At 45.7% G+C, this 276,802-nt stretch overlaps 5 protein-coding genes across 10 annotated transcripts; all 5 read right to left on the bottom strand.

Annotated features, from left to right (window-relative positions):
• Nucleotides 1–21,814: 21,814 nt before the first annotated feature.
• On the bottom strand, nt 21,815–30,137 carry LOC117656944 (uncharacterized). Of its 2 annotated transcripts, XM_034405108.3 has the most exons (5): nt 29,978–30,064; nt 28,376–28,667; nt 25,811–25,981; nt 23,543–23,592; nt 21,815–22,124 (listed from the first exon to the last, which is right to left on the bottom strand). In XM_034405108.3, exons 2-5 carry the CDS (start codon nt 28,617–28,619, stop codon nt 22,077–22,079), a joined length of 513 nt encoding a protein of 170 aa, XP_034260999.1. In that variant the 5' UTR covers nt 28,620–28,667; nt 29,978–30,064; the 3' UTR covers nt 21,815–22,076. The 2 variants fall into 2 exon arrangements, with proteins under 2 accessions (XP_034260999.1, XP_034260998.1); XM_034405107.3 differs by lacking the exon at nt 21,815–22,124 and having other exon boundaries at nt 23,231–23,592; nt 29,978–30,137.
• A 980-nt stretch (nt 30,138–31,117) lies between these two features.
• On the bottom strand, nt 31,118–50,522 carry DDRGK1 (DDRGK domain containing 1). Its single transcript, XM_060687200.2, has 9 exons — nt 50,314–50,522; nt 46,313–46,468; nt 42,920–43,026; nt 41,503–41,604; nt 39,832–39,954; nt 37,571–37,609; nt 35,185–35,241; nt 33,820–33,868; nt 31,118–31,930 (listed from the first exon to the last, which is right to left on the bottom strand). Exons 1-9 carry the CDS (start codon nt 50,399–50,401, stop codon nt 31,758–31,760), a joined length of 894 nt encoding a protein of 297 aa, XP_060543183.2. The 5' UTR covers nt 50,402–50,522; the 3' UTR covers nt 31,118–31,757.
• An 8,118-nt stretch (nt 50,523–58,640) lies between these two features.
• LOC117656962 (vomeronasal type-1 receptor 93-like) lies at nt 58,641–59,624 on the bottom strand. The gene has a single exon (XM_034405132.2). The coding sequence runs from the start codon at nt 59,622–59,624 to the stop codon at nt 58,641–58,643; it is 984 nt and encodes a 327-aa protein (XP_034261023.1).
• Nucleotides 59,625–74,623: 14,999 nt separating this feature from the next.
• Nucleotides 74,624–78,213, bottom strand: LOC117656959 (5-hydroxytryptamine receptor 7-like). The gene is made up of 2 exons (XM_087874811.1): nt 77,735–78,213; nt 74,624–75,475 (listed from the first exon to the last, which is right to left on the bottom strand). The coding sequence occupies exons 1-2, from the start codon at nt 78,136–78,138 to the stop codon at nt 74,704–74,706; spliced, it is 1,176 nt and encodes a 391-aa protein (XP_087730937.1). The 5' UTR covers nt 78,139–78,213; the 3' UTR covers nt 74,624–74,703.
• A 14,835-nt stretch (nt 78,214–93,048) lies between these two features.
• Nucleotides 93,049–216,024, bottom strand: SLC4A11 (solute carrier family 4 member 11). Of its 5 annotated transcripts, none has more exons than XM_060687196.2 (20): nt 215,857–216,024; nt 179,697–179,747; nt 166,787–166,939; nt 149,532–149,578; nt 144,702–144,933; nt 143,095–143,176; nt 128,354–128,477; nt 127,434–127,640; nt 125,067–125,151; nt 123,041–123,166; nt 120,865–120,978; nt 119,358–119,490; nt 117,102–117,175; nt 110,325–110,541; nt 107,927–108,033; nt 104,581–104,749; nt 102,018–102,191; nt 96,091–96,286; nt 95,260–95,429; nt 93,049–94,584 (listed from the first exon to the last, which is right to left on the bottom strand). In XM_060687196.2, the coding sequence occupies exons 1-20, from the start codon at nt 215,894–215,896 to the stop codon at nt 94,521–94,523; spliced, it is 2,565 nt and encodes an 854-aa protein (XP_060543179.1). In that variant the 5' UTR covers nt 215,897–216,024; the 3' UTR covers nt 93,049–94,520. The 5 variants fall into 5 exon arrangements, with proteins under 5 accessions (XP_060543179.1, XP_060543180.1, XP_060543181.1 ...); XM_060687197.2 differs by having other exon boundaries at nt 149,532–149,575; XM_060687198.2 differs by lacking the exon at nt 215,857–216,024 and adding an exon at nt 193,437–193,717.
• Nucleotides 216,025–276,802: the final 60,778 nt, after the last annotated feature.

Genomic DNA, 276,802 nt, shown 5'->3' with positions numbered 1-276,802 from the left:
ATACATACATACATACATACATACATACATACATACATACATATGTAGGTCTTTGGTTATTCGGGTTTTCTCCCGCGTAAAATTGGAAGTGTCTTGGCGACGTTTCGACGAAGTCTCATTCGTCATCTTCAGGCTGGTGTCTTCGACTTCGTGCTTCTAGGACAGTGGGTCTCAACCTTCCTAACGCTGCGACCCTTTAATACAGTTCCTCATGTTGTGGTGACCCCCAACCACAAAATTATTCCTAAAACCATTGAAAATATGTGTTTTCCGATGGTCTCAGGTGACCCCTGTGAAAGGGTTGTTCGACCCCCCAAAGGGGTCCCGACCCACAGGTTGAGAACCACTGTTCTAGGAGCTTCTTCGTGCTCCTAGAAGCACGAAGCCGAAGACACCAGCCTGAAGATGATGAATAGGACTTGGTCGAAACGTCACCAAGACACTTCCAATTTTACGCGGGAGAAAACCCGAATAACCAAAGACCTACTTACAAACACCCATGAAAACCTCAGAAAACATACATACATACATACATACATATATATATATAGTATAGATGTGTGTGTGCATATCTATACTGTAGAGTAGACAGACAGACAGATAGATTATAGAGACAGACACAGGTGATAGAATTGGATGGATGGATGGATTGGATGGATGGACACAGGCACAGATAAGAGGATAGATAGAGTTGGCAGTAGACAGATAACTCAAGGGTGAAATCCAGCAGGTTCAGCACCTAGAATTCAGCTACTGAGGTGGGACAGGTTTTGGCCTAATTGAGGGTCAGTTGCAGGGGTGAAATCCAGCAGGTTCTGACAGGTTCTGGAGAACCGGTAGCAGAAATTTTGAGTAGTTTGGAGAACCGGCAAATGCCACCTCTGGCTGGCCCCAGAGTTGGGTGGGAATGAAGATTTTGCAATATTCTTCCCCCAGGAGTGGGGTGGAAATGGAGATTTTGCAGTATCCTTCCCCTGCCATGCCCACCAAGCCACGCCACGCCCACAGAACTGGTAGTAAAAAATTTTTTGATTTCGCCGCTGAGATGAATACATAGTTGGTAGACCAGAGAGAAAGACAGACAGACAGATTATAGAGACATGATAGAACTGGACGGATGGATGGATCATGGATAGATGGATGATAAGGAAATTATGGGTGGATAGGTGAGAGAGAGAGAATGGTTAAATGGATGGATGGATCATGGATGGATGGATAGATAGATAGATAGACAGACAGATAGATATGGATCATGGATGGATGGATGGATAGACAAACAGATAGATATGGATCATTCATGGATGGATGGATGGATGTATAGATAGAGATAGATAGATAGATAGACAGATAGATATGGATCATGGATGGATGGATAGATATAGATAGATAGATAGATAGATAGATAGATAGATAGATAGATAGATAGATAGATAGATAGATCAGACAGACAGACAGACAGATAGATAGATATGAATCATGGATGGATGGATGGATGGATGGATGGATAGACAGACAAACAGATAGATATGGATCATGGATGGATAGACAGACAGACAGATGGATCATGGATGGATAGATAGATAGATAGATAGATAGATAGATAGATAGATAGATAGATATAGATAGATAGATAGATAGATAGATAGATAGATAGATAGATAGATAGATAGATAAATAGACAGACAGACAAACAGATAGATATGGATCATGGATGGATAGACAGACAGACAGATAGATATGGATCATGGATGGATGGATAGATAGATAGATAGATATAGATAGATAGATAGATAGATAGATAGATAGATAAATAGACAGACAAACAGATAGATATGGATCATGGATGGATAGACAGACAGACAGATAGATATGGATCATGGATGGATGGATAGATAGATAGATAGATAGATAGATAGATAGATATAGATAGATAGATAGATAGATAGATAGATAGATAGATAGATAGATAGATAGATAAATAGACAGACAGACAAACAGATAGATATGGATCATGGATGGATAGACAGACAGACAGATAGATATGGATCATGGATGGATGGATAGATAGATAGATAGATAGAGATAGATAGATAGATAGATAGATAGATAGATAGATAGATAGATAGATAAATAGACAGACAGACAAACAGATAGATATGGATCATGGATGGATAGACAGACAGACAGATGGATCATGGATGGATGGATAGATAGATAGATAGATAGATAGATATAGATAGATAGATAGATAGATAGATAGATAGATAGACAGACAGACAAACAGATAGATATGGATCATGGATGGATAGACAGACAGACAGATAGATATGGATCATGGATGGATGGATAGATATAGATAGATAGATAGATAGATAGATAGATAGATAGATAGACAGACAGACAAACAGATAGATATGGATCATGGATGGATGGATGGATAGACAGACAGACAGACAGATACTGTGGAAAGACAGAAAGATTGATGGTCTCTGTGTATAAGTCTAGTTGAGTGTATGCACACACACATACACACACACACACCTAAACTTATAAACGGAAACCATTAAGTAGAAACGTAGCTGAAGGATAAGATTTCCAGGATAAGATTTGATTCCAACCTCGCAGGGTTGTCGTTCAGTTGCCACCCCCAGCCCCACCCCCAGCACTTTCTTAAATTGTCCCAGTTGCAGCTCCTGCAGCAAAGGTCAGACAGGGTCGTACCGATCAGGGAACATTTCTGCATGTCTTCAAGGTCAGCCCCACGGAGAGTGAATTGCAGTAGTCTAATCAAGGGACCCCACGGGTGCGACCAAATCGCCCCCCAGTGGCCCCTGTTCAAGGCAAAAGTGGTGCAAAGCTGGTCAAAACTCCTCCTCCTCCTCCTCCTCGCTTCTCTGCCAGGCGGCAACTAACCAACTTCAGCTAACATCAGAGACCAAACACGGATTAATAATCTTGGCATCGGTTGGGTTGAGGAATCCACAGACTGCTCCATCTTGTTCGGATTGAGTCTGAGCATCTCCTGGATTTCTATCCCATCTCTGGTGGAAGAACTCGTGGGGTTGGGGGCTTGGGGGGGGGACAGGGTAGGTCATCTTCCAGCTAACGAGGGTTCTGAATTTTACAAGGGTCCCACACAGACCCCCCCACACACACACCCTTCATTCACACCCTTGTACCCACCTTTGTTGCAGGAATTGGGTGTGTCTAGTTTATCGAAAAGACGAAGTAGGGATGATGTGATAGCTGACTTCCAACTTTTTGAAGGGGCTATCGCGGAGAGGAGGGGGTCCACCTGTTCTCCAAAGCCCGTGAAGGCAGGACAAGAAGCAACGGATGGAAACCAATCAAGGAGAGAAGCAACTTAGAAGAGAAAGGAGAAATGTCCTGAGATTAGAACAATTAACCAGTGGAACAGCTTGCCACCAGAAGTTGTAAATGCATCATCACTGGAGGTTTTCAAGAAGTGACTGGACAGCTGTTTATCCAGAATGGTAGAGGATCTCCTGCTTGAGCAGTAGGTTGGACTACATCTCCAAGATCCCTTCCAATTCTGTTATTCTGTCATTGCGTAAAAGAAGAGAAGGACTAAGGGTGACAGCAATCCATTCCTGCGATGGACCCTCCAATACTTGGGGGTCCATCACAAAGAAGAAGGAGTCAACCTGTTCTCCAAAGCACCTGAAGGCCAGACAAGAAGCAACAGATGGAAACTAATCAAGGAGAGAAGCAACCTAGAACGAAGGAGAAGTTTCCTGATAATGAGAACAATTTAACCAGTGGAACAGCCTGCCACCAGAAGTTGTGGGTGCTCCATCACTGGAGGTTTTCAAGAAGAGACTGGACAGCCACTTGTCTGGAATGATAGAGAGTCTCCTGCTTGAGCTGGGGGTTGGACTAGAAGACCTCCAAGGTCCCTTCCTATTCTGTTCTTCTGCCGTTCCTGCACCGGCTTTTTCCATCTCCCACGGATATTATGCTGCTATAGAGACAGAGCTTAAATAAACTCCAACTTGCTAAGCACCCTAGTGAAAATCATTATACAACGGCAGGCTATCGGTGCATCACAAGTCTTCTTTTCACGGGGTGGGAATACTCGGCACGATTTTCGTTTAGCAAGGTAAGAGGCGCGCAGAAGTCAGGATCCTGAAGATAGAGAAAAGTTTGAAAGAATAATAAGGATAGTAATAATAATAATAATAATAATTACGAGAAGAAAGATCTGGGCATCTTACCGTTTTCTTGTAGATGTTGTATTACCGAACTCTGTAACATCATCAATGCTAGAAGAGAGTGGAGTATGGAAGAAGAGGAGGAGGAGGAGAGGATGAAGACTGTGGGGTCCTTGGTATCCTCTGAGCTTGATTGTTTGCTTGCAGATGTTTTATAACCCTACTAGGTTACATAATCTGCTAGAAAGGAGTGGGGTATGCTGTCTGTTTATATACAGTAGTGTGCCCTCTTAATTGGAGGCTGGTAGTTTTCTCCTTGGTAGTTCCTTAATTAGGGTATGGTTTCCTGCTTGATTGTTTGTCTGGGGTTAATCCCCGCTTATCTATATACTAGAGAGGAGTTTTCTGCATGGTGTATGAACACCTAGCGAGGTGACCCCACTCCATCCATGAAACTGGAGCAAAGAAGCTCCAGATTTCAGATACCATCCCCAGGGGAGGCCATGTGTTCTGTCCCCAACCACACGCACACACACCAACAGACGTTCAGGAGTTAAAGACCAAACCAGCCTGCAAAATCCTTTTCTTTATGATAACGGAACTTGGCAACAACCTAGTGGCTGCCTGCCAAGAGTTTATTATTTACGAAGAAGAGAGATAACTTCTCCCCGCTTCTGATACATCAAAAGAAACAGCTCAATAATTATGGAGTTAATCAAGTCCAGAGATAATCCAGCAAAGTCTATAGCCAAAAGTCCGGCAATGCAGAATGGTGTGGAAGCTTTCAGCTTTGTTCGTCACAAGGTTTGACTGGCCACCACGCTCCCTTTTATATCCTGTGGGGTGTGGTCCAGTGACTCAGCCTAATCTCGGGCACGCCTTTTCTTCTGTTGTGCGCTCTTATCTCTGCGATGCTGGCGTGGATCCAGCCAAGACTCATTACCCTCATCACTGTCCATCTGTGACTGTGTGGACGTGCTTGGCCCCGGCCCTATCTCTTGCCCTTCAGCGGACACCGAAGGCATTGCCAGAGAGGAGGGTCCTGGAGAGGGAGGCCTTGCCAACTCCTCTCCTTCACTCTCGGAGTCCTCTCCTGCCGATGACACAGGCTCAGGTAATGGAGCCACAACACCATGTTTGCAAACCTCCCCCTTCGGAACGCTCCCCTGGCAGAATATCTGCATGTTGGTGCAATTTTGCCAACTGCAGCTTTGGCATTTGATCTGTTTTCATCCAGCAGAAGAACATTTGTAGGCGTTAACAGAGGCTCCAATGCGCAGCTTTTGAAGGCTGAGCCTTTGCTCAGGCGAAAAGCAGAAAGTAGTTGAAGAGAAGGCTATCCCAGGTCCTGCAGACAGAATCGCTGGTTCGCGTTCGCACAACACACGGAGCCGCAATAGAAGGTCGATTGATCTGTGCAGGATACGTAGCAGTGTCTTATTCACCATTCCTATTCTACCCCAAACCCTCCAGGCCAATCGAGTAGGGTGCATTAAAAACATGATCGAAGGAATATCTTATTGGCCTCTTCCTTGGGATCTTCTGGTGGTCTCCCATCCAGGTATTAACTATGGGAGGCTTAAAAGTGTTTTCCCTCCTTCACTTCATTTCTGCAAAATGTCTTGGCAGCTGTTTTGCATATCTCTTTTCGTTTGTCCTTCCTCTCCCTTTTTCTTTCTTTTTTTCTTTCTTTTTCTTTCTTTCTTCTTCCTTCCATTCATCCTTCCCTTCCTCCCTCTCTCCTTCCTTGCTTACTTCTTGCTTTCTTTCTTTTTCTTTCTTTCTTCCTTTCATTCATCCTTCCCTTCCTCCCTCTCTCCTTCCTTCCTTTCTTTCTTCTTCCTTCCATTCATTCTTCCCTCCCTCCCTCTCTCCTTCCTTGCTTCCTTCTTCTTTCTTTCTTTCTTTCTTTCTTTCTTTCTTTCTTTCTTTTTCTTTCTTCTTCCTTCCATTCATCCTGCCCTTCCTCCCTCTCTCCTTCCTTGCTTCCTTCTTTCTTTCTTTCTTTTTCTTTCTTTCTTCTTCCTTCCATTCATCCTTCCCTTCCTCCCTCTCTTCCTTCCTTCCTTCCTTTCTTCTTCCTTCCATTCATCCTTCCCTTCCTCCCTCTCTTCCTTCCTTCCTTCCTTTCTTTCTTTCTTCCTTTCTTTCTTCTTCCTTCTATTCATTCTCCCTCTCTCCTTCCTTCCTTTCTTCCTTCCTTCCTTCCTTTCTTTCTCTTTCTCTCTCTCTCTCTCTCTTTCTTTCTTTTTCTTCCTTCCTTCCCTCCCTCCCCCACAAATACCCTAACATGGGTCACCCCAGATGTTCTAGACTTCGATGCCCAAACACTGATGGGAAAAAATGGCACATCTGATACACTAGGACACATCTGGGCCAGGCTGCCTGCCTGCCTTCCTTTCTTCCGCCTCCTTCCATTTTAAATTAGAAAATGCCATTTTCTCCCTCACCTTCTTTTCTATTTAGCTGAGGAGCGATTACTTTTGCCAAGATCTCCCCGTGATTTCTCTGGCATATTTGTGGGTGGAGGAATCGGATAGATTTTTTTTTTCCTTTCTGAATTTCTATTGCCGTAGAAGAAAATCTCTCTTAATTAAATCTCTTAAATCTCTTAATTTCGCAGGGGCTCTGCTTTAGAAGTGATAGAAAGCTGTATTAGTCAATAAGACTCTCCACCCCTACCCCCTCAACCAAAAATTCCCTCATGACATCTTATCCCAAAGGTGCTTTTTCCAAGAGGGAACTGAATTTTTTTTTCCTTGAAAACATTGCACTTCTCATTTAAGAAGCTTCTTCAGTTCTAAGTGAATGGTAGGGAAAGGAAAGATTTACAGGTAGTCCTTGAATTGCAACCACAATGGAGCCCAAAATTTATTTTTTCTATGCGAGACAAAGGTCTCACTTAACAACAGAAATTTTGAGCTCTATTTTGGTCGTAAATCGAGGACTATCTGTATATTTTTTGCAGTCGCCTGGTCATCGGCACTCTGAGGGCCGACTCCTCAGAGGACCGCAAATCCATTGTGCCATCTTCTTTTTCTCCTTCCTTCCACCTTTTACAACATCGGAGCCATCTCCAGAGAGCTAGCAATGTTTTCAATCAATCAATCAATCAGAATAGAAATGGAAGGGACCTCGGAGGTCATCTAGTCCACCCCCTGCTCAAGCAGGAGACCCTATCTACCATTTCAGACAAATGGCTGTCCACAAGTGACGACACAATGGATTTATATTCTTTGCAGTCATCTGAGGGGAGGACCCTTGGAGTGCCCGACAACCAGATGACCGCAAAGAATATACAGGAGTCCTCGAGTTTCGGCCACAGTGGAGCCCAACATTTCTGTGGACTTTTGTTAAGTGAGTTTTCCTCTTCTTAAAAAAACCTCCAGTCATGAAGTCATGAAAAGCCACAACACAGCTGGGTCTTCACATCTGTTAAGATATTTAAAATTTAATAGCTGGAGCAGTGAAGGATTAGACAATGAGTAAGAATGCACAGGTGTAGCTAATTGATTAAAGAGCCGGGTGCAGCATGAGGGAATCTGAGCTGTGATTGGTTGCTGAGTCTAAAGGGGGAGTTTCCTATTTTCCCGCCTTTTTCCCCCTCATCTGCTCTCCGTGATTTACCTCATGATGTTCCCGCTGTGTTGATTTACCTCACGAGGCTTCTGTTTGCCTCTTGTTGTGACCCAGGCCCAAGTAGGTAGTATTAGATGCAAACAGTTCCGAAACAAACAGACTTTATTAGAACAGCTGAGAATTAACTCATTCTCAGCGTAGTCCAAACTAAATTAAAACAAATTCTTCATAACACAAATTCTTCAGTCTAATCACCGACCTTGGCATAATTAGGCAAACTGCCAAAGGCTTCTCTTGGCAAAAGTTCAGAAGCAGAAGACGCTGACCAGAGATAAGTGCAGCAAGACAAAAGCAAGTCTATCAACGTTGCTTTCCGACAAAGAGGCCAAGAGCCGTTGCTGGTCTTTTAAGCCTTATGGGAGGGGCCAATCATCTCTTGGCCCTACTCCCGAGTCGTCCTCTCTGCTTTATCTGTTCCTGCCTAGGAACAGGCTCCTCCTGTTCCTCTGCCTCTCTACTGTCAGCCTCTGGAGGCTCCGGAGTCCGCACGTCACTCCCCGATGGCCCAGGCCCCAGCTCTGCCTCCGACGCAGAGCCCTCATCCAGGTCTTCCCAGCCTCCAGGACTGGCCCCTGTTCTTCCTCAGCCTCATCGCTGTCCGACTCCACTGCCAGCTCTGCAGGCTGCTGGCGGACCACAACACCTCTTATTTACTGCAAATATATTTATTTATGAATAAATATTTATTTATTTATGAAGGAGGAAGAGGCCTTCATTCTGCAGTGGATAGACAATGGCTAAAATGAGGATATTTATTTATATTTATATAAAACCACCAATTCTTGTTGGCGTCTCTGACTCCATTTGGACACCAGCTGCACAATTCCCTGACAACTTGATATGCCCAAAAACAAGGATAGTTTGATAAATTTGGTCATTTGGCCTTGAGTGAGACCTCCAAGTTTTGTGTCTCATGGCTCTCTACGGTCTTCTCGGGCGTCTTCTCCAACACCAAAATTCAAAGTTGCCTTTCTCTCCCTCCAAGTCCAACATTCGCTTCCACAGAGGGTCACGGCGGAAAACCTTAGCTTGCACAATTCACTTCAGGGACTAACTTTCGCTGCTGCTTCTTTTCTTTTCTTTTTTTTTTTAATAATAGATTACATAAGTTTTAAATTTAATTGAGCGATGAGTCACTCGCTTTTGCATCTGAAGGAAAGTGGAGATGGCTGTCTCTTTTTGGAACTGTAGTAGTAAACAGATGCACATAGGCATACACGCATAAATACACACATATGTTCCCACTACGGGTTTGTAATTCGAACTCTGTTACGAGAATGTATAGGTAAGTGATGGCAAACCTTTTCGGCACCGAGTGGCCAAACTGGAATGCATATGCATGTGCTTGCAAGTGCGTTTGCCAGAGCACCGGAAACCGGGGTGGGTTCTAAAAACTTTTTGCTACCGGTTCTGTGGGCATGGCTTATTTTGTGGGCGTGGCTTGATGGTCATGTGACAATTATTTAGGATTTAGCAGAGGTGCTGGTCTACCAGGCTTTTAACTGTTTGCAGAGCTGTACCGATCTACCCATTTATTTTTTGCAAGCACTGGTCTACCCATTTATTTTTGCAGGCACTGGTCTACCCATTTATTTTTGCAGGCACTGATCTACTCATGTATTTTTGCAGGCACTGATCTACTCATTCGTTTGCTTTTAACACTGATCAGCTGTAAGGCGGCCCTTTGAAGCCCCGCGGCAAGAGTTTAAACAGTTTTTTTCCCTCCAGCCATCAGCTGGGACTCAGGAGGCAGCAATAGATTGGGGGTGGGGACAAATAAAAAGTAAGAATAACGCGGGGGTGGGTGGGGGGGCGGGGGGGCCAGAACCGGTTCAGTGACATCATATTGTCACCGCTACCGGCTCGGGAGAACCGGGCCGAACCAGGAGGAACCCATCACTGCCGGAAACCCAAAAAACCAACTGGCCAGTGCACACATGCCTGTTTTTTGGCTGTTTTTCAGGCCATTTTTTGAGCCGTTTTCAGGCCATTTTTCGGCCGTTTTTGGCCAGGTAAAACAGCCCCAAAACGGCCTATTTTTAGGCTGTTTTGGGGCTGTTTTCCGGGCCGTTTTGGGGGCATTTTTCAGCCGTTTTTGTGCCATTTGGAGCTGTGACACTCATAAGTGTGAGAAACAGTAGTAAGTCATTTTTTTTTCAACACTCTCCTAACTTTGAACAGTTGCGAAACGAATGGATGACATATGAACCTTCCTACAAATTATATTCATTTTTTTCTACTCCATTCGTATTTATATCCTTTTACTTTTATAAATTATTGTACATCCAGAAACAACGGTTGAAAACTAATCAAAAAGAGAGAAGCAACCTAGAATTAAGGAGAAACTTCCTAATAAGGGGGACAATTAACCAATGGAACTGCTTGCCTCTAGAAATTGTGGGTGTTCCATCAAGAAACTGGACAGCCATTTGTCTGAAATGTTATAGGTTCTCCTGCTTCAACGGGGCTGGACTAGAAGACCTCCAAGGTTCCTTCCAGCTCTATTCCTATTCCTGTTCCTGTTCCTGTTCCTGTTCCTGTTCCTGTTCCTGTTCCTGTTCCTGTTCCTAATCCTAATCCTAATCCTAATCCTAATCCTAATCCTAATCCCAATCCCAATCCCAATCCCAATCCCAATCCCAATCCCAATCCCAATCCTAATCCTAATCCTAATCCTAATCCTAATCCTAATCCTAATCCTTATTCTATTCTATTCTATTCTATTCTATTTTATTCTATTCTATTCTATTCTATTCTATAGAATGGAACAGAACAGAGTAACAGAGTTGGAAGGGACCTTGGAGGTCTTCTAGTCCAACCCCCTGCTCAGGCAGGAATTCTTCTACCATTTCAGACAAATGGTTATCCAATCTCTTCTTAAAAACTTCCAGTGTTGGAGCATTCACAACTTCTGGAGGCAAGTAGTTCCACTGATTAATTTTTTCTGACTGTCAGGAAATTCCTCCTTAGTTCTAAGTTGCTTCTCTCCTTGATCAGTTTCCATCCGTTGCTTCTTGTCCGAGTTGGAAGAAACATTTCCTAGGCCCTTTTCAAATTGCAAAGCCTAAATATATATATTTTTAAAAAAACCTGAAAAACATATTTCAGCCAACAGCATCAATGCTTATTTCCAGCTACAAAGTCAGCAACCCACCCACCCACCCAAAAAAAAAACCCACCTTCAGAGAAAGATGAAAGCGAATCTCTCCAGGATCTTGAAAGAACACCGAAAAAGAGAAGTTTCTCTTTTTTTAGGGTAAGAAAACATGTCAGAAATCGCAAAGCATATTTTAGCACGGCAAGAACATTTGATGTCAGCTCTTTGCAAGTGGCAGCCTCAGCTTCAGAGGTAGATGCTGCTGTTAGCACTCTTCCTTCGTATCATTTTTTTTTTAGGGCAGGGAATTGCTTATTTTGAAACAGAGACGCCGAGGATTGCCCAGTTGCTTCCTGCTCTCGCCTCACGATCAGGAGGCTGTGAGTTTGATCCTAGGTAGCTGTTTTGACCTAGGCCCAAGTAGGTATTATCAGACGCAATCAGTTTTAAACAGATTTTATAACAGCTAATAATTAACTCCTTCTCAGCGTAGTCCAAATTAATTCAAAACAAATTCTTCATCTATATATGGTGGCAAATATGTATGTATAAAGGAATGATTTTATACTTATGGACAATGTAATCATATTATACCATGGTGGCAGGATTGTATATTTTATTTGTGAATTAGTGTATAGAATATATTAATAAAAATTATTTAAAAAAAAAAACAAATTCTTCATAACACAATTCTTCAGCCTTATCACCAACCTTGGTTTACTTTGGCAACCTGCCAAAGGCTTTTCTTGGCAAAAGTCCAGAAGCAGAAGACGCCGACAAGAAAGAAATGCAGCAAGACAAGAAACAAATCTATCAACGTTGTTTTCCGACAAAGAGGCCAAGAGCTGTTGCTGGTCTTTTAAGCCTTATGGGAGGGGCCAATCATCTCTTGGCCTTACTCCTGAGTCGCCCTCTTTGCTTTAGCTGCTCCTGCCTTTATTTATTTATTTATTTATTATTTATTTATTTATTTATTTATTTAAATTTCTATACCACCCTACTCCCGAAGGACTCAGGGCGGTGAACAGCCACAGGATAAAACACATAAATACAAAAATTTAAAATAGAATAAAAACGAATTAAATAATTTGGCTGAACAAATTTAAAATACCCCATAATTTAAAAACAAATTAAAATTTACATTTAAAAAGGGGAGAAGATTTAGGCCAGGCCAGCTTGATGAAATAAAAAAGTCTTAAGCGCGCGACGGAAGGTGTGCAGATCCGGGATCCTCCGTATTTCCGGGGGGAGCTCGTTCCAGATCGTAGGTGCCCCCACAGAGAAGGCTCTCCCCCTGGGGGCCGCCAGTCGATGTTGTTTGGCCGACGGCACCCGGAGGAGCCCCTCTTTATGGGAGCGTACTGGCCGGTGGGAGGCTATTGGTGGTAGCAGGCAGTCCCGTAGATAACTAGGTCCTAAGCCATGGAGCGCTTTAAAGGTGATAACCAGAACCTTGAAGCGCACTCAGAAGACCACCGGGAGCCAGTGCAGCTCGCGCAGGAGAGGTGTTACATGGGAACTCCACGTCGCTCCCATAACCACCCGTACGGCCGCACTCTGCACCAGTTGGAGCCTCCGAGCGCATCTTCTGGCAACTCTTCTATGCATGCACTAGGAACAGGCCCTCTGCCTCTCTGCTGTCAGCCTCTGGAGGCTCCGAAATCCGCACATCACTCCCAGATGGCCCTGGCCTCATCTCTGCCTCCGATGCAGAGCCCTCATCTGAGTCTTCCCCAGCCTCCAAGACTGGCCCATGTTCTTCCTCAGCCTCATCGCTGTCTGACTCCGCTGCCAGCTCCGCAGGCTGCTGGCAGACCACAACAGTGAGTTCAATCCTAGGTAGCGGCAGATATTTCTCTCTCTGAGCACAATGAGAAAATATCTGCTGCGAACTCCGCATTGGTGACAGGAAGGGCATCCGGCCAGTAAACACTCAGCTCCATTCGGTTGTCCCAACTCCACTCTGATGCAAGGGATTACGGCGTCATTAAAAGACAATAATAATAATAATAATAATAATATGTAGGCATTGCAGAACATACAGGTAGTCCTCGATTTATGACCACAATTGAGCCCACAATTTCTATTGCTAAGTGAGACCCTTGTTAAGTAAGTTTGGCTCCACTTTACCACCTTTCTTGCCACAGTCATTAAAGTGAATCCCCGTAGTTCTTAAGTTAGTAACACCGTTGTTAAGTGAATCTAGCTTCCCTGTTACACTTTGCAGGTCAGAAGGTCGCAAAATGAGGACATTGCAACCATCATAATTTGAATCAGTCGCCAGCACCTGAATTTGGATCACGTAACCACGGGAATGCTGCAGTTGGTGGTAAGTGTGAAAGACGGTCATAAGTCACTTTTTTCAGGGCTGTTGTAACTTTAAATGGTCACTAAATGAACTGTTGTAAGTCAAGGATTCCCTCTATGTTCTCGCTGCCATCAGCATACTTAGCAGAAGAGTTCCAAATTTTCTTTCAAGGGTTTTTTATCCATCAGTCCTAAAAGGAAAATTTTAGGTTTCAATTTTATAATCGTTTTAAAAAGACAAAAATCCTGACCTCAATATTTCTTTGCTGGATCGCAAGTCCAACAGAGGTGATTAAAATTTACCTTCTTTAGAGTTTCCTAGAGACCTTTCTACATCTTTGATAATTTCTTAGACTAGGTACCAATGATACCTTCACACACTGTTGTTGTGATTGTGCTATTCTTTTGTCCTTTAAAATCAAAGCATCTCCACAATACAGGGGATTCCTCGACTTACGACCGCAACTGAGCGCAAAGTTCATGTTGCTAAGAGAGAAATTCGTTAAGTGAGTTTTGCCCCATTTTACGACTTTCCTTGCCACGTTTTGTTAAGTGAATGACTGCAGTTGTTAAGTCAGGAACACGGTTGTTAAGTGAGTCGGGCTTCCCCCATTGATTTTGCTTGTCAGAAGGTCGCACAAGAAGGGATCGCATGACCCCGGGACACTGCAACTGTCATAAACGTGAACTAGTGGTCATGGGTCTAAATTCTGATCATGTGACCATGGCAAAGGACAGAAGTGTGAAAAATGGTTGTAAGTCACCTTTTTCAGTGCCATTGTAACTTAAAATGGTCACTAAACGAACTGTTGTAAGTCGAGGACCAGTGGTGGCATTCAGCCGGATCTATCTGGTTCGCGCGAACCGGTAGCGGCAACTGTGGGAGGCTCCGCCCACCAGCCCAGACGTCATGGTCTGTGCATCCGCCCACGCGCTCATTTTTGCAAACCGGTAGGAAAAGGTAAGTGAATGCCACACCTGTCAAGGACTACCTGTAATCTGGAAAGATCTGTAGGCTTTGCTCCCATCACCAAACTTTTTCCTGATTTGGAAATTATTTGGTTCCTCTCTCCTATTTTTACCTACAGACACATACAATGAAATGTGCTTTGTGGAATATGGCGCAGATGTTGAAACAACAGAACAAAATTCTTTACAGTGTTTGAAGACAGCATTAAATTAGGTTCGCACCTTTTTCAGCTGTATAATAAAAAGTGTGAACAAGTTCCCTGAAGATAGCAAAAATTAACGTCTTGGATCCTAGAATGTACCGCTAGCGCACACGGCAAGAAGAGGATGCCCGTAGTAACTTAGGTACCGTAGTATAAGATTGTCCAGTGCATTCAGCGAATTCTGGGAGCTGAAATTCACACGTCTTAAAATGGCCAAGACTGAGGAATATAGTTCTAACAGATGGGAGTTCACACTCCAAGTTTCTCTGAAAAGAAAGTGATTGGACCAAACTCACCCAGCTGGCTTTCACGCCTAAGGCAGGACTAGAACTCACCATCTCCTGGTGATTGGACCAAAGTCACCCAGCTAGCTTTCATGCCTAAGGTGGGACTAGAACTCACCATCTCCTGGTGATTGGACCAAAGTCACTCAGCCGGCTTTCATGCCTAAGGCGGGACTAGAACTCACCATCTCCTGGTGATTGGTTCAAAGTCATCCAGCTGACTTTCATACCTTAGGCAGGACTAGAACTCACTTTCTCCTGGTGATTGGCCCAAACTCACCCAGTTGGCTTTCATACCTTAGGCGGGACTAAAACGCACCATCTCCTGGTGGTTGGACTAAACTCACCCAGTTGGCTTTTATGCCTAAAGTGGTACTAGAACTCACTGTCTCCTAGTGATTGGCCCAAAGTCACTCAGCCAGCTTTCATGCCTAAACCGGGACTAGAACTCACCATCTCCTGGTGATTGGCCCAAACTCACCCAGCTGGTTTTCATGCCTAAGGCGGGACTAGAACTCACCGTCTCCTGGTGATTGGCCCAAACTCACCCAGCTGGTTTTCATGCCTAAGGCGGGACTAGAACTCACCGTCTCCTGGTGATTGGCCCAAACTCACCCAGCCGGCTTTCGTGCCTAAGGCGGGACTAGAACTCACCATCTCCTTGTGATTGGCCCAAACTCACCCAGCCGGCTTTCGTGCCTAAGGCGGGACTAGAACTCACCATCTCCTTGTGATTGGCCCAAACTCACCCAGCCGGCTTTCATGCCTATGGTGGAACTAGAACTCACCATCTCCTGGTGATTGACCATTGCAGAGTTGCCTGACATTCTGTGCCTCGACCACCTCTTCCTTTAACTCTGGAATAGAAGTGAAATATCCCAGGATGCTGAAAAAGCCGCTAGCGTCCGTCCAACCAACCTCTGTATGCGCAGGGAACATCTGGAGGGCTCAGACACCCACCCACCCACCCACCCCAGGAGGAATTTTTTGGAGACAAAAGTCAGTGGCAATTGTTGCAGATCTCAAAAAAAAAGTCATTCGTCTGTAACAGCTACAAAACGGCTTTGTTGAAGCTCATTGAGCAAGCCGGTTTTAATGAGGCATCAGCAACTGATGTAATCCCTGGTTTGTTGATCCATTCAGAGCCGAGCATTTGATGGATATACGGCCTGACACGTTTCCAGGAGTGGAAGAAGGGCTGGCTGCAGATTTGATCGTCTGCCGGTTCCCAGGATCAGGACTAGGAAAAAACAACCGAGATGGACGCCGAACAATTGGCAAGAGGAGAGGGGGGGGGGAAAAAAGAGAGGAGCAAAATCCCATTTTAGTAACAATTTAAGGCAGAGGTCTTCAAAGTTGGCCGCTTTAAGACTGGTGGACTTCAACTCCCAGAATTCCCCAGCTGGCTGGCTGGAGAATTCTGGGAGTTGAAGTCCACCAGTCTTAAAGCGGCTAAATTTGGGGACCCCGGATTTAAGGGGCCAAGGGGATTGTTGTTTTTTTCCCCCAGAAGGTTTTCCCCACATTTCCGGTCTCATCTGTTTCCCAGAAGCATTTATTTATTTATTTATTTATTTATTTATTTATTTATTTATTTATTTATTTATTTATTTATTTATTTATTTATTTATTTATTTGATTTATATGCCACCCTTCTCTGGAGACTCAGGGCGGCTTACAGTGCGTTAAGCAAGAGCCTTCATACTTTTGTATATTTTATACAAAGTCAGCTTATTGCCCCCACAAACTGGGTCCTCATTTAACCTACCTTAGAAAGGATGGAAGGCTGAGTCAACCTTGAGCCTTGGAGAGATTCGAACCAGCAGTAATTGCAGGCAGCTGTGTTAATAACAGGGTGCCTTAGACCACTGTACTACCAAGGCTCTTTATTTATTTATTTATTTATTTATTTATTTATTTATTTATTTATTTATTTATTTATTTATTTATTTATTGGTTCGATTTATATGCCGCCCTTCTCCGGAGACTCAGGGCGGCTTACAATGCGTTAAGCAATAGCCGTCATACTTTTGTATATATCTGCTTAGTAGGGCTTTCGGGCCCCCCCAAGCGGTGTTCTTTTTATACAAAGTCAGCTTATTGCCCCCACAAACCGGGTCCTCATTTTACCCACCTCGGAAGGGTGGAAGGCTGAGTCAACCTTGACCTGGAGAGATTTGAACTCGCAGTAATTGCAGGCAGCTGGTGCTATTTAACCGCACTTTAGTCTGCTGCGCCACCAAGGCTCTTAATTTGGTGCCGGTCAGGAGAATTATGGCCAAAAAATCCAGAAAACACTCAGTTTTGACTGGTCCGAAGTGATCTAGCTGTGTTTCATGGCAAAGGCGGGACTAGAACTAACTGCCTCCTGCTGATTGGCCCAAAGTCACCCAGCTGGCTTTCGTGCCTAAAGCAGAACTAGAATTCACCATCTCCTAGTGGCGCCCAAAGTCACCCAGCTGGCTCTCATGCCTAATGCGGGACTAGAACTCACTGTCTCCTGGTGATTGACCCAAAGTCACCCAGCTGGATTTCATTCCAAAGGTAGGACTAGAACTCGCCATCTCCTAGTGACTGGCCCAAAGTCACCTAGCCGGCTTTTATGGCTGAGGCGGGACTAGAACTCACCATCTCCTGGTGACTGACCCAAAGTCACCTAGCTGGCTCTCATGTCTAAGGCGGGACTAGAACTCACCATCTCCTGGTGATTGGTTCAAAGTCACCCAGCTGGCTCTCATGCCTAAGGTGGGACTAGAACTCACCGTCTCCTAGTGACTGGCCCAAAGTCACCCAGTAGGCTTTCATGCCTAAAGCTGAACTAGAATTTACCATCTCCTAGTGGCACCCAAAGTCACCGAGCTGGCTCTCATGCCTAAAGTGGGACTAGAACTCACCGTCTCCTGCTGATTGGCCCAAAGTCACTCAGCCGGCTTTCATGTCTAAGGCGGGACTAGAATTCACCATCTCCTGGTGATTGGTTCAAAGTCACCCAGCTGCCTCTCATGCCTAAGGCGAGACTAGAACTCGCCGTCTCCTAGTGACTGGCCCAAAATGGATGTGGATGGATGTGGCAAGCCAGAATTAAAACTTGTCCCTCCTTGCCTCCTTGGATGTAATGGGAACCGTTTCCTCCATCCCTCCCTAGACCGATTGGGGGAAATGTTTTTTTTTTTCCCCCAAACTCACATCAACACTTCAATTTCGCACAGCAGCGGAGGCCGCAAAGGGTAAACGAAGCTGAAAAGAGCCCCTCGTGGGTGCCCACGTCTGAATGGCACAGCCGCTACAGGCAATTGTGATAGAATTACACACATCGTCATTTGCAGCATAATTTGATTAACCTTTGCTAGGCTTTTAACTCAGTGTGCCAAGGCCTCCCCTGGAGTCATTGTAAGTCGAATGAGGGCCTAACTAGCTAGCTACCTAACTTAACCAGGAGCGGTGGGGGCATGGTACAGTGGTTAGAATGCAGCATTGCAGGCTAATTCTGCCGACTGCCAGTGGTTCGATCCTGACGAGACTCGACGTCCACTCAGTCCTTCCGTCCTTCCCGAGGTCAGTAAAAAAATGAGGACTCAGATTGTTGGGGGCAAGATGGTGACTCTGTAAACCTCTTAGAGAGGGCTGTACAAACATTATGAAGCGGTATATAAGTCTAAGGGCAGTGGTGGGATTCAGCCGGTTCGCATCACTTCGGGAGAACCGGTTCTTAACTTTCTGAGCAGTTTGGCAAACTGGTTGTTGGAAGAAATCATTAGGGCAGAGAACCGGTTGTTAAATTACTTGAATCCAGTGGTGGGATTCAGCCGGTTCGTATCACTTCGGGAGAACCGGTTCTTAACTTTCTGAGCAGTTTGGCAAACTGCTCGTTGGAAGAAATCATTAGGGCAAAGAATCGGTTGTTAAATTACTTGAATCCCACTACTGTCTAAGGGCTATTGCTAGGATAGCAGTCTTCCAATATTTGAGGGGCTGCCACAGAGAAGAGGGGGTCAACTTACTTTCCAAAGCACCAGAAGGCAGGACAAGAAGCAATGGATGGAAACGAATCAGGGAGAGTAGCAACCTAGAAATAAGGAGAAATTTTCTGACAGCCAGGACAATTAACCAGTGGAATAGCTTGCCACCAGACCAGGGGTGGGTTCTACTTACTTTTATTACTGGTTCTCTTCGCGCACGCGCTTTGCGCGCAATCGCCGTGTGCATGCTCGGTTCGCTTGCAGGAGACCAAACTTGCACTTCGCGCAAGCGCGTTGCAAATCTGCCCCGCTGAGGTGCGGCAATCCGCTCTGCCGCACCTCTCAGCTGGGCAAAAAGACCGACATATAAGGTCAGCATAATGCCGGGGCGGGTGGGAAGGCCCAGCTCCCGAAGTCAGAGAACCGGTTCGGTGACGTCATATCGTTCTCCGCTACCAACTCTCGCGAACCGGGCCGAACCGGGAGGAACCCACCACTGCACCAGACGTTGTGGGTGCTTCATCACTGGAGGCTTTTAAGAAGAGATTGGATAACCATTTGTCTGAAATGGGTCTGTCACAGAGAATTGGGGGTCAACCTATTCTCCAAAGCACCGGAGGACAAGAAATAATGGATGGAAGCTCAGAGATGGGAGTGATAGGAATGATCTTTCTTTGCTCCTCAGCCTACCCAGGACAGAACAAAAGAACGGAACAACAGAATAATCGCAGAGTAACAGAACAACAGAATAACTGAATAATAACCGAATAGCAGAACGACAGAATAACAGAAGAGCTGATAGGGACCTTGGAGGTCATCTAGTCCAACCCGCTGCTCAGGCAGGAAATCCTACGCCATTTCAAACAAATCCTCGTCCAATTTCTTCTTAAGAAACCGAGAGCTGTTGCTTTCCCCATTCCTTGTCATCTCAGCAGCCATAAGTAGGGCAATTGTTGTCCCTGGGATCTGGGCCGCCTCTGGACATTCCGTCGTAAAATGAGGCCAAGAGATTGGACGAGATCCGTCCTGGCTTCGTGACACTGCAGGGTGCGCCTTCCTTGCAAATCATGTTTATTCTGGAAAAGAGGAGAGGGAAGAAGGATTGCCATAGTAACCTTTGCCAGCTGTGATTTGAGTGCCAGGCTTGTATTGGAGAAGGCAGGGAGCCGGTCAGAGGTGGTGGGACTGGGGGCAGCTTTTGACCCATAGGCCTCTTCTCCTTCCTGGCTGAATTGGTGGCAACCGGGGTTATCCTGATCCCCTTTGCCCACGGTGGACCCCAAAGTTTTGGAATTTCCATGGTGCTCTCTACCTCAAATCCCTAAAAATGGTTTCTGGGAAAATGAAAAAGTGATAATGGGAAGAAGGAGGAGGAGGAGGAAGAGGAGGAGGAGGTGGTGGAGGAAGAAAGAGAGGGAGGGAAGCAGGGAGGGAGGGAGGGAAAAGGGAAAAAAAGAAAGGGAGGGAGGGAGAGAGGAAGGAAGGAAAGGAAGGAAGGAAGGAAGGAAGGAAGGAAGGAAGGAAGGAAGGAAGGAAGGAAGGAAGGAAGGAAAAAGGAAAGAAGGGAGGGAGGGAGGGAAGAAGGAAGGGAGGGAAGAAGGAAGGAAGGGAGAGAGGGAGGGAAAAGGAAAAAAGAAAGGGAGGGAGGAAGGAAGGAAGGAAGGGAAAAGGAAAGAAGAAAGGGAGGGAGGGAAGAAGGAAGGAAGGGAAAAGGAAAGAAGAAGGAGGGAGAGAAGAAGGAAGGGAGGGAGGGAGGAAGGAAGGGAGGGAGGGAAAAGGAAAAAAGAAAGGGAGGGAGGGAAGAAGGAAGGAAGGAAGGGAAAAGGAAAGAGGGAGGGAAGAAGGAAGGGAGGGAGGGAGGGAGGAAGGGAAAAGGAAAAAAGAAAGGGAGGGAGGAAGGGAGGAAGTTTCAAATCAGTACTTCTTCAGTACAGGTGGTCCTCAAGTTACGACCCCAACTGAGCCCAGAATTTATGTTGCTAAGTGAAACATTTGTTAAGTGAGTTTTGCCCCGTTTTACCACCTTTCTTGCCACAGTTGTTAAACGAATCCCTGCGGTTGTTAAGTTAGGAACGTGGTTATTAAGTGAATCCACCTTTGCCATTGACTTATGCTTGTCAGGAGGTCGCAAAAGGGAATCATGTGGTCCGGGAAGACTGCAAATGTCATAAATATGAGTCGGTTGCCAAGCACCTGAATTTTGACCATGTGACCATGAAAGATGCTGCAATGTTCGTGTGAAAAATGGTCATAAATCACATTTTTCAGTGCCGTTGTAACTTTGAACGGTCACTAAATGAACTGCTGTAAGTCGAGGACTACATGTACCGAAGGCTAATTCGGGGAAGCCAGATAAGTTTCTCCTTATTTATCCAGCATCTCCATGTCTCTAATCATGGAAGTTCCCTTTAGTTTAACCCTTTAATTCAGCTCCTAGAGCGGTTCTGATTTTAAAAGTATGCAAATCTCCAAACAGCCACCAGAGGGCAGTGTAAACCCCTCTTTACTGCCCCCTTATGGTGGTTCAGATTTGTTGCAAGGCTGGATCAGGCATAGGGCCCTGACAATGCAAGCTTAGAATCAAAGTGCCCCCATGGCAGTGGTGGGTTGCTCCCGGTTCAGCCCGGTTCGGCTGAACTGGTAGCGGTGATGCTATTATGTCACCGAACCGGTTCTCTTTCTTCGGGAGCTGGGCCCTCCCGCGTTATTCCGACCTTATATTTCTTCTTTTTTCGCCCAGCTGAGAGGTGCGGCAGAGCGGATTGCCGCATCTCAGCTGGGCAGATTCGCAACGCGCTTGCGCAAAGCGCAAGTTTGGTGCGCAGGGGAGCAAAGTGAGCACGCGCGCGGCAATCGCGCGCAAAGCGCACGGCCGAAGAGGCAATCGCGGGCGAAGCGCGCGCACAAAGCGAACCAGTAGTAAAGCCGGTTAGAACCCACCCCTGCCCCATGGCCAGCTCCTCTCTCGCCCCCAAGCTCTTAAAAACAGATTCCCAGGTGGATCGGGCAGTCCTGACGTTTTAAATCAGGAAAATGTATTTTTATTATTCCCCTTGGCATCCCCAAGAGAACAGTTGTCCATCTGGTTATTTGCTTGGAATGGAATCAGGCAGCGAACCAACCAATTCACCCCATATCAAAAAAATAAATAAATAATGGAAATAAAATAGGTCTAGGACTAGGATAAATAGTAAAATAATCTTTATTTTGAAGGTTTTGTTTTTTTAAAAAAAATTTTTGGAGGCAAGCAGAGGAAAGTCTGTCTGGATCACTCTGAGTTGATCCCAAGATAATAACTCTGCAAATGCTGGATTCTAAAGATGTGCCCCCGACTCGCAGCCCCCAAGCAATTTTGTCCTGTCTTCCTTTGGCCTGGCTTCTTTTCCTGCCACGGAGATCCCATGTAGCCAGAATGTCGCATGACGTCTCCGACGGAGATCTCTTCCTTAGGCTGGTTTGTCAATCCCAAACCTGGCTTGCTGAGCACAGCTTCCCTAGTATCACCTTTTTGGGGTGGAAGATGGGATTCTGCGGTAAAGAGAGGGTTTTTTTTACCATATCACAAAAAGGGAAGGAAGGAAGGAAGGAAGGAAGGAAGGAAGGAAGGAAGGAAGGAAGGAATGGAGGGAAGGACGGTAGGGAGGGAAGGATGGAGGGAGGAGGAAATGGAGAGGGAGGATGGGGAGGAAGGAAGGAGGGGAGGGAGGGAGGGCGGAAGTGAAGAAGGAAATGAAGAAAAGGGAGGCAGGAAGGAAATGGAGAGGGGAGGAGGAAGTGATGGAGGAGGAAGAACGGAAGGAAGGAAGTGAGGAAGGAAATGGAGAGGGAAGGAGGAAGTGATGGGGGAGGGAGGAAGGAAGGAAGGAAGGAAGGAAGGAAAAGAAGGAATGGAGGGAAGGACGGTAGGGAGGGAAGGATGGAGGGAGGAGGAAATGGAGAGGGAGGATGGGGAGGAAGGAAGGAGGGGAGGGAGGGAGGGCGGAAGTGAAGAAGGAAATGAAGAAAAGGGAGGCAGGAAGGAAATGGAGAGGGGAGGAGGAAGTGATGGAGGAGGAAGAACGGAAGGAAGGAAGTGAGGAAGGAAATGGAGAGGGAAGGAGGAAGTGATGGGGGAGGGAGGAAGGAAGGAAGGAAGGAAGGAAGGAAGGAAAAGAAGGAATGGAGGGAAGGACGGTAGGGAGGGAAGGATGGAGGGAGGAGGAAATGGAGAGGGAGGATGGGGAGGAAGGAAGGAGGGGAGGGAGGGAGGGCGGAAGTGAAGAAGGAAATGAAGAAAAGGGAGGCAGGAAGGAAATGGAGAGGGGAGGAGGAAGTGATGGAGGAGAAAGAACGGAAGGAAGGAAGTGAGGAAGGAAATGGAGAGGGAAGGAGGAAGTGATGGGGGAGGGAGGAAGGAAGTGAGGAAGGAAATGGAGAGGGAAGGAGAAAGTGATGGAGGGAGGGAGGAAGTGGGGGAGAGAGGAAGTGATGGAGGGGGAGGGAGGGAGGAGGAGGGAAGGGAGGGAGGGAGGGAAGTATGGATAGGGAGGGAGAGGAAGAGGAAGGAAAGAAATAGAGAGGGAGGGTGGAAATGGAGAGCGAGGGAGGAAGAAAGGGATGTAGGGGGGAAGGAGGGAAGGAATCACAATATAGAAGGCAAGATTTGGATCCTATGTTTTCCTTAATGGCTCCCAAGGGCAGAAGCCAAGAGCTGAAGTGGCCCGTTGGGGGCGGGGCGGTATGTCCTCTACTGTTTTGCGTCTGGAGCTTTGCCGGACGTCTTCAGCTTCGAGGTCAGCCTGATGGCGCACAGGGTGAAGGTCACAGCCCAGATGGCACAGCCGAAGGCCAACAAGCCAATGTAGAAGCTCTCTCCAAAATGAACCAACATGGAGTATTTCTTCCGTTCGGGTTCCACGAACCATCGACTCACCTTCTTAAAGCACCAAACGCAGATCGCTATGAGTACCGTGGTGGATATCCCTGCAAAAAAGAGGAAGGAAAAAAGAGCTGCGAAAGACCCCTTTGTTCTGCCCCAGCTACGGCCCCCAAAGAACGCAGCACACACAAAGTCCGTACAAACCTTAGTTTACTAATTAAGGACTACTCATGAGCTTTCTTAGCAGTTGTTCGAACACAAGTACAGTTTAAATCAGTCTTTTCTGAACAAGGGCTGTTAATTTAACTTCATGAACAGCCGACGTGAATCCAAAGAATAATAACTCCATTCTGAGGCACAGTATTTCAGATAACCGTAAACTTACTGTGGTTGGCAGAATGCCCAGAAGCAATTTGCAGGAAAACTGACAAGAGATAATCAAGAGCTGAATCGAACATTTCTGGAATCAAGACCCGGAGGAATATGAACGAAGTTGCTTCCTGCAAATTGCATCTGTCGTCATCCTTCCTTAAATAGGCTAAGGGAATGGCCAATTAGCCCCAAGCCTTACTCTCGAGGAGACCTCCTCCTGAAGAGCCACTCCTGCCTTTTCGCAGCTCTGTGCGCTTGTGCATCGAGAAGAGGCTCCTCCTCTACTTCCTCTTCACTTAAGGGAGCTTCTGGAGGTTCTGAAGGCCCTGGCTGAATCCCCGCCTCTGGCACCACATCTTCTTCAGCCTCCTCACTGTCTGACTCGAGCGCCAGCTGCACAGGCTGCTGGCGCAGCACCACACCAGCCTCCTCGCTGTCGGAATCAGCTACTAACTGCACAGGCCGCTGACGGGCCACAACACCGTTTGGGGTGGAATAGGTGGAATCCCTATTACGGTCAGAAGAGACAGAAGCCAACATGCCAAAATCCTGGTTGTCCAGAGGCTGGATGTTCAGAGATGGACAACGGTTCGAGACCCAGAACCCCACTGCAGCACCTGAACACCAAGAAATTTCACTCCAGCAACTACTGTGTTTCCCCGAAAATAAGACCCTGTCTTATATTTTTTTTGAACCTCGAAATAAGCACTTGGACTTTTAGGGTGGGGGGGGGAAGTGTGTCTTATACTCCGAAAAATACGGTAATTGCAAATGCAGGGCAAGACCAAACTTAGCAGACTCAAACAGAACTTTCCCGGAGCTTTTACCGACCAGATGAACTAATTGCTTCCTGCAAAAGCTCAACTCCCGGTCGCGGGAGGGCAAATCATCTCCAAGCCTTACACCCAAGTCGACCCTGTTTTCTTAATTGTTCCTGTCTTCTGGCAGCTCTGTGCATGCACATGCTGGGAACAGGCTCCCGCTGTTCTTCTGCCTCACTGATGTCAGACTCCGGAGTTTCCGGAGGTAGCAAATAACTACCAGATGGCCCTGGCCTCCTCTCTGCCTCCAACTCAGAGCCCTGGTCAGAGCCTTCCCCAGACTCCAGGACTGGCCCATGTTCCTCCCCAACCTCCTCACTATCCGAATCTGCTGCCGCTGGCGGGCCACAACAAACAACAACAAAAAGAGAATTAGAAGAAGAAGATGGTCACGATGCCAACCCTGCCCAGATATGAGCCAACACAGACTCCTTCCCAGCCTCTCCCCAAATAAATCACTAAAACAGAGCAAGCTAATCCCCAGTGTTGTGGCTCCGTTGCCTGAGCCTGGGCTATCGACAGATGCAGACTCTGAGGGAGAGAAGTTGGCAAGGCCTCCCTCTCCAGGACCCTCCTCTCTGGCAATGCCTCCGGAGGACACCGAAGGCCAAACGATAGGCTCAGAGCCAAGCACGTCCCCGCAGCCACAGGTGAACAGCGATGAAGAAGATAAGTGCTGGCTGGATCCGCGACAGAGGCGCAGGGAGAAGCGTGCGCAGCAGAGGGGAAGGCGTGCCAGAGATTAGCTGAGTCACTGGGTATAGTGACTCTGGGTATAGTGAGTCACAGGGTATAAATGTGGGTGTGGTGGCCAGTTCAGTTTGTGACGAGCAAAAACTGGAAATAATCCATGATCTCTGCGTTACTGGACTTTGCCTGCTTTATTGGACTGCATTTGGATGAATCCTTGTATTGCTGACACTCTGCCTGTTTTATCGGAATGCTGGCAGTCTAATCTTTGTTTTGTGTGAGTAAAGTCTGAATTGGCAGCTAGCCACTGGGTTGCTGCCAGCTTTATCTTCAAAGAGTTTTGTCGTGTGGCTTATTAACTCCAGGCCATCTGTGGGGGTGCGTGTAGGGTAGGGGGACAGAACACCCAGCTGCAAACAGGAGGCAGCCTGACCATTACCTGAGGAAATATGGAAGGAAGAGACCAGCGTAATCCGATACTTCTCCAGCATCTGGAATTCCAGGTAATCCAGGAGAAAGGCCGTGACGCCAAAACAGAGATTCAGAAAGCAAACCGTGATCACAATTAGACTCAGCGCATGTCGGTCCTTCTGGAAAAAATATAAATATTCTGCAAAAAAGAAAGAAAACCAAGACATCGTAGGTCATCAAATGCACATTGGCAAAAGGCAGGAGCAGCATCTTATTGGCTTTACAGGGAGTCCTCGAGTTAGGACCACAACTGAGCCCCAAATTTATGTTGCTCAGGGAGAAACGTGTTAAGTGAGTTCGCCCCGTTTTACAACTTTTCTTGCCACCGTCGTTAAGCGCATCGCTGCCATTGTTACAAGTTAGTCACATGGTTGTTAAGTGAATCTGGCTTCCCCACGGACGTTGCTTGTTGGAAGGTCGCAAAAGAGGATCACAAGACCCCTGCGACCGTCATAAATATGAGTCCGTTGCCAAGTATCCGAATTTGGATCATGTGACCATGGAGATGCAGCAACGGTCGTAAGTGTGAAAAACGGTCACAAGTCACTTTTGTTCAGTGCCGTTGTAACTTTGAATGGTCACTAAATGAATTGTTGTAAGTCGAGAACTACCTGTATTGTATTTCTTGGATTGTTGTGAACTGCAGAGAGTCATTGAGTCGGAGAGTATACAAATATGCTATACAGGTAGTCCTCGACCTACGACCACAAGGGAGCCCAAAATTTCTGTCCTTAAGTGAGGCATTTGTTAAGTGAGCTTTTTCCCCAATTTTACGACCTTTCTTGCCAGAGTTGTTAAGTGAATCACTGCAATTGATTAGTTAGTAACACCGTTGTTAAGTGAATCTAACTTCCCCTTTGACTTTGCTTGTCAGGTTGCAAAAGGGGATCACATGACCCAGGGAGACTGCACCTGTCATAAATATGAGTCAGTTGCCAAGCGTCTGAATTTTGTTCATGTGACCACGGGGGATGCTGCAACGGTCATAAGTGTGAAAAACAGTCATAAGTCACTTTTTTCACTTTGAACTGTTGTAAATCAACAGTTCTGTACTTTATATACTAACTGTACTATGGGTAATCCTTGATTTACAATAGTTATAATATGTAATGTATATGGAGCCGAGGTGGCGCAGTGGTTAGAGTGCAGCACTGCAGGCTACTTCAGCTGACTGCTAGCTGCAGTTCGGCAGTTCAAATCTCACCGGCTGAAGGTTGACTCAGCCTTCCATCCTTCCGAGGTGGGAAAAATGAGGACCCAGATTGTTGGGGGGCAAGAGGCTGACTCTGTAAACCGCTTAGAGAGGGCTGTAGAGCATTATGAAGCAGTATATAAGTCTTAAGTGCTACTGCTATATTGGAGGTGGAGAGCAGGGGTGAAATCCAGCAAGTTCTGACAGGTTCTGGCGAACCGGCAGCGGAAATTTTGAGTAGTTCAGAGAACCGGCAAATACCACCTCTGGCTGGCCGCAGAGTGGGATGGGAATGGAGATTTTGCAATATCTTTCCCCCAGGAGTGGGGAGGGAATGGGGATTCTGCAGTATCCTTCCCCTGCCCCGCCCACCAAGCCACGCCCACAGAACCGGTAGTAAAACAAGTTGGATTTCACCACTGGTGGAGACCCTTTGAGAGCTGCATGCAACGAAATTTCAATTTAATGTATGCCGATTAGTGTATATTCAGAGCGACAATAAAGTTATTCTAAGTCTAGTTCATTTACTGACTGTTCAGAGTGGAAAAAAGTCACCTAAGACCGTTTTTCACAGTTACGACCTTTGCAGCATCTCCGCGATCACGTGGTCAAAACTCAAGACGCTTGGCAATTGGTCCGTACTTATGACGGTCACAGTGTCCCGGGATCACGTGATCCCCTTTTGCGACCTTCTGATGAGCGAAGTCCACAGGGAAGCCGGATTCACTTAACAACCAGGTGACTAACTTAACCTCTGCACTGATTCGCTTCACAACGGTGGCCAGAAAAGTCGTAAAATGGGGGGGGGGCAAAGCACGCTTAACAAATGTCTCACTTAAGGACCGAAAGGTTGGGCCCAACTGTGGTCATAAGTCAAGGGCTACTTGACTTATCATGCCTAATAAAAAAATTTCGGGTTCTAATTCAATTTCGTAATCTGTTATTTCTACTATCCATGTTTTTATCTTGTTCCAATATTAATATTAATATTAATATTAATTTCTTAAGAAATTAAGAATCTTAATGTCGTTATCTCTAGCCATCGTTATCATCTTTTAACGACCCCATAATCCCTTGCGGGATGGAGTCTGAGCAACTGAATGGAGGTAGCAGAGTGTTTACTGGCTGGATGCCTTTCTTGTCACCAGTGCGGAGTTCTATTCAGCAGATAAATTCTCATCGTGCCAAGAAAGAGAGAAATATCTGCCGCTACCTAGGATTGAACTCACAGCCTCCTGATTGTGAGGCGAGAGCTCCACCTCTAGGCCACCGCACCACTCCCGAAGACCCCCCTCTCTAGCCATCCTTGGTGCAAATAGGGGTGTAAGGCCGTGCTCTCACCTGAGCTGTTCCTCGAGGTGTTCACCTTGTAGGGTATCCCGAAGCTGTAAAAGGCCACCGGCTGGGGTCCGAGGTGGGTCTCATCGGGCTCCAGCCAAACCCAATTCCGCATGTAGATGGCCACGCAGAGGACGACCATCCCGATGAACTGCATCAGGGCAGCCAGCAGGTTGTAGGCCTCGGGCAGCGAAAGGTCCTCTGGGGGCACCGGGGTCTTTGACGGGCGGCTGGAGGAGCGCAGCATCGCTGGCTGGAGGAGGGTCCCGCTTGGTCAAACGGTCAGGCTCAGCATCTGCCCCAAAGGAGAAGCAGCCCAGCCTCAGGGAGATGGAGGGGCCGATTGGGACCGTGGTCCTCCTTTCTTCCTTCCTCTCTCCACTTCCATTCCTTCCTCTTCTTCCTCTCCTTCCTTCCTTCCTCCCTCCCCTTCCATTCCTCCTTCTTCTTCCTCCCTCTCTCCCCTTCCTCCTTCTTCCTTTCTTCCCTTTTCTCCTTCCTTCCTTCCCTTTCTCTTCCTCCCTCCCTTTTTCCTCCCTTCCTTTCCCGTTTCTCCTCCCTCCTTGCACTATTCCCTTCCTTCCTTCATCCCTCCCTCCCCTTTTCTCCTTCCACTCTCCCTTCCCTTTGCTTCCTTCCCCTTTGCTTCCTTCTTCCCTTATTTTTTCCTCCATCCTTCCTCTCTCCCTTCCCCTTTTCTTTCCTTTCCTCCCTCCCTCCCTTCCCTTTTCTCCTCCCTTCCCTTTTCTCCTTCCTTCCTTCCCTTTCCCTTCCTCACTTTTCCCTTCCTTCCTTTCGTTTCTCCTCCCTCCCTACCCTATTCCCTTCCTTCCTCCCTCCCTTCCCTTTTCTCCTTCCACTCTCCCTTCCCTTTGCTTCCTTCCTTCCTTCCCCTTTCCTTCCTTCTTCCCTTTTCTCCTCCATCCTTCCTCTCTCCCTTCCCTTTTTCTTTCCTTTCCTCCCTCCCTTCTTCCTTCCTTCCCTTTTCTCCTTCCTTCCCTTTCCCTTCCTCCCTCCCTTCCTTTCCTGTTTCTCCTCCCTCCCTGCCCTATTCCCTTCCTCCCTCCCTCCCTTCCCTTTTCTCTTTCCACTCTCCCTTCCCTTTGCTTCCTTCCTCCCTCCCTTATTTTCTCCTCCATCCTTCCTCTCTCCCTTCCCTTTTTCTTTCCTTTCCTCCCTCCCTCCCTCCCTTCCTTCCCGGCCCAACTATCCTGATAACTAAACCGATAACTGATGTAGGCAGTCAAAAAAGTCAAGATGGCAGCTACGACCCTTCAAAACCCCGCCTCTTTTTATGGGCATCCAATCACGTGACCCCCCCGCTACCCTCTGGCCTTCCCCCGCCAAACCCCCCCCCCACTTCAGCCAGAGTCACTTCAACCCACTGCCCGCCTGCTGGTCCCGGCAAGGGATTTTGGGAGCTGTAGTCCCAATCATCTGCCAGTTCCATTAGCTCAGCCCGGACTTTGGGGAGGGGGGGGGGCTTCTCCCTTCTTTGAGCCCCCTCACCATACAGAGGTCTGCCCCCTGCCCTGCCAATTCAGCCCATGGTGGCTGGGGTGCCAGGCTTATCCTATGCCAGCCAGCCCCAATCCTGGCTCTCACTTGTGCCTGGCGGTTGCTGGCTTCCAACCTGCTTTCTCCAGTGTGCAGTGTTTGTGTGTCTGTGTCTAGCGAAGCACAACTTCTACGGGACCGATAGTTGTGAACAGACAACTCTGATGACAAACAGCACTGATGGCCAATTGCTGGTCGCCCGGCAACCACACTCAACAATGGCGAAGACGGTTTGGCTTCGTCTGTGTTCAGAATTCCTAGTCCGCCCTTCGCCCCCGAGATTTCCTGGTGGTGCCCTGTTCTTGGTTAGGGAAAACTAACTCCAAAACTCGGTGTTAACACCTTGGTGAGTCAATCCTGGCTTTTCGCGTTCTTACAAAATTCAGTCATCCTCCCATCTGCTGGCTTTCAAAGTTGAAAATTCATCGCTGCAGACGGAAAGGCCTCCTCCCTGCATGATTTAGCTTCGGTATTCCGTGGGATGGTTTATTCGTGGTTAGCGGAATTATTTATTTTATTTTATTTTATTTCTATACCGCCCTTCTCCCGAAGGACTCAGGGCGGTGAACCAGCCAGAAGATAAAACACAGAAATACAAAAATTTAAAATAGATTAAAAACGAATTAAATAATTTGGCTGAATTTAAAATACCCCATAATTTAAACAGATTAAAATTTGTATTTAAAATTTATATTTAAAAGGGGAGAAGATTTAGCCCAGGCCAGAATAATCTACCCAATTTTTTTAGATCTGTCCATTAATACGCTGAAACTCAAAAACGAAACAAAGAGCGAAGACGGAGATAAAATTTGGTTCTCCGTGCAATAATGCACGTCTGCCTTCTCCTTTTCAAATACGGAAGTCTTCTCCAAATTTAAAATGACAAGAATTAGTTTGGATGTGGCATGGGGAATAGACTTTTCAGACCGAGTCTCAAAACCACCCATTCTCTAAACAATTTTAAAAGCACTAATTGGAGATCTGGCAAAGTATTTATAATCCGGAATTGCCTTTACTAAATGGGATTGTATTTATCTTGGATGATTTTTTAAAAAATGACAATAGGTTTTAAGTATATTTTGATCGTCTAGTTTAAGAAAGAAAAAAAAAAAGCCACAATTTCTGCCTTTGCTGTAAATTTTGAACGTCATAAATCCAGCAAAAAAAAGATCATTTCCAAAGACTTGGTATTTTTCTCCATATATTCAATATTTATTCACAGTTCAGGAGAAAGTCAAATCTTGAAATATCCAGTATCTTTGCCCCCCATCTTTGCATCAGTATCCATAACTGAGACCCACACATAAACTAAGGCATAATCCTAACCCCATTATCCTCGTATAGGGGAAAAAAAGTACCCCTATTAATTTGGAAAAATAACAAATAGTAAGAAAGCTGCAAGTTAAGTTCAAAAGCGATTGCAATTGTTTGATTTTGAATCTCTGGGACTGTGATACATAAAGGAAGTTTAAACAGAAAACGTTATTTCTTGGAATCAGAACTGTTGGCTTTACAGCTTGTCTACCTCCCTGGGTGGACCGGGAGTATGGGATTTGTAGTACAGAAAGGTTGTTAGAAATACAGGCGAAGGCCTGCAAATTTCCAGGTCTAAACTTTCAATATATATTCCATGAACAGCAAATAATTCCCCAGGAAAAGCCTCGTAAAAGGATTCTTCCTGCTGTATTCTTAATGCATATCAAGTGCATTTCTTTATATAAATATATTCTGAACATGAATAGGATTTAGTGATCCAAAAGCCCACCTGATCCCCCCCCCAAAAAAGAAAGACTTTATTTTATTTGTCCCCCAAGAATAGAGGGGCTTCTCAGGCCACCCCTTTGGTAAGAAAATCGGCCTCCGCTTGCAGATTGATGAGGGAGTTGCTTTCTCGAGCCAGCTCTGAAATGGAGACGCGTCCCCGACGCTGGATGAACTCCGCCACGGCCGTCAACTCTTCGGGTGTGATGTAGATGAATTTGCCTCGGTCGTCGATCACCCCTGCAGGACAGGACAGACCAGGAATTAAAATCCACACACCCCCCCACACCCCCAATTGGGGTTGAATTAAAAGGGAGGAAAAGTTGGGACTCAATTAATTCTTCCAGGATTTCAAAATCGTGCCATTCACGAGGGTGATTGAAAGGGTCTCGCGGTTTCAATGGGAAAATTTGTTTATATTCCTTTCATAGATTTACCTGCGTTCCGGGGTAGAGTGGGGTGCTTCCTCTTCCTCGCCCCTTTTTTCTCTCTCTTCCCGCCTTCCTTCTTCTCTCCACTCTTCCTTGTCTGTCCTGCCTCCCTCCTTCCTTTCTTCCTCCTTTCCTTCTGTAACCTCCATCCCTCCCTTTTCTTCTCTCCTCCCTTCCTCCTTTCTCTCTTCCTTGTCTCTCCTCCCTCCCTCCTTCCTTTCTTCCTCCTTTCCTTCTCTCCTTTCCTTCTTTCTCTTCCCTCCCTTCTCTCTTCCTTGTCTCTCCTCCCTTTCTTCTCTCCCTTTGTCTCCTCCTTCCCTCCCATCTTCCTTCCTCCCTTCCCCTCTCCCTCTTTTCTTCTCCTCCCTTCCTCCTTTCTCTCTTGTCTCTCCTGTTTGTCCCCCTTCCTTCCTTTCTTCCTCCTTTCCTTCTGTATCATCCATCCCTTTTCTTCCTCCCTCCCTTTTCTTCTCTCCTCCCTTCCTCCTTTCTCTCTTGTCTCTCCTCCTTCCCTCCTTCCTCCTTTCTTTCTCTTCCCTCCCTTCCTTTTTCCCTCCCTTCTCTTCTGTTCCTCGTCTCTCCTCCCTTTCTTCCTCCTTTCTTTCTCTTCCCTCCCTTCCTTTTTCCCTCCCTTCTCTTCTGTTCCTCGTCTCTCCTCCCTTTCTTCCTCCTTTCCTTCTCTCCGTTTGTTTCCTCCCTCCCTCCCCTCTCCCATCTTCCTCCCTCCCTTCCCCTCTCCCTCTTTTCTTCTCCTCCCTTCCTCCTTTCTCTCTTCCTTCTGTCCTCCCTCCCTCCTTTCCTTCTTTCTTCTCCCTCCCTTCTTCCTTTCTCCCTCCCTTCCTCTTCTCTCCTCCCTTCTCTCTTCCTTGTCTTGCCTTTCTTCCTCCTTTCCTTCTCCCCTTCTTTCTCCCCTCCCATCTTCCTTCCTTCCTCCCTCCCTTCTCTTCCTTCCCTTCTCTTCCCTTCTTCTCTTTCCTCCCTTTGTCTCTTCTCCTCCTTTCCTTCTCTCCCTTCCCTCTCCTCCCTCCCTTCTCTCTTCCTTCTTTCTCTTCCCTCTCTCTCCCACCCTCCCTCCCTCCCTTCCCCTTTTCTTTCCTCCCTTCCTCCTCTCCCTTTTTTCCCTCCCTTCATTCTCTCCACCTGCTTGAATTTGAAAGGAACTACTTCGCCCCAGATCCCCCAGGAAACTGGCTGCCTGATGGCCTTCTTAGCCATACACGCCCTTCCTCCGCTGCGGGCCTCCAAACAACCTTGGGATCTGAATTTACAGAATTATACTGAAAAACCTCTGCGGTGTGGCAGCTTGTGGGGCGGGTAAGCAGCTCTAACCACTACACCACAGCAGGTGCAAGACCGCCCACGGGAGACGCAAAGCTAAGGAAGGAAGCATGCACAAGAATGACATCCTCCCGAAACAAAAGTCTCAACTCGGCCCAGGAAATCAGCATATTTTTTTTTGCCAACCAGCTCTGAGCCAATGAAATAGCCCAAGAGTGACTTTTGGACATTTCGTATGATTTCGAGCCCGAAGAGCTGATATTCTTACGAGCCACCGTAACCTTGCAAACAGGCATTTGCAACCGAACGGAAGCGGTCGTCAACCGCCATCGACAGAAGGTGGCCAGGAGGTATCACGGCGAAGACATCTGCTTCGGTTTAAACAAGGCCAGGAAATCCCGTACGGTGTTTTGCTCTCACCTGTGAGCGTGCCGTCTGCCATCAGGTCTTGCACTCTGTTGATGGCCTCCTGGGGAAGAGAAAACCAAGCAGGTAAGCCTTCCTTTTTGGGGAAGGGGTTGGGCAGCGGCTCAGAATGCGGCTGCCCCATCATCGTAAGCCCCCTTGTTTTGCAACCCACACCATACGTGTAAGTGAACAAACTTGTAAGTGGATCATAAGCTTCCTAACAGACAGGAAGCAACAGGTAAAGCTAAGCAGAATCACATCAGATACCTGTACAATTAACACAGCCCCCCCCCCCAAGGCTGTGTGTTCTCCCCACTTCTCTTCTCTTTGTATACCAATGACTGCATCTCTAACGATCCATCTGTTAAACTACTGAAGTTCGCAGATGACACAACAGTGATTGGTCTCATTCGAGACAATGATGAATCCGCATACAGACAGGAGGTTGAACAACTAGCCTCGTGGTGTGACCGGAACAATCTGGAACTGAACACATTCAAAACCGTAGAAAAAAGCCGAGGTGGGGCAGTGGTTAGAGTGCTGTACTGCAGCTACTTCAGCTGACTGCTAGTTCAGCAGATCAGCGGATCAAATCTCACCAGCTCAAGGTTGACTCAGCCTTCCATCCTTCCGAGGTGGGTAAAATGAGGACCCAGATTGTTAGGGGGCAATGTGCCATTTAGTATACTGTCGATTGTTGTAAGCCGCCCAGAGTCCTCAGAGAGTGGGTGGCATAGAAATATGATTAATAAAATAAATAAAATAATAAATGGTGGTGGACTTTAGGAGAAACCCTCCCGTACTTCCACCTCTCACAATACTAGACAACACAGTGTCGACAGTAGAGGCCTTCAAATTTCTAGGTTCTACCATATCTCACAACCTAAAATGGGCACCCAACATCAAAAACGTCATCAAAAAAGCACAACAAAGAATGTTCTTTCTGCACCAACTCAGGAAGCTCAAACTGTCCCAGGAGCTGCTGGTCCAGTTCTACAGAGGAATGATTGAGTCTGTCATCTGCACCTCTATAATTGTCTGTATAATTGCTCTGCAACCCAACAAGACAGACACAGACTGCAGAGGATCATTAGAACTGCGGAAAAAAACCATGGCTACCAACCTGCCTTCCATGGAGGACCTGTATCCTGCACGAGTCAAAAAGAGGGCTGGGAAAATATCTACAGACCCCTCACATCCTGGACATAAACTGTTTCAACTCCTACCCTCAAAATGACGCTATAGAGCACTGCACACCAGAACAACTAGACACAAGGACCTTCACTGGTGGGGAACCCTTGACCGTCACATGCAGCACGTGGACAGAGGGGCAAAGACTTGTGGACAATTCGCAAGGTCCAGCTCGCAAACACCTACCTGTGTCCTGAGGCCCAGGTGAGAAGCCAGATCTTCCAAAAGGACCACTTTTGCATTCTGTGTGGAAGGGACGAATTTGGAAATGATTATTTCATTCATTCGTTCGTTCATTCGTTCGTTTTAAATAATTGAATAGGAAGGAATTTCTTGACAGTGAGAACGATTAATCAGTGGAACAGCTTGCCACTTGGAGTTGTGGGTACTCCATCACTGGAGGTTTTAATAAAAGTTTGGACAATCGATTGTACAGGATGGTATAAGGCCATGATGGCAAACCTATGGCACGTGTGGGCATGCCAGCTCAGCTCTGGCGCGCATCTGCGCACTGGCCAGCTGATTTTCGGGCCTTCTCGGCCCAGCAGAAGTAGGGAAACAGGCTGTTTCCTGCCTCCGGAGGGCCTGGGGGGGGTGGGGAAGGTCCTTTTTCCCCCCTCACCTGGCTCCAGATCCTCTCTGTGCATCTGGGGAGGGTGAAAACAGCCTTCCCCACTCCCTCGGAAGGCTGAAATGGCCCATTTCCCAACTCCAGGTGGGACAGGAAGTGACGTTTTTTGCTGTCCCCAGCCTCCAGAGACTCCTAGAGAGGCCTCCAGAGGGAGTGGGGAAGGCTGTTTTTGCCCTCCCCAGGTGCACAGAGAGGATCTGGAGCTAGGTGAGGAAAAAAAAAAACGGGCCTACCAGGCCATCACGTGCCAGGAGCGGGGGTGCCCGTGCACGCACAGGGTGGGGCACATAGAATTATGGGTGTGGGTGTGGGCATGTGCATGAACCTCCCCCTCCTCCCCCTCCTGGCACGCGATGGCAAAAAGGTTAGCCATCACTGGTATAAGGACTCCTGCCTTGGGCGGGGGGCGTGGGCTATAGCCACCCATCACAATCAATGAGGAGGAAGAGGAAAAGGAAGAGGAGGAGGAGGCAGCAGCGTAAGACTTGGAGGTCCTTGGTCTCTATGAGCTTGGTTGCAGACATTTCATGACCCAACTAGGTAACCGCATCAGTGCTATGTAGGACAAACAGGCAGAAGATTAGCAGAGCTGCTAATTTCACAACTCTTGGAGAGACCTAACCATTGTTGCAACTGGGAAACTGAATATCCTGGACCAAGCTACGTCCAAAAACACCAGAGAAGCCTGACACTCAAAACAAATCAATCAATCTATTCGGATTAACAGAGTTGGAAGGGACCTTGTAGGTCATCTAGTCCAACCCCCCCTTCACCCAAGCAGGAGACCCTACACCATTTCTGACTGATGGCAGCCCAGTCTTTTCTTGATAGCTTCCAGGGATGAAGCTCCCACAACCTCCGAAGGCAACTTCTGTTCCATGGGTTGATTGCTCCTATCAATCAGAATAGAGCTGGAAGGTCTTCTAGTCTAACCCCCTGCTCAACCAGGAGATCCTACCTACACCATTTCAGACAAGTGACTGCCCAGCCTTTTCTTAAAAACCTGATGAAGCACCCACAACCTCTGGTGGCAAGTTGTTCCACTGGTTAATTGTCCTCACTCTTAGGAAATTTCTCCTTAATTCCAGCTTGCTCCCTTCTTTGATTAATTTCCATCCATCGTTTCTTGCCTTGCCTTGGAAAGACAAGAAAATCAACAGGCATAGAGAGATAAATAACAACTACACACCATTCAAAAGAGACAATCAACTAGGCAAAGGTCATCAGTGCTAATGATTATAGCTCTGATGATGTTGCCTAGTAGGGTAATGAAACGTCTGCAAGAAACCAACCAAGCTCAGAGGGCACTAAAGATCCCACAGAGACACCCAGGGTGGATAAAAATCAATGATTTTTTTAAAAAAATCAAAAAAAATCAGATTTTTTTGATTTAAATCGGATTTTTTTTTATTTAAATCAGATTTTTTGATTTTTATTGAATTTATTTTAATAAAAAACTTTTGGGGTAAAAATCTATCATAAGATAGTTTTCTATTTAAGATACATAAATAATTTAGTTTATTCAGCATGAAATGGAGCTTAGTTATGTAGCATGAGGCTGTAATTTCTGCAACACTGGGACTATCGGCGAGTCAACAGCAGGTCAAAGGAGTAGCAGAGATGACAGTTGCTCTTTAAAAATTAGGATTTAAATCGAGTTGATTTAAATCAAGCCTTTTTACTAGTGATTTAAATCATGATAAAACACAGGAAATACAAAATCTAAAATAAATTAAAACAAATTAAATAATTTAGGCTGAATTTTAAAATACCCCATAATTAAACAGATTAAAAATTTATGTTTAAAATTTAAATTTAAAAGAGGAGATGATTTAGGCCAGGCCGGCTTGATGAAATAAAAACGTTTTAAGCGCGCGACGGAAGGTGCAAATTAAAAATATATTAAGCAACAAAAGACTCAAGTAAGAAAGAGGAACTTACCTTAATGTAATTGAGAAGCTCTGTGACGAAACTACGTGACTGGACAAAACAAGAGGAAGAACAATAATTAATACACTGGAGAAGGAAATACGGGTAGTCCTTGACTTACGACACTTCATTTTTAGTGACCGTTCAAAGTTACAATGGCACTGGAAAAAAAAAGTGAATTTTCACACTTACGACCCTCGGGACAGCCCCAATGATCCTGTGATCAAAATTCAGAGGCTTGGCAACCGGTTCATACTTATGACGGGATCCCCCTCTGGTGACCGTCGGACGAGCAAAATCCACGGGGGGAGCCAGATTCACTTAACAACCGTTAAGTTACTCACTTATCCGCTGCGACGATTCACTTAACCACCGTGGCAAGGAAGGCTGTAAAAGTGGGACCACGCTCACTTAACAACAGAGATTTGGGGCTCCATTACGGTCGTAAGTCAAGGACTACCCGTAGATGCATTTTAAAGAATGAATTAGTACAGCAGCTTCTTGTCCGGTGCTGTTCGGGGGGTGAGAAGGCTGTTGGCTCCTGCGTAAATAATACATTTCCACGCCTGCGCCGGACTCTATATACATATTCAGCATACTAATAAATAATAGCTAATTACTAGAAATCATCCGAGTACATTGCATACTCCAGACACGCAGGGAAATTAAATTTGCTGCAGAGTCCTGTTACGCCGGATTATTATTATTTTTTTGATATGACACAATTATGTCTTCTGGTCTTTTGGGGATTGGAAGCCTGCCCTTCCCGGCTGCAAACTAATCTCTGTTTTATGACTAATTTTGCAAATAAATTATACATAACCCCACGAGAAAAGGCTCGCCAATGGATCTAGGAATTTGCAGGGGGGGGGGGGGGGGAGACGCAGCAAATCAGTAAATGTGCAATTCCTAGTCAGGGCCTTAGAAGGTTTTCCTAGGAGCCCTGTCTGTCATTTTGCCCTTTTGCCTCCTTTAGTTCATCTGAGGCTCAGGCTTAAGGGCAGATTTTAAGTCTAAAATGATAAAAGACAGCATTTTATTCAAGGATTCTTCTCCATCAATCCATTCCTCTCTTCTCTCTTCCCTGTCCCTCTCTCTCCTTCCTTCCTGACGTTTCCTTCTCTTCTCTCCTTCCTTCCATCCTCTCCCTTTCTTTCCTTCCTTCTCTCCTTCTCTTGCCCATACTGTACTTCCTTCCCTTCCTCCTTTCCTTTGTCTTCTTTCTTCCTCTGACTTTCTCTTTTCTTCTATCCTTCTTTCCCTTTCTTCCATCCTCTCTCTTTCTCTTTCCTTCCTCCCTCCTCCACCCATCACTCCCTCCCTTTCCTCTTCTCCTTCCTCCCTGCCTCCCTCCATTTCCTTCCTTCTTTCCTGTCCTTTCTTTCTTTCTTTGACCTTCCCTCCTTCCTTCCATCCTCTCTCATTCTCTTCCCTCCTCCCCCTTCTCCATCACTCCCTCCCTTTCCTCTTCTCCTTCCTTCCGTTTCCTTCTCCTGTCTTCTTTCTTCCTCTGACCTTCCTTTCCTTCCCTTCCTCCCTTCTTCCATCCTCTCCCTTTTTCTCCTTCCTTTCCTCCTTTACCCATACTTCCTTCCTTCCTTCCCTCCCTCCCTTTACTTCCTTAACTTTTTTCTTCCTCTGACCTTCTCTTTCCTTCCCTTTCCTTTCTTCCATCCTCTCCCTTTTTCTCCTTCCTTTCCTCCTTTACCCATACTTCCTTCCTTCCTTCCCTCCCTCCCTTTACTTCCTTAACTTTTTTCTTCCTCTGACCTTCTCTTTCCTTCCCTTCCTTTCCTTTCTTCCATCCTCTCATTCTCTCTTCTTCCTTCCTCCTTCCTTCTCCACCCATCATTCCCTCCCTTTCCTCTTCTCCTTCCTCCCTCCCTCCGTTACTCCCTCCTTCTCTTACCCATCATTCCCTCCCTTTCCTCTTCCTTCCTTCCTCCGTCCCTCCATTCCTCCCTCCTTCTCCATCATTCCCTCCCTTTCTTCTCCTCCCTCCCTCTTCTTTCATCTTTCCTCTGACCTTCTCTTTCCTTCCCTTCTTCCTTTCCATTCTTCCATCCTCTCTCATTCCCTCTTCCTTCCTCCTTTCTTCTCCACCTATCATTCCCTCCCTTTCCTCTTCTCCTTCCTCCCTCCCTCCGTTCCCCCCTGCCTATCATACAGCTGAGCTCTTCCTTCTCTTAAAAGCAACTAATCCCATCACCCCATTTTTATCCTCCACTCTTCCTGCTCCTGCCTGCCCTCTGCAGCCAGCCGACCAGACGTACCTGCTCCTCCGTCATGGCTTCATCCATCCCTTCTTCTTCCACCACAAAACTCTCCTTCAGCTTCAGATATTCCTCATATTCCCGCCGCTCCTCCTCCTCCTTGGCCTTCTTCAGCTCTTCTTCCTGTGAGGAGGGAGTTTCGGGTGATTTTATGCGTCTCATATATACAAAGGCTGCTGGACGAGCCTTTCCCAACCCAAGGTTGGACTCCAACTCCCAGGATGCTCAGCTGCTTCAAGGCCACCAGACTTTAATGCCAACTACCGCAGGATTCTTTCCATTCTGTCCACTGTTTATAAAGGATGGTTGTATTGCTTCGTTTAGTGACATTATTCCTAACCAGCTTCCAGCTCGTTAAGAGTTTCTCAAAGCAGCTGAGTAGAAAAGGCGAGAAAGTCCCTATCCTCTTTCAGTGTAAGAGAGAGACAAGCCAAGAAAGAAGGAAGGGAGAGAGGCTAAATGCCCAGAAAAAGAGTTAAACACATTAAGCTTTGCATCAATAAATGACCGCCCCTTCCTTCTAACCAAATGACTCCTATTTTCTCCATAAGAACAACTCTGTGAGTTGGACTGGGCTGAGAAAAAGTGACTGGCCCAAAGTCACCCAGCCAGCTTTCATGGCTAAAGCAGGACTAGAACTCACCATCTCCTGGTGATTGGCCCAAAGTCACCCAACTGGCTTTCACAGCTAAGGCAGAACTAGAACTCACTGTCTCCTGGTATTGGCCCAAAGTCACCCAATTGGCTTTCATGGCTAAAGCAGGACTAGAACTCACCATCTCCTGGTGATTGGCCCAAAATCACCCAACTGGCTTTCACAGCTAAGGCAGAACTAGAACTCACCATCTCCTGGTATTGGGCCAAAGTCACCCAGCTGGCTTTCAGGCCTTAGTCTGGACTAGAACTCACCGTCTCCTGGTGATTGGCCCAAAGTCACCCAACCGACTTTCATGCCTTAGTCTGGACTAGAACTCACCGTCTCCTAGTGATTGGCCCAAAGTCACCCAACCGACTTTCATGCCTAAGGCAGGACTAGAACTCACCGTCTCCTAGTGATTGGCCCAAAGTCACCCAACTCACTTTCATGCCTAAAGTGAGACTAGAACTCATTGTCTCCTGGTGATTGGCCCAGAGTCACCCAGCCATTCCGCAGTGAGGAGAACTCCTCATCTTCTGCTTCCAGCCTGGTGTCTTAACCCCTACATAAGCCTGACTTTCACACCTTCCTTGCATCCATTTTTTAGCCACCCAGCTGGCTTTCATGTCTAAAGCAGGACTAGAACTCACTGTCTCCTGGTGATTGGCCCAAAGTCACCCAGCTGGCTTTCATGCTAAGGTTGGACTAGAACTCACAGTCTTCCATTTTCTAGCCTGGTACCTTGACCATTAGACCAAATTAATGAAGGGACTACCAAAACCACCCTTCCACCAAGATTGCCAGGACAAGCAAGTTATATAAATGGGAAGGAACCCCCACACTCGCGCTAGCCCTGATGATGTTACCCAGTTGGGTGATGAAACGTCTGCAAGAAAATTACCAAGCTCAGCGAATACCAAAGACTCCAGCCCTGAGCTACAGATAATCTCTTGTATTGGAATATAGAAACTAATCCTGATTTCGCCCATTTTGGCCACCCCAACTGTGTTCCGACGTCATCTCTGACAGCTCACCTTCCTTTCCTCTTCCTGCCGCAGCCGTTCCTCTTCCAAGCGGCGTTCTTCATCCCGTTTTTGTTCAACCTTCTTTCTTTCTTCCCGTTCAGCCTCTTCAGCCTTTGGACACGGAGGAGGAGGAGGAGGAGATAATTAAGGGTGCGGTTTTTTTGTGTAGATAAAATCCCTCCTTCCTGAAACACGTCCCTCAGACGATCTTAAAAACAGTTTTCCCCTCATCTTGACGCAGAAACAAAAAAACACTTGTGAAAAGGGAAATATATCCACTGGAAAGTTGCAGGCAATAAGGTTTAGGAGTGGGCTTCCAGGGCCTCACTGAACCGAAGTTTTAAACTAACATCATTGCAAAATGTACTGGACATATTTCTAATGTGCTGATTTGTGTGCTGCATTTTCTGCGAAGTGTGTACTTGTACGCAGGGGTAAACAGTTTGGGTTGGTTCGCCTGAACCGGTAATAAAAAATGCTACAGGTTCGCCGAATCGGTAGTTAAAAAAATGTAAAAAAAATAAGTTCCGACAATCAGCTGAGCGACACGCGATCGTCGGAACTTTTTTTTTTTTAAAAAAATCTTTTTAAACATTTTTTTACTATCGGTTTTCTGGAACCAGTGGTTAAACATGCTTTAAAAAGTAAAAAAAAAAAAAAGTTCCGACGATCGTGTGTCGCTCAGCTGATTGTCAGAACTTTTTTTGTTTTGTTTTGTTTACTTTTTAGGCATTATTTTACTACCGGTTCACTTAACGATTGTCTCACTTAGCCACAGAAATGTTGGGTTCAATTGTAGTTGTAAGTCAAGGACTATAAACATCACTTCTTCTTTATCCCACTATAACTACTCTCCACCGTGCGCAAACTCTACCACGTTTTTTGTAGGTACCTAGTCTAGTGAAAAGAAGGATTAGGGATGACATGATACCAGAATTTCAATATTTCAGGGGCAAATAGGTAGCACAAAAATGCTTTAAAAAAGTAAAAACAAAGGCTCGGACAATCGCGCAGCTGTGATCGTCCAAGCCTTTTAAAAAACTTTTTAAAAGCATTTTTTAACTACCTATTTGCCCGAACCGGTAGTAAAAAATGCTTTCAAAAAGTTTTTTAAAAAGTTCCAATGATCCCACGGCACAGCTGATTCCCCACCCCAGCTGTTCTACTTCCCAATGATCGTTAAAAGTTCTTGTGTTAACCAACAACCACATTTTAATTTGTGACTTAAATATATATATATATATATATATATATAAATCATGATTCTATTTGCCTAAACCTGGGAATTTTGTTACCTTCTCTTTACACCTTAATGCGGTCTCTAACTTAGTCCCTTCTGACTTTAACTAGGACTACAACTCCCAGGATCCCTAGAGACATAATCCGATCCAAGAAAACGGATTTATAAAATGCAGGGGACACTCACCTCTCTCTGAACTTTCCTTGCCTGCTTCTCCTCTAACTTCCGCTGTTTCTTTGCGCCAATCTTTCCGGAAACCTGGGATTCAGCCGGTTCGGCTCCATCGTTTTCTTCTAGGTATGGTTTAACAATCGTTTTTGAAGAGGGAAAAGGAAACGGAGAAAGATCATCAGTGCTAGAAGGAAGTGAGGTTTGCAAAGCAGGAGGAGGAGGAGGAGGAGGAGGAGGAGGAGGAGGAGGAGGAAGATGACAACTATGATGGAGTCCTTGGTGCTCTCTGAAGTTGGTTGTTTCTGTTAGGGAATGGCTATTGCCTAACTGGTTGGGTTGGCAATATATATAAACCATCAATGCATGTTTCAAAATGTAATGTATAGCTTGAAGACTGTAATGCTGTATTGCATCATATTGTATTGATTGGCTAGCTCTGTAGCCAATGTACTTAAGAGGAAGGTTGAATCATGGCTTATTTTTCTTATTACATTATTATTGCTACCTCTGCTCCTCTCTGCCTCTTCTCTCTGCATGATCACTGCTTGATCATTGCTACTTGTTGTTTTCTACTGTTTTACTGATTGTTTTACTGCTGTACTTGTTCCTGTTTGCAACTCAAAAACGAACTGTTTTATTGCATATGACTACAACAACTGGTAAGAAGACTTTGTTCTTGGATTGACAATTTAACTATCTTTATCTGTGTATGAGCTGGATTGTTTATTGGATTTTGCATTGTTTTTTCCTAAAAGTAAAAGAATATCACAACTCAGTGTGTCTGCGTATTGACAGTGCTTATTCACAATCACTCTCATTCATTTCTCATGTGCACAACCTTGCTACTCAAGGGTTACTCTGCGCATATTCCTTAACAGTCTCCTTTTGCAGATGTTTCATGACCTGACTAGGGAACTTCATCAGTGCTAGAAGGGAGTGGGGTTTGCTATCTGGCTTGCCCTGTCTGTGTTGGTGTCCACCAGAAACCAGGGTAGATAAAAATCGATGATTTTTTTTTTAAAATTTAAATTGGATTTTTTAATTTATTTAAATCAGATTTTTTAAAAATCAAATTTATTTTAATAAAATGCTTTTGAAGTAAAAAAAACTCTATCTAAAGATAGTTTTCTATTTAAGATCCATTAATAATTTAGTTTGTTCAGCATGAAATGGAGCTTAGTTATGTAGCATATGAGGCTGCATATTCTGCAATATTGGGACAGTGGGTGAATCCAGAGCGGGTCAGAGGAGCCGCTGCGGGACAGAGATGACAGTTGCTCTTTAAAAATCATGATTTAAATCAAGTTGATTTAAATCAAGCCTTTTTTAACTAGTGACTTAAATCAGGTACCCGAAAACTGCAAAACAGTAATGTACTGAAGCAGTGGTGGATTTCAAAATTTTTTACTACTGGTTCTGTGGGTGTAGCTTGGTGGGCGTGGCATGGCTTGGTGGGCGTGGCAGGGGAAGGATACTGTAATCTCCATTCCCACCCCACTCCAGGGGAAGGTTCCTGCAAAGTCCCCATTTCCTCCCGATTAGCTGGGACTCAGGAGGCAGAGAATAGATGGGGGTGGGGCCAGTCAGTGGTGGTATTTACCGGTTCTCCGAACTACTCAAAATTTCCACTACCGGTTCGCCAGAACTGGTCAGAACCTGCTGAAACCCACCTCTCTACTGAAGTATCAAAGGAAGTGCCATTCGTTGAGCATTAAAGATGCTCAAAACCTGCATAAAAAAAACGCCCTAAACTTGGATGATATCTCACCGCCAGAGGTGATATTCAGCCGGTTTATCCCGGTTCGCCAGAACTGGTAGCAGAAATTGCAGGTGGCCACCCACCCAGGCTCCATGCCATCCTATTTAGGCACGCGCATGCATGAAAGGCGTGTGTGTGTCCAAAGCGCACACGTGAAAGGCGTGCGCATGCGCAAAGCACATGCACAAAAGGCCAGGTGCATGAGCAGAAGGCAGGCGTACGCGCTAACTGTGAGCGTTGCGGCGAACCGGTAGCAGCATAAAGTGAAACCCACCGCTGCTCACCGCTAACTCAAAACAAGTGATATCGACTTCTCAAATAACGTTGGGCAACTGATTTGGGTCTCTTAATTTAAATTACTCCGGGCTCCTTGATCCATCTTTTTTCTGAGCTGAAAGATTCAGTGCCGACAGCGCAGAGCCTTTGAGATAACTTCAAGGAAGACGGCTACCATTTGACAGAAACGAGAAGCAGAAGCCTGCCCGGAAAACATCAAAAGCGGGTTCCCCCCCCCCACCTCCTGATTTATATTCTTTTTGAAACGCCTTTTGCACTTCAAAGACATCCGCCCGGGTTGAAAAGTTCAGGCTTGTCAACCGAGTGTCTTCGCGCAAACGTGGCGGCATCAATTCCGCCCGGCGCCCCGTTGGGATGCAGAAACAGAAAGGGATGCCGGGGCTGTTCAAAGCAGGGGAAAAGCATCAAAAAAGGAAAGCGGGAGGTGGAAGGGGGAGGGGGAATGCGCATCAAGACCGGCATACAAATTGTGAGCTGCTGCCGGTCCCGGGGTGAAAAAAATAGGGGGAATTTTCAGGCTGATAACATTTCCCCCCAATAAGAAATGGATGCAAGGAAGGTGTGAAAGTCAGGTTGATCTAGGGGTTAAGGCACCAGGCTGGAAGCAGGAGATGATGAGTTCTTCTCACTGGGGAATGGCTGGGTGACTCTGGGCCAATCACCAGGAGACGGTGAGTTCTAGTCTCACCTTAGGCATGAAAGGCAGCTGGGCCAATCACCAGGCGACGGTGAGTTCTAGTCCAGACTAAGGCATGAAAGTTGGCTGGGTGACTTTAGGCCAATCACCAGGAGACGGTGAGTTCTAGTCTCACTTTAGGCATGAAAGGCAGCTGGGCCAATCACCAGGCGACGGTGAGTTCTAGTCCAGACTAAGGCATGAAAGTTGGCTGGGTGACTTTGGGCCAATCACCAGGAGACGGTGAGTTCTAGTCTCACCTTAAGCATGAAAGGCAGCTGGGTGAATTTGGACCAATCACCAGGAGACAGTGAGTTCTAGTCCAGACTAAGGCATGAAAGCTGGCTGGGTGACTTTGGGCCAATCACCAGGCGACGGTGAGTTCTAGTCCAAACTAAGGCATGGAAGCCAGCTAGGTGATTTTGGACCAGTCACCAGGAGACGGTGAGTTTTAGTCCTATTTTAGGCAGGAAAGCCAGTTGAGTGACTCTGAGACAGCCCGCCCCCCTCTCTCTCAGCCCAGCCCACCTCACAGGGCTGTTGTTATGAAGAAGAAATATTAGGTGTGTTCGCTGCCTTGAACTGTTTGTCAAAATAATAAAAGCGGGATGTAAATAAATAACGAGCAGACAAACGTCACTGTTAAAACTTGGACAATAAGGTGCTGTTACGGTACCTTCCGCTGCTTCCTCGGCCTGCTGCGAGCGTCTCAGGGCGACCATCCTGTTTCGTCGGTGCCTGGGCATCCCTTCGCCCCGCTCGCCTGTGAAGGGCTGGGGTCGGGCCGCCACAGCTCCCGCAGCCACCACATTCTGACGATGTTCCTCATCATCTAAGGAAAGGAAAGGAAAGGAGTTTTACGGTCCGCTGCGGGTAACTGAGGGGCAGTTTGGTGCAGTGGTTAAAGGCACAAGGCTAGGAAACAAGAGCGCCATTCTCGCTTCAACCCAAAGATGTTTTTTTTTTTTCCAAGAGGCAACTGGACTTTCTTGTTTTTTCTTTGAAGACGTTTCGCTTCTCATCCCAGAAGCTTCTTCAGCTCTGACTGGATAGTGGGAAATGGAAGGATTGATATTCCTTGCAGAGAGCTGGTCATTTGCATCCTTTTAGAACAGTGTTTCTCAACCTTGGAAGCTTGAAGATGGGTGGACTTCAACTCCCAGAATCCCCCAGCCAGCAGCGCTGGCTGGGGGATTCTGGGAGTTGAAGTCCACCCATCTTCAAGCTACCAAGGTTGAGAAACACTGTTTTAGAGGGTTTTTGAGGCCCACTAGGAGGTTTATCTGTGTCCTCAGGGTCACCTGAGTGGTGCTGTAGTCTGCAATTTTTTCCCCTCTGGAAATCCATTCCTACTCCCACACCATTCCAAGGGTCTTCATCCCAAATTGTATGGCTAAAAATCTGTTAGAGATTCTCTGTCATCCAGGTCACGGCATTCCCAACCATCCTTTCAGAGCTGAAGAAGCTTCTGGGATCAGCAGCGAAACATCTTCAAAGAAAAAAAACGAGGAAGTCCAGTGGCCTCCTGAAAAAAAAAGCACTGGGTGACGGAGAATCTCTACAGATTTCCTGACAGTTAGAACAATTAATCAGTGGAACAGCTTGCCACCAGAAGTTGTGGGGGCTCCATCACTGGAGGTTTTTTAAGAAGGGACTGGACAACCATTTGTATTGAATGCTATAGGGCCATGATGGCGAACCTGTGGCACGCGTAGCCGTATCAGTGGGCACACAAGCTCAGTTCCGGCATGCACCAGCTGATTTTCGGGCCTTCTGGGCCTACCAGAAGTTTGGGAAACACAGTTTTCTGCCTCCGAGGGGTGGTGGGGAAGGCCTCCCCAGACTCCTAGAAAGGCTCTGGAGGCTGGGGACAGCAAAAAACAGGCCTTCCGGTCCCACCAGAAGTTGGAAAACGGGCTGTTTCTGGCCTCCAGAGGGCCTCTGGGGGGATGGGGAAGGCTGTTTTTGCCCTCCCCAGACTCCTAGAAAGGCTCTGGAGCCTGGAGAGAGAGAAAAACAGGCCTACCAGGCCATCACGTGGCAGGGGGGAGGCGGGGCGCATGCATGCGTGGGGCGCATAGAATTATGGGTGTGGGCATGCGCATGTGCGGCACCCCTCCTGGCACGCGATGGCAAAATGGTTAGCCATCACTGGTATAAGGCAGTGGTGGGTTGCTCCCGGTTCGCATGAACCGGTAGTAAAAATTTGTAGTAGTTCAGAGAACCGGTAATAACATTGGCTGGCCATGCCCCCGAACTGGTCCCCGGCCTGGTCACCACTCGCTTACCCCGCCCACCTCATCAGAGGCTTTTTTTTTTTTTTTTTACTTTTAAAAACATTTTTTCTACAACCTCTTCGGCCGAAAAAAATGCTTTTAAAAGTAAAAAAAAAAAAAAAAAAGCCTCTGATGATCGCACGGCTCAGCTGGGATCGTCAGAGGCTTTTAAAAGCACTATTTCCTGCAACCTCTTAAGGTTGTAGAAAAAATGCTTTTAAAAGTAAAAAAAAAAAAGTTGGCCACGCCCACCCAGTCACATTATCCCACCAAGCCACGCCCACAAAATAAGACATGCCTCTAAACAAGACATTCTATTAATGGATGTCTCATTATGCAAAGTTTGAATCTAACATACAGACAAGCTGGAAAAAAATTTTTTTTTTATTGTTGACAAGGCAATAAAGATTAGTGTGATCATGGTCACTCTTCGTATATAATAGCCATCTTAATTTCGGCATTATATTTTACTTAAGAAAGAAGCTAACAGACTGCTAATACCACATCCTGGGACTTCTACACTGCCTGAAACAGGCCAACTAAAGTTGTGAAAGATCACAACTGATGTGTGATAGGCAGCTGGATACAGATTGAACGGTTGCACATATGCCTAGTCTAGAGAAAAGAAGGACTAGGGATGACATGATAGCAGTATTCCAGTATTTGAGGGGCTGCCCCAAAGAAGTGGGGGTCAACCTATTCTCCAAGGCACCAGAAGGCAGGACAAGAAGCAACAGGTGGAAACTAATCAAGGAGCCTTGGTAGTACAGTGGTCTAAAGCACCCTGTTATTAAGACCAGCTGCCTGCAATTACTGCAGGTTCGAATCTCCCCAGGCTCAAGGTTGACTCAGCCTTCCATCCTTTCTAAGGTAGGTAAATTGAGGACCCAGTTTGTGGGGGCAATAAGCGGACTTTGTATAAATATACAAAAGTATGAAGGCTATTGCTGAGCACGTTGTAAACCGCCCTGAGCCTCCGGAGAAGGGCGGCATATAAATCAAATTTAAAAAAAAAAAAAAAGGAGAGAAGCAACCTGGAATTAAGGAGAAAGGTCCTAACAGTGAGGACAATTAACCAGTGGAACGGCTTGCCACCAGAAGTTGTGGGTGCTCCATCACTGGAGGCTTTTAAGAAGAGACTGGACAACCATTTGTATTGAGTGGTAGGGTCTCCTGTTTGAGCAGGGAGTTGGACTAGCTAAAGTTTGTCATTATGCCCAAGCTGGGACCTGCTACCAGGCATAATAATAATAATATTTTATTATTTTGAGTAGTTCGGAGAACCGGCAAATGCCACCTCTGGCTGGCCCCAGAATGGGGTGGGAATGGAGATTTTGTAGTATCCTTCCCCTCGAGTGGGAAGGGAATGGGGATTTTGCAATATCCTTCCCCTGGAGTGGGGAGGGAATGGAGATTTTGCAATATCCTTCCCCTGGAGTGGGATGGGAATGGAGATTTTGCAATATCCTTCCCTTGGAGTGGGATGGGAATGGGGATTTTGCAATATCCTTCCCCTGGAGTGGGATGGGAATGGGGATTTTACAATATCCTTCCCCTGGAGTGGGATGGGAATGGGGATTTTGCAATATCCTTCCCCTGGAGTGGGATGGGAATGGGGATTTTGCAATATCCTTCCCCTGGAGTGGGATGGGAATGGGGATTTTGCAATATCCTTCCCCTGGAGTGGGATGGGAATGGGGATTTTGCAATATCCTTCCCCTGGAGTGGGATGGGAATGGAGATTTTACAATATCCTTCCCCTGGAGTGGGATGGGAATGGAGATTTTGCAATATCCTTCCCCTGCCACGGCCACCAAGGGAAAAATTTTGGATTTCACCCCTGATGTCGCCCCTTAAATCCTTCCTTTCATTGAACTAGACATTCCCAATTCCTGCAACTGTTCTTCGTATGTTTCATCCTCCAGACCCCCCTAATCCTCTTTGTTGTGCTCAAATTCATTTAAAAGGAAAGCCTACCCAATTTCCCCTAATTTTCTCTTATCAGGCCCTTTGCACATGACCAGAGGCACCCTTGCAGCCAAAGCCAGGGCCCCTTAAAAAAAAAAAAAGAAAGAAGATAATTTAGGTCAGCCACCCCAAAAACCAACCAAGAACCCAAAGAAAAGCACTCTGTGTATCCTCAGAGGACCACCATTCCCCCCCCCCCCATCCTCTCTTGATAGCTTCAATGAGGGAAGAGGCGCTGGACTACAACTCCCAGACTCTCCAGCCAGCGCAGGTGCTTAGACGCTGGCCAGAGGGATTGTGGGAGTTGTAGTTCCCAGGCGAATGGAGGCCTCTGGCTAAATTTAGGCCTTCGCTCTCGGCCGGAAGGCCTCCCCCCCCACACCCACACAGCAGACCACCGACCCCCGTTAGGCGAGGGTCCTCCTCCTCCTACCCGCGCGAGCCTGTCCCCGGACGCGGCTGACGAAGACGAGGAGAGCCGCCAGCAGCACCGCCGCTACCACGTAAAGCACCGGGTCCATGTTCAGTCACGTGACGCCCCTTAGCCCCCGCCTCTTCCGGTCGGGCCTCTTCGGTGGAGCCGCGCGATGCAGAGCGAGGGTTAGAAAAGCGGAGGGGGCGGGAATGGGAGGCGATAGCCACGCCCACTCTTTGCCTGATTGGCTGGCTGACTGGCGCGGGCGGAAGAGGAAAAGGCGAGCGGGGTTCGCCCACCCGCGGCGTCGCCTAGCAACCGCCCGACGATTTAGAGCTGTCCGACGAGGTGCCTGATTAGAAAAAAAAATTGCCTTTATTTTGGCCTTGGAAATAAGCTAGGCAATTAATGAAGAGATTCGCAGATAGTCTGCGCTGTCCAGCTATTTTATAAACGAAAGTTTAGGGCAGGGGGAAGGTCTACAAACTTGGCCACTTTAAGACTGTGCACTTCAACTCCCAGAAGTCCTCAAGCCAACATGGCTGCCTGAGGAATTATGGGAGTCGTAGTCCACATGTCATAAAGTCTCCAAATTTGGAAACTTCTGGTTTAGAGTCTTTTTAAGGGCCTTCCCAGTAGCTTATATATATATATTATTTTTTTTATTTTTATATGCTGCCCTTCTCCGGAGACTCAGGGCGGCTTACAATGCGTTAAGCAATAGCCTTCATACTTTTGTATATTTATACAAAGTCAGCTTATTGCCCCCACAAACTGGGTCCTCAATTTTACCTTAGAAAGGATGGAAGGCTGAGTCAACCTTGAGCCTGGTGAGAATTGAACTCGTAGTAATTGCAGACAGCTGGATGTTAAATGCTGCCTTAGTAGGAGGCATTAGCCTCCTACGCCACTCAGGCACCACTCAGGATAAGCTACTTATCCATCCATCCATCTATAAGACCCAATAACCTCCCCTCCCCTATTCATCCCTCATCATATATCCCTTCCCTTATCTTCCCTTCCTCCATCCATCCTTCCTTCCTTCCTTCCTCCCTCCCTCCCTCCCTCCCTTCTTCCTCCCTCCCTCCCTTTTCCTTCCTTTCTTCCTCCCTCCCTCCTTCCTCCCTCCCTTCCTTCCTCCCTCCCTCCCTCCTTCCTTTCTTTCTTCCTCCCTCCCTCCCTCCCTTCTTCCTCCCTCCCTCCCTCCCTTTTCCTTCCTTTCTCCCTAACTCACTCCTTCCTTCCTTCCTCTTCCCTCCCTCCCTCCCTCCCTCCCTCCCCAGTAGAATGATTATGTTCACTCTAAGGGTCTCTCTGTGTGTTATTTATGCTGCATTAATTTCAGCAAGAACACAACAGGTTGCATACTGCCTCCCTGTGGTCAGTCATGAGTACAAACCATTTGTTTAGTAACCGAGGTTACAATGGCAGTGAAAAAAGTGATTTCTGACTGTTTTTTTTCACACTTATGACCATTGTAGCATCCCCATGGTCATGTGATCAAAGTTCACTCATATTTATGACAGTTGAAGTGTCCCAGGGTCATGTGATCATCTTTTCCGAATGTCTGACCCAGGGGCGAAATCTACGTACCTCTCCTACCAGTTCGGAAGGGCGCGTTTGCGCGTCACGTGTGGTTTTGGACCCTCTGCACATGTGCAAAGCCTGCACATGCACAGAGGGTCAAAAACAGGTTACTTTCTGTTTAAAACCAGGAAGTAATGACGTCCAGGCGAGTGGGTGGAGCCTCGTGCTCTCGCCACTACCTGTTCGCACAAACCGGTAGCATTTCACCCCTGGTCTAACCCACAAAGTCAATGGGGAAGCTGGATTCACTTAACAACTTGTGATTCACTTAACAGCTGTGGCATGACAAGTCTTAAAATGGGGCAAAACTCACTGGACAAAGGTCTCACTTAGCAACAGAAATCTTGGGCTCCCTTGCGGTCGTAAGTCGAGGACTACCTGTAATGAGATTTATCTGGCTGAACGTGTCAGAAAAGCCATTAGCAAATCTGCTGAGAGATATACTGTATAAACATTCACTCAGTCTTACACACACATACACAAACACGCATGTAAGCGCATGGACGCTGGCGTATTGATTCTGCCCTTAGCTCTTTGGTGTACTCAAATAAAAAAAGGAACCCCTTTGTTTGCCGATTGTAATTAGCCTTTCTTGAGAATATAAGACTATCTGACAGTTATTCTTTTCTCCTAAAAGTGATGATGTTACAATAGAGCAACCGACAAGGGAAACTAAAGTTTTCCGCTATTGAGGGCCTGCAGGAAGAAGAATGGCAAATGTTACCTGAAGATAAGGTTGGGTAAGTCCTCGCCTATTTGTTTGCTCTTCGTCCCAAAAAGGGCTTTTTCAAAAGGCAGCTGGACTTTGCTTCCCCCCCCCCCCATTTCGCTTTTCATCCAAAAAGCTTCTTCAGCTCTGGCCAAATGGTGGAAGATGGAAGGATTTATATTCCTTGCAGTCATCTGCTCGTTATTATTCTTTCTGATCACGTGAAGTATTAGTACCACTTTATAAAGCCTTAGTTAAGGCGACACCTGGAGTACCGCATCTAGTTTTGGTCACCACGTTGAGGTTGAGACTTTGGAAAAAGTGCAGAGAAGAGCAACTAAGATGATTTAAAGGCCTGGAGACTAAAACATACGAAGAACGGTGGCAGGATTTGGGTATTGGCCAGTCTAGAGAAAAGAAGGAGTAGTGGGGGACATGATAGCAGTCTTCCAGTATTTGAGGGGCTGCCAGAAAGAGGAGGGGATCTACTTATTTTCCCAAGGGCCAAAGGCAGGACAAGGAAGAATGTATCAAGGAGAGCAGCAACCTGGAATTAAGGAGAAACTTCTTAACAATTAACCAGTAGTACAGCTAGCCTCCAGAAGTTGTAGATGCTACATCACTGAAGGTTTTTAAGAGGAGACTGGACAGCTACTTGTCTGAAATGATATAGGTTCTCCTGCTTGAGCAGAGGGTTGGACTAGAAGATCTCCAAGGTCCCTTCCAGCTTATTCTATTCTATTCTATTCTATTCTGTTCCGTTCCGTTCCGTTCCGTTCCGTTCCGTTCCGTTCCGTTCCATTCCACTCCACTCCACTCCACTCCATTCCACTCTACTCTATTCCATCCCATCCCATCCCATCCCATCCCATCCCATCCCATCCCATCCCATCCCATCCCATTCCATATATTCTATTCTATTCTATTCTATTCTATTCTATTCTATTCTATTCCATTCCATTCCATTCCATTCCACTCCACTCTACTCTATTCCATTCCATCCCATTCCATCCCATCCCATCCCATTCCATATTTTCTATTCTATTCTATTCTATTCTATTCTATTCTATTCCATTCCATTCCATTCCATTCCATTCCACTCCACTCCACTCCACTCCACTCCACTCCATCCCATCCCATTCCATATTTTCTATTCTATTCTATTCTATTCTATTCTATTCTATTCTATTCTATTCTATTCTATTCTATTCCATTCCATTCCATTCCATTCCTTCCCTTCCATATTTTCTATTCTATTCTATTCTATTCTATTCTATTCTATTCTATTCTATTCTATTCTATTCCTTCCCTTCCATATTTTCTATTCTATTCTATTCTATTCTATTCTATTCTATTCTATTCTATTCTATTCTATTCTATTCTATTCTATTCCATTCCATTCCATTCCATTCCACTCCACTCCACTCCACTCCACTCCATCCCATCCCATCCCATTCCATATTTTCTATTCTATTCTATTCTATTCTATTCTATTCTATTCTATTCTATTCTATTCTATTCTATTCTATTCTATTCTATTCTATTCTATTCTATTCTATTCCATTCCATTCCATTCCATTCCACTCTACTCCACTCCATTCCACTCTACTCTATTCCATCCCATCCCATCCCATCCCATCCCATCCCATCCCATCCCATCCCATCCCATTCCATATATTCTATTCTATTCTATTCTATTCTATTCTATTCTATTCCATTCCATTCCATTCCATTCCATTCCATTCCACTCCACTCCACTCCACTCCACTCTACTCTATTCCATTCCATCCCATTCCATCCCATCCCATCCCATCCCATCCCATTCCATATTTTCTATTCTATTCTATTCTATTCTATTCTATTCTATTCTATTCTATTCTATTCTATTCTATTCTATTCCATTCCATTCCACTCCACTCCACTCCACTCCACTCCACTCCACTCCACTCCATCCCATCCCATTCCATATTTTCTATTCTATTCTATTCTATTCTATTCTATTCTATTCTATTCTATTCTATTCTATTCTATTCTATTCTATTCTATTCTATTCCATTCCATTCCATTCCTTCCCTTCCATATTTTCTATTCTATTCTATTCTATTCTATTCTATTCTATTCTATTCTATTCTATTCTATTCTATTCTATTCTATTCTATTCCATTCCACTCCACTCCACTCCACTCCACTCCACTCCACTCCATCCCATCCCATTCCATATTTTCTATTCTATTCTATTCTATTCTATTCTATTCTATTCTATTCCATTCCATTCCATTCCATTCCACTCCACTCCACTCCACTCCACTCCACTCCACTCCACTCCACTCCATCCCATCCCATTCCATATTTTCTATTCTATTCTATTCTATTCTATTCTATTCTATTCTATTCTATTCTATTCTATTCTATTCTATTCTATTCTATTCCATTCCATTCCATTCCACTCCACTCCACTCCACTCCACTCCACTCCACTCCACTCCATCCCATCCCATTCCATATTTTCTATTCTATTCTATTCTATTCTATTCTATTCTATTCTATTCTATCCCATCCCATCCCATCCCATCCCATCCCATCCCATCCCATCCCATCCCATCGCATCCCATCCCATATTTTCTATTCTGTTCTGTTCCGTTCCGTTCCGTTCCATCCCGTCCCGTCCCGTCCCGTCCCATCCCATCCACCAACCCCTACCCCTATCTCTATTGTTCCATCCCTCAGCTTTGGGGAATCGGTGTGCACATCCAGAAAATGGAATCCTAATGATGAGAAGAAAAGCATTTAAACTTGGCGACGCACGCCCCCAAGCAATGGATTTTCTGCAGCCGATTTCTTTGAGACGCTTTTTGCTTTTGCTCGTGTTTCCCCCCACCCCCACCCCCACCCCTTGATTGTACCAGGGGACTGAGGGTGAACATTGGAGCCCTCGAGGGCTGCGTCTGGTTTGATTCTAGTGCTCCCGGGAGGTAAACCTGGCAGCCGTTCATTTGTATTTGACAGATGGGAAGCAAATGTTTACCCACTTTCTGCTTTGGCAGAGGAAGTGGCATTTCCAAATGTCCATTGTACGGTCGGTCACTCAGTGAGAGAGAACAGCGGGGTTGCAGGATGTAGAAGGAATAGAGAGAGAAGAAGAAGAAGGAAGAAGAGAAGCAGGAGATCAGGAGGAGGAGGAAGAGGAGGAGGAAAAAGAGGAAGAAGACAGTTAAAAAGTTTGTACAGAGGAAGAGGAGGAGGAAGAAGAGGAGGTGAAGGAGAAGAGAAAGAGGAGGAAGAGGAAGAGGAGGAGGAGGAGGTGGAGGAAAAGAGAAGAGAAGGAGAAGGAGGAAGGAAGGAAGAAGAGGAAGAGGAAGAAGAAATGGAAGCAAAAGAGGAAGAAGAAGACAGCTTAAAAGTTCGTACAGAGGAAGAGGAGGAGGAAGAAGAGGAGGAGGTAAAGGAGAAGAGAAAGAGGAGGAAGAGAAGGAGGAGGTGGAGGTGGAGGTGGAGGAGAAAAGAAGGAAAAGGAGGAAAGAAGGAAAAGGAGGAAGAGAAATGGAAGCAAATGAGGAAGAAGAGGACAGTTTAAAAGTTTGTACAGAGGAAGAGGAGGAAGAAGAGGAGGAGGTAAAAGAGAAGAAAAAGGAAGAGAAGGAGGAGGTGGAGGTGGAGGAGAAGAGAAAGGGAAAAGGAGGAAGGAAGGAAAAGGAGGAAGAGAAATGGAAGCAAATGAGGAAGAAGAGGACAGTTTAAAAGTTTGTACAGAGGAAGAGGAAGAGGAGGAGGAAGAAGAGGAGGTAAAGGAGAAGAAAAAGAGGAGGAAGAGAAGGAGGAGGTGGAGGAGAAGAGAAAAGGAGGAAAAGGAGGAAGGAAGGAAAAGGAGGAAGAAGAAGACAGTTTAAAAGTTTGCACAGAGGAAGAGGAGGAGGTAAAGGAGAAGAGAAAGAGGAGGAGGAGGAGGTGGAGGAGAAGAGAAGAGAAGGAGAAGGAGGAAGGAAGGAAAAGGAAAAAGAGGAGGAAGAAATGGAAGCAAAAGAGGAAGAAGAAGACAGTTTAAAAGTTTACAAGTCCATTCAGAGGAGGAGGAGGAGGAGGAGGAGGAGGCAGTTTAAACATCCATACTTGAGATTGTAAAAATTTTCACTTTATTTTTTTTTAAAAAAAAAAAACATTATAACGCAAATATTGTACATCCTGCAAAATTTCACACTTGCGAAATCCCAACTCTTGCGTCAAGAATTACAGTCCGCGTTAACCTCTCTGCTGTTGCTTGCATTGTTCCGATGAAGCAAGTAATTTGTGTGTCCTCTCTTCTAAATCCTGGAAGATTTGAGACAAAGCAAAGACCTCTCGTCTCCCTCCCTCCCTTGCTAACTCGTACACCTTCCATCTTTTTATGAAGTACGTTTTTAATCCCGCTTTTGTTATTTTTACAAATAGTTCAAGCAAGGCAGCAAATATACTGCATAGAATTCTCTTTCCTCTTCCTCTTTCCCTCCACAAACAACAACCTTGTGAGGTTGTTGAGAGAGAGAGGGGACTGGCCCAGGGGTGAAATCTATTTACCTTCCCTACCAGTTCAGAAGTGCTGCCATCGCTACCAGTTCTCCAAGCCACCCACAGCCAGGAGAGAAATGCTCCCGGTTCGGACTGGATCGCCCGATCCGGTAGCGATGGCGGCGGGTGGTTCGGAGAACCGGTAGCAAAAATCCCTGCCCCCCCCCATGCTCAGCTGAGTCGCACAATCATCAGAGGCTTTTTTTTAAAATTATTTTTAAAAGCATTTTTTCTACAACCTCTCCCGACGAAAAAATGCTTTTAAAAGTAAAAAACAAAAAAGCCTCTGATGATCGCGTGGCTCAGCTGGGATCCTCAGAGGCTTTTCAAAGCATTTTTTTGGGCAACCTCTTGGCTGAAGAGGTGGTTTAAAAAAAATGCTTTGAAAAGTCTCTGACGATCCCAGCGGAGTTGCCTGATCGGCAGAGAGGCTTTTCAAAGCATTAGAAAAAATGCTTTGAAAAGTTAAAAAAAAAAAAAAAAGTTGGCAACGCCCACCCAGTCACATAAACCCCCCCCCCAAGCCATGCCCACAGAACCGGTAGTAACACATTTTACATTTCACCCCTGCCCACCGCCAACGCTATCGGTTCGGCTGAAATGGTCCAAACTGGTAGTATTTCGCCTCTGGACTGGCCCAAAGTTACCCAAGCTTTCCTGCCTAACGCAAGACTAGAACTCACAGTCTCCTGGTTTCTAAGCGACACCAATCTGTACCAGTAATCATTACACCAGGGGTCGGCAACCTTAAACCCTCAAAGAGCCACAAAGGCCGTAACCAGGAACCCCCTGTTCAATTTTGGAGCCAACCGGAAATCCAGTTCTCCCCACCATGGTATCTCCTCCTAGTGTGGCGTCCTTTTTCCTCTACCTATCCTAACTGAAAGCCCTATCAATTGTGGAGCTGACTGGTGACAGGGAGCCGCGGCAGAGGGATGAAAGAGCCACATGCGGCTCCAGAGCTGCAGGTTGCTGACCCCTGCACTACACCAAACTCCTCATCTTCCTCCCTCCCTCCCAGTTTCTCAAAGTCACCGTTGCTTCTTACTTCCTCCTTCTTTTCTCTGGAGTCCACGTGAGGAGAAGCCAACATCTTGACTTTTTAAAACCCCCTGTCTTCCTTCCTCATAATATCCATTGCAATATTAACTACCTGGTTGGAAGCCTGTTCCTTTCAAGCTGAGATGTTTCTTCAAACAGAAGTTGAGATACCATAATTTTTTTTGCAAGCGGTGAAGAAGAAAGAGCGGGAAGCAGAGCTCAAAAATTGGCAGTTACTCCTTCCCGTGTCTGGCTGCCATTCTCTTCCTGGGATTTGTCATCCCTGTGGACCCCAGATCCAACAACCAAGAATATGGTTCCAGAAGTTGAAATGTTGCGGTGCAGAGGCCGTACTAGCTCCAGAACTGGTCCCGTTCCTTCTAGGTTGTAGCTTTCTCCGCCGAGGACCCAAATTACGACGCCTCGAAGAACAGTGTTGAGGAGGGAGTTTGAGGAGAGCTTCTCCGTCATCTGGGGAGCGCATCCACCAAGGAGACAGCTTGAACCATCGCGGTCCTTCTACATCTCAAACACCAGCAGGTTTCTGCGAGATATTCACGGACCTTTTTGTACCCAAACACCATCACGTACGAGCTGGCGGAATAATATATGGAGGAGAGGACGCCATACATGGCATTCAGAAAGCTGCTCTCTGTATTGTTCCTGTTGTATCCCAAGACGATCGTGAGCCAGACCATGTCGTTTGCGATCCAGCAAACCACGTAAATGGAGAGCAAGGACAGTAGGATTTTGGTGGCCTGGGCCGTATGTTTATTCCACCCACTCCCCGTGGCGGAGGACGAAGCTTTGACCTTCCTGTGGTGCTTCCAGAGAAGATCTATGATGAAACCGTTGAGGATAATGACCAAGAGAATGAGAATCATGTCAAGGCTGATGGACGCGTAGGTGCTAAACTTCATGGCGAAGCTCTCGGTAGATCTCAAGCAAGTAGACGTAGCCAAGAAGGCGATTGTCTTATTTCTTTGACCGCCGGTCTTCTCATACTGCAAATAAGGGATTTGCAGGAGGACGCTTGCCACCCAACAACCAACGAGGGTCCCGTTGACGTAGCGTGACTGATGCCTGTGGATGAACGTCGTCCACCGGTAGTTGGGCCTTCGGATCTTGATGAGGTGGAGGATGCTCAGGTTCTCCACCGACCAGATGCTGATCAGCCTCAGGGTGTGGTAGGTGTAGAGGAGAACCCTACAGCCCTCCTCCCCAAAAACCCTGGTGCTGCTGAAAACTAGCATCCCGGGGATGGCTTTGTAGCAACAGAGAAAGAAGTTCACCAGGCCCATGTTGACGATGATGCGGTCCAGAGGTTGGAGGGCCTTGCGCCGGATGGCGTGGGTCAGGAAGGCGAAGAGGACGATGAGGTTGCCGATCATGCCAACGAAGGATGAGAGGTAGATGAGAATGGACACAAAGAACATGAAGTTGAAGGCCATGATGGTCCCATCTGGCTTGGCCTTCACGCACTTCCTAGCCGGCCGTTCTCCTCCTTTGGCTCCAGAGTTGGCGAGAGCTTAGATACATCGCTTTTTTTTCTTCTCGGTTCACCTGTCCAAGGAGAGGATTCCCCCCCCCCGTTCAGCTCCAGAGATCAACCTTTTTTAGAAGCTCTGCCTGTCCACCGCACCTTCGCCGAGTTACTCGCAGCCACAATTCCTCCGCTGTTTGTCTAAGCGGCTCTTATCTCCGTTTGGTTGAAAAGCCTGAGGAACGCAACCGATTGGCCAAAGACAGGTGGAAAGGGTGGGAAAGGAGGACTCTGGAGAAGGGGAGGGAGAAAAGACCAAAAAAGGATCGAAACGGCCTCTTCTCGGTCAATCACCGGTCAATCTTCTCCATTCTGACGTTTGAGTTGACCTCCGTCGTTTAGTTCTCAACTTACGACCACCATTTGAGCCCAAGCGGCCATACAAAAATGAGACAAATCTTAAAAGCAATTAAAATAATTAAAAAAAAAAAACCATTCAGTGGGCAGCAAAGAACCCGGCAAAGAACAAGGGCAAAAGAACTCTCCCTGTTGGATGGCGACCTGCCCGCACGCTTGCCTCCTCCATGGCCTTCCCAGCTTGCCAAGGTTTGTGGGTGCCCCGAAAAGTTAATTACAGGTAGTTCTCAACTTATGACCACTATCGAGCCCCAAACATTTGTTAAGTGAGCTTTGCCCCGTTTTACGACCTTTCTTGCCAGAGTCGTTAAGTGAATCCCTTGCAGTTAAATTAGTAACACCGCTGTTAAAAGAATCTGGCTTCTCCATTGACTTTGCTTTGTCGGAAGGTCGCAAACAGGGATCGCGTGATCCCGGGACACTGCAACCGTCATAAATAGGAGTTAGTTGCTCAGGATCTGATCACGTGACCACGGGGGATGCTGCAATGGTCGTAAGTATGAAAAACGGTCACTAAGTCACTTTTTTCAGTGCCGTTGTAACTTTGAATGGTCGCTAAACGAATGGGAGTAAGTTGAGGATCCACCTATACAGAAGCATCTGTATAGGCGGGCCCTCAGCATAATAGGAGACAAGGGCACCCCTCATTTCAGATAGACCAATCAGGTCAGCTTAAAACCAGCCCTCTAACCGAGTCTCTCTAAAATGAAAAACCCCAGTGAGACCCTACAGTTTTGACTCTGGTGCCACCTAGTGGCCCTTGCTAGGTATTAGCTACATCAGTGTTTCTCAGCCTTGGCAACTTGAAGATGAGTGGACTTCAACTCCCAGAATGCTATGCTGGCTAGGGAATTCTGGGAGTTGAAGTCCACTCATCTTCAAGTTGCCAAGGTTGAGAAACACTGAGCTACATGGACATACAGTAGTGGCCAAAATTGTGGAAACCTTTTGGGAAAAGTGTATTTTCTAAAACTAGCTAATAACACCACTTTTTTTTTTTTCTTGGAGTAGTACCATAAAATTATATATCAATGGAAAGATAATTTAATAAAAAAGTAATGCAATAGAAGGATTTGCTATTAGAATAGCAGTTACAGGATAAAGAAGAAAAGGGAAACAGGTAGAAAAAAACGAGATATACAAAAATGATCCCCATGTCAGTTAATCCTTAGTTGGGTAACCTTTAGCATGAATGACGGCCTTACAACGTCTTCCCATGGAGTGAACCAAGTCTTTTAGTTCCGCAGCAGTTCTAATGTGAAACCAAGATTGAAGGATTGCTTCGATTAACTGGGTTTTATTGCTGGATCGCTTCTGACTAACAAGTTTCTTTAGTCGGCTCCATAGATTTTCAATTGGGTTAAGGCGGTGGTGAAATACAATTTTTTTTTACTACCGGTTCTGTGGGCGTGGCTTGGTGGGTGTGGTGTGGCTTGATGGGCGTGGCAGGGGGAAAATACTGCAAAATCTCCATTCCCACCCCACTCCAGGGTGAAGGATACTGCAAAAGCCCCATTCCCTTCCCACTTTTTTTGCCAGTTCTCCGAACTACTCAAAATTTCGGCTACCGGTTCTCCAGAACCTGTCAGAACCTGCTGGATTTCACCCCTGGGTTAAGGTCTGGCCTATTCCCAGGCCATTCCAGCAGTGGAATATGATTATCTTGAAACTCTAAAAAAAAGTGATGGTATGAGTCATCATACTAGAGGAGGTATTCAGCAGGTTCTGACAGGTTCTGGAGAACCGGTAGAGGAAATTTTGAGTAGTTCGGAGAACTGGCAAATACCACCTCTGGCTGGCCCCAGAGTGGGGAGGGAATGGGGATTTGCAGTATCCTTCCCCCAGGAGTGGGGAGGGAATGGGGATTTTGCAATATCCTTCCCCCAGGAGTGGGGAGGGAATGGAGATTTTGCAATATCCTTCCCTCAGGAGTGAGGAGGGAATGGGAATTTGCAGTATCCTTCCCCCAGGAGTAGGGAGGGAATGGAGATTTTGCAATATCCTTCCCCCAGGAGTGGGGAGGGAATGGGGGTTTTGCAGTATCCTTCCACTTGCCACGCCACCAAGCCACGCCCACAGAACCGGTAGTAAAAAAAATTGAATTCCACCACTGCAATCAAACCTCAAAAATACACTTTTCCCAAAAGGTTTCCATAATTTTGGCCACTACTGTATTTGTCTGTGTAGTAAAGAGGTAAATTGAAGGTAAGGAGTCAGAGCTGAAGAAGCTTCTTGGATGAATAACAGAATATCAGAATAACAGAGTTGAAAGGGAACTTGGAGATCTTCTAGTCCAACCCCCTGCATAAACAGATTAATCAGCGGGCATCCCAGGTTGGGGTCCAAAAAGCGAAAGATGGCTGCCAGGACAGAGCAAGCAATGTCAATCACACCGCCGTGGCTGCCATCTTGACTTTTTCGCCCACTCTCTGGGCACCCCTGAGATTGGTTCAAAAGAAAACTCGACAAAATTTGTCTAAATGTTAAAACTGGGTCAGGATTTCCTCAGGTCGCCTTGTCCGCTTTGAATGTTGAGCTGGAAATTCTGGCTTGTGCTAACGCAAAAGTGGATCGTTTGGGAGAAAATGGATTTCAAGACATTTTTAAAATAAATAAATAAAAACACACTCAGTATATCTTATTTAATGATATTTTCAGGCGAACGCATGTACTTTAAAAAAAAAAAGCAGATTAACGCAAACACAGGATGTGATTTGATTCCTCTTGGGAGGGAACGCCTACAAAAGAGACCTCAGAAAGGTGATTAATTCTTTGGGGGTCAGTATTCAGAATTCGCTATTAGGAATTAAAGCATTAAACGCAATTAAAGAATGAAAGCAAGGTCTCTACCAGTTCTGTTATTCTGTTGTTTTTCCAGTAAAAGCAAAAAAACAATCTTCAGTTGAGTCAGATTGCATTACTGGTGATTTCATAGACCCGTCTAAATCGTTTTGCTCAATTGCAATATGGGAATTAATTATATACCCGAAAATAAGACCCTGTCTTATATTTTTTTTGAACCCTGAAATAAGCACTTGGCCTGATTTTCAGGGAGATCTTATTATTTTGGGGCGCGTGGAACAAGACGGGGTTCCTCTTGCCATCTTACCTGATTTCCAACTCTGTCTCCCTAACCTTAACCAGAGGAAATGGCGGGGACCAGCTGCGGATGAGTTTAAATATTTTTGGGGAGGGCTTATTTTTGGGGGAGGTCTTATTTTCGGGGTAACACGGTATTTTTCTGTTATGGATTTATTATAATGATTGATTTGTTTATTTGTTTGTTTATTCATTCATCTATTTACTGACTCACTCACTTAATTGACTTATTTATTATTTTGTCGATTAAAATTTTATTTTAACACACCCGATAGTCAAACTCTACGGCTAATTTAGTATAAATCACTTATTATAAATACTGCTGTTTGTTTTTCTTGATAGGCATTTCTTCTCCATTAATGTTATGTGTGGGACATAATATAAGGTCCTTTCATATTGTATGTCCTTCCATGTATTATATGGAAGTTAAATTGTATGGTAGAAACAGAGGTGGGTTTCAGCAGGTTCTGACCAGTTCTGGAGAACCAGTAACGGAAATTTTGAGTAGTTCGGAGAACCGGTAGTAAAAATTCTGACTGGCCCCACCCCCATCTATTCTCTGCCTCCCGAGTCCCAGCTGATCAGGAAGAAACAGGGATTTTGCAATATCCTTCCCCCGGAGTGGGGTGGGAATGGAGATTTTGCAGTATTCTTCCACCAGAGTGGGGTGGGAATGGAGATTTGACAGTATCCTTCTGCTGCCATGCCCACCAAGCCATGCCACACCCACCAAGCCACACCCACAGAACCGGTAGTAAAAATTCTGACTGGCCCCGCCCCATCTATTCTCTACCTCCCAAGTCCCAGCTGATCAGGAAGAAACAGGGATTTTGCAATATCCTTCCCCCGGAGTGGGGTGGGAATGGAGATTTTGCAGTATTCTTCCCCCGGAGTGGGGTGGGAATGGAGATTTTGCAGTATTCTTCCACCGGAGTGGGGTGGGAATGGAGATTTGACAGTATCCTTCTGCTGCCATGCCCACCAAGCCACACCCACAGAACCGGTAGTAAAAATTCTGACTGGCCCCGCCCCATCTATTCTCTGCCTCCCAAGTCCCAGCTGATCAAGAGGAAATGGGGATTTTGCAGTAACCTTCCCCTTCCACGCCCACCAAGCCATGCCATGCCACGCCCACCAAGCCACGCCCAGAGAACCGGTGGTAAAAAAAAAATGGAAACCCACCACTGGGTGGAAAGCTAAAACATAGGATGGATAATTGCGGGAACTCTGTACAGTATGTCTGGTTTAATGAAAAGAAGGACCAGGAATGACATGATAGCAGTCTTCCCATATTTGAGGGGTTGCCACAAAGAAAAAGGGGTCAACCTATTTTCCAAAGCACCAGAAAGCAAAACAAGAAACAAAAGATGGAAAGTAATCAAGCAGAGAAGCAACCTGCAATGAAGGAGAAACTTCCTAACAGTGAGAACAATTAACTAGTGGAACAACTTGCCACCAGAAATTCTGAGTGCTCCATCACTGGAGGTCTTTAAGAAAAGACTGGACAGTCACTTGTCTGAAATGTATAGGGCAGTGATGGCTAACCTTTTTGCTGTCGCGTGCCAAAAGTGGGGGGAGCGTGGGAGGAGTTGCGCGAGTGCGTGCCCACACCCACAATTCAATAGGCCCCGCCCCCACACATGTGTGCATGACTCCCCCCCGTGCTTTCCCCGCTTTTGGCACGCAATGGCACGGTGGGCCAGGTAGGCCTGTTTTTCACCCTCCTCAGAGGCTTTCCTAGCGCCTGGGGAGGGCAAAAACAGCCTTCCCTACCCCTGGAGGCTGGAAACGGCCTGTTTCCTGACTTCACACTCGTGTGCCCACAGATATGGCTCCGTGTGCCACCTGGGGTATAGGGTCTCCTGCCTGAACAGGGGGTTGGACTAGAAGGCCTCCAAAGTCCCTTCCAGCCCTAGGATTCTATGCTTCTAGCTGGGTTGGATCCCAAATTCACAAACTGACGAAGCTACCAAAAGCTGATTTTGCTAGGATTATTATAATGTCAAATCTGGAGGCTGTTGCGTGGACAAAACCTCCCCTCTATGGTCTGGAAGCAGACGACTTCCAATGAATAAATTTGATTTTTTTTTTCTTCCTAATAAAACTTCTGAAGGTTTTGGCAGATGGTGGGTGGGTGGGAGCAAGCAAGAGAAGGGCGCCTTTTCCCCAATTTCGATGCCAACACGATGGGAGCAAACTCAACCGCGGATGAATTTACAGAAGGCCCTTCGAAGGCATTTTCGTTTCAATTGCTTTGGTTTAAAATAATAAAGTGTTTGTTCTCGCTCGCTCCCCGTTTTTATTCCTTTTCTTTTCTTTTTTTTTTAAAATGTTTTTATTATGCCTTTTCCTTTATTCCACATCACATTTCCAGTTTTGCAACAACAGTGTACTCATTGTATCCAGTCCTTTTTAAATATGCATAGTATTATACACTCTGACCTTAATCATTATTCTCATAATTGTACAGCATAGCCTCTTTTAAATACATGATCTTGTCCGTCATATTTACGTCCCTTATTTTCCTAATTGTACAATAGCACTCTATATATTTCACATTCTATACATTTTAATCCATAGGCACATACCGTCCAATAGAAATATTGCTTACACTATATACCAGTGGTGAAATCCATATTTTTTTTTACTACCGGTTCTGTGGGCGTGGCTTGGTGGGCGTGGTGTGGCTTGGTGGGCGTGGCTTGGTGGGTGTGGCAGGAGAAGGATACTGCAAAATCTCCATTCCCACCCCACTCTGGGGCCAGCCAGAGGTGGTATTTGCCGGTTCTCCGAACCACTCAAAATTTCCGCTACCGGTTCTCTGAACTGCTCAAAATTTCCGCTACTGGTTCTCCAGAACCTGTCAGAACCTGCTGGATTTCACCCCTGGTATATACTCCTATATATATATATATATATATATATGTATGTATGTATATATATATTTGTTAATCTTCTTTCATTATTAAGTTTCTAATCTCTACTCCTGTTATCTAGCCATTTATACAATCAGTCCCATGTTGAGTAATACTGTTACCCCTTTATCTTTAAGTTCCATCGTTAATCTATCCAATTCAGTCCATTTTAATATTTTCTTTATTACCATTTCTTCTGTAGGTATACTTCTGTTTTTCCAATTTTGTGCATTTATAATCCTAGCTGCTGTTATTACATGTAACCAGTGGTGGGTTCCTACTGATTCGTCCCAGTTCGTGCGAACCGGTAGTGGCAGTGGCTGGAGGATCCGCCCACCTGCCTGGACATCATCACGGACCATCTGTGCATGGAGTCATGTTTACGAACCGGTAGTGAAGGTAAGTGGAACCCACCACTGCATGTAACATTAAGTATATGATGCTTTTATTGTATTTCCCTGGTAGTATACCTAATAAGAAAACCGTATTTTTCAGAGTATAAAAGGGGGTGAAAATTTAGGTGCGTCTTATACACTGAATGTAGCCCCGCCCACCCACTGGCCCCCACCCTTTGGCCTCTACCTCGCAGCAGTTACCTCCTTGCAAGCAAACAGCAAGAAAAAACAGCTCCTTTCAGCCTCAGCACAGCCTAATTAGCACAAGTTGATCAGATCGGCTTCCCAACTCTCAGCTGATTTGCTCTCAGCTGTTTTGCGCAGGGCTCTGCGGTTTGCTGCAAAGAGGTAAATTGCTGGAGCAGATTTTTTTCCCCCTTGTGTTATCAAGCTATGCTGAAAACGAAAATGAAAGTAAAGCAGGCTGTTTGCTGCAAGGAGGGAAAATTTTGCTCAGAGGCAGAGGGAGATTTCTTTTTCTTGTTTTCCTCACCAAAAATGGTAGGTGCGTCTTATACTCTGGTGCGTCTTATACTCCGAAAAATACGGTAGTTCTGGTTTTAAATCTATTTGTTGTGCTGTTGACTCTTCTAGCCACCCTTTTATCTTTACCCAATATCTTTTTGCCGATGGACAGGTCCACCACATATGATAGTAGGTTCCCTGTGCCCGTTTACATTTCCAGCACTCTGGTGACATATTTGGGAACATTTTTGCCATTCTTGCTGGCAACAAGTGCCATCTATAAAACATTTTGTACAAGTTTTCTTTATATGCTGTTTTGACATTGTTAACGTTTTTATTCCTTTTCTATTGTTTTCCTTATGGGCCATTTTCCTTCCCTTTCGGTTCCCTCTTGTCTTCACCAAAGAAAATCAAAATCCAAGGAGGGATGCAGTAGAAACAAACTCAATTTTGCTTCAGAAGATCCAGGAACAGGATACAAAGTAGTCCTCGACTTACAACAGTTTACAACACTGTGATTGTCATAAATGTGAGTCAGTTGTCGAGCGTCTGAATTTTGATCAAGTAACCACAGGGATACTGCAATGGTCATAAATGTGGAAAAACGGTGATAAGTCATTTTTTTTCAGTGCCGCTGTAACTTTGGTCACTAAAAGAATTGTTGTTAAGTCAAGGATTACCTGTACAGGTAGTCCTCGACTTACAGCAGTTTGTTTAATGACCGTTCAAAATTACAATGGGACTGAAAAAAGTGACTTGGGACCATTTATTCACACTGATCTAGATTCGGATGCTTCATAACTGACTCACATTTATGACGGGTGCAGCAAAGTGAATCGGAATCCCCGATTCACTTAACAACCGTGTTACTCCTTTAACAACTGCGGCGATTCACTTAACGAACGGGGCAAGAAAAGTCGTAAAATGGGGCCAAAACTCACTTAACACGTGTCTCGCTTACCAACATAAAATTTGAGCTCCAATGTGGTCGTAAATTGAGGACTACCTGGGTTGGTACTACCTTTATTTTCTTTTATAAAGTCATTCTGTTTCTATTTTGTATTTTGGGATTTTTTCCAGTTCTTTTCTCTTCCCTTCTGTTATCTCCAAGTACCGAAATATCCACAATGCAGACTTTTATTTTGTATTCCTTATCAAAAATTGTTAATTCTGCTCATTTCCGTTTGCCAACGTTGGGTCCCCTCTCTCTTTTTTCGCCCGTATTTCGCAATGCAGCCTTTAATAATTTCGGGAAAAGGTCACGTTAATTAAATAAATGCCCCCCCGAGGAATGGAAACGCAGGGTCTGCATTCCGACAAAGGGAACCATCCAGCTGAGATAATTATTATGGGTAAGAAGTGTGAAATTAGATCATCACATTCAGACTTAAAATGGGGTGTTTGCATTGGTGAGAAGGGGGGAGAGAGAGAGAGAGAGAGACGGAGGACTGAAGAAAGAGAGGCAACGTTCATTCGGTAACATAGAATAACGGAGGGGGAAGGGACCTTGGAGGTCATCTAGTCCAACCCCCTGCTCAAGCAGGAAACCCTTTACCCTTGATAGTGAACTTATGGCATGCATGCCAGGTGACACGTGGAGTCATATCTGTGGGCACGCGAGCATTGCCCTAACTCACCTCCAGTGTGCATGTGCACGTCGGCCAGCTGACTTTCGGGCCTTCCGGGTCTACCGGAAGTCGGGAAATGGGCTGTTTCCTGCAGGGGTGGGTTCTAAATTTTTTTACTACTGGTTCTGTGGGCGTGGCTTATTTTGTGGGTGTGGCTTGGAGGTCATGTGACTAGGTGGGCGTGGCTAGCTGGTCAGAGTCATTTCTGGAAGGTCCTCGCACTTACGACTAGTCCTCGCACTTACGACCTGACTCATTTGTTTGCTTTCAACACTGATCAGCTGTAGGACGGCCCTTTGAAGCCCCGGGGCAAGAGTTTAAACAGTTTTTTCCCCTCTAGTCGTCAGCTGGGACTCAGGAGGCAGCAAGAGATTGGGGGTGAGACCAAATAAAAGGTAAGAATAACGTTGGTGGGGGGGTGGGAGGGCGGGGGCGGGAGAACCGGTTCGGTGATGTCATATCATCACTGCTACCGGCTCAGCCGAACCGGACCGAACCGGGAGGAACCCACCATTGGTTTCCGGCCTCCAGAGGGCCTCTGGGGGGGGTGGAAAAGGTCGTTTTCGCCCTCTCCAGGCTCCTAGAAAACCTCTGGAGTCTGGGGATAGCGAAAAATGGGTCTTGCGGTCTCACCAGAAGTTGAGAAACAGGCCGTTTCCGACCTTTAGAGGGCCTCTGGAGGAGTGGGAAAGGCCGTTTTCGCCCTCCCCAGGCTCCTAGAAAGCCTCTGGAGCCTGGGGAGCCTGAAAAATGGGCCTTGCGGTCCCACTGGAAGTCGGGAAATGGGCTGTTTCCAGCCGCTGGTGGGCCTCTGGGGGGGTGGGAAAGGCCATTTTCGCCCTCCCCAGGCTCCAAGAAAGCCTCTGGAACCTAAGGAGAGTGAAAAATGGGCCTTGCGGTCACACTGGAAGTCGGGAAACGGGCCGTTTCCGGCCTCTGGAGGGCCTCTGGGGCGGTGGGAAAGGTCGTTTTCGCCCTCCCCAGGCTCCTAGAAAGCCTCTAGAGTCTGGAGAGAGCGAAAAATGGGCCTTGCCGTCCCACCGGAAGTTGAGAAACAGGCTGTTTCTGACCTCTGGAGGGCCTCTGGAGAGGTGGGAAAGGCCGTTTTCACCCCTATCTTAAAGGCTGTGCCAGGGAAGAAGAAAAACCAAATTATTTTTTCAAGATCCCCTGCAAACTCTATTTTTACCCTCTTCTCTGGACTCTGGAATACAGGCAGTCCTCGACTTAAAAACACTTCACTTAGGGACCTTTCAAAGTCACAACAGCACAGAAAAAAAAGTGACATATAACCATTTTTTCACACTTTACGACCGTGGCAACATCCCCGTGGTCACGGGATCCAAATTCAGACGCTTGTCAACTGGCTCCTATTTACGACGGTCGCAGCGGCCCCCTCAGGGGGGCACGTGATCCGCTTTTGCGACCTTCTAACAAGCAAAGTCAACGGGGAAATCCAGATCCACTTAGCAACCCTGTCCCTGACTTAACAACGCGTGAAAAGTCGTAAAATGGGGCGCAACTCACTTAACGCAGGTTTCAGTTAGCAACAGAAATTCTTTTGGCTCGATTGTGGTCATACCTCAAGGACTATTGATATCTTTCTACTTGGAAAAATCTGATTTTTTTCCCCCCTGCCTTTAAAATCAACCTTGCTTTTCAGGCTGCGCCAGGAAGATGCAAAATCGTGCTGATTTCTCTCCGTTTCCTGCAACACTACATTTTCTACTCCAGCATTTAAAAAATAAAAATATCCATCGGGCTCTGGAGAGTTGGTGGCAGGTTTACTGCTCAAAATACTGACAGAATTCATTTGAGCCTTAATTTCAGCATCCGCTCTATTTGGGCCAGGGTACATCCAAGCATCCCGTCGCATCCCTCTTTTCATGTATTCAGCATGCGATACAGGTAATCCTCGACTTACGACCCCAACGGAGGCCAAAATTCACGTTGCTAAGCGAGACATTTCTTAAGGGAGTTTTTGCCCCATGTTACGACTTTTCTCGCCGACATTCGTTACTCGAAATCACGGCAGTTGTGCCGATACCCGCCGGGGACTACCCAAGACAGTTTATTATGCCATTGTTGGAAGAAATATCCACGTTCAGTTCCGAGCCGGGAAAAAGGCATGGGAAATAAAATGGAGGCAGGCTGCATTTTGGAAAGGAGGTCTCTGTTTAATTAGTACAGGGGTCTGCAACTTTAAAACACTCAAAGAACCATTTGGACCCATTTCCCACAGCAAAGAAAACATCGGGAGCCACAAAACCTGGGTGGGCGCGGCCAACTCGTCACACACTTCCGCCAGTCACATGACACCCCACCCCCCCACGCCTGTCTAGCCAGTCATTCAGGCAGAGAACCAGTTGTTAAAAAACACTGGGAACCACAAAACCCTTTTGATATATATATCTCTCCCCTCCATCCTCTCTCCCCCCCTCCCTCTCTCTCTGTATCTCTCTATGTCTCTCTCTCTCTATCTTCTCTCTGTATCTCTCTATGTCTCTCTCTCTCTCTCCCCTCGGTCTCTGTATCTCTCTCTCTCTCTCTCTCCCTCTCTATGACTCTCTCTCCCCTCTCTCTCTGTATCTCTCTATGTCTCTCTCTCCCCCCCTCTCTGTATCTCTCTGTCTCTCTCTCCCCCCTCTCTCTGTATCTCTCTCTCTCTCCCCTCTCTCCATTTCTCTATGTCTCTCTCTTTCCTCCTTCTCTCTGTATCTCTTTATTCCTCTCTCTCTACCTTCTCTCTGTATCTCTCTATGTTTCTCTCTCTCTCCCCTCACTCTCTGTATCTCTCTCTCTCCCCTCTCTCTGTATCTCTCTATGACTCTCTCTCTACCTTCTCTCTGTATCTCTCTATGACTCTCTCTCTCCCCTCTCTCTCTGTATCTCTCTCTGTCTCTCTCTGTGTCTCTCTATGTCTCTCTCTCTCCCCTCTCTCTCTCTATCTCTCTATGTCTCTCTCTTTCCCCCCCTCTCTGTATCTCTTTATTCCTCTCTCTCTCCCCCTCTCTATGACTCTCTCTCCCCTCTCTCTCTGTATCTCTCTATGTCTCTCTCTCCCCCCCTCTCTGTATCTCTCTGACTCTCTCTCTCCCCCTCTCTCTGTATCTCTCTGTCTCTCTCTCCCCCCTCTCTCTGTATCTCTCTCTCTCTCTCTCCCCTCTCTCCATTTCTCTATGTCTCTCTCTTTCCTCCTTCTCTCTGTATCTCTTTATTCCTCTCTCTCTACCTTCTCTCTGTATCTCTCTATGTTTCTCTCTCTCTCCCCTCACTCTCTGTATCTCTCTCTCTCCCCTCTCTCTGTATCTCTCTATGACTCTCTCTCTACCTTCTCTCTGTATCTCTCTATGACTCTCTCTCTCCCCTCTCTCTCTGTATCTCTCTCTGTCTCTCTCTGTGTCTCTCTATGTCTCTCTCTCTCCCCCCTCTCTCTCTATCTCTCTATGTCTCTCTCTTTCCCCCCCTCTCTGTATCTCTTTATTCCTCTCTCTCTCCCCCTCTCTGTGTCTCTCTATGTCTCTCTCTCTCCCCTCTCTCTCTATGTCTCTCTCTCCTCCTCTCTCTGTATCTCTCTATGTCTCTCTCTCTCCCCTCTCTCTCCATTTCTCTATGTCTCTCTCTCCCCCGCTCTGTGTCTCTCTATGTCTCTCTCTCTCCCCTCTCTCTCTCTATCTCTCTATGTCTCTCTCTTTCCCCCCCTCTCTGTATCTCTTTATTCCTCTCTCTCTCCCCCTCTCTGTGTCTCTCTATGTCTCTCTCTCTCCCCCCTCTCTCTATGTCTCTCTCTCCTCCTCTCTCTGTATCTCTCTATGTCTCTCTCTCTCCCCTCTCTCTCCATTTCTCTATGTCTCTCTCTCCCCCGCTCTGTGTCTCTCTATGTCTCTCTCTCTCCCCTCTCTCTCTATGTCTCTCTCTCCTCCTCTCGCTGTATCTCTCTATGTCTATCTCTCCCCCCTCTCTCTCCATTTCTCTATGTCTCTCTCTCCTCCTCTCTCTGTATCTCTCTGTTTCTCTCTTTCTCCCCCTCTCTCTGTATCTCTTTATTCCTCTCTCTCTCCCCCCCTCTCTCCATCTCTCTATGTCTCTCTCTCCCCTCTCTCTCTATGTCTCTCTAGCTCTCTCCCCCCCCCCTCTCTGTCTCTGTCCTGGCCACTTCTCCATCCTTCGCCATAGCCCTTACCTTCTCAGGCCAGGCGAGGAGTGACTGGGAAGGGAGGGCGAGGGGCAGGGCCAGCCAGTGGTGGGATCACCTGACAGGGAGCCACAGCAGGGGGACGAAAGAGCCGCACGTGGCTCCGGAGCCGCAGGTTGCTGACCCCTGAATTAGTAGCTAGAAATTTCAGTGACAACAGCATGCTTCTGGGATGGTCATAAGTCATCTTTTTTCAGTGCCGTTGTAAATATACTTGTTGGAAGGAAAATCCATCTGGTTCAGGTCCAAGCCGGGAGAAAGACACGGGAAATAAAACGGAGGCTGGAGGCTGATTGAAAAGGAAGGGTCCATTTATTGATGATGACGCAAAACCACCAACCACATGTGATTTTGGGACAGTCACAGCTGACCAAACAGTTGAATGAGGGGATGGATCTTTAGAGGTTTCCGTGACTTTGAAGTTTAGACTGTTCTGGGGGGGTCTTGCAATGAAGGGGATTTTGTGTTCTAAAAGGGTGTCTGGCAGGGGTGAAATCCAGCAGGTTCTGGAGAACCGATAGCGGAAATTTTGAGTAGTTCGGAGAACCGGCAAATATCACCTCTGGCTGGCCCCAGAGGGGGGTGGGAAGGGAGATTTTGCAGTATCCTTCCCCCAGGAGTGAGGAGGAATGGGGATTTTGCAGTATCCTTCCCCTGGAGTGGGGTGGGAATGGGGATTTTGCAGTATCCTTCCCCTGGAGTCGGGAGGGAATGGAGATTTTGCAATATCCTTCCCCCAGGAGTGGGGAGGGAATGGAGATTTTGCAATATCCTTCCCCCAGGAGTGGGGTGAGAATGGGGATTTTGCAGTATCCTTCCCCTGGAGTGGGGAGGGAATGGAGATTTTGCAGTATCCTTCCCCTGGAGTGGGGAAAGAATGGAGATTTTGCAATATCTTGAATGGGCTTCTGCTGGTAGTATTTGCTTTGCTTATGAATGGAGACATCTAGATAGTGGGTTTCCTCTTTCAAGAAGCTCTTTATCTCCTTAAGTGCTGGCATCTGCTGCGGGCTATTAAGAAAGACTGGGGGCTGCTTTCTGCCTCTAAAAACATGTTTCTCCATTTCTCTTTTAGGGAAATACAATATTCTGCCTTTTTAAAAAAATATTTCCTAAAATATTTCATTCTTCTGGGGCGGGAGGGGAGGCTTCCCACACCATTCAACACTCAGCTTAGATTTTGACGTCTTGATCCTTTTCTCGTCTTCTCTAAACCTTTCCCTTCTCTTCTACTCTTGCCTAGGATTCTGTGGCCCTTCGCTTGGATTGGCAGCTGCACAACCCTCCAAATGTTTCTTCATTTGACGTCGCTTCATCCCAGGCTGACAGGCAGGTTCAGGGAGGCAGGAAGACAAATGCTATTCACCTGGAAATTGAGGTCCGTGTGGGAAACAGATGATATTGTATTTCGCTCGACAAACCAATTTAGGGAATTGTTTTTAAGCGACTGTGTGTGTGTGTGTGGCAGGCATAAAGGAACGTGCCTTCCTTGAATTGCCTTTAAGTATGCGAGCACTCCTCCTCCTCCTTCTCCCACAAGCCCCACTCCCTTCTAGCACTGATGATATTACCTAGTTTGGTGATGAAAATGTCCACCAAGGAAACCACCAAGCTCAGAGAGTACCAAGGACCCCACAGTCGTCCTCTTCCTCTTCCTCTTCTTCCTCCTCCTCCTCCTCCTTTCCATAAACCTCCCTCTCTTCCAGAGCTGATTATGTTACCTAGTTGGGTCATGAAACGTTTGCAATAAAACAACCAAGCTCAGATAGGACGAAGGACCTCCCAAGTTCAACCCTGAGCTACAAATATTATCTTCTATCGCGGTCTAATTGTGGATTCCCTACAAGACCAGGAATGCCTACCTCAGTGAGATTTTGTGAACTTGCTGTCCTGGCCTAATTGTAGGTGGGTAGGAGTTTTTGGTTTCCGGGTTTTAAAATACACCCTCATGCTTTTCGGTGGCTTTTAAGGCCTCGTGCATGCTTGCCGCCGAAAGCCTCCGGTTAATGTTCCGATAATTACAGCGCAGAAGATTCCAGAAAGTAGTCCTCAGGTCGCGGTTGAAGAAAGCGTAAATCAGGGGGTTGATGAGGGAGTTGGTGTAACCCAACCACAGCAGAGTTCTCTCCAGCCACAGCGGGATACAACTGCATCGGCTGCCACAGAGGAAAGGCCTGGCGGTGGACATCAAGAAGAAGGGCAGCCAGCAAACGGTGAAGGTGCCCACGATGATGCCGAGAGTCCTGGCGGCCTTCTGCTCCCTCTTGAAGATGGAGATGTTCTTGTGGTCCTCCTGAAGGAACTTGGACAACGTGGCACACTCCTTGGCGGCCTGGCTGCGTTTGGTGCTCCGTGGCGGCCGTACGCCAGAGTCTACGCAGACGATACAGTCCTGGTCGTGAGGTCTCGGGAAGTCCATGAAGCGGTGTTTCCGAGCGCTGGCTTTGGCCGCCTTGTAGATCCTGTGGTACATGACCAGCATAACAGTCGTGGGAATGTAGAAGGCCACGCCGGTGGAGTAGATGGTGTAGCCAACATCCTGGCTGATGAGACACACTCGCTCCACCGTGACATTCTTGGCCCAGCCGAACAAGGGAGGGAGAGTGATGGAAGCGGAAAGCAGCCAAACCACGAAGACCATCTTGGCCATGAGTTTCCCGTCTTGTCTCACCGGGTAGGTCAACGGTCGAGTGATTCCCAGGTATCTGGAAAACATGGGTGCAGATTGAGCGTGCAGAGAGGCCTCGACTTACGACCGGTCGCTTAGCGAACATGTGAAGTTATAACAGACCTCCTCAAGGGTCATTTATGACCTGGATTAGAAGCTCCAATGGCTGCCTTTTCCCACGGTCACATGATCACATTTTGGGCACTATGCAATCCACATTTACAGTTTGTTTGCAGCATCCTGCAGTCACATGACCATGATGTATAATCTTTTTTTTAATGGGGGAAACCGGTATTTAAGATTAAGATTAGATTAGATTACAGATTAGATTAGATAAAATAAGATTAAGATTAGAATTAGAATTAGATTAGATCACATTAAGATTAGATTAGATTAGAATAGATTTAGATTAGATTTAGATGATTAAATTAGATTAGATGTGTTGCGGTGGTTCTCCTCCTTTCTCTCCGACCGGTCGCAGTTTGTGTTGGCAGGGGGGCAGAGGTCGACCTCGAGGCCTCTCATTTGTGGAGTGCCGCAGGGATCGGTCCTCTCGTCCCTTCTGTTCAACATTTATGTGAAGCCGCTGGGCGAGATCATCCGTGGCTTTGGGATGAGATACCACCAGTACGCTGATGACACCCAGCTGTACATCTCCACCCCAGGCCACCCCAACGATGCCCTTGAAGTGATGTCCCAGTGTCTGGAGGCCGTGCGGGCCTGGATGGGGAGGAACAGGCTCAAGCTCAACCCTTCCAAGACTGAGTGGCTGTGGCTCCCGGCATCCCGATATAGTCAGTTGACTCCATCACTGACTATTGGGGGTGAGTCTTTGGCCCCCACAGAAAGGGCTCGCAATCTGGGAGTCCTCCTGGATAGGCAGCTGTCCTTGGAGGAACATCTGACGGCTGTTACCAGGGGGACCTTTTGTCAGGTTCGCCTGATCTGCCAGTTGCAGCCCTTTCTTGATCGGGATTCCCTGTGCACAGTCACTCACGCCCTCGTCACCTCTCGCCTTGACTACTGCAACGCTCTCTACATGGGGCTCCCCTTGAAAAGCACCCGGAGGCTCCAGCTGGTCCAGAATGCAGCAGCGCGGGTAGTGATGGGAGCAACATGGCGCTCCCATGTAACACCGCTCCTGCGCGAGCTGCACTGGCTCCCGGTGGTCTTCCGGGTGCGCTTCAAGGTGTTGGTTATCACCTTTAAAGCGCTCCATGGCATAGGGCCTAGCTATCTTCGAGACCGCCTGCTGCTACCGACGACCTCCCATCGACCCGTGCGCTCCCACAGAGAGGGCCTCCTCAGGGTGCCATCAGCCAAACAATGTAGGCTGGTGGCCCCCAGGGGGAGGGCCTTCTCTGTGGGGGCTCCCACCCTCTGGAATCAGCTGCCCCCGGAGATAAGGAGAATCCAAGACCTCAATGCCTTCCGTCGTTCCCTGAAAACCCATCTTTTTCAGCAAGCCGGGTTGGCTTAAGAAGAAAATTTTAAATTCTTTTAATTAGTCTGTGATTCTTAACTTCGGGCCAAAATTTATATATATTTTTAAATGTTTTAATATTTGTATTCTATGTTTTTTATCTTGGCTGTACACCGCCCTGAGTCCTCAGGGAGAAGGGCGGTATATAAATTGGAAATTAAATTAAATTAAATTAAATTAAATTAAATTAAATATATTAGATTTAGATTAGATTCAGATGATTAGATTAGATTAGAATAAAATAGATTATAATAGGTTACATTTAGATGATTAGATTAGATTAGATTAGAATAGATTAGATTTGATTTAGATGATTAAATTAGATTAGATTAGATTAGAGTAGAGTAGATTAGAATAGATTAGATTAGAATAGAATAGAATAGAATAGAATAGAATAGAATAGAATAGATTAGATTAGATTAGAATAGATTAGATTTAGATTAGAATTAGATTAGATTTAGATTAAATTTAGATGATTAGATTTAGATTAGAATAGATTAGAATAGACTACAATAGATTAGAATAGATTAGATTTAGATGATTTGATTAGATTAGATTAGATTAGAATAGATTAGATTTAGATGATTAGATTAGATTGGATTGGATTAGATAGATATGAACAACCTAGATTAGCTTATCTCTCCTTGGGATCTTCTGAATGCGCTGGACTTCAACAGAGTCTTTGAAGACCACCACCCCTGGAAGATCTCAGATGGAGGAGGTCTAGTTCCCCTGGTCATCTCCATCTATGATCGCCCAGGATCACTCCCATCTTCTATGATCAAACCTGAAGAACATCATCATACCCCTTACCTGTCCACGCTGATGACGCAGAGGGTCATGATGGACGCCGTACAACACATGACGTCCATGGCAATGAACACGTTGCAGAAGACTTCTCCGAACAGCCATTTGCCTCCCACCAAATCCGTGATGATCACAAAAGGCATGACCGCCAGGGCGACGGACAAGTCCGCAGCGGCCAAAGAAACCACCAGATAATTGGATGGTTGCCGGAGCTTTTTGACGGTGCACACGGAGATGACCACCAGACTGTTCCCCGCGATGGTCAGCAGGGTGATGATGGAGATGGCTATCCCAATGACCACTTTTTCCGTGTCCCCATACAGCACGATGTCCTCTCCGCAATCGGTGGAGTTGGTGGCATTGGAGAGTTCGGCCCTTGGTTCATTGAGTTGGGAAAGTCCTTCAGTCATGAATGTTGACTTCCAGGAAGAGACGCTCCTGCTTCGTGATCTCCACAAGGAGAGGTCGCAGCTCCCAAAGTTGACTGGATTGGATCTTTATCAACATCTTCAAGCTGATGGCTGCATGGAGAATAGGAATGGATCATGAGTTGGCTTTAGGTTTTCATAACAGTGGGTAGTTAGCTACAGCGGTTGACCTTGAAGTCAAAGTCATGGAGATACTTCATCCTTTCCTCCATAAATACCTGAGAAAGGTCCCTAGCTACACAACCAACATGGCGGTAGTCCTCAACTTACAACAGTTCATTTAGTGACCGTTTGAAGTTACAACCCCACTGAAAAAGGGACTTACGACATAGGACCATTGTTCACACTTATGACATCCCCACAGTCACGTCATCAAAATTTAGACACTTGGCAGCTGACTCATATTTGTGACGTGTCCTGGAGTCATTCTCTTTTGCGACCTTCTGACAAGCCATGGGGAAGCCAGATTCACTTAACAACCGTGTGACTAACTTAACAACTGCAATGACTCACTTAACAACTGTGGCAAGAAAGGTCGTAAAATGAGGCAAAATTCACTTAATGACTGTCCTGCTTAGCAACATAAATTTTGGGCTCAATTGTGGTCGTAAGTTGAGGAACAAATGAATTTCATTTAGTTCAAGCTTTTTCTGTAACCACACAATGATTCAATCTTGAAATCAAAGTCTTGTTTCTTTTTTTCTTTTTTATTCCGAGTTTAAAAATAAGAGAAGCCATTTCCCAATGGAATCAGGACTGAATAAAATCTCTTCTTCGTTTAAAACTTAATGCTGCCACCTCAAACCCCAAACCATTTTTCCCTCCAGCCATTTTTTCCCCTCCATAGTGAGAAATAATCCATCACTCTCTTTACGCTTATTCGATTTTTCTGCACCGTCTTCCTCTTATCACATCTGCGCCGAATCTTAACGAATCATAAAATAATAGAATGGAGTAAATTAAATAATAGAATAAAACTTGGCAAACGATGAAAAGAAAGTTAAATAAAAAGTAAAGACAAAATAAAACAGTAAAAATAAAATAATAAAGTCAAACAAGACAATCCGATACAAGAAAATAAAGAGTTACTGGAAACAGCCTTAGCTGAATTATTCTCAGACGGAATATTAAACAGGAGGCATTTGCAAATGAATCAAAATTGACTATATACTACCAAAAAAGGAGAATTCTGAGAAGATGACAGCCAAAAAGACTTGCACCAAGCAGAGAAAAGGGAATTTTGGGGGGGAGATTTTTATGATTGAAGACACTCAGCAAAGAAATGGCCACAATCAGTAAAAATCATTTTCACAGTCTGTAGCTCCTGTTCTTCATTTTTCCTCTGATCTATCATTTGCTTCTTCCTTTACCTAGCCAGGATCTAAACTCCTGTTCCAAGAATAACCCCACTTACATCTTGATCAAGTAGCTCACCAATCATGATTAACTTTTCAATTGCCATCCGTCTGTTAATTTGGTGCAATAAACTACCATGGATTGATTTCTTTCTTTCTTTCTTTCTTTCTTTCTTTCTTTCTTTCTTTCTTTCTTTCTTTCTTTCTTTCTTTCCTTCCTTCCTTCCTTCCTTCCTTCCTTCCTTCCTTTTTCTTTCTTTCTTTCTCTCTCTCTTTCTTTCTTTCTTCTCCTTCCTTCCTTCCTTCCTTCCTTCCTTTTTCTTTCTTTCTTTCTCTCTCTCTTTCTTTCTTTCTTCTCCTTCCTTCCTTCCTTTCTTCCTTCTTTTCCATTACCTTTGGAAAAATTGCTTTCAGAAAATTGCTTTTAATAGCCGCATATCACTTACGTTCCCTTTCAGGGGCAAAGATATCTTTTATTATCAAATACAAGATAAGCAACCTATTGGATTGTTGGCATTCTTAACAGCATATTATATTAAAAGGGAGATCTTTGCATAGCCAGAGTTAAAAGCGTCAGCCGGGAGGATGAACTTGGCCGAGATAGCTTGCGGTAAGACGAGCGGTCAATACATTTAATAAATAAGGGTGGAAAAATAAAATAGGTTCCAAAAGAGAAAATGGGATTTTTCACCGAATCTCGTTTCTGGCTTCGTCAAGCAACAGGCCAGATGAGGAAAAAAAAATATCTTTGGTCCCTTCGTGCAATTTAGGACTGAGGAACTGAGATCTTATTTCAAAAGGATGAAGGGTGGGGGGGGGAAATGTTACCTTGAAAGAGGCGAAAGAGAAGAGAAAGGTAGCCGATATCTCCTCTTGGCTTGTGGCATTTTCTTCTGCCCAGTCTTATTCTTCAGTCCCTAATTCCTGGGTTTGAGCTGCCCGGGAGACGGACGAGAACTAACACAGTTGTGTCCTCTGTTGTGGTCAGACGGAAGGATGCAATCCAGGGCTCCGGCTGCAAGAGAGAGAGATGCCTCTCTGGAGGCACCTCCAGCCTCCCCCAGATGTTGCTACTGGAGTGAGACCAGATGCCAGTCTGGAAACAGGGGTTACAACTTCACCTCCTCTTCCCGGCCAGCCTCAAAGGTTGGTATGCTCCTGAGTCTTTGCTCCCAGATCTCCTCTCCCTGATGGTTGGGGCAGAGTAGGAAGGGAGGAATTGAAGGGAGGGAGAAAGGGAGGAAGGAAGGAAGGAAGGAGAAGGGAATCTCAGAGGGTGAAAGAAGAGAGGGGTGGGTGGGAAGGAAAGAAGGGAGGAAGAAAGGAAAAGAGGGAAGAGAGGAAGGAGATGTCAGAAGGAGAAAGAAGAGAGGGATGGATGGGAAGGAAAGGGAGAGAGGAAGAAAAGAAAAGGGGAGGAAGGAAGGGAGGGAGGAAGGAAGGAAGACAAGGAAATGTCAGAAGGAAAAAGAAGGAGGATTGTTAGGAAAGAAGGAAGGAAGGGGAAAAGGAAGGAAGGAAGGAAGGAAGGAAGGAAGGAAGGAAGGAAGGAAGGAAGGAAGGAGAAAGATGCCAGGAAAAAGAAGCGAGAGATGCATGGAAGGGAAGAAAAAAAGGAGAATCTCAGAGGGAGAAAGAAGAGAGGGGTGGATGGAAAGGAAAGGGAGAGAGGAAGAGAGGAAAAGAAGGGAGGAAGGAAAGAAAAAGGAGGAAGGAAGGAAGACAAGGAAATGTCAGAGGAAGAAGACAGATTGATAGGAAGGAGGGAGGGAGGGAAGGAAGGAGAAGGAGATGTCAGAAGGAGAAAGAAGAGAGAGATGGAGGGGAGGGGAGGGAAGGGAAGGGAGGAAGGAAGAAAGGAAGGAGAATCTCAGAGGAAGAGGAGGGGGATGGCTGGAAAGGAAAGGGAGAGAGGAAGAAATGAAAAGAGGGCAGGATGGAAAGAAGGGAGGAAGGAAGAGAAGGAAGGAAGGAAGACAAGGAAATGTCAAAGGGAGAAAGGATTGATAGGAAGGAAGGAAGGAGAAGAATCTCGGAGAAGAAGAGAGGGATGAGGGAAGGAAAGATGGAGAGAGGGAGAAAGGAAAAGAGGGAAGAAAAGAAGGGAGGAGGAGGGGGAAGGAAGGAAGAGAAGGAAATATCAGAGGGAGAAAGAAGAAAGTTTGATAGGCGGGAGGGAAGGAAGGAAGGAAGGGGAAGGAGATATCAGAAGGAAAGAAGAGAAAGATGGATGGGAAGGAAGGAAGGAAGGAAGGAAGGAAGGCTTCACAGGTTCTTAAACAGAAATCAAAATCTTGCCTGCATTTCTGCTTTATAATCTTCTTTATCATCTCCAATTATAAGTAAAAGATTGCATCTCCTGGGAAACCTAAAACTGCTCTTTATCTTCAGTTCCTTTCAAAATATTCCTTGAGTTACCCATATAAATCATTAGAGAATATTTGCCATCTGCGTAGATCACGTGGCAAGGGAAATATCTTTGGCTCCTAGAATTACTTCTTAAGATTGGAGAAGCATAAATTAAGTGGCAGGATCCCCTCAGATGAGAAAAAAGCTGAACCAATAAATAATTTTAAAAAAACCATTAAGTACACAAAAGTTTTAAATGGCATTTATTTAAATGTCAGGTATTTTTCCAAGAATTCGTATGATTATTCAGTGGTTGAATCATATTTTTTATCTGCTTTTCTTTTTATGATGTGCTCTTTTGGGCATTATTATCTGCCTTCCCTCCCACCTCCCGTAAGTTTTTCAGCTTTCTCTACATAAGCATGGCTTGCTGGGGAATTCTGGGAGTTGAAGTCCACACATCTTAAAGTTGTCAAGGTTGAGAAAGACAGTTCTGCACCAGGGTGGGAAATGGTGGCACTTTTATGACCTGTGGACTTCAACTCCCAGAATTCCTGAGCCAGCATGAGGAATGATGGCCCTTTTATGACCTGTGGACTTCAACTCCCAGAATTCCTGAGCCAGCATGAGGGACCGATGGCCCTTTTATGGCTTGTGGACATCAACTCCCAAAATTCCTGAGCCAGCATGAGGGAACAATGGGTCTTTTATGGTCTGTGGACTTCAACTCCCAGAATTCCTCAGCCAGCATGAGGAATGATGGCCCTTTTATGACTTGTGGACTTCAACTCCCAGAATTCCTCAGCCAGCATGAGGGAACAATGGGTCTTTTATGGCTTGTGGACTTCAACTCCCAGAATTCCTCAGCCAGCATAAGGGACCGATGGCCCTTTTATGGCTTGTGGACATCAACTCCCAAAATTCCTGAGCCAGCATGAGGGAACAATGGGTCTTTTATGGTCTGTGGACTTCAACTCCCAGAATTCCTCAGCCAGCATGAGGAATGATGGCCCTTTTATGACTTGTGGACTTCAACTCCCAGAATTCCTCAGCCAGCATGAGGGAACAATGGGTCTTTTATGGCTTGTGGACTTCAACTCCCAGAATTCCTGAGCCAGCATGAGGGAACGATGGCTCTTTTATGGCCTGTGGACTTCAACTCCCAGAATTCCTGAGCCAGCATGAGGGAACGATGGCTCTTTTATGGCCTGTGGACTTCAACTCCCAGAATTCCTCAGCCAGCATGAGGGAACAATGGCTCTTTTATGGCCTGTGGGCTTCAACTTCCAGAATTCCTGAGTCAGCATGAGGGAACGATGGCTCTTTTATGGCCTGTGGGCTTCAACTCCCAGAATTCCTGAGCCAGCATGAGGGAACGATGGCTCTTTTATGGCCTCTGGACTTCAACTCCCAGAATTCCTGAGCCAGCATGAGGGAACGGTGGGTCTTTTATGGCCTGTGGACTTCAACTCCCAGAATTCCTGACCCAGCATGAGGGAACGATGGGTCTTTTATGGCTTGTGGACTTCAACTCCCAGAATTCCTGAGCTAGCATGAGGGAACGATGGCTCTTTTATGGCCTGTGGACTTCAACTCCCAGAATTCCTGAGCCAGCATGAGGGAACGATGGCTCTTTTATGGCCTGTGGACTTCAACTCCCAGAATTCCTGAGCCAGCATGAGGGAACGATGGGTCTTTTATGGCCTGTGGACTTCAACTCCCAGAATTCCTGAGCCAGCATGAGGGAACGATGGGTCTTTTATGGCCTCTGGACTTCAACTCCCAGAATTCCTGAGCCAGCATGAGGGAACGGTGGGTCTTTTATGGCCTGTGGACTTCAACTCCCAGAATTCCTGAGCCAGCATGAGGGAACGGTGGGTCTTTTATGGCCTGTGGACTTCAACTCCCAGAATTCCTGAGCCAGCATGAGGGAACGATGGGTCTTTTATGGCTTGTGGACTTCAACTCCCAGAATTCCTGAGCTAGCATGAGGGAACGATGGGTCTTTTATGGCCTGTGGACTTCAACTCCCAGAATTCCTGAGCCAGCCTGGGGAATGATGGCCCTTTTATGATGACCTGCCAGAAGTGTGTCCCACTGAAAGCAGCAGCAGAAGAAGACAGTGCCTAATCCAGCACAAGACTTCTCTTTTGCTCTTACATTGGGGAAACAAAACAGCCACTTCACAAACACATGGCACAACAAACAAGAGACAGCAGTCCATCTGCACTTAAAAGACACAAGCCACTCTTTTGAAGACTGCAACGTCCACATTTTGGACAGAGAGGGTCGCTGGTTTGAAAGAGCAGTCAAAGAGGCCATCTAGGTCAAAACTGAACATATTCTTTGGCAGAAGCAACCGTCATAAGCCACATTCTTCAGTGCCGTGGTAACTTTGAACGGTTGCTAAATGAATTGATGTAAGTCGAGGACTACCCGTTGCGGCCAAGAGCTCACCATATCTCGAAATTAAGAATCTGATGCAGAGTTTAAATCATGGACCCAAATGTCTCCTGGAGAACATCTTCCCACCGAGGAGGCTTCTCCTGTTCAAAGATGCCTCATGAAGTTTTCTGCTTTGAATTTCTGGCTCTTTGCCCAGAATTATAATTATATATTCCTCCTGGGGGAGGGGGGGAATCAGGAGAGCGGAAGTGGGAGGTACGACACGGGTCCCCAAAATACTTGACTTATTATCCCTGTGCATCTTGTGATTTCTTTAAAATATACTCCGTTAGTCATTTCCCCAGATGGCCAGCTGAAGAGCCCAACTGCGCCAAGAATTGGAGATTATTTATCATGTTTATTCATAGCTCATCATCCCATCAGGAGCTCCGGGTGTCCAGGCGTGAAGACTAAAACACATGACGAACAGTTGCAGGATTAGGGTTTTGGCCGGTCTAGAGAAAAGGAGGACTGGGGGAGGGACGGGGACATAATCACAGTCTTCCAGTATTTGAGAGGCTGCCACAAAGAAGAGGGGAGGTGGGGGGGTCAGCTTATTTTCCCTAGGGAGTTGGGCGGCATAGAAATATGATTAATTACATTAAATTAATTAAATTTCCAAAGCACCAGAAAGGCAAGATAAGAAACAACGGATGGAAACTAACCAAGGAGAGAAGCAACCTGGAATTAAGGCGAAACTTCCTAACAGTGAGGACAATTAACCAGTGGAACAGCTTGCCACCAGAAGCTGTGGGTGCTTCATTAGGTTTTTAAGAAAAGGACTAAGGCAGTCACTTGTCTGAAATGGTGTAGGTAGCATCTCCTGGTTGAGCAGGGGGTTAGACTAGAAGACCTCCAAGGTCCCTTCCAGCTTCTGAGCAATCAACCCATGGAACAGAAGTTGCCTTCAGAAGCTGTGGGAGCTTCATCCCTGGAAGCTATCAAGAAGAGACTGGGCTGCCATCTGTCAGAGATGGTGTAGGGTCTCCTGCTTGGGTGGGGGGTTGGACTAGATGACCTACAAGGTCCCTTCCCATTCTGTTCATCTGTATAGATTGATTGATTTGTTTGAGTGCCAGGCTTCTCTAGTGTTTTTGGACTTAGCTTGGTCTAGGACCGTGATGGCGAACCCATGGCCCGCGTGAGCCATATCTGTGGGCACGCAAGCGTTGCCCTAGCTCAGCTGCAGCGTGCATGTATGTGCCGGCCAGCTGTTTTTTGGGCCTTCCGTGCCCACTGGAGGGGCCTCCAGAGGTCTCCGGGGTGGGGGGGAAGGCTGTTTTCAGAGGCTTTCTTGGAGCCTAGGGAGGGTGAAAAACAGGCCTTGGTCCATTTCACAACCGTTCTCTCCACGGTTGTTAAGTGAATCACCGCCGTTGTTAAGTTCGTAACATGGTCGTTACATGAATCTGGCCTCTCCATTGACTTTGCTTGTCAGAAGGCCGCAAAAAGGTGATCGCATAACCCCCGGGATACTGCAACGGTCATAAGTATGAACCAATTGCCAAACATCTATATTTTGATCATGTGATTATGGGAATGCTGCAACGGTCGTTAAGTGTGAAAACAAGGTATCTTTTCAGTGCCGTTGTAATTTTGAACTTCCTGACAGTGAGAACAATTCATCAGTGGAACAGCTTGCCACCAGAAGTTGTGGGTGCTTCATCACAGGTGGTTTTTAAAAAGAGACTGGATAGCCATTTCTCCAGAATAGTATAGGGTCTCCTGTTTGAGCAGGGGGTTGGACTAGAAGACCTCCGAGGTCCCTTCCAACCCTATTATTGTCAACTCGCAAAGCATCCCTGGCCTGCTCTCGAGTTGCCATAGGCAAGGGGGATAGAAAACCGACGAAGCAGCCGGCAGCCAAAGACAGGAATGCATTCCAGATATATCTTTCTCAAGGCTGTCTCCCAGGGTTACCCACAGCGGCCGGAAAGGGAGTGGTTTCTACAATCCGCAAAATTGCTCCGTTGGCGAATGTGATTGATGACAAACCCTGTGTGGGGGAGAGGGGGAAACAGGATTATGATTAGGGCCGTAAAATTACGTGGGGTCAGAGTTGGCTTCATTTGGGAACGTGGGGACATGGAGTTCCTAATAAATAACTGAATTTCTTTTGAAACTTGGCTCGAGGCTCATGATTTAATTAGGGCATCCGTCGGTACCCTGACAGCAAGCCAACTCTGACCTGACGTAATATGTTCTATGTACTTCTTGCCATCGGTGCCACAGGACATTTGCTTCCTGCAAACGGTAGGTGGCAGCTTCATTCCACTTTTGGAGAGAAGCGGAGAGAAGGCATCTAAAATTCACCGAAAATATTGTGTTCAGCGGAGGGAAAGGAAAACCCTTTATTGCAAACCAGCAGGATCTTCAAAGGCATATTAGAAGAGAAGAGGGGAAAGCCAATACAATCCTTGGTTGTAGAAACAGGCATCAAATCAAAATCAGATCAGACCCTTTCTTGATCGGGATTCCCTGTGCACAGTCACTCACGCCCTCGTCACCTCTCGCCTGGACTACTGCAACGCTCTCTACATGGGGCTCCCCTTGAAGAGCACCCGGAGGCTCCAACTGGTCCAGAATACGGCCGCGCGGGTAGTTACGGGAGCTGCATGGCGCTCCCATACAACACCTCTCCTGCGCGAGCTACACTGGCTCCCAGTGATCTTCCGGGTGCGCTTCAAGGTGTTGGTTACCACCTTTAAAGCGCTCCATGGCACAGGACCTAGCTATCTTCGAGACCGCCTGCTGCTACCGACGGCCTCCCATCGACCCGTGCGCTCCCACAGAGAGGGCCTCCTCGGGGTGCCATCAGCCAAACAATGTAGGCTGGTGACCCCCAGGGGGAAGGCTTTCTCTGTGGGGGCACCTACCCTCTGGAACCAGCTGCCCCAGAGATAAGGAGAATCCAAGACCTCGGTGCCTTCCGCCGTGCCCTTAAAACTTTCCTTTTTCAGCAAGCCGGGCTGGCCTAACATATTTTTAAATATTTTTAATTGGTTTGTCATTTTAAATTGGGGCCAAATTAATATATATTCTTTTAATTGTTTTTAATGTTTGTATTGTATGTTTTTTATCTGGCTGCACGCCGCCCTGTGTCCCTCAGGAGAAGGCGCAGTATATAAACTTGAAATAAAATAAAAATAAAATCGCGTGAAGTGTTAGTACCAATTTATAAAGCCTTAGTTAAGGCCACACCTGGAGTACCACCGCATCCAATTTTGGTCACCATGTTACAACAAAGATGTGGAGACTTTGGAAAAAGTGCAGAGAAGAGCAACTGAGATGATTAAAAGGCCTGGGGACTAAAACATACGAAGAACGGTTGCAGGATTTGGGTTTGGCGAGTCTAGAGAAAAGAAGGACTGCGGGGGACATGATAGCAGCGTTCCAGTATTTGAGGGGCTGCCCGAAAGAGTAGAGGGGTCAATTTATTTTCCACAGCACCAGAAGGCAAGAGAAGAAACAATGGATGGAAACTAATCGAGGAGAGAAGCAACATGGAACTGACTGAGGAGGGATTTCCTGACAGTGAGGACAATTAACCCGTGGAACAGCTCGCCACCAGAATTTGTGGGCGCTCCAACACTGGAGGTTTTCAAGAAGAAATTGGGCAGCCACTCGTCTCAAAACGGTATACGGTCTCCTGCTTGAGCAGGGGGCTGGACTAGAAGACCTCCAAGGGCCCTTCCAGCTCTCTTCTGATAGATAGGAACAAATAATGGGAACTTCAGGGTGGTTGGAAATATTAATGGCATCGTTGGGCGCAATCTCCAGATTTACAGGAGTTACTAAATTGGAAAAGAATATCCCGCCAGATTCTATGCTACATGGAGTTCCCGATTGTGGAGAAAAAGAAAAACATTTTTTACAAGTTACAACGGCGCTGAAAAAGTGACTGATGACCATTTTTCACACTTATGACCATTGCAGTAACAGGCGATCAAAATCCAGCCACTTGGCCACTGACTCATATTTATGACGGTTGCAGTGTCCCGGGGTTACGTGATCCCCGTTTGCAACCTCCTGACAAGCAAGGGGGAAAAGCCGGATTCCTTTAATAACCGTGTGACCAACTTAATAACTGCAGTGATTCACTGCAGAAAGGTCGTACAACGGGGCAAAACTCACTCACACGTCTCGCTTAGCGACAGAAGGGTTGGGCTCAGTTGTGGCTGTACATCAGGTGCAGGGGTGAGTTCTACTTACCTTTACTACCAGTTTGCAACGGGATCGTGTGCATGGGCTAGCTTCGCTCGTGCGCGCGCCTAACTTCTGCGCGTGTGCAGATTGCTGATGACGGCATCCGGGGTGGTGGGCAGAGCCTCCCGCCGGTTTTACTACCGGTTCTTGCGAACCGGTCTGAACCGGGGGCAACCCACCACTTGTCAGGAGCCATCTGTACCAGTGGTGAAATTCAATCTTTTTTTACTACTGGTTCTGTGGGCGTGGCATGGCTTGGTGGGTGTGGCAGTGGAAGGTTACTGTAAAATCTCCATTCCCACCCCGCTCCAGCGGAAGGATATTGCAAAATTTCCATTCTCACCCCACTCCTAGGGGAAGGATACTGCAAAAATCCCCATTCCCACCTCATTCTGGGGCCCGCCAGAGGTGGTATTTGCCGGTTCTCCGAACTACTCAAAATTTCCGCTACCAGTTCTGCAGAACCTGCTGGATTTCGCCCGATCTGTACCATTCCAGACAAGTGGCTGTCCAGTCCCTTATTCGAAAACCTCCAGTGATGAAACATCCACAAATTCTGGTGGCAAGCTGTTCCGCTGGTGAATTGTTCTCACCGTTAGGAAATTCCTCCTTAATTCCAGATCGCTTCTCTCTCTTGATTAGTGTCCTGCCTTCTGGGGCTTTGGAGAATAGGTGGGAACCCCCCCTTCTTTGGGGCAGCCCCTCAAATACTGGAAGACTGCTGTCATGTCTCCCCCTAGTCCTTCTCTTCGTTACACTAGACTAGACCTACCCAATTCCTGCAACTATTCTTCATATGTTTTATTTATTATTTATTTATTTATTTATTGGTTCGATTTATATATGCCACCCTTTCTCCGGAGACTCAGGGCGGCTTACAATACGTTGAGCAATAGCTTTCATACTTTTGTATATACCTGCTTAGTAGGGCTTTCGCCCCCCCCCCAAGCGGTGTTCTTTTTTATACAAAGTCAGCTTATTGCCCCCACAATCCGGGTCCTCATTTTACCTATCTCGGAAGGATGGAAGGATGAGTCAACCTTGAGCCTGGTGAGATTTGAACTCGCAGTCATTGCAGGCAGCTGGTGCTAGTTAACAGCACTTTAGTCTGCTGTGCCACCAAGGCTCTATCTATCTATCTATCTATCTATCTATCTATCTATCTATCTATCTATCTATCTATCTATCTATCTATCTATCTATCTATCTCTATCTATCTACAGTATCTATATCTACAGTATTTATCTCTATCTACAGTATCTATCTATCTATCTATCATCTATCATCTATCTATCTATCTATATCTATCTACAGTATCTATCTATCAATCTATCTATCTATCTATCTATCTATCTATCTATCTATCTCTATCTATCTACAGTATCTATATCTACAGTATCTATCTATCTATCTATCTATCTATCTATCTATCTATCTATCTATCTATCTCTATCTATCTACAGTATCTATATCTACAGTATCTATCTATCTATCTATCTATCTATCTATCTATCTATCTATCTATCTATCTATCTATCTATCTATCTATCTATTGGTTCGATTTATATGCCACCCTTTCTCCGGAGACTCAGGGCGGCTTACAATGCGTTAAGCAATAGCCTTCATACTTTTGTATATACCTGCTTAGTAGGGCTTTCGGCCCCCCCCCCAAGCGGTGTTCTTTTTTATACAAAGTCAGCTTATTGCCTCCACAATCCGGGTCCTCATTTTACCTATCTCGGAAGGATGGAAGGCTGAGTCAACCTTGAGCCTGGTGAGATTTGAACTCGCAGTCATTGCAGGCGGCTGGTGCTACTTAACAGCGCTTTAGTCTGCTGCGCCACCAAGGCTCTGTAAATGTTTTAGCCTCCGGCCCTCTAACCATCTTTGTTGCTCGTCTCTGCACGCCCTCAAGATGCCGAGATTCTTTAACGATACACCCTGTGTGCACCCAGCTTAAAACGATAGGCGACGCGCAGCGGAATAAGCCGGGCAGGGCGCGTGCAATGGAAGAAATGCACTTGGGCTTCCATCTGCCTCTTCCTTATCGCTAGATAGAGCTCTTCCCCTGGTAACGCCTTGTGGAGATGAGTCACCTGTTCAAAAGCAGTCAACCTGGCTCGGGCCGCCTCTGCTTGAGCAACGGAATGATTCAATTTTCGTTACGAGCGACACACCAGACGCTCCTGCAGAGAATGGGAATCTTATCTTAAATTGCATTACTGCGTTGCAGGAAAAGGGGGCCTTTCGGGATTATAGGTACAATATTCTGTGGGGTCCCTGGTGCTTTCTGAGCCTATTTGTTTTCTTGCAGACGTTTCATGACCCAAGTAGGTAACATCATCAGTGCTAGAAGGGAGTGGGGTTTGGAATGAGGAAGAGGAGGGGGAGGAGGAGAGGACTGTAGGGTCCTTGGTGCCCTCTGAGCTTTGTGATTTTCTTAACAGGCATTTCATGACCCAACTTGGTAACATCGTCGGTGCTCAGAGTGGGGATATGATATCATCCACGGGTGAAATGCTCCCGGTTCGGACCGGATCGTGCGATCCGGTAGCGATGGCAGCGGGTGGTTCAGAGAACCGGTAGCACCCATATCCAGGTGAGCCGTACGATCATCAGAGGCTTTTTTAAAAAAAACTTTTAAAAGGATTTTTTCTACAACCTCTTCGGCTGAAGAGGCTGTAGAAAAAAATGCTTTTAAAAGCCTCTGACGATCCCAGCTGAGTTGCCTGTAAAAAAATAATAATAATAAAAAGTTGGCCACGCCCACCCAGTCACATTACCCCCCCATCAAGCCACGCCCACAGAAGCGGTAGTAAAAAATTTTTACATTTCACCACTGATATCATCTATCTCCAGCCTACAACACAGCTCCTTTCAGCAGTCCCAAGACGTCTCCACACCTGTTTGCACCACTCAGGTGACCCTGAGGACACAGATAAACCAGTAGTGAAATCCAATTTTTTTTTACTACCGGTTCTGTGGGCGTGGCTTGGTGGGCCTGGCTTGGTGGGTGTGGCAGGGGAAGGATACTGCAAAATCTCCATTCCCTCCCCTCTCCAGAGGAAGAATACTGCAAACTCTCCATTCCCTCCCCTCTCCAGAGGAAGAGTTCGAATCTCGCCAAGGCTCAAGGTTGACTCAGCCTTCCATCCTTTCTAAGGTAGGTAAAATGAGGACCCAGTTGTGGGGGCAATAAGCTGATTTTGTATAAAATATACAAAAGGATGAAGGCTATTGCTTAACGCATTGTAAGCCGCCCTGAGTCTCCGGAGAAGGGCGGCATATAAATCAAATTAAAAAAAAAAAAAAAAAAAAAGAATACTGCAAAATCCCCATTCCCACCCAACTCTAGGGGAAGGATACTGCAAAATCCCCATTCCCACCTCATTCTAGGGCCCGCCAGAGGTGGTATTTGCTGGTTCTCCGAACTATTCAAAATTTCTGCTACCGGTTCGCCAGAACCGGTCAGAACCTGCTGGATTTCACCCCTGAGATAAACCTCCAAGCGGCCTCGACAACTCTCTAAAAGGATGCAAATGACTAGAAGTCTGCAAGGAATAACCATCCTTCCATTCCCCGCCATCCAGTCAGAGCTGAAGAAGCTTCTGGGAGGAGAAGCGAAACGTCTTCAATGAAAAAAAACCAAAGTCCGATTGCTTCTTGAAAAAGCAGCTTTGGGGCAACCAGGACCTGGATGACGGAGAATCTCCACAGACATGATAAAACTAGAGATTGTCATTGAGGACAAAGATCTTAATCTTCCCTCCAGCCTCCCTTCTCATAATGTCCACATGCTACTCATTTTATTTCCTGACACAGTGAGAGCAATTAACCAGTGGAACTACTTGCCTCCAGAAGTTCAACACCGGAGTTTTTTTAAAGAAGAGATTGGACAGCCATTTGTCTGGAATTGTATAGGCCCATGATGGCGAACCTATGGCACGGGTGCCACAGGGAGCCATATCAGTGGGCACTCGAGCATTGCCATAGCTTACCTCCAGTGTGCATGCGTGCGCTAGCCAGCTGACTTTTGGGCCTTCTGGTCCCACCGGAAGTTGGGAAATGGGCTGTTTCCGGCCTCCGGAGGGCCTCCAGGGGTGGGGGAGGCCGTTTTCGCCCTCCCCAGATTCCTAGAAAGCCTCTGGAGCCTGGGGAGGGTGAAAAACGGGCCTACTGGGCCCATCGTGCCATCACATGTTAAAAGCAGGGGGGAGCATTGGCGGCACACACGCAGGGGCGGACCGCATTGAATTAAGGGTGTGGGCGCACACGTGGGCGACCTCCCCGCGCTCCCCCCACTTTTGGCACACGACGGCAAAAAGGTTAGCCATCACTGGTATAGGCTCTCCTGTTTGAGCAGGGGGTTGGACTAGAAGACCTCCCAAGGCCCCTTCCAATTCTCTTATTCTAACATTTTAGGAAGCTCTCCCGAGGGCTCCATGCCTCAAGCGCGGAGGATTTCTAATGTCCTACCAAAAAAAAAAAAAAAAAAAGGAAAGGAAGAGGAAGGAAAAGAAAAAACAAGACGCCGATCTCAAATATAACATGTGTTTTTTTCTTTCTTTTCTTTTTGTCTTTGCAGGCCTCAGGAGGAGGGTGGAAAGGGGACAAAACAGCCCAATGCATAAACAAGTGATAAATCCGGAGAAAATTACAAACTTTGAACATCATTCCAGAAATACAATTTCGTGGAGAAAAGGGGTGGAAGGGGAGAAGGAGGAGGAAAAAAAACAGGGAAGCCCACGATAGAAATTACAAAAAGAAAAAGAGCAACGAGATCAAACCTTTGGTAACCCTTCTAGGAATTAAAAGACTTCTCTGGACGGTCTCGGGACTAAAGCTCCCATTCTCCTGGGCTAACTGCGGACAATGGGAATCGAATCCGCCCACCCCCCCCGCCCCCACCAAGCCCACTGGAAAGGCACCATGCTGCAAAAAAGCTGGCGCAAACACAAATCCCACAATCTCCAACGCCAGCAGCGATCCTGAGAGATGGGAATTAAAGGCCAGAACCAACTAATCTCCCGCCCCCCCAAATTCATGTCAGCAATCCATGTAAACAAGGAGAGAAAATAACACAAAACAGCAGTGTGTAAGGATTTAAAAAAAACAGGAGTGGGGGGGGGAATAAAGAACGAGGGCGGTTACAGTACGAGTTAACACTGATTGCACAAAAATCCTCGCAGTCTCTGGAAAGGAGGGGCATCGGATACCCGGTACGATACAGTATTTATATGCAAAATATATACAGAAAATTTTAAATCCGCTATGTATATTATCTACAGGGAAGTTAGTCCTTGAGATCTGGGGTGGGGGGGTGGCTCAAGTCATAATGCACGTCGGAGGAGAGGCTGCTCAGGAAAAGCCACCGGGCCAAAGTCACCGTGGTGTACGGAACTCAGCTTTCAAAATAAGCCTTGGGTTTCCTTTGGCAAGGTTCCGGTGTCCGCCGAAACGCGCTTCCGCACCCTCGTCCCGTGCGAAGATGCCCGCGATGGAACGGGAAGCCGAAAATCCCACCGTGGGGGACAGGACATCTCGGTGTCTCCGGCAACATTCTCGTTCGGGGAGGACAACGGGGTGCGTCTCGTTCAGAAGACGACGGGCATCCATGAGCCGCAAGAGGTCGAACAATGAAGCTCCCGAAATTTGCATAGAAATTCACGTCCAACGAAAAAAGGGACCCGGAGCGTTATCTAGCTATCCGTCTATAAAAGAGGGGAGAGGTCTCCTCGCTTTGTGCCTCTTGTCCCCGCGCTCCCTCCTCACACCCTGAAATGGGGGTGGGGGAGGCGGCACTTGGTCGGGTCGATGGCGTCAGGACTTTGGGTAGGAGGAGTTGTAGTGCAGTACAAAATGAAGGTCGCAGGTTTCGGCACCGAGGTTGGAGAAAGAAACCCACGTCCAAACGAGCGACTCGGTCGCTCGCTCACGCAGTCTTCGCTTTCCGTTCCGGAAGACCAAAACGAGCGACAAACCGTCACCAAGATGGAGACAGTTGCGCGGTCAGTGTTCGGCGTCCATGGCGTCTAGATATTTCGCTTCGATGATGCTGGGGAGCAGGTTGTATCTGAGCGAGAAGAAGAGAGAAACAGCATGTCGTTATGAGTCCTTTTTTTTGAGACGACGGGGAATTTTTAATCCCTGTAGTTCTCGATTTATGACTGTAATTGAGCCCGGTCATTTTAAGCGGGCCGTCACGATTGATGTGATTTTAGGTCTTTTTTTTTTTTTTTTTTTCTGCAGCGGTTGTAAAGCAAACGCCACAGTCGTTAAGCGAAGCCACTGAAGTAAAACCTGCTTTCAGGTATAAAAGTTGGAAAATTGCAATAATGTGAGCGTGGGATGCCGCAAAGAGTTGTAAGTCACATGTTCACATTTCAGACCCTCAGCCGCCAGCCCCCACTTACAACTCTTTGCGGGTCCTGGAGAGGGAGGCCTTGCTAACTCCTCTCCTTCATTCTCGGAGTCCTCTCCTGCCGATGACACAGGCTCAGGCAACGGAGCCACAATACCGCAAAGAGTTGTAAGTGGGAGCTGGCGGCTGAGGGTCTGAAATGTGAACATGTGACCCAGAGGGAACCCAGAGGGAACCCAGAGCTCACGGGAACTTCAAACCCAGATCATAAGTAGCATAACTCTGAACGGACGCTAAGAGACCGGTCATTAAATGAAGACTACCTGTATTTCCACCTTATCCTGTCAAAAGCAATCTCCACAAAGGAGGCCACGGCCAAGTTCTCACCTGATCGGGATCATTCCAATCATAATGAGCGGGAAAATCATCTTCATGTACGGCAGAGGGGACATCCCAAAGCTGCAGAGAATGAGGAGCTGTACAACCTGCAGGCCAGTGAAATAGTGGATCTTCCTTTGGGGCACTCGGCGGATGTAATGCGTCGGAGGATAGGCCGTCTGGAAGGAAGGAAAGAGTCAGCAAATACCGGTAGTATTTGAGCTGTACAACAGAGACGTTTGCAACCTCCTCGTATAGCAAGCGTCAAAAACGGTCCCGAGCCACTTTTTTCTGTGCCGTTACAACTCCAAATGGTCACTAAGTGAACTGTCGTTAAACCGAAGACTACCTCTACTAGCAACACCCCACCCCCCCTCCCGGGGAGGGTGTTCAAGGCCAGAGTTTGAGCAAGGAAGCCAGATCATACATAGACGGCCATCTGAGGTGATAACAACAGACGTGTTTTGCAACCCGACGCAATCAATTTGGGATTATGAGCTTCAGGGGTAAAATGCTCTGAAGTCTGCTACCGGTTCGCTTCGCTACCGGTTTGCTTTGCGCGTGCATGTGTGGTGCGCGCCAAACGCATGCTTCGTGTGCATGCACACCACAGGCAAAGTAGAACAGTGGGGGGGGAAACAGCTGTGCTGTGCAATTTAGATCGCGTCGCACAGCTGATCGTCGGGAATACCGGTTCTCTCGAACCGGTAGCATTTTTAAACTGCCAGTTTGCCCGAACCGGTCTGAACCGATAGCATTTCACCCCTGATAAGCTTCCTCAAGAAACAGCATCAGCTGTTGCTCTGCAGGGCCTGGCCAGCCGGCACAGTTGCAAGTTACCTGCTCCTTGAGCAAAAGGGCCACCCTCTCGAACAGCTGGTTCCCATCGATGGAGGTCAAGGCGATGTAGAGGAAGAGTCCGTACAGGACGGGCTTCGGGATGAGCTGGAGGGGGAAAGGAAGGAGCAGGAGAGACAGGCCCACCAGGGAGTTGGCCACCAACGTGGTCAGACGCGTCTCCTTCACGCTCACAATCCTAAAACGGGGAGAAAAGTCAGAGTCAGGGTTGGACACGTGAAGTTTGAGGCGTCGTTGATTTATTATTTCAGTGTTTCTCTACCTCAGCCGCTGGAAGAGGGGTGGACTTCAACTCCCAGAATTCCCCAGCCAGCTGGGGAATTCTGGGAGTTGAAGTCCACCCCTCTTCCAGCGGCTGAGGTAGAGAAACACTGCATTATTTTATTTCTATCCAGCCTTAATTATTCTTGTAAACAATTCAAGGGGGTGAATGTACCTAACCGCTTGTTTCTCCTCCTGTTTTCCCCACAACAACAACCTTGTGAGGTGGGTTGGGGCTGAGAGTGAGTGACTGGTCCAAAGTCAGCCAGCTGGCTTTCATGCCTAAGCGGGACTAGAACTCACGGTCTCCTGGTGATTGGGCCAAAGTCACCAGCGAGCTTTTATGCCTACGGAGGGACTAGAACTCACCACCTCCTGGTGACTGGCCCAACGTCACCCAGCTGGCTTTTGAGCCTAAAACAGAACTAGAACTCACAGTCTCCTGGTGACTGGCCCAAAGTTACCCAGCTGCCTTTTGTGCGTAAGGCGGCACTAGAACTTACTGCCTCCTTCTGATTGGCCCTAAAGTCACCCAGCCAGTTGTCTAAGGCGGGACTAGAACTCTCTCTCTCGCCTGGTGATTGGCCCAAAGTCACCCAACTGTCTTTTGAGCCTAAAACAGAACTAGAACTCACCGTCTCCTGGTAATTAGTCCAAAGTCTCCCAGCTGGCTTTTGTACCTAAAACGGAACTAGAACTCACAGTCTCCTGGTGGTGATTGGCCCAAAGTCACCCAGCTGTCTTTTGAGCCTAAAACAGAACTAGAACTCACAGTTTCCTGGTGATCGGCCCAAAGTCACCCAACTAGCTTTTGTGCCTAAGGCGGCACTAGAACTTACTACCTCCTTCTGATTGGCCTAAAGTCACCCAGCCAGTTAGACAAGGTGGGACTAGAATCTCTCTCTCCTGGTGATTGGCTCAAAATCACCCTGTTGACTTCCGTGCCTTATGGCAGAACTAGAACTCACCTTAACCTTAACCTGCTGCCTTAACCACTAGACCGAACTGCCTCTCAAAATAACAAAGGCCAATAAAGAACTTCTACACCCATCTCTCAAATGATGACTTGCCATTGAAGGAAGTCTAGGGATAGAGCTAGTTCTTGACTTACAACTCTTTGTTTAGTGACCGTTCGAAGTTACAACAGCACTGAAAAAAAAAAACTTATGACAGTTTTTCACACTTACGACCACAGCAGTATCCCCATGGTCACGGGATAAAATATTTGTATGCTTGGCAACTGACTCATTTTTATGACGATCGCAGTGTCCCGGGGTCACGTAATCCCTTTTTCTGACTGGCAAAGTCAAGGGGGGAAGCCAGTTTCACTTAACAACGGTGTTCCTAACTGAACAACTGCCATGATTCACTTAACAACGGTGGCAAGGAAGGTCGTAAAATGGGGCAAAACTCACTTAAAACTGCCTCATTTAGCAACGGGAATGTTGGGCTCAACTGTGGTCATAATGGAGGACTAGCTGTATCCTTGGGGGAAGGTGTTTTCCGCTTTTGCTTTGATCTTACTTAAGCATGGTTCTAACCAGCGAAAAAGACAAAACAGATTTTGGGAAATGCTCTTGAAATGTCCGTTTCCGTTCCGGCTAATGAATTTTCTTTCAACCTTCCTACGCTCCCCTTTCATTTCTTCCAATCATCAGAGCTTAACAGAAAAATTTTAGACTCAGGTCTGCTAAGCTTTTATCTCGCTGTGCCAGCTCCCTTCTGCTTTTTTAATCCTTCCTGGTCCCGGTTCCCCAATTTTTGCAATCCAATCTTTCAACTTTCTTTTTTCCCGCAGAGCATTAAAAGAAACGGGAAAAAAAAGAAGAAGGAAATAAGACAAGTCACAAAAAAAAAAAAACCAGGAGCTCAGCTCAGCAATTTTTTTTTAAAAAAACCTCTCTCTTTGAGAGACCCAGATGTTTGGAGCCTGAGTGGCGTAGGAGGCTAATGCCTCCTAAGGCAGCATTTAACATCCAGCTGTCTGCAATTACTGTAAGTTCGAATCTCACCAGGCTCAAGGTTGACTCAGCCTTCCATCCTTTCTAAGGTGGGTTAAATGAGGACCCAGTTTGTGGGGGCAATAAGCTGACTTTGTATAAATATACAAAAGGATGAAGGCTATTGCTTTGTAAGCCGCCCTGAGTTTCCGGAGAAGGGCGGCATATAAATCAAATTAAAAAAAAAAAAAAAAGAATCTGGATCCAAGAAAAGACATTATTAATTCAGCATTATCGATAACACCAAAACTAAGTTTCATCCCTTTCGCGGATTATGGAAAACACGCTTCACGAATTCTGGGAATCAAAGGATCGTGTTGGTATATTTTAAACAGAAATGGGAAGTATCTACCAGTGGTGAAATCTGAACCAGTTTACTACCAGTATGTTCGCGGCGCGTGCACAGAGCACACAACGCACCAAATGCGAGGTCTCCGCGTGCGCAGTGCACGCCAAAAGGAGGCATGGGGTAAGTAGAACAGCGCGCGGGGGGGGTGTCATCAGCTGGGGCGCGCGATCTTTTTTAAACTTTTAAAAGCATTTTTTTTACAACCTATTCATCCCAAAGTGCGTAGCTAAATGTCTACTACTCAGACATGTTGTGGTCCGCCAGCAGCCTGCGGAGCTGGCAGCAGAGTCGGACAGTCAGGAGGCTGGGGAAGGCTTGGACGAGGGCTCTGCATCGGAGGCAGAGATGGGACCATCTGGGAGGTATGTGCTGCCTCCCGAACCTCCAGAGTCGGACCTCCGCGAGGCAGAGGAACAGGGGGAGCTTGTTCCCAATGCACGCATGCGCAGAGCTGCCAGAAGGCAAGAACAGCTAAAACAAAAGGGACAACTCAGGAGTAAGGCTGGGAGATGATGGGCCCCTCCCATAAGCCTTAAAAGAGGAGCAAAGAAATGGGCCTTTGCAAGAAGCAACGTTTGTTCATTCGGTTCAGCTTAAAGCCTGAAGCTCTGTTTGATTCTGGACTCTGTGGGACTTTGCCAATTAGGTCTTTGGCAGCGTGTCAAGGGAGATAAAGGTGGTGATTATCCTGAAGGACTTTTTGCAACTAATTGCAAAAATCAGCTGTGAATGAACGTAATTCACAACTGTTGCAATAAAAGAGGTTTTTGGGACTACTCGTGTGTTTTAATGACTCAGGAAGCCCATGTTCTGTCCCCAACCACACGCACACACACCAACAGACGTTCAGGAGTTAAAGACCAAACCAGCCGGCAAAATCCTTTTCCTTATGATAACGGAACTTGGCAACAACCTAGTGGCTGCCTGCCAAGAGTTTATTATTTACGAAGAGGAGAGATAACTTCTCCCCACTTCTGGTACATCAAAAGAAACAGCTCAATAATTACGGAGTCAATCAAGTCCAGAGATAATCCAGCAAAGTCTATAGCAAAAGTCTGGCAATGCAGAATGGTGTGGAAGCTTTCAGCTTTGTTCGTCACAAAGTTTGACTGGCCACCATGCTCCCTTTTATATCCTGTGGGGTGTGGTCCAGTGACTCAGCCTAATCTCGGGCACGACTTTTCTTCTGTTGCGCGTGCTTATCTCTGCGACGCTGGCGTGGATCCAGCCAAGACTCATTACCCTCATCACTGTCAATCTGTGGCTGCGTGGACGTGCTTGGCCCCGGCCCTATCTCTTGCCCTTCAGCGGACACCGAAGGCATTGCCAGAGAGGAGGGTCCTGGAGAGGGAGGCCTTGCCAACTCCTCTCCTTCACTCTCGGAGTCCTCTCCTGCCGATGACACAGGCTCAGGTAACGGAGCCACAACAGCCTAGGTCAAAACAAGACAAAGCTCCAAGCGACTCTTTAAAAAGGATGCAAATGACCCGCTGTCTGCAAGGAGTATCAATCCTTCCATTCCCCCACCATCCAATCAGAGCTGAAGAAGCTTCTGGGATGAGAAGCGAAACGTCTTCAAAGAAAAACCAGAAAGTCCAGTTGCCTCTTGAAAAAAAGCCCCTTTGGGAAGTCCTGCTAAAGAAAGTTTACCTGTGGGATTTCTAAAAATCAGCACCGGCTTTTTTTCCCAAATCAATCTGCATCAGCAAAATCTTGTATCTGAAGCCAACTGAGATACAGGTAACAGCAAACAAGTGCTGCCCTCTGGTGGCGGAGACCAGCATTTTTTTTCCTTCCTGCTAGCAAGAATAAACTTTCCAATTTACGACAGTTCGTTTAGTGACCGTTCAAAAATTACAAAAAGTGTAACTTGTGACCGTTTTTCACACTTATGACCATTGCCGTATTCCCCATGGTCACGGGATCAAATGGGCTTAGCTGAGCCGATGCTTGCTTTATTTATTTTATTTTATTTTATTTTATTTTATTTTATTTTATTTTATTTTATTATTTATTATTTTATTTTATTTTATTTTATTTTATTTTGTTTTATTTTATTATTTTTAAAAAATTTGATTTATATACCGCCCTTCTCCGGAGACTCAGGGCGGCTTACAATGTGTTAAGCAATTTACGAGATTTCAAAATTCGGTGTTTAAGATTATAGTTCCAAATCCAAATTCAGTTCCCTCGCTGAAGTATAATCTTTGTTTCTCAATTTGTACTACTGTATGTGATAATCTGAAATCAAAGTGAGGCGGTAGCAGAACGAGACCAAATCATATGAGGTTTTTTTTCTTTTTTTTTAAATTCAAATTTCTCATAGGGGCAGAACAAAAATCTGTCCTCAGCCTTTAACTTTAGGATATGTTTTGGCTTCAATTGACATTTTTTTTCCTGTTTTTTTCTTGTTTTATTAGGGTAGGAGAGGTAAATTGGTCCCACGGCTGCCAATTTGCTTCCTGAGGCCTTGATCGCTTGAGAAAAAAAAGGCATTTCTTATTTTTTTTTAATGAACAGAATAATTAAAAAAATTATTTAGGGACAAAGCAACGTAAATCCCCAAAGATGCTAATAGACATATAGACCAAGAATATTTACAACGTAAGTAATTTATATAATATTTACCTTATTTATTTAAACTGTGTTATAAATATGTACAAGTGGTCCTCGACTTACAACCAACTGAGCCCAAAATATCTGTCGCTACGCGAGGCAGCTGAGTTTTGCCCTGTTTTACAACCTTCCTTGCCGCAGTTGTTAAGTGAAGCACTGGATTTGTTATTAACCTGGTCGTTCAGTGAACCTGGTTTTCCCCTTGACTTTGCTTGTCAGAAGGTCGTAAAAAGGGGATCACGTAACCCCCGGAACATTACAACCGTCATAAATATGAGTCAGTTGCCAAAGCATCTGAATTTTGGTAAAGTGATTGTGGGGTTGCTGCAACGGTTGTTAAGTGTGAAATGCGGTCATAAGCAGTGGTGGGATGCAACCGGTTTAACTGCGGTGAGTGTGGGTGGACGGAGCCAGCTGATCGTTGGAACTACCAATTCGCCCGAACTGGCTGAATCCCACCCCTTTTTTTCAGTGCTGTTGTAACTTTGAACGGTCACTAAAGAAATTGTTGTAAGTCGAGGACTATCTGTAGCTAAAGGTTCGCTCCCTTCCCACTTTGAGAAATTCTCTCCTTTCAATTTTTAGTGGATTTTAAACGCTGGTGGCCCAGCTCGGAGTTTTTCACAGCCATCCCGATGGCTTTGGACTCAAGCCAAACAGAGCAAGCTCTTCACAGGACTTACGTCTCATAGATGTGACCATTCTCAACTCTTTCCTCCACATAGGCCAGGGCTCGGACGTGCATCGGCGAGTGAGGAAAGGCAGCGTGGATCCAGGGTAATCCAAAAACGGACAGCCCCGTGTTGATCAGTGCTACCAGGAGCAGGTCCCAGTGATAGGCTGTCCCCTTCACCAACCTGGAGTAAAATCTTTGTTAGAATCAAGATTCAGTGGCCAAGCCACAACCATCTGTAACCCACTCAGAACATTGTTCTCCAATTGAAGAGAACAGTTGTAGCTCAGGGTTGAACGATGGGGTCCTTGGTGCATTTCATGACCCAACTGTGTAACGTCATCAGTGCTAGAAGAGTGTGGGGTTTGCAGAAATGAGGAGGAGGAGAACAACACTAACCTTGGTGGTCTCTGAGCTTGGTGGTTTTCTTGCAGACATTTCATTACCAAACTACCATATTTTTCAGACTATACAACGCACCTAGCTTTTGGGGAGGAAAACAAGGGGGGAAAAAAAATCTGCCTCTGCCTCCCAGTAATTTGCCTCCTTGCAGCAAACAGCCTGGTCAGCTTCAGCTTTAGCACGAGCAGCTGATTGGCGGTTGGATCTGCTTCCCGAAATATCGCCTATCAACTGTTCCAGGCTGCGGGGATTGCCACAGCCCATCGCCACTGTCGTCGCTGCCGCCTATCGCTGCCTCCACGCGTCCCATTTTTGGCCCCTTCCAGGCGGCGGGGATCGGCGGTGACAGTGGCGATCCCCGCAGCCTGGAACAGCTGATCGGTGGTATTCCAGGAGTCCAATCCAACCACCAATCAGCTGCTTGTGCTAAATCAGGCTGTGCTAAAGCTGACCACGCTGTTTGCTGCAAGGAGGCAAACTGTTGGGAGGCAGAGGCCGAAGGGTGGGGCTGGCGAATGGGCGGGGCTTCAAACAACATTTGCTCTGTAAGACGTTTCCACCCACTTTGGGGGGGGGGAGGGAAAGTGCATCTTATACACCAAAAAATACGGTACGTAACAGCACTGATGATGTTACCTAGTTGGGTAATAAAAAGTCCGCAAGAAAACAACCAAGCTCTGCGAGCACCAAGGATCCCACACTTTAGCCTTACGTTTATTTAGCTGTGAAACATCTTCAGGTTTAATACTTAAATTTCTAGCTGCATTTCTAAAGAGCAAGGGAAGCCGAGAGCTTTATAATTCTATGGAGAAACTTGCAGACATGGGTGTTTTAAGAGCCATGGTGGCACAGTGGTTAGAAGGCAGTATTGCAGGCTAACTCTGCCGACTGCCAGCAATTCGATCCTGACCGGCTCAAGGTTGACTCAGCCTTCCGTCCTTCCGAGGTCGGTAAAACGAAACCCAGATTGCTGGCGGGGGGAAATATGATGACTCTGTAAACCGCTGAAGAGAATGCTGTAAAAGCACTGTGAAGCGGTATATAAGTCTGCTATTGCTATTTAGGAAGGAAGGAAGGAAGGAAGGAAGGAAGGAAGGAAGGAAGGAAGGAAGGAAGGAAGGAAGGAGGGAGGGAGTAAGGAAGGAAGGAGGCAGGGAGGGAGAGAGGAAGGAAGGAAGGAAGGAAAAAAGGAAGGAAGGAAGGAGAGCGATAGGGGAGGGAGGCAGGGAAGAAGGAAGGAAGGAAAGGAGGAAGGAAGGAAGGAAGGAAGGAGGGAGTAAGGAAGGAAGGAGGCAGGGAGGGAGAGAGGAAGGAAGGAAGGAAGGAAAAAAGGAAGGAAGGAAGGAAAAAAGGAAGGAAGGAAGGAGAGCGATAGGGGAGGGAGGCAGGGAAGAAGGAAGGAAGGGAAGGAGGAAGGAAGGAAGGAAGGAAGGAGCTGTGGTGGCGCAGTGGTTAGAAGCTAGTATTGCAGGCTAATTCTGCTGACTGTCAGCAGTTCGATCCTGACCAGTTCAAGGTTGACTCAGCCTTCTTCTGAGGTGGGTAAAATGAGGACCCAGATTGTTGGGGGCAAGAGGCTGACTCTATAAACTGCTCAGAGAGGGCTGTAAAAGCACTGTGAAGCGATATATAAATCGAAGTGCTACTGTTATTGCTATCTATTTATCTACATAGCTAGCTAGCTACTGTATACAGTATCCTATCCCATCCTATCTTACCCTATCCTTATTCTCTTATTCTATTCTTATTCTATATTGTATCTTATCTATATATCCATCTGAGCTGTGGTGGTGCAGTGGTTAGAATGCAGGATTGCAGGCTAATTCTGCCGACTGCCAGCAGTTCGATCCTGACTGGCTCAAGGTCGACTCAGCCTTCCATCCTTCCGAGGTGGGTAAAATGAGGACCCAGATTGTTGGGGGCAAGAGGCTGATTCTGTAAACCATTTAGAGCGTGGTCTGCAAAGCACTATGAAGCGGCATATAAATCTAAGGGCTATTGCTACTCAGAAATGCTGCCGAAACCCTTCATTTGAGTTAGTGCTGGCTGGCTACAGTGAGGACCAATGTGCATCCTCAGAGATTCCTCATTTTGTTACCAGACGGGGCCTCAGCCGGAGAATCCGAACCTGACACCCAAAAAGCCATCAGGCCGCGATGGGAAACCCTTACCTGTTCTCTGGGGCGTTGGTGAGCGAGGCCACGATGTTTTGCTCTATGAAGAAAAGCATGGATAGCAGGAAACCCAGCCCCATCGCGCTCATCACCGAGCCGAGGTAGAGGTCTTTCAAGGGAGCCAAGACGAACAAACTCTCCGACTGATTGTAGTTAAATTTGGACACTGAAAAATACAGGAAGGTGAACAGACTCACGATAAGGTGGTGGGCGCTCCATCATGGCAAGTCTTCAAGAAAAGACTGGACAGACATTTGCCCAGACCAGGGCTCTGCAACCTTAAACACTCAAAGAGCCACTTGGACTTGTTTCCCACAGAAAAGAAAACACCGGGAGCCACAAAACCCTTCCTGTGCCTGACTTATTTCTTGAGCGGCCACAAAACTAGCATATGTAGTTGAATTAAATCTTCTGTTTTCTTCTGAAACTTTACTTTTCTTGGATTTATCCATGGCTGGCCTACCGGGGGGTTGAAAAGCTCAATAAATCACGTGCCGGTGGGTGTCGCACATTGGCGGTTGCGACGCATATTTTGAGTGCCAGGGAGCCGCAGCAGAGGGGTGAAAGAGCCACATGCGGCTCCAGAGCTACAGGTTGCTGACTCTTGGCCCAGACTGATAAGGTTAAGGGTGTCCAGCCTTGGCAACTTGTGGACTTCAACTCCCAGAATTCCCCAGCCAGCCGTTCCCTCCTTCCCTTCGTAGCAGCTGAATTCTGGGAATTGAAGTCCACAAGTTTTAAAAGGGCCAGGAGATGATGACTTTGGGCCAATCACTAAGAGACGGGAGTTCTAGTTCTATCTTTGACATGAAAACCGGCTGGGTGATTTTGGCCCAATCACCAGGTGATGGTGAGTTGTAGTCTTACCTTAGGCATGAAAGGGTACCTTTGGGCCAATCACCAGGTGATGGGTGAGTTCTAGTCCAACTTTAGGAATGAAAATCAAGCTAGGTGATTTTCGCCCAATCACCAGGAGACGGTGAGTTCTAGTCCTGCCTTAGGCATGAAAGCCGGCTGGGTGACTTTGAGCCAATGACCAGGGGATGGTGAGTTCTAGTCCTGCCTTAGGCATGAAAGCCAGCTGGGTGACTTTGGGCCAATCACCAGGAGATGGTGAATTCCAGTCCTACTTTAGGCACGAAAACCAGCTGGGTGATTTTGGTCCAATCACCAGGTGATGGTGAGTTGTAGTCTTACCTTAGGCATGAAAGGGTACCTTTGGGCCAATCACCAGGTGATGGGTGAGTTCTAGTCCAACTTTAGGAATGAAAATCAAGCTAGGTGACTTTCACTCAATCACCAGGTGACGGTGAGTTCTAGTCCTCTCTTAGGCCCGAAAGCCAGCAGGGTAACTTTGGGCCAGTCCTTCTCTCTCAGCCCAACTCACCTCAGAAGGTGGTTGTTGTGGGAAAAATAGGAAGGCGAAGACGTATTAGATATGTTCACCCCCTTGAGTGATTTATAAACGGGTAATAAAGGCAGAATACAAATAAACAGGTAAAAATAAATAAAATAAGCAGAGATAGAGATAGAGGCTCTTCCCTCTTAGCAGCCGAGATGGATTTTGTGCATCCTTCTAGGGAAAGCAAAACAATGAAATTTAAAAGCATGGAGAGGTGGTCCATTTCCAACAAGGAAGGGAGCACGGAAAACGTTGTGTCAGGTCGACACCATCTGCAGAGGTTTTGCCCCTTTCTGGTTCCAAACGGGTGGGATGCGACCCACACAAAAGGGGGGAGGTGTGAGATTCCTTAATTCCCTTTTATCCCTGTCCCACACATCTCCAATCCACGTCATTCGGAGGACGGAGAATCGGTTTTTCCCTTCCTACTGCGGAAAAGATGATCCGTTTGACCAACGCAGGTCAATGGATAATAATATTTCAGATTTCCTTCAACATCTGATGCTCCTAGCAGATGTTCCGGATTGTTTGCGCCATTGAATTAGGAAAATACAAAATAACAGCATAAAAAAAAAAAATTGTGAGTCAAACTCATCACTTTTACATCTGTCTGTCCGTCAGCGGTTCTTCCTGCCTCTGATAAACAAGGCAGCCCTTTTGCTGGCTGCCAGAATAATTGTGTGTGGGGGGGAGAAAAATAAAAAGTTTTTTTCCCCTCAAAAACAAAACAAAAAAACAACCCCTCAGTAAGAGTGCATTTTTTTCCATGAGAGCGAAATTAAACTGTGGACTAGAATCATTCATAGAATTTAATAACTGCGATAATACACGCTTGGTGCCAGGGGTGAAATATACTTACCTTCCCTACCGGTAACGAAGACTGGGCGGAGCCTCGCGCTACCATCGCTACCGGTTCTCCGAACCACCCGCCGCCATCGCTACTGGCTCGGCCGAACCGGGCTGAACCGGTAGCATTTCAACCCCTGCTTGGTGCTGAGTGAGGAATTATATGGACGAGTTTAGCGGCGGGATTCAGCCGATTCTGTGTCCGGATTGCGCAAACCGGTAGCGGCGACTGTGGGAGGCTCCGCCCACCCGCCTGGATGTAAGGCACGATTACTGCGCGTGCACAGAAGGCCTTCTGCAGAGGTGGGGCGCCCACACTCAGATTTGCGAACCGGTAGGGAAGGTAAGGGAATCCCACCTCTAGACGAGTTCAAAGGAACCCACTCGGGCTGAGATTGGAAAATTTGTTTGTCGAGATATAGGTTGGGACCTGGGTTGTTTGGCCAGGAATAACTTTTGTGAGGTAATTTACGGTCGTTTTTTGTTTCTATTCTGCCATTATTAGTTTTACAAAAAAACTCAAGGGGGCGAATCAGAGGTAGTATTCAGCTGGTTCCAACCGGTTCGCCTGAACCGGTAGCAGAAATCGCGGTGTGTGTGTGCTCACATTTGCGAACCGATAGGGAAAGTAAGTAAATACCATCCCTGAGGCGAATATATCCAAGCCACCTTCCTTCTCCTATTTTTCCCCCACAACAACAACCCTGTGAGGTGGGTTGGGCTGAGAGAGAGACTGATTAGCTCAAAGTCACCCAGCTGGCTTTCACATCTAATGCAGGACTAGAACTCTCTGTCTCCTGGTGCTTACTCGCTTAGGAACAGAAATGTTGGGCTCCATTACAGTCGTAAGTTGAGGACTACCTGTACTTTCAGACTTGCGAGATTTCTCTTAACGTGGCCCTACCACAAAACAGAATTAGCTCATCGTGGTCGTGGTTCCTGCCTGGTTTACCTCGCAAGGCGGACGCCATCTTGCAACGATAGAGAGTCGTTTGCGACAAGGAGATTCGTGCCAAAATGAATTCAAAAGATAAATTAACCCTCGAATCTCTACTCCCTTCAATTTCAACCACCCCAGCCCTCAAGAGAACTTACTTTTTATTTCCTCGAAGAAGTGGGATCCGATCACAGAGAAGGTGAGGACAGAAATAGGCAACGCACAATCCGAAAGGATTTCCCGGACACGAGGGTGGAGGTACGGGCTGCAACGAAATTAGAAACACCGAATTAGGAGTAGCAACTCAACTACTATCCTGTTGAAGGTGGTTGAAAGATCGGGATGAAACTCCAACCTATTTCTGGCCCAAAGGAGAGAGGCTTGCTTCAGCTGCTCAAGGAGCATTGTTAGGAAATGGTTATTTGCCTAATTAGTTGGTCAGGCAATATATAAACCAACTATGTATGTTTGCAGTCAGAAAGGTATTAAGACTGTATTGCATCATCCTGTATCCTGATTGGCTAAGCTCTGTAGCCAATGTTCTTAAGGGAAGTCAGGATCATGGCTTGTGTGGATACTACACCATTTTGCCTGCTTATTTGCTGTAACTCTCTACCTGATCTCTCTGCATGATCACTGTTTGATCACAGCTACATGTTGCTTTCTATTATTTATTGGATGTTTTGATATTGAACTTGTTCCTGTTTTGAAACTCAAGAAGAACTTTTTTAATGTGTATGACTACAACTGGTAAGAAGACTTTGTACTTGAAATATTGATCTTTTAACTCTTTTATCTGTGTATGACTTGGATTGTTTTTGGACTTTGCTTTCCTTTTTCTAAAAGTAAAAGACTACAACAACTCAGTGTGTTTGTATGTTGACTGTGATTGTTCACAACCACTCCCAGCCGCTTTTCATGCGTTTACTCAAAGGGTACTCTGCTCAATAACCCACAACATCGGTTATGAGCTAAGAATATCCTTAACATGCATCATAAGAACATGGCCAAGTTTTGAACGTTGGACAAGATGCGAACATGCTGGTCCATCACTCAGTCTTTCTTTCTCTGTTGAATTCTGTTGAACAAGGTTGAGAGTGTAGGGGTTTTCTTTGGAGAATTGAGGGCATATGGGGTCCTTGCTGCTCTCTGAGCTTGGTTGTCTTCTTGCAGACGTTTAATGACCCAAGAAGGTAACATCATCAGTGCTAGAAGGGGATTGGCTTCGTAGAGAAGAGGAGGACGACGGTGATGACTATGGGGTCCTTGCTGCTCTGTGAGCTTGGTTGTCTTCTTGAAGGTATTTAATGACCCAACTAGGTAACAATAGCAGTGCTAGAAGGGAAGAGGGTTTGGGAGAAGGAGGAGGAGAACTAAGGGTTCCTTGCTGCTCTCTGACCTTGGTGGTTTTCTTGCAGACGTTTAATGACCCAACTAGGTAACATCATCAGCGCTAGAAGGGAGTGAAGTTTGGGGCGAGGAAGAAGAGGAGGAGGGGGAGGAGGGGGAGGACTGTAGGGTCCTTGGTGTCCTCTGACCTTGATGGTTTTTCTTGCAGATGTTTCATGATCCAGCTAGGTAACATCATCAGTGCTAGAAAGGAGTGGGGTTTTCTCTCTGTTTATATACAAGTGGATTGCCCTCTTGGTGTTAGAGGTTGTATCACTTTCTTCTTGGTAGTTTCTTGATCAGCCTATTGTTTATTGTTAGCTTGTTTGTCTAAAATGGCACTTTTTTTTTAAAAAAAAAAATTGATTTATATGCCGCCCTTCTCCGGAGACTCAGGGAGGCTTACAATGCGTTAAGCAATAGCCTTCATACTTTTGTATATTTATACAAAGTCAGCTTATTGCCCCCACAAACTGGGTCCTCATTTCACCTACCTTAGAAAGGATGGAAGGCTGAGTCAACCTTGAGCCTTGGAGAGATTCGAACCAGCAGTAAATTGCAGGCAGCTGTGTTAATAACAGGGTGCGTAGACCACTGTACTATCAAGGCTCCTACCAAGCTCCTTTAACCCTGTCAACAAACTCTTCTGAACCCTGTCTCCTCTCTCTTTGCTGTTTTTGAAATATCCCTGCCTCTCTCCAGTTCTGATCATTCTTCTTACACCGTTTTGGTCCTGGTCTTCCAAAAATGGATATTTTGAGCAGCATTTCTTCAACCATGGCAACTTCAAGAGGCATGGCTGGGGAATTCTGGGAGTTGAAGTCCACAAGTCTTAAAATATTGCCAGGTTTGGAGATGCCGGCTGGGGAATTCTGGGAGTTGAAGTCCACAAGTCTTAAAAAATTGCCAACTTTGGAGATGCCGGCTGGGGAATTCTGGGAGTTGAAGTCCACAAGTCTTAAAAAACTGCTAACTTTGGAGATGCCGGCTGGGGAATTCTGGGAGTTGAAGTCCACAAGTCTTAAAAAATGGCCAGGTTTGGAGACCCCTGATCTAGATGGCTGGCTGGGGGATTCTGGGAGTTGAAGTCCAGGCGTCTTCAAGCCGCCGAGATTGAGAAACAGTGACTGGGAGAAACACACACAATTTACACAGGAAGTAGCTTACCTTTTCTTGAACTGATAGAGAGTGTGACCAAGCCACAACGTCCCCAGCATCAGCATGAGACTCAGAACGGCGGTTTCTCGCCCCTCATGCGTGGTGGCTGAAGGACCGTCGCTCTCATTTCCCATCGATGAACGTTCAGTGGAGATGTTCAGCAATAAGTTGGTGTTGTTGATGGTCAGACTGTGAGGTCTCGGGCCGTGGTAGTAATTTGTAAAAACTAGGAGGGGGAAGAAAACAAACAATTTTAGGTAGCAGACACATGGACACATTTATTAGAATTAGCTGTTATGTGAATGCTTCACTGGGGAGAAAGGGATTACAAGAGAATAAGCAGTCTGTCAACCCTGACCGAAGCCATTTTGTCCGCTTCAGTGTCACTTCATTGGAGCTGAGGGTCAGGGAGGGGGCAGTGGTGGGATTCAACCGGTTCGCACCACTTCGGACGAACCGGTTGTTAAAATTGCTGGCTGGCCCCGCCACTCCCCGCCCTATCCCTTCCAGAAGTCCCCACATGCCCCGCTTTAGCTCCCAGGTAAGTGTGGGTGCCTACTAGGCCTAAAATGGGGTGTGGGGCAGTGGTGGGTTCCACCCGGTTCGGCCTGGTTCGGGCAAGCCAGTAGCGGTGACGATGTGATGTCACCGAACCAGTTCTCTTTGTCCGGGAGCTGGGCCCTCCCGCCTGCCCCCGCGTTATTCCTACCTTTATTTCTTCTTTTTTAGCCCAGCTGATAGGTACGGCAGAATGGATTGCCGCATCTCAGCTGGGCAGATACCTAATGTGCTTGCGCGGAGCGGCAATCGTGCGCGAAGCACGTGTATGAAGAGAACCGGTAGTAAAGCTGGTTGGAACCCGGCTTTACTACTGAGCCTTGGTGGCGCAGTGGACTAAGTGCTGTTAAAGTAGTACTTAGCTGCCAGCTGCCTGCAATTACTGCAAGTTCGAATCTCACCAGGCTCAAGGTTGACTCAGCCTTCCATCCTTCCGAGGTAGGTAAAATGAGGACCCGGATTGTGGGGGCAATAAGCTGACTTTGTATAAAAAAGAACACCGCTTGCGGGGGCGAAAGCTCTACTAAGCAGATATATACAAAAGGGTGAAGGCTATTGCTTAACGCATTGTAAACCGCCCTGAGTCTCCGGAGAAGGGCAGCATATAAATCGAACCAATAATAAATAAATAAAACCCACCACTGGCGTGGGGGGTGCAGTGCGCCCCCCCCCCCGAGGCCCGTTTTTGCAAACTAAATCTTGCAGAAGACGACGTCCTGAATCAAATACATTATGACTCATCCTTTGCAAATACGGGTAGAACTCGACTTACAACAGTTCATTCAGTGACTGAAAATTGACTTACGACCATTTTTCACACTTATGACCATTGCAGCATCCTCATGCTCAGGAAACCAAGTTTTGGATGCTTGTCAAGTGGTTCATATTTATGACGATTGCAGTGTCCCTGGGTCATGTGAACACTTTTTGCGACCTTCTGACAAGTCAAGAGGGAAACCAGACTCAATTAACAACCAGTTTATTAACTTAACAGCTGCAAAGATTCACTTAACAGCAGTGGCAAGTAAAGTCGTAAAATGGAGCAAAACCCAATAACAAATGTCTCACATAGCAACATAAATTTTGGGCTCAATTATGGCTGTAAATCAAGGGCTACCTGTATGTAGGACACCATATGAGAATTGAAGACTTTCTTACATAACAGAAGTTTAAAATAAATTTAAGGAGGAATGGCTTCCATTCATATTTCATATTACACAATTAGATAAAAACAAACATTTAAAGTATGTTTTTTTTAAGTCTACACCAACAGGATACCGTAAAATGTTGGAGCACAAGAAAGGAAGTCAGAAATTAAATAGTTACTCATATTAATTTTAGAGGTTTTTTTAATGTTTATAAATAATAATATAGTGGAGGTTTTGGGCATTAAATTTAAAACTTTATACTACTTTCAGCTTTATATAAATTTGTATCATTAAAAAAACTTAATATACTCTGCTCAATACCATTTACGAATGTCACATTTATCAATAACTATTGATAAACTTCAGGAATTCCAATACCGGAAACTAATCAAGGAGAGAAGCAACCTGGAATTAAGGAGAAACTTCCTGACAGTGAGGACAATTAACCAGTGGAACAGCTTGCCACCAGAAGTTGTGGGTCCTTCATCACTGGAGGTTTTTAAGAAGCGATTGGACAACCGTTTGTCGGCAATGGTATAGGGCCATGATGGCGAACCTATGGCACGCGTGCCACAGGCGGCACACAGAGCCATGTCGCCTGGCACGCCAGCTCAGTTCCAGTGTGCATGTGTCGGAGTCTCTGGAGGCTGGGGACAGCAAAAAAGTCACTTCCTGTCCAACCAGAAGTTGGGAAATGGGCCGTTTTGGCCTCAGAGGGGTGGGGAAGGCTGTTTTCGCCCTCCCCAGATGCATAGAGAGGATCTGGAGCCAGGTGAGAAAGAAAAACAGGCCTACCGGGCCATCGCGTGCTAGGAGCGGGGGAGAGGGGGGGTCGCATGCGTGGGGTAGGGTGCATAGAATTATGGGTGTGGGCACACGTGCACGTGAACCTCTGCTGCCCCCCCCTTTCCTGGCACGCGATGACAAAAAGGTTAGCCATCACTGGTACAGGGTCTCCTGCCTGAGCAGGGGGTTGGACTAGATGACCTCTAAGGACCCTTCCAACTCTGTCATCCCATATACAAAACTTAATCTTTCTCAATTGCCAGTGCCGATGGCCTCCGGCATTCCTTTCCCAAAGACTTAGGAGGTCACAATTTGCAGCTGACATTCATCCTGGCAGCTGAACGGATGGACTCCCTATGTGTCAGCGGCTGCAACAGCCTAACAAAACTACACATGTGTGTGTGTCAGTGTGGCAAGGGAGTTATTTGAGGTCCCTCTGATCCCATTAGCAATCACTTGTTTGCTTCGAACCGGCTGCTGCCGTTGTGTTTCCTGCCGGAGAGCAAAAGTCAAGATCAAAGAGGGCAATGGAGCGTGAGGTAGGGAGCATTGCATCACCGCCGCCGTTGAAAAACAAAACAGAATTGGAGGCAGCTGAAAAGGATGGGCAGCAGCTTTGCAGACCCCCTGTCCTTCCCCTTCTCCCCCCCCACTCTTGCAATGTGATTTTAACAGCAAAACACACACACACCCGCCCACCCCTTTCCTGACAGTGGGGGCATGAAAGCGTCCGGCATGAAAAGGAATATTCCGCTAATCTTCCTTTCAGAAGGAAACCGGACGGCTGGACGGCGCTTCCAAGCCACGGGGGTTCGGAGATCAGAGATGAAACGAGAACGAAGGATTTACCGTATTTTTCAGAGTATAGGACGCAACTTTCCCGCCCTCCCCTAAAAGTGGGTGAAAATTTAGGTGCGTCTTAGAGACCGAATATGGGCGTTTTTAGGCTCCCGAACCCTCCGCGCAGGGGTGAAATGCTCCTGGTTTGGACCAGATTGGCCGATCCGGTAGCGATAATGGCGGGTGGTTCGGAGAACCGGTAGCAAAAATTCCTTCCCTCCCCCCCCTCTCCATGCCCAGCTGAGCCACACAATCATCAGAGGCTTTTTTTTATACTTTTAAAAGCATTTTTTTCTACAACCTCTTCCGATGAAAAAATGCTTTTAAAAGTAAAAAAAAAAAAAGCCTCTGATGATTGCTCGGCTCAGCTGGGATCTTCAAAGGCTTTTGAAAGAAAAAAACCCTTTTTTTCTTTTAAATGCCTCTGACGATCCCAGCTGAGTTGCCTGATCGCCAGAGGCTTTTAAAAAAAAAAAGGCAACTCAGCTGGGATCGTCAGAGCCTTTTGAAAGCATTTTTTTACAACCTCTTCGCCGAAGAGGTTGTAGAAAAAATGCTTTTAAAAGTAAAAAAAAAAAAAAAAAAAAAATTGGCCACGCCCACCCAGTCACATTACCCTCCCCACCAAGCCACGCCCACAGAACCGGTAGTAACAAATTTTAGATTTCACCACTGCCTCCGCGTGTCGTGTTTTCACCCTCCCCGGCCCCCAGAAGCACTCTGCAGTGCTCCGTGCAGCCCGTTTTCGCCAAAAAACTGGCCCATCTTTGCGCTCCCAAGCCCTCCACGTATTGCGTTTTCGCCCTCTCCCAGGCCCCCAGAAGCACTCTGCAAAATGAAAATGGGCCATGCGGAGAGTGCTTTTGGGGGCCTGGGAAGGCGAAAACGCAATATGCGGAGGGCTCGGGAGCGCAAAGATGGGCCAATTTTTGGTGAAAAGGGGTCGTGCGGAGAACTCCAGAGTGCTTCTATGGGCCTGGGAGAGTGAAAATCTGACGCATGGAGGACAAAACCTGTTTTTTTTCTTGTTTTCCTCCTGTAAAGTTAGGTGCATCTTAGAGTCCGGTGCGCCTTATAGTCTGAAAAATATGGTAAATTATTTTCTGGGACTCCCGGTGTAGAGAGAAGGGAGGGTTGGAGGGGGGCAGTAAAAAAAAAAAAAAAAAAGGAAGGGAAATGATTATTTACTTCGCTCGCCTTTGATGGAGGAAATTATGACAATGTGCCCTGGTTCTCGGCTCAGCCGAAATCAAAAAGGGGTCTCTCTCTTTCATCCTGAAAAGCTGAGCTGAGCACAGACAGCTGGCAACTTCACATCTGCAACCCGCCCGCATGCCAAAAATGAGGGGCAGCCTGTCTGATTTTGCAAGAAAAAAAGCCTGTGGAGCAGGGGTGAAATGCTCCCGGTTCTGACCGGATCGCCCGATCCGGTAGCGATGGTGGCGGGTGGTTCGGAGAACCGGTAGCAAAAATCCCTATTCCCCCTCCCCCCATTGCCCAGCTGAGGCTTTTTTTTTTATTTTTTAAAGCATTTTTTCTACAACCTCTTCGGCCGAAAAAATGCTTTTAAAAGTGTAAAAAAAAAAAAGCCTCTGATGATCGCAGGGCTCAGCTGGGATCGTCAAAGGCTTTTAGAAGAAAAAAAAAGCCTCTGCCGATCAGGCAAGTCAGCTGGGATCGTCAGAGGCTTTTGAAAGCATTTTTTTACAACCTCTTCACTGAAGAGCCTTGGTAGCACAGTGGTATAAAGCACCCTGTTATTAACACATCTGCCTGCAATTACTGCAGGTTTGAATCTCACCAGGCTCAAGGTTGACTCAGCCTTCCATCCTTTCTAAGGTAGGTAAAATGAGGACCCGGATTGTGGGGGCAATAAGCTGACTTTGTATAAATATACAAAAGGATGAAGGCTATTGCTTAACGCACTGTAAGCCGCCCTGAGTCTCCGGAGAAGGGCGGCATATAAATCAATTTTTTTTTTTTTTTAAAAAAAGAGGTTGTAGAAAAAATGGTTTTAAAAGTAAAATAAAAAATAAAAACTGGCCATGCCCACCCAGTCACATTACCCCCCACCACCACCAAGCCATGCCCACAGAACCGGTAGTAACAAATTTTACATTTCACCACTGGGCAGCCTGTCTGATTTTGTAAGAAAGGAGGCCTGTGGAGAGATGGATTGCTGGGGTTGCACAGGAATGTCTCCAAAGAGGGGTGAAGCAGACCCCAAGACTGGGTGGAAATGAGGGACGAATATCTATGGGGTAACATAGGGGTGTGTGTGGGGGAGCCTTGGGAGGCTCCGAGCAGATGGGCCTGGGCCCGTGCTAGGCCCCCCAGGGCCTTCCCCACAAAAAGCACCCCGTTTTTTTTTCTTTTTATGACCCTGTGTTCTAAATTTTTTTACTACTGGTTCTGTGGGTGTGGCTTATTTTGTGGGTGTGGCTTGGAGGTCATGTGACTAGGTGGGCGTGGCTAGCTGGTCAGAGTCATTTCTGGAAGGCCCTCGCACTTACGACCAGTCCTCGCACTTACGACCCGACTCCTTTGTTTGCTTTGAACACTGATCAGCTGTAGGGCGGCCCTTTGAAGCCCCACGGCAAGAGTTTAAAGAGTTTTTTTCCCTCTAGTCATCAGCTGGGACTCAGGAGGCAGCAAGAGATTGGGGGTGGGCCAAATAAAAGGTAAGAATAACGTGGGGGGGTGGGAGAGCGGGGGGGCCAGAACCGGTTCAGTGATGTCATATCGTCACCGCTACCAGCTCGGCCGAACCGGACCGAACCGGGAGGAACCCACCACTGCCCTGTGTGAAGCACCTCATTTAACGTCATTTAACGTCTACGGAGATTCAGATCGTGGTTGTCTCAAAGGTGCTTTTTCAAACTTTTTTTTCCCCCCGAAGATGTTTCGCTTCTCATCCGAGAAGCTTCCTCGGTTCTGAGCGAATGGTGGAGAAGGGAAGAAGGGTTTATATTCCTTCCAGTCACCTTAGCGTTCTCTCTGAGAGTCGTGGAGGCCACTTGGGAGGTTTTATCTGACCTTTGGAGGCTCATTTAGGGCACAGATGAACCCCCAAGTGGCCTCAAAAGGGGAATCACGTGATCCTGGGACATTGCAACCGTCGTAAGTGTGAATCCGTTGCCGAGCATCTGAATGTAAATCACGGGATCATGGGAATGCTGCAATGGTTGTACGTAGGCGGAAAAAAATGGTCGTAAGTCACTTTTTCAGTGCTGTCGTAACTTCAAACGGTCACTAAATGAACCGCTGTAAGTTGAGGACTACCTGTAAATGCAATATTTGGAGGGGGGGGGGGTTAAGCAAAATTTGCTGCTCACTTTTGAAAGAGTCTCATATTTGAGCATGGGCCACCTTGTTTTCCTGCAGAAGGGCCTGCTCTGCGTTAAGGACAATGAAGGTAGGGAGCCAGGTGAGATTTTTTTCCATCCAGATTTACCTTTCGTGATTCCTTTCAGGGCATCGAGCACGAATGTGATGGAAATAAAAAGTGCAATGATTTCTTCTGTGGACCTACAAAAACACACACAGACACACACACACAACAGGAGAAGACCGTCAACCGAAAGGCCAGCAATGACACCAAGTCTCTCTAGGAGCATCTTTTGATATAGAATAAATAGAATAGAAAATAGAATAGAAAATATGGAATGGAATAGAAATAGGAGTGGAATGGAATGGAATAGAATAGAATAGAAAATAGAATGGAATGGAATGGAATAGAATAGAAAACATGGAATGGGATGGGATGGGATGGGATGGGATGGGATGGGATGGAATGGAATGGAATGGAATGGAATGGAATGGAATGGAATGGAATAGAATAGAATAGAATAGAATAGAATAGAATAGAATAGAATAAGACTGGAATGGAATGGAATGGAATGGAATGGAATGGAATAGAATAGAATAGAATAGAATAAGACTGGAATGGAATGGAATAGAATAGAATAGAAAATACGGAATGGAATGGAAAATAGAATAAACAGAACAGGACAAAACAGAACAAAACAAAACAGAATAGTCTTGGGAGGGACCTTGGAGGTCTTCTAGTCCAACCCCTTGTTCAGGCAGGAAAACAGACAAAATCTGAAAGAGCCTTGGTAGTACAGTGGTTTAAGGCACCCTGTTATTAAGCTGGTTATTAAGACCAGCTGCCTGCAATTACTGCAGGGTTCGAATCTCGCCAAGGCTCAAGGTTGACTCAGCCTTCCATCCTTTCTAAGGTAGGTGAAATGAGGACCCAGATTGTTGGGGGCAATAAGCTGACTTTGTATAAAATATACAAAAGGATGAAGGCTATTGCTTAACGCATTGTAAGCCGCCCTGAGTCTTCGGAGAAGGGCGGCATATAAATAAAAATAATAATAATAATAAAAAAAAGCCCTCAAAGCATTTTGAAGCATATTTTTTTCCCCCAGGGATATACAGGTAGTTCTCGACTTACAATCACGAGGCCAAAATTTCCATCGCTAAGTGAGACAGCTGTTAAGTGAGTTGTGCCCCATTTTACGACCTTTCTTGCTACAGTTGTTAAGTGAACCACTGCAGCTGTTCAGTTAGTGACACGGTTTTTTTAAGTGAAAGAAAGTTGCCAAAGGGATCACGTGACCCCGGGGCACTGCGACTGTCATAAATACGAGTCAGTTGCCAAGCGTCTGAATTTTGATCATGTGACACCACGGGGATGCTGCAACAGTCGTAAGTGTGAAAAAGGATCATAAGTCACTTTTTTTCAGTATAACTTCGAATGGTCACTAAATGAATTGTTGTAAGTCAAGGACTACCTGCATTCTTCTGTTTAGACTAATTCAGTTCCTTAACTGCTATATGTAGTGCTATGTTTTATATTGTATTTTTGCACTAATTTTCAAATTTCCAAGTTGCCCAGAGTCACTATTATGAGATGGGTGGCTATTACGAGAATAAGAAGAGGAAGAGGAAGAGGAGAAGGGGGAGGAGGAGGAAGAGGGGGGGAGGAGGAGGGAGGAGGAGGAGAAGAAGAAGAAAAGAAGAAGAAAAAGAGGAAAAGAAGGAGAAGGAGGAGAAGGAGAAGGAGGAGAAAAAGGAGAAGAGAAGAAGAAGAAGAAGAAGAAGAAGAAGAAGAAGAAGAAGAAGAAGGAGAAGGAGAAGACAAAGAAGAAAAGAAGGAGGAGGAGAAGGAGGAGGAGGAGGTGAAGAAGGAGGAGGAGAAAAAGGAGAAGAGAAGAAAAAGAAGAAGAAGGAGAAGACAAAGAAGAAAAGAAGGAGGAGGAGAAGGAGGAGGTGAAGAAGGAGGAGGAGAAAAAGGAGAAGAGAAGAAAAAGAAGAAGAAAAAGAAGAAAAAGAAGAAAAGAAGGAGGAGGAGGAGAAGGAGGAGGAGGAGGAGAAAAAGGAGAAGAAAAGAAGAAGAAAAAGGAGAAGACAAAGAAGAAAAGAAGGAGGAGGAGAAGGAGGAGGAGGAGGTGAAGAAGAAGGAGGAGGAGGAGGAGAAAAAGGAAAAGAGAAGAAGCAGAAGAAAAAGAAGAAGAAAAAGAAGAAAAGAAGGAGGAGGAGGAGGTGAAGAAGGAGGAGGAGGAGGAGAAAAAGGAGAAGAGAAGAAGAAGAAGAAAAAGAAGAAGAAAAAGAAGAAAAGAAGGAAGAGGCGGAGAAGGAGGAGGAGGAGGAGGAGGAGAAAAAGGAGAAGAAGAGAAGAAGAAGAAGAGGCATTTCTTACCTTTTAAAGAGCTTCATTACAAGACTGAAATTGAAGAGAGAGTACAGCACGAGGAAGAAACTATTCCAGAGTCCAACCCACGCATAAAATGCCCGGAAGTCCAAGTTGTAGTCGGAACAGATTCCTTTGATCACTGGAAGCAAGAAAGCAAGAGAGCCAGTTTGATCTACTGATGAAAGCGTTAAGCTGGGAACTAGGTAGACCGTGAATTCTAGTCTGGCTTTAGCCATGAATGTCCACTGAGTGGCTTTGGGCCAATCACCAGGAGATGGAGAATTCTAGTTCCACCTTAAGCATGAAAGCCAGCTGGGTGATTTTGGGCCAATCACCAGGAGATGGTGAGTTCTAGTCCTGCCTTAGACATGAAAGCTGGCTGGGTGATTTTGGGTCAATTACCAGGAGATGGTGAGTTCTAAGCTGCTGGTGGGTTGACTTTAGGCCAATCACCAGGAAATGGTGAATTCTAGTCCTGCCTTAGACATGAAAGCCAGCTGGGTGATTTTGGACTATATACCAGGAGACTGTGAGTTCTAGTCCGGCTTTAGCCATGAATGTCCACTGAGTGGCTTTGGGCCAATCACCAGGAGATGGAGAATTCTAGTTCCATCTTAAGCATGAAAGACAGCTGGATGATTTTGGGTCAATTACCAGGAGATGGTGAGTTCTAGTTCCAATTTACACCTGAAAGCTCTTGGTGGGGTGACTGTTAGGCCAATCAGGAGGAGACGGTGAGTTCTAGTCCTGCCTTAGACATGAAAGCTGGCTGGGTGACTTTGGGCCAATCACCAGGATACTGTGAGTTCTAGCTCTGCCTTAGGTAATCAAAACTAGCTGGATGGCTTTGGGCCAATAAATTGTAAATAAGCATATCAGCAGCTGGCAAAAGGTACACTTGAAAATGTTGGGACACAACTGATGATCAGCCAGAGATGGGACTGGACCTTCAAGGTATCCCAGGAGATTAATTGGGTGGGCAACCGAATCGAATTATGCAAGATTCCTGTTTTGCATATGCCAAAATTGTACACAACAGAGAAGAAGCTTGCCGGGAACTCTTCTTGTTTTGAGCAGGGGGTTGGACTAGAAGACCTCCAAGCTCCCTTCCAACTCTCTTACTCTGTTCCGTTCTCCTCCCAGGTGTGCTAATTTCCCACGTGTCGGGGGACGTCTGGTTTTTCCGCAGTCTGAAACGGAGACCAGTCTTCCAGGTCAGGAAGAGGGATTTCTATTTGCACCCGGAGTTTTTGCACCCAGATTGAAGGCGCAAAAAAAAGGAAGAAAGGAAAGGAAGGGCAGCATTTTGAGAGCATTGGCGATGCTCAAACGCAGAGGTCTTCAAACTTGGCAGCTTTAAGACTTGTGGACTTCAACTCCCAGAATTCTCCAGCCAGCATAGCTGGCTGGAGAATTCTGGGAGTTGAAGTCCACAAGTCTTAAAGCTGCCAAGTTTGGGGACCCCTGCTCAAAAGCCTTGTGAGAACCCCAAAAAGCAGCCCCGCGAACTCACCATTGATATACAGTGCCAAAGGAGCTGTGGTTAAAAGCACCACGAGAGGCTGTCCGGCAAAGAGCGCATAAAGCAGGCCGCCAATGCACTGGCCCACGATGGACTTTTGCACATCTGGAAATCAAAAGACAACATTAGAAGAAGAATTCAGAATCGGCTGGAGTCAACCGGCCTTAAACCACAGCATCGTCTGGCAGGAAAAACCAGGTCCATATATAAGGTCCAAATTAATCCGCTTTATTGCTAAAATGCTACGCACAGGAATCTTCTGAACTTTTGGTAGTCCTCGACTTATGACTACCATGTTTCCCCCCCCAAAATAAGACTTAATTTTTGCTCCAAAAGGGCTTATTTTTCCGGTTAGGTCTTATTTTGGGAGAAATATAATACTAAACGCCTCCGTCTGCTGACGATCTTAACTGGGGCTTAACTCTTAACTCAGCAAGATTGGCTGTTCTTATCTTTTCTAACCTTCGAAATCAGAAAAATGGAATTTCCTGGACTTTGGGCCCAAGTAGACAAGCAGATAAATAAAGCTAAGAGTTCCTGGTCTGGTTCCAACAAAGGTTTTTGTTTTTCTTTGGAAAGAAGGCTGTTTTTAAATTATTATTTTTTTAAAAAAAAAAATCCTTGCTACCGCCTGTTATTTATTTTTAGAGCTGCCTCTAGCTTTAATGACCATTTTTAAAAACCATCCTTCCTTTTTTTTGGGGGGGGGGGGGTTCATCGCTACATGCCGATATTTTATCAGGGTTTTTTTTTTTTGCAAAAAGTTTTTTTTTAATTTTTTAACCAAACATACCAATTAAATCTTTTCGGAACAGAGCTTTGATCCGGTCATCAATTTATACAATTTTTTATCATCTTTAACAAAATTTTGTATATTCTATTTTGTCATAACACTTATTTCTCAATATTAAGTCACTTATTCAACTAATACCATCTTAAAAAGAATTTACTCTTATTTACTTACTCAAAACAATTACCCTTCTATTAACCCATCCAAAATCTTAAATCAGTTAATAACTCATAGTACATTTATCAACTTTAAATCTTATCTCTAATCTTAGAAATATAGCAATTTATCATTTAACATTTAGACTTAGTTCTTAATTCAAATAATGCTATTTCAATTTTCTTTTCTTTTTTGCTTAAGTAAAAAAATGTTCAAATTATTACAATTGTTAGACATATTTAAACAATATCCCAATTATTATAGCTATCAATTTTCTCAAACAATACCTTCCAATATCTTAATAAAAATTTTATCAGGTTTTTAAAGACAGGTGGTCCTCGATTTACGACCCACAATGGAGCCCAAAATTTACGTTGCTAAGCGAGACATTTGTGAAGTGACTGTTTTGCCCCGTTTTACGACTTTTCTTGCCCCGTTGGTTAAGGCAGTCCCTGCAGTCAGCCACACGGTTGTTAAATGAATCCGGCTTCCCTGTCGACTTGGCTTTGTCAGGAGGCCGCAAAAGAGAGTCAGTCACATGACTCCGGGACTCTGCAACCGTCATAAAGGCGAGTCAGTTGTCAAGCATCTGAATTTTGGATCACGTGGCCACTGGGATGCCGCAACCAGTCGTTAAGTGTGAAAAAAACAGTCACCGGTCACTCTTTTCCGTGCCGTCGTAACTTCAAACGGTCACTAAACGAACTGTTATACATAAGTAAATTCTGCAAATAATTAAAACAAGCAGATTTTCCCAACGCTGCCTATTTGACTGAAGGGGCTACAGGTCGAAGGGCAAAACATAACCCATTTCTCGCTTAGCAACAGAAATTTGGAGCTTAATTGTGGTCGTAAGTCGAGGACTGCCTGTACTTTTCTGCTAGAGGGATTTTGTTTTTTTCCTGTGCAAAGACATTCACAAAGCTCCAGTTGGGATTTTTCCCAATGCCCAGAGTCCCCCCTCCGGTAATCCCGAGTTAACCAAGACAAGGCCAAATCACCAGAGTTGGCCGTCACATAATGTAACAACCGCTCAGGACCGAAAATGTGAGCATGGACGCGGCTTCAAAGACTCGGCAATTCGCCCGCCCGCCTGCCTGTCCGCCTTCTGTGCATGTGGGTGGCTTCAAAAACACAGCGATATAGGACGGGATAGCGCCGAGACGGGTGGCGGTCGCAACTACCGGTCCGAAGTGGCAACAGCCCACCTCTGCCACTCACCTATGACCCCCTCGGTGTTTTCGTCATTGAGGGAGCCGAAAGCGATGGTGGGCAGGAGGCAGGCGAAGTAGAGGAAGATCATGGTGGTGATGTATTTGCCTATCGCTTTGTTGTTGCCGATGATGCCTAAAAGAAAGCCCAAATAGGGGATTAAAAACGTGGAAATGCAACAGGTGGGGGCCTAGAGGATTCTGGGAACTGTAGGCAACTCACAATAGCGCGAAGGCCATTGTGACTATTAGATAGGGACTTGCCTTCCTTCCTTCCTTCCTCTTTTTATTGCGTCCTTCTTCTCCCTTCCTTCCCTTTCTTTTCTTTCCTCTCATTATTTCTTCTTCTCCCTCCCTCCCTTCCCTTTCTTCTTTTCCATCCTCCCTCTTTTCTTCCTTTCTTCCTCTTTATTCTTTCTTCCTTTCTTCGTCTTGCTTCCTTAGTTCCTCTTTTGTTCTTTTCCTCCCTCCCTCCTTCCCTCTTTATCCTTCCTTCCCTCCCTCTTCCACCTATACATCCATCTGCCCTCCTTTTCCTTCCTTCCCTCCACTTCTTCCTTCTTCTCCTTCCCTTCCCTTTCTTTCTCTTTTCCTTCCTCTTTACTTCCTTCCTTCTCTTTATTCTTTCTTCCACTTGCTTCCTTAGTTCCCCTTTTGTTCTTTTCCTTCCTCCCTCCTTCCCTCTTTATCCTTCCTTCCCTCCCTCTTCCATCTATACATCCATCTGCCCTCCTTCTTTTCCTTCCTTCCTTCCTTCCCTCCACTTCTTCCTTCTTCTCCCTCCCTTCCCTTTCTTTCTTTTCCTTCCTTCCTTCTCTTTATTCTTTCTTCCACTTGCTTCCTTAGTTCCCCTTTTGTTCTTTTCCTCCCTCCCTCCTTCCCTCTTTATCCTTCCTTCCCTCCCTCTTCCACCTATACATCCATCTGCCCTCCTTCACCAAGGAGGAGGAGGAAGAGGAACAGGAGGAAGAGAAGGAGATGGGAGGAGGAGGAAGAGGAGGAGGTGGGAGGGGGAAGAAGAGGGGAGGAAGAGGAGGAGATGGGAGAAGGAAGAGGAGGAAGAGGAGGTGGGAGGAAGAGGAGGAGGTGGGAGGAGGAGGAGGAAGAGAAGGAGGGGGAGGGGGAGGAGGAAGCGGAGGAGGTGGGAAGAGGAAGAAGAGGGGGAGGAAGAGGAGGAGATGGGAGGAGGAGGAAGAGGAGGAGATGGGAGGAGGAGGAGGAGGAAGAGGAGGAGCTGGGAGGAGGAAGAGGAGGAGGAAGAGGAGAAAGAGGAGGTGGGAGGAAGAGGAGATGGGAGGAGGAAAAAGAGGAGGAGGAAGAGGAGGAAGAGGAGGTGGGAGGAAGAGGAGGAGGAGGAGGGGGGAGGAGGAGGAATTCAAAGATTGCACAACACAAGGTTGTTTTTTTTTTTTACAGTAACAGAGTCGGAAGGGACCTTGGAGGTCATCCAGTCCAACCCCCTCCTCACGCAGGAGACCTGTACTCGAGATCCCAACTGCCGATCTTTCTGATCGACAAGCTCAGCGTCTTAGCCAGGAGGAAGAGGAAGAGGAGAACTGTGGGATCCTTAGTGCTCTCTGATCTTAGTGCTTTTCTTGCTGACATTCGATTACCAAACCAGGTAACAGCATCAGTGCTAGAAGGCAATGGGGGGGGTTTGGAGCAGGTATGATAAATGTTAACCTCGTTTCGTCATGAAACATCTGCAAAAAAACCCACAAAGCCAGCTCAGGGAACACAAGGACCCCTCAAACTATGTTTAAAATGGGACTCTTGTGCAGGAATATTGTGCATGGGAGAATAATAATATTGTGTTTTTGCCCCTGCATGTCAACTTCTTTGCACACCTGGATGTGGTCAGAGGGCATCCCTTTTGGCTGAGGACCCGGGGAAGCTTCTCACCACCAATTCAGGCCCTCAGTTTCCTTTCAACAACAAGGCCGAGTTGTCAGACACCGGTAAACAGGACACGGGGCCAATGTGGGCTCTCCCCCCTCCCTCTGCCCCCCCTCCCCCGTAAACACCCGCTCACCTACCGTCCGTGAAGTCCAGAGCGTAGACTGGAAACCTCCGTGCTATGTCATCAAAAATCCCTTTGCCAACATTGAAGAACTCGTGCAGCTGAAGGAAAGGAAGGAAATGTTATTTCGGTTCCAAAAAATAAATAAATAAAATAAAATGCTCCTCTATTGTTGAAGGAAAAGAGAAGCGCGCAGCCAGCCAGGCGGGAAAAAAAGGCAGCGGTCGCGACGGGATTCAAAGAAATGAAATGAGGGGACACTGTGCGCTGCCGTGAACTTAAAAGACGGGGTGGGGGTGGGGGGGTGGGGAACGGCACACGGGGTCCTTCCAAAATGGCACCAGATCTCAAGATGCCCCCGCGAAAGGAAAAGTTGGCCTGGTTGCACACAAAGCCGTCAAAACCGCCGTCCGCGGAGGCAGAGAACTGTGGGGTCCTTGGTGCTCTCTTGAGCTTGGTGGTTTTCTTGCGGACGTTTCCTGACCCAACTAGGTAACATCATCAGTGCTAGAAGGGAGTGGGGTTTGTGGATTGGAGGGGAAGGAGGAGGAGGAGGAAAACAGAAGGAGGAGAACGAGGAGAACGAGAAAGATGAGGTGGAGATGGCAGAGAACTGTGGGGTCCTTGGTGCTCTCTGAACTTGGTGGTTTTCTTGCGGACGTTTCCTGACCCAACTCGGTAACATCATCAGTACTAGAAGGGAGTGGGGTTTGTGGATTAGAGGGGAAGGAGGAGGAGGAGGAAAACTGAAGGAGGAGGAGAACGAGAAAGATGAGGTGGAGGAGGAGGAGAACTGTGGGGTCCTTGGTGCTCTCTGAGCTTGGTGGGTGTCCTTGAAGACGTTTCCTGACCCAACTAGGTAACGTCATCAGTGCTAGAAGGGAGGATTTGCGGACAGGAGGAGGAAGAGGAGGAGGAGAACTGTGAGGTCTTTGGTGTTCTCTGAGCTTGGTCATTTTCTTGCAGACTTTTCATTATCCAACTAGATAACATCATCTGTGCTAGAAGGGAGAAGGATTTGCGGACTAGTGGAATGTGGAAGGAGGAGGAGGAGGAGGAGGAGGAGGAGGAGGAAGAGGAGGAGGAGGAGGAGGAGAACTGTGAGGTGTTTGATACTTTCTGAGCTTGGTGATTTTCTTGTAGAAATTTCATTACCAAACTAGGTAACATCATCAGTGCTAGAAGGGAGTGGGAGGGAGGAGGAGGAGGAGGAGGAGGAGGAGGGAGGAGGAGGAAGAAGACTGTGTGATCTGATGATTGGTGATTTCCTTGAAGATATTTCATCACCCAATAAAGTAACATCTTCAGTGCTGCAGTAACAGTACACAAAAATCAATAATATCACGAGCACTGATAATGTTATCTAGTTTGGTAATTAAAACGTCCACAAGAAAACCACCAAGGACCCCACAAAGTTCATTTTTCTTTCCGTTGTTTATTTTATTATTATTTATTTTATTGGTCCAATTTATATGCCGCCCTTCTCCGTAGACTCAGAGCGGCTTACAATGCATTATAGCAATAGCCTGCATACTTTTTTATGTATATACCTGCTTATTAGGGCTTTCGCCCCCCCCCCTTAAGCGGTGTTGTTCTATACAAAGCTGGCTTATTGACTCCACAATCCGGGTCCTCAATTTATCTACCTCGAAAGGATGGAAGGCTGAGTCAACCTTGAGCCTGGTGAGATTCGAACTTGCAGTAATTGCAGGCAGCTGGCAGCTAAGTGCTAGCACTTAACAGCACATTAGCCCGCTGCACCACCGAGGCTGGCTGCTCACCTCTCTGTCTCTGAGGGTTTCTATCACTAAACTTTCAAACAACCTAGTCCTCCAGATGTGGTTACTAAACATGTACAGGTAGTCCTTGACTTACAACCATTTGTAGAAGCTACAACGGCACACACAAAAAAGTGACTTATGACCGTTTTTCACACTTATGACCGTTGCAGCATCCCCCATGGCCATTTGATCAAAGTTCAGACCCTTGGCAGCTGACTCAGATTTATGACCGTTGCAGTGTCCTGCAGTCACGTGATCCCCTTTTGCGACCTTCTGACGAGCAAAATCCATGGAGAAGCCAGATTCACTTAATAACCGTGTTACTAATTTGACAGCCGCAGTGCTCCATTTAACCACTGTGGCAAAGAAGGTCATCAAATGCGACTCACTTAACAACTATCTTGCTTAGGAATGGAAATTCTGGGCTCAATTGTGGTTGTAAGTCGAGAACTACCCATAACACGCCTCCTTGAACTGAAAAGGAGACCTTCAACTCAGAGGTGGATCGTCCGAACCGGCTGAATCCCACTTCTGCTTCTAAGAGACATGGTCGTATTTTGAGAACCTGAAAAAAGGCACCCGCTTTGTCCATCGTCCTATACCTTCAGAGGTTTGGAACCATGAGCTTTGTGGTCATCGGTCACTGTCGAGGGCCTCTGGTTGACCACCATCAACAAGTGACGCTGGTGGACCAAAGCTTCTTTGAATTCTTCTTCGGTTTTGGTTTCCAGAAGTTTCTGCCGGAAGGTGATGTCCGAAAACATTGTGGCAAAGGTCCGGCCCACTTCGGTTGCCGTTTTGGTACTTTTCTGAGGAAACAAGAGAGATGTTGATGATGGATGAGGTAAAATTCTACATTATGTTTTATGGTATCTCAATGTTTTTTTCCGTCTTCATCCTCGATTTAACGAAAGTGGCTGGCCCAGTGGACGGTGGACACTTCAAAGGACCTTGGTGCAGTGGTGGGATTCAAAACTTTTTACTACCGGTTCTGTGGGCGTGGCTTGGTGGGCGTGGCCAAGGGTTGTGACAAACAGCACTTGGCCTCCTGCACCCCCCGGGAGCAAAAACGGGGGCCCCCGTGCCCCATTTTGGGCCTAGTAGGCCTCCGTGCAGACTCCTGGGAGCAAAAACGGGCTGTGGAGGGTCCGTTTTCCACCTCCCTGGGCTTTGGAGGCTCTCTGGAGGCTGGAAATAGGCCCATTTTCGCCGTCCACAAGCCTCTGGGAGGCCCATTTTCCACTTCCCCGGGCCCCACACGCCCCCTGCACTTACCTGGGATCCAAAATGGACCACATGGGGACTCCTGGGAGAGGAGGGGCAGGGCCAGCCGTTCGTCGGTTTGCCAAACAGAACGTAAAATTAATATCCGGTTTACCCGAACCGGCTGAATCCCACCTCTGATGATATCCCACCTACAAGTTCTTTCCCCGTCGCTTGAATGAGGGCGAATTTTGCTTGGACACCCCGCCAAAGCCAGGAAAATCAATTCACATCAGCCCGGAAGGAAAAGTAAACGTACCATTTTCGGAGGCGCCAGCACCAAAATGACGAATCTCACTTCACAGGAATTCTCTCCCCAGTTCTGGGGTCTTTCAAGACGGCTGATACAGACGTGACGTCGTTGGAGGGATTTTATAGTGCAACTGTCAAAACAAGATATGGGTTATTTCAGCCGGATCGGAGACCTAGAAGATGGTTGGGGGTCATATTCTGGGCAGGAAGTTGGCTTGAAAGGAAGGAACAATGAGTCCTTGTTTTCCATGACGGACTAGTGAACAGGGGACTGACTAGGAGAGACCCTTATAATTTGTACAGAAAACGTACCACTCGTGCGTCAAACGCTTATTTCTTGGAAGGATCGTGATGAAGTGATCCATTAACCCCCTTGGGGAAAAAAATTAAGGAGAATGTCAACCGAGATGAACACTGATTTCTCTTGTCTCTGTGGATCTATCTACAAACGAGGTCCTTGTTGGTCTCTGAGCTCTCTTAAGTTTGGATGTTCTTTGGCAGACGTTTCATGACCCAACTAGGTAACATCATCAGTGCTAGAAGCGAGTGGGGCTTGCAGAGAGGAGGAGGAGGAGGAGGAGGAGGCGGAGGATGTCGACTGTGGGGTCCTTGGTGCTATCTGAGCTTGGGGACTTTCTTGCAGACATTTCATGACCCAACTAGGTAACATCATCAGTGCTAGAAGGGAGGAGATGTGCAGGGAGGAGGAGGAGGAGGGGTCCTTGGTGCTCTCTAAACTTGGTGATTTTATTGCAGACATTTCATCACCAAACTAGGTAACATCATCAGTACTAAAAGGGAGAGGGGTTTGCAGAGGGGGGGAGGAGGAGGAGGGAGAGAAGGAAGTGGACAAGGGAGAAGAGGAGGAGGAGATGGAGATGGAGGAGGAGGAGGAGAAGAAAGAAGAAGAAAGAAGGAGAACTAGGAGGAGGAGGAGGAGGAGGAGGAGGGAGAGAAGGAAGTGGACAAGGGAGAAGAGGAGGAGGAGGAGGAGGAGGAGGATGCCGACTGTGGGGTCCTTGGTGCTATCTGAGCTTGGTGACTTTCTTGCAGACATTTCATGACCCAACTAGGTAACATCATCAATGCTTAGAAGGAAGTGGGATTAATCTTTGTTTATAAACTATTAAGTTTATCCTAGCAATATTGGCGACAGTGTTCTTGTGTTTTCTTGATTAGGCTAAACACTGTTAATCTTTTTCTCATACTCTTCCCAAAATTATTAATGTTAGGATAACTGAAGGCCAAAAATCTCCTCCTCCTTTCTCCCCACACCCCCCGGTTTTTTATTTATTTATGTATTTTTACAAACATATCATTGAACAGTGTGGTACCGGAGTGTCTTACGTCTTAATACAAATAGAACAATATTCTTCATATTTAATACAGTTGACAATCTTAAAGAGTTTTAGTAATAAAATTTTTTATTTAGTAATAAAAATGAGGGGTGAAATCCAGCAGGTTCTGACAGGTTCTAGAGAACCGGTAGCAGAAATTTTGATTAGTTCGGCGAACTGGCAAATGCCACCTCTGGCTGGCCCCAGAGTAGGGTGGGAATGGAGATTTTGCAATATCCTTCCCCCAGAAGTGGGGTGGGAATGGGGATTTTGCAGTATCCTTCCCCTGCCACGCCCACCAAGCCACACCACGCCCACTAAGCCACGCCCACAGAACTGGTAGTAAAAAAATTTGGATTTCACCACTGGTACACACATATTTTGTTGAATTACAATCTTTCATTCTTTGATTATTCAATATTTCAGTATGCTATTTTTTATACCAATCTCCATATTCTAAGTGACACTCCTTTTACTGCGAATAAGATATTAATATTCTATCATGTCTCCCCTAGTCCTTCTTTTCTCTAGATTGGCCAAACCCAAATCCTGCAACCATTCTTCGTAAATTTTATTTGCCAGGCCTTTCCTGATCATCCATGACCTGGATGGCTGAGAATCTCCATAGACGCCCAGTGACAGTTCATCAATATTGAAAAAATAATAATCTGTAAGAAATCTGGCTAATGAGAATTATGTGCTAAGCCATTCATATTACATTGGTGTTGGTCAGCTCCACTTGAGGATGGCTGAAAATCATCAATCTGCAAAAAAAGTTTATTGCCGGGTCCATTTCTCACAATCGTCCATGTATTGCAATTATGGGCAAAAGATGCCAGAGAATTTCTGGGGCAATTCGGGTTATCTGTCAAATCCTCCGGCTTCTTAGATGCTCTGAGCTCTCATGTATATTCATCAGCCCAAATCGGTGCGCGAAGGGAACTGCTTAATCCACTATTTGCAATTCAGGGTTTTGTTCTTTGCATCCACTAAAATGGCACAGCTTCCATTTTTATTCAATAGCAGTAACATTTATCCCATCTCGCTTTTTAAAAAAATTATTATTATCTTTGGGAAACGCTGTGCTCCTCAAAGCATCAACTTCTAGCAAAAAATACTAGAGGCAGTCCTCGGTTTGGAGCCCCCAAATTTCCGTTGCTAAGTGAGACAGTTGTTAAGTGAATTTTGTCCCATTTTAAGATCTTTCTTAAAGATTGTAAGTGCTAAGTGAATCACTGCAGGCTTTAAGCTACCGTGTTCCCTGGAAAATAAGACCTCCCCGGATAATACGCCCAATCGGGCTTTTGAGGGCATGTGCTAAAAATAAGCCCTCCCCGAAAATAAGCCCCCCCCCAAAATAAGCCCTCCCCGAAAATATTTAAACACATGTGCAGCCAGTCCTCGCCATTTCCTCTGGTTAAGGTTAGGGAGACACAGCTGGAAATCAGATAAGACAGCAAGAGGAGGCCCCGTCCTGCTCCACGCGCCCCAAAATAATAAGACCTCCCCGAAAATAAGGCCAAGCGCTTATTTCGGGGTTCAAAAAATATAAGACAGGGTCTTAATTTTGGGGAAACACGGTAGAAACACAGTTGTTCAGTGCATCCCCACTGACTTGTCAAGCGGGTCACAAAAGGAGACCACGGGACACAACGACTGTCGTAAATACGAGCCAGTTGCCAAGCGTCTGGATTTTGATCACGTGACCGTGGAGATGTTCCAATTGTCGTAAGTGTGAAAAAAGGTCGTAAGTCACGTTTTTTGGGGTGCCGTTGTAACTTTGAACAGTCCCTATATGAATGGGGGTCTCTTTTTGATATCACTTCAGCCACTGAGATTTGCTGTGACACAATCACCCGCTATAAAATCTGAAACTGGTAGCAGCAATCGAGGGTGGGCCCGCCCCGGCTCCAGGGTGGGCCCGCCCAGGCTCCAAGTCGTGCTATTTAGGCGCATGTGCGAAAGGTGCACGAGCGAGTAAAGCACATGCACGGAAGGCTGGGCGCATGTGTGGTCAGCACACATACGGGGCGAACCGGTGGTAAAGGTAAGTGAAACCCACCCCCGCTCATATTCATATCTTATTGGAGGCCTTAATTAACCTGAAATCCAAGGAATTCATCCACTCAGCTCCTTGCAATCTACAAGCAGCTGAGATTTCATAGCTGGACTCAAAAAATAAAATCACTTTTTTAAGGATATAATCCAGGGTCCTGACAAGGCTTTGGGAGAAGCATCCTGAAGTGCGAAGTGAAGTTCTCACACTTGTCAGAAGTAAAAAAAAAAAAACAACTTGATGGCAGATCCGTCCATTTATAATACGAAAGCAGATGGAAACTGAGCTTTCAGCCCCAAAACGAAGGCTGTCCAACACTCTTGATATTGGGCAAGTGAAAGAGGTGGAAATATATATAAATGGCTGTGTATGTGTGTATGTTCCAGCATAACTCTGGAACGCCTCGAGCAATTTCAACTAAACTTGGTACACAGAAGAATTATTTTCTGGAAAGCAATACTGTGGGGATAAGACACCCCTAACATCCCTCGTGTGTGTGTATGTTCCAGCATAACTCAGGAACACCTGGGCCACTGAAATGAAAAGTACTGCTAAATCACAGTACTTTTGACAGTGATAGTGTGCATTTTGGATTCACGTTCTGTTAAGATACATCCTGTTGTGCCTTAAAGTGGCTTCTACTGTACACCCCTTCTCAAGCAGGAGACCCTAACGGCTTCACAGTACTCCACAAGGGGGCTCCCTCTGGTATACCCAGACAACACTAGGTTATCAGCTAGTTGACTATAAATAGCTCTCCAGCTCCACCAGAATTGTGGAAATTCTTTCATAATCATTTTTAGGGGATTTTTTTAAATCAAAAAGTCCTGATCAAAAGTTCTTGGAGGTTTTGTGGCTAAACTGCTTCCCAAATTGAAATCTACCTTGGATTTTAGAGGGATTGAAAAAGAGGAATTTCTAAAAAGGGCAAAAGATGATGGATAGATGTAGGATATTTTTAACAGGGTGGTTATTTTATTAAGTGTTAGAAAAAAACAAGTAGAAAGTACAAATTGGGAAACTAGTATTATGTATACTGAAATATAATGGAACGTATTATAACTACTAATGTATACACAAATGTGAGAAGTTGAAAAATTACGATTATGTATATTTAAATGGTAATATCATTATCAGATTTGTAGGCAAAGTGTATTGATCCCAGACAATGCACTGTTCACCAAGCGCTTTTGGATGAAAGTGCTTGGTGAAAGAAGTGAAAGAAAAAAAACCATAAATAAAATTATAAAAAGAAAAGAAATAGAGGAACTTCTGGAGAAATTCAGAATCTAGGGAAAAAGGTGGCCTAAGCCCCAATATTCAACACAGGACCATTTTTTAAAAAAAGATATAGGTAGTCCTCGATTTACAACAATTCGTTTTGGGACCGCTTGAAGTTACAACAGCACTGAAAAACGTGACTTACGAACGTTTTCACACTTACTTCTATAAAGAAGTAAATAAATGAAATGAATTAATAATCCCTAGGAAAACTAATTACAAATGAGGTGGGATTCCCAGTCTTATGCAGAGGTGGATGTCGCGTACCGTAACAACTAGTTGTTGTGGCCCGTCAGCCGCCTGTGCAGTTAGTAGCTGATTCCGACAGCGAGGAGGCTGGTGTGGTGATGCGCCAGCAGCCTGTGCAGCTGGCGCTCGAGTCAGACAATGAGGAGGCTGGAGAAGATGTGGTGCCAGAGGCGGAGATTCAGCCAGGGCCTTCAGAACCTCCCATAAGTAAAAAGGAAGAAGAGGAGGAGCCTCTTCTCGATGCACGAGCGCGCAGAGCTGTTAAAAGGCAGGAGTGGCTCCTCAGACAGAGGTCTCCTCGAGAGTAAGGCTTGGGGCTAATTGGCCACTCCCCTAGCCTATTTAAGGAAGGACGACGACTGATGCAATTTGCAGGAAACAACTTCGTTCATATTCCTTCGCGTCTTGATTCCAGAAACGTTTTGATTCGACTCTCGTTTTTCTCTTGTCAGTTTTCCTGCAAATTGCTTCTGAGCATTCTGCCAACGACAGTAAGTTTACGGTTATCTGAAATACTGTGCCTCAGAATGGAGTTATGATTCTTTGGATTCTTGTCGGCTGTTAATGAATTTAAATTAACAGCCCTTGTTCAGAAAAGACTGATTTAAACTGTACTTGTGTTCGAACAACTACTAAGAAAGCTCATGAGTAGTCCTTAATTAGTAAACTAAGGTTTGTACGGACTTTGTGTGTGCTGCGTTCTTTGGGGTCTGTAGCTGGGGCAGAACACTGGTTCACCCATCACCGGGAATGCGAGTGCACGTGGGCGCACCCGTAGGTCGCAACTACCGGCAGCAGCCCACACTGGTGTTATGGTACTACTGCGTAGTATTTCATACCGTAGTTGAGTTACGAATTGATTGCTTCAGAGCAGGTCTCCCAGCATGAGAGAAAAGCAAAAATAATAATAATGGAAAACAGCTATATCGCTTACATCACCCCAAGAGCTTAGCTTTGTATTAAATCATGACGTTTTTCAGCCCCTTGGAAATAAAAAACCTGCTCTTTTAAAACCATTGTTTGATAATGACCTGGATTACGCACGGTAATTCAGTCCCGTTAATGTGGAAGTTGCCTCCCGTCCAAGCGGGAGGCATAAAATTACTTTTAAATCACTTGCAGAAATAATTCAGTGCTTCTCGGCGCATTTATGGCTCTTGCGGAGATGGGAAAACGTGTCATCCCGAGACAAATGACCAAGTGGCCATTTGCCGATTTAATACAGACTTTGGAAGGCACCTGGAGGCCTTCTAGTCCAACCCCTTCTCAAGCAGGAGACCCTATAGCATTCCAGGTGGTGCAGAGGTTAGAAGGCAGCATTGCAGGATAATTCTGCTGACTGCCAGGGGTTCGATCTTCACCGGCTCAAGGTTGACTCAACCTTCCGTCCTTCTGTGGTCGGTAAAATGAGGACCCAGATTGTTGGGGGCAATATGCTGACTTTGTAAACTGCTTAAAAAGGGCTGTAAAGCACTGTGATGCGGTATATAAGTGCTTTTGCTATTCTGGAGAAACGGCTATCCAGTCTCTTCTTAAAAGCCTCCAGTGATGGAGCAGCCACAACTTCTGGTGGCAAGCTGTTCCGCTGGTTACTTGTCCTGACTGTTAGGAAATTTCTTCTTATTTCTAGGTTGCTTCTCTCTCCTTTATTAGTTTCCATCCGTTGGTTCTTGCCCTGCCTTCAGAGAATAGGTTGACCCCTTCTTCTTTGGGGCAGCCCCTCAAATATTGGAAGACTGATATCATGTCCTCCCTAGTTCTTCTCTTCACTAGACTAGCCATGCCCAGTTCCTGCAGCCGTTCTTCGTATGTTTTAGTTCCCAGCCCCATCATCATCTTGGTTGCTGTTCTGTCCCCGTCTCACACACGCACACAAACAGACAGCCGGGGGTTAAATAAACTGGCAGACAACCAATTCTTCCGATAAGAGGCTCAGCAGCAACCCAGTAGCTGCGTGCCAAGAACTTTACTCCTAAACAAAATACACACAGTTCAAGAATCGTCCAGTTCGTAAAATAAATCCAAGGCAGAGAATGTTGTTTCCAAAGATGCAGTGTGACTCGATAGTAGTTAGTTTTGTCCGTCACAGAGTCTGTATGGCCACCTCACCCCCTTTTATATCCTGTGGGGTGTGATCCAGTGACTCAGCTTAATCTCTGGCACGCCTCTTCTTCTGTTGCGCGCGTTTATCTCTGCGATGCTGCCGAGGATCCAGCCAAGACTCATCTCCCTCATTACTGTCACCTGTGGCTGCGTGGATGTGCTTGGCCCCGGCCCTATCTCTTGCCCTTCAGCGGGCACCAAAGGCATTGCCAGAGAGGAAGGTCCTGGAGAGGAAGGCCTTGCCAACTCCTCTCCTTCACTCTCAGAGTCCTCTCCTGCCGATGACACAGGCTCAGGTAACGGAGCCACAACAGTTGCTCTCTTCTCCTCATCCTTCCTAGAGTCTCAAGATCTTTTTTTTGTACCATGGTGACCAATTTCCGCCATAGCGGTTTGGAAAAGTGACTCAGAGGGCTCCGTCTCTGGTTCCCAAGGTAATGCATTCTCCCTCAGTCACTGCTCGAGCAGGGGGTTGGACTAGAAGACCTCCAAGGTCCCTTCCAACATTGTTATTCTCAGAGATGGGCTTGACATACTGTGGCAACCGGTTTGCCCAGCACCAGAAATGTGCACGCACGCTGTCCACGCATGTGTGTGGTGTCACAAAACACAGCAATTTGCTTATGCACGCTGTCCACAAGAGTGCAATGTCAAACGACACAGCAATTCACACATGTGCGCCATACGCACTTGCATATGGCGTCAAAAACACAGCGATATAGGATGGGATTCCGCCGTGTTGTGGTCCACCAGCAGCTTGCGGAGCTGGCAGCGGAGTCAGACAGTGAGGAGGCTGGGGAGGACCATGGGCCAGTCCTGGAGTCTGGGGAGGGCCCAGACGAGGGCGCTGCATCGGAGGCAGAGATGGGGCCAGGGCCATCTGGGAGTGATGCGCGGACTCCAGAGCCCCCAAAGTTGGACAGCAGAGAGGTAGAGGAACAGGAGGAGCCTGTTCCTAGTGCACGCATGCGCAGAGCTGCCAGAAGGCAAGAGCAGCTAAAGCAAAAGGGACGACTCGGGAGTAAGGCCAAGAGTTAATTGGCCCCTCCCATAAGGCTTAAAAGAGAAACTTGGGGTTTTTGCAGGAAAGCAACATTGCTAACTCTGTTTCCAGTCGGCATCTCTTGTTTGTTTCTGAACTTTGTGGGGCTTTGCCAAATAAGGCCTTTGGCAGGGTGTCAAAGAAGATAAAGGTTGGTGATTATCCCGAAGGACTTCTTCCGAAGGACTTGTTTTGCAACTAATTGGGACTCAGCTGGGAATGAACGTAATTCTCAGCTGTTACAATAAAATAGGTTTTTTTGGGACTAATTGTGTAGTGTAATGACTCAGTAAGCCTAGGTCACAACACCAGGAGCGTAGGCATGCTCACCCGCAGGTCCCCACTACCGGTTCGCCCGAACCAGTCCGAACCGGTTGGATACCACCTCCGGTTATTCTGCTTTTCTTCCTCCTGATGAAACATCTTTTATCTGCAGATTCACATAGAAGGGGAGCAAAAGGGGAGGGAATCTGCAGGAGGCAATTAGTTCATTCCTGCATTCTTGCCAAGTATCGCGGCGTCTGAAAGATCTCGGCCTGGCCGCTCTCCAAGCTTGGTAAAGGTCGGTAATTGTGAACTATCTTGAAAGACTTTGCTGGAGAGGAATTCACTGTCAATGAAATAAAAGGGGTTTCAAGTTGCCATGAGCAGGAGGGAGGGAGAACTGAAGTGAATTCCATACATTCTTCCTGACCGCAATCAGAAGGAGGGTGTTAGGTTTCACAGCCAGCCAAAGGGGTTAATTGGAGAATGTGATTTATGACATGGCCAGAGAGGAGGGGAGAGACAGGGTCATAGGGGAACGTAAATCTACGTAGGATCAGTCCTAACTGCAACCGAGTATTGCCGGAATGGTGCTCCTAATAAATGAATATATTTCCTTTGAAGTTTGGATCATGGCTCATGAATTAATTAGGGCATCTTTCGGAAACTTGACAAAGGGTTTATCAGGATGAGGACTCTGCTTCGTGCCACTGGGGAAGCCTTGGTAAGAATACCTACCAAGTATTGTTGCTTCCGGAGCCCTTCCCAAAAACTCCAAGGAAACATTACTCAGCTCCTGCCTTACTCAGTAAATGAATTACCCCAATCCTTATGGCAAACGAGTTGCCTGCATTTAATTAAAGAGAACATCTGCACAATGAAAAAAAAAGCATCTTTCCTATCATCGAAGTGGCAAGAAGTGGCTGAGGAATTCTGGGAGTCGAAGTCCACAAGTTGCCAAGATTGGAGACCCCTGCTTTAGAACATGATCTTGGAGGAATCATTTAAATTTGCATTGTTGGTTCTTTTCTTAAATTCTCAGAGATCGGCATTTTGCTAAGAGACAAAGCAAGAGTCAGATTAACTCCTTAAGAATTGTGGCGGGAATGTGAATTATACAGCTGGTCCTCGTCTTACGACCATAACGGAGCCCAACATTTCCGTTGGTAAGCTAGACAGCTGTTAAATGACTTCAGTCATTTTTTTAAAAAAATATCTTTTTTGTAAACAAAGTGTGGCAGAATATACAGGTAATCCATAACTGCAATGGAACCCCAAATCTGTACAGTGAGTTTGCTTCATTTTATGACCTTTCTCGCCATGGCTGTTAAGCAGATTACTGCAGTTGTTAAGTGGATCATGTGGCCATTAAGCCAATCTGGCTTCCCCCACTGACATAGCCGGCTGGGGAATTCTGGGAGCTGAAGTCCGCAAATTTTATAGTTGCTAAGGTTGGACATCTCGGCTCTAAGACATTTTGATTTAAGTTAAGTTTAATTTTTTTTTAAATTTTTGGCAGTGAGCGTTCCTGGCTGTAGGTAACTTGCAAATATGTCAGTTATAATGCCTCCAACTTTCCCTCAGAAATTTTTTCCCAACACTTCCTTCGGGACTTGTTAAAGAAAGGGCTTTTCGCGCGCCCAGCCCACAGCCGTAAACAGCTAAAATTGTCTTTTCCAGCTCAAAATTATCTCCACATAATTGAAACCTTCAAACTGGAACATGGCGGGGGGGGGGAACCCACCGTACCTGAGTGCTTCAAAATAAGGCATTTTGAATCCAAAACTGTTTGCAACTCAAAAGTGTGTGGCTCAGTGGCTAAGACGCTGAGCTTGTCGATCGAAAGGTCGGCAGTTCAGCGGTTCGAATCCCCAGTGCCGCGTAACGGGGTGAGCTCCCGTGACTTGTCCCAGCTTCTCCCAACCTAGCAGTTCGAAAGCAGGTAAAAACTGCAAGTAGAAAAATAGGGACCCCCTTTGGTGGGAAGATAAGAGCGTTCCGTGCGCCTTTGGTGTTGAGTCATGCCGGCCACATGACCACGGAGACGTCTTCGGACAGCGCTGGCGCTTCGGCTTTGAAACGGAGATGAGCACCGCCCCCTAGAGTCGGGAACGACTAGCACATGTGTGCGAGGGGAACCTTTACCTTTAATTTCGAACAAAAGGTCCTTTTTCCTACCAAGAAATTCTACTTCATAAGGATTTGTTAAAAGCTTCAGAAATTGTCTTCGTGAATGCAGTATGTGAGTAACAAGGTAGTCCTTGATTTAAAATCATTCGTCGAGTGACAGTTGGAAGTTACAACGACATGCAAAAAAAGAGATTTACGACCATTTTTCACATTTACGACCAACTGGAGCATTCCCCGTGGTCAAAATTCAGACGCTCGGCGACTGGCATGTACTTATGACGGTTGTGGGGTCACGTGATCCCCTTTTGTGACCTTCCGATAAGCAAATTCAATGGGGAAGCCAGGTTCACTTAACAACCGTGTGACTAGCTTGACAAGTTTTTTTTTAATTTTTTTTAATTTCCAATTTATATACCACCCTTCTCCCTGAGGACTCAGAGCGGGGTACAGCCAAGATAAAAAACATAGAATACAAATATTAAAAAACATTTAAAAATATATATAAATTTTGGCCCGAAAGTTAAGAAATCACAGACTGATTAAAAGAATTTAAAAATTTCTTCTTAAGCCAACCCGGCTTGCTGGAAAAGATGGGTTTTAAGGGAATGACGGAAGGCATTGAGGTCATGGATTCTTAAGTGCAGTGATTCACTTAACAACTGTGGCAAGAAAGGTTGTAAAATGGGGCAAAGCTCACTTAAATCTTTCCTTTAGCGACATAAATCTGGGGCTCAGTTGCGGTCGTAAGTTGAAGCCTACTGCACAGATAGACCTCGACTTAAAACCATTCACTTAGCAACCGCCTGAAGTTATGACAGCGTGACTTGCAACCGGTCCTCGCACTTATGACCATTGCAGCATTCCTGCAGTCATGTGATCAAATTTTGGATGCTTAGCTTGATGGAGTTATGACAATTGCAATTTTTGGGGTCATTTGTGACTTTCGCAGGCGGCGTCAACAGGGTAAGCCAGGATTCGCTTAAGGACGGCATGATTTATTAAACAAATGCAGTGATTTGCTTAACAACCCTGGCAAAAAAGGTCATAAAATCAGGCGCAAATATACTTAATGATCATCTTTCTTGGCAAACAAACTTCTGGCCCCAATTGTAGTTGTAAGTCAAGGATTACAGTGGTCATAAATTATATTCAAATCTCTGGTCTTTTGCATTTCGAAAGGAAGGAAATTTATTCCTTCATTATTTTCTCTCCCACGGTACCAAGAAAGGAGAGTAGAGTACATATGTGTAAAAGCTTTAAAAATTCACCAACTTCCAAAGGACTTAAAATTTGTCCATTGTTTTATTCTGTTTTAACAGGTGCCGCTGGCATTGTATTCCTTCATTTTGCATTAAAGAATAATTCGGCTTTAAAAGAACTCAACCGTTAAAGCTGAAAGGGAAGCTTCTCAGCGGAAAAATCGAACAAAGAAAACCAGATAAATTAAGAAATGTTACTTCAATCTGTACTTTTGTCTCCCTTTTCACTTCCCACACCAAATTAAGAGGAGGTGATGGACTAAAGACACAAAATGGGTTGGGGTTTTTTTTGGAATAGAGGTCGTCTTCCACTTACGACTGTAATTGAGCCCAACGTTTCTGTTGCTAAGCGAAACACTTGTTAAGTGAACTCGCCCTCTTTTACGACCTTTCTTGCCACAGCTGTTAAGTGAATCACTGCAGCTCGTAAGTTAATAGCGCTGTTGTTAAGTGAATCACTGCAGTTCGTAAATTAACAGCACCGTTGTTAAGTGAATCACTGCAGTTCGTAAGTTAATAAAAACGGTTGTTAAGTGATTCTGGCTCCCGCATTGACTTCGCTCATAAGACGGTCACAAAAGGGGATCACGTGACCCCAGGATATTATAACTGTCATAAATATGAGTCAGTCGCCAAATGTCTGAATTTTGACCACGTGACCCTGGGGATGCTGCAACGGTCGTAAGGATGAAAAACGGTCCTAAGTCCCTTTTTTCCAGAGCCGCCGTAACTTCGAACGGTCACTAAACGAACTGTATTAACACCAGCATCTGTGTGGATTCTTGGCCATCGAATTCAGCACAGTGAAGTAACAGAACGACAGAGTTGGAAGGGACCTTGGAGGTCTTCTAGTCCAACCTCCTACTCAGGCAAGAAGCCCTCTACCATTCCAGAGAAATGACTGTCCAATCTCTTCTTAAAAACTTCCAGTGTTGGAGCACTGGAGAGGTGGTATTTAGCAGGTCTAGACCGGTTCGGGCAAACTGGTAGCACCGACGATCAGTTGGCTCTGCTCTATCCTGTCCTTTATTTCCTGCTTTGTAGCTCATCTCAATCGCGTGGCACAGTTGATTTCCGTCCCCCTCGATGTTCTACTTACCGTTGCTGACTTGGAAGGTAAGTAGCTGAGCTTCTAAATGCAAGTGCTTTGGGCACGCATCGGGGTAAAATCTATCAGGTTCGCCTGATACGCCAGTTGCGCCCCTTTCTAGATCGGGTCTCCTTACGCACGGTCACTCAAGCACTCGTCACTTCTCGTCTGGACTATTGTAACACTCTCTACATGGGGCTCCCTTTGGGGTGCACCCGGAGGCTCCAACTGGTGCAGAATGTGGCCGTGCGAGGGATTATGGGGGCGACGAGGCGCTCCCATGTGACTCCTCTCCTGCGCGAGCTGCATTGGCTTCCGGTGGACTTCCGGGTGCGCTTCAAGATGTTGGTGATCACCTTTAAAGCGCTCCATGGCTTAGGGCCGGGGTACTTACGGGACCGCCTTCTGCCACCAGTTGCCTCCCACCGGCCAGTTCGCTCTCACAGAGAGGGCCTCCTCAGGGTGCCGTCGGCCAGACAATGTCGGCTGGGAGAGCCTTCTCTGTGGTGGCACCTGCCCTCTGGAACGACCTACCCCCAGAGATACGAGTGATCCCAGACCTCCGGACTTTTCGTCGGGCCCTTAAAACCTATTTCTTTCAGTTAGCCGGGCTGGCCTAATTTGATATTGGTTTTAAAATTGATATTGGTTTTAATTGAAATGTTTTAAATTGTGGGCCAAACTTTATTTAATTATTTTAAAACTATTTTAACTTTTGTGTACAAATGTTTTATTTTTGGCTGTTCACCGCCCTGAGTCCGAAAGGAGAAGGGCGGCATAGAAATTTAAATAATTAATAAATAAATAAATAAATAAATAAATAAATAAATAAATAAATAAATAAATAAATAAATAAATAAATCAATCAATCAATCAATCAATCAATCAATCAATCAATCCAGCAGGTTCTGGAGAACCGGTAGCGGAAATTTTGAGTAGTTCGGAGAACCGGCAAATACCACCTCCGGCTGGCCCCAGGAGTGGGGAGGGAATGGACATTTTGCAGTATCCTTCCCCTGCCACGCCCACCAAGCCACGCCCACAAAACTGGTAGTAAAAAAACCGGTTGTTAAACCAGCAACATTCCACCACTGTCCACAACTTTTGGGAGTCCGAAGCGGTAACCCAGAGTAGTTTTCCAAGTTTTTGAAAATACCGATTTTCCAAGGACTTGGAAGAACCGGTTCCTTAGAAGAACCAATCACTTTAACACCCCTTTCAAAAGAGACAATAAAAGCTAAGAAGAAAATTAAAAAAAAAAACCCACATCCTCTCCAGCAATCAACAACCAGATAAGCAGGGATGAACACCAGACAAATAATCAAGCAGAAAACAGTACAGGAAAGAAGAAACGACCAACTCAAACTAACAAGGAAAGAGTAAACAACAAGGAACCACCAACACTGACAAGGCGTATAAAAAGAGGCCAGACCCCACTTCCTCCTAACACTGATGTTGTTACCTAGTTGGGTAATGAAATGTCTGAAAGCAAATCAAGGAACCACCAAGGAAAAAAAAATGCAATCTTACAAACACTGGCAAGGCAAGCTACTGTATACAATCAGGGAGCAAACCTCACTCCGTTCTAGCACTGATGACGTGACCTAGTCTGGTAATGAAACGTCTGCAAGAAAACCACCAAGCTCAGAGAGCCCCAAGGACCCCACAATCCTCTTCCTCCTCCTCCTCTTCCTCTCTGCAAACCCCACTCCCTTCTGGCACTGATGATATTAGCTAGTTAGGTAATGAAACGTCTGCAAGAAAACAACGACCAAGCTCAGAGAGCCCCAAGGACACTACCATCCTCCTCCTCCTCCACGCCGTAAACCAGAGACAAGTTCTATTTCTGCCGTAGAAATAGATTTGTAATGGACCGCCTCAATTCTGCTTGCACCAAAATGTTCCGGTGATTCTTCCGGATAAATTTTTGGACTCACATGATACAGAGCCACGACTGCTGATACTGGATCCCGGTGACTGTGGCCGTCACACCCTGAATTGTGTCCGACAAAAGGTGAACTATCCAAAAGACAAAAAAAAAGAGAGAGAAAGAAATCACAATTTGATTTATTTTTACATATCTATTTGAGTTCGCCCCACGTTTGCCAGAAAGCTAACGTCCACAGCTAATCCTCGAGTTACAACGTTTCTGTTGCTAAGCGAAACACTTGTTAAGTGAACTCGCCCTGTTTTACGACCTTTCTTGCCACAGCTGTTAAGTGAATCACTGTAGCTCGTAAGTTAATAGTGACCGTTCGAAGTTACAACGGTACTGAAAATAGCCTGAAAAAGCTATTTCTGAATATTCACTGAAAAAGCGTGAAAACAAAATCACACTTATGACCGTTGTGGCATTCCCCACTCCCCCGGTCACGTGATTTTACATTCGGACACTTGACAACTGACTCACATTTATGACGAGCTGAATTTGGATTGCATGTTCATGGGGATGCTGCAAAGGTTGTAACTTTGAAAAACTTCCTCAAGGCCCTTTTTTCAGTGCCGTTGTAACTTTGAACCACAGTGGGAATTCAGCTGACCCGCCCGGGCGCAATCCCGTCCTATCTTACTGTGTTTTTGACACTGCGCCCATGTGCTGATGGCGTGCGAGCAAATTGCTGTGTTTTGTTCAAATTTCCGGTGCTGGGCGAACCGGTGGTAACAGGATGTGAAACCCGCCTCTGCTTTGAAAGGTCACTAAATGAACTGTTGTAAGTCAAGGACTATTGTATGTAAATTAAGGAGCAGAGGACTCCTGGGATCAAGCTGTAGGCATTTTCCAACATTACAGATGGAGAATGAGTCTACCATGGATTGGGAAGGGGCAGGGGTGAAATGCTCCCGGTTCGGACCGGATCGCCCGATCCGGTAGCGATGGCGGTGGGTGGTTCGGAGAACCGGTAGCAAAAAATCCCTGCTGCCCCCCCCCCATGCCCAGCTGAACTGCGCAATCATCAAAGGCTTTTTTTATTATTTTTAAAAGTATTTTTTCTGCAACCTCTTTGGCCAAAAAAATGCTTTTAAAAGTAAAAAAAAAAGCCTCTGATGATTGCACGGCTTAGCTGGGATCATTAAAAGCATTTTTTTCTGCCGAAGAGGTTGTAGAAAAAATGTTTTAAAAAGAAAAAAAAAGCCTCTGATAATCAGGCGACTCAGCTGGGATCGTCAAGAGGCTTTTAAAACTATTTTTCTACAACCTCCTCGACCGAAAAAAATGCTTTTAAAAGTAAAAAAAAAAGCCTCTGATGATCGTGCGGCTCAGCTGGGATCGTCAGAGGCTTTTAAAAGCATTTTTTTTACAACCTCTTCAGCCAAAGAGGTTGTAGAAAAAATGGTTTTAAAAGTAAAAAAAAAAAAAAAAAGTTGGCCACGCCCACCCAGTCACATTACCCCCATCGCCACCAAGCCACACCCACAGAACCGGTAATAACAAATTTTACATTTCACCACTGGGAAGGGGGCACCCAGAACGTCCTACCGGAAAAAAAAAAAAAAACCCTTCACCCAATTTTTCCCAGCCTAGACAGACGAGAAGCAACTGTACCATTTCCCTCTCTGGGCGTCCCCGAATCGGTGAATAAAGTGCTCATAATTTTGTCGAAGTTGCAGCTTGGCTCGGTGTTGTCCGAGTCTTCGGCAAAGTGTTTTAACATCTCCCGCAAAACATCATCTAGAGAAGTGGCCGTCTCGTCCAGAATGATGCTCGCTCTGGCCAGGAAGCCGTCCAGATCACGGTGGGCTCTGACCTCCTCTTCAAAATTCTTTAATTTTAGGTACTGCAAGGAAGAAAAAAAAAAAAAACAGAAAACAACATTTGTCTTTGGTATGAGCCATAACTCCGGAAAAACACATTTTCTTCGCCGGCTGGGGTGAGTGCAAACACAGTGACTCCTCTATTTATTTATGGCTTAGGACTTGGTTACCTACGGAACCGCCTACTACCACCAATAGCCTCCCACCGACCGGTACGCTCTCATGGAGAGGGGCTCCTCCGGGTGCCGTCGGCCAAACAGTGTCGACTGGCGGCCCCCAGGGGGAGAGCCTTCTCTGTGGGGGCACCTACTATTGGAATGAGCTCCCCCCGGAGATACGGAGGATCCCGGACCTGCGCACCTTCCGCCGCGCTCTCAAGAACTTTTTATTCCACCAGGCGGGCCTGGCCTAATCTTTTCCCTTTTTCTTTTTTAATATGAAAAATTTTAATCTGTTTTTTAAATGATTGGGGTGTTTTAAATCTGTCTGGGCCAAATTGTTTAATTCGGTTTTATTCGTTTTTTTAAATTTTGTATTTATGTATTTTATCGTTTGGCTGTTCACCGCCCTGAGTCCTTCGGGAGTAGGGCGGTATATAAATCAAATAAAGATAAAGATATTAAATTCATGTTCTGCTCATTTCATCATCGAGTGGCAATTTATTTATATATTATTTATTTTATAAAATATATTGGCCACCAGTCTTACTGTAAGGTAACTCTCTGGGCGGCTTACGGACATAAAATTGTATCTGGCATTAAAACATGAATAAATTAAAATCAAATATTAAAAACAAACACACATTTTTTTTTTTTGCTTTAATTTATATGCCGCCCTTCTCCGGAGACTCAGGGTGGCTTACAATGCGTTAAGCAATAGCCTTCATCCTTTTGTATATTTTATACAAAGTCAGCTTATTGCCCCCACAATCTGGGTCCTCATTTCACCTACCTTAGAAAGGATGGAAGGCTGAGTCAACCTTGAGCCTGGCGAGATTTGAACTTGCAGTAATTGCAAGCAGCAGATGTTAATAACAGTGCTTTAGTCCACTGTACTACAGGCTCTGCAAGTAGACATTGCAAGTAGTTCTCAATTTACAACCGCAATTTGGGACTGGAATCTTCTGGTTACAGTCGTTAAGAGGTCTCAAAGGCCATTGAGCGAGAGTTCTTAACTTACGACAAGAGTTTACGATCTATAGAGCATGATTACAGGTAGAACTCGAGTTTCAACACTTCACTTAGCAACTGCTTGAAGTTACAAGGGCATTAAAAAAAAAAAAAGAGACCGACCATTTTCCCCACTTAATGACCGTTGCAGCATCCCCACGGTCATGTGATTTACATTCAGATATAACTGACTCACATTTATGACTGTTGCAGTGTCCTGGGGTCACTTTTAACAACGGTGTGACTAATTTAACAACTGCGGTGATTCGCTTAAGAAATGTGAAGGGCAAGGAAAGTCGTAAAAATGGGGCAAGACTCACTTAACCACTGCTTCACTTAGCAACATAAATTTCGGGCTCCATTGTGGTCGTAACTCGAGGACTATCTGTACAGACCCTAAAAGTTGGTTTTCTCAACTTTGGCAGGATGGGTGGACCACAACTGCGAGTATTCCCCAGCCTGCCTTCACTCGTGCCCATAATTTTTATAACTGACCTTAATGTCTGCACAATGACATCAAGATCAATAAAAATATCCCAGCCAGGATTCACGGTGCTTCCTTCTCCACCCAACTTTGATGGAGCGCCCCAAAAGAGGTGAGTTACAAGATTTTGCACATCCTTTGCGTCCCGTCCTTGTTACCGGCTGTGGAAGGAAGGGCCCCGAGCGATGTCAGAAGTCAGCGAACCCATCAAAGGCTCGGCTGGAAGGGAACGGTGGAAGTGCCAACGAGGTTAACGTTTTTAGGGAAGGTCCTTTTCATCTGTCCGATTGGAAAACTGGCACCGGCGTCCGTCCAGCAGGAAATCGGCTTTCCTTTACAATCATTTTATAGTACTCCATGCGCTACTCAAATTCAGCAAGAATGACAGATGTTGACGGCAGCTATAGGAGAGCAACCCATAAATGAGAATTCTGCATGAACCGGCAGGATGTGACTTCAAAGCTTTGATTAAAGGATATGGATATTACCACACATTGATGGCGCAGTGGGGTGTCGGACTCTTTGTACCAGGTTGCTCCGACTTCCCAAATCTGGGACCTTCTGAACGGACTAGGGTTTCATGTCTGCATGTCGTACACAGGCAAACATTTTGAGTGAGGAAAATTTGGGAGCGTCAGATGAGTTATGTTTCCTACCCTGAGTTGTTTTCTACTTAAAAATCAACCCTTGAGCTATTTCCGCCTTGTGTGCGTGACATATGATTTTTCATAACAATTATGGTGTCTAGTTTGTCATAACAATTATGTCGTAACAATTTCTGACTCGGGTGGCCACCACAAGGATTTTGGTAGAAGGTCCCACTGTAAGCAGAAACATCTCATAGAACGTCTGCGATCCAGGAATTCTCCAGATGGATGGACAACATCCAACAACCAACTTAGAAACAATCAAAGATTTACTCTCATAATTATAAGTGCAAAGGCCTGTATACAGGTAGTCTTAGAATAGGATAGAGCTGGAAGGGACCTTGGAGGTCTTCTAGTCCAGCCCGCTGCTCAAGCAGGAGAGCCTATACTATTTCAGATAAGTGACTGTCTAGGTTCTTCTTAAAAATCTCCAGTGATGGAGCATCCACGATTTCTGAAGGCAAGCTATTCTACTGATTAATTGTCCTCACTGTTGGGAAGTTTCTCCTTAATTCCAGGTTGCTTCTCTCTTTGGTTAGTTTCCAACCAAGTCCAGGTAGTCTTCAATTTATGACCAGCACTGAACCCAAATTTTCTGTTTCTAAGCAAGACAGTTGTTGAGTGAGTTTTGCCCCGTTTTACAATCTTTCTTGCCACGGTTCAGGGGTGAAATGCTCCCGGTTCAGACTGGATCGCCTGATCTGGTAGCGATGGAGGCGGGTGGTTCGGAGAACCGGTAGCAAAAATCCCTGCCTCCCCCCCCCATTGCCCAGCTGAGCCACGCAATCATCAGAGGCTTTTTTTAATTATTTTTAAAAGCATTTTTTCTACAACCTCTTCGGCAGAAAAAATGCTTTTAAAAGTAAAAAAAAAAAAAAAAAGCCACTGATGATCGCGCGGCTCAGCTGGGATCGTCAGAGGCTTTTAAAAGCATTTTTTCTACAACCTCTTTGGCAGAAAAAATGCTTTTAAAAGTTAAAAAAAAAAGCCACTGATGATCGCACAGCTCAGCTGGGATCGTCAGAGGCTTTTAAAAGCATTTTTTCTACAACGAAAAAATGCTTTTAAAAGCCTCTGACGATCCCAGCTGAGTTGGCTGATCGGCAGAGGCTTTTTTTCTTTTAAAAAAAAGGCCAAAGAGGTTGTAAAAAAAAAATGCTTTTAAAAGCCTCTGACAATCCCAGCTGAGTTGCCTGATCATCAGAGGCTTTTAAAAGAAAAAAAAGCCTTTGCTGATCAGGCAACTCAGCTGGGATCGTCAGAGGCTTTTAAAAGCATTTTAAGAGGTTGTTAGAAAAAATGCTATTAAAAGTAAAAAATAAAATAAAATAAAAAATTGGCCATGCCCACCCAGTCACATTACCCCACCACCACCACGCCACGCCCACAGAACCGGTAGTAACAAATTTTAGATTTCACCACTGCTAAGTAATTCACTGCAGATGTTAAATTAGTGACATGGTTGTTAAGTGAATCTGGCTTCCCCATTGACGTTGCTTGTCAGAAGGTTGCAAAAGGGGATTCTATGACCCCGGGACATTGCATCCGTCATAAATATGAGTCAGTTGCCAAGCATCTAAATTTTAATCACATGACCATGGGGGGGGGATGCTACAGGGGTCACAAGTGTGAAAACTGGTTACAAGTGACTTTTTTCAGTGCCGTCGTAACTTCCAACGGTCACTAAATGAACCGTTGTAAGTCGAGGGCTGTTCGCAATCAAACCCCACCATTTTCAGAGACCTGTAATATTAATTTTCATGTTTGCAAGATCATAGGATGCCATACAGATGTGCAATCCATTCTCCCAGTTGAAATGGAAGAGGGTTCTCGTTTTCTAATGTCATCCAGGTTTTTCCAGACTAGGCCACAATATCGTAAAGTAAAATGATTAAAAATAATTATATTTTTTTTAAAAAATAATTTTCATATTGTCCTGGGGGAAATGCCCACCAGAGACGTTCAGATAAACCTGATCACAGCTAGCCTGTTATGAAGACAACTGAGGGAAAAAATGAAACTTATGCCCATGTTTTTGGAAATGCCATAATCCAGTGATTAATACTTACATGTATATGTATGTACGGGGCAGGTATATATTGATGTATGCATCTAGCATGCTTATATATGTGTTATGTATGTGTTTGGGTAGATATATACTTTCTTTTAAGAGCAGGCAACAGGATTTCATTTTTAATGTCGGCCAGTGTGCTCACAGTAAAAAAAAAAAAGACCTTAAAAGTTACCTCATCTATCTTATCTCATTTTATAAAGTGGAACGACAGACATAGAAAAAATAGTTAAAGCAAAATTATACCTACTTTTCTTGATGTGTGCAATAAAACGCACCCAGAGCCATCACTTTCTGCTAAAAGGGGAAAAAAGAGAGAAAAGTTACTGTTTATATAGAATAGAAAATAGAACAGAACAGAACAGAACAGAAAAGAAAATATGGAATGGAATGGAATAGAATAACAAAGAATAGACTAGAAAAACAAAGAATAGAATAGAATAGAATAGAATAGAATAGAATAGAATAGAATAGAATAGAATAGAATAGAATAGAATAGAATAGAATAGAATAGAATGTAGAATAGAAAAACAAAGACTAGAATAGAAAAACAAAGAATAGAATAGAATAGAATAGAATATAGAATAGAATAGAATAGAAAAACAAAGAATAGAATAGAATAGAAAAACAAAGACTAGAATAGAAAAACAAAGAATAGAATAGAATAGAAAAACAAAGAATAGAATAGAATAGAAAATAGAATAGAATAGAATAGAAAAACAAAGACTAGAATAGAAAAACAAAGAATAGAATAGAATAGAATAGAATAGAAAAGAATAGAATAGAAAACAAAGAATAGAATAGAATAGAAAAACAAAGAATAGAATAGAATAGAAAATAGAATAGAATAGAATAGAATAGAAAAGAATAGAATAGAATAGAAAACAAAGAATAGAGTAGAGTAGAGTAGAGTAGAGTAGAGTAGAGTAGAGTAGAATAGAATAAAATAGAATAGAATAGAATAGAATAGAATAGAATAGAATAGAATAACAGAGTTGGAAGGGACCTTGGAGGTCTTCTAGTCCAACCCCCTGCTTAGCAGGAAACCCTACACCACTTCAGACAAAATGGTTATCCAACCTCTTCCAGTGCTGGAGCATTTGCTGATGGATGGATGGATTGATGGATAAATGGATTGATTGATTGATTGAACTGTTGGCTGACCTTCATTTGGGGTAGCTCTGTGCTCAAGCTGACCTATGCAAAGTCTCCACAACAGCCCTGTGAGGTAGGACGGGCTGAACGAGACCAGCAAGCCTAAACCCACATTGTGGGGTTCACTATATTATAGGGGTTTAAGCCAGAACCTCCCCTTTCTTCCCAAATCAACATTTTATCTATTATTTTTAATAGTTCTTTCGTTACGGAAAAAAGAATGCAAATATTGTTGAAACTCTCAAGCCGAGTTATTTATATAAATGTTTGCCGTGCTACCTTAAAAGATTGGATCGTGCACCTTCCACTTTTTCCAATAGTCCTCGACTTACGACCACAGCTGAGCTGATAATTTGTATTTATTATTTATTTATAAAATATACTGGCCGTCCATCTTACCATAAGGTAACTCTGGGTGGCTTACAGACATAATAATACAGGTAGTCCTCGATTTTACAACCACAATTGAGCCCAAAATTTCTGTTGTTCAGTGAGACAGTTGTTAAATGACTTTTTGCCTTTATTTTTCCATCTTTCTTGCCACAGTTGTAAATAAGTGACGTCTGACATTTCCCCTTTTTAACCTAGTGGGGGGAAAAAACCACCTGTTTATATTACAGATAGTCCTCGGCTTATGACCACAATGGAGCTCAAATTTCTATTGCTAAGCGAGACGGTCGTTAAGTGAGTTTTGCCGCATTTTACCCCCTTTCTTGCCACAGTTGTTAATCGAACCATTGCAGTTGTTAAAGTTAGTCACACGGGTTGTTAAGTGAATCCGACTTCCCCATCGACTTCGCTCGTCAGAAGGTCGCAAAAGGGAATCCCGTAACCCCTGCAACCGTCGTAAATACGAATCAGTTGCCAAGCATCTGGATTTTGATCACCTGACCGCGGGGATGCTGTAACGGTTGCGTGAAAAACGGTCCTGAGTCACTGTTTTCAGTGCCATTGTAACTTTGAGCCGTCACTAAACGGATCGTCATAAATTAAGGAGTATCTGTAGTACGGCTCAATGGCAGACGCAGCCCTTTCCGTGCAACGATTCCTCCCCTAAATTCATATTTTAATCAGATCTCCCGATCTACAAGAATAGACACCAACGGAGCTGGAAATGAAATAATTTTATTTCAGGCGAAAGCCACACGCATGAAGCATCTGAATGCAAACAGCCTAAAGTTGTTTTTCTGTTCTATTTTGGAACCGCCGAGATTATTTCATCACTATTCCTCAAGGATTTTTGTTTATTCGGGATCTCCAGAGCTCAAATAAATTAATTTCAGGGTTGGGTGTTTAAAAAAAAACAGGGTGGTAGGTGGAAAGGAAATGGGAGGCCGAACATTTCCAACCAGCTATGCCGCCACAATGCCAGGAAATTTGCCCGAGTCGGGCTCCCATCATCCCCAACCACTGTCTCATCAGCCTGGGCCGAGGATGATGGAAAGGGATAACACTGCACATCTGGAGGTCAGGAGGCCCGGCCGACGATGCCCCATTTTCCTGGCCTGATCCTAAAGTTTCAACAATATGGAAGTTGGAGAAAGAGAGATTATCCTAACCCTTGCATTGCATTCAGTTATTGTTGTGGCCCGTCAGCGGCCTGTGCAGCTAGTAGCTGATTCCGACAGCGAGGAGGCTGGTGTGGTGCTGCGCCAGCAGCCTGTGCAGCTGGCACTCGAGTCGGACAGTGAGGAGGCTGGAGAAGATGTGGTGCCAGAGGCGGGGATTCAGCCAGGGCCTTCAGAACCTCCAGAAGCTTCCATGAACCTCCAGAAGCTTCCATGAACCTCCGGAAGCTTCCTCTTCCGTGAAGAGGAAGAAGAGGAGGAGCCTCTTCTCGATGCACGGGTGCGCAGAGCTGCCAAAAGGCAGGAGTGGCTCCTCAGGAGGAGGTCTCCTCGAGAGTAAGGCTTGGGGCTAATTGGCCACTCCCCTAGCCTATTTAAGGAAGGACGACAGGCTGCTGGCGCAGCACCACACCAGCCTCCTCGCTGTCGGAATCAGCTACTAACTGCATAGGCCACTGATGGGCCACAACACACACCCATTTGCAAAATTCAGGTGACCCTGAGGACATAGGTAAACCTCCAAGTGGCCTCAACGACTCCCTAAAAAGAATACAAATCACTAGTTTTCTGCAAGGAGTATCAATCCTTCCGTTCCCCGCCATCCGGTTAGAGCTGAAGAAGCTTCTGGGATGAGAAGCGAAACGTCTTCAAAGAAAAAACCAGAAAGTCCTGTTGCCTCTTGAAAAATGCTGAGAACTGAGGACACAGACAAATCTCCAAGTGGCCTCAACGTCTCTCTAAAAGGATGCAAATGACCAGCTGTCTGCGAGGAGTATAAATCCTTCTATTCCCCAGCATCCAGTCAGAACTGAAGAAGCTTCTGGGATGAGAAGCGAAACGCCTTCAAAGAAAAAACCAGAAAGTCCAGTTGCCTCTTGAAACAGCAGCTGTCCTCTGGGACAACTGACAACACAGACAAATCTCCAAGTGGCCTCAACGTCCCTCTAAAAGGATGCAAATGACCAAGGAATAGAAATCCTTCCATTCCACACAATCCGGTCAGAGCTGAGGAAGCTTCTGGGATGAGAAGCGAAACGTCTTCAAAGAAAATCCAGAAAGTACAGTGGCCTCTTTAAAAAAAAAAAAGGAGGGGGCATTTTTGGGACAACCTGGCTGGCTGGAGAATCTCCATAGACAATGGGGACAGAAGGGTTTTGTTTAGACGTTCCACGCCCGACGAAAAAAGCCCTTAAGCGACCGGCTTCCCGCCCCGCTATCAGCTTTCTAAAATAAGAATTTATCAGACGGGGCTTGGACGGTGGGCCATTGTGCGTGGCGACAGAAAAAAAGCCGGCGGCCTTAATGCAAGGAAATGCAGCCATTGTCTCGCGTAGCGATGTGTCTTCAGTCTCCAAACCCTCGTTGTTCGCCTGGAAGGAATTTGTTGGCGCCACTGGAACGGGGCTTCCCTTCGAAGCCTCGCGCCTCCTTTCGACCAATTATTCCAGGAGCCCAATTCCATCCCCTCTGCCTCCCGCCTCCCGCTGGGATTTGGAAACTATTCAACCGGTCAAGCCGCCGGGCAGGCTCCGTGTGCGTGCCTGCCTGCGTCTCGGGAGTCTTTCAGGAAACTCTTTGACTCCGAATCTGGGGACAAGCTATTGTGCGAAAAGGTGGGACTAGATCCATCAATTGGCGATTGTCTGCCGAAGGGCCGGTCCTGCCCCATTATTAGAGCGAACAAAGACGCTTCCTGCTCTGCAAATACTCTTTTTAAAAAAAAAAAAAAAAATCCAAGCGTGGAGAACTTGGACACAAAAAAACAACAACAACAGATTTTTGTGTGTGTTGTGTTACTCGTTTTGACTGGGACAGATGTTTTTAGCATTTGGGAAATTCGGTGTTTAGGCCCAGAAATGCTTTCGGGAAGCAGACGGGTGAGCAAAAGAGAAGTGGAAGAGAGACAATTTTTAAAAAAGTCACATTGGTTCGAAGACAGAACAGGTTGCCCTCGATTTACGACAGTTCGAAGTTACGACACTGGGGGAAAAAAATGGACTTAAGCATCTTTCCTTAAGATGCAGCATCCCCGTGGTCATGTGATCAAACTTCAGACAATAGGCAACTGACTCATATTTATGACGCTTGGGGGTCACGTGATCCCTTTGGCGACCTTCGGACAAGCAAAGCCGATAGGGAAACCCGATTCACTTAACAACCGTGTTACTAAATTAACGGCTGCAGTGATTTACTTAACCACGGTGGCACAAGAGGTCGTAAAATGGGGGAAAATTCACTTAACTACGGTCTCGCTTAGCAACGTACATTTTGGGCACAATTATGGTCGTAAGTCGAGGACTACCTGTATTGCAGGCTAATTCTGCTGGCTGCCAGGGGTTTGATTCTCAGCCACCTTAAGGTTGCCTCAGCCTTCCATCCTCCCGAGGTTGGTAAAATGAGAACCCAGATTGTTGGGGGCAAGATGCCAGCCAGCTTTCAAGGCTAAGGCAGGATTAGAACTCACCATCTCCTAGTGATTGGCTCAAAGTCACTCCGCTGTCTTTCATGCGTAAGGCGGGACTGGAACTCACCATCTTCTGGTGATTGGCTCAAAGTCACTCAGTTATCTTTCATGCGTAAGGCAGGACTAGAACTCACCGTCTCCTGGTGATTGGCCCAAACTCACCCAGCCAGCTTTCATGCCTAAATTGGGACTAGAACTCACCATCTCCTGGTGGTTGGCCCAAAGTCACTCGCCAGTTTTCATGGCTAAGTCAGGACTACAACTCTCAGTCTCCTGGTGGCTGGCTCAAAGTCACCAACCGGCTTTCATGCCTAAGGCAGGACTAGAACTCACCATCTCCTGGTGGTTGGCCCAAAGTGATTGGACAGCTTTCATGCCTAAGGCAGGACTAGAATTCACCATCTCCTGGCGATTGGCCCAAAGTCACCCAGCCAGCTTTCATACTTAAGGCAGAACTAGAACTCACCATCTCCTGGTTGCTGGGCCAGCACCTTAACATCTTCCCACTGTTTTCCCAGACACTTTCCTAACATTATCAAGACAACTAGTAAACTGAACCCTGGAAGAACTTTTTGCACCCACAGCCTGCATTCCAGAAAGCACCCTCCCATCTCTGGTTTTACTACCCGGAGATAACACGAGCGCTGTAAGAGAGCTTTACAACAGGGAGAAAATATCTGCTTGGTTGTATTTTTTACACATCCAGATTCTGGCAAGCTGAGGAAACCGAAGCCAAGAGGAATAAATCAGGTGTTTGAAAGCCCTGTGATATCTTTGCAACGAGTTTTAATTACAATTAGGATACTACCGCTAGCAACTGGGCTTGTATTTAAAACTACCACAGATTGTGGCTTCTAGCAACGCCGCTAGAAGGTCCCCGGGGCCCACACGGACCCGCAGGAATTATCGCTGCCTTGTTTTTGACCGGCGCATTGGCTCCCTCACACAATGTAGTAATTAGTGAGTGTGGTAATTACACAGCAAGGTCGCTGCAATTACTAAAGAAAACTCATCTCTGTGGAGGTGTAAGAGGAGAAATGATGACAAAGGCGTGATCAGAAGCGCCCAAGGAGGAAGAGGACGCATAAATCGTGGAAGAATTTATTCTAAATCAGGTTCGAATTGAAAGCAGGCCCGGCGTGTTTCCTCTGTGAAAATACCACCGCAAAGATTTACACTCGAGATGCCAAAAGACATTAAACCAGTGTTTCTCAACCTTGGAAGCTTGAAGATGGGTGGACTTCAACTCCCAGAATCCCCCAGCCAGCGCTGCTGGCTGGGGGATTCTGGGAGTTGAAGTCCACCCATCTTCAAGCTACCAAGGTTGAGAAACACTGTGTTAATCTCTGCTCTTGTGGGTATTTTATTTCTGGCCAGGAAGTGCAGTGATCTTTTAGCTTTTGGATCGTCTCTTTTGAATGGTGTGTAAATGTGGTCCATCTCTATGTGCCCGTTGATGGCGGTTTTGTCTCAGTGTCGCTGGCTGGGGGATTCTGGGAGTTGAAGTCCACCCATCTTCAAGCTTCCAAGGTTGAGAAACACTGTGTTAATCTCTGCTCTTGTGGGTATTTTATTTCTGGCCAGGAAGTGCAGTGATCTTTTAGCTTTTGGATTGTCTCTTTTGAATGGTGTGTAAATGTGGTCCATCTCTATGTGCCCGTTGATGGCTGTTTTGTCTCAGTGTCGCTGGCTGGGGGATTCTGGGAGTTGAAATCCACCCATCTTCAAGCTTCCAAGGTTGAGAAAAACTGCATTAAACCAAGCACTATTTTCTGTGAAACCCTCGTATAATTGATCGTGGATTCATCACAACAGCAGGCCTCAGGAGCCCAACCTGACTGGTTTGTTTGGGTTTTTTTTGAAAAAAATCAGCCTGCTTTCATACAGGTGGCCCTGGACTTACGACAGTCCACTTAGTGACCGCTCGAAGTTACGACACCACTGGAAAAAAGGGACTTAGGACCGGCTTTCACACTTAACAACCGTTGCTGCCATCCACATGGTCAGCTGATCAAAATTCAGCCGCTCGACAGCTGACTCGTATTTATGACGGTCGCAGTGTCCCAGGGGGGTTTCAACGTGATTCCCCTTTGCGACCTTCCGAAAGGAAAGTCAACGGGGGAGGCCAGATTCGCTTAACAACCGTGTAACTCACTGAACTGTAGTGATTCACTTAACAGCTGTGGCGAGAAAGGTCATAGAAGGGGTGGGGCGCTCGTTTTAAGACATGTCTCGCTGAGCGACAGAAATTTTGGGCTCGATTGTGGTCGTTAGATCGAGGACTACCTGTACTTCCATGAGAGGGAGAGAGAGAGAGATGGAAGAAGGGAGGGAGAGAGAGAGAGAAGGGAGAGAGAGAGGGAAAGAGAGGGAAGGAGAGAGAGAGGGAGAACAAGCAAGAGGGAAGGAGAGGGAAGGAGAGAGAGGGAGAGAGGGAAGGAGAGAGAGAACCAGAGAGAGAGAAAGAGAGGGAAGGAGAGAGGGAGAGAGAGAGAGGGAAGGGGAGGAGGGGAAGAGGGGGAGAGAGAGAGGGAGGGAAGGAGAGGGAGAGAGAGAGGAAAGGAGAGAGAGCGGGAGAGAGGGGGGAGTGAGAGGGAAGGAGAGGGGGAGGGGGAGATGGAGTGGAAAGGAGAGAGAACGAGAAGGAAGGGAAAGGAGAGAGAGAGAACTAGAGAGAGGGAAGGAAAGAGAGAGAGAAGGGGAGAAGGAGAGAGAAGGAAAGACAGGGAAGGAGAGAGAGGGAGAGGGAAGGAGAGGGAGAGAGAGGGAAGGAGAGGGAAAGGGAGAGGGAGGGAAGGAGAGAGAGGGAAGGAGAGAGGGAGAGAGAGAGAGGGAAGGAGAGGGAAAGAGAGAGGGAGAGAAGGAGAGAGAGGGAAGGAGAGGGAGAGAGAGGGAGAGAGAGGGAAAGGGAGAGGGAGGGAAGGAGAGAGAGGGAGAGAGAGGGAAGAAGAGGGAGAGAGAGAGAGGGAAGGAGAGAGGGAGAAAGACAGTGAAGGAGAGGGAGAGGGAGAGGGAGAGGGAGAGAGAGAGAGACAGACAGACAGTATATTGAATCTGGCTCCTCACTTTACCGACCACGGAAGGACGGAAGGACGAGTCAGCCAATCTCATGCTTCCACTACCTTCTCACGCGCCATTCCTGATTTTTATCCCGGCTACTTTAGCAGCGTCAGAAACCGTGCCAGGTGGAGTTAAAAGATTTATTTGCGGCAATGGGCAAGGTTTCAAAAAATCTAATTAATAGCGAACGGGGCTTTCAAAACCAAACCCACACACACACACACACACACACACCGACGCACACGGGCAGTAGACAATGCGGACCCACTGGGGATGGCTAAATGCTTCCAGACAAGGAGAGACAGGAAACGTTCAAATTAAAAGAGTTTTAAGTGGGGTAAAAAGAAAAAAAAGGAAACCTCCATTGTAAACGGTATGTTGTACCTGGGCCAACTTCTCCAATGGCTTTGGATTACAACACCCATCCTTAAAAACCATCTCCCACCCCCCCACTTTTCCCCCCCCACCCCCCACCGAGCTGGGCTTCTTGGGAAAAAAAAATGGGATTTAAATTTATAAGGCATCTGGAAGGCATTAAAATCTAGCTGAAGGCATAGAGAGGGATTTGACACAGGCTCCTCACTCCAGCCAAAAATCCGAGAGCAACTCGGGCGATGAACAAGGAGATTTCAAATAAACCGTCCGCGAATCTACTGCAGGTGGTCCTCGACTTACAACCGTTCGTTTAGTGACCGTTCTGAAGTGACGACGGCCCCGAAAAAAGGGACTTGGGATCGCTTTTCACGCTTACGACGGTTGCAGCCTCCACGAGGGATATCTGAATAGGGTGGGGTTTGACCGCAGGCGGTTCCTCAACTTACCGTTCCGTTTAGTGACCGTTTGAAACAACCCTGAAAAAAAGCGACTTAGGACCGTTTTTCACACTTACGACCCTTGTGGCCAAGCCATGGTCACGGGGTCCAAATTCAGACTGCTTGTGGCAACTGACTCGTATTTATGACGGTTGTGATGTCCCATGATCCCCTTTGGCGAACCGTCTGACAAGCCAAGTCCATTGGGGGGGGGAGCCGGATTCATTTAACAACTGCGTGACTCACTTAACAACGGTGGCAAGAAAGGTGGGGAGCAGACAGGGCAAAACTCACACAATTATCTTGCCGAACCCCAGCAACGTTGGGCTGAATTGTGGTCGTAAGTCGAGGACTACCCGTATAATGGCCAGTTGAGAATACAACGCGTAACTTTACTCGTTGTATCCCTGAAGGTACAATCCAGAGTTGGGTTAAAAAAAAATAATAATCCGTATTTTGAGTTAGGATCCACAGCTCCGTATCCTGAAGAGAACACAAGAAGGACCAGCCTTCCCCAGCCAACTTCTAGAATCATTAGGTCCCAATTTCCATCATCCCCAGCCAGCATCTGACAACCTTTCCCCCTTCTAGCTAAGAGTTATGGGAGAGCATTGCTTAGGGGAGGCTGCCCTAGAATTTCAACTGAGCCCACAAACATCTCATCCACCACCGTGTTTCCCCGGAAATAATATTAATATATTAATTTTGGCTCCAAAAGACGCATTAGGGCTTATTTTCTGATTAGGTCTTATTTTAGGGGAAATACAGTCCTAAATGCATCCATCTCAGAGGTGAGTTTCAGCAGGTTCTGACCAGTTCTGGAGAACCGGTAGCGGAAATTTTGAGTAGTTCGGAGAACCGGTAGTAAAAATCCTGACTGCCCCATCTATTCTCTGCCTCCCAAATCCTAGCTGATCGGGAGGAAATGGGTATTTTGCAGTAACCTTTCCCTGGATTGGGGACGGAATGGAGATTTTACAATATCCTTCCCCTGCCATGCCCACCAAGCCACACCCACAGAACCGGTAGTAAAAAAAATTGAAACCCACCACTGATCCATCTGGCTGACAATCTTAATTGGGGCTTATTTTTGGGGTAGGGCTTATATTCCGAGCATCCTGAAAAAATCATGCTAAGGCTTATTTTCCGGTTTCCTTTTCGGGGAAATAAGGGTAGATGTAGCAACTGGAGAAGCTTGGAGCACGCTGCGGAGATCTGATGGGTCACTTGTACAAAGACCAATCCCAAATCTGGAAAGGTGATTTTAATAAACCATGCCTTCATCGACGTTGAAAGAGAATATATAGATATATATAACAGATGGTATATATAAACAGAGAGCACTAAAATTCTCTTCTAATATGGATGACGTTACCAAGTTGGGTAATGAAACGTCTGCAAAAAAACCACCAAGCTCAGAGAGCACTAAGGACCCCACAGTTCTCCTCCTCCTCCTCCTCCTGCTTTCCCCCTCCTTTCCCCCAATCCTCTCCTCCTCCTCCTCCCCTTCCTCTCCATAAACCTCACTCCCTTCTAGTACTGATGATGTTACCTAGTTGGGTAATGAAACGTCTGCAAAAAAAACAACCAAGCTCAGAGAACACCAAGGACTCTAAAGTCCTCCTCCTCCTGCTTTCCCTCTCCTCTCCTCAAACTTCACTCCCTTCTAGCACTGATGATGATACCTAGTTGGGTCATGAAAGGTCTACAAGAAAAGCTCAGAGAGCACCACTCCCTCCCTTTCTCCTCCATCCACAAACACCCGTCTCTTCTGAAAATGTAATCTAGTTGGGCAATGAAACGTCTGCAAGAGAAGAGTCAAACTCAGAGGATCCCATAGTCCTCCTCCTCCTCAACCCCATCCCTTCTTACACTGAAGGCGTTACCTAATTCGGTATAGAAACGTCTTTAAGAAAACCACCAAGCTCAGACATCGAAGACCCCAAAGTCACTGTTTTCCTCCTCCTCCTCCTCCTCCTCCTCCCTGCAAACCACACTCCCTTTCTACACTGATGATGTTCCCTAGTTGGGTAATGAAACGTCTTTAAGAAAACCACAAAGTTCTGAGAGCACCAAGGATCCCTGGGCCGCTGCTGCTACTGCTGCTCCTCCTCTCCACAAACCCCACTCCCTTCTAGCATTGATGATGTTCCCTAGTTGGGTCATGAAACGTCTTTAAGAAAACAACCAAGGTCAGAGAGCACGACGGCCTTCCTTCTCGCTCCAAATGTATTCCATGTCGTCCAAGAGCCTTGGTAGTACAGTGGTTTAATGCACCCTGTAATTAACACAGCTGCCTGCAATTTCTGCAGGTTCGAATCTTACCAGGCTCAAGGTTGACTCAGCTTTCCATCCTTTCTAAGGTGGGTAAAATGAGGACCCAGTTTGTGGGGGCAATAAGCTGGCTTCGTATAAAATATACAAAAGGATGAAGGCTCTTGCTTAACGCATTGTAAGCCACCCTGAGTCTCCGGGAGAAGGGCGGCATATAAATCAAATTAAAAAAAAAATAAAAAATTCAAAGGCAATTTTCTCCTTCCCTTTATCCTGTGGCAGCCACCCCCAGCAGTCCTATTTATCTGCTTCCTTCCCCACCCCTCCCCATTTTGGGAAAGGGATAGCCTTAAAAACGACGCCTGCGATTTGATCATCGCAGCCCGCTAGTCCTCAGGGGGATTCAGATCGGAACGGGTCTCCCCAAAAAAGAGAGGAGGGGTGAGCCCTCTTCTGTCTACGCAGGTATGTTTTCTTTCTCTTTTTTGCATGTTAACATGTGGTTCCCCAGGCAATCTGCTGGCCTCCAGGCAAAACAGGCCAGGCAGCTCTTCTCCCAGCAGAAGCCGTGGGAAGGAATCACAAATGAGGCTGATAAAGGAGAAGATTTGAAAAATGCCCTTCTAATCTGTTTTGGGAACCATCAGAGGGGGCCCCATTCCTTCCTTCCTTTCTCTTCCTTCCTTCCTTCTTCTTTTCTTCCTCCACCCGCTCCCCTTTCTTTCACCCTTTCCCTTATTCCCTTCTCTCCTTCCTTCCTCCCTCCCTTTTCTTTCACCCTTTCCCTTCTTCCCTTCTCTCCTTCCTTCCTCCCTCCCTCCCCTTTCTTTCACCCTTTCCCTTCTTCCCTTCTCTCCTTCTTCCTCCCTCCCTCCCCTTTCTTTCACCCTTTCCCTTCTTTCCTTCCTCCCTCCCCCCCTTTCTTTCACCCTTTCCCTTCTTCCCTTCTCTCCTTCCTTCCTCCCTCCCCTTTCTTTCACCCTTTCCCTTCTTCCCTTCTCTCCTCCCTTCCTCCCTCCCTCCCCTTTCTTTCTCGCCTTCCCTCCCCCTCTGTCCCTCTCCCTCCTTCCACTTTTTCCCTCCTTCCTTCCTCCCTCCCCTTTCCTTTTCTCCTCTTCCCTTCTTCCAGTGGTGAATTCCAATTTTTTTTTTTTACTACCGGTTCTGTGGGCGTGGCTTGGTAGGCATGGCAGGAGAAGGATACTGCAAAGTCCCCATTCCCTCCCCACTCCTGGGGGAACGATATTGCAAAATCTCCATTCCCACCCCACTCTGGGACCAGCCAGAGGTGGTATTTGCCAGAATTCCCTTGTGGTCTTCCACTCTCAGGATACCTCAGGAAGATACATGGACTTCAGTTCCCAGAATTCCCAAACTAGAATATGTGGACTTCGACTCTCTGGATGTCACGGGAGGATACATGGACTTCAATTTCCCAGAATTCCCTAGCTAGAACATGTAGACTTCCACTTTCGGGATTCCTCAAGAGGATACATGGACTTCAATTTCCCCGAATTCCCCAGTCAGGACGTGTGGACTTCAATTCCCAGAATTCCTCAGCCGGCATGGCTGGGTTGGGGAATTGTGGGAGTTGAAGTCCTCCGGGCTTAAAATTGCCAAGATTGGAGACCCTGTTCTAAACAAAAGAAGCAAGCTCTGCCCACAAATGAGGAATTCTGGGAATTGAAGTCCGCATGTACTGACTGGGGAATTCTGGGAAATTGAAGTCCATGTATCCTGCTGCATCCAGAGAGTGGAAGTCCACATATTCTAGTTTGGGAATTCTGGGAGTTGAAGTTCATGTATCCTCCTGAGGTATCCCGAGAATGGAAGTTCAGATGTTCTAGCTAGGGAATTCTGGGAATTGAAGTCCATGTATTCCTCCTGCATCCAGAGAGTGGAAGTCCATATGTTCTAATTTGGCAATTCTGGGAGTTGAAATCCATGTATCCTCCTGAGGAATCCCGAGAGTGGAAGACTACAAGGGAATTCTGGGAGTTGAAGTCCATGCATCTCCTGAGGTATCCTGAGAGCCAAAGTCAACACGTTCTAGCTAGGGAATTCTGGGAGTTGAAGTCCATGTATCTCCTGAGGTATCCCCAGAATGGAAGCCATTTGGACTCGTTTCCCACAGAAAAGAAAACACCGGGAGCCACAAAACCCTTCCCATGCCTGACTATTTCTTGAGCAGCCACAAAACTAGGATATGTAGTTGAATTAAACATTGTTTTCTTCTGAAACTTTTCTTTTCTTGGATTTATCCATGGTTGGCCTACCGGGGGTTGAAAAACTCAATAAATCATGTGCCGGTGGGTGTCGCACACTGATGGCTGTGACGCATATTTTGAGTGACAGGGAGCCGCAGCAGAGGGGTGAAAGAGCCACATGCGGCTCCGGAGCCACAGGTTGCTGACCCCTGCCCTAGCCCAAACTGGCTCAGTTGCAGTTTGGCTAATATTTATTTAGCTAGGTGGCAGCAAAGACTCAACCTTGGTGGATTCCAGAAAACGTAGCCCTGTTACACCTAGTTAACATTTGGGTAAGAGATCACCAGGATTGTAGACTAGGCTGGGAAGTCAATAAATATCCATCCGGGAAGACACGGACTAGCTACTTCTCCGTTTTTTTGCTACCTGGGTTCACCCATGTCGGAATCTCAATGACAGAGCTTATACGGGTAGTCCTCAACTTACGACTACAATTGGGCCCAACATTTCTGTTGTTAAGTGAGACATTTAAGGGAGTTTTGCCCCGTTTTACAACCTTTCTTGCTATCCGTGGTCTATCCATCATCTATCCATCATCTCTTGCCCTTTTTAGTATTTCAACTCTTATTGACTTTTTTTTAAAATTTTTTATTGTATTTTTATTGTTAAAGAATAACAGGAAAAAAAAACAATACAAAAATCAATAGTAAAGAAAGAAAATTTTTTTCCCCCCAACGTGCTATACAAATGGAAAGGAAGTTTTAGGAAATTAAAGTCTTCAATTCTTCCAAAAATCTCTTTGATAAGGTACTGGCGCCGATTCATCCAATCTCCCAAGTGCAAAGTCCACAAATGGTTGCCAAGTGTTCCAAATTTCTGTTGTTAAGTGAGACATTTAAGGGAGTTTTGCCCCGTTTTACAACCTTTCTAGCTACCCGTGGTCTATCCATCATCTATCCATCATCTCTTGCCCTTTTTAGTATTTCAACTCTTATTGACTCTTTGAGTAATCTTCCGACCTCTAACATTTACGTAAACATAGTAATTATAGTGACTTGACAGCACGCATCGTAATGTTTTCCCAATTTCTAATTTCTACCTCCATTTTCTATTTTCTTGAATAAGAACAAATACCGAAGGCTGCTCTCGATAAGAACGAATATCGAAGGCTGTTCTGCACTCTGTTATGTAGGAGGGCGAAGTATTTAAATCAGGAATTAAGCCCGTTCTTGGCACTAGGAACGGGGATGCTGTGCCAGTCAACACAAACCAGAGCCACGTGCGTAGGCTCCGAACTTGACAACAATGGCGAAGGGAGGGGGAGGAAGCCGTCAATAGCGGCCCAACTGGTTTTGGAAGCCCACGAGTGTGAGAAGGTTCTTGTTTCAACACATCTGAACACAACGCAGCACCGAAATGATGTTCAACCAGCCTGTGCTTCACTATTTTAATTCAGCTGGTTGTCTAACCTGGTATCCCATCTTATTTGCCCACTTGCCAACAACGGCCAAAGCTCAGCACAAAAAAGGATTATCTATCCCTACAGCTGCTGCAGGTCATCCTTGACTTACAACACTTCGTTTAGCGACCGTTCTAAGTTTACAACGGCATTGAAAAAAGGGGGCTTGGGCCCGTTTTCCACACTTACGACCAGGAAGGATTTGATTTAAATCGAGTTGATTTATATCACGATTTAAATCATGATTTAAATCACTAGTAAAAAGGCTTGATTTAAATCGACTCGATTTAAATCCTAATTTTTAAAGAGCAACTGTCATCTCTGCTACTCCTTTGACCCGCTGTTGACTCACTGATAGTCCCAGTGTTGCAGAATATACAGCCTCCTGCTACATAACTAAGCTCCATTTCATGCTGAATAAACTAAATTATTTATGTATCTTAAATAGAAAACTATCTTATGATAGATTTTTACCCCAAAAGTTTTTTATTAAAATTCAATAAAAATCAAAAAAATACGATTTAAATGAAAAAAATCCGATCTAAATCGAAAAAATCCGATTTAAATCAAAAAAATACGATTTTTTTTTGATTTTTTAAAAAAAATCATTGATTTTTATCCACCCTCCTTATGACCGTTGCAGCATCCCCATAGTCCCGTGATCCAAATCCAGACGTTTGGCCACGGACTCATACTTATGACGGTCGCAGGTGTCATAGGGATCAACTTTTGTGTTTTTCGGTGACCAGCCAAAATTCAATGGGGAAGCCCGATTGGCTTAACGAATGTGTTAACTCGTTGAACGGAGGCTTGTGATTCACTTAACAACTGTGGCAAGAAAGATCGTAAAATGGGGCTAAGTTCGCTTAACAAATGTCTCGCTTAGCAACAGAAATTTGGGGTTCAACTGTGGTCATAGGTCAAGGACTACCCGTTTTTACTATTACGGTTGGTAGCACAGTCAGCGTAGATGTTTAAGACTGGATTTTGCATTTTTATCCATTTATCAAGTTCTTCCCAAGGACCTGAGATAGGCAGCTGTGCAGCGGTGGGCTTCCAGTATTTTTACCACTGGTTCATCCCATGCGCGCACACTTGCTTCATGCGCGCTCCTTCCGTGCATGCACTCGGCCTTCTGTGCATGCACGTTGCTTGTTTGCGCACCTTCCGCACATGCGTCCAGCCTCAAAAACGTGCCTAAATCGGACGACATAAAGCTGGGGCGGGTGGCCGGGCCCACCTGCGATCTCTGCTACCGGTTCTCCCGAACCGATACGAACCGGCTGAATCCCACTTCTGCAGCTGTGGATGTTTGAAGTCTATACAATCATAAAGTCAAAGAAAATGACCCTAGATAATCACTAATGCATTCGCATGTAACGCTATCCTAAAAGGCAATTCTCAGACCGATAAAAATTCTGCAAACTTCCTCGTTTGAAGATGATAGAAAGGTTATTAGGGGAAAAAAGAAATCAGCACATCTCCACCCTCGAGTCAAATTGGTTATATAGATGGGAACTCTGCGGGAATTTTTACAGACTCGCTCCAGTTCTCCGCAATAAATCTTGCTAAAGACAACCCTGTCAGAATCCTAACTTGATGGAATCCCTTTGGGTTTAGGTAATTGCCCAAAGGAAATAACAGTATAATGAGATTTATGGATTATTAGTAATCTGTCTTGGTTTACTTTTATCTGTGTGAAGTCAAACGACTTGAGGCAGAAGACAAATCTACCTGAATATGACTTCATGTGAGCTGTGCCAATAGGCACACACACACGCACACAAGCAACCATCATGAGACAAACCATGGCTTAATCTAAATCATAGATTGGCTATTTTAGCACGATGGCTATTTTACATCCTCTGGAACAAACCCTTAGAAGTGAATAGTTGTAGCTCAGGACCAACCGCAAAAGAATAAAAATCTAAGGAAGAAACAAACAGGCCAGAACAATCCTCTGTAGCAAACAACACCCAGATAAGCAGGGTTTAACACCAGACAAACATTCAAGCAGTAAGCAACAGCCCAATCAAGGAACTACCAAGAAGAAAACCATACTCCACCAACACTGTATATAAACAAAGAGCAAACCGGACTCCCCCCTAACACTGATGATATTACATACATGGGTAATGAAACATCTCTAAGAAAACAAGCAGGCTCAGAGATCACCAAGAACCCCACAGAGTGGAGAAGTCCTCCTCCTTCTCCACTCTGCAAACCCCACTGCCTTCTAGCACTGATGATACCACCTAGCTGGGTCATGAAATGTCTGCAAGAAAATAACCAGGTTCAGAGAACACCAAGGACCCCACAGTCTTCCTCCTCCTCCTCCTTCACTCTGCAAACCCCACACCCTTCTTGCACTGATGGTATTACCTAGTTGGGTCATGAAACACCTGCAAGAAAACAACCCAATGCAGAGAGCATCAAAGATCCCACAGAACAAACCATCAAAGCCCCAGAGCAACCAGGTGAGATTCTTACGGGGAAGCGTCCTTACCTGTAACGTTCTGCGGAACCTCCAAGTTGACGTTCACGAAGAATCGGATGCTGTCCCCTGACACGATGGAGGAGTTGACGGTGTCGAAGAGTTCTTCCCCTCCGACTTCCTCTTTGTTGTCGCAGCCATCATCCGTATCGCACTTAAGGTAACCTGCCACATGAAAAGACCCATTTAGTGGCCATTTCCTGCTACGCTTATCCAGATATCAAAGCCCGGTCTCAACGGGATATTGCTCTAAGCAACCTTAAATACTCAAAAGAGCCATTTGGACCCGTTTCCCACAGAAAAGAAAACATCGGGAGTCACAAAACCTGGGTGGGCGTGGCCAACTCGATGTCACTCACTTCCACCAGTCACATGACCCACCCCTAGCCACGCCTACCCAGCTGGTCATTAGGGCAGAGAACCAGTTGTTAAAAAACACCGGGAACCACAAAATCCTTTTGACATCTCTCTCTCCCTCCCCTCCCTCCCTCCCTGTCTGTCTCGCTCTCTCTTTTTCCCACTCTCTGTATCTCTCTCTCTCTGTCTCTCTCTCTCTTTTTCCCACTCTCTCTGTATCTCTCTCTCTGTCTCTCTCTCTCTTTTTCCCACTCTCTCTGTATCTCTCTCTCTGTCTCTCTCTCTCTTTTTCCCACTCTCTGTATCTCTCTCTGTCTCTCTCTCTCTTTTTCCCACTCTCTGTATCTCTCTCTCTCTGTCTCTCTCTCTTTTTCCCACTCTCTCTGTATCTCTCTCTCTGTCTCTCTCTCTTTTTCCCACTCTCTGTATCTCTCTCTCTGTCTCTCTCTCTTTTTCCCACTCTCTCTGTATCTCTGTCTCTGTCTCTCTCTCTTTTTCCCACTCTCTCTGTATCTCTCTCTCTCTGTCTCTCTCTCTTTTTCCCACTCTCTGTATCTCTCTCTCTGTCTCTCTCTTTTTCCCACTCTCTCTGTATCTCTCTCTCTGTCTCTCTCTCTTTTTCCCACTCTCTGTATCTCTCTCTCTCTGTCTCTCTCTCTTTTTCCCACTCTCTCTGTATCTCTCTGTCTCTGTCTCTCTCTCTCTTTTTCCCACTCTCTCTGTATCTCTCTCTCTCTGTCTCTCTCTCTCTTTTTCCCACTCTCTCTGTATCTCTCTCTCTGTCTCTCTCTCTTTTTCCCACTCTCTGTATCTCTCTCTCTGTCTCTCTCTCTTTTTCCCACTCTCTCTGTATCTCTGTCTCTGTCTCTCTCTCTCTTTTTCCCACTCTCTCTGTATCTCTCTCTCTCTGTCTCTCTCTCTTTTTCCCACTCTCTGTATCTCTCTCTCTGTCTCTCTCTTTTTCCCACTCTCTCTGTATCTCTCTCTCTGTCTCTCTCTCTTTTTCCCACTCTCTGTATCTCTCTCTCTCTGTCTCTCTCTCTTTTTCCCACTCTCTCTGTATCTCTCTGTCTCTGTCTCTCTCTCTCTTTTTCCCACTCTCTCTGTATCTCTCTCTCTCTGTCTCTCTCTCTCTTTTTCCCACTCTCTGTATCTCTCTCTCTGTGTCTCTCTCTCTCTTTTTCCCACTCTCTCTGTATCTCTCTGTCTCTGCCCTGGCTGCTTCTCTATCCCCCACCCTCACCTTTACCTTCTCAGGCCAGGCGAGGAGTGACTGGGAGGGAAGGGCCAGCCAGTGGTGGGATCCCCTGACAGGGAGCCACAGCAGAGGGCCCAAGGAGCCGCATGCGGCTCTGGAGCCGCCGGTTGCTGACCCCTGCTCTAAGCCAACCAAGAATCTTCACATTTGGCAACTTTAAGACCTGTGGACTTCAACTCCCAGAATTCCTCAGCCAGCATGGCTGGCTGAAGAATTCTAGGAGTTGAAGTCCACAAGTTTTAAAGCCGCCGAGTTTGGAGATCCCTCCTATAAAAAAAGCAAAATGTTGTGTTTTTTTTTCCTTATGTAGGTGATGCTCCTAGTACGAAATATTTTCCGAGCAGGTCAAAGAAATGAGTAACTCATGGAAAGGAAGCAGAGAGATATTAGGAGTTCCAAAAATACTTTGATCCGGGCAGGGGTGGGCTTCAAAAATTTTAGCAAGGGGTTTGCTGGGTGGGCGTGGCCTAGTCGGCCTCTTGCACCATGGTGGGGGGTGTTTTTTCCCTCCCCGCGCTCCAGAGGTTTTCCTCGAGCCTCCGGGAAGACGAAAATGGCCTCCCCAGGCTCCGGAGGCCTCTCTGGAGCCGGCAACGGGCCCATTTCCGGCCTTCCTGAACTTCCGGTAGGCCCATTTTTCACCCTCCCTAAGCCTCCACATACACCCTGCACTTACCTGCATCCAAAACGGGCTGCGTGGGGACTCCTGGGAGGGGTGGGGTAGGCAGGGCCAGCCAGGAGTGGGATTTGGGGGTTCTCCTAACTGTACAGAATCTTAGCTAGAGGTTCTCCCGAACCCCTGCGAACCCCCAGCGGCCCAACTCTGGATCCAGCAATTGTGCATGTCATTTTTTTGTTTTACCAAAAAAAAAAATTCCGTGAAATATGATTTCAAGAACGGTAATCCCATAATAATGCATGTTCTGAAAATTCTTCACGGAAGGCGAGTTGGGCTGAGCGAGAGAGAGAGAGGTCCTGGTCCAAAACCACTCAGCTGGCTTTCACGGCTAAGGCGGGATTAGAACTCGCCATCTCCTATTTTCTACAAAGACCCCCGGAGTCCTTCGCTGGGCTCAATAATATTCTTGCAATTAAAAATAACGCTGGCTAATCATAAAGTGCTTTAGCCAGTTCTATCTTTCATGTTCTTCTAATTAAAAAAAAAGAGTATTGTTCTCCAAAGCACCAGAAGGCAGGATGAGAAGCAACGGATGGAAACTCATCAAGGAGAGAAGCAACCTGGAATTAAGGAGAAACTTCCTAACAGTGAGGACAATTAACCAGTGGAACAGCTCGCCACCAGAAGTTGTGGGCGCTCTAACACTGGAGGTTTTCAAGAAGAGACTGGACAGCCACTTGTCTGGAATAGTATAGGGCCGTGATGGTGAACCTATGGCACGCGTGCCAGATGTGGCACGAGAGCCCTCTCTGTAGACACGCGCGCCATCGTCCCAGCTCAGCCAGCTGGTCATCGGGTTTCCGAGGCGCATATGCATGCCAGCCAGCTGGTCACTGGGTTTTATTCCATCACTGGTATAGGGTCTCCTGCCTGAGGACGGGGTTGGACTAGAAGACCTCCAAGGTCCCTTCCAACTCTCTTATTCTGTCATTGCCTAAAAATTCAGAAGAGAAAGACTAGGGGTGACATGACAGCAGTCTTCCAGTACTTGGGGGGTCCATCACCAGAGAAGAAGGAGTCAACCTGTTCTCCAAAGTACCTGAAGGCCAGCCAAGAAGCAACGGAAGGATGGAAACTCATCAAGGAGAGAAGCAACCTGGAATTAAGAAGGAATTTCCTGACAGTCAGGAGAATTAACCAGTGGAACAGCTTGCCACCAGAAGTTATGAATGCTCCGTAATTGGAGGTTTTCAAGAAGAGACTGGACAATCATTGGTCTGAAATGGTACAGGGTCTCCTGTTTGGGCATGGGGTTGGACTAGAAGACCTCCAAGGTCCCTTCCACCTCTGTCATTCTGTTACTCTGGAGATGAACATCTCAAAACGAATTTGCAAAGGTGTCATTCCTCTAACTGACGTTTTGCAAGCTGGATCACGGTCCCATTTTCAAAGAAAGCAAAGCGGCATCCCTCCGGATTATACATATTTGCAAGGGAATTCAGTCCTCTACTTATAACGGTTTATTTAGTGACTGTTCGAAGATAACAACGGCACTGGAAAAAAAAAAGCGACTTATTATGACCGTTTTTCACACTTAACGACTCTTGCAGCATCCCCCGTGGTCACGTGATCGATATTCTGGGAAATGGACTCGTATTTATGACGGTCGCAGTGTCCCCGGGTCATGTGATCTCCTTTTACGACCTTCTGACAAAGTCCCTGGGGAAGGCCAGATTCATTTAACAACCGTGTGGCTATTTTAACAACTGCAGTGGTTCGCTTAACAACGGTGGCAGGGACAGTCGTAAAATGGCCCCCAAACTCACTTAAGAACCGTCTCGCTTAGCAACAGAACTGTTGGGCACAATTATGGTCGTTAAGTCGAGGACTTAACCTAAACTCAAGGGTTTTTTTTTTTGGCTGGAGAAAAACAGGAAAATCGGAACGAATAGAAATGGGAAATTTCTTAGACGCTGCTTCTGGTGGGAGGAAAAAAAATTCTTTCTGACTTTGGTGGAATTTTTTTAAAAAATGACAAGACTGTTTTGTGGAGAAAAATCTCCATTACTGGTATTTATTGTAGGTATTTATTTTTCCTGTTGCCCTGTGCTTTTAATTGTGGTTGCCCGCCCAGAGTCGCTACAAGAAGGAAGGGCGGTCATATAAATTGAATAAAACCGATTTTTAAAAATAAAATAAATGGAATACTCTCTCGAGAGAAGGAACATGGTTATTTGGCGTAGGTTTTGAAAGGACATTCAAGGAAACCTTTTAAAGGGGCAGCAGTGCTGAGGCAGGAGGGGAAAAAAAATAGGAAATTAATGAACATTTTATCCACTTCTGAGTTAAGATTCTCATTTGTGGGGTAATTGCACGAACTGTGAAGGTAATGTTCCAATTATCAAATGAGCGATACAAAAGTGTGAATTACTCAACCCTATGAGAGAAACAACCTTCAATTGTACCACAATTGCTTGTTATTTCTAGATGTTTATGATTTTTTTTCCCCGGTAAACACAGAAGCTCCTTTTCTGATCAGCTGAAAATTTAGGCAGCCTGCCTTATGGGTGCGGGTAGTCCTCGACTTATGACCACGATGGAGCCCAACATGTCCATGGCTCAGCAAGACAGTTGTTAAGTGAATTTTTGCCCCCTTTTACGGCTTTTCCTGCCACCGTGGTTAAGTGAATCACGGCAGTTCTTAAAGTTAGGGACCCGGTTGCTAAGTGTATCTGTTTTCCCACCGATTTTCCTCGTCAGAAGGTCGCAAAAAGGGATCACATGACAACCCGCCACCCCCCCCCCGGCCCGGGAGACTGCAACCGTCATAAATGTGAATCCGTTGCCAAGCATCTGAATTTGGATCAGAGAAAATAGACGAGCCACTGTCTGGCTAATAACCTATATACAGATAGTCCTCGACTTATAACAGTGACCTTTTGACGTTACAACGGCCCTGAAAAGAGTGACTTTTTCACACTTACGACCGTTGCTGCATTCCCCACGATCACGTGATTTACATTCAGACCCTTGGCAGCTGACTCATAGTTATGACGGTGGTGGTGTCTCAGGGTTACGCGATTCCCCTTCGGCGACCTTCTGACCAGCGACGTCAAGCCCGATCCACTTAACGACCGTGCTCCTAACATGACAACTGCAATGATTCATTTAACAACGGCAGCAAGGAAGGCCGTAAAATGGGGCTAAACTCACTTAGCAACCGTCTGGCTCAGCAAGGGAAATTATGGGCTGAATTGTGGTCGTAAGTCGAGGACTACCCATGTTATGGTTGATGAGATTTGCTTCCCCTCCCGATTTCGATGCTGCAGGGACAACAAAGTGTACTTAAAAAATATTGGCCCCCACCCAAACTCCTGAGTGACATTTCCTAATCGGCACACAACAATCTGTGCATCGCTGCAGGAGGGCAGAGACTGACTGATTTTCGGCCTTGGATGAAAAGGAAGATTCGTTTGTTCCAGAATTGGACAAAATACCCCCAAGGGAGGGGTCGGTTGTGCAAGGAAGGAGTAAGGGGTAAGTTGGTGACACAAAATCGGCACACACTTAACTCTTTCCGTGATGGTGGCTTGACTTTTAAAGCTCTCCTCACAAGCAAGCAGCCAACCCTGATTAACGCACCGGCAAGAAAGTGGGAGACTGTGAGTTCTAGTGCCGACTTAACGCATGAAAGGTGGCTGGGTGACTTTGGGCCAATCACCAGGAGACGGAGAGTTCTAGTCCAGCCTTAGGGAGGAAAGATGGCTGGGTGACTTTGGGCCAATCACCAGGAGACGGAGAGTTCTAGGCCTGCTCGGCCTCGGCTCAGCTGATCGGCTAGCTGAGTTTGGGCCAATGACTGGGAGATAGGGAGTTCTAGACCCACCTTAGACATGAGAGGCGGCTGGGTGGCTTTAAAATAATTTTTTTTATTCAAAAATAAATCCTAAAATACAACACTTAAGTGATAGAATCAACATAAATCGTACTAGGAATCTAAATTTTTAAATTTTAATATTGATTTTAATTGACAAGTTTTAAATTATGGGCCAAATTTATAAATTATTTTAACTTTATTTTTTAACTGTGATGTTTTGTATAGATGTTTTTATCTTGGCTGTTCACCGCCCTGAGTCCGAAAGGAGAAGGGCGGTATAGAAATTTGAATAAAGTAAAGTAAAGTAAATAAAACAATATAAATCGTAAAGATACCAGCAACAAAGTTATTAGTCAGAAGTAGAAAAGGAAATAGGTAATAGGAAAGATGAAAAGAATAATATTAATACAGTCTTACTAAATAGTTTGACAGCGTTTGCTGTTATATAAATATCGAGTTTATACTATTATGTAAAAGTAAAAAGTTGAGATTTTCCACACTTTTCCCTTCCCTAAATTCCCTATTTACTTTTGTATTTTCTTTGAATTCAGGGGTGGGATCCAAAAATTTTTGCAACCGGTTCTCGGCCCGGTGGCTGGGTGGGCGTGGCCATGGTGGGCGTGGCCTACTCAGCACTCCTGCACCACGGCGGGGGGAAGGGGCGTTTTCACCCTCCCCAAGCTCCGGAGGCTTTCCTCGAGCCTCCGGGAGGGCGAAAACAGCCTCCCCTGGGCTCCGGAGGCCCTCCAGAGGCCAGAAAAGGGCCTGTTTTCAGACTTCCAGAACTTCCGGTAGGCCTCCCAGAACCTCCTCACGGACTCTGCACTTAACTGGCATCCAAAATGGGCTGCATGGAGGGGCAGGATGAGTGGGGCCAGCTAGTCCTTGCAACTACCAGTTTGGCGAACCAGATGTAAAATTAGTATCCGATTCACCCGAACTGGGCCGAACCGGCTAAATCCCACCCCTGGCTATATTAAAAACTAATAAAAACTTGTTTTTTTTTTTTTAAAAAAAGAAAACTGAACTGCTTACATCCCATCACATTCCACTTAGACTAGTGATGGCTAACCGCGTGTCAAAAGCATGGGGAGCCTGGGGGGGTTGTGCGTGAATGTGCCCACACCCACAATTCAATGCGCCCCACACATGTAATCCCCCGTGCTTCCCCCGCGTTTGGCACACAATGGCACAGTGGGCCCAGTAGATCTGTTTTTCGACCTCCCCAGGCTCCAGAGATTTTCTTGGCACCTGGGGAGGGCGAAAACAGCCTTCCCCACCCACCCAGAGGCCCTCTGTAGGCTGGAAATGGCCCATTTTCTGACTTCCGGTGGGCCCAGAAGGCCCCAAAATCAGATGTGTGCGCTGGAGCTGAGCTAGGGCAACGCTTGCGTGCCCACAGATATGGCTCCATGTGCCACCTGTGGCACGCATGCCATAGGTTCGCCATCAGGGACTTAGATCTTTCAAATTAGTCTTGCTTTCAAAGTTCACTTCTCATTCATAATAATACTTTTACCCATATCAGGAAAAAAAAAACATCCAAATACATTCAAACAGAAAAATAATACTCATCGCGATGCTTTCCTTTACTTCTTTGAAAACATGTACCCAGTTACAGGGGGGGGAAAAAATTTAAATCAGATATATTCCCGTAATTAAAAGAACAACCCTGCATGTTGTGAGCACGCCGCACCACAACAGCACATGGCTCTTCCGTCTTGAATGTCACCACAATCCAAGGCCATCACAAACGCTGCTTAATATGGGTGCCAGCGCCTTTTAATCATCCCTTTAAGCTGTCCAACAAGCCGTGAAAAATTAACGCTGATGAGAAGGAGAAATTAATAAAATCCTTTTCTCAAGCCATCCTTGGCAAAGCTGTTACGCAAAACATGTTTGCGACAATGCACAAAAAAAAAGAAAAGAAAAGAAAAAAGAAGCAACATGACAGCTCCGGCCTAACAATACGAACACATTTTTTAAATGTTTACTCAAGCACGGAAAATAAGAAAGAGGAGAGGCGGAGGCTGTTATCGGATCGCATTTCGTAGTACGTTGGAACCACAAATCCACAAAACCAGGGATGGGATTCAGCCGGTTCGTATCACTTCGGGAGGACCGGTTGTTAACTTTCTGAGCAGTTTGGCAAACTGGTTGTTGGAAGAAATCATTAGGGCAGAGAACCGGTTGTTAAATTACTTGAATCCAGTGATGGGATTCAGCCGGTTCGTATCACTTCGGGAGAACCAGTTGTCAACTTTCCGAGCAGTTTGGCAAACTGGTTGTTGAAAGAAATCATTAGGGCAGAGAACCGGTTGTTAAATTACTTGAATCCCACCACTGCACAAAACCTATCTGTTCTCACCCAGCTCCTCAAACACGACAAATCTTCTGAAGTGAACTCAAAAGATTCCTTTAATTAGGAGTGCCGGCAGCCCTGGCAAAAAAAATTCTCTCAACGCAGGCGAATAAGGCCGTCCGGTCAGAAGATGAATAGTTAGCTGATCAATGGTAAAAGGCAGTTTGGTGGTAGACCGGTGCCTCCAAAAACAAATGAGTAGACCAGTGCCTGCAAAAATAAATGGGTAGACCAGTGCCTGCAAAAATACATGGGTAAACCGGTGCCTGCAAAAATACATGAGTAGACCGGTGCCTGCAAAAATAAATGGGTAGACCAGTGCCTGCAAAAATACATGAGTAGACTGGTGCCTGCAAAAATGAATGGGTAGACCGGTACAGCTCTGCAAGCAGTTAAAAGCCTGGTAGACCAGTACCTCTGCTAAATCCTAAAGAATTGTCACATGACCATCAAGCCACGCCCACAAAATAAGCCACGCCCACAGAACCAGTAGTAAAAAATTTTTAGAACCCACCCAATATAACCTTGTTTCTCTCTCTCTCTCATCTATCTATCTATCTATCTATCTATCTATCTATCTATCTATCTATCTATCTATCTATCTATCTCATCTTTATCTTTCTATCATCTATCTGTATCTGTCTATTATCTAGTCATCTATTTATCTCTCTCATCTCTTCCTCTCTAAAGACAGAAACTATCTAGTTTTATTCATATCCTTATTATCATCTCTATCATCTCCCTTTTATCTCTACTCATCATCTAGCTCTATCATCTCTATTTATCTATCATCTTTATCCATTTATCTCTCTCTCTCTCATCTCTCTCGCTGTAGATATATATAAACCATCTATCCAGTTTTACAGTATTTATCTCCTTAGCTCTTTCATCTCTTATTATCTCCCATTTATCTCTATCATTTATACTACATCATCTACTTATTTCTCTCTCTCCATATCCCTCCCTCTCTCTTTTTCTTTTTTCTCTCTCTCTCTCTCTCTGTTTCTGTGAAATTTATATGGCCACCCAACCCACTCACGGTGATTCTGGGCTTTCTGTAAACATTTGAGGCTTTTTTTTGCTTCTTCCCCATATTTTTTTTTTTAATTTTATTTTTTTGGCAAACTCCAGCTTGCTAAAGAATTTTGGCCAAGCGTGAAAGTTTGCAAGCCCTTGGGTGACATTTTTAGCTGCTCTTTATCAAAATCCGAGCCCTTATATGGATGCTGAAATCTCTTCTTCTCCCCCAAGGATCCGGATGCCAATGCTTTGACTTGGTTCCTCAGAAGAAGGATGGGGGAAAAAAAAGGGGGGGGGAGGATGTCACATTTTGTGGTCCTGAGAACCTGCCAGCCTGTAGAGCACATGACACAATTGGGCTGGTTATTATTTGTGATGATTAAACGGAGACGCACGCGGGGACCGTTTCTGCCTTAGCTAAGGACTTTTCTTGATATCTATTTATTTATTTGTTCGTTCGTTCGTTCGTTCGTTTATTATTCTCAAGCAGGGCAGCCTTACTCTGGGGCTTTGCTAATAAAAAAGATGAAAATGTTTATAGGTTTGCAAAACAGATCAGATGTAGGATAGTGCGTTCCAAGCTCCCGATGAGACATTTGAACAATTCTGAATTTGCAATTTTGAATTCAGAATGGCTAATTTTGAGAAGGGTTGAATGCAGTGGTGGGATTCAAAACTTTTTACTTTCGGTTCTGGGGAGCGTGGCATGGTGGGTGTGGCAAGGCATGGCTTGGTGGGCGTGGCAGGGGAAGGATACTGTAAAATCCCCATTCCCTCCCCACTCCAGGGGAAGTTTACTGCAAAATTCCCATTTCCTCCCCATCAGCTGGGACTCGGGAGGCTGAGAATAGATGGGGGCAGGGCCAGTCAGAATTTTTACTACCGGTTCTGTGAGTGTGGCTTGGTGGGTGTGGCATGGCTTGGTGGGCGTGGCTTGGTGGGCGTGGCAGGGGAAGGTTAATGCAAAATCCCCATTCCGTCCCGATCAGCTGGGACTCGGGAGGCAGAGAATAGATGGGGGCGGGGCCAGTCAGAGGTGGTATTTACCGGTTCTCCGAACTACTCAAAATTTCCGCTACCGGTTCGCCAGAACTGGTCAGAACCTGCTGAAACCCACCTCTGGTTGAATGTGATGTGAGTGTGTCAAACATGTGACACTCCTGGGACCTCAAAAGAAGAATGGGGTGTGGTGTGGTGAGAGGTGTTGCACTAGGAATGTAGAGTGTTGTGTTATAGGCCACCTTCACAAGAACAGAATACAGGTAATCCTCCACATACGACCACATCTGAGCCCCCAAATTTCCGCTGCTAAGTGAGACCGTCGTTAAGTGAGTTTCGCCCCGTGCGCGCACCTGGTTCACATACGCACCTGCCTTCCACACCTGCCCGGTCTTCCGCGGATGTGCTTTGCTCTAGCCTTCCACACCTGCGCCCGGTCTCAAAAACGTGCCTAATTAGGACGGCATAGAGCCAGGGCAGATGGGTGGCCCCACATGCGATTTCCGCTACCGGTTCAGGTGAACCAGTACGAACCGGCTGAATGCCGCGTCTGGTCCCTGTCATTTGTCTCATTGTTAGCCCAGCTGTTCAAGGGACGTGCAAAAATCTACACAGGGCAAACATTTGGTATTGTTCTAGAGTAACGTATTGTATTACTTTACTCAACACAACACAGATTAGCACATCATTTTGAAAAAAAAGAACAAGTGGAAGTATTTCCTGTTCTTGAGGCCAGCTCCACTCACATTTTTCTAATTCCAACCCCTGAAGGGGTCTGAAAATGTAAGGTTGAAATAGATTAAAAGATTGTCAGTTCTCTCCAAGGCGCAGAGAAACCAATTAAACCATCCTTGAAAAGTGATTTTTCTGGCCTCTCCTTAAAAACCTCCAGAATTGGAGAACCTACACACTCTGTAGGTTGACTTTTCTATGGGGAAAAAAAAGTGTTTTTCCTAATATTTCAGTGAAATCTACATAGCTGCGAATCATATCAGTTCTTGTTGCTGTAATCAAAAGAAAAAGTTCTTGATCATCCAGCAAGTAACTTCTCTTTTATGTACTTGTAAAGGACCCTAATGGATGCGGTGGCTCAGGGGCTAAGACGCTGAGCTTGTCGATTGAAAGGTTGGCAGTTCGGCGGTTCGAGTCCCTGGTGCCGCGGAACAGGGTGAGTTCCCGTGACTTGTCCCAGCTTCTGCCAACCTAGCAGTTCAAAAGCAGGTAAAAAATGCAAGTAGAAAAATAGGGGCCACCTTTGGTGGGAAGGGAACGGCGTTCCGTGCGCCTTTGGCGTTGAGTCATGCCGGCCACATGATCACGGAGACGTCTTCGGACAGCGCTGGCTCTTCGGCTTTGAAATGGAGATAAGCACTGTCACCTAGAGTCGGGAACGACTGGCACATATGTGCGAGGGGGAACCTTTTGCCTTTACCTTAAAGGATCCTCATGTCTGACCTCCGTGGTCTTTTCAGCGAAGTGTCCCACTCCTGTATAGATCTTACACTTGGGAAGTTTCCACTTACATTTAAGCAAAATGAAAGATGATATAACTTGTATCTGTGTTTTCTAGGCCTATCTTGTACAACTTCCATGTAGTTCCCCTGTATACATCTTCTAGCGCTGTATTTCATGTTTATTATCTTACATAATGTTATTTATGTAAAATAAACAAAAATGTACACAAGCAACTAATTTGGTTTTAATTGCAGGGGAGGGAGGGAGGAAAGAGAGAAAAGGGAGGGAGAGCAAGAGAAAAGGATGGTTAGAAGGGAGGGAGGAGAAAGGAAGGAAAAAAGAGAGAGTAGGAAGAAGGAAGGAAGGAGAGGGAATGGGAGGAAGGAAGGGAGGGAGGGAGGGAGGGAGGGAGCCAGAGAGAGAGAAGAGGGAGGAAGGGAAGAGAGGAAAAAGTGGGTGGGAGGAGAGGAAGAGAGTAAAGGGAGGGAGGGAGGGCAAGAGAAAAGGATGGAAAGAAGGAAGGGAGGGAAGAGAAAGGAAGAACGGAGGAGGAAGAAGGAAGAAAGGAGAGGGAATGGGAGGCAGGAAGGAAGGAGGGAGCCAGAGAGAGAGAAAAAAAGGAGGGAGGGAGAGAGGAGGGAGGGAAAGAAAAGGAAGGAAGAAACGGAGAGAAGGAGGAGGAAGGAAGGGAGGAACAGAAAAAGGGAGGGGCTGAAAAAGGGAGGGAGGGAGGAGGGAGGGAGGAGGGAGAGAGAGAAAAGGAAGGAAGAAACAGAGGGAGGGAGGGGGAAAGGGAGGAAGATAGAAAAAGGGAGGAAGGAAGGAAGAAAGGAGAGGAAGGGAGGGAGGAGGGAAGGAGAAAGAGAAAAGGAAGGAAAAAACAGAGGGAGGGAGGAGGAAGGAAGGAGGAAGGAAGGAGGAAAAGATGGATGGATGGATGGAAGGAAGGAAGGAAGGAAGGAAAAGAATGCTTACCTGTTTCTTCAAAGAAGTACCCATTTCTGGACATTGCTGCCGGTGGACTTTCTAGGATGGAAAAAAAAAAGAGAAACCTAAATAAGATGGTAGCTCCAACGGCCCACTTTTGTCTTCAAAAAGCAAGCATTCAAGCAGAAGCAAAATTAGCATGCTGCCTTTTTCATTTACTAGATTGCCTCTTTTTCTCCACGCCGAGGAGCTCTGCGTAGCGCTCGGTCACCCTCCCAAAATGGATGCACCTGGTTTTTCCCCACTTCTACTCCATCACTCTCCACACCTACACCCACACCGGCGTCTCTTGTTCATCAATATTACAGATGTTTGCCTCTGTCAACTGTCATCAGCCAATCGATAGCCTGGGCCAGGTCCACCCATTTTACTCCCTTAGTTTAAGATTATTTATTTATTTATTTATTTATTTATTTATTTATTTATTTATTTATTTATTTATTTATTTGTGTGTGTGTGTGTGTGTGTGTGTGTGTGTGTGTGTGTAGGTCTTTGGTTATTCGGGTTTTCTCCCGCGTAAAATTGGAAGTGTCTTGGCGGCGTTTCGACGAAGTCTCATTCGTCATTAACTAGCAGTTAAAAGGAAGAAACAGCTGCGATCTCACATTGCTCCTAGAAGCACGAAGCCGAAAACACCAGCCTGAAGATGACAAATGAGACTTCGTCGAAACGTCGCCAAGACAATTTTACACGGGATAGCCAAAGACCTACATACAAATACCCGCGAAAACCTCAGAAAACAAATATATATATATATATATATATATAATCAGGATGGGGAAACATGGCACCACAGATGATTAAACTACATCTCCCAGCATCCCTCACTGCTGAGCACAACAGCTGCTGGGCCTGGCCTTCAACAGACCGTGCCCATCTGAATGCACACATTTGTCTTAGGCCAAGCTGGCTCAGGAATTCTGGGAGTTGAAGTCCACAGGTTGTAAAAGGGCCACAGTTGCTCACCCCTGTTTTAGGTTAAAACGGTTGCAGGAACTGGGTATAAGTCGTTTGATGAAAAGAAGGACGGGGGGGGGGGCATGATAGCAATCTTTGAGGGGCTGCCCCAAAGAAGAGGGAGTCAAGCTATTCTCCAAAGCACCTGAAGGCAGGACGAGAAGCAACGGATGGAAACTCATCAAGGAGAGAAGCAACCTGGAACTAAGGAGAAACTTCCTGACAGCGAGGACAATTAATCAGTGGAACAGCTTGCCACCAGAAGTTGTAGGTGCTTCATCACTGGAGGTTTTTAAGAAGAAATTGGACATCTATTTGTCTGAAATGGTAGAGGAATTCCTGCCTGAGCAACGGGTTGGACTAGAAGACCTCTCAGGTCCCTTCCAACCCAATTATTCCACGTTCTTGAATAAGTCTTCACCCTGTCTTCTCCAAAGCTCCTGAAGGCAGAATATGAAGCAATGGTTGGACTAGAAGACCTCTAAGATCCCTTCCCCCTCTGTTATTTAGCATTCTATTTTATTTATTTTCATTTATTTTATTTGTTTATTTATTTTGTCAAGCATATATAAGATAACAGGTAAAAGTATAAACACAATTTGAATACATGAAAAGAGTAAGTAAAAAGGAATATTCTGTAATATTAATTCTGTAAAGGTTCAGAAGAGAAGGACCAATTGTGACACGATAGCAGTCTTCCAATATCTCAGGGGCTGCCCCAAAGAAGAGGGAGTCAAGCTATTTTCCAAAGCACCTAAAAGCAGGACAAGAAGCAATGGGTGGAAACTCATCAAGGAGAGAAGCAACCTACAACTAAGGAGAAATTTCCTGACAGTGAGGACAATTAACCAGTGGAACAGCTTGCCACCAGAAGTTGTGGATGCTCCAACCTTGGAAGTTTTTAAGAAGATGCTGGATAACCATTTGTCTGAAATGCTGCCTAAGCAGGGGGTTGGACTAGAAGACCTCCAAGGTCCCTTCCAACTCTGTTACTCTGTATTTTGCATTCAATGGGAAATGTAAGCATCCCAAACAGATGGCTCTTCAACTTCTGACTGGATGATCATCATCTTCTGGAGATGTAGAAGGACTGAAGGGGGCAAGGAACACAGACACCCCCCCTCCCCAACAAAAAGGCAACTGAGTGCAAATCCAGCCAAACAGTAGCAAAAGACTCAGATTCGCTTAACGACTGCATGGCTCACTGAACAACTTCAAGGATTCGCTCAACAGCTGTGGCTACAAAGGTCGTAAAATGGGGCAAAAGCCATTTAACGACTGCCTCGTTTAATCCTGGAAATTTTGGGATTGGTGACGGTCGTAGAGTCAAAAAGTGGCTACATTAGCAAATACTAAAGGGCCAATGTTCAGTCTTAATCAGGAAAAGTCTACCAGAAATAACATATATTATAACCGTAAGCAAGTAAATTAATTTCATATTCATGCATAATGAATTTATCATTTTATCATACAAAAAAACCTCTCTTTTCTTCCCATATCTTAGCTCATCTCCATAAACAAATACTTAAAGCCTCATCGTTCAAAGTTAATCAGAAAAGAAAAAAAATCCCATTAAAGGGCTACCAAAAACAACCTATTAAAATCTAATTCCATCAAATAATACCCCACAAATTAATTTCTTATCATCTTCTCTTCATCTTCTCTCAGAAAAACTCCTTCCCAAGCTTAACTCTTTCCTTCCACTTTAATACCGTGGATTATCACTTTCTCTAAATGTATAACAACAACAAATTCTCTTTTTATCCCATATCTTCTCTCTAAACAAATCTTTCAAGTCTCATCGGTCAATCCTGGTTAATATATGTCTGTGTATCTGTGTGTATAAATAAATAAGTAGAATAAAATTTTAATGATTTTAGTTCCGGAGCTCGCAGAATGTCTGCTTCTTTCTTTACAAATATACCTGGAACTTGTATTTTTTAGAATAGTTTGTAATATATATATAATAATTGTAATATATATATAATATTTATATATATGTATACACACACACACATATATATATAAAGCTGCTAGCAAAAAAATAAAAATAAAAAAACCCATCATGTACATTTGAACAGATTTGAGTTCTTAAGACAGTTTTTTTTAAATTAAAATTTCATGCAAGATATTTTGCTCCAAACCTTGATCGGTTATGGCATTCATGTCTGGATTTACACCAACGCCGAACTTAGTCATCACCTCACATAAACCCATCATATGCACTAAATTTCCCATAAATTCCTAAATAATCTGGGAAAGCATTGGTAAGTCAAGAATAGGCTGCTTCGAGCAGTCTTTGGTGCTCTCCGAGTTTTGGTGGCTTTCTTGGCGACATTTCATGGCCGAACTAGGGAACGTCATCAGTGCTACTGATGTTACTGATTACTGTACTGTTACTACAACCTAGTAGTACTGTTACCTAGTTTGGTAGTGAAACGTCTACAAGAGAAACACCAAGCTCAGACAGCACCAAGATCCCTCACACTCCTCCTCCTCCTCCACTCCACAAACCCCACTCCCTTGTAGCACTGATGATGTAGCCTAGTTGGGTAATGAAACGTCTTCAGGAAAACAACCACGCTCCAAGCAATCAACCAATCACAGCTCCGGAGCCACCCAATTGGTTCCGAAAGCACAGCCCCCCCCCCAGCCCTTTCAAACATCCCGCTCTTCACCCATTGCTTCTACCCACCACCCAATTGTATGGGGGCTATTTGTCCTGTGCGGTGCCTGGGTGAATGGGCAGGGGCGAAGGGTGGGGGGGCAGAGGGCCAGGGGACCATTGGCAAAAGGACAATGGCCGGAGGACGGCCAGCGGAAGAGGAAAGCTGGCTTTGAATCGGCTGAGGAGGGTGACTGGGGGCGAAGGGGACCCATCCAAGGCAGGGGTGAAATGCTCCCGATTCGGACCGGATTGCCCGATCCGGTAGCGATGGAGGCAGGTGGTTCGGAGAACCGGTAGCAAAAATCCCTGCCCCCCCCATACCCAGCTGAGCCGCACAATCATCAGAGGCTTTTTTTCCTTTTAAAAGCCTCTGATGATCCAAGCTGAGTTGCCTGATCGTCAGAGGCATTTAAAAGGAAAAAAGCCTCTGCCGATCAGGCAACTCAGCTGGGATCGTCAGAGGCATTTAAAAGAAAAAAAGCCTCTGCCGATCAGGCAACTCAGCTGGGATCGTCAGAGGCATTTAAAAGAAAAAAAGCCTCTGCCGATCAGGCAACTCAGCTGGGATCGTCAGAGGCATTTAAAAGAAAAAAAGCCTCTGCCGATCAGGCAACTCAGCTGGGATCGTCAGAGGCATTTAAAAGAAAAAAAGCCTCTGCCGATCAGGCAACTCAGCTGGGATCGTCAGAGGCATTTAAAAGAAAAAAAGCCTCTGCCGATCAGGCAACTCAGCTGGGATCGTCAGAGGCATTTAAAAGAAAAAAAGCCTCTGCCGATCAGGCAACTCAGCTGGGATCGTCAGAGGCATTTAAAAGAAAAAAAGCCTCTGCCGATCAGGCAACTCAGCTGGGATCGTCAGAGGCATTTAAAAGAAAAAAAGCCTCTGCCGATCAGGCAACTCAGCTGGGATCGTCAGAGGCATTTAAAAGAAAAAAAGCCTCTGCCGATCAGGCAACTCAGCTGGGATCGTCAGAGGCATTTAAAAGAAAAAAAGCCTCTGCCGATCAGGCAACTCAGCTGGGATCGTCAGAGGCATTTAAAAGAAAAAAAGCCTCTGCCGATCAGGCAATTCAGCTGGGATCGTCAGAGGCATTTAAAAGAAAAAAAGCCTCTGCCGATCAGGCAATTCAGCTGGGATCGTCAGAGCCTTTTGAAAGCATTTTTTTACAACCTCTTCACTGAAGAGGTTGTAGAAAAAATGGTTTTAAAAGTAAAAAAAAAAAATTGGCCACGCCCACCCAGTCACATTACCCCGCCCACCAAGCCACACCCACAGAACCGGTAGTAACAAATTTCAGATTTCACCCCTGATCCAAGGGTCTCAGTGCCAAAACCTCCTAGACCCCTGGAAAAAAATCCCGTATCAGTGTTTTTCACACTTAACGACCGTTGCAGCATCCCCGTGGCCACGTGATCAAAATTCAGACGCTCGGCCACTGGTGGTGCCACTAGCCACCAGGGAAGACCACTGAAGCTTGGCCACTGACTCATATTTATGACGGTTACCGGGGGGTCAACCGTCATAAATATACTTATGACAGTGTCTCCGGCCGGGGGGGGTTTGTCACGCCCGTGATCCCCTTTTGTGACCTTCGGACGAGCGAAATCAATGGAGAGGCCAGATTCACTTAACAACCGTGTCACTAAGTCAACAACTGCAGCCACCCTGGCAAAAGCTCGCTCAACCAACGTCTCACTCAGCAACGGAAATGCTGGGCTCAGATGCGGTCGTAAGCCGAGGACTGCCCGTCTTCCTTCCGCAGACGGAGTTTGCGTGCGTTGTGTGGATTTCGTAGCGCGATATTATACCACACCGTGCCATACCACCCCATTATGTTATCCTTGTAAATTACCGAGTGGATCAACAATAAGAAAATCGCCTGCTCTAAAAAACCTTTTCAAGATTTTTGAAAAAAGCCCAAGAAATGCCAAATAGGAGTCAGTGTTTGCTTCGCTGGTTTACACAAAGGCTTTTGATTGTGTCGACCACATCATGCTGTGTGGAAAGTGCACCGAAAAATGACACTCCCAGCACATTTCTTTGTCCTGATGAGAAAATTATGTGCAGGTCAGGAAGTCACAGCGTGGATAGAACATGGCGAAATAAATTGGTGCCAGGTTGGCAAAGGAATTACAGAATTGCAAAATGACATAGTGGGAAGGGACCTCGGAGGTCCTCTAGTCCAACCCCCTGCTCAAGCAGGAGATCCTATACCAGGGGTGAAATCCAGCAGGTTCTGATAGGTTCTGGAGAACCGGTAGCGGAAATTTTGAGTAGTTCGGAGAACCGGCAAATGCCTCCTGTGGCTGGCTCCAGAGTGGGGAGGGAATGGGGATTTTGCAGTATCCTTCTTCTGGAGTGGGGTGAGAATGGGAATTTTGTAGTATCCTTCCCCCAGGAGCGGGGAGGTAATGGAGATTTTGCAGTATCCTTCCCCTGGAGTGGGGAGGGAATGGGGATTTTGCAGTATCCTTCCCCCAGGAGTGGGGAGGGAATGGGGATTTTGCAGTATCCTCCCCCTGGAGTGGGGAGGGAATGGGGATTTTGCAGTATCCTTCCCCCAGGAAGAGGGAATGGGGATTTTGCAGTATCCTTGCCCCAGGAGTGGGGAGGGAATGGGGATTTTGCAATATCCTCCCCCTGGAGTGGGGTGGGAATGGGAGATTTTGCAATATCCTTCCCCCCAGGAGTGGAGAGGGAATGGGGATTTTGCAGTATCCTTCCCCTGGAGTGGGGAGGGAATGGAGATTTTGCAGTATCCTTCCCCCGGAGTGGGGTGGGAATGGAGATTTGACAGTATCCTTCCCCTGCCACGCCCACCAAGCCACACCACACCCACCAAGCCATGCCCACAGGACCGGTAGTAAAAAATTTTGAAACCCCCCACTGCCACAGTTGTTCAGTGAATCTCATTGTTAAGTCAGTAACGCCGTTGTTAAGTGAACCGGGCTTCCCCATCGACTTTGCTTATCGGAAAGTTGCAAAACTTCGGGACACTTTGCGACGGTCATAAATATGAATCAATGGCCATGAATCTGAATTTTGATCCTTTGACCCTGCGGATGCTGCAACAGTCATCAGTGTGAAAAAAAGCGATTAAGTCGCTTTTTTCAGCGCCGTTCAGACGGTCACTAAATGAACCGTTGTAAATCGAGGACTACCTGTAATGATTGTGGAATATCCAGACGTTAATCCTGAGGACCCCATGCAGGAAAAAAATTGCAGTTTTTGTCAGGCGAAACCTGGAAGGCCGATCATAAATTTTATGAAGACGCAGGAGTTTCCCTGGGCTGCAACTAAAAAACAGCCGAAGCCCAGAAAAACTTCTAACAAAACAGAGAGATAGAATCAAGATCACGAGAAGTGTTAATACCACTTTATGATGCCTTGCAGGGTGGATTTGATTTAAATCGAGTTGATTTAAATCACAATTTAAATCATGATTTAAATCACTAGTAAAAAGGCATGATTTAAATCAACTCGATTTAAATCCTAATTTTTAAAGAGCAGCTGTCATCTCTGCTACTCCTTTGACCCGCTGTTGACTCACCGATAGTCCCAATGTTGCAGAATATACAGCCTCCTGCTACATAACTCAGCTCCATTTCATGCTGAAGAAACTAAATTATTTATGTATCTTAAATAGAAAAACTATCTTACGATAGATTTTAACCCCAAAAGTTTTTTATTAAAATAAATTTGATAAAAATCAATAAAAATCCGATTTAAATCAAAAAAATCCGATTTAAATTTTAAAAAATCTGATTTTTTTGATTTTTTTTAAAAAAAATCATTGTTTTTTATCCACTCTGATGCCTTGGTAAGGCCACACTTGGAATCCTGCATCCAGTTTTGGTTGCCACGATGTAAAAAATATGTTGAGACTCTAGAAAGAGTGCAGAGAAGAGCAACCAAGAGGATTAAGGGACTGGAGGCTAAAACATATGAAGAACGGTTGCAGGAACTGGGCATGTCTCGTTTAATGACGAGAAGGACTAGGGGAGACATGATAGCAGTCTTCCAATATCTCAGGGGCTGCCCCAAAGAAGAGGGAGTCAAGGTATTCTCCAAAGCACCTGAAGGCAGGACAAGAAGCAACGGGTGGAAACTCATCAAGGAGAGAAGCAACCTAGGACTAAGGAGAAATTTCCTGACAGTGCGAACAATTAATCAGTGGAACAACTTGCCACCAGAAGTTGTGAATGCTCCAATTTTTAAGAAGATGCTGGATAACCATTTGTCTGAAGTGATGTAGGGTTTCCTGCCTGGGCACGGGGTTGGACTAGAAGACCTCTAAGGTCCCTTCCAACTGTTATTCTATTTCTATTCTAAAACCTGTTGGCAAACGTGCCACCAAATTTCCCAATTTTGAGTGGCAGCTCGCCAAACCTTCTGCTTTAATAAAACGTTGGAAAAAGATGCCACTGATTTTTTTTTTTTTAATCTGACATGACTGTCCAAAGGAGAAGAATTAAAGCGAATGCAACTTTCCCTGCGCAGACACCATTACAAACTCACCCCAAAGAAGGGAAATCAAAATTTTTAGGATAACACAGATGATCCTGGACCCAAAACAATGGCACATGGTGCCAGAGGTGGCAGGCAGAGCCCTTTCTGTGGGCATGCGCCAACTGTCTTCGGTTGCTCTTCTGGTTTCGCGGGCACCGGAGTGCCGTAAAACGGGCCGAAAAAATGGCCAAAAAACAGGCCATTTTTCTTGCCATTCTCCGGGTCATTTCCAGGTAGTTTTTTGGGCTGTGCGCGTGCCATAGTTCGCCATCACAGTCCTAGACTTACAACAGTTCATTTAGTGACCATTCGAAGTTACGACGGCAGTGGGGGAAAAAAATGACTCATGACCAGTTTTCGCACTTATGACCGTTGCAGCATCCCCGTGGTCACCTGATCGAAATTCAGAAGCTTGGCAACTGACTCACATTTATGACCGTCGCAGCGTCCCCAGGTTACGTGATCCCCTTTCGCGACCTTCTGACGAGCAGAGTCAATGGGGGAGGTGGGGGAGCCAGATTCACTTAACCAGCATGTTACTAATAGTATCAGCTGCAGGGGTACACTTAGCAACCGGAAAGGTCGTAAAATGGGGCAAAACTCATTTAACAAAAGCCTCGCGTTTGCAATTTGGCGGTCAGTTGTGGTCGTTAAGTCGAGGACTGCCTGTATCCCTAAAACTTTTATTATTATTATTTATTCAATTTATATACCGCCCTTCTCCTATTGGACTCAGGGCGGTGCACAGCCAAGGATAAAAAACATACCAATACAAAATTTAAAATCAATTAAAAGAATTATAAAGAATTAAACTTTTAAGATGAATATTAATCACCACTGGTCCAAAGACGTGCATCCATAAAGACATGCACCCATAAAGCAAAGAACAATTTCAGAAGTTACACAATTGCAAAGACAGTGGATAACAGAGTTGGAAGGGACCTTAGAGGTCTTCTAGTCCAACCCCCTGCTCCGGCAGGAAACCCTATACCCGTGATGGCGAACCTATGGCATGGGTGCCACAGGTGACACATGGAGCCATATGTAGGAACACGAGCATTGCCCTACCTCAGTCCAGCACACATGTGCACACTGGCCAACTGATTTTCGGGCTTTCCGGGCCCACTAGAAGTCGGGAAACGGGCTGTTTCCGGGCCTCTGGGAGAGTGGGGAAGGCTGTTTTCACCCTCCCCAGGCTCCTAGAAAGGCTCTGGAGCCTGGGGAGGGCAAAAAAATGGGCCTACCGCGTGCCAAAAGCGGGGGGAGAGCGGGGGGTCACAGGCACATGTGTGGGGGGACGGGGCGCATTGAATCATGGATGTGGGCACGCGCGCAATCCCCCCCATTACCCCCGCTTTTGGCACACGACGGCAAAAAGGTTAGCCATCACTGCCCTCTACCATTTCAGACAAATGGCTGTCCAATCTCTTCTTAAAGGCCTCCAGGGATGGAGCGCCCACAATTTCTGGTGGCAAGCTGTTCCACCGATTAATCATTCTAACTGTCAGGGAATTTCTCCTTAGTTCTCGGTTTGCTTTTCTCCTCGATTAGTTTCCATCCATTGCTTGTCCTCGGGGCAGGCTGGGGGGGGGGGGTGGACTTCAGCAGAATTAAATGAATTATTTCTATCTGTTTTCCATAAGAAAGAGAATGACCAGTTAATCCAAAGCTTGACCCATCAATCCTACATTAGTTTGAATGACAGGTATTGAATCACACACTCTTTTGAACACGGCATAGATTGGGGGGTCTCGGTTATTCCACCCCTAAAAAGGATAAAAGCTCGCTTCTTAGATCCTCGAGAAGCTGAAGAGACAAACACAACACACACACACCAGAAATGGGGCGATGATGCACACAAAAATATCCCTCGCTTTTCAGAGGAGGAGAAGAGCAAGGCTGATCCTTTGAAGGCAAACATCCACCCACGCGCCAGGGAGTGGGGGGGGGAAGATCGGCGGAGTCTGGAGTCCTGGCTTGCCCCCCCACACACCTCCAATCCCCAATTTCTGGGTTGCAAATTTCATTTCCATCCAGCATGCTGACTAACAAGCCAACATTGCAAAGCCAATCCATCCAGGTTTTGCGAGGCCGAATCTGGGTCCACGGAGAAGTGGCTTTTTTAACGGGCAAGGATGCCCAGATCAACCCTGTGATGTGGGTGGGTGTTATTCTGTTGTGTTGTTTTTGTGTTGTGTTTGGGGGTTGTTGTTTTTTTTTTTAATTTGATTTATATGCCCCCCCCCTTCTCCGGAGACTCAGGGCAGCTTACAATGCGTTAAGCAATAGCCTTCATACTTTTTGTAGATTTATACCAAGTCAGCTTATTGCCCCCACAATCCGGGTCCTCAATTTACCTACCTTAGAAAGGATGGAAGGCTGAGTCGACCTTGAGCCTGGTGAGATTCGAACTTACAGTAATTGCAGACAGCTGATGTTAATAACAGTGTTTTTAGTCTGCTGAGCCACCAGGGTTTGAGGTTTCTATTCCACTCTGTGACAGCCTTCCCATATAGGTGCCATAAGGAAATACCGCCAACCCCCCCCACCTCCAAAGGCCACCATCTTCCCTCTACCCCCCCCCACTCCCCCAAAATTCCAGGGTTGTTGTTTTTTGCAGCAACCGGTTGCAAAGGTTTTGCACAAAGCAACAGGGGTGTCCGGGAACCTGAGTCAGGAGCCCGGTGCATGTCGGGATTTATCTGAGGGTCCCGATAGAGATCGCGTAAACAGGAAAAAAGAGGTCAAATTTTTTTTTTTCCTGATTTTTGAAAGATGGCAGACGAGGGGGGAAAAAATAGAACTCGCTTTTTCAGGTCTCTGCTGGACAGAGGGACTGTTTGCTTCCAGCAATCGTGGTCAGCGGAAATCCTAGTCTAATCCCCACCCCCACCCCCGTTTGATCTTTCCGCACCCGCAGTTTGCGGCCTAACAAGAAGGCCTCGACTTACGACCGCAACGGGACCAAAAATTTCTGTGGCTAAGCGAGACCGTTGTTAAATGAGTTTTGCCCCCATTTTACGACCTTCCTCGCCTCGGTGGTTAAGTGAATCGCTGCCGTTGGTGAAGTTACTAACCCGGTTGTTAAGTGAATCGGGCTGCCCCGTTGACTTTGCTCGTCAGAAGGCCGCAAAAGGGGATCATGTGACCCACCCCGGGACACTGAGACCGTCAGAAATACGAATCAGTTTGCCAAGCAGCTGAATTTTGAAAATATGACTGTGGAGATACTGCAGCGGTCATTAAGTGTGAAAAAACGGTCATAAGTCCCTTTTTCCAGTGCCGGTGTTAACTTCAAATGGTCACTAAATGAACTGTGGTTAAGTCGAGGACTGCCTGTATAAACCAAGAAGCTTGTTCTCAGCATGCCGAAACTTTCCTGCATCATGGTTTACCGTACTCTGTGAACTCGCCCGGTGTTAGATTAAATCAATTTTTAGGAAATCATTTGAATCTTTAATACATATTTCTATACAATGCTCAAAAATCCACTTATAGCCCCTCGGCCTACAGCTAAGGAGCCTGGGCTGCATATCTTAAACAGAATCACGTCGTAATTTTAAACAGCACCATTTCCTATAACAGTAAACTCATTTTCCAGCATGCTTCTAGTCCTCATGATTCCATTATTAAAAGTTTTAAAAGAGGTTTTCCTCTACATTACAGCCTCCTGTATGTTAAGTCACAGCGGGAAAAGGTGAAGCGATCGTTTTAAAACCAGAGCAATTGGCAAATCTCGGCCTCAGTGGGCCTCAGTCTTCCATCTCTGAAATGGGAAGAATCCCAACTTCTCACAGAAGAGAAATAAATAAGAATTATGCAGCAGCCGGCCATTTCAGCACCGTGGAAATCCTATTTGGACCGTCAGCTTTCGCAACCTTTCCTCATATTTTAATAGAAGCATAACAGCATTAATACGTCAAGCTCCCTTCAAACTTAAAATGGGGCAAAACTACCTCAACAGCATTCCTCAAGCCACAGAAATCCATCTCAGCGCCAGAAACGGACGTATCCAACTCAAAATGTCTCCCAATTATGTGATATCAGATTCTCCTTTGGCAATTAGCAGGCTGCATATGCGTTTTCAATCGATAAAAACAAAATAAAAAATCAGGACTAATGTAGTTTTAAAAGCCTCCCCCTGGGCTCGAGATCCTTCGGTCTTCTCCAAATCTCCATTTATATAATTCACTTTATTCCTTCTTTATTTATCAAAGTCATCTTGCTAACTTTGGATCCAAGAGGAAAAAAAAAACATTTCTAAGCAAATTGTACTTTTATTTATTACATTTTTGACATTCCAAAGCCGGGCAAAAAGGAAACTCGATGGAACCTTTTTCCTATTTTAATTTGGGAGTGTTGCGTTTCTGACTAAAAATACAAGCAACTCTCAATAATTAATTAATAAGTTAAATCAACCAAGAAGCAGGACAATAAAACACACACCCAAAAACATGGTTTTACTCACTAGAATCTGGGAAATATCAATCTTGCACAGACCCTCGCTGGCTCAATTATTTTCATTGTGTTTTTCTAACTGGGGGGAGGGATATTAAATTATTTCCAAATTTATATTCCTAATATAGCAAACCGTCTTGGGGGGGGGGGATCAGCCTGTGAAGAAATTACCTATTTCTTTATCTCCATCAGACAAGTGGGTGATGCAAAAAACATTTTTTTTAAAAAAATAATCCAGCATATCAGAAACATGCAAATCCACACACACACACACACACACACACACACACACACACACTCACACACATATACATACTGTATGTACACTTTATTCCCAAATAAAAACAAGTTCTCAGGTCTTTAAATGTACGAAGGAAACTGGAATTATGCTAAAATAAATGATCTGGGGATCCTATTTGCTTTGGAAAGCAAAGATTCAAGTTTAAGTAAGATCCTCTTTTGGGGTTTCTCCCCTCCCAAAATAAATCGCTTTGTTCACCCTTTCTTATTTTATTTATTTGTTGAATTAAATTTCTCGGTCGCCTAATTTCCCCTACAAGGTGACTCTGGGCGACGTAGAAATTTAATAAAATAATTTATCGCTTTCTTTATGTACTTTTACAAAACAGCCTCTTTCCACCCTGTGCTTCATATCCAGGTTAAAATTAAGATCCTCGCCTAAATTAAACCTTCCTTGAGAGCCAGCGAAACCAACATGGATAATCAATGCATCAATAAATAGGTTTTCCCCTCTCGTGTGCGGTGCCACAAAGATTTGTGCGATCAGATGTTTGGAGGCACGCACAGCCACATGCAACACAACACACACCCACAAAAAACCCGGCTCTGGGTCTGTTTTCCTTCCTGACACAAACTCCAGCGGCCCTACTAAATATATTTATTCCTCTTCTGCCCGTAAAAACACATTTGCAAATGCATTATCTGAGCTCCCGAAAGCGAGAGGGATGAAATGCTTCTTAAAAGCCGGGGACGGAAAAAACAAAAAAAAACAAACAAAAAACCAACCTCACAATATCGGTTTACTTTTGGATTAAATAATTAAAAAGCAATCCGGTTATAATTGCGGCTGGAAATCAGCGGCAAGAGGTGCTGCTGATGGAGAAGTCAAGCTTACCTATCACGCTGCAACTTTAGAGACGATGGATGCAATGCAAGCCGATGTTTGGTCTCCTTCCGGGCACCCAAAAAATCCACTCCAGCCTGGTTTGCACACTTAGGTGGCCTTGCACGCTCAGGTGGACGAGCAAGCCCGGCAGAAGAGGGAGCTCATGGTCCCGGCCCTGGCCTTCCATATTAATAGTCGCCCGGCCGAGGCATCTTTCTCCCTTGCTCACTTCCAATTGGCGAGCAGGGAAAAATGGGTGGGCAGAGGCACCATCGCTACCCGTCACTCCCAGGTGCGGGGAGAGAGAGAATGAGAAGGGAGGGGGGGTGAAATAGGGGGGGGTGGATGGGCAGGAAAAGCCGCGGAATGAAGAGGTGGGAAAGCAGGACGGAGGGGAGTGGGGGGGGGGGCGTGGACTCAATTCCTAGGGGAAAAAAATCAGATATTTGGTGGTTCAGGAGGAGGATCTGGGCTTTCGCTGCCTTTGGCGTCGTCCATCCACCCTCTTCTGGTAGCTTTCTCTTCAGATGGATGGATGGATAGAATGGATGGAGGGGTGGAGGAAGATTGGAAGAGATGGATGAGTGGAGGGAGAGAGGGAGGGAGAAAAAGGAAGGAGAGAGAGGGGGGGAAAGGAGAGGATGGAAGGAGAGATAGTGAAGGAAGGAGGGGAGGGGAGGTCAGAGGAAGAAAGAAGAGAGAGATGGGAAGGAGGGAGGAAGGGAGGGATCGATGGATGGGGAAGATGAGAAGAAGAGATGGATGAGTGGAGAGAGAGGGAGGGAAGTAGGAGAGAGAAAGGGAGAGGATGGAGAGAGTGAAAGGGAAGGAAGGAAGGAAGGAAGGAAGGAAGGAAGGAAGGAAGGAAGGAAGGAAGGAAGGAAGAAAGGGAGGGACGGAAAAGTCAGAGGAAGAAAGAAGAGAGAGATGAGAAGGAGGGAGGGAGGGATCGATGGATGGGGAAGATGAGAAGAAGAGATGGATGAGTGGAGAGAGAGGGAGGGAAGGAGGAGAGAGAAAGGGAGAGGATGGAGAGAGTGAAAGAGAAGGAAGGAAGGAAGGAAGGAAGGAAGGAAGGAAAGAAAGGAAGGAAGGAAGGAAGAAAGAAAGAAAGAAAAGGAGGGACGGAAAAGTCAGAGGAAGAAAGAAGAGAGAGATGGAAGAAAGGAAGGAAGGAAAGGAGGAGGGAGGGAGGGAGGGAGGGAAGGAAGGAAGGAAGGAAGGAAGGGGCGAGCTGCACCGTGTCTACCCCTTTTCTCTCCGGCTGGCGAATAAGGAGGGAGGGGACGGGAAGGAGAAGGGAGGAAACCCCATTAAAGTGACCAGCACTTTTCCTGGAGCTTCTCCTAAGTCAGCAGGATTCCCCGGAGCAACGGTCCTTCAAAATGCCGTTTTCAATGGATGAAAGCTGCGGACGCTCGGTTTTTCAGGACGCCCAGGCAGCGCTGAGCATCTCTCTTCCCGGGTGCCTACAACCCTGCACCAGAACACACCCTCCATGGTGGCAGGGGCAGTCGGTGGTTGTAACCATGGCAGCCGTTGGGGTGTTTGATGATGGACAGATACTTTCTGGCCTTAAATCATGATACACTAGTCTGCAATAATGCAATATTTGACTTTAAATAGGGGTGCTAGGAGAAAGGGGGTGCTCACACCTGAGGTTTGGGAATCCCCCAAATCCTTCTAGATGACCACTGGGGAACCCAGAGGTTGACCTCTATGGACCTGGGGTTCAATCTGCCTTCAAGGCAATTTGCACGTTTTTAGGAAGCGCTTTAACGTCTGGCCAATTTCTGAACTTTGCTGAAAAAACTGAACCCCCAAAACTGTAATAAAACCCAAGGGAAAATTTTGGGGGTTTTTCAATCAAGTGGCCCATTTCCAACCCGTCCTTCTCACACACGCAAAATGAGCGTGCGTCGTCTGCAGGGGTATGCCATGGTTTGCTAACCACATTTTGATGACTAAACCGCCATTCGCTATCTTTGCACCACACGCTAAGCCGTAAATCCCAGTTTGCAAAGTGCAACGGGAAGGGGGTCGCATCTCATACCAGTGCCAAACAATTTCAACTTGGTGCAACTCGCCAACGTAGTCCCGTAGCTCTTTCCGCCAAGTTCCAAATCTGCCTAGGCAAGCCGTCATTAAAAGTGACAGACATTGCAATGTGGACTGAAGACAAAACCTGGTTTAGGAGCGAAGATCCTCTCAAAGTGGAGAGTATCCAATAGGAGCTGTTGGTTGCTTTCAAATTATTTCAAAAATAATAATTCAGAGCAACATCTTAAAAAAAAAAGAACAATATAAAGCATAATGCCAGAGAAAATCACATTAACCATACATAAATTTTTCTGCATGCCTGTATCATAACTCTGCAGGGAGTCCTCAACTTACAACAGTTCGTTTAGTGACCGTCCCAAATTACAAAGGCACTGAAAAAAGCAATTTATGACCATTTTTCATACTTAACAAAGCATCCCCTGTGGTCACATGATGAAAATTAAAGCCCTTGGCAACTGACTCATATTTATGACGGTTGCAGTGTCCCCAGGTTACGTGATCCTCTTTTGAGACCTTCACACAACGATGGGGAAGCCCAATTCACTTAACAACCGTGTTACTAATTTAACAACTGCAGCATTTCACTTAACAACTGTGGCCAGAAAGGTCACAAAATGGGGCAAAGCTCAGCAACGGTCTCCCTTAGCAACAGAAATATTGGACTCAAAAAAGCCGAGGACTACCTGTATTATAAATATCGTGTTTCCCCAAAAATAAGACCTAAACAGAAAATAAGCCCTAATACATTTTTTTGGAGCAAAGATTAATATAAAACCCAGTCTTATTTCCCCTCAGCTGGGCGAAATCTGACTAACACCTCTCAGCTGTCTTTCGGCGTCAATAAAGGCTGGCTGGATCGGCAGTTTAGCTACTTGGCCGAAACCGCCGCTCGCGCCTCACACTGACAGGCGGGAAGGAGAAAATGGCGGATCGGCAGTTAAAAACAAGCGCCGAATACCGCCGCTCCGAAAGACCCCAATCCTTCCTATCGCAGCTCTCTGAAGTGCACACAACAAAAATGAGGTCTCAATATAACCCAAAAATCTCACAAAATTACAAAATACTCAAGAGAATAGGCACTCAGGTGTACTCCTATCAACTGAGTGAAAAAGACTGAAGGGTCAACGTCACGAGGGGCGGAGCCAAGGCTGCAGAAAGAATTATAGGCACTCAGTATCATCCAATCAACGAACAAGATCCCAGGAGTAGGATTGGCGGCGCAGCGAGTTAGGAAAATACGGTAAGCAGAAAGAAATTGCAATTTTTGTCCCTTCCTGCACCATTCCTCGTTAAATCATGAAACGATTCTGCCTTTAAGTTAAATCAGAGGCTCATTTCGCTTCTAAGCCACTCAAAACTTTGCAAGCCCGTGTCTTAAAAGGGCAACCTTTAAATCCTGATTCCAGGGTTCAACCAGGGCTGTGCTCAACCAGGGTTGTGAACGAGGAACAAAAATTACACCGATGAGGAAGATCGATTCGCAAGGGACAACCTCAAAAAATTACCAAGCTCGTTTCAAAGCTGGAGCTTTTTGGGTTTGAAAATCAGCGTTCCGGAACGTCGCTCTCTGTCAGAAATTAATAAGCAAATCCAAAGACAAGACGCTTAATTGAGCAAAATCGTTAAGATTGTCATCCTCCGAGGCTCAGTTCGACCTAGCAGACGAACAACTTGAGGAGGTGGGTGGATCGTATGTCTAGACAGCTCGGGAGAAGAGTTTTCAAGATAAAATTATTTTAATTCCTTAACAACCTGGAGTTTTGGATCCTGGAGACCATCATCCAGATGCATGGAAGAACAAGGACGTCATCGAGAAGACAACTTTGGGTCAATTGTAAAAGCAACCAGTGAGATGCTCGAGTTGGGTTTAGAAGGTCCTTTGACCCAACATGTTGACCCAGTTAAGATCCATCTTGATCTGAGGCAGGCCTACTTGGGTCTATAATGATGGCCCTCAAGCTGGTGTTTTCTAACAATGTTAGGATGTAACAACCATCATTCCTGGCCAAGAGACTCATTGGCTGTCTAAAGCCAACGGGTGAGGAGATGGTTGTCACGTTTAGAAGGTCCTTTGACCCAACATGCTGACCCAGCTAAGGTCCACCTTGATCTGAGGCACGTCTACTTGGGTCTACGATAGTGGCCCTCAAAGCTGTTGCTCTCCAACGTTAGGATGTAACAACCTGGTCAAGAGACGAATTGGCTGCCTTGATGGGGTTGAACGGAGTTGAAGCTTGCTCCCTGGAGCCCATCATCCACAAGCATGGAAGAACAAGGATGTTATTGAGAAGACCACTCGGTCAATTGTAAAGCCAACATGGTTTGTGAGAAGATGGTTGTCATGTTTAGAAGGTCCTATGACACCAACATGTTGACCCAGCTAAGGTCCACCTTGATCTGAGGCAGGCCTACTTGGGTCTACGATGGTGGTTCTTCAAGATGCTGCTCTCCAACAATGTTAGGATGCAACAACCGTCATTCCTGGCTTGCTCTCCAACAACGTTAAGATGCAACAACTGGACAAGAGAGCCATTGGCTGTCTTGATGGCTTTGAAAGGAGTTGGAATCCAACGAATCTTAACAATTAGACCGAAGACCATAGAATAACAGAGTTGGAAGGGACGCTGGAGGTCATCTAGCCCAACCCCCTGCTCGAGCAAAAGAGCCTATACAATTTCAGACAAATGGTTGTTGAATCTCTCCTTAAAAGCCTCCAGTGATGGGGAAACCACAACTTCTGAAGGCAAGGTGTTCTTGCTAGCTGATTTATTTATTATTATTATTATTTATTGAATTTCTATACCGCCCTACTCCCGAAGGACTCAGGGCGGTGCACAGCCATGAAATAAAACACATAGATATACAAAATTTAAAATCGAATAAAATGAATTAAATAAATTTGGCTGAATTAATACCCAATTTAAAATACCCATATTTTAAAATCCATTAAAAATTTAGAATTTACACTTAAAATTTGCTCTCACCGTTAGGAAATATCTCCTTAGTTATATCTTAGATATAACATGACTCACTTTTTTTTCAGGGTTGTTAACTTAGATTAGAACAATCACTAAACAAATAGGTGTTAAGTCAAAGATTACCTGTACTGGGCTGAACTCATTATGAGTTAATTATGATTTGCTTAAACCGATGTTTTCCTAACTCGGCCATTTTAAGATGTGTGGACTTCAACTCCCAGAATTCCCCAGACAGCACAATGGCCATGGTTACTATCAACTTGTACAGTTTTAAAGGAAAGGGTTAAATCACTATAGTAGCCATGGCGCTAGTCCTCATGGTTTTAACTTGGTTGCCACATCAGAGGCACTTGTTTGCTGTGGAAAATAGATCCCCGGGGGAGCCTATATGGAAATAAAAAGGAACAGATTCTAACTGGATTTAAGGCCTTCCAGAAAGAACCGGTCAGTCACTGAGGGAAAGGGATACGGGATCGAATCCTGGCTTGTATTGTTACAGGAGGTTCAGAACACGGGGAAGATGGAAGGAGAAAGGAGCATTATGTATCTTTGTCCCCTTGAGTTACTGATAAAGTAATAAAAATCTAATAAATAAATAAATAAAAGCATTTAAAAACCCCACAACTTCGCAACCTTACCTCTGGAGCAAAGTACATCCTGATAATCCAGAACAGAAAGTCATTTACAGGTAGTCCTCGACTTACGACGATGCTTGAGCCCAAAATTCCTCTGTGGCTAAGCAAGACACCGCTTGTGTCTGTTTTGCCCCATCTTACAACCTTCCTTGTTTTAAGTCAGTGTTTCTCAACCTTGGTAGCTTGAAGATGGGTGGACTTCAACTCCCAGAATCCCACAACCAGCTGGGGGATTCTGGGAGTTGAAGTCCACCCATCTTCAAGCTACCAAGGTTGAGAAACACTGTGTTAATCTCTGCTCTTGTGGGTATTTTATTTCTGGCCAGGAAGTGCAGTGATCTTTTAGCTTTTGGATTGTCTCTTTTGAATGGTGTGTAAATGTGGTTCATCTCTATGTGCCCGTTGATGGCCGTTTTGTCTGAGTGCCGCTGGCTGGGGGATTCTGGGAGTTGAAGTCCACCCATCTTCATGCTAACAAGGTTGAGAAACACTGTTTTAAGTGAATTGCTACGGTTGTGGCATCAGTGACAAGGTCGTTAAATGAATCTGGCCTCCCCCCCACTCTTTTGACTTGGCTTGTCAGAAGATGTCAAAAGGGGATCACATGACCTCGGGACAGTGCAACCGTCATAAATACAAGTAGTCCTCGATTTACAACAGTATGTTAGTGACTGCTCGAAGTTACAATGGCCCTGGAAACAGTGAATTACGACTATTTTCACACAGCATCCCCACAGTCACATTATCAAAATTCAGCCGCTTGGCAACTGACTCACATTTATGACGGTTGCAGTGTCCGGGAGGGAGGGGGGTGTCACGTGATCCCCTTTTGCGACCTTCTGACAAGCAACGTCGAGGGGGAAGTCAGATCCATTTAACGACCATGTTACTAACTTAACAACCGCAGCGACTCACTGAAAAACTGTGGCGGGAAATGTCATAACCTGAGGTAAAATTCACTGAACAAGTGCCTCGCTTAGCGAAGAAAATGTTGGGCTCTATTGCAGTCGTAAGTTGAGGACTAAATGTACTCCCCCCCAAAAAACCATGTTTGCTTTTTTTCCCCCAGCAGTTCTACAAATCAGGATTTAACATTTATAAGGCCTTAGTTAAGGCCACACCTGAAATGTTGAGACTTTGGAAAAAGTGCAAAGAAGAGCAACTAAGATGATTAAAAGGCCTGGAGACTAAAACATACGAAGAACAGTTGCAGGATTTGGGTTTGGCTAGTCCAGAGAAAAGAAGGACTGGGGGGGAGACATGATAGCAGCGTTCCAGTATTTGGGGGGCTGCCCCAAAGAAGAGGGGAGTCCACCTATTCTCCAATGCCCCAGAAGGCAGGACAAGAAGCAATGGATGGAAACTAACCAAGGAGAGGAGCAACTTGGAATTCAGGAGAAACTTCCTAACAGGGAGGATAATTAACCAGTGGAACAGCTTGCCACCAGAAGTTGTGGGTCCTCCTTCACCACTGGAGGTTTTTAAGAAGAGACTGGACAGCCACTTGTCTTAAATGGTGTAGGGCCGTGATGGCGAACCTATGGCACGCGTGCCACAGGTGGCACTCGGTGTCATATCGGTGGGCACGCAGGCTCAGCTCCCGCCACCTGATTTTTGGGCTTTCTGGGCCACCAAAAGTAGGGAAACAGGCCTCCAGAAGGCCTCGGGAGGGTGGGGAAGGCCCGTTTTTCGCTTCTCCCAGGCTCCAGAGCCTTTCTAGGAGCCTGGGGAGGGCTAAAATGGCCTTTTCCACACACCCCCGGAGATCCTCCAGAGGCCGGAAATGGGTCATTTCTGGCTTCTGAAGGGCCTCCATGGGAGTGGGGAAGGCCATTTTCACCCTCCCCAGGCTCCTAGAAAGGCTCTGGAGCCTGGGGAGGGGAAAAAATGGGCCCACCGTGCCATCTCGTGCCAAAAGGGGAGAACGGGGGGGGGGTTCATGCGCGCATGCACAGGGGGCATAGAATTATGGGTGTGGGCACGCGGGCAGCCCCCCATACTCACCCCGCTTTTGGCACATGATGGCAAAAAGGTTAGCCATCACTGGTGTAGGGTCTCCTGTCTGAGCAGGGGGTTGGACTAGAAGACCTCCAAGGTCCCTTCCAACTCTCTTATTCTGTTGTTTCATCCCTGCTACCACCCATTGCTGAAGTCATTTGCAAAGCTGGCATCCTTTAAAAATCTCCCCTAGGGCTTAAGTAGCTTCATGGTTGCCTTCCTAATGACATTTAGAGCACATGAGCTGAGATTTTGGGGGTTGGGGGTGGGGAGAGGAATGCCAGAGGAGGGGGAACAGCAGTCCTGCACCATCAGCCAAATACTTTGATCTTTTCCCATTTAAATCCCATTAGCTTTCTTTAATCAAGCCGAGAGGCAGCCTAGAGATTTTATTTTTAAATCAAAGGGATGGGGGACATTCTTGGCCATTAGTTTCAAAAATGGTCCTCAAAAGACCCCACACTTCTAATCTGGGCTAAATCCTTTCCAAAATTTGTTACAGATAATCCTCGACTTACGACAGTTCATTTAGTGACCGGTCGTAGTTACAACGGCACCAAAAAAAAGTGACTTAGGAGGATGTTTCACATTTATGATCGTTGCAACATCCCCTCCACGAACACCTGATCAAAATTCAGGAGCTCGGCAACCGACTCGTACCGTGTTTCTCCGAAAATAAGACCCTGTCTTGTATTTTTTTGAACCCCGAAATAAGCACTTGGCCTTATTTTCGGGGAGGTCTTATTATTTTGGGGCTTGTGGAGCAGGACGGGGCTCCTCTTGCCGTCTTACCTGATTTCCAGCTGTGTCTCCCTAACCTTAACCAGAGGAAATGGCGGGGACCAGCTGTAGATGCGGTTAAATATTTTCGGGGAGGGCTTATTATCCGGGGAGGGCTTATTTTCGGGGAAACACAGTATTTATGACGGTTGCAGCGTCCCGGGGGGGGGCTGATCCCCTTTTGCAACCTTCTGACAAGTAAAAGTCCATGTGGAATCCAGATTCACTTAACAGCCAAGTTACTCATTTAACAACTGCCGTGATTTTTCACAGTGGCAAAAAATGGGGCAAAATTCACTTTGCAGCCGTCTTGCTTAGCAACAGAAATACAGACCTCATATGTGGTCATACGTCGAGGACTGTACCTTGTTTCCGGTGCTAAAGCATGTTTTTTGCACCTGGTTCGTATTTATGACGTTCGCAGCGTCCTGGGATCACATGCTCCCCTTTTGCGACTTTCTGACAAGCAAAGTCCGTGGGGATGCCAGATTCACTTAACCGTGTTACTAATTTAACAACTGCAGTGCTTCACTTAACAGTGGGCAGAAAAGTCATAAAAATTGGGCAAAACTCACTTTACAACTGTCTCGCTTAGCAACAGAAATATTGAGCTACCTGTATTGTACTTAGCTGAATATTAATGTTTTTAACTTTTCGTGCCTAATGTTCTAATGCTCTTTTGTTAATTCTGTAATTGTCTGTTTCTGTATTTATGGCCTGATCAGTTGCCCAGAGCAAGACAAATTTCATAAACCGTTTAACAACTGTCTCGCTTAGCAACAGAAATCAAAGGCTCAGTTGGGGTCGTACGTCAACTACTGTGCTTCCCAGAAAATAAGACCCAACCGGAAAATCAGCCCTAGCATGATTTTTCAGGATGCTCGTAATATAAGCCCTACTCTCAAAATAAGCCCCAGTTAAGATCCTCAGCTGGATGGACGCCTTTAGTACTGTATTTCCCTGAAAATAAGACCTAACCAGAAAATAAGACCTAACCAGAAAATAAGACCTAATGCGTCTTTTGCAGCAAAAAATAATATAAGATCCAGTCTTGTTTTCAGGGAAACAGGGTATCTATCTATCTATCTATCTATCTATCTATCTATCTATCTATCTATCTATCTATCTATCTATCTATCTATCATCCACCCACCCATCCATGCATCCACCCTGTTTCTCCGAAAATAAGACCCAACCGGAAAATAAGTCCTAGCATGATTTTTCAGGATGCTCGTAATATAAGCCCTACCCTCAAAATAAGCCCCAGTTAAGATCCTCAGCCAGATGGATATATTTAGTACCGTATTTCCCTGAAAATAAGACCTAACCAGAAAATAAGACCTAATGCGTCTTTTGGAGCAAAAAATAATATAAGACCCAGTCTTGTTTTCGGGGAAACAGGGTATCTATCTATCTATCTATCTATCTATCTATCTATCTATCTATCTATCTATCTATCTATCTATCTATCTCTATCATCCATCCATCCATCCACTCTGTTCCCCCGAAAATAAGACCCAACCGGAAAATAAGTCCTAGCATGATTTTTCAGGATGCTTGTAATATAAGCCCTACCCCCAAAATAAGCCCCAGTTAAGATCCTCAGCTGGATGGACGCCTTTAGTACTGTATTTCCCTGAAAATAAGACCTAACCAGAAAATAAGACCTAATGCGTCTTTTGGAGCAAAAAATAATATAAGACCCGGTCTTATTTTCGGGGAAAAAGGGTATCTATCTATCTATCTATCTATCTATCTATCTATCTATCTATCTATCTATCTATCTATCTATCTATCTATCTATCTCTATCATCCATCCATCCATCCATCCACTCTGTTCCCCCGAAAATAAGACCCAACCGAAAAATAAGTCCTAGCATGATTTTTCAGGATGCTCGTAATATAAGCCCTACCCTCAAAATAAGCCCCAGTTAAGATCCTCAGCCAGATGGATGCATTTAGTACCGTATTTCCCTGAAAATAAGACCTAACTAGAAAATAAGACCTAATAAGTCTTTTGGAGCAAAAAATAATATAAGACCCGGTCTTATTTTCAGGGAAACACGGTATCTGGATTGTTTTAAAAAATCCGGAGATACTTTTCTGACCTGAAGTGACTTTCATCCCAGGGATAACGTAACTTAGGCGTGCCTTAGACCCATTTCCCAGCCTGGAAAACCGAGGCCCTTCGAAGAAAAATGGTATTTGCAAACACGTGAGGTAACGGGTGCCGCAATTCAACTATGTTAAAGCCACACCTAAACGATGCCTATAATTAGAAGGTAAACAACAAGAGGATTGTCATCCTACCCCCCCTGGCAACCCAACCCTACACAAGCACACCGGCCCTTCCCTCTCTCGTGCTCTCACACGCACCCCAAGCGAGCCCTTGCATTGTTAGCAAGAAACTCCTTCCAAAATGGCTACGGGTAATCCTCGGTTTACGACCACGATGGAACCCAAAGTTTCAGTGGCTAAAGGAGATATTTATTGAGAGAGTTTTGCTCAGTTTTACACCAGTCAGTTGCTAAGTGAGTTTAGCCCCGTTTTATAGGCTTTCTTGACTCTGTTGTTAAGTGAACCACTGCAGCTGTTAAGTAAATAAGACGGTTGTTAAGTGAATCTGGCTTCCTTGTCGACTTCACTTCTCAGGAGGTCGCAAAAGGGACATTGCAACCGTCGTAAATACGAGTCCCTTGCCGAGTGTCTGAATTTTGATCACGTGACCACGGGGACGCCGCAACGGTCGTTAAGTGTGAAAAATGGTCATAAGTCGCTTTTTTCAATGCCAGTCCCTTGCCGAGTGTCTGAATTTTGATCACGTGACCATGGGGATGCCGCAACGGTCGTTAAGTGTGAAAAATGGTCATAAGTCGCTTTTTTCAATGCCAGTCCCTTGCCGGGGTGTCTGAATTTTGATCACGTGACCATGGGGACGCTGCAACGGTCGTTAAGTGTGAAAAATGGTCATAAGTCGCTTTTTTCAATGCCGTCGTAACTTCGAACGGTCACTAAATGAACCGTCGTAAGTCAAGGACTACGTGCCTTCACACAACAGCGTAAGCAAGCAACATCACCGATCGCTTTTCTTGATTGAGGAGAGATTTTAAAACGTTTTGCAACTTCTGATTTTGCAATTGTGGAGAGAAAAATAAAAAAGATTTGCAAATCGCAGAAGGTTTTCGCTGGAATGTGGCGTCCCCTCCCCAATTTTTTTTTTTACCTCAGGCCCACAGATGGAAGGAACAACCTCACACAACTGCAACAATAGCAAGAAGACATTTTCTAGATGCCAAGATACACAATTTTTTAAACAAATAATTCCCCTTAAAGTACGGGCCGTCCTCAACTTATGACCAATCGCGTAACGAACGTCTGAAGTTATGATTTAAACTTCCAACACCCACACCCATACATATACACCCTTGATCAGTTTGTGTGTTTGACAACCGGCCTGCATTTATGACCCCTGCAGCATCCCCCAATCACATTTTACAATATAGTCCTCGGATTACGACAGTTCGTTTAGTGATGGTTCAAAGTTACAACGACACTGAGAGACTTATGACCGTTTCCCGCCCCCCCCCCACTTACAACCAATGCAGCAGCCCCCGTGGTCACGTCATCAAATTTGGATGCTTGGCCACTGACTCATATTTATGACGGTTGCATTGTCCCAGGGTGACAAGTAAAGTCAAGGGGGAAATGAGATTCACTTAACAACTGGGTTACTAACTTAACGACTGCAGTTGATTCACTGAACAAATTAACTTCAGTTTAGAATAACAGAGTTGGAAGGGACCTCGGAGGTCTTCTAGTCCAACCCCCTGCTTAGGCAGGAAACCCTACACCACTTCAGATAAATGGTTGTCCAACCTCTTCCTAAAAACTTCCGGTGTTCCCCAAATGTGCGAAAAAATGTTTGTAAAACGGAGCCAAATTCATTTAAGAAATGGTGAATAATCTGGATAATTTGAGTTTTCTGTTTTTGGTCTATTTGGGTTTTTATTACTGTATTGTTTTATGGTCCTCTGTGTTTTTAATCTCCGTACGGCCCAAAGTCGCTGGGAATCGGACTCCCTAAACCCATTTTGTAAAATTAATACATTTAATAACTATAAATTACCAGTTAAGATAGCTGTATTAATGTGAAAATCACCACCATTGTGAGTATCACGGCCTAACACTTTTGTTTTCAAGACAGGACCATTTTTATTTTTATTTTTGGGCAAAAAGGAGGGGATGGAAAGAGAAAAGAAAGAAGATTGTTCCTTCATTGTTCCTTCTGCATAATTACAGGAAAAGATTCATCCATCACAACTCTACTAATGATGGCCATTCATTGCAAACAATATAGTGGGCCCAGTGAGTGACATCGGTATCTCGCTCATACTCTAAGACAACCCTTGAATTTCAGAGCATTTTCAGAAAGAAAATGAGCATTTCTTCAGAAAGTGGGAAGGGGAAGACGGGAGGGGAGGAAGGAAGGTAGATTATATGAGAGGGAGGGGAAAAAGAGAGGGAGGGAAGAAGAAAGAGGGAGGGAGGGAGGAAGGGACAGAGGGACAGAAGGAGGGAGAGAGAAAGAAAAAGGAAGAAAAAGGGGAAGGGAGGGAGGAAAAAGAGAGGAAGAGAGGAAGGAAGAGGAAGAGAGGAAGGAAGAGGAGGAAGGAAAGAAGAAGAGGGAGGAAGAGAGGAAGAAAAAGGATGAAAGAGAGGAAGGACGGAAGGAGAGGGAAGAGAAGAAAAAGGAAGAAAGAGAGGGAAGGACAGAGGGAGGGAGGGACGGAAGGAGGGAGAGAGGGAGAGAGAAAGAAAAAGAAAAAGAGGAAGGGAGGAAGGGAGGAAGTGAGGGAAGAAGAAAAAGGATGGAAGATAGGGAAGGAGGGAGGGAGGAAAAAGAGAGGGAGGAAGAGAGGAAGGAAGAGGAAGAGAGGAAGGAAGAGGAAGGAAAAGGAAAGAAGAGGGAGGAAGAGAGGAAGGAAGAAGAAGGAAGAGGAAGGAAGGAAAGGAGGGAGGGAGGAAAAGAGGAAGAAAAAGGAAGGAAGAAAGAGAGGGAGGAAAAGAGGAAGAAAAAGGAAGAAAGAAAGGAAGGGAAGGAGGAAGGGACAGAAGGAGGGAGGGAGGGAGGGAGAAAAAGGAAGAAAAAGAGGAAGAGACAGAGGAAGGGAGGGAGGGAAGAAGAAAAAGGAAGGAAGAGAGGGAGGGAGGGGGAGGAAGAGAGGAAGGAAGGAAGGAAAAAATGAATACAGGTAGTCCTTGACTTACAACAGTTCATTTAGTGACCTATTTATTTACCCATTTTATTTATTAATCTAATTTATATCTGCCAATCTCATGGCAGATAGTGATTGTGGATGGCATACAATGATCTAATCATAAGCAATACATTGCCTAAAAACATTAAATCATAATAGGCAGTCCTCAACTTACTAAAGTTTGTTTAGTGACCATTCGAAGTTCTAACGGCACTGAAAAAAGTTGGCAGGCTGAGGAATTCGTTGTGTTGTCATCCACCCATTTTCAAATGGAGAAACACTGCTCTAACTCAGATTCCAAATCAGTTAGAACACTTAACCAGTGGAACAGCCTGCCACCAGAAGTCGTGGGGGTTCCAACACTGGAAGTTTTTAAGAAGAGATTGCACAACCATTTGTCTGAAATGGTAGAGGGTTTCCTGCCCGAGCAGCGGGATGGACTAGAAGACCTCTGAGGTCCCTTCAAAATCTGCTATTCTGTGTATCATTACTCCCAGATATTACACTCCAGCATCTAGCCAAGCTTTTCTCCAAGCCCATCTGAAGACCACATAAATGCACTTTTTAGACGTTTGCTGAGGCTCTGGGTTTTATCACCCATAACTTTCTCCTATTTATGGAAAGCGTTTCAAACACCAGATGTTATTGTGGCCCGTACGCGGCCTATGCAGCTAGTAGTTGATTCCGACAGCGAGGAGGCTGGTGTGGTGATATGCCAGCAGCCTATGCAGCTGGCGCTCGAGTCGGACAGTGAGGAGGTTGGAGAAGATGTGGTGCCAGAGGCGGGGATTCAGCCAGGGCCTTCAGAACCTCCAGAAGCTTCCATGAACCTCCGGAAGCTTCCTCTTCCGTGAAGAGGAAGAAGAGGAGGAGCCTCTTCTCGATGCACGAGCGCACAGAGCAACCAAAAGGCAGGAGTGGCTCCTCAGGAGGAGGTCTCCTCGAGAGTAAGGCTTGGGGCTAATTGGCCACTCGCTTAGCCTATTTAAGGAAGGACGACGACTGAGGCAATTTGCAGGAAACAACTTCGTTCATATTCCTTCGCGTCTTGATTCCAGAAACGTTTGATTCGGCTCTTGTTTATCTCTTGTCAGTTTTCCTGCAAATTGCTTCTGGGCATTCTGCCAACATAGTAAAATTAATATTATTTATTCTTTGGATTCTTGCAGGCTGTTAAGAAAGTTAATTAAGAGCCTTTGTTTGAAGAAAAAACTGATTTTATTTTAGTAAACTAAGGTTCGTACAGGCTTTGTGTGTGCTGCGTTCTTTGGGGTCCGTAGCTGGGGCAGAACAGATGTTTACACTTTTGGACAATCCTGTCCCGAGTCAGGAAAACCTCTGGTCGCTCCTGAGGGATGCCATTGCCTCAAGTGACAGAGCTAAGGAAGTAGAGGTTCTCCTCAATTTACGACCACGACCGAGCCCCAAAATTTCTCTCGGTAACCAAGACCAGACGTTAAGTGAGTTTCGCTCCATTTTACGACTTCTCTCGCCACAGCTGTTCAGTGAATCACTGGTGGTGTTAACATCGTAACGCAGCTGTGAAGGGACTCGGGCTTCCCTGTCCTTGGACTTTGCTTGTCAGAAGGTCGCAAAAGGGAATCATGTGACTCCGGGACACTGCAACAGTCATAAGTACATGCCAGTTGCCAAGCGTCTGGATTTGGGTCATGTGACTATGGGGAGGCTGCAATGCTTGTAAGTGTGAAAAATGGTCATAACTCACTTTTTTCCGTAATGTTGTGACTTCGAACGGTCGCTAAATGAATGGTTGCAAGTCAAGGACTACCAATAATCAACCTCTGAGAGCTCCTAGGACAGTGATGGCTAACCTTTTTGCCATCGCGTGCCAAAAGCAGGGGAAGCATTGGGCGGGGGGGGGGGGGGTTCACGCACGTGCGTGCTCACACCCATAATTCTATGCGCCCCGCCCATGCGCGTGTGACCACCCTGAGCTCCCCCTGCTTTTGGCATGTGATGGTACGGTAGGCCCGTTTTTTGCTCTCCCCAGGCTCCAAAGCCTCTCTCGGAGCCTGGGGAGGGTGAAAACAGCCTTCCCCACCTCCCCGGAGGCCGGAAACGGCCCATTTGCCAACTTCCAATGGGACTGGAAGGCCGATTTTTTGCTCTCCCCAGGCTCCAGAGCCTCCAGGAGCCTGGGGAGGGCAAAAACAGCCTTCCCCACCCTCCCCAGGCCCTCCGGAGGCAGGAAACAGCCTGCTTCCCTACTTCTGGTGGGCCCAGAAGGCCCAAAAATCAGCTGGCCAGCACGCGCACCGGAGCTGAGCTTGCGTGCCCACTGATATGGCTACGCATGTCACCTGTGGCACGCGTGACATAGGTTCGCCATCCCAGTCCTAGGAGAACTAACCTATTATCTCCACCAGCTTTGGGTACCAGAATCAGAACAGAGCTGGAAGGGACCTTGGAGGTCTTCTAGTCCAGCCCCCTGCTCAAACAGGAGACCCACTGCCATTTCAGACAAGTGACTGTCCAGTTTCTTCTTAAAAACCTCCAGCGATTAAGCACCCACAAGGTCTGGTGGCAAGCTGTTCCACTGGTTAACTCTCCTCACTGTTAGGAATTCTGGGTTGTTTTCTCTCCTTGATTAGTTTCCGTCCATTGTTCCTTGTCCTGCCTTCTCCCCAGTCTAGGTCTGTTCCAAAATTCCCCTGCTAGCAAAATCAATTTAGAAGGTTTTGGGACCTGAAGTCCGCATTATCTGAAGGCCAGTCCAATAGAAACTGGTCAGCTCCCAGAATTCCTTAGCCAGTGCCCGAGAATTCTGGGAAATGTCAACTCCAGACCTCCAGATTAGAGAAAAGTGGCTCTGCATTCATTTTCCTTCTTCCAAGTCAATTAAATTTATTGATAATTAAATCTTACTCTAGCACAGGTGTTCCTCAATTTACCATCCCAACTAAATGAGGCGGTTGTTAAGTGAGTTGCATCCCAACTTTTATTACTTTAGAAGTAACTCAAGGCAGTGAACACACCTATGATTCCTCCTCATTTTTCCCCCATTAACAACAATCTTATGAGGTGGGTTGAGCTGAGATAGAGACTGGCCCAAAGTCACTTAACCAACTCTCATGCCTAAGGCAGAACTAGAAATCCCCATCTCCTGGTGATTGGCCCAAAGTCACCCAGCTGGCTTTTATGCCTAAGGCAGAACTAGAACTCACCACCTCCTGGTGATTGACACAAAGTCAGTCAGCCGTCTTACAGGCCTAAGTCACCCAACTGGCTTTCATGCCTAAGGCAAAACTAGAACTCACTGTCTCCTAGTGACTGACACAAACTCACCCAGTTGTCTTTCAGGCCTAAATCGGGACTAGAACTCACCGGCTCCTGGGAATTGGCCCAAAGTCGCCCAACTGGCTTTCATGCCTAAGGCAAAAACTAAGAACTCACTGTCTCCTGGTGACTGACACAAACTCACCCAGTTGTCTTTCAGGCCTAAATCGGGACTAGAACTCACCGGCTCCTGGGAATTGGCCCAAAGTTGCCCAACTGGCTTTCATGCCTAAGGCAAAACTAGAACTCACTGTCTCCTGGTGACTGACACAAACTCACCCAGTTGTCTTTCAGGCCTAAATCGGGACTAGAACTCACTGGCTCCTGGGAATTGGCCCAAAGTCGCCCAACTGGCTTTCATGCCTAAGGCAAAACTAGAACTCACTGTCTCCTGGTGACTGACACAAACTCACCCAGTTGTCTTTCAGGCCTAAATCGGGACTAGAACTCACCGGCTCCTGGGAATTGGCCCAAAGTTGCCCAACTGGCTTTCATGCCTAAGGCAAAACTAGAACTCACTGTCTCCTGGTGACTGACACAAACTCACCCAGTTGTCTTTCAGGCCTAAATCGGGACTAGAACTCACCGGCTCCTGGGAATTGGCCCAAAGTCGCCCAACTGGCTTTCATGCCTAAGGCAAAACTAGAACTCACTGTCTCCTAGTGACTGACACAAACTCACCCAGTTGTCTTTCAGGCCTAAATCGGGACTAGAACTCACCGGCTCCTGGGAATTGGCCCAAAGTCACCCGACTGGCTTTCATGCCTAAGGCAAAACTAGAACTCACTGTCTCCTGGTGACTGACACAAACTCACCCAGCTGTCTTTCAGGCCTAAATCGGGACTAGAACTCACTGTCTCCCGGTTTCTAAGCCAGCACCTTAGCCCCTAGACTAAACCCACTTTCTGAACAATATCTAAATGACATTGTGTTTCTGCCGATATGGCTAATCTTATTTAAATCAGGTAAAAAGTGGAGAAGGAAAAAAAATAGGAGCAGATCCCTGTTTACACAAGAATTCAGCATCTTTGGCAAGAAACACATCAAGTGCCAGCAGCCTCCAGCAAAGATTTTTGTCTTCAAATGGATTGTTATGTTTTCATCGTGGAGATTCTCCCCACTAGATTTGTGTTAAATCTGTTATCCTGTTAAGGTTTATCAGCTGGGAAGACCCACTTGTGGGGATCTCACTAATAAGAGCTCTGTGTTTTATCAAATTTAAGAAAGAAATTTAAGAAAATCAAAATAAAACACACATGGGGGGGGGGAGCCTTCACTGCAAGAGGCTTTCTGCCTTTGTTCCAGAGTGAGGGTCACAGAGGATGGACTTTGTAATACTTGAAACATGGCTTTTGTAGTACTGTTGCACTGTCTAACTCACATGGGTTTATTTGAAGGTTAAGGCCAGTGGCGGGTTTCAAATTTTTTTGCTACCGGTTCGGTGGGCGTGGCTTGGTGTGCATGGCAGGGGAAGGATATTGCAAAATCCCCATTCCCTCCCCATTCCAGGGGAAGGATACTGCAAAGTCTCCATTCCCTCCCTACTCCAGGGGAAGGTTCCTGCAAAATCCCCATTCCCTCCCGATCATCTGGGACTAGGGAGGCAGAGAATAGATGGGGGCGGGACCAGTCAGAATTTTTACTACCGGTTCTCTGAACTACTCAAAATTTCCGCTACCGGTTCTCCAGAACTGGTCAGAACCTGCTGAAACCCACCTCTGGTTAAGGTTTATGGGAAATGATTAGCAATACAAGTGAAAAAGCAAATTTAAAATACAAGGGAAAACCCAGGTTGAGTTAGCCAGTGCAGCAGTAGTACAAAAAGCAGGTTGCAAGTACTACAAAGCCCATCCTCTGTGCCCCCCCCCGAGGAAAACCACAATCAAGACACAAGGGAGCCTCCACTGGAAGAAACTCTCTGCTTTCGCTCGAGAGGAAAATCAGAATGCAGGCAGTCCTTGACTTACGACTACAACTGAACTCAAATTTTTTGTTGCTAAGTGAGACATTAAGTTAAGTGAGCTTTGTCCCATTTTTCTGGCCACGGTTGTTAAGCGAATCTGGCTTCCCCATTAATTTTGCTTGTCAGAAGGTTGCAAAAATGGATCACGTGACCCCACGACCGTCATAAATGTGAGTCATTTGCCAAGCATCCCAAATGTAAATCACGCATCCACGAGGGATGCTGCAACGGTCATACGTGCGACAAATGGTAATAATCAGTTCCTTTTTTTCAAAACCGTCGTACCTTCAAACGGTCACTAAACGAACTGTTGTAAGTCAAGGACTACTCTCTACTACAAAACCCAGGTTTCCAGGACAGGTAGTCTTCGACTTACAACAGTTCATTTAGTGACCACTCAAAAGTTATAACGGCACAGAAAAACAGAGCAATGTGTTTCAGTTAGCAACGGTAATTTTGGGCTCCTAAGTCGAGGACTACTTGCATTACAAAGTCCATCCTCTGTGCTTTGGCTCCAGAGTGAGGACCACAGAGGATGGGCTTTGTAATACTCAAAACATGGCTTTTGTAGTACTGCGGCACTGTCTAACTTCACACAGGTTTTCTTGAAGCTTAAGGTTTATGGGAAAGGATTAGCAATACAAGTGAAAAAAAGCAAATTTAAAATACAAGGAAAAAACCCAGGTTCAGTTAGCCAGTGCCGCAGTACTACAAAAACCAGATTTCAAGTACTACAAAGTCCATCCTCTATGCTTTGGCTCCAGACTGAGGACCACAGAGGATGGGCTTTGTAATACTTGAAAACATGGCTTTTGTACTACTGCAAAAGTACTTTTCTTGAAGGGGAAGGCTTATGGAAAATAATTAGCAATGCAAGTGAAAAGAAGCAAATTTAAAATACAAGGAAAAAACCCAGGTTGAGTTGGCCAGTGCCGCAGTACTACAAAAACCAGGTTGCAAGTACTACAAAGTCCATGGGGGAAAAAAAACCTTCCCTGGAAGAAACTTCTCTGTTTGGCGTTTTGTTTTGTTTTTTTTGCCTCCAGAGAGGGGGGGGGGGAAAGCAGATTTTTTTTAAAAAAAAAAGGCAGAAAAGAGGCGTGTAAAAAGCACTTTTTCAATGGCTCAGCACTGGCGTTTCCCTTCCAGATTGCACCGGTGACTTTCTGTTTCTAAGAAAGTGGGAAGGAAAAGAAAGGGGGGGGGAGAGGAAGAGACAACCCCCCCCACAACCCAACACCAACAACATCCAGCCACCCCACAACACGGTTGAGGAAGTGCGAGGAAAAAAAAAACACTCGGAAAAACAAGACACACAAAAACACAACCAGCACCAAAACTGAGTTGCGCAACGCGCAAAGAAACCCGAAGCGTGCAGCAAAAAAAAAAGAAGAGGCTTAGTTTCCAAGCAGTGTGAAAGCCCTTTAAAAAAAAAATACACACAAACACACACAAAACACACACACACATACACAAACACACACTCACAACCCCCAAACCGCGAGCAGCAACCAGCAGGATGTGGCCAAAAGACACAAGCGACCGTCTTCGAGCATCAAGTAAAAACAAGAAGGAGGCAACGGGCGCTGGAGCGCAAGAAGAAGGGAGCAAAAAAGAAAAAGCAGAGGAGGGATTCCTTTCCACGCGAGAAAGTGGCTCCCCCCTCCTCTCTTTGCACCCCCCCAAAGGGAGAAGACACCCTCCACACACCCAGCCCTACACTTTGGAGGAGGGGGGGATTTTCCCCTCCCGGGGGGGAAGAGAGTGAGTAAGGGGAGAAGCTCCAGGTTGCAACCCGGTCCGGCGCGCGCTTTGGGGTTTGGCAAAGTTGGGAAGGGGCGCGCGAAAGAAAGGGGCGCGAGCCGGGTTTGGGGGTGCCGGAGAAGAGGGAGAGGAGGGAGGAGGAGGAGGAAGCAAAAGAACCAGGAGGAAGAGAAAGGAGGAGGAGGAATTTTACAAGAGGCAGCAGTAGAACCAGGAGGAGGAGGAGGAAGAGGAGGAGGAAGAATTGGAAGCAGCAGAAGGACCAGGAGGAGGAAGAAGAGGAAGAGGAAGCAAAAGGACCAAGAGGAAAGAGGGGTAGCAGGAGGAAGAGGGAGGAGAGGGAGAAGAGGAGGTGGAAGAAAGGAGGAGGAAGAAGAGGAAGGGGAATTAGAGATAGCCGAAGGACCAGGTGGAAAGAGGGGTAGCAGGAGGAAGAGGAGGAGGAAGAAGAGGTAGCAGGAGGAAGAGGAAGGAGAAGGAGAGGGAGGAGGAAGAAGAGAAGGAGGAAGAAGAGGAAGGGGAAGAGAGATAGCAGAAGGACCAGGAGAAAAGAGGGGTAGCAGGAGGAAGAGGAGGAGGAAGAAGAGGTAGCAGGAGGAGGAGGGAGAGGAGGAAGAGGAAGGAGAGGGAGAGGGAGGAGGAAGAAGAGAAGGAGGAAGAAGAGGAAGGGGATGTATTAGAGATAGCAGAAGGACCAAGAGGAAAGAGGGGTAGCAGGAGGAAGAGGAGGAGGAAGAAGAGGTAGCAGGAGGAGGAGGGAGAGGAGGAAGAGGAAGGAGAGGGAGAGGGAGGAGGAAGAAGAGAAGGAGGAAGAAGAGGAAGGGGATGTATTAGAGATAGCAGAAGGACCAGGAGGAAAGAGGGGTAGCAGGAGGAAAAGGAGGAGGAAGAAGAGGTAGGAGGAGGAGGGAGAGGAGGAAGAGGAAGGAGAGGGAGGAGGAGGAAGAAGAGGAGGAAGAATTAGAGATAGCAGAAGGACGAGGAGGAAAGAGGGATAGCAGGAGGAAGAGGAGGAAGAGGGAGAGGAGGAAGAGGTAGCAGGAGGAAGAGGAAGAAGAGGAAGAGGATGTATTAAAGATAGCAGAAGGACCAGGAGGAAAGAGGGGTAACAGGAGGAAGAGGAGGAGGAAGAAGAGGTAGCAGGAGGAGGAGGGAGAGGAGGAAGAGGAAGGAGAGGGAGGAGGAAGAAGAGAAGGAGGAAGAAGAGGAAGGGGAAGAATTAGAGATAGCAGAAGGACCAGGAGAAAAGAGGGGTAGCAGGAGGAGGAGGAAGAGGGAGGAGAAGGAGAGGGAGGAGGAAGAAGAGAAGGAGGAGGAAGAGGAAGGGGATGTATTAGAGATAGCAGAAGGACCAGGAGGAAGAGGAGGAGGAAGAAGAGGTAGGAGGAGGAGAGAGAGGAGGAAGAGGAAGGAGAGGGAGGAGGAAAAAGAGGAGGAAGAATTAGAGATAGCAGAAGGACCAGGAGGAAGAGGAGGAGGAAGAAGAGGTAGGAGGAGGAGAGAGAGGAGGAAGAGGAAGGAGAGGGAGGAGGAAAAAGAGGAGGAAGAATTAGAGATAACAAAAGGACCAGGAGGAAGAGGAAGGAGGAGGAAGAGGACTTAAGAGGTAGCAGAAGGACCAAGAGGAGGAGAAGGACGCGGAGCCCGAGGAGTTGCAAACCCCTTGTATCCCCCGCCTCCCTCCCTCCTGCTCACCGCATGGCTGGAGGTGGAAGACGCGCCTGGGCGCTGCCATGGCCCCGGGCAGCGGCTGGCCGGCTGGCTCCGTCGCCACGAGCGGAGCAGCCCGAAGTGAGGAGCCGGGCGGGGAAGGGGCAGGGAGGCGGCCCAGCGACACACCTCCTCCGGGCCGCCCGCGCCGGTCCTAGCGCGCTCCTGGGGCGGCTTCCTCCCCTTCCCCGCCCGGCCCGAGCTCCCGTTGCAAGGGCGCTTTGCTGCGGGCGCCGCCGCGGGCGCCTTTGCCTTGGCGTCGCGCTGGGTTGGGGAACCAACGCGGGTTGGTGGGGCTCTGTGTGCACAGGGAATCCTCGACTTACGACCGTCGGTTTAGCCACCGTTCTACGTTGCAGCGGCACTGAAGAGAGCCACTTAAGGACCGTTTTTCACACTTATGACCGTTGCACCATCCCAGGTGATTCCCGTTCGGACCGCTTGACGACGGACTCGTTGTTTATGACGGTCGCAAGTAGTCCCCGAGTCCCGTTTTGATCCCCTTTTGCCACCAAGTCAGTGGGGAAGCCAGATTCACTTAACGACCGTGTGACTACGTTTGCAACTGCAGGGTTTCACCTAACAAAGCTGGCCAAAAAAAATAAAATAAAAATGGGGCCAAAAGTCCCTTAATAAATTTCTCACTTAACTATGTAAATTTTGGGCTCCGTTGTGGTCGTAAGTTGAGGACTAGCTCTACAAGTAGTCCCCGAGTTACGACCACAACGGAGCCCAACATTTCTGTTGCTAACTGAAACATTTTTTCAATCCACGATTTTATTAGTTGATGTTATCACACACAAAAGAGTACAAAAGCAAATAGAAAAAAAATAGGGAAGGGAAAAGTGTGGAAAAGAAGGGGAAAAGAAAGAAGAAAGAAAGAAAAGACTCCGTTTTCGGCAGTAGAATAAAGCATTAACATCACGCCTCAACTTTTTACTTTTGCATAATAGTTTAAAGTTTCTATAACAGTAAATCTATCGAATCGTTAAAACCCAAAATTAAAGTTTCCCTCCACACTAACTGAAACATTTGTTAAGTCATCTTTGCCTTGTTTTACGACTTTTCTCGCCACAGCTGTTAAGTGAATCACTGCAGTGGTTAAATTAGTGACACAGTCGTTAAATGAATCTGGCTCCCCGGTTGACTTTTGCTTGTCAGAAGGTTGCAAACCGGGACAGTTCAAGCGTCATAAATATGAATCAGTTGCCAAGAGTCTGAATTTTGATAATAGGGGTGCTACTATGGTCGTAAGTGTGAAAAATGGACATAAGTCACTTTTTTCAGTGCCGTTGTAACTTTTGAATAGTCGCTAAATGAACTGTTGTAAGTTGAGGACGACCTGTACAGATAGTCCTCGACTTAGAACCATTCATTTAGTGACCATTCGAAGCTGTAACACCAAGGAAAAAAGTGACTGATGACTGTTTTTCACACTTACGACCATTTTTTCACACTTACAATACAGTTCAGTGAATCAGTTCTAAAGTGAACCTGGCTTTCCTGTTAACTTTGCTTGTCAGAAGGTCGCAAAGGGGGAATCGCAGGAGCCGCAAAATACAACCGTCATAAATACGAGTCGGTTGCCAAGCGTCCAAATTGTGATGACGTGACCATGGGGATGCTTCAAAAGGTCGTAACTGTGAAAAAAGGCGTGGTACGTTCAAACGGTCACTAAACGGATGATTGCTAAGTGGGGGCCTCCCTGTACGAATTTGTTATTTTATAAGAGGGCCGCAAAGTTTGACAAACACAACATGAAGCTCCAAAATCCAGCACAAAGAGATAAGTCCTCTACTTACGACCAATGATGTACTTATGACCCAGATTTAAAGTTCCAAAAGTCACACGATTATATTTGGGGTGTTTTGCAACCAATCGGGATTTACGGCCATTTGCAGCATCTTAACAATCATATGACTATGATTTATGACCTTTTTTTTTTTTTTTTTTTTTGCCAGAAACCAAAGTTTACTTCCCGTTTCTGGCAAAACTAAAAACAAAAAACGCCCATTGCAGAAAATGGATTTACTCAACTTCCACATGTATCGATCAAAACAGAAGCTGGAAGGGACCTTGGAGGTCATCTAGTCCAACCCCCTGCTCAAACAGGAGCCCCTATGGCCATTTCAGACAAATGGCTGTCCAGTCTCTTCTTAAAAACCTCCAGTGTTGGAGCTCCCACAACTTCTGGTGGCAAGGAGTTCCACGGGTTGATTGTCCTCGCCATTAGGAAGTTTCTCCTTAATTCCAGGTTGCTTGTCTCCTTGATGAGTTCCCATCCATCCCGTTTGCTTCATGACAACCACAAAAGTTCATAAAATCAGGTTGCTGACAAAATGACCCACTTAAATGCCAACTTGACTTATGGCTTAATTCTGGGTTTAATTACGGTCATAAGTCGAGGATTTTCTGCAGTTGCTGTTTTGCCTGTCCTTCTCTTGGTGGCCCTGACCCCTTGACCCCAAACAGTCACCAGGTTGGCCCTGGGTAAAAAAACATTTAAAGTGAAGATGGCTTGTGGGTTCAGAATTATGGCTTCCGAATGGAAACTACAGGCAGTCCTCGACTTACGGCCCCAATGGAGCCCAAAATGTATGTTGACGAATGAAACATTTGTTCAGTGAGTTTTGCCCCATTTTGTGGCAATTCCTGCCACAGGAATTCCCCATTCCTGCCACAGATGCTAAGTGAATCCCTGCAGCTGTTAAATTAATAACACCGTTCCTAAGGGAATCTGGCTTCCTTATTGACTTTGTTTGTCAGAAGGCCGTAAAAGGGGATCACGTGACCCTGGGAGGCTGAAACTGTCATAAATACGAGTCAGCTGCCAAGGGTTTGAATTTTGGTCACGTGACCACAGGGGTGCTGCAACAATACTGTATAACTCGCCGTCTCCTGGGGATTGGCCTATAGTCACCCAGCCGGCTTCCATGCCTAAGGTGGAACTAGAACTCCCGGTCTCCTAGTGATTGACCCAAAGTCACCCAGCCGGCTTCCATGCCTAAGGTGGAACTAGAACTCCCCGTCTCCTGGTTATTGGCCCAAAGTCACCCAGCCGGCTTCCATGCCGAAGGAGGAACTAGAACTCCCCGTCTCCTGGTGGTTGGCCCAAAGTCACCCAGCCGACTTCTATGCCTAAGGAGGAACTAGAACTCCCCGTCTCCTGGTGGTTGGCCCAAAGTCACCCAGGCAACTTCTATGCCTAAGGCGGGACTAGAACTCCCCGTCTCCTGGTGGTTGGCCCAAAGTCACCCAGCCGACTTCTATGCCTAAGGAGGAACTAGAACTCCCCGTCTCCTGGTGGTTGGCCCAAAGTCACCCAGGCAACTTCTATGCCTAAGGCGGGACTAGAACTCACTGTCTCCTGGTGATTGGCCCAAAGTCACCCAGCTGGCTTTCATGCCTAAGGGGGAACTAGAACTCCCCATCTCCTGGGGATTGGCCCAGAGTCACCCAGCCAACTTCTATGCCTAAGGCGGAACTAGAACTCACTGTCTCCTGGTGATTGGCCCAAAGTCACTAAGCTGGCTTTCATGCCTAAGGAGGAACTAGAACTCCCCGTCTCCTGGTGATTGGCCAAAGTCACCAAGCCGGCTTCCATGCCTAAGGTGGAACTAGAACTCCCGGTCTCCTAGTGATTGACCCAAAGTCACCCAGCCGGCTTCCATGCCTAAGGTGGAACTAGAACTCCCCGTCTCCTGGTTATTGGCCCAAAGTCACCCAGCCGGCTTCCATGCCGAAGGAGGAACTAGAACTCCCCGTCTCCTGGTGGTTGGCCCAAAGTCACCCAGCCGACTTCTATGCCTAAGGAGGAACTAGAACTCCCTGTCTCCTGGTGATTGGCCCAAAGTCACCCAGCCAACTTCTATGCCTAAGGCGGGACTAGAACTCACCATCTCCTGGTGATTTGCCCAGTCACCTAGACAGCTTACATTCCTAAAGCCGGACTAGAATTCACTGCCCCTCTGGTGATTTGCCCAAAGTCACCCAGAGGCTTTCATGCCTAAGGGGGAACTAGAACTCACCGTCTCCCAGTTTCTAATCTGGTGCCTCAACCACCAGACCCAACTGGTTGTCTTAAACCCATCCAGCAGGTTGGGTTGGCACCATAAACGATGCCACTAAAATGGGTGAAAAATGAACTAACCGGGTGCAGGGAGCGAAGACAGCCGATCATCTGGTGAATCAGGTTATGCAAGCAGAGCCCCGGTGTTACCAGGGCAACCTTTGCAAAAAAAAAAAGAAAGAGAGAAAAAACCACAATACCTATATACTTGCAATAGAAAAGTAGAACTGAGTAGCCATTCCTGGTAAAGCTTTTACAAAACTAGATGCCAGCTTTCAAAAGCGGCACCTGGATATTGTGCTTGGCACTGTTAGAATGTGTTAGTCTTGGCACTGGGTGAAGCCAGCCTCTCTGGCTGGTAAAACATGCCTCAATCACATATTGTGTTCTCTGGACGCATCCAGTGCGGTGTTTTAACTGCTGCTGCGTGTTTAAAACAGACCCCAATTTAGGGTAACCCAGATCTCTCGCCTCTAGATTGGATAGAAATTAATGGTGGACTGGAGGGAGGGATTTCCATTTACCAAATTCTGAGACACTGAGACACTGTACAGCAAAGTTTCTCAACTCTGGGGACTTTAAGATGGGTGGACTTCAATTCGCAGAACTCCCCAAGGAAGGAAGGAAGGAAGGAAGGAAGGAAAGAAGGAAGGAAGGAGAAAAGAAGAGAGGGAAAAGAGGGAGGGAGGGAGGAGGACTTAGGAAAGGGGGAAGGAAGGAAGGAGGAATTAGGAAAGAGAAAAAAGAGGGAAAGAAGGGAGGGAGGAGGAATTAGGAAAGAGGGAAGGAAGGAAGGAGGAATTAGGAAAGAGAAAAGAGGAAAGGAGGGAGGGAGGAGGAAAGAGGAAAGGAGAGGGAAGGAAGGAAGGAGGAATTAGGAAAGAGAAAAAAAGAGAGGAAAAGGAGGGAGGGAGGAGGAATTAGGAAAGAGGGAAGGAAGGAAGGAGGAATTAGGAAAGAGAAAAGAGGGAAAGAAGGGAGGGAGGAAAGAGGAAAGAAGACGGAAGGAAGGAAGAAAAAAAGGAAGATAAAAGATGAAGGGAAGGGATATGTGATGATAGATGGAAGGAAAGGAAAGAGAAAAGGAGAAGAAAGGAAAGGAAAGATGAAAGAAAGCAAGAAAGAGAAAAAAAGAAAAAAGGAAAGAAGAGAAAGAAAGAAAAAGAAGGAAAGAAAGAAAAGAACACATTTCAGAGTTCGTTTGTTGGCTTTGTTCTCAAATATACACCTTCTTGGGTTGCAACGAGAGATGATGCTTGATGGTGGCTACTTTGCCTCCCAAAACAAAACATTGCACGAAAAAAGTACACAACAGACAATTAGTTACCCCGAACTCGAAACCGGAGGGGAAGAATAGCCGAGCGGCCAAACCCTCCCCCCTACCCCACCCGAGCTCAAAGCTGCAGAGTAAACAGGCCAGTAGAAACCGAATCCTGATTCCCAGGGAATTCAATTAGGCTGAAGTCAGGCGGGGCACCTAAAGGCTGCCAGCAGGAGAGGCCTGCTCAGGCGCCCGGTGGCATCTGCAGTGATCTCGAGCAAGGGCACGGAGGCTCCTGGGCAGCTCTCTGCCAGCTGGGGTCTGAAGGCCCGGAGCCATCGGGGAGGGAGGGGGGGGGTCTTCTCCGCCCCTCCCAGATGCATCAGGCTGGCCTCTGCATGGGAGACAGCCTTGTGAAATGAACGGAGCCTTCCGTCTGGCCTTGCCTCAAGGCAGGGAGGATGATAAGGGAGGGAGGGAGGATAGGAGGAGAAAAAGGAGGGAGGGAGGAAGAAAGTAGAAAGAGAAAAGGAAGAAGGGAGAAATTAGGGAGGAGGACGGAGGAAACGGGGAGAGGGGGAGAGGGGAAGGAGAATGGGAGGGAAGGAAAGGAAGAGAGGAAGGAAGGGAAGAAAGAAGGAAGGAGAGGGGAGGGAAGGAAGAGAGGAAGGGAAGGAGGAAAGGAGGAGAAAAGGACGGAGGGAGGAGAAAAAAGGAAGGAGGAAGGGATGGAGGAAGAAGAAGAAGGAGGGAGAAAAAAGGAAGAAGGGAGAAATTGAGGAGGAGGGAGGAAAGGGGAGGGGGGAGAAAGGAAAGAAGGGGAAGGAAAGGAAGGGAAGGAAAAGAGGAAGGAGGAAGGGAGGTAAGAAGGAAGAAAAGAGGGAGGGGAGGCAGGGAGGGAAGGAAGAGGGGAAGGGAAGGAGGGAGGAAAGGGAGGGAGGAGAAAAAAGGAGAAAGGAAGGGAGAAAGAAAAGGAAGAAGGGGGGATTAAGGAGGAAGGAGGAAAAGGAAGAGGGGGAGAGTAAAGAGAAGTGGAGGGAGGGAGAGAAGAGGGGAGGGAGGGAGGAAAGGGAAGTTAGAAGAAAGAAAGGAGATAGAGGAAGAAGAAAGGGGGAGGGAGGAAAGGGAAGGAAGAGGTGAGGGAGGGAGGTAAGGAAAGGGAGAGGGAGGAAGGAAGGAAGGAGAGAAGGGGAAGAAGGAAAAGGAAGGAGAGAGAAGGGGAGGGAGGAAAAGGAAGGAAGGAAGGGAGAAGAGAGAGGAGGGGAAGGAAGCAAAGAAGGAAGAATTTATCTGTATTTTGTTCTCCAACCAAAAGTCTTCTTTTTTCACAATCCTTAACTATGGTCCCTTGTAACCCCCCCCTCCCCTATCCCATTTCACAAATCCTCAGACACATGACATTGCTAGGCAGCCATTACAATTCGCACCCAAAGCCTCTGCCCCCATTATCACCCCCTCCCCAAAATTCCGGGCAACCCTCTTTTCCCAGGAGGGGCAAAACCGATTCGTTCCCAGCCCCACCCAAAAGGCAAAATCTGGCTGCCTGGATGGGCGGGGGAGAAAATTTGCTGCAATTTTGTTCTCTTCCAGCCCTCCCTCCCTCCCTCCCTTCTACCTTCCCTCCTGCTTTTCTTCTTAGAAAAGTGATCCGAAGTGCTGGTGTGGACAGCTCCTGATCCTCGCACAATCGATGGGTGTGCGGCCTTCAAAGGGAGAAGTGTGCAGAGAAAAAATTAAAAAACAACAACAACACCCCAGCAGGCAGCAAGAGACTACAGCTCTTCCAGGGCTGAGTTTTGCAAGGAAAATAAGAAAAAAATTAAAAAAATATTAGAGCATTGGATGGTCCTCGACTTACAACAGTTCATTTAGTGACCGTTCCAAAGTTACAACGGCACTGGAAAAAAGTCCGTTTTTCACAGCGATGACCTTTGCAGCATCCCCATGAACAGGGGATCAACGTTCAGATTCTTGGCCACTGGTTCACACTTACGACCGTTGCTGTGTCCTTCCGACAAGCAAAGTCGATGGGGAAGCCCAATTCACTTAACAACCGGGTTACTAAGTTAACAACTGTTCCAATATTTGAGGGGCTGCCACAGAAAGGAGGGGGGGGTCAAGCTATTTTTCCAAATCACCCGAAGGCCAGACAAGGAAGAATGGATGGAAATGGATCAAAGAGAGATTCAACATGGAAATAAGGAAAAATTTCCTGACCGTGAGAACCATCAACCGATGGAACTGAAGTTTCCTTCGGAAGTTGTGGGAGCTTCATCAATGGAGACTTTCAAGAAGAGACTGGACTGCCCTCTGTCAGAAATGGTGTAGGATCTCCTGCTTGGGCAGGGGGTTGGACTAGATGACCTCCAAGGTCTTATTAATCTGTTAATAAGGTGCTTTCCTTACCATTGTACCATTGCACTCCTTTCCTAGGAGAATGAAATATTTTGGGAAATATTAAAAAGGCAGAATATTATTTCCCTGTATGAGAAATGGAGAAGCATGTTTTTAAAGACAAAGCAGCTCCCACCTTCCTGCCCTCACCCTTTTGTTAATGGGCCAGAGGCAGAAACTCAATCTTTGTCAATGGACCTCATCTGCAAGACAATGGGATCCATCTAGGACAGGAACTCACCACATGGCACCTGGGAAGATTACATCAGCCAGCAAGGCTAGCTAAGACCCCCACCCCCTGGGAGTCTGACAACCAATCAGGATACTCTTTCTGGGCCCCAGGAAGTTCAAAGCCAGAGAGGGCATAAAACCCGGAGACTCACTGCGTCTCGTGCCCTTTTCTGTTCAGGAACTCAAGCCAGGTGATCCTGTCCACCATTAAACCATCTTTCCAAGCAGTCTCCATGTTTCCAGTGTCTTTTTCCCCACTTGGAGCAGAACCCAGAAGGATATTTCTTCCTACACCACTCTGGTCACCATATTACAAAAAAAGATGTCGAGACTTTGGAAAAAGAAACGCAACTAAGATGATTAAAGGCCTGGAGACTAAAATTTATGAAGGACGGTTGCAGGATTTGGGGTTTGGCCAGTCTAGAGAAAAGAAGGATTAGGGGGAACATTTTTTTTTAAAAAAAAATATATTTATTTATATATGCCGCTCTTCTCCGGCAACTCAGGGCGGCTTACAATGCGTTAAGCAATAGCCTTCATTCTTTTGTATATTTTATACAAAGTCAGCTTATTGCCCCCACAAACGGGGTCCTCATTTTACCCACCTTAGAAAGGATGGAAGGCTGAGTCGACCTTGAGCCTGGTGAGAATTGAACTCGCAGTAATTGTAGGATTCCAGTATTTGAGGGGCTGCCACAAAGAAGAGGAGGGGGATCATCCTATTCTCCAAGGCACCAGAAGGCAGGACAAGAAACAATGTTTGGAAACCGATCAAAAAGAGAAGCAACCTGGAATTGAGGAGAAACGTCCTAACAGTGAGGACAATTAACCAGTGGAACAACTTGCCACCAGAAGTTGTGGGTGCTCCATCACTGGAGGTTTTTTAAGAAAAGACTAGACTATAATTTGTCTGCAATGGTACAGGGGCTCCTGTTTGAGCAGGGGGTTGGACTAGACCACCTCCAAGGTCCCTTCCAGCTCCATTCCGATTGATTTTCGCAACGTGGCAGGAAAGGTAAAACCTTCGAAGTTGCAGCGTTTATAGTGTTGGAGATCAAACAGGAGATGCGCAATCGAATTTAAGTCCCGTGGCCGGACTTAACGGATTGATGAGGCTTCGCGCCGTCTCTCTCTTATGCTCCCCTCATTTGATCTTCTTGAAAAGAGCATTGATTTTTTTTCCTCCCTCAAAGCAAATGCAACATGAATAATTTTTTTCCAGCCTACCAACCACTTCGTGCACAGCGGGCAGAATAATTGCATGATGCCAGTCGCCGCTGAGAGATCCCTTCTGCTAATCCGTTACGGGAATGCCTGCCCCTCAGATGAGTTGATGCCCGGGGCAGATGTTTGCGGGCATCTGGCGGAGAGCCAAATACATCCTAGAACAGATCTCAGACTCGGGGCGATTAAAGGCACCCCGAGACGGTTTGTGAGTCTTTTTTCAGGATCTCGGTTAAGTTCTCCCGAGTGGAAGTGGAATATCTAAGGATGGGAAGTGATTTAAAATCACCTAATCCAAGATTTCTCAACCTTGGCTGCTTGAAGACGGGGGGACTTCAACTCCCAGAATTCCAAAGCCCCACTCCCTTCTAGCACTGATGATGTTACCTAGTTGGGTGATGAAATGTCTCCAAGAAAACCTCCAAGCTCAGAGAGCACCAAGAACCCCACACTCTTCCTCCTTCTTTCCCCCACTCCTCCTCTGCTCTGTACACCTGACTCCTTCTAGCACTGATAATGTTACCTAGTTGGGTCATGAAAGGTCTTTCCAAGAAAACAACCAAGCTCAGAGAGCATCAAGGACCCTACGTTCCTCTTCCTCCTTCCTGCAAACCCCACTTCCTTTTAGCACTGATGTTGTTACCTAATTGGGTCATGAAACGCTTGCACGAAAACCCTCAATTTCAGAGAGCACCAAGGACCCCTGGAACTACAAGTATCTTCTCTGATTGTTTCCTCCCAAATTTATCACTCTCCTGTTTTACTGGACGCTGGATAAAACACAGTCCCACCAGGAAATTGGTCTCAGTAAAAGTGACAGGCCATAAATATGCAACGCAGCCCCATCATCAGGAGAACGCAATGTACACATGCGTGCAAACAAGGATGGGATTTTTATTGCGGGATTGTGACTTGATTGCAGCTGGATTGCGAAGGGTCGTGCCTGGTGGCGCAGCAGACTAAAGTGCTGTTAAGTAGCACCAGCTGCCTGCAATGACTGCGAGTTCGAATCTCACCAGGCTCAAGGTTGACTCAGCCTTCCATCCTTTCGAGGTAGGTAAAATGAGGACCCAGATTGTGGGGGCAATAAGCTGACTTTGTATTAAAAAAAAGAACACCGCTTGGGGGGGGGGGCAAAAGCCCTACTAAGCAGGTATATACAAAAGTATGAAGGCTATTGCTTAAAAATATTGTTAGCCGCCCTGAGTCTCTGGAGAAGGGCGGCATATAAATCGAACCAATAAATGAATGAATGAATGAATGAATGAATGAATGAATGAATGAATGAATGAAAAATAAATAAATAAATAAATAAATAAATAAATAAATAAATAAATAAATAAACTCACAAAACCTTCAAGTGCCTGAAAGGCATTAGTCCAGCAACTGCATAATATTTATTCAGCATTAAGGTCCCCGGTTTTACTTTTTATAGCAGGGGTCCTCAAACTTGGCAGCTTTAAGACTTGTGGACTTGAACTCCCAGAATTCTCCAGCCAGCTATGCTATGCTGGCTGGAGAATTCTGGGAGTTGAAATCCACAAGTCTTAAAGCTGCCAAGTTTGAAGACTTCTGTTTTATAGCATTAAACCTGGTTTTTCCTCTGCAATTAAACGAATACATTTGTTCCTTCCCTTTATCCTATCCTAAAACAAAAAAACACTGCTTATTTCTGAAGTTTGCGTTCTTCAATCCGGAGATCTACACACGAAAACCGAAAGCAGCCGTCGATGTTTATGTAACTTGTCTCCCTTAAAAGTTTTGCATTTTAAAGGAGCTAAAATCTTGCAAAGGCCCAAGCGCGGAGAGTTGGTTCCCATCCAAAGGATTTAATCCTCACATATGTTCAAGTCCAAGATGATGTGAAAAGCTGGTTTGGACAGATGTTGGAAAAACACTGAATCGCATGGAAGGATTGTGCAAGAATGGTGTGCAAAATACAGCTGCGGGGCTGTTGGAGAGGGTGCGCACGGCTCCCCCGCCAGAGAACGGAAGGAAAAAAAAAAAAAAGAGGAAGCGGCTTTCGAATTTCGAACCCGGCCGTCCAAGTTGAAGGGCAGAATTTGCAACTCGTTGAACCCGTGGAAAAACACACAGCAAAAAAAAAGACCTTTGTGGAATGGGTAGCTATAATTACAGATAATCCTTGATTTGCAACCGTTCGTTCACAGTTACGACGGCATTGAAAAAAAGAGTTTTATGGCAGTTTTTCACACTTACAACCGGATGTGGCATCCTTGCAGTCACGGGATCAAAATCTGCACCCTTTGCCAACGGGGTCCTACTTAAAACAGTTGCCGTGTCCTGGGGGTCACGTTTGGCGACCTTGGGACAAGCAGTATCAACGGGGAAGCCAGATTCACTTAACAATGGTGTCACTGATTTGAGCGCGGCAGTGATTCACTTAACAAGCTGGGGCAAGAAAGGTTGTAAAACGGGGACAAATTCGCTTATCGCGTTTCCCCGAAAATAAGACGCTGTCTCATATTTTTTTGAACCCCAAAATAAGCGCGTGGCCTTATTTTCGGGGAGGTCTTATTATTTTGGGGCGCGTGGAGCAAGGCAGAGCTCCTCTTGCCGTCTTACCTGATTTCCAGCTCTGCGTTTAAATATTTTCAGGGAGGGCTTATTTTCGGGGGGGAGGCTTATTTTAGGGCATGCGCTCAAAAGCCCGATTGGGCTTATTATCAGGGGAGGTCTTATTTTCGGGGAAACAGGGTAGCAAATGTGTCCCTTAAGAACAGAAAATTTTGAGCTGTCTTGCGGTCGTAAGTCGAGGCCTACCGGTAAATCCGGTAAGAATAATAACAACAAACATCTACTGGTTTTTCAAAGGAAATTTTCATTCAGGCAGTTTAGGTTTCTGCTTTCCGGGTTTGGGAGAAGAAAAGCATTGTGTGTTTATTTTATTTATTTTTTTACTTGCCATCATCTGCAGGAAATATTCCACTTTATCTGTAATGGTATGTGGCAATGACCTTAGAAGAGAGAGAGAGGAGGAAGAGCCACAGACGAGATAGCGGTATAAGATAAGAGGCGGCTGAGCCTCCAGCAGGAATGAGAACGGGGTAAATATTTCAGAAACGACCTTCCCCTAAGGCTGTAAGAGCAACAGGAGAATAATGTACAGCTAGTCCTCGGGTTATGACCGCAATTTGAGCCCAAAATTTACGTTGCTGAGCGAGACATTTCCTAAGTGAGTTCTGCCCCATTCTACGACCGTTCCTGCCGCCGTTGGGAAGCCAGTCGCTGCAGTCGTTTAGTTAGGAACGCGGTTATTAAGCCAATCTGGCTTCCCCTTTGACTTTGCGTGTCAGAAGGTTGCAAAAGGGAATCCCGTAACACTGCGACCGTCATAAATATGAATCAGTTGCCAAGTGTCTGAATTTTGATCACTTGACCATGATGGGGATTACCTTTCCATCTCTGGAGTCTTTCAGAGACTCTGGACTACAACTCCCAGCCAACTCTCTGAAGCCAGTTGAGAGTCAGTTTGGTGCAGTGGTTAAGGCGCTGGCCTAGAAACCAGGACATTGGAAGTTCTAGTCCTGCTTTAGGCATAAAAGCTGACTGGGTGACTTTGGGCCAATCACCAGGAGACGGTGAGTTCTAGTCCTGTCTTAGGCATGAAAGCCAGTTGGGTGATTTTGGGCCAATCACCAGGAGACGGTGAGTTCTAGTCCTGTCTTAGGCATGAGTGCTGGATGGCTGACTTTAGGTCAATCGCCAGGAGATTGTGAGTTCTAGTCCTGCCTTAGTCATGAAAGCCAGCTAGGTGTCTTAGAGCCACTCACAAGGAGACGGAGAGTTCTAGTCCCAATTTAGGATTGAAAGCCATCAGGGTGGCTTTGGGCCAATTACCAGGAGACTGTGAGTTCTAGTCCCGCCTTAGACATGAAAGAAAGCTGGGTGACTTTGGACCAATCGCCAGGAGATGGTGAGTTCTAGTCCCGCCTTAGACATGAAAGCCAGCTAGGTGACTTAGGACCACTCACAAGGAGACGGAGATTTCTAGTCCCACTTTAGGATTGAAAGCCATCAGGGTGACTTTGGGCCAATTACCAGGAGACTGTGAGTTCTAGTCCTGCCTTAGACATGAAAGAAGGCTGGGTGACTTTGGACCAATCACCAGGAGATGGTGAATTCTAGTTCCAGTTTAGGCACGAAAGCCAGCTGGATGACCTTGGGCCACTCCCTCTCTCTTAGCCCAATCCACTTCACAGGGTTGTCGTCGCGGGGAAAACAAGAGATGGAAAGAGCATTACAAATGTACACCGCCTCAAATTACTGACGAAATAATAAAGGTCGGGTAAAAAAAGTCTCATAAATAAACAAAGCCCACCCTAACTGGGGATGATGGGACCAGGAACCATGGGTGCCTAGCGTGGGAGAAACAGAGCAACGACCCGAATGCCTGTTTCAAATGCGAGGGAAACTTTCGCAGGGAAGCCGGGCCTACCCAGGATTATCCAATTCTTGCCGGAAGGCAAAAAAATGACAAAAAAATCCCTCTTAATCTGAAATGCAAACAGCCTTTTCTTCGCTGCCAGCTGAAGTTTAAAGCTCTCCATTGTCAACAAACCAAGCCTCCGCCTGCCTTGGTCTTCTGCAGTGACTCAGACTTCAGGAATGTTTGTGTGTGTGTGAGTATTGTGTGTGTGTGTGTGTGTTGCCGGAGGCACCCCGGCTTTAGATAAGGAGGGGAGCTATTTTTAAAAAGTTCCGATGGCAACGGGAAATCCAAGGCATATTAAAATGGCCGCCGAGGCGCCTTCCCTCTCGTTCGCCTTTATCAAAGCACAATTTTGTATCTGTGGGCAAATACAAATTCCGTTTGTCTATCAGGAGCATCACAATTACAGGTAGTCCTCGATTTAACGACCACAAAAACGAGCCCAAAAATGTCCGTTGTCCAGTGAGACGTTTGTGAAGTAAATTTTGCTCCATTTTACAACCTTGATTGCTCTACTCCAGGGGTCAGCAACCTGCGGCTCTGGAGCTGCATGTGGCTCTTTCACCCCTCTGCTGCGGCTCCCTGTCACTCAAAATATGCGTCACAACCGCCAAGGTGCGACACCCGCCGGCACGCGATTTATTGAGCTTTTCAACCCCCGGTAGGCCAACCATGGATAAATCCAAGAAAAGACAAGTTTCAGAAGAAAACAGAACATTTAATTCAACTACATATACTAGTTTTGTGGCTGCTCAAGAAATAGTCAGGCGCGGGAAGGGTTTTGTGGCTCCCGGTGTTTTCTTTTCTGTGGGAAACGGGTCCAAAAGGCTCTTTGAGTGTTTAAGGTTACAGACCACTGTCCTAGTCCTGTTTTGGCGAACCTTTTCGGAATCGAGTGCCGGAACGGGAGCGCATGCGCGCGGGGGAGCGGAAAAAACCGGAAGAGCAATTCCCCGGAGTGCATGCGCGTGTCAGGAAGCTGAACTTCTGGTTTCCAGTGTGCGCATGCGTCCTGGTCACCAGGTCCTCCAGTTTCTGGAGCGTGCCAGAAACCGGAAGAACAACGGGAAATGGCTGGCATGCCCGGAGAGATGGCTCTGCATGTTACTTCCGGCACGCGTGCCATAAGTTTGCCATCACGGCCCTAGTCGAACCACTACAGTTGTTAAGTGAGTCACCAAGTTGTTAAGCCGAAACGGGCTTCCCCCTTGACTTTGCTTGTCAGAAGGTCGCGAAATGGGATTCCACGACCCTGGGACACTACTGCAATTGTAATATATACAAAATTCATATGAATTTTGATCATGGGACCGCGGGGATGCAACAACGGTTGTTAAGTGTGAAACAACGGTAGAAGTTTCCTAACGGGGAGAGCAGTCAACCAAAGGAACAACTTGCCACCAGAAGTTGTGGGTGCTGTCCATCACTGGAGGCTTTCAAAAACAGACTGGACAATCCTTTGTCTGAAATAGTATAGGGTCTCTGAGTGGCGCAGTGGGTTAGAGGTGGAGCTCTCGCCTCACAATCAGGAGGCTGTGAGTTCGATCCTAGGTAGGGGCAGATATTTCTCTTTCTGGGCACAATGAGAATATATCTGTTGAAAAAAAACTTCTCATTGGCAACAGGAAGGGCATCCGGGCAGTAAATACTCAGCTAGCTCCATTCAGTTGCCCAGACTCCACCCTGCAAGGGATTATGGGGTCGTTAAATGATGAGTATAGGGTTTACTGCTCAAGCAGGGGGTTGGACTAGAAGACCTCCAAGGTCCCTTCCAACTCGGTTATTCTATGTTCTCTGTTCTAACTCCTGTGCATGAGAACATGAATTCCTGTGCATCACAGAGCATTAACTCTGCATTACAGAGCATGATAAATTCCCGTGCATCACAATGCATTGCTGAACATCATAGACTCCTGAATAAGGCAGCGCATTAACTCTCGTGCATCACCGAGCATCCTTAACTCCCGCACGTGAGAGAGCATTAACTGTGGTGCATCGCAGAGCATTGCTAAATCCTCATGCATCCCTGGGCATCTTTCATGCGTGTGAATCGCAGAGCATCATTCACTCTCCTGCGTATAACCGAACATTAATTAATTCCTGTGTATCCCAAAGTGTTGCTAACTTTCGTGAATCACAGAACATTGTTAGTTCTGGAGCATCGCGGAACATCATACATTCCTGTGCATCGCAGAGAATAGCAATAGACTTATATACAGCTTTATAGTGCTTTATAGGCCCCTGTCTAAGCGGTTTACAGAGTCAGCCTATTGCCCCCAACTATCTGTATCCTCATTTTACCAACCTTGGAAGGATGGAAGGCTGAGTCAACCTTGAGCTGGGTTAATTCTGTAACCAGGTTAAGCGTTTTTCCAGCCTAGCGCTCTCCCAAAGATGTTGAACACATGTGTGGGTCTGTGTGTGAGCAACACATTCTACACACACGTTTCTGCATGAAGGAGCATACGGATCTGTACAATCTTTGTTCAAATCTTTGCGCTTGTAAACAGATCCCAAGCGGTCCCTGTGATGCCAGCTTCTAAGCGGAAACATCTGGAGTGGAACTGGATTTCTGGCAGCAAGAGAATTTCCATCAGAATGTTTAATGCGGGCTCCAGCTGCCCGTCACAAATCCCCGCTTTTCGAATCTGTTTTAATTAAGACACGCAGACGTGTTGTGATACGTTTGGGAGCGGTTGCTGAAAATTCCCCGGGTCAAAATCATTTCTTCAAATTATCTAAGCGGTAGAAATAAATCATTAAGTAAGCTTTGGTTGCCCAATGAGTACATAGTAAGATACAACAATGATAATAATACTGGTAGTCCTCGTCTTACGACCGTAATTGAGCCCAAAGATGGTGTTGCCAAGCGAGACATTCGTTAAGTGAGTTTGACCCCATTTTACGACTTTTCTTGACGCGGGTCCTAAGAGGGAACCACTGAGGTTGTTAAGCGAGTCACACGGTTGTTAAGTGAATTTGGTTTCCCCACTGACTTTGCTTGTCAGACGGTTGCAAAAGGGGATCACGTGACACCGGGACATGGCAGCCGTCATAAATATGAGTCAGTTGTCAAGTGTCCGAATTGTGATCGCATGACCTCAGGGATGGTACAACACAGTTGTAAGTGTGAAAAACGGTCATAAGTCACTTTTTTGAGTGCCGTTGTAACTTTCAACGATCATTAAATGAACTGTTGTAACTCCTGGACTACTTGTGGTGGTAGCTGCCATTTTGACTTTTTTGGACGATAGATAGATAGATAGATAGATAGATAGATAGACAGACAGACAGACAGACAGATGGATAAATGATAGATTGATAGCTAGATAGCTAGATAGATATACTGTAGATAGATAGAGATAAATAGAAGATAGATAGATAGACAGAGACAGATATAGAGAGATATAAGCGCTCCATGGCTTAGGGCCGGGGTACTTACGGGACCGCCTTCTGCCACCAATAGCCTCCCACCGGCCGGTTCGCTCCCACAGAGAGGGCCTCCTCAGGGTGCCGTCGGCCAGACAATGCCGGCTGACGACCCCCAGGAGGAGAGCCTTCTCTGTGGTGGCACCTACCCTCTGGAACGACCTACCCCCAGAGATACGAGTGATCCCAGACCTCCGGACTTTTCGTCGGGCCCTTAAAACCTATTTCTTTCAGTTAGCCGGTCTGTCTTGATTTTAGGGTTAGTTTTAAAATTTTAATATTGATTTTAATTGACAAGTTTTAAATTATGGGCCAAATTTATAAATTATTTTAACTTTATTTTTAACTGTGATGTTTGTATAGATGTTTTTATCTTGGCTGTTCACCGCCCTGAGTCCAAAAGGAGAAGGGCGGTATAGAAATTTGAATAATAAATAAATAAATAAATAAATAAATAAATAAATAAATAAATAGATGATAGATAGACAGACAGACAGATGGATAAATGATAGATTGATAGCTAGATAGCTAGATAGATATACTGTAGATAGAGATAAATAGAAGATAGATAGATAGACAGAGACAGATATAGATGATAGATAGATATAGAGAGAGAGAGAGAGACAGACAGACAGACAGACAGATGGATAAATGATAGATTGATAGCTAGATAGCTAGATAGATATACTGTAGATAGATAGAGATAAATAGAAGATAGATAGATAGACAGAGACAGATATAGATGATAGATAGATAGATGATAGATAGATAGATAGATAGATAGATAGATAGATAGATAGATAGATAGATAGATGATATTGATAGATGGATAGATGGAGATGGATGGATGGATGGATAAATAGATGAGAGATGGATAGATTAGATAGATAGATAGATAGATAGATAGATAGATAGATAGATAGATAGATAGATAGACCCAGATATGATAATTCTCCAAAAGGTTTTGTGAATCTCTTTCTAAATCTTAGTACTCTTTGAACTTGGTTGTTTTCTTATAATCGAGGATCCCTCACTTCAACCCCAAGCTACCAATATTCTTCTTTCCTGAATCCATTTCATTTTGAATCCAGCAAAACAAGAGATGCAAGAGAAAAATACGATTAATATGCCGCCTCTTTTTGCTCGTCTGATGCCACATTATACTCTCTTCTCCGCAAACGGAAAGGAAAAAAAAAGTACAAAAGAAATTATTGGAACAGCGCTGCAAAAAAAAAAAAAACCACTCTTCTCCTAATTTGCTTTTTTAATTTATCAAGTGTCTGACAAGAACTCTCTGGGCGATATTCAAAGTTAAAACAAATGAAAGGCCTCGATTGCTGTAACTAGAAATGGGAAACAAATGTTTTTAAATGAGACATCCAGAAACCGAACGAACGATGTCAAAAGAAAAATATTGCCAGGGGCAAAATGTAACTTCGAACGGTCACTAGATGAATTGCTGTAAGCCGAGGACTACCTGGATGGGTCCAATAGGGTGGAGGCTTCCTGATTTCCTTTTTAACAACCTTCCGGAGAGAAGCTGGATCTCTTTGCTGATCCTAGGATCTTTGCCGCTGATTCTTTACATAATGATCTCCTGAATCTATCAATCTGGACCCAACCATCATAGATGCCTTAATTTGGATTTCTGAGAAGAGGCCGGACTTTATGTCCCCTAGAGACCGTGGTGGGATTCAGCCGGTTCGGGTGAATCGGTTGTTAAATTGATGGCTGGCCCCTCCCCTCCCCACCCCTTCCAGGAGTCCCCATGCCAGGGCTGAAATCCAGAAGGTTCTGACAGGTTCTGGAGAACCGGTAGTGGAAATTTTGAGTAGTTCAGAGAACCGTCAAATGCCACCTCTGGCTGGCCCCAGGAGTAGGGAGGGAATGGGGATTTTGCAGTATCCTTTCCCCTGGAGTGGGGTGGAAATGGAGAGGTTGCAGTATCCTTCCCTTGGAGTGGGGTGGAAATGGGGATTTTGCAGTATCCTTCCCCCTGGAGTGAGGTGGGAATGGAGATTTTGCAGTATCCTTCCCCCAGGAGTGGGGTGGGAATGGGGATTTTGCAGTATCCTTCCTCTGGAATGGGGTGGGAATGGAGATGTTGCAGTATCCTTCCCCCAGGAGTGGGGTGGGAATGGAGATATTGCAGTATCCTTCCCCAGGAGTGGGGTGGAAATTGGGATTTTGCAGTTTCCTTCCCCTGGAATGGGGTGGGAATGGAGATGTTGCAGTATCCTTCCCCCTGGAGTGGGGTGGGAATGGAGATTTTGCAGTATCCTTCCCCTGGAGTGGGGAGGGAATGGGGATTTTGCAGTACCTTTCCCCTGGAGTGGGGTGGGAATGGGGATTTTGCAGTATCCTTCCCCTGGAGTGGGGTGGGAATGGGGATGTTGCAGTATCCTTCCCCCTGGAGTGGGGTGGGAATGGGGATTTTGCAGTATCCTTCTCCCTGGAGTGGGGTGGAAATGGAGATTTTGCAGTATCCTTCCCCTGCCTTGCCCACCAAGTCATACCCACAGAACCGGTAGTAAAGAAAGTTTAATTTCACTACTGCCCCACGTGCCCCATTTTGGCTCCCAGGTAAGTGCAGGGAGGCCTACTAGGCCCAAAATGGGGCACGGCACAGCCCCGCCATGGCCCATTTTTGCTCCGAGGATGCTACAGGGAGGCCTACAAGGCCCAAAACAGGGCACGGGGGGGGGTGTAGCGCCTCCCGCAGCCCATTTTTGCTCCCGGGGGGGTGCAGGAGGCCGAGAGCTGCCTGTCACCCCCCCTGGCCACACCCACCATGACCACGCCCACCCAGCCGGTCATTAGGGCAGGAAACCCGGTTGTTAAATTATTTGACTCCCCCATTGCCTAGAGACCCTTCTGGCTTCTATCAATTATCAAACCTGCTAGCTTTCTAAAAAGGTCCATGTGAGAGAGAGAGAGCAGCTTTTTCTGCAGAAGTCCACCAGTTCAAATCCCAGCTTGGAAACTTCAAAATCCAGTTCTGGACGAGACAACGGTTCCAACAACTTTGGAGTCTTGGACAATCACTTAAAACACGAGCCAGCCGTGTGCAGCAGCTGCCAAAAAAGCCAACACAGTCCTGGGCTGCATTAACAGAGGGATGGAATCAAGATCACGAGAAGTCTTAATACCAGTTTATGATGCCTTGGTAAGGCCACACTTGGAATCCGGCATCCAATTTTGGTCGCCACGATGTAAAAAAGATGTGGAGACTCTAGAAAGAGTGCAGAGAAGAGCAACAAAGAGGATTAGGGGACTGGAGGCTAAAACATACGAAGAACGCTTGCAGGAACTGGGTATGTCTAGTTTAATGAAAAGAAGGACTAGGGGAGATATGATAGCAGTCTTCCAATATCTCAGGGGCTGCCCCAAAGAAAAGGGAGCCAAGCTATTCTCCAAAGCACCTGAGGGCAGGAGAAGAAACAATGGATGGAAACTAATCAAGGAGAGAAGCAACCTAGAATTAAGGAGAAATTTCCTGACATTTAGAACAATTGATCAGTGGAACTACCTGCCACCAGAAGTTATGGGTGATCCATCACTGGAGGTTTTCAAGAAGAGATTGGACAACCATTTGTCTGAAATAGAATAGAGTAACAAGAGTTGGAAGGGACCTTGTGGGTCATCTAGTCCAGCCCCCCCACCCAAGCAGGAGACCCTACACCATTTCTGACAGATAGCAGTCCAGTCTCTTCTTGAAAGTCTCAAGTGATGAAGTTCCCACAACTTCTGTTCCATCGGTGGATTGTTCTCACTGTCAGAAAATTTCTCCTTATTTCCAGGTTGAATCTCTCCTCGGTCCGTTTCCATCCGTTATTCTTTGGCTGGGTATGGGGTTTCCTGCCTGAGCAACGGGGTTGGACTAGAAGACCTCCAAGGTCCCTTCCAACTCCGTTATTCTCTTAAAACCAACCAGGAGGCTGCCGTTTTTTGGGTCTGCTGCTTGCAGGCCGACGCAGGCCCGAAACGCACACCTCGAGTCAGTAAGCCTGACTTCAAAACGATGCACCCGCTGAAGCAAACACCATTTGAGCTTGTCAAAATAGGAGGCCCCCCTCCCCCCCGAGGCAATTCCTTGCCGAAAGAGGATCGAAACAAGGAGGAGTCGGCAACCACCCCACGCCCTAAAACTGCAATTAAGAACATCAGGTCCCCGTTCATTAAAATGGGCGTATGAAAAATGGGATCCATACCGATTTCGGCAATAACAGTTTCTCAGAAAAATCCAGAACAATTCAACAGGTAGGTAACACCCTGCGTTGGTGCTGTTCAGAGGTAGTCCTCAACTTCATTTAGTGACCAAAGTTACAACGGCACTGAAAAAGAGTGACTTAGGATGCTTTTTCACACTAACAACCATCACCTGATCCAAATTCAGAGGCTTGGAAACTGGCATGTACTTACGACAGTTGCAGTGTTCCCGGGCTCACATGATCCCCTTTCAGCGACCTTCTGACGAGCAAAGTCAACGGGGAAAACCAGATTCACCTGGGTTACTAATTTAAGAACTGCAGGGATTCACTTAACAACCGTGGCCAGAAAGGTCGTAAAATGAGACAGAAGAAACTCACATCACGACTGTCTCACTCAGCAGAGGAAATTGTAGCCTTTATTGTGGTTGTAAGTTGAGGAGTAGCTATAGTGAGTGTAGTCTTTCTTAGATCAAACATTTACACACAGACTACAAATGCACATTTGCGGGAAATACAACTAGGAAAAAAAAGAGATCCTATACAGGTAGTCCTTGAACTTACAACAGCTCATTTAGTGACCGAAGTTGCAACGGCACTGAAAAGAGTGATTTATGACCGTTTTTCACACTTACGACCACTGCAGCATCCCAATGGTCACGTGATTTACAGTCAGATGACGGTTACAATATCCCGGGGTCAAGCGATCCACTTTTATGACCGTCTGACAAGCAACGTCGAAGGGGAAGCCAGACTCACTTAACAACCAGGTTACTAATGGAACAACCGCAGGGATTCCCTTATCAAACGTGGCAAGAAAAGTCGTAAAATAGGACAAATACACTTGACAATTTTTTCACTTTTTCTACCACATATATATTTGGGCTCAATTGTGGTCGTAAGTCGAGGACTACCTGTATATCAGTCGGTGGACCTTGTGATCCTTACATTTTATTCACCTGGATTTGCTGGAAAAACTCGTTCAGAAAAGGAAATAAAAAATGTTTTAAAAACAATCTTTTATCCTGGAAAGTTACCTTTAAAAAGTGCATAAGTTTACATTAAAGCTCTACCTGTTTATCAGCCTAGGAAGGGTGTGAGTTCTTCCATAGAAACAACAGAGAAAAAAAACAGCACAAATTAATATCCCAAATCGAAGGAAGAGAAGGGAGGAAGGAAGGGAAGGGAAATTAGAGTAGGAGTGGGGGTAAGAGAGGGAGGAAGAGAGGAGGAGAAGGAGAAAGGAAGGGGAAGTAGAGAGGAGAAGAAGAGGAGGGGAAAAGAAAGTAAGAAGGAAAGAAAAGAGAGAGGTGGTAGGTTTGAGGAGAAAGATCGCTATACAATAAAAAAGATGAAATGGAAGAAAGGCAATCCCGAACAAATATAAAGATATTAAGATAAAGAATGAATTGTTTAAAGAATAAATGAGAACAAATATGAATAAATAGCAATAATTAGAATTTAAGGGCAAATGAAGATGTTGTTTATGTAAGTAAGCATAGAAATATTGAGACATGATTTTAAAAAGGGGGGGGAAAGATTTTGGCAAAAACTGTAATTTATTTTTTTTAATTTGATTTATATGCCGCCCTTCTCCGGAGACTCAGGGCGGCTTACAATGCATTAAGCAATAGCCTTCATACTTTTGTATATTTATACCAAGTCAGCTTATTGAGTAAAATGTATTTGAATTTAATTAATTGTATAAGATAAGATATGGTCAATACATCTCAAAAAAGATGTGGGTGAATTTGGGGAGGGGGGGGAAACCAATAAAACTTTTTTAAAAAAAAATAAATTAATATCCCAAATCGTGTAACACCAGCCTATTTCTGGATTGGATTCGTATCGATTTTTCCCAAGTATGAGTACCTCGGCACACCTTAAAACAATATTGCCAATTTATTTTGCTGGAGCAAAATTTTAAGTGGTGGAATGGACTGGTTTCTGAGACCCCCGGCAAAAATACCTTTGCAGGACTGGGTGGAAATTACTTTTAAAATGAGAATATTCCCCTGCAAAAGGGGTTGCTAAGCAATCACAAATTATCCATTTTGTCACCATCCGCAAAGTCAACAAACAGCTTTAGAACAACAGGACGAAAAGATGCTAAATTCTCCCCCAAATAACCAACCTGATTTTGTGTTCCTTTCAAACCCCCCTCTTGTAAAGCTTTGGGATTGTCTTTTTTAAAAAAAGGATCATGTTCTAGTTATTTTAGTAGAAAGGCAGTGGGGGAAAATTTAAGAATTTAAGGATCTGAAATCAGATCGGAAAAACACGATTTCTCCAGAAATGGCTGGACTCCATACTCCATCTTCTTTTCAGCAATGGCTTTGCTGCGCGAGGTTTATGGATATCGGAGTGCAACCTCTGGATAGCTACATCCCTGCTGGAAAACAGCCAAAACAGCCCAAAATTTAATGCAGATGAAAAAAAGAAAATTGCAGATTTGGAAATAAAATACATGAAGATCCTATCGGCTCCTTCAAAATATATATATATATATATATATTTGATTTGAGATATCACCCAACTATGGCAATACAAACATCTTATCTAGTTTAGAAGCTGTGATAAGAGCTAGAAAAAAACTAGATAAGAGCCTGAAGATGACCGGGTTGTGAGACTGTCGAAACGTTGCTATAAAGAAAAACTTTTAAGGTACTGGTAGGATTTTAGCTAAGGTTTTAAAGGACCTTGCAGAGTGCTCTGTAAGGATATTTAGAAGATTTTAAACTAGGATTTTAACCAGAATTTTAAACATTTTAACTAACTTATTTAACATGTTGTGGGAAAACACCCGAGATTTTAATTTTTTGCATATACACACCCGCGAAAACTTAAGAAGACATATATGTGTGTGTGTGTTTTTTTTTCCTCTAGCCAGGTTTTTCCTATGTAACCAAGGTTTTTCTGCAGCCCTAGCTCAGTAGAATCACATCCACTCGATTCTGGGCTTTTTTCCTTTCTGGTAGCCAGCAAGTTCTTGCTGCTAGGTGAGAGACTTATATAGATCTATTTCTGGCTCGTTAGCCTTCATCAGTAAGCCACACCCACATCTCATTTATCCTCCCTGTAAAGGTACAGTATCTATTTTCTTACTTCTTCGTAGGATTTATGTATTTTTTAACACACATAAATCCTACGAAGAAGAAATATATATATATATATATATACACATACATACATACTTCAAAATCACGCATCTATGGTTCTCCCCAACATCCTAGACTAGAGCAACGTTTCTCAACCTTGGCCACGTAAACATTGGTGGACTTCAACTCCCAGAATTCCCCAGCCAGCAAGGGGAATTCTGGGAGTTGAAGTCCCCCCATTTTTAAGTTTTCAAGATTGAGAAAATTTGTCGCAGAGGTTCATAATGAAGGTTTAACCATGGAGAAAAAAAACACCAAAACCTTAAAATACAGACAGCGTGATGAAACAGGCATTTATTTTTAACTTTTGGAAATGAACAGGCGGGGCCGAAAGTTCCTAATTAAAACACCACTCACTAATATGGGCCATTAGGATGGGCGTTTCTTTGGCTTGCTGCCAAATACATTACTTAAGACCTAATTTCTCAAGCTTTTGGATGGGTTGGCGCATCCTTACGTTGGCTGGAGCTCAACCTGTTGCCCAAATCGAGAATGACAATTTGTAAACCCAAGAGGTTACAACTTAATGCGATCTTTCTCAAGTTTGACCACTGGACGATGGATGGACTTCAACTCCCAGAATCCCCAGCCAGCCACAGTGGCTTAGTCAACAAAGAATAGGGAAGGTGTGAACCCTGCACAATTCCAATTTTGCAACCCCAACTCAATTGCATCAAAGTGCTATGTTGATCCTTCTTTACGCATACAATCCCACAAGATATAGGTCGTCCTCGACTTACGACCCCAACTGAGTCCAAAATTTCCGTTGCTAAGTGAGACAGCTGTTAAGTGAATTTTGAGCCATTTTACGACCTTTCATGCCACGGTTGTTAAGTGAATCACTGCAGGTGTTAAGCTAGTAACACGGTTGTTAAGTGAATCTGGCTTCCCCATGGACTTTGCTCATCAGAAGGTCGCAAAAGGGAGATCACGTGACCCCGGGGCGCTGTGATTGTCATAAATACGAGTCAGTTGCCAAGCGGCTGAATTTTTGATCCCGTGACCATGGGGAGGCTGCAAAGGCCGTAAGTGTGAAAAACGATCTTAAGTCACTTTTTTCAGTGCCGCCGTAACTTCGAACGGTCATTAAACGAACTGTCTTAAGTCGAGGATGCCCTATTGACACTTCGTAACACAAACTCTCCGAGTGTCACACATCCCAATTAGCAGCTAAATTGCGGGTTTAAAATCCGAAGGGAAAAAAAAATTGCTGAGGTTTTTCCTTTTCATGTAGTTGGCACCTACAAGTCTCTTAAAAAAAATAATCATCATCATCATCCAAATTGCTGATTGGGAACTTTAGCACTTTAAAATAGCCCCAGTTGCAAAGGTTGTCCCCTCCAAGGGGGTTAATTAAATCTTTGGAAACTGCCGACGCAGGCAGAGTTTGCGGAGGGAACAAGGAATTTCCATAAAACAGGCACAGGGGATTGAACCACTCGGCTCGCGGCACAAATGGGCAGAAATTGTAATTTTCACCAAAACTCTAGGGCCCGACCAGTAAGATAAAATAAGATCTTGTCACTTTCTTCTGTGAAGACTGGCACACATTAAAAAATGAAATTCTGATACTCACTCTCAAAAGAGTATATATGTATGTGTGTGTGTGTGTGTGTGTATACATTTTATATTTGCTGATAAAGAAATAAAGGGAGACTTTATCAGCAAATATAAATTTGGTATAAAATGGTTTGTCATGAATGCGACTGCTTGAGGGTTCCTGGATTATATATATATGTCTTTGGTTATTCGAGTCTTTTCCCACGTAAAATTGGAAGTGTCTTGGCGACGTTTCGACGAAGTCTCATTCGTCATCTTCAGGCTGGTGTTCTCGGCTTCGTGCTTTGCTCCTGGAAGCACGAAGCCGAGAACACCGGCCTGAAGATGACGAATGAGACTTCGTCGAAACGTCGCCAAGATACTTCCAATTTTACGTGGGAGAAGACCCGAATAACCAAAGACCTACATACAAACACCCGCGAAAACCTGAGAAAACAATACATACATATATATATATATATATATATATATATATATATATATATATATATATATGCATATTCTTTCTAGCCAGGTTTTACCTACGTAAACTAAGTTGTTCTACAGCCCTGGTTCTGTGAAATCTCATTCACAAGTTTCTGGGCCTTTTTTCTGCTGACAAACTGCAACTCTGTGTTGCTCTCTGGGAGACTCAGATAGCTATTTCTGCAGTTTGTCAGCAGAAAATATATATATATATATATATATATATATATATATATGTTATACGTTTACGTAGGAAAATACCCGGCTGAAGAAATATATATATATAAATATATATATACATATTTATATATATATATTTCTTCAGCCGGGTATTTTCCTACGTAAACCCAAGTTTCTCAATTTGCAGCCATAGCTCAGTGAAATCACATCCACTATCCTAGGCTTTTTCAGACAGATATATTTTTCTATATATATAGTCTATATATATATATATATATCAGACCATCAATCAAGCTGCAAATACGCCAATGAAGAAACAAGCCACTCAGGCAAGCAAAGAATAAACAGCAGCCTGAGGAAATTAAAAAAGATTCTCACTCACATTATTATTATTATTATTATTATTATTATTATTATTATTATTATTATTATTATTATTATTATTATTATTATTATTATTATTATTATTATTATTTTGGCCAAAACCCAGAAATAAATGACCATTTCCAACCAAAAAACCAGCAATAAATTATAGTTATGTGACCACAAGGCTGCAAATGGTCATAATTTGAGCCATTTGCTGAGGGCCCAAAATGTGATCATGTGACAATCGGGGGGGAGGGGGGGTGAGACATCAAAACTTCACATCCACAGGTAGTCCTTGACTTACAACCATTTGTTTGAAGTTACAATGGCAGTCGTTAACATGAAATTCAACATATAGGTGGTCCGCCACTTATAACCATTCGTTTAGCGACGGTTTGAAGTTAGAGCTCTGAAAAAAGCGATTTATGACCATTTTTCGCATTTACGACCGTGGTCTCGTGATCAAAATTCAGACGCTTGGCAACTGGCCCCTATTTATGACGGCCACAGTATCCCAGGGTCACCTATATTTTTTTTGGGGGGGGGGGAGAGGTGCATCGTATCTTTGAACATTTGCTAAGCGTCATAACTCGAGGAATTTCCTCTATTGCAACGATGTGATTTCCTAGGTCCATTGGCCAAGGGCTTTTGCACGAAATTTCATTCCGTATTTTCGGCATCTCTGGTATATGTTTTTAATTCATTTAATAACATTCCAGATGTTTCTGGTAGGTTTTTTTTTCCACCTTTAGACAGGAATTTCCACGCAGGTGTTCTGGTACTTTCTGGAATATGGGGGTGGGGTGGGGTGCTGCCCCTCCCCCGCCCCGGGGTGTGTGTTTCTTTTATACCAAATTACACAATGCACATAATTGTGCAATTTGTTCAAATTATATAACCCTTGGATCAGATTGCCCTCATGAGTTCCGCCAAGGATGGGGTTAGAGAGTGAAGCAGACTGATATTTTAGCTATTCATCCATAGATTTTATTTATTTATTTATTTGTTTGTTTGTTTGTTTGTTTGTTTATTTATTTATTTATTTATTTATTTATTTATTTATTGGATTTGTATGCCGCCCTTCTCCCAAAGGACTCAGGGTGGCTCACAACAATAAGAAACAGAAAATACAAAAGTTAAAAGACAAATTAAAGCAGACTATCCAATAAATGAGGTTATTTAACAACAAAAAAAACAAACAAACCCCAAAGCAAAAACTTTTATTTGGAAATTTTTTTGCCCTGAAGCGTCTGCTCTCTTTTTATGTGGAAAAAACAAAAAAACAAACTTCCATTCTTGGTAATGGTTTGTTTTTTTCCATTTCATTGTAGCTCAATCCTTCCTTGGCTGCTTATACGCCATATGGTGACTCTACGATTCTCAATCTTGGCAAAATTAAGACGTGTGGACTTCAACTCCCAGAATTCCCCACACGTCTTAAAAGTTGCCAGGCTTTGAGAAATAGGATATAAATTGTCTAGGTTTGATGTATGAATCTAGTCTGTTTGGCTTGCAAAGCGTGTTGTTTTAATTGCTTTAAAATCTCTCGCTTTCTCTCTCTCCTCAACTTCTTATCTATCTATCTATCTATCCACTGGTGGGATTCAGCCGGTTCGCACCACTTTGGGAGAACCGGTTGTTAACTTTCTGAGCAGTTTGGTGAACTGGTTGTTGGAAGAAATCATTAGGGCAGAGAACCGGTTGTTGAATTATTTGAATCCCACCACTGTGTCTGTCTGTCTATCTATCTATCTATCTATCTATCTATCTATCTATCTATCTATCTATCTATCTATCCATCCTCTCTCTCTCTAACTCTCTCCCTCCCTCCGTATCTATCTATCTATCTATCTATCTATCTATCTATCTATCCATCCTCTCTCTCTCTAACTCTCTCCCTCCCTCCGTATCTATCTATCTATCTATCTATCTATCTATCTATCTATCTATCCTCTCTAACTCTCTCCCTCCCTCCATATCTATCTATCTATTTATCTATCCTCTCTCTCTCTCTCTTCCTCCCTCCGTATCTATCTATCTATCTATCTATCTATCTATCTATCTATCTATCTATCATCTATCTATCTATCTATCTATCCTCTCTCTCTCCCTCCCTCCGTATCTATCTATCTATCTATCTATCTATCTATCTATCTATCTATCTATCTATCTATCCTCTCTAACTCTCTCCCTCCCTCCATATCTATCTATCTATTTATCTATCCTCTCTCTCTCTAACTCTCTTCCTCCCTCCGTATCTATCTATCTATCTATCTATCTATCTATCTATCTATCTATCTATCTATCTATCTATCTATCTATCTATCCTCTCTCTCTAACTCCCTCCCTCCCTCCGTATCTGTCTGTCTATCTATCTATCTATCTATCTATCTATCTATCTATCTATCTATCTATCTATCTATCCTCTCTCTAACTCTCTCCCTCCCTCCCATCCTCTCCCTCTATCTATCTATCTATCTATCTATCTATCTATCTATCTATCTATCTATCTATCTATCTACCTTCTTTCCCATCCATCTGTTTCATCTCTCTGTGTCTATCTATTAACTCTCTCTCTCTCCCTTCCTCCCTCCCTCTTCTCTCTCTCTCTCTCTCTCTCTCTCTCTCTCTCTATCTATCTATCTATCTATCTATCTATCTATCTCTCTATCTAAATTTAACAAAAGGCAGGCTGCAAATAAATAAAGAGCAGAAAAGCAAGGGCAGGTTTAAGAGTTCTTACAGACTTCCGATCCGAGGAAACGTCGCTGAGCCACACCGAGCGATTGGCAAACAGGTTTTGCATTCAACGGATTGTGAAAGACCTGAATTATGTAACAGGGGCAGCGTAACATTCCTTAGAGAATTTGTTTTCTTTTTTTTTCTTTTTGCTCACTAATCCAACCTGTTATTATTTCTATTTCCAAGTTACTTTTCCAGGTCTTATTAACCACCTCCAGCATTTTTTCTGCATGTCTTCTTCAGGCAGCCTCAGGGGAAGGGTCATTAAAAATAAATACCTTTGCTTAAACTCTGCATTTTTTGCAAAAAAAAGAAAGAAAAAAACCCCCACAATTTCTCCTCCCACGTGAGAACAAGGAAAAAGAGAGAGAGAGAGAGAGAGAGGCTGGGCACAGGACACGTCTCCACTTCCCTCAAAGCACCTGAAGGCAGGACAAGAAGCCAAAAATGGAAACTCAACCTAGAAATAGGGAGAAATTTCCTGACAGTGAGAACAGTTAACTCAGTGGAACAAACTGCCTCCAGGAGTTGTGAATTCTCCATCACTGGAGATTTTAAAGAAGAGATTAGAAATATTAGGGCAATGATTCACCCTAACGCATTAGACATTGGTAAAATGGTAAAATATAACGAAATTTTGGATAACGGGGGAAGATTAAAATCCAACCAATAATTAAACGAGCAGGGAATAATTATAGATTGGTGGCCCTATCTCCAGCCAGAATCGAGATACAAAAAAGATTTAGAGGAATTTGGATTTGAACCAAATTTAACACAACTAGACAAGTTATTAACATGCCTGGAAGAGAAATTACTATCTAAAATATATAATTACTTATTAAATTTTGATTTGGAAGAAGAAATCGTAATGGGGCCAATGATAGCTTGGGATAAAAATGTGGGACATAATATTGAATTAGAAGAGGGAAAAAATTTGGAAGAAAAATTATACATTAACAAAATCTGCCGCATATAAAGAAAATCAGTATAAAAGGCTCCTTTTTTCACATATGGTGGCTTTGCCCAGAAATAAAAAAAATGCTGGATTAAAATACAAAAATGGTTAAAAGAAATTACACATTGCCAAATAGAATTGAAGCCTGAACTGTTTCTTCTGGGGATCATTAAGGGAAAATATCCTAAAAAGATTAAATATTTGATCATTCATATTATTAGAGCAGCGAGAATTGTACTCGCACAAGCATGGAAAATATCCACTACACCGACAAATTGTGTAATAATCCGGGAAATTTTTGAGTGTGCAGAAATGGACAAACTTACTATAGAATTACCATAAATAACAAGGAAGACTCAGAATATTACTCAACCTGGGAAAACTGGTGTCAATGGATAGAAAATAAAAATAAGAAATATATAGATCAAAATAAGACATAAATTGTGTTTACATATATTCGATCAAGAAGGAATATCTGAGAATATATGAGTAGAGTTAAGATTTGTATACTGTTGGAACGACGTTGAATTGTACAACTATCATGGATGTATTTTTGTTACAGATGTTTTGTATTAGTATTTTAATATTTTAAATTTTAATAAAGATTTTTATGAAAATTAAAAAAAATTAAAAAAAGGAAATATTTTTATTGGGCATTCTGACGGAAAAATATGATAAAAGGACTATATATTTGATTTTACACATATTAACTGCAGCTAAAATTGTATATGCTCAACAATGGAAGTGTGACGAGATCCCGACAGATGAGAGTGTAATTAAGAAAATATTAGAATGTGCAGAAATGGATAGGCTAATGTTTACTATTAAGGATAAAGAAGAAACTGAATATTTTTTGATATGGGACCTATTTTACCAACGGTCAGAAAATAGAAACCGAAGTTAGAAGTGGGGTGAACATAAAAAGGATAAATGTTAAAACAGAGATTTAAAACGGATTTAAGTAGATAAATTAAATATTATTGTTATTATGGTATTAAAGCTCCCCTTGGGGTACACCCGGAGGCTCCAACTGGTGCAGAATGCGGCCGCGCGGGGGATTATGGGAGCGACTGGGCACTCCCATGTGACTCCTCTCCTGCGCGAGCTGCATTGGCTTCCGGTGGACTTCCGGGTGCGCTTCAAGGTGTTGGTGACCACCTTTAAAGCGCTCCATGGCTTAGGGCCGGGGTACTTACAGGACCGCCTTCTGCCACCAATAGCCTCCCACCGGCTGGTTCGCTCCCACAGAGAGGGCCTCCTCAGGGTGCCGTCAGCTAGACAATGCCGGCTGGCGACCCCCAGGAGGAGAGCCTTCTCTGTGGTGGCACCTACCCTTTGGAACAATCTACCCCCAGAGATACGAGTGATCTCCGACCTCCGGACCTTTCGTCGGGCCCTTAAAACTCATCTCTTTCAGTTAGCCGGTTTCTCTTGATTTTATGATTTTATGGTTGGTTTTAAATTTTGATATGGATTTTAAATTGATAAATTTTAAACTATGGGCCAAATTTAATTATTTTAAATCTATTTTTAATCGTATTTATGTATAAATGTTTTTATTTTGGCTGTTCACCGCCCTGAGTCCGAAAGGAGAAGGGCGGTATAGAAATTCGAATAATAAATAAATAAATAAATAAATAAAGTTATGGTGATGAATACTATTGTAAACATTTTGATTATGATTGCCTAAAAACAATCGTACCCAGATATTACACTGTTTGATTGAAACTGAATTTTTATATTTATATAAATAAAATAAATAAAACATGAAAAAAAGAAGAAGTGATTAGACAATCACCTGTTTGAAATGGTATACGGTTTCCTGCTCGAGGAAGGGGGTGGGGGTTGGACTAGAAGACCTCCAAGGTCCCTTCCATGTCTGTCATTCTGTATTGTGTAAAAGTTCAGAAGAGAAGGACTAGAGGTGAGATGATAGTCTTCCACAAAGGGGCTGCAAAAAGAAGAGGGGGTCAACCTATTCCCCAAAGCTCCTGAAGGCAGGAGAAAATGGGGGCCAACCTTATCTTTTCAGGGATACTGCTGCCACCACAGAGAAGGCCCTTCTTCTGAGTTCTACCAGATGGACCTCCATAAGGAGTGGGGATCCATAACATCCCTTCCCTCCCTGCTCTGGTGGGTCAGGTAGATGTAACTGGGAAAAATAACCTAGCCAGAATAGCTGACAGTCGCCTGGTGATTGGCCCCAAATCACGCAGCGGCATTTCACGCCTGAGGTGGAACTAGAACTCACTGTCTCCTGGTGATTGATCCCAAATCACTAGTTGCATTTCACGCCCGAGGTGGAACTAGAACTTGCTGTCTCCTGGTGATTGGCCCCAAATCACCCAGCGGCATTTCATGCCCGCGGTGGGACTAGAACTCACTGTCTCCTGGTGATTGATCCCAAATCACCAGTTGCATTTCATGCCCGAGGTGGAACTAGAACTCACTGCCTCCTGGTGATTGATCCCAAATCACCCAGTTGCATTTCACACCCGAGCTGGGACTAGAACTTACTGTCTCCTGGTGATTGGCCCCAAATCATCCAGTTATATTTCACGCCTGAGGTAGGACTAGAACTCCCTGTCTCCTGGTGATTGGCCCCCAATCACACAGCTGCATTTCGTGCCTGAGGGGGACTAGAACTCACTGTCTCCTGGTGAGTGGACGAATATCACCCAGCCTCCTTTCATGCCTAAGGTAGGACTGGAACTCTCAATCTCCTGGTGATTGGCCTAAAGTCATCCAGTCAGTTTTCGTACTTAAGGTGGGACTTGAACTCACCATCTCCTGCTTTGTATCCCAGCGCCTTAGCCAGTAGACCAAACTGTCTCTCTTGATTGTTCCCTCTTGACTAGCAAAGTCAATGGAGAACCCAGATTCACTTAACAACCGTGTTACTCATTTAACAACCACAGTGATTCGCTTATCAACCGTGGCAAGAAAAGTTGTACAAGAGGGAGGAAAAGTCACTGACGAAATTTTTCATTTAACATAAACTTTGAGCTCCATTGTGGTCGTAAGATGAGGACTACTTTGCAATGTGTTTGTAAACAAAGCTTCTGGTGCTTTGAGCATTGCACCCAAAAATGGGAGCAAAGGACAGAAAAATATATCATTTCCAACCCTCAAAAAAAGCCGTATCATTTTACATAGCAAAGCCAGGAAGAGAAACAGGATATTTTCGGGTACCAATAAACGAAAAAAGACATTTTAACTGCTGGATTGTTTTCCCCTCTTACTGGTTTGTGCTATCAAATCTTCATTTTTCTTTCCTTTATCATCATCATCCTGTATTTTAATCCACATCCATTATCGCGGAACGAACAAGAGACACAAAACGTTTTAAGCTGCCTGTCTTTTCCAGGTAGTCCTTGACTTAAAACTTTGTTCAAAGTTACAACCGCACTAAAAAAAGTAACTTATCATTTTTCACACTCACGATGGCGGCAAGCATCCCCGTGGTCATGTGATCAAAATTCAGCGGCTTGGCAGCGGACGGTCACAGTGTCCCTGGGGAGGTCTCACATGATCCCCTTTTGCGACCTCCTGGCAAGCAAAGTCAGCGGGGAAAACCAGATTTCACTTAACAACCATGTCGCTAACTTAACTACTGCAGTGATTCACAAAACAACGGAAAAAAAGTCGTAAAATGGAGCAAAACTCACTTAAACCACAAATATGCACCAACTGTCAAATTTTGAACTCGTCACCATGGGCTGCAACGGTCGTAAGTATGAAAAATGGTCGCAAGTCCCTCTTTTCAATGCCGTTGTAACTTTGGACAGCGCAAAACAAATGGTTGTAGGTTGAGGACTAACCGTACTTCAATCAAAGCTGGTAGGACAAGCAACCATATACAACCAACCATCAAACCCTTCTCGCTACTAGCCCTGATGATGTTTCATAGTCTGGTTTTGAAACGTCTTCAGGAAAACCACCAAGTTCAGAGACCCCAAATAAATCAACAATTCAATTTTGACCTCTAGTTATTCTTTGAGGGACGTGGTGGCTCAGTGGCGAAGACGCTGAGCTTGTCGATCGAAAGGTCGGCAGTTCAGCGGTTCGAATCCCTAGTGCTGCGTAATGGGGTGAGCTCCCGTTCCTTGTCCCAGCTTCTGCCAACCTAGCAGTTCGAAAGCACGTAAAAAATGCAAGTAGAAAAACAGGGACCCCCTTTGGTGGGAAGGTAACAGCGTTCCATGCGCCTTTGGCATTGAGTCATGCCGGCCACATGACCATGGAGACATCTTTGGACAGCGCTGGTTCTTCGGCTTAGAAACGGAGATGAGCAGCGCCCCCTAGAGTCGGGAACGACTAGCACGTATGTGCGAGGGGAACCTTTATTTTTACCTTTTTAGTTATTCTTCACCAGGACCAACAAACAAACATTTGATTCGTAATATGACCTCCCACCAGGACACCGTCCAATCACAGAGGACTTAATGCTAACTTTAAATTAAAATATAGTTAGTCCTCAAATTACAACAGTTCCTTCAGTGACTGTTCGAAGTTAAAACAGCACTGAAAAAAGTGACTTACGACCAGTTTTCACATTTATGACCATTGCAGCATCCTTATGGTCGCGTGATCCAAATTCGGATGCTTGGCAGCTGACTCATATTTATGACGGTCACAGCGTCCCGGGGTCCTGTGATCTCCCTTTTGCGACCTTCTGACACGCAAAGTCAATGGGGAAGCCAGATTCACTTAACAACCGGGTTACTAAGTTAACAACTGCAGTGATTCACTTGACAACTCTGGCAAGAAAGGTCGTAATATGGGACAAAACTCATTTAACAAATGTCTCACTTAGCAACAGAATGTTTGGGCTCAATTGTGGTCATAGGTTGAGGCCTCCCTGTATTAATAAAACAGACAAACGCTTAAAATCAGTACAGTCCTCGCTTTACAACCCAATAGCAAGACGCGTCTTAAACGAGTTGCACCTAATCTTAGGACCCGCTTTTGACACGGCTGTTAAGCAAATCACTGCCGTCTTAAACAGTCGTTAAGCGAATCTAGCTTCCCCCACAGACTTTGCTTGTCAGAAGCCGACTGGCAACGTTGCATATGGCAATCCACTGACTAGGGGGAACACTGCTGTGGTCGTAAGTCTGAGGACCAGTCCTATGTCAACTTTTTTCAGTATCACTGTAACCTTGAATGGTCCCTAAACAAAACGGCTGTAAGTCAAGGACCAGCATGGCCCATGAAACCGGATGCAGATTGCACAATGTTTGTTAAACCATGGTTTGTGAGGAGCCAACATCGGAAGGCAGTAGAAGAAAACAAAAGAATGAAATGAACACAATTTAATTCACATAGCAACCATTATTTATTTAACTACCCATTATTCAATGATCACTTCATAATAATGAAACAATTAAATAATAATAATAATCAAAATAATTAATTAAAATATAGCTTTTAGAGAGCGTATTTCTTCACACACATAAAGACACTGCCACTTAGGGAGCAGGGCTGCCATGAAAGTCAACAACATCATCCATGTCATGAGTGCCAGCCAGATAAGGTCAAAAAAGTCAAAATGGCAGCCAAGATGGCGGCCATGAAAACTCCGCCTGGTTTTTGCACCAACCTTTGAGCTTTTTTTTTTTGAACACTTTCTGTGAACGTTATCCCAGAGATAAGAAACCTATCAAGGAAAATAGGTCTTCAAACTGGAACCTTTTAAAGTTACAGATCAATTGGAGTCCCTTTGCAGACTTTGAGATGGGCAGGCCTATAAATTTAATTAATAAGTAAATAAATAAGAAAGAGAAGCGGTGGGTTTTGCAAAAACCAGTTTTTGCTCCCCCAAATTGCCCCACGATGAATGAATATGGATTGACAGGCCCGCATTAGGAAAATCCTTCCAAATCGATTTGGAAAGGAATGATAATATATATATATATATATTTTAAAGCTATTTATTTATTGTGACCGCCAGAACCTCAAAGACAAGAGCTAACTAAGTTTGAACCAAACCAACATGGAGGTTGTCCTTACCCAACCCCTTCCATTCCATCTGAGCAAGGAGGTAAACAACGTTTTTTGCACACTCGGAATGAGTGTGCAATCGCTCACTCGGTTACCTGCAGCATAAAATATTTACAATTGAACGATGGGTGTTGAAATGTTGCGATGACCCATGTTACACCCATTTCTCCTTCTTTCCAGACTTGCAAAAAAAAAATAAAAATTGAAATCTGAAATCATGTAGGCCTTGAAACATTTGGAAAAACAGCAGCTTAGCAAAATTAAAATATATTTTTAAAAATCAAAGGAAATCCCCATAAAGGATTGCAAAACCACATTCTTTTCTCCCACTCTGCAAATACATCATTTGATCCCATTGAGGATCATTCCAGTTGGCTCTAAGCTGCAACTTTTCCACTTGCAACAGGTTTTTTTTGGGGGGGGGGGGGGAAGAGTTGCATTTTAATTTATTAGCATTTTTTTTTTTTTTGCAAGCTGTTGCAGCACCTTGAAGGTTGCTTCTCCGCTTACAGATGTAGGCCTGTTTGAGGTTTTAAATCAAGCAAACATTGAACTAACCGCCTTTGGAGAAGCAACGTATTCGGCGTGAAGATCTCCTGGCTTCAGACTTCATTTTTCCCATAATGCAATGCAGAAAACATGGAGGGAAAGAGGAAGGAAGGGGGAAAAATGGCCCCTACTTGAATTTTCTTCAGCACAGCCTTCTCTAATTGGCCTGTGATTTCCTATCAGGGTCATAATCAATCAATCAATCCATCAGAAGAGAGCTGGAAGGGGCCTTGGAGGTCTTCTAGTCCAGCCCCCTGCTCAGCCAGGAGACCCTAGACCCATTTCAGACAAGTGGCTGTCCTAGTCTCTTCTTAATAACCTTCAATGACGAAGCACCCACAACTTCTGGTGGCAGGCTGTTCCACTGGTTAATCGTCCTCACTGTCAGGAGGTTTCTCCTTAATTCCAGGTCGCTTCTCTCCTTAATTAGTTTCCACCCATTGTTTCTTGACCAATAAAGAATTCTATTCTATTCTATTCTATTCTATTCTATTCTATTCTATTCTATTCTATTCTATTCTATTCTATTCTATTCTGGTGGCAAGCAGTTCCACTGGTTAATAATCACTGTTAGGAAATGTCTCCTTAATTCTAGATTGCATTGCTCCTTGATTCACTTCCATCCATTGCTTCATATTCTGCCTTCAGGAGCTTTGGAGAAGACAGGGTGAAGACTTATTCAAGAACATGGAATAATTGGGTTGGAAGGGACCTGAGAGGTCTTCTAGTCCAACCCCTTGCTCAGGCAGGAATTCCTCTACCATTTCAGACAAATAGATGTCCAATCTCTTCTTAAAAACCTTCAGTGATGAAGCACCTACAACTTCTGGTGGCAAGCTGTTCCACGGGTTAATTGTCCTCACTGTTAGGAAGTTTCTCAATTCCAGGTTGCTTCTCTCCTTAATTAGTTTCCACCCATTGTTTCTTGTCCTGCCTTCTGGTGCTTTGGAGAATAACTTGACTCCCTCCTCTTTGTGGCAGCCCCTCAAATACTGGAATACTCAAATATTGGAATAGTGAGGGTGTTGTGGTCTCAGAAGCTAATAGGAACCCCGTCTGATGTTTTTGAGGCTCAGTCTCAAGGAAGAATTGGACCTGGTTAAAATTTGGAAGGATGGGTCACCACTAGGAAATCTTCAGGGCTGCAAACTAGATTAAGCGATTGGAAAAGCAATGGAGAAGGAAGCCATGATGCTCCAGAAATGAACCTGGACGGTGGACAGGATCTTTAAGAATCTAGTTTGGCTGGAGAAAGTTCTTTTTAAAAAGAAAACAGAAAGAAAAAATCTTATTCAGGGGGAAAGGAAAGGAAGATGGACTTCAGAAAACCTTGATTATATTTCAAGCTCTTTTCAGGCTGTCTCTTGCAGTTTTGTTTTCTTTTGTCTTATAAAAAGAAAATATCTTATGTATGGATCTGGCATATTCCCAGAGCTTTCTGCCATCTGCCAAAAAGACTAACACACCACAGGATTTGGCTCCTGCTTCTACTTTCATACAAAGGGCTTCTGGAAAAGGAATAATAATTTGCAGCTGATCAGATGCCTCTAAATTAGATGCTTAATTTCTCAAGTTATTCTCCAAAGCACCAGAAGGCAGGCAAGAAACAATGGGTGGAAACTAATCAAGGACAGAAGCAACCTGGAATTGAGGAGAAACTTCCTGACAGCGAGGACAATTAACCAGTGGAACAGCTTGCCACCAGAAGTTGTAGAGGAGGAGAGAGAGAATGTACAGAAAAGGGGCCTTGGTTGACAGAGCTTGGAGAAAAAATCGTATCAGCCTAGCAAGGTAGATGGTCAGGCTGATTGATCCAGGTGTACAGCCGTTCCAGCATCCGATCCTACATCCCAGTCTTGAAGACAAGTGAACTTCCAAGACATGTGAAAAAACAGAGAGAGAGAAAAGAGGGAGGGAGGGAGGAAGGAAAGAAGGAGAAAGGGGGAGAGAGAAGGAATGAAAAAGGAAGAAAGGAAGGGAATGTAGGAGAAGCAAAAAAGAGAAAGAACAAAAAAGGAAAGGGGAAGGGAGGGGGAGAGAGGAGGGAAGGGAAAAAGGAAGGGAGGGAAGGAACTGGAGAGGAAGGAAGAAAAAGAGGGAGGGAGGAAGAAAAAAGGAAGGAGGAAGGAAGGAAAAAGAAAAAGAAAGGAAGGAAGGAAGCAAAGAGGAAGGGAAGGGAAGGGAGGATGGAAGGAAACAAAAGGAAAGGAAACGAAAGGAAAGGAAGAAAAGAAGGGACAGAAAGGAAAGGAAGGGAGGGGAAGGAAAGGGAGAAAAGAAGAAGGGAAGGAAAGGAAAGGAAAGGAGAAAAGAGGAAGGGAAGGGAAGGAATGGGAAGGAGAAAAGAGAAAGGAAAGGAAAGAAAAGGAAAGGATAGGAAAGGAGAAAAAAGGAATGAAAGGAAAGGAGAAAAGAGGAAGGAAAGGAATGAAAGGAAAGGAAATGAAAGGAGGTAGGAAAGAAAGAAAGAAAGAAAGAAAGAAAGAAAGAAAGAAAGAGAAAGAAAGAAAGAAAGAAAGAGGGTAAAGAAGAGGAGGTAGAAACACATCTGGCAGGGAAAGAGAATGTGGAAAGGAACTGAATATAATATGAAAGGAAACAAGTTGTTTCCAACTCTTTCCCACACCAATTTTAAATGTTTTTTTTTTTTTCAAAATGCAAAAGCAACTCTCAAAAGGATCTAGTCTCCCCTGAATAAAGGGACTTTTAACAACTCAAGTGGGAGGAGAAATGAAGAGCCCTCTGAATCTGGGGGAAAGGCAAAATGGCATTTTTCCCTTCCTCCTCCCCGGAGGAACAAGCATTGTCCAGGATGAAGCTCAAAGATAAAAACACTGGAATTGTTTTGACTCCAGGCCGTAAAGAAGATGCTGCGGTTGCCAGGGCAACGGGAGAATTCAGGGATTTGCACAGCCTCCAGGGATGGGTACCTGGAGGATACCTTTCAAAGGCAGCCAGGTGAGGCTGTAAGGTGTTCATAAATACCTTTAATAACTTTCACTGGCACGATGATTATCAGAGGGCATTGGACTGCAATGACCATCATCCTCAGCCGGTGTGGTTCCAATGCACCCAAAAGGTAGCCGCTTTCAAAGGCAGATTCGGCCCAAAATGTCACCATTTGATGGAAAATCTTTTTTGAAAAGCGGTTGAATTACAATACTTGGAATCCTAATCGAGTGAGGTTTATTATTAAGTGCAATTTTCTTATAAGCCTGTCCTTCTTCTTTCCAACCAATCTGATTTAACAGGAAGAACAGTGAACTCCCAGAATTCCCTGTACTGGCTGGCTGGGGAATTCTGGGAATGCAAGCTTACATATCTTAAAGAGGCCAAAGTCAAGATACACCACCTTGGGCACATGGCACAAGACTGAAAATGGAGTACGAATCGAATTAGATTTTCTTGGATTAGAACTGATTTCTTGCATAGGCAGACAAAGGAAACATGGATAGAAGAGGATATTTGTAGCTCAGAGTTGAACTGTGGGGTCCTTGGAGCTCCCTGAGCTTGGCTGTTTTCTTGCAGACGTTTCACGACCCAACTAGGGGATGTCATCAATGTGAGGAGGGAGTGGGGTGGAGGAGGAGGAAGAGGAGGAGGACTTAGGGGTGTTTGGGGCTCTCTGAGCTTGGTTGTTTTTCTTGCAGACATTTAATCACCCAACTAGGTAACATCATCACGTTTAGAAGGGTGTGGGAGGAGGAGGAGGACTGAGGGGTTCTCTGTGAGCTTCGTGGTTTTCTTGCAGATGTTTCATGACCCAACTAGGGAACATCATCAGTGCCAGAAGAGAGTGGGATGTGGGAGGAGGAGGACGAGGAGGAAGAGGAGGGAGGCTCAGGGATCCTTGATGCTCTCTGAGCTTGGTTGTTTTCTTGCAGACGTTTCATGACCCACTTAGGTAACATCATCAGTACTAGGAGGGAGAGGGGTATTCAGAGACCCCACTCCTTTCTAGCACTGATGATGTTACCTAATTGGGTCATGAAACGTCTGCAAGAAAACAAGTTCAGAGAGCACCCAGGACTCCAGCGTTCAACCTGTGCTACATATATTTTCTTCTACTGGTCCCATTTCTCTGCATTTTCCCACCTAATGCTATTTTTTCCCCCTGTGGCTTCCAAGGGCTTCTGTACCGGACCCACAGGTGCCATTAGGCCAGATTGTCTCTTCCCCAAATGGACCTGAAGCTCCCCGAGTCCTTTTAACAAGCCGACTTAAAAGGCCACCTTTTCGTCTCCTGGTCTCCGCAGGGCCAGATTATGGTTTCCATTAGCCTCTCCTAAAATTGGGCTCTCTTTGGGGAGGGATCTGCGTCTCTTCCTAATTTAATTTGTCTTTGCATTAAATGAAACAAAATCTAAGCCGGGGATATAAACAGCAGCGGCAACAGCCGGAAAGTTAGACAGGACGATGCCATGAAAAGTTCTAGATGGAGCCAGAAGTGTGCCAGGAGACTTCCGGCATCAACGGGAAGGCTGCAAACTTTTCCAGAGCTGGGGGAAAAAAAGAGGATAAACAGGACGATAAATAAATGTTGGTTATTATTACCATTATTCCTGTGGTTATTATCCTGTTTAAATACAGCAAATGAAACAGACTCACAGCAGGAAACAACACAGAAAGCAAATTAAAACTTGTGCAGGAAACATCGCTCAAATCAACATTGTAATTAATTGAGAGGACCCATAATAAGAATACGTGGGAGGGGGGGGAAATCAAGATTGCAATCCAAATATGAAAGAGAAGGGAGGGAGGGAGGAAGTGGAAGAAGAGAAAGAAAGAGAGAGAGAGAGAGAAAGAAAGGGAAAAAAAGAGAGGAAGGAAGGAAGAAGGAAGGAAAGAAAGAAAGAGGGGAGGGAAAAGAAAAAGAAAAAGAAAGAAAGAAAGAAAGAAAGAAAGGGGGAGGGAGGGAAAGGGAAGGAAGGAAGGAAGGTGAAAAGAAGAAAAAAGGAAAGAAAGAAAGGAAGGGGGAGGGAGGGAGGGAGAAGGAAGGAAGTGGAAAAGAAGAAAAAGGAAGGAAGGAAAGAAAGAAAGAGAAAAGGGAAGGGAGGGAGAGGAAAGGAAGGAAGTGGAAAAGAAGAAAAAAGGAAAGAAAGAAAGGAAGGGGGAGGGAGGGAGGGAGAAGGAAGGAAGTGGAAAAGAAGAAAAAGGAAGGAAGGAAAGAAAGAAAGAAAGAGAAAAGGGGAGGGAGGGAGAGGAAAGGAAGGAAGTGGAAAAGAAGAAAAAGAAAGGGAAGGAAGGAAAGAAAGAAAGAAAGAAAGAAAGAGAGAAAGGGGGAGGGAAGGAGGGAGAGAGAGGGAAGGAAGGAAGTGGTAAAGAAGAAAAAGAAAGGGAAGGAAGGAAGGAAGGAAAAAGAAAGGGGGAGGGAGGGAAGGAACAGGAAGGAAGGAAGGGGAAAATAAGAAAAAAGAAGGAAGGAAGGAAAGAAAGAAAGAGAAAGAAAGGGGGAGGGAGAGGAAAGGAAAGGGAAAAGAAGAACAAGAAAGGAAAGGAAAGAAAGAAAGGGGGGGAGAGAGGGAGAGGGAAGGAAGGAAGTGGAAAAGAAGAAAAAGAAAGGGAAGGAAGGAAGGAAGGAAGGAAAGAAAGAAAGAAAGAAAGAAAGAGAAAGAAAGAAAGAGAGGAAGGGAATGGAGGACCTGAGGTTGCTAAATCAGTCCAAAGACTCCTGCGTGCCCTGGCCTTCTAGTGACAGTGTCTGTCTGGAGCATCCCTAAACTTTGAAACGGCTCCTTGGGGTGAAGGGGGGCCCCCTCCAGGACAGGCAGGCCCCCACCCAGTTGGACCCTCCACAATCTTCATCCCCATCTCCCCTGGGTTTCTGGTTTCTTGAGCCTCACCCAGGCCATTTGTTCCCCGGTTCAAATCCCCCCCCGGCTCCCTTCTCTTGAGGTGCCAGGAAAAAGCAGAGATGGCGTCCTGCAACTTTACCACCTGTGGACTTCAACTCCCAGAATTCCTGAGCCAGCATGGAATTCTGGGAGTTGAAGTCCACAAGTCGTAAAATTGCTATAGCTACCCACGCTTGATGTAGATATTAAGGAGCCCGGAGGAACTCCAAAACCCATCTGCCAGAAGATTAAGCCCAGCTCCACCGTCTGGAAAAAGCCATCCAAGCAGGAGCAGAACCACCTTCTATCTATCTATCTATCTATCTATCTATCTATCTATCTATCTATCTATCTATCTATCTATTTATTTATTTATTTATTTATTTATTTATTTATTTATTTATTTATTATTGGTTCGATTTATATGCCGCCCGTTCTCCGGAGACTCAGGGCGGCTTACAATGTGTTAAGCAATAGCCTTCATACTTTTGTATGTACCTGCTTAGTAGGGCTTTCGCCCCCCCCCAAAGCGGTGTTCTTTTTTATACAAAGTCAGCTTATTGCCCCCACAATCTGGGTCCTCATTTTACCTACCTCGGAAGGATGGAAGGCTGAGTCAACCTTGAGCCTGGTGAGATTCGAACTCGCAGTAATTGCAGGCAGCTGGTGCTAGTTAACAGCACTTTAGTCTGCTGCGCCACCAAAGCTCTTTAGTGAGCCTTGATGGTGCAGCAGTGGTCCGTATCAATCGTAGCCGTGGAAGGGAACTTGAAGATCATCTAGTCCAACCCCCGTCCCCTGCCCAGCGCAGGGATTCTCAGGCCGTCCCAGGCAAAGGGGGCCCAGTATTGCTTGAAGAACCCTAAGTGATGGAGTATTGTTCCCCCACCCCCACCCCACCTCTCCCGAGATGGTTTCGTTCAAAGCAGGAATTCAATTTTTGGCTTTTCTTCAAGTTCCAAAGTTTGCAGCGCTGGCTGCCGATCGCGTTGATGACGTCCGGGAGCCTTTGAGTTTTGCAAATCAAGAAATAATTGGGAAGAGATTTCAGGCAGAGGAAAAGCGAGCGTCACCAGTTTTGGTGCTGAGGCGGTTTCCGCGGCAACCGAGCACGAAGCATTCCTGGGCCTCCACCTTACCGCCCATTCAGAAATCCCCCAAATCCTGAAACTCAAAAGAAAGTAAATCCATTTGCTCGGGTGCCATTCTTTTAATTCCAACTTGATTGCGAATTAATTATTGTAGCTATTTTGGCCAAAGGAATCAAAGCTCCGATTCCAGAATTGAATTAAATCAAAACTGCAACAGATGTCGCTCAGGGATCCATTACAAGCACGTGGGTCTTTTAATGATGCCGAAGGATTTTGTGCCCTTGCTGAGGGACGGAGGGAGGGGGTGTCGCTCCAGGGTCGCCCCACTGATGGAGACATCCATGGGGCTGAGTAAAAAAAAAGTCAAAATGATTCTTTTCTCCAAATAAGAGATTATATTTAATTGTGTCTCTAGTTTGAATTTGCTTCCATATTTTGTGTTTGCAATTATATATCTCTATCTATCTATCTATCTATCTATCTATCTATCTATCTATCTATCTTCTATCATCTATCTATCTATCTATCTATCTATCTATCTATCTATCTATCTATCTATCTATCTATCTATCCATCTATCTATCTGTCAAACTATTCTAAAAATACAAGTTCCAGGAATATTTGTAAACAAAGAAGCAGACATTCTGCGAGCTCCGGAACTAAAATAATTAATTTTATCAATTTTATTAATTTAATTAAATTAAAATTTAAAATTAATGGCATATAAAGGCAGAGATCGCTGTAATGGTAGTTTAATACTCTGATGATGTCAGCAGATGGCTGACGAAAGCTTAGTAGAATAAAATTGTAATTATTTTAGTTCCGGAGCTCGCAGAATGTCAGCTTCTTTGTTTAGATATATCAAATTTTGATTCTGTTTTTGTCAACGAGACAGGCTTATTGTTATAGAAATGGCTTGTAGATACTGTTGTGTAAAGTTGTGATTGTAATGTTGTTGCCTTCGACTGTGCTAAAGAGAGTCGGAAGTTGGTGCCTTTTTTCTCCCGTTCCACTATACCTCCTCTTTTTCCTTTTCTTTTATTTGTCCATGTTGTTTTTTTTTCTTCGTATTTCATACTTCGATAAACTAATTAAAAAGTTAAATTGGAAACTGAACTCTTTACAATAAACTCTGATTGGTGAGTAAAAACAAAATAGTCAAAATGATAGTCTAAATGTTAATATCCCAATCTTTTTTTTTTTCACGAGAGCTGTACATGAGATGCGTGGGAAAAGGGGAGGGGCTTGAGTTGCATGGCTGTGCCTGCCATCTTGACTTTTTTGCCCCTTCTTGTAAAACTACCCTGTTTGTTTGCAAGCACCAGCTCGAAAACCACATGGCTGCTGTTGTCCCGGTGAAGCTTCACAGTCCAAATTTGATCCCACCGAATTTTGCAGCTCGACCAGCTGCTTCTAGACTCACTGGCTAAAAAAGCCCTTAAGTTTGGAGTGATGGGATCCTGAATTTGTTCCCTAAAGTCTTTGATTTACGGCCACAATTGAGCCCATGTTGCTAAGGGAGAAATCGGTTATGTGAGTTTTGCTCCATTGTATGACTTTTCTTGCCACCGTTGTTAAGTGAATCATTGCATTTAAGTGAGTCACTTAACGGTCGTTAAGTGAATCTGGCTTCCGCGTTGACTTTGCTCGTCAGAAGGTCTCAAAAGGAGAACATGTGACCCCGGGATACGGCAACTGTCATAAATATGAATCAGTTGCCAAGCATCCAAATTTGGATTACATGATTATGGGGATGCTACAACCGTTGTTAAGTGTGAGAAACAGTCATAAGTCACTTTTTTCAGGGCTATTGTAACTTCAGTCAGTCACTAAATGAATAGTAAGTCGAGGGCTTACTATTCTGCTTCAAACCTATTGTCTGTTTTGAGGTATCCCAGTTTATGTAGCAGTTGAAAAATTGAGGCTACAAACTGGGAGACAGTGAGTTCTAGTCACACCTTAGGCATGAGAGCTGGCTGGGTGACGTTGGGCCAATCACCAGGAGACGGTGAGTTCTAGTCCCACCTTAGGCATGAAAGCCAACTGGGTGACTTTGGGCCAATCACCAGGAGACGGTGAGTTCTAGTCCCACCTTAGGCATGAAAGCCAACTGGGTGACTTTGGGCCAATCACCAGGAGACGGTGAGTTCTAGTCCCACCTTAGGCATGAAAGCCAACTGGGTGACTTTGGGCCAATCACCAGGAGATGGTGAGTTCTAGTCCCATCTTAGGCATGAAAGCTGGCTGGGTGACTTTGGGCCAATCACCAGGAGATGGTGAGTTCTAGTCCCACCTTAGGCATGAAAGCCAACTGGGTGACTTTGGGCCAATCACCAGGAGACGGTGAGTTCTAGTCCCACCTTAGGCATGAAAGCCAACTGGGTGACTTTGGGCCAATCACCAGGAGATGGTGAGTTCTAGTCCCATTTTAGGCATGAAAGCCGGCTGGGTGACTTTGGGCCAATCACCAGGAGATGGTGAGTTCTAGTCCCATCTTAGGCATGAAAGCCAACTGGGTGACTTTGGGCCAATCACCAGGAGATGGTGAGTTCTAGTCCCATCTTAGGCATGAAAGCTGGCTGGGTGATTTTGGGCCAATCACCAGGAGACGGTGAGTTCTAGTCCCACCTTAGGCATGAAAGCCAACTGGGTGACTTTGGGCCAGTCCCTCTCTCTCAGCCCTAGGAAGGAGGCAATGGCAAACCGCTTCTGAAATCTTGCCAAGGAAAGCACAGGGACTCATCCGGGCTGTTTCCAAGAGACAAAATAGACTTGACTGACAAGTACAGACATAATTTCCTTTCATATTTTGAGGTCCAGTTTTTATTTATTTATTTATTGGTTCGATTGATATATGCCGCCCTTTCTCCGGAGACTCAGGGCGGCTTACAATGCGTTAAGCAATAGCCTTCATACTTTTGTATATACCTGCTTAGTAGGGCTTTTGCCCCCCCCCCCAAGCGGTGTTCTTTTTTTATACAAAGTCAGCTTATTGCCCCCACAATCCAGGTCCTCATTTTACCGACCTCGGAAGGATGGACGGCTGAGTCAACCTTGAGCTTGGTGAGATTCGAACTCGCAGTAATTGCAGGCAGCTGGCAGCTAAGTGATAATTAACAGCACTTTAGTCCGCTGCGCCACCAAGGCTCTTTTGACACTTACCTTGGCCTGCCAAATTAATTGGATGTGAAGACAGGCAGGAGAAAAGGGTTTCTGGGAGACATTATTCAGGGGTGGGCATTCTTTGGCTTTTGAGATTTTTTCTCGCTTTGCAAGGGGTCAGAAAACACCTCCTGTTTCTATATTAAAGTTATCTTCCGATCGATGGGAAATACAGCCAGGCGCTGCATATTATTGCTTATTTCTGTAATTCAGAGAGCTCCATTTCGCTTGGCTGCTGAAGCCTGCAGAGCTGGCAGGAATGAGGAGAAGGGCAAAAAGTTGGGACTGAAGGTCACTCTGACCTGGTCCATCCTTGACCACTTAGCCAAATCCATTTTGCTTTTGTTTATTGAGAGGAAAACACGGTGATTGTTGCCTTGGCAAGGTTAGATGCAGGGAGAGGGATTTTTTTATAAGGTCAGGCTTAGCTTCTTCCTGAGCTGATGGAGGTCAGCTTGGTCTGCTGAGCTGTGGGGTGAAATCAGAAGGTCCTTCGCTGCCTGCCCAAAGCTCGAATTCTTTTCTTTGCAAGACCAAGGAGAAGCTGGCTTGTGGGAGACGCCTGGCGGCTCTTTTCTGCTTGGCCCAGAAGGGGACGGAGCCCATTTTTCTCCTGGGGTTTTTGTAGGGTGAACTCCAATGAAGAGGAGGGAGGGAGGGAGAGAAGGGAGGGAGGAGAAAGGAAGGGTGAAATGAAGGAAGGAAGGAAGGAAGGAAGGAAGGAAGGAAGGAAGGAAGGAAGGAAGGAAGGAAGGAAGGAAGGAAGGAAGGAGCAAGGAAAGGAGGGAGGGAGAGAAGGGAGGGAGGAGAAAGGAAGGGTGAAATGAAGGAAGGAAGGAAGGAGCAAGGAAAGGAGGGAGGGAGAGAAGGGAGGGAGGAGAAAGGAAGGGTGAAATGAAGGAAGGAAGGAAGGAAGGAAGGAAGGAAGGAAGGAAGGAAGGAGCAAGGAAAGGAGGGAGGGAGAGAAGGGAGGGAGGAGAAAGGAAGGGTGGAATGAAGGAAGGAAGGAAGGAGCAAGGAAAGGAGGGAGGGAGAGAAGGGAGGGAGGAGAAAGGAAGGGTGGAATGAAGGAAGGAAGGAAGGAGCAAGGAAAGGAGGGAGGGAGAGAAGGGAGGGAGGAGAAAGGAAGGGTGAAATGAAGGAAGGAAGGAAGGAGCAAGGAAAGGAGGGAGGGAGAGAAGGGAGGGAGGGAGGAGAAAGAAAGGATGAAATGGAGAGGAAAGGAAAGAAGGAAGGAAGGAATGGAGGGAGGGAGGGAGGGAGGAGAAAGGAAGGGTGAAATGGAGAGAGAAGGAAGAAAGGACGAAAAGAAGGAAGGAAGGAAGGAGCAAGGAAAGGAGGGAGGGAGAGAAGGGAGGGAGGAGAAAGGAAGGGTGAAATGAAGGAAGGAAGGAAGGAGCAAGGAAAGGAGGGAGGGAGAGAAGGGAGGGAGGGAGGAGAAAGAAAGGATGAAATGGAGAGGAAAGGAAAGAAGGAAGGAAGGAATGGAGGGAGGGAGGGAGGGAGGAGAAAGGAAGGGTGAAATGGAGAGAGAAGGAAGAAAGGACGAAAAGAAGGAAGGAAGGAAGGAGCAAGGAAAGGAGGGAGGGAGAGAAGAAAGGGAGGGAGACAGGGAGAGAGGAAGGTTGAAATGGAGAGGAAAGGAAGGAAGGAGCGGAGGGAGGAGGCAGGAAATAGGAAGGGAGGGAGGGAGAAAAGGGAGGGAGGGAGGAGGCAGGAAATAGGAAGAAATTTCTCCTTAATTCCAGGTTCTCTCCTTGATGAGTTTCCACCCATTGCTTCTTGTCCTGCCTTCAGAAAGTGCTTTGGAGAATAGCTTGACTCCCTCTTCTTTGGGGCAGCCCCTGAGATATTGGAACACTGCTATCATGTCTCCCCTAGTCCTTCTCTTCACTAGACTAGCCATGCCCAGTTCCTGCAACCGTTCTTCATGTTTTAGCCTCCAGGCGCCTAATCCTTCTTTTTGAATGCCCTGTGCAAATCCAGAAAAAATGGATTAATTCAGTTATTGGGCTGAAGGTCTTGTAAGAAGCTATCATCCTGGTTGATAAACCACGGTTTAGCATTCTGGGAAACTCAACCAGTGTGCTTTATGAACAAACCACATTTAGAACAAACCATGGCCTAGCGCAACCAGGGAAGCATTGCAGGCCATGTCAGAGAGATGCTCAGCTTCTCTTTCCTTCCTACAGTTTTACGGCTTTGTGTACTTTCACCAAAAATTGTTCCCGAGAAAGATTGATTGCCGTGTCAAAGAATCAGGCCTATTCCTGATTGTGTCTGCAGGTATTTTTACCTGTCAGAGATATGCAAAAAAGAAAAAAGGAAGTACCAAAAAGTTCTTTTTTTTTTTTTTTAAGCGGAAAAGCATCCTCAGAGCAAAATAAATCCAGCAGGAGGTTTAATTCTGTCCCCCATTTTTTTCTTTTCGTTTCTTTGTTCCCACTTTCCATGCTCAGGAAAAAGGGTGAAAAACAGTCATTAAGTCGCTTTTTCCAGTGCGGTTATAACTTTGAATGGTCACTAAACGAAACGTTGTAAGTCCAGGGCCACCTGGGTATTCTTCACGTCGCTCAAAGCAAAGAACACGTTAATCCCATTTTCTTTCCGTCGGGATTATCGCAACATAGAGGAGCCGATAGGGTTTTGCTTGTGAATAATAATAATAATAATAATAATAATAATAATAATAATAATAATAATAATAATAATAATAATAATAATAATAATAATAATTATTATTATTATTATTATTATTATTATTATTATTATTTTATAATACGCTACACTACGCTCGCTGGGGAATTCTGGGAGTTGAAGTCCCCAAGTCTTAAAAGTTGTCGAGTTTGGAGACTCCTGCTTTAGAAGGAAACCTTCACAATGTAGATTTGTTCAACTCCGTGGTAGTTTTTTTGCTCCTCCAACAAATTAACTCCACGGCTCTTCGCGCTCACCCATCCATTGGCAATTTGGAGATAACATCCCCGCCCTGAGAGTTGGGAGGCTGTTGTTGAACATCGTTTTGTTAATGGACTGGAATCGCTCGGTGCGTTTGCAAAAGTTCCAGCTTTCAAACGCTTCAACCTTTCCCGTTTTCTGGCCCTGGCGGGTTCATTGGAGCTTTTAATTTGCTCGCTGTTGTTCCACCGCTGTTTTTGTTGTGCTGTAGGCATGGCATGGCATGGCAATTTTGGAGCTGCACGTGCGCTCCCTGGATATGTGCAAAAAGTGATTCCTTCTTGTTCGATTTTGGAGCTTGGAAGAGCTTCCTCCTTCTTCGTTCAATTCTTCGTTCTTTCTTTTGCGTTCTTCCTCCTTCCGCAAAGGGATCCCAGGTGGGGGGTGGGGAGAAAGGGCCCAATGCTGCATTTCCAGTTGCACTGGCTTTGTATTTAGGAATAAAAAAAATCTCAGGTAACAGAGCCAGAGGTAGGAATTTATTCTCGAGCTCTCATCTAGCCACATTCTGGGAGACCAATGTAGATCCTGCTTCCTTAAGAAGCTGAAGGTGCACTCAGACCAAGTTGGCTCACTCACCGTCTTTTCTCGAGCGAGTCATGGAAATGGGTGGCCCTGGGCTGCTTCTGGGCTGTTCCTGGTGGTCTCCTGTCCCCATTGTACCAGTTTCGATAGAGCCTGGTTTTCGGACTCAACCAACCTCATCTGCTGAGACCCTCTGTTCATCAAAAAGTGGGAAGGGGGGAAGGGAAGGGAAGGGAAGGAGGGAGGGAGGGAGGGGGGGAGGGAAGGAAGGAAGGAGGGAAGGGAAAGGAAGGAAGGAGGGAAGGGAAGGAGGGAAGGGAAGGAAGGAAGGAAGGAAGAAAGTCATTAGAAAGTATGTTCATCAAAAAGTTGGAGGGAGGGAAGGGAAGGGAAGGGAAGGAGGGAGGGAGGGAGGGAGGAGGGAAGGAAGGAAGGAAGGGAGGGAGGAAAAACAAACCAAGTAAAGGAGGAGATGTAAGGAGGAAGGGAGGGAGGATTGAGACGGAAGGAAAGAAGTAAGGAAGGAGGGAGGGAAAGAAGGAAGGAGGGAGGGAGAAACAAGAAAGGAAGGGGATGTAGGGAGAGAGGAAGGAAGGGTTGAGATGGAAGGAAAGAGAATGGAGGAAGGGAGTGAGTGAGGAAGGAATGGAGAAAAGAAGGAAGCAAAGGGGATGGAGGAAGGGGAGAGAGATGAAGGAAGGAGGGAGGGAGAGAAGGGGGAGGGAGGAAAGAAGGAGAAAGAAAGGAAGCAAGGAAGGGATGTAAAAAGGATAAGGAAGAAGGAAGGAGAAACAAGCCAAGGAAGGAAGGGGAGTGAGTGAATGAGTGATTGAGTGAGTGAGTGAGGGAGGGAGGGAGGAAGGAAGGAAGGAAGGAAGGAAGGAAGGAAGGAGAAACAAACCAAGGAAAGGAGGAAGGGAGGGAGGGAGGGAGGATTGAGATGGAAGGAAGGAGGAAGGGAGAAACAAACCAAGAAAGGAAGGGGATGTAGGGAGGAAGTAAGGAAGGAAGGGTTGAGATGGAAGAAAAGAGAAGAGATAAGAGACGGAAGGGAGTGAGCGAGGAAGGAATGGAGAAAAGAAGGAAGCAAAGAAGGGAATGGAGGGAGGGGAAAGGAAGGAAGGAGGGAGGGAGGGAGAGAAGAGGGAGGGAGGAAAGAAGGAGAAACAAAGGAAGCAAGGAAGGGATGTAAAAAGGGTAAGGGAGAGAGAAACAAGCCAAGGAAGGAAGGGGAGGGTGGGAAGAAGGAAGGAAGGAAGGAAAGAGGAGGGAGGGAGAAATGAAAGAAGGAAGGGGAATGGAGGAAGGGGAGATGGGGGAAGGAGGGAGGAAGGAAGGGGTGAAAGGAAGGAAGGAAGGAAGGAAGCAAGGAAGGGGAGGGAGGGAGGGAAGAAGGAAGGAAGGTATGTAGTTTGGCTTGTTGTGAGTTACGGTTAAGCTACCAGTAGTTCAATCCGCACAACCTCCTGCCTGTTTACACAAGCCCCTTAAAGTCACTCGCTGTCCCCAGGCTCGGCCAGGCCTGAAGGATCAGGACCCCACAGTAAGTCCTAGCTAAGCCATTTCGATGCTCAGGCAGCCTCTGCACAACAATGTCATCAACTGACGTTCAGCACTAAATTGGCATTAGATAGAATGAAAGGTATTCAGGAGGGGTTGGATGTAGGAACGTCATGATTCCAAGCTTATTCCTCTCTTGACTCCACCCTCCACGCCTTGAGTTAAAAAGTCGCTGTGGCTTTTTAACTCAAATAGTTGATTGAGTTAAACTCAATTTTAACTCAAATAGTTGATTTCTCCAAACTTCCCTTTGAAATATTTTCTGGGGTTTCGCATCTGATCTGCAGCTGGAACGGTCAGGATGCTCCCGGACTCTGCCCAAACCGTCTGCCCCAGCAAGGGTCAAGCGGCGTGGAGCTGAAGACGTGGGCTGAGGGCAAGAACGGTGCTGGTTTATCTTGCAGCCAGAGAGGAGGGAGGGATCCGCTTAAGGTTCTCCAGTCTGGCCCCTTTCCAGATCTGCTTCGCTGGCATCCCTTTATCTCTCACGGCGACTTTGCAAAAAATGCCCCAATAGCATTTTGAAGACAGTTCTTGGCAGTTCATTACTTCTGCGCAAGAGATAAACGCGCTCTGGGAAAGCTGGCTGGCAAGTAACTAGGTTTGGGTGTGGGTGTGTGTGTGTGAGAGAGAGAGAGAGAGAAAGAGATAGAGATACTGAGAGAGAGAAAGAGAGAGAGAGAATAAAAAGAGTAAAATAAAAAGAAATAAGAGGAGAGAAAAAGAGAAAGAGGGAAAAGAGGAAGAGAGGGAGAAAGAGAATGAGAAAGAGAATGAGAAGAGGAAGAAAGTTTTTAGGGCCGTGCCCTAAAAACTTTTCTTTTCCATCAAGCAGGGCTGGCGTGAAACCCCCCCCCCCTTTTTTTAGTCTTTTTTAGCTTTTTAAATTGTCAAATGGGTTTTAGTTTTCGATGTTTTAAATTTTTGGGCCGCGGTTATTTAATTCTTTTAATAATTTTAAATTTTGTATTGATATGTGTTTTAGTTCTGGCTGTGCACCGCCCTGAGTCCACTAGGAGAAGGGCGGGATATAAATTGAATAAATTAAATAAATAAATAAATGAATAATACATGAGAGGAAGAGGATGAGAGGAAGAGGGAGAGAAAGAGAGACAAAAGGAGAAGAGAGGAGACAGACAAAGAGGGTAAGAGAGAGAAAGAGGAAGAGAGCGGGAGAAAGAGAGAAAGGGAAAGAGAGAAAGGGAAAGAGAAAAAGAGAGAGGGGGGAAAAAGAGAAGAGAGAAAGAGGGAGAGAGAGAGAGAAAAGAGAAAGAGAGAGAGAGAGAAAGAAAGAGAGGAATGGGAGAGTTTAAGATCCTGCACTAAGGCAGAAAAAAAAAAAAACAAATACACAGGAACAGAATAAGTGTTACTAGTAATTGTGGAGGGATCTTGGAGTCCTAGAGATTAATCCTTTAAATATGAGCCAGCCGTGTGCAGCAGCTGCCAAAAAAGCCAACACAGTTCTAGGCTGCATAAACAGATGGAGAGAATCAAGATCACGAAAAGTCTTAATACCAGTTTATGATGCCTTGGTAAGGCCACACCTGGAATATGGCATCCAGTTTTGGTCGCCACGATGTAAAAAAGACGTGGAGACTCTAGAAAGAGTGCAGAGAAGAGCAACCAAGAGGATTAGGGGACTGGAGGCTAAAACATAGGAAGAACGGTTGCACGAACTAAATATGTTTAGCTTAGGGGAAGACCTGATAGCATCTTCCAGTCCTTGAAGGACCGTCACAGGGAAGAGGGGGATTGACTTACTCTCCAAAGCACCCGAGGGTAGGAGAAGCAGCCATGGGTGGAAAATAATCAGAGAGATCCAAGCTGGAAATGAGGAATTTCCCGGCAGGGAGAACAATTAATCAAGGGAGCAGCTTGCCTCCCAGAGTCACGGTCACTTCAAGAAAAGATTGGGCAACCCTTTGTCCCGGATGATATAAGGCAGTGGTGAAATGTAAAATTGGTTACTACCGGTTCTGTGGGCATGGGGCGGCCGGGGGGGGGGTGTTAATGTGACTGAGTGGGCATGGCCAACTTTAAAAAAAAAAACTTTTAAAACAATTTTTTCTACAACCTCTTTGGCCGAAGAGGTTGCAGAAAAAATGCTTTTAAAAGTTTAAAAAAAAAAAAAAGCCTCTGATGATCGCGCGGCTCAGCTGGGCATTGGGGGGGGGAGGGATTTTTGCTACCGGTTCTCCGAACCACCCGCCTCCATCGCTACCGGATCGGGCAATCCGGTCCGAACCGGGAGTATTTCACTCCTGGTATAAGGACACCTGCCTTGGGCAGTGGGCTGGATTAGAAGACCTCCAAGGCAGCGGTGAAATCCTCTGAAGTCTGCTACCGGTTCTGTGAATCTGCTACCGAGCGCACGCTTTGCGCGCCTGAGGCACACCCGCGCAGCGCTAAAAAAGGAACATTTTGAAGCCTTCTGAGTCTGCAGAGGTAAGTAGAACAGTGAAGGGGGAGCGGGGAATCCACTGTGCCACGCGATTAAGACTAGCTAGAAAGCAGGAAATCCGACGATTCTAGCTAACATAAATCGTGCATCAGAGCTGATCGTCACCCAGCTGATCGTTGGAAATACCGGTTCGCCTGAACTGGTAGCATTTTTTTTTTACTACCAGTTCAGGAGAACTGGTCTGAACCGGTAGCATTTCACCCCTGCTCCAAGGTCAGGGGTGAAATGCTCCCAGATCGGACCGGATTGCCCGATCTGGTAGCGATCTTGGCCGGTGGTTCGGCGATCTGGTAGCGATGGTGGAGCAAAGCTCCGCCCACCCGCCCAGGTGTCATTACTTCCTGGTTTTATCCAGGAAGTAATGTATTTTTTACCTTCTGCGCACAGCGCATGCACTTCCAAACTGGTAAGGAAGGTAAGTAGATTTCACCCCTGTCCAAGATCCCTTCTATGTCCCTTCTATGTCTAATCACAGTTCTATGATTCTATGTATCTCAGCCATATTCAAAAGGCTGGATCTTGGCTGATCCATAAATGCAGTTTTAACACGCAAACATTCAGGCGAAAGAAGTCAAAACAGCTCTGCATTTCATCTGAGTGGATGAATATAATTTATTGGGTTTTAGAATCGCATCCAAGTTACAGGTGTAAAAAATAATAATCATCACAAACAGCCAGTATAAACGTGTAAAATAATACAAAAATAAAGGTAGAAGTACTTTTATATATTTACGGAATCAAGTTGTGGTAATAAATACAGGTAAGCCCAAAAGCTTCAATCACACCTTTTCAGTTTAACTGAAGTTACAGTAGAGTTTTTGTAAAAAATAACACATTTGACAGAGTCTTGCAAACGTGGTGAAAACTAGTATGAAACTTTCCATTTTGGCACCGGGTTAAAAAGAAAAGAAAAAAGAGAGACAACGGTTAGCGGAGTCGGTCACAACAGGGCACAAAAACAGTTTCTTACTAGTTTTCTGAGGTACGTTTTTAATCATTCTAAAAGTAGATTTAGCAATGCAGTTTCTAACAAACTCACAGTTTTATGTCTTATCCTTCCCCTAATCCCCTAACAACCCGGAGGGGATTCGAGAGCTTATCGGCTGTGCAAAATTCAGGAAAAATAATAATAAAAAAATTTTAAGAAGACAATTTCGGGCGCGCTTAAGGCCCCCCACTTGATGCTGCTGAAAATAGAAAGGGGGCTTGGGTCGAAAAAAAGGAAGCGGGGTCTGGAAGGTGACGATGTTTGAGGAGGTACCCCGGTGTCACCCCAAATGCCTGGCAGCATCAGTGTCATTTCATCCAGCGGAAAGCTTGCCCCGTCCGCCATAACGAACGGCAGAGGAGGCCTGACCCAGAGTCAACCTTCTCCAGACGTTTTCCCCGTTTTTATTCCAGCAGCAAAGTTGGGGGGGCCATAAGCGTGCCGCTCTCTCTCAAGTTTGCAATCTGCCCACCCCCCTACCCCACCCTCCCCGTATAACTTCAGCGACTTCTGACCACACTCAACCTCATGTCGATAGGAAACATCATCACACAAAACGGGCTACATGGGAAGTCAGCAAGCACGGAAACTCCTTGAGGACTCGACTGTGGCCTTTCCGCCGACGGAAAGGACCCCAAAAAATCTCGGGGAGCCGCGGTAACCCGAGAAAGCCTGTAATGGCACTTTGGATGGGGGAGTGTTCGCGGCTCCAGAGGGGCCGCTTTTTCAGTTTGTGTATGTGTGTGTGTGTGTGTGTGTTTTTTTTTTTTTTCTACAGCAGGCTAATTTTCTTTGCCACCCCTCCCCGATTAAATGTCTATCAGTCCTGCCATTCCTCTTCCCCTTAAAATATATATTTCTCTCTCTCTATATATATATAATAAAATAAACAAAATCAGTTCCCCCCTTCATAAAAATGCTGTCGGTCTGTTGAAGCAATTCCTAACGGGGGGGAACCCCCCCCGCCCGGCAATGACTTCAAATTCCCGACAGGATCAAGTATTTCTCCGTTTATTATTTATTTCAGTCCTCAAAGAGTTTGGAGATTTCATTCTTTAAAAGAACACCAAACAAAGCCTAACTATATATCTGTGCTAAATATGCTTTGCTAAGTTCAGAGTCCTTCCACCAAATGGTTTTTTTTTTTCCTCCCCTTCAAAAGAGGGGGCGAGAATTAAGGGCCGTGACGTCATCCAGGTGTCCAGATCGTCGGCGTTTTATTCGTCGGCGCCGCAAAAAAAAAAGGCACTGGTATGTCTCGGACAGGACCCTCGTCATCACAGTTTTAGAAATTATTTTGGCTATTTAATTCCTTCTCGCCCTATCTTACCCGGTTTAGGGGGAAAAAAACCCCACAATCGTAAATCACAGTTCCAAGATCAACCGAGTTGAGGTAATGAGACAAAAATAAAAATAAAAAGATCCCTACCCAAAAAGAGAGAATTATTCACGTAGTACCGAGATGGTGGAAGGTCTTGAATCTAAAAATACGGTGATTTTTGTTTTAATATCCTTCTATTCTGCATGCAGTACAAAATACATCCTTCTCTACCTTATCTTCGCTTCCAGCTTCTGCTAAACGGCTGACTCGGCTGCGCAAAAAGCCGGCTTGCTTTTTTGCGCGACTTAACGCAACGCACAACACAGAAAGGGTTTGCCAATGGGACTCCCAGAGACGTATGAGGAGGAAACTTATTCTGCACCCTGAAAAAAATCTCTCATTCTGTCCCACAGAGCTGTTCTGAAAAGCACTGTGCACGAGCTACTCATGGGCGTGAATTTTGGAGCAGCCAGACACAACGGTGGACGCTGTTGTGTTGGCTTCACACCTACATGGTTTATGTGGGCAAAAGACTGTGTTTAATCAGTGGTGGTTTTCAGCCGGTTCGGGCCGGTTCAGACCGGTTCGGGAGTACCGATAGCGGAGATCGCAGGTGAGATCGCAGCTTTGCTGGCTAGGGGATTCTGGGAGTTGAAGCCCACCCATCTTCAAGTCCCCAAGCTTGAAAAAACACAGCCTTGGAGAATTTGTTTTTCTGTGCGTTTGAGTTCAGCAGAGCTTTTAACGTCACAAACCTAATTCATTCGTAACAATTGCACTTAAAACCTACTCACTCTCCTTACCAACGCGGAAGCGGAGACAAACCAGGCTTATAAGCTGCCTTTGTCTCCACTTCCAGATGCTGGGTAGCAACAAGGTTATTTCTAAGATATATATCTATATGGCTTCGCGGATCATTAGACAAACTATGCTAAGCAAAAAAAACAACAACCCAGGAGCCTTCCGTAAATGTGGCCGGACGGGCAAATATTCTCCACCGGCGTTCCCTAGGAAGCGCTGGAGAAGCCGAAGGGTGTTTTCAGAATCACCATCTCTCATTGGATTAATTTCACCTTTCTGGATGTGTCCCGGTTTGGAGAGATATAATTCAGGCGGGATAAATCTGGAATTGCAATGCATTTTGTGCTAAAACCTGCATTTTCTGGGGGAAATGGTGAGAATCACCTTAAAACCCGCAGGACAACCATCCCATCTCCCAAAAAAACACCTGGTCTTTTCACCTGTGACAGCCACGTTGCTCCTCCTTAAACAATTCCTAGCTACGTTATTCCTACCAGGCACTATCAGTTACATCTGAAGAATTAACTAGCTTACAACCATGCATAGATAAAATTCACAATTCTCATAAGGACACTCTATTCGTCTGTAAAAGGGGGGGGCATCAGGCACCCCATGGAAAGCTTCGCGCGTGGATTTTAACCAGGAACCGCCAAGCTTTCCGTTTGACGGAAACCTCTGTATTCCTTGCAGACGTCCTACGGAACTAAAAATTAAGAAGCCACCATAAAGTATTCCAAAAGCTTGTCTGTTCTAGATCAACCTGGCCTCTATTTCCAAGGGGAAAAAAAAAAAAAGAAGAATGAATTAATTGACCTAAGAGGTAAATATCAAACGGCACCGAGGATTTTTTTCTTTGCAAAACATTTGAGGCATCGTTTCTCGGCCTGAAATGGATCGGCGCATTTTTTGTTACAACACAGCCCGCATTTTAATATGTAGCTGGCATTTCTTTAGAAGGGGGTTATCGAGAATTAGGACACTGGCTGCCAATCTCACTGGGTTGCTTAGAAGCAGCTTCATGGAATACTTTGGGGGGGGGGAATAATTCAAAGGCAGATGCTATTTTGGGGGCAGCCCGCAAAAATATTTACGCCCCCCCCCGTTTTTGCTTTTAAGAGCAATTTAGAAATTAGAACGTGTTAATTTTGAGCATTCTTTAAGAATGCAAACCTTCTCCACTGCTTATTGTAGAAACAGACTCTATTTTGTACTTATCGTCACATTGTTACTTGTGGATTTGGGGCAGCTGCCTAGGAATATTAGTGTTCCTCCATTTCTCGTTTTAGGAACGTCATCTAAGCTGCCATGTTGGTTAGTAGTAGTCCTTAAGAACAGCTTTGTCCCCTCGTTTGTCCCTTGAGGAACATCTCCCAAAAACCTCAAATGTTTTTGTCCCCTATTTCTTACTGCATGTTGGTTAGCAGTGGTTCATAGGAACGAAAGTATTTGCCCGTTTCTTGGTTTAAGAACACCAACCAAGCCACCATGTTGGTCATTACCATATCTGGTTAAAAAGAGGCATGTTCCCCCATTTCTCGCTTTAGGAACATCTTCAAACCATCATATGTTGGTTTGAGGCACTCAAGATCACTTCTCGGTTTGGGAACACCAGACCATCATGTTGGTTAGTAGCAGCTCTTAAGGACAGTTGTGCTCGCTCCCTCAGTTCTCACTTTAGGATTATCTTCAAACCATCATATGTTGGTTTGAGGCACTGCCGGGATCATTTGTGTTCCCCCATTTCTCGCTTTGGGAACATCTTCAAACCATCATATGTTGGTTTGAGGCACTGTCAGGATCACTTGTGTTCCCTCAAATCTCGCTTTAGGAACACCACCAAGCCACCATGTTGGTAAGTAGCTGTCCTTAAGGACAGGAATGTTCCCCCATTTCTCGCTTTGGGAACATCTTCAAACACCACAACATGTTGGTTTGGAGCAAATGTTAACTGTGTTCCCCCATTTCTCGCTTTGGGAACAACACCATGTTGGTTAGTAGCAGCTCTTAAGGACAGTTGTGTTCCTTCATTTCTCACTTTAGGATTATCTTCAAACCATCATATGTTGGTTTGAGGCACCGCCGGGATCATTTGTGTTTCCTCATTTCTCGCTTTGGGAACATCTTCAAACCATCATACGTTGGTTTGAGGCACTGTCAGGATCACTTGCGTTCCCTCATTTCTCGCTTTGGGAACACCATCAGACCATCATATTGGTTAGTAGCAGCTCTTAAGGACAGTTGCGTTTCCTCAGTTCTCACTTTAGGAACATCTTCAAACCCTCAAATGTTGGTCTGGAGCAGATCTAAAGATCATTTGTGTTCTCTCATTTCTCGCTTTGGGAACACCACCAGACCATCACGTTGGTTAGTAGCAGTCCTTAAGAACAAATATGTTCCCAGTTTTTTGCTTTAGGAACATCTTCAAACCATCATTTGTTGGTTTGAGGCACCATCAAGATCATTAGTGTTCCCTCATTTCTCACTTTGGGAACATCTTCAAACCATCATATGTTGGTTTGAGGCACTGTCAGGATCATTTGTGTTCCCCCATTTCTCGCTTTGGGAACATCTTCAACCCATCATATGTTGGTTTGAGGCACTGTCAGGATCATTTGTGTTCCCCCATTTCTCGCTTTGGGAACATCTTCAACCCATCATATGTTGGTTTGAGGCACTGTCAGGATCACTTGTGTTCCCTCATTTCTCGCTTTGGGAACACCATCAAACAACCATGTTGGTTAGTAGCACCTCTTAGGGACATATATGTTCCCTCAGTTCTCACTTTAGGAACATCTTCGAACCCTCAAATGTTGGTCTGGAGCAGATCTAGACCATTTGTGTTCTCTCATTTCTCGCTTTGGGAACACCACCAGATCATCATGTTGGTTAGTAGCAGTCCTTAAGAACAAATATGTTCCCATTTTTTTGCTTTAGGAACATCTTCAAACCATGAGATGTTGGTTTGAGGCACCATAAGGAT

The sequence above is a fragment of the Pantherophis guttatus genome, chromosome 8 (assembly GCF_059756535.1).
Source record: "Pantherophis guttatus breed Tessera chromosome 8, ASM5975653v1, whole genome shotgun sequence".
Classification (NCBI taxonomy): Eukaryota; Metazoa; Chordata; class Lepidosauria; order Squamata; family Colubridae; genus Pantherophis; species Pantherophis guttatus.
This window is presented reverse-complemented; position numbering and strand designations above follow the sequence as displayed.

Bases quoted from the DNA above. Each gene is read 5' to 3' on its own strand.
- LOC117656944 (XM_034405107.3), bottom strand. From the start codon at position 28,619: ATGCTGCGCTCCTCCAGCCGCCCGTCAAAGACCCCGGTGCCCCCAGAG. The intron at 25,982-28,375 runs GTGAGAGCACGG...TCTTTTTTGCAG, and splicing joins CACCTCGAGGAACAGCTCAG to AATATTTATATTTTTTCCAG. The intron at 23,593-25,810 runs GTAATGGTCAGG...TCTTTTTTGCAG, and splicing joins TTCCTTCCATATTTCCTCAG to GGATATCCACCACGGTACTC.
- SLC4A11 (XM_060687196.2), bottom strand. From the start codon at position 215,896: ATGGCAGCGCCCAGGCGCGTCTTCCACCTCCAGCCATGCG. The intron at 166,940-179,696 runs GTAAGCATTCTT...TTCATGTGGCAG, and splicing joins GTACTTCTTTGAAGAAACAG to GTTACCTTAAGTGCGATACG. The intron at 123,167-125,066 runs GTAGGTGAGCGG...GCTTTCTTTTAG, and splicing joins CGCTCTGGACTTCACGGACG to GCATCATCGGCAACAACAAA.
- DDRGK1 (XM_060687200.2), bottom strand. From the start codon at position 50,401: ATGGACCCGGTGCTTTACGTGGTAGCGGCGGTGCTGCTGGCGGCTCTC. The intron at 46,469-50,313 runs GTAGGAGGAGGA...TCCTTTCCTTAG, and splicing joins CCGGGGACAGGCTCGCGCGG to ATGATGAGGAACATCGTCAG. The intron at 43,027-46,312 runs GTACCGTAACAG...AACCATACCTAG, and splicing joins GGCCGAGGAAGCAGCGGAAG to AAGAAAACGATGGAGCCGAA.
- LOC117656962 (XM_034405132.2), bottom strand. From the start codon at position 59,624: ATGGCCTTCAACTTCATGTTCTTTGTGTCCATTCTCATCTACCTCTCA.
- LOC117656959 (XM_087874811.1), bottom strand. From the start codon at position 78,138: ATGACTGAAGGACTTTCCCAACTCAATGAACCAAGGGCCGAACTCTCC. The intron at 75,476-77,734 runs GTAAGGGGTATG...CATGTTTTCCAG, and splicing joins TGCGTCATCAGCGTGGACAG to ATACCTGGGAATCACTCGAC.